This window comes from Bombina bombina, chromosome 10, assembly GCF_027579735.1.
Source record: "Bombina bombina isolate aBomBom1 chromosome 10, aBomBom1.pri, whole genome shotgun sequence".
Taxonomy (NCBI): domain Eukaryota; kingdom Metazoa; phylum Chordata; class Amphibia; order Anura; family Bombinatoridae; genus Bombina; species Bombina bombina.
In genome coordinates this window covers 178,847,723-179,091,860 of record NC_069508.1, presented here as the reverse complement: position 1 = coordinate 179,091,860, position 244,138 = coordinate 178,847,723, and the positions used below count along the sequence as shown (strand labels likewise).

Here is a 244,138-nt window from a genome sequence, read left to right as displayed (position 1 = left end):
TGTGTGACCAGCTTTGCTGGGCTCTTTGCCATTTCCTGTTGGGGAAGAGAATATCCCACAAGTAAGGATGACGCCGTGGACCGGACACACCTATGTTGGAGAAAACGTTTTAAAATAAAACCGTTACTGTCACTTTAAATTTTAAACTGAACACACTTTATTACTGCAATTGCGAAAAAGTATGAAGGAATTGTTCAAAATTCACCAAAATTTCACCACAGTGTCTTAAAGCCTTAAAAGTATTGCACACCAAATTTGGAAGCTTTAACCCTTAAAATAACGGAACCGGAGCCGTTTTTATATTTAACCCCTTTACAGTCCCTGGTATCTGCTTTGCTGAGACCCAACCAAGCCCAAAGGGGAATACGATACCAAATGACGCCTTCAGAAACTCTTTTCTATGTATCAGAGCTCCTCACACATGCATCTGCATGTCATGCTTCTCAAAAACAAGTGCGCAATACAGGCGCGAAAATGAGACTCTGCCTATGATTAGGGAAAGCCCCTAGAGAATAAGGTGTCCAATACAGTGCCTGCCGGTTATTTTACAAAATTCCCAAGATTAAAATAATTCCTCAAGGCTATGGAGTATAAAATATGTTTATATATAAATCGATTTAGCCCAGAAAATGTCTACAGTCTTAAAAAGCCCTTGTGAAGCCCTTTTTTTCTGTCTGTAATAAAAATGGCTTACCGGATCCCATAGGGAAAATGACAGCTTCCAGCATTACATCGTCTTGTTAGAATGTGTCATACCTCAAGCAGCAAAAGTCTGCTCACTGTTCCCCCAACTGAAGTTAATTCCTCTCAACAGTCCTGTGTGGAAACAGCCATCGATTTTAGTAACGGTTGCTAAAATCATTTTCCTCTTACAAACAGAAATCTTCATCTCTTTCCTGTTTCAGAGTAAATAGTACATACCAGCACTATTTTAAAATAACAAACTCTTGATTGAATAATAAAAACTACAGTTAAACACTAAAAAACTCTAAGCCATCTCCGTGGAGATGTTGCCTGTACAACGGCAAAGAGAATGACTGGGGAAGGCGGAGCCTAGGAGGGATCATGTGACCAGCTTTGCTGGGCTCTTTGCCATTTCCTGTTGGGGAGGAGAATATCCCACAAGTAAGGATGACGCCGTGGACCGGACACACCTATGTTGGAGAAACTAGGTATATGTGAGGGGTTTGGGAAACTATGCCTCCTCCTAGTGGTAGGAATGTATTCCCATATGTAATGGATTGTGAACTCACATCACACCTATATGAAAGAAAGTTTAGAATAAAATGTAACTTATTGCGAGAAAATATTTACAGAGCTTAGATTACTGATTCTACGCGTTTCATGCCGCAAGACATAACTAGGATTGCCTCATATCCATGACAAACCCAAAATTTCTCTCAGGATTCTGATAGAGAATAAAACTTCACACTTTCCAAATTAACTTTATCAAATTTGCTTAATTCTCTACACATCCTTTCTTGAAGCAGCAATGCACTACTGGGAGCTTGCTGAATGCATGGGGTAAGCCAATAAAACAATGAATACAAGTGCCGCCACCAATTAACAGCTCATGAGCCTACCTAGGTATCCTTTTCAACACATTAATAAGAAGTCAATTGAGAGTTTAAAATCACATGCTCTATCTGAATCATGGAAAAAAATAAATATTTTCCATCCCCTTTAATTGGTAGTATAGTACATGGGGAAAAAACCTGACAAAGGATATACAAATAAAATGAAGTGCATTTTGCAACATGCACACTTTGAATAACTTTAGAGAAGTTGAATAGTCTATGCTAAGACAATATATGGTTACTCACATCATCCTGCAGCAGGGATCCTCCCAAGGAAGCATTAGACCCATCACTATCTTCAGTCTCCATCGGATTATGGTTATCAGTACTTTCACCATTGTTTGGGCTAAGTTCTTTAACTCTGGTTAAGGAAAAGACTGTTAAATAAATCTGCAAAGTGTGGTGTTTCTTATACAGCAGTAGCTGCCAACATTTCAACCAAAATTGTGTTAAAATCTTTAGGTTAGACTGGGAGGGAAAATGCGGCTTTACGGTTCGCTGTTGCAAAAAAGAGGTAAAGAATAAAAAAGCAACACAAGAAATGGGATAATGCCACAATATAAAAAGTAAACAAGGAAGCGCATCAGTTTAAACCCAGAGAAAGCAGAAACAGCAGTACCTGTCTGCATATCTTAGCGTGTTCAGAGAATACTCGCACGAGTTGATCCCAGGTGAAATCATAGCAATCTGTAGGCAGAAAAAAATAAATAAATAATAATTTAAGCCAGATAACTTGGTAGCCAAGCAACACAAAATGTATTACATCTTGGTTAACACTTAAATGATCACTAAACAATAGAATAGCATAATCAATAGACAATGTAAAAGCACTTTCTTAGAATTTCACTTAAGTAGTTTTTTTTCCAGACAATTTTCAGTTAGTTTATTTTCCCTTCCACTGCATAATGTGACAGCCATCAGCCAATCACAATTCATATACTGTACCTATATACTCTGAATCTTGCACATGCTCAGTAGGAGCTGGTGCCTCAGAAAATGCATATAAAAAGATTGTGCAGATAACCAGTTAAAACTAGTCACACTGTGCAAAGCAGCCTTTATAATCACATTATACAGCCTGCTGCTTGGTAGTATGTGGGTAAAGGGTATGATCAAACTTCTGTTTTATTGTCTAGGGAACTTGCCACCTGCTAGATGGATTTTGCCTCAATGCTAATCTTCAGTTTTATTTTCTATAGGGCCTAATTGCAGACAGATTAATATGGATTAACGAGGATAAGACAAGTACAGCCATCTTTATAGACATCGTAAAATAAAATTTAAGAAAAAGTTAGAGCATTAAAAAGGATTCCGTTTAATCATACAATACACAATTTAATATGCTTTCACAGTAATTTAAAGGAGCTGTACGTTAATGTTGTGCACTATGCCGTGCATACAAATTTAAAAACAACTTTTCAATTTACTTCAATTATAAGTGACAGTCTACTCCAAAAATGTTATTGCTTAAAAAGAGATAATCCCTTTATTACCTATTCCCCAGTTTGGCATAACCAACACTTATATTAATATACTTTTTACCTCTGATGACCTTGTATCCAAGCATCTGCAGACTGCCCCATTATCACATGGCAATTTTCTATTGACTTGCATTTTAACAAATTAGTGCAGTCAGTGTCATGAACAACTCCAGAGGAGAAAGCACAATGCTTTCTATATGGCCCACATGAATTGCCAATCTCTTGTGAAAAGCTAAAAAAACATGTGATAAGAGACCGTCTGTAGTGGCTTAGAAACAGGCATAAATTTAGAGGTTTAAATGTTATAAAAGTATAATATAACAATGATTGTTGTGCAAAGCTTGGGAATAGGTAATAAAGGCATTATCTATCTTTTTAATCATTTTTTAACGTAGACTGTCCCTGTAATTGTTTTGCTAGTTTTGTAGTAATCTTAGTTGACCTCAGGCAACGTTAGCGATTCAGCAACAGTGTTAGCAACAATGTTTATAGCAATGTTGTACATTGTTGCAAAAAGCTGCCATATGTGTGATATACTTTTACTTGTACTATGCTAGACTACCTAGTCTTACTCTTCGAAGGATAAAGAGAACAAAGCAAATTAGATAACAGAAGTAAATTGGGAACCTTGACATTCCTATATGCTGCACAATAATTGTCTGATATTTATCAGCCAATTTATCTGTCCCTAAGTGGCCACAGCAAAAAACCCCACAAAAAACAAAAAACAAACAAAAAACAAACAAAAAAAACACACACTTATAAAAGATCATCAAGGGATGTGTCCCAGGCCTACACGAAAAATGCATTAAATTCTTGTAAAACATTTACATGCAGTGAATTATTTCTGATGCATAAACCCCCCCCCCCCACTAAGGTCCATTTGATAAGCAAGTGTATTTCAATTACCATGCATGTTCTAGAATTCTCTCCAATAAAGGAATCCCGCAGAACCTGGGTGAGTTTACTCTCCCGAAAAGGAGTGTGTGATTTATTCTGTCCAAGTGCACGGATACATTCCTGAAAAAAACAAAAAAAGTATAACCAAAGCACTTTAAGTGAAAGAAAAAAAAACAAAACAATTTATGTAAGAACTTACCTGATAAATTCATTTATTTTATATTGGCAAGAATCGATGAGCTAGTGACGTATGGGAAATACAATCCTACCAGGAGGGGCAAAGTTTCCCAAACCTCAAAATGCCTATAAATACACCCCTCACCACACCCACAATTAAATTTAATGAATAGCCAAGTAGTGGGGTGATAAAGAAAGGAGTAAAAAGCATCAACCAAAGTAATTTGGAAATAACTGCTTTATACAAAAAAATCATAACCACCATAAAAAGGGTGGGCCTCATGGACTCTTGCCAATATGAAAGAAATGAATTTATCAGGTAAGTTCTTACATAAATTATGTTTTCTTTCATGTAATTGGCAAGAGTCCATGAGCTAGTAACGTATGGGATAGCAATACCCAAGATGTGAAACTCCACGCAAGAGTCACTAGAGAGTGAGGGATAAAAATAAAAACAGCCATTTTCCGTTGAAAAAAAAGAATCCACAACCCACAATATAAGTTTAATCTTTAAATGACAAGAAAAACTTAAAACATCAGCAGAAGAATCAAACTGAAACAGCTGCCTGAAGAACTTTTCTACAAAAAACTGCTTCTGAAGAAGCAAATACATCAAAAAGGTAGAATTTAGTAAATGGATGCAAAGAGGACCAAGTTGCCGCTTTGCAAATCTGATCAACTGAAGCTTCATTCTTAAAAGCCCACTAAGTGGAGACTGATCTAGTAGAATGAGCTGTAATTCTGAGGCAGGGTTTTACCCCGACTCCAAATAAGCTTGATGAATCAAAAGCTTTAACCAAGAAGCCAAGGAAATAGCAGAAGCCTTCTGACCTTTTCTAGGACCAGAAAATAAAACAAATAGACTGGAAGTCTTCCTGAAATCTTTAGTAGCTTCAACATAATATTTCAAAGCTCTTACCACATCCAAAGAATGTAAGGATCTTTCCAAAGAATTCTTAGGATTAGGACACAAGGAAGGGACAACAATTTCTCTACTAATGTTATTAGAATTAACAACCTTTGGAAAAAAATTGAAATGAAGTCCACAAAACCGCCTTATCCTGATGAAAAATCAGAAAAGGAAACTCACAAGAAAGAGCAGATAGCTCAGAAACTCTTCTAGCAGAAGAGATAGCCAAAAGGAACAACACTTTCCAAGAAAGTAGTTTAATGTCCAAAGAATGCATAGGCTCAAATGGAGGAGCCTTTAACGCCTTCAAAACCAAATTAAGACTCCAAGGAGGAGAAATTGATTTAATTACTGGCTTAATACGATCTAAAGCCTGTACAAAACAGTGAACAGGAAGATAAGCAATCTGTGAAATAAAACAGAAAGAGCAGAGATTTGTCCCTTCAAGGAACTTGCAGACAAACCCTTATCCAAACCATCCTGAAGAAACTAAAATTCTAGGGATTCTAAAAGAATGCCAAGAGAATTTATGAGAAGAACACCATAAAATGTAGGTCTTCTAAACTCGATAATAAATCTTTACGAGCTTGTAACATAGTATTAATCACTGAGTCAGAGAAACCTCTGACTTAGAACTAAGCGTTCAATTTCCATACCTTCAAATTTAATGATTTGAGATCCTGATGGAAAAACGGACCTTGAGACAGTAGGTCCGGCCTTAAACTGAAGTGGCCAAGGTTGGCAACTGGACATCTGAACAAGATCCGCATACTAAAACCTTTGAGGCCATGCTGGAGCCACCAACACCACACAAACGATTGTTCCATGATGATTTTGGAGATCACTCTTGGAAGAACTAGAGGCGGGAAAATGTAAGCAGGATGATAACACCAAGGAAGTGTCAGCACATCCACTGCTTCCGCCTGAACATCCCTGGACCTGGACAGGTATCTAGGAAGTTTCTTGTTTAGATGAGAGGCCATGAGATCTCTCTGGCAGACCCCACATCTGAACAATCTGAGAAAACACATCTGGATGGAGAGACCACTGCCCCGGATGTAAAGTCTGACGGCTGAGATAATCCACTTCCCAATTGTCTACACCTGGGATATGCACCGCAGAGATAAGACAGGAGCTGGATTCCGCCCAAGCAAGTATCTGAGACACTTCTTTCATAGCTTGGGGACTGAGTCCCACCCTGATGATTGACATATGCCACAGTTGTGATATTGTCTGTATGAAAGCAAATGAATGGTTCTCTCTTCAACAGAGGCCAAGACTGAAGAGCTCTGAGAATTGCACGGAGTTCTAAAATATTGATTGGTAATCTTGCCTCTTGAGATTTCCAAACCCCTTGTGCTGTCAGAGATCCCCAAACGGCTCCCCAACCTGAAAGACCTGCATCTGTAGTGATCACAGTCCAGGTTGGCAAAGCAAAAGAAGCCCCTTGAACTAAACGCTGGTGATTTAACCACTAAGTCAGAGTGTCAAACATTGGGATTTAAGGATATTAACTGTGATATCTTTGTATAATCCCTGCACCACTGATTCAGCATACAAAGCTCAAGAGGTCTCATGTGAAAACGAGCAAAAGGAAATCGCATCCGATGCTGCAGTCATGAGGCCTAAAACTTCCATGCACATAGCCACTGAAGGGAATGACAGACTGAAGGTGCCGACAGGCTGCAACCAACTTCAAACGTCTCGTCTGTTAGAGACAGAGTCATGGACACTGAATCTATCTGGAAACCTAAAAAGGTGACCCTTGTAGGAGGAATCAAGAAACTTTTTGGTAAATTGATCCTCCAACCATGTTTTTGAAGAAACAACACTAGTTGATTTGTGTGAGATTCTGCAGAATGTAAAGACTGAGCTAGTACCAAGATATCGTCCAAATAATGAAACCCTGCAATACCCTGCTCTCCGATTACTGAGAGTAGGGCACCTAGAACCTTTGAAAAGATTCTTGGAGCTGTTGCTAGGCCAAATGGAAGAGCAACAAATTGGTAATGCTTGTCTAGAAAAGAGAATCTCAGGAACTGATAATGTTCTGGATGAATCGGAATATGAAGGTATGCATCCTGCAAGTCTATTGTAGACATATGTCCTTGCTGAACAAAAGGCAGAATAGTCCATAGTCACCATCTTGAAAGTTGGTACACTTACATAACGATTCAAAATTTTCAGATCCAGAACTGGTCTGAATGAATTTTTCTTCTTTGGGACAATGAATAGATTTGAATAAAACCGCAGACCTTGTTCCTGAAAAAGAACTGGCATGATTATCCCTGAAGACTCCAGGTCTGAAACACACTTCAGGAAAGTCTGAGCTTTTACTGGATTTGCTGGGATACGTGAGAAAAAAAAAAATCTTCTCACAGGAGGTCTTACTCTGAATCCTATTTGATACCCTTGAGAGAGAATCCATTGATTTTGGACAGAATTTATCCAAATCCTTAATCTGCCCCCTACCAGCTGAGCTGGAATGAGGGCCGCACCTTCATGCAGACTTAGGGGCTGACTTTGGTTTCTTAAATGGCTTGGATTTATTCCAATTTGAGGAAGGCTTCCAATTGGAAACAGATTCCTTGGGGGAAGGAGTAGATTTTTCTTCCTTAGTCTGACGAAAGGAACGAAAACGGTTAGAAGCCTTAGATTTACCCTTAGGTTTTTTATCCTGAGGCAAAAAACTTCCTTTCCCACAGTAACAGTTGAAATAGAATCCAACTGAGAACCAAATAAATTATTATCTTGGAAAGAAAGATTGTAATCTAGATTTAGATGTCATCAGTATTCCAAGATTTAAGCCACAAAGCTCTTCTAGCTTAAATAGCTAAAGACATGGATCTAACATCAATTTTTATATAAAAAATGGCATCACAAATAAAATGATTAGCATATTGCAGTAAGCAAATAATGCTAGATATGTCCGAATCCAATTCTTGTTGCACTAAATTCTCCAACCAGAAAGTTGATGCAGCCGCAACATCAGCCAAAGAAATTGCAGGTCTGAGAAGATGACCTGAATATAAATAGGCTTTCCTTAGATAAGATTCAAGCTTCCTAACTAAAGGATCCTTAAAGGAAGTACTATCTTCCATAGGAATAGTGGTACGTTTAGCAAGAGTAGAAATGCCCCATCAACTTTGGGGACTTTTTCCCAAAACTCTAGAATATGCTGATAAAGGATACAATTTTTTAAACCTTGAAGAAGGAATAAAAGTACCTGGCTTATTCCATTCCTTAGAAATCGTATCAGAAATAGCCTAAGGAATAGGAAAACTGAGGACTGGTTTCCTCAATATCCAAAGTAATTAACACTTCTTTTAATAAAGAACGCATATACTCTATTTTAATAAGTAGATTTGCCAGTATCAATATCTGAGGAAGGATCTTCTGAATCAGATAGATCCTCAGAGGAGGATAAATTATTAGGTTGTCTCATTTGAAATTTCATCAACTGAATGAGAAGTTTTAAAAGACCTTTTACGTTTATTAGAAGGTGGAAATGCAGACAAAGCCTTCTGAATAGAATCAGTAACAAAATCTTTAAAATTCATAGGTATATCATGTACATTAGAAGTTGAAGGAACTGCAACTGGCAATGTACTATTACTGATGGACACAATATCTGCATATAAAAGCCCATCATGACAACCATTACAAATGGCATTCAGAGATATAATTTCCACACTCTTACAACAAATGCACTTAGCTTTGGAGAACCGATGTCAGGCAGCAAAGTTCCAACAGATACTTCTGAGGGCGAGACATATAAAAGATGTAAAAGATTGCAAAATGTAAAAGAAAAAAAAAAAAAAAGCAAAATTCTCAATTTCCTTATACGACAGTTTCAGGAATGGGAAAAAATGCCAACAGCATAGCCCTCTGACATAGAAAAAGGCAAGAGGCAAACATCAATGGGGTATTAAATTAATGAAAAAATTTGGCGCCAAGTATGACGCACAACTTAACTGAAAATTCTTTGGCGCCAACAATAACCGGAAATGACACTCTCGTCACTAACGTAAGGCTTAGGCGGCAACTACGACTCCGGAAATGAAGTTGCTTCACGGACATACTTTTCGCGGCAAAAATTATTGAGCCAAAAATGACGCAATAAAGTCTAGCATTTGCTGCACACGCGGGTCTAATACCGCCCACAATTTGCAAGAAAAAGTAAATTTATGCTTACCTGATAAATTAATTTCTTCTACGATACGAGTCCACGGATTTCATCCTTCTGGGATTTATCCTCCTGCTAACAGGAAGTGGAAAAGAGCACCACAGCAGAGCTGTGTATATAGCTCCTCCCTTCCCTCCCAATCCAGTCATTTGACCAAAGTTAGGAAGAGAAAGGAAAAGCTAAAAGGTGCAGGTGGTGACTTAAGTTTATAAAAAGAAAAATATAATCTGTCTTAAAATGGACAGGGTGGGCCGTGGGTATCGTAGAAGAAATTAATTTATCAGGTAAGCATAAATTTACTTTTCTTTTACAAGATACGACGAGTCCACGGATTTCATCTTTACTTGTGGGATACAATACCAAAGCAACAGGACACGGATGAAAGGGAGGGACAAGACAAAAACCTAAACGGAAGGCACCACTGCTTGAAGAACCTTTCTCCCAAAAGCAGCCTCAGAAGAAGCAAAAGTATCAAATTTTTAAAATTTGGAAAACAAGTGTGAAGAGACGACCAAGTTGCAGCCTTGCAAATCTGTTCAAAAGCAGCATCATTTTTAAAAGCCCATGAGGAAGCCACAACCCTAGTAGAATGAGCTGTAATTCTTTCAGGAAGCTGCTGTCCAGCAGTCTCATACGCCAGGCGGATAATACTCTTAAGCCAAAAAGAAAGGGAGGTAGCAGTAGCTTTCTGGCCCCTACGCTTCTTGGAGAAAAGGCAAAATCCTGGGAATCCTAACTTTACTCCATGAGTAACCCTTTGATTCAACCCAAAAAAAGATATTTACTCCATATCTTATGATAGATCTTTCTGGTGACAGGCTTACGTGCCTGAATTCAAGTATCGATGACCGAATCAGAGAAACCCCGCTTAGATAAAATCAAGCGTTCAATCTCCAAGCAGTCAGCTGCAGAGAACCCAGATTTGGATGTTGGAAAGGACCTTGAATGAGAAGATCCTGTCGCACTGGAAGCTTCCACAGAGGCAGAGAGGACATGTCCACTAGATCTGCATACCAAGTCCTGCATGGCCATGCAGGCACGATTAGAATTACTGAAGCTCTCTCCTGTTTGATCCGAGCAATCACCCAGGGAAGGAGAGGAAACGGTGGTGGAAACACATAGGCTAGGTTGAACGACCAAGGCATCTATCAGTTCAGCCCGAGAAACACTCGACCTGGATCCGTATCTTGGGAGCTTGGCATTCTGTCGAGACGCCATCAGATCCAATTCCGGTTTGCCCCATCAGAGAATCAGTGAGGCAAATACCTCCGGATGGAGTTCCCACTCCCCCGGATGAAAAGCCTGTCGGCTTAAAAAGTCCGCTTCCCAGTTGTCTACTCCTGGGATGTAGATTGCTGATAGATAACAAGAGTGAGCCTTCGCAAAGCAAATTATCTTGGATACCTCTGTCATCGCTAAGGAACTCCTCGTTCCTCCCTGATGATTGATGTAAGCTACAGTCGTGATGTTGTCCGACTGGAATCTGATGAATCTGGCAGAAGCCAACTGAGGCCACGCCTGAAGCGCATTGAATATTGCTCTCAATTCCAGAATATTGATTGGAAGTAGAGACTCCGCCTGAGTCCATACACCCTGAGCCTTCAGGGAATTCCAGACTGCACCCCAGCCTAGAAGGCTGGCGTCTGTTGTCACTATTACCCACGAGGGTCTGCGGAAACACGTCCCCTGAGACAGATGCTCCAGCGACAACCACCAAAGAAGAGATTTTCTGGTCTCTTGATCCAGATTTATCTGAGGGGATAAATCTGCATAGTCCCCATTCCACTGTCCGAGCATGCACAGTTGCAGTGGTCCGAGATGAAACCGAGCAAACTGAATGATGTCCATTGCCGCCACCATCAATCCAATTACTTCCATACACAGCCACTGATGGCCAAGAATTGGACTGAAGGGCTTGACAAGTATTTAAAATCTTTGACTTTCTGACCTCAGTCAGAAAAATCTTCATTGCTATAGAATCTATCAGGGTTCCCAAGAAGGGAACCTTTGTCTGAAGAATTAGTGAACTCTTTTCTAGATTCACCTTCCAACCGTGAGTTCTCAGAAAGGACAACACCTGTGTCTGTGTGAGACTTTGTTAGATAAGTCGACGCCTGAATCAAGATATCTTCCAGATAAGGCGCCACTGCTATGCCCCGCGGTCTGAGAACCGCCAGAAGGGACCCTAGAACCTTTGTGAAGATCCTGGGTGCTGTGGCCAACCCGAAAGGAAGAGCACAAATTGATGTTTGTCCAGGAAGGCAAACCTTAGGTATTGATGATGATCCTTGTGGATAGGAATATGAAGTTATGCATCCTTTAAGTCCACAGTAGCCATATATTGACTCTCCTGGATCATTGGTAAAATTGTTCGGATAGTCTCCATCTTGAAAGATGGGACTGAGAAACTGGTTTAGACTCTTGAGATCTAAGATGGGTCTGAATGTTCCCTCTTTTTTGGAAACCATGAAAAGATTTGAGTAAAACCTGTCCTTGTTCTAGTCTTGGAATGGGACAAATTACTCCCATAGTAGAGAGGTCTTTAACACAACGTAAGAACGCCTCTTTTTATCTGGTCTACAGACAATCGTGAAAGAAGAAATCTCCCTCTTGGGAGAAAACTTGAATTCCAGCTGATACCCGTGGGTCACGATTTCTAGTGTCCAGGGGTCCTGATCATCTCTTGCCCAAGCCTGGGCAAATAGAGAAAGTCTGCCCCCTACTGGATCCGGTCCCGGATCGGGGGCTGCCCCTTCATGCTGTCTTGGTAGCAGCAGCAGGCTTCTTGGGTTGTTTACCCTTGTTCCAAGTCTGGTTAGGTCTCCAGACGGACTTGGCCTGCGCAAAATTCCCTTCCTGTTTGGTAGAGGAAGAAGAGGGTACTCCTTTAAAGTTCCGAAAGAAACGAAAATTATTTTTTTTACCCCTCATCTTAACAGACTTATCCTGAGGTAGAGCGTGACCATTACCTCCAGTAATGTCAGAAATGATTTCCTTCAACTCAGGCCCCAATAGGGTCTTACCCTTGAAAGGAATAGCCAAGAGCTTTGACTTAGATAACACATCAGCAGACCACGATTTTAACCATAACGCTCTACGCGCTAGAATGGCAAACCCTGCATTTTTAGCAGCCAACTTAGCCATTTGAAAGGCGGTATCTGTGATAAAAGAATTAGCTAGCTTGAGAGCCCTAATTCTATCCAAAATGTCTAAGGGGGTCTCCATTCTGAGAGACTCCAAGGCATCAAACCAGAAAGCTGCTGCAGTAGTAACAATGCAGGCTATTGGTTGTAAAAGGAAACCCTGATGAATAAATAACTTCTTTAGAAGACCCTCTAATTTCTTATCCATAGGGTCTTTGAAAGAACAGCTGTCCTCAATAGGAATAGTTGTACGCTTAGCCAGGGTAGAAAAAGCTCCCTCCACCTTAGGGACAGTCTGCCAAGAGTCCCGAATGATATCAGATATGGGATACATTTTCTTAAAATTAGGGGGAGGAGAGAACGTTATACCCGGTCTGTCCCACTCCTTGACAATCTGATTCTCTTAGGAACCGGTAAAACATCAGTGTCCATTTTACACAATTTCTCTGGTGGTACCATAATAGGCTCACAATCATCCAGAGTCGCTAAGACCTCCCTAAGTAACAGGCGGAGGTGTTCCAGCTTGAATTTAAAGGACGACGGCCGACTCTGTCTGAGGTAACACTTCCCAATCCCGAAAGTTCTCCCTCAGACAACAATTCCCTGACCCCCAACTCAGATTCCTGTGAGGGTACATCGGAAATAGCCAACAAAGCATTAGAGGACTCAGTACTCGCATAGATACCTGTCCAACTGCGTTTGCCCTGTAACACTGGTAACTTAGATAATACCTCTGTAAAGGTAGTTGACATAACTGCAGCCATATCCTGCAGAGTAAAAGAAGTAGACTGTTGAGGAACTCGGCGTCTCTTGGGTGGGCGTTAAAGCTTGTGACACTTGGGGAGAATTAGGCGGCATATCCGGATTCTCTTCAGGCTAAGAAACGTCCTTAGGCACACTTTCTTTACATAAAATATGTTCTTTACATTGTAAGGCTCTTTCAGTACAAGAGGTACACAAAGTAAGGGGGGGTTCCACAATGGCCTCTGAAAGTGAAGACGCTACTTGTTCTATGTGTTTAGACATGTTAGACTAGAAGTAGCCACAATGGACGTTTTTAACCTTAATTGAGGTATGAAAGAATTTATTTGAAAAAAAAAAAAAAAAAAAAGTACTGCGCCTTCAAATAATAAAAGCACAACAATTTTTCTGTCTGCAGAAGAAAACTATTTTTAGCACTCAAACGTTATGCTAAACATTTCAAATTTGCCAAAAATTATTGCACAAGTTGGGCAAAATCTAAATCACCCTGTAAAAAGTAATTTTATTTAGTAAATAAAACTTTAAACAATGATAACAGCCCCTGCACCTCTGCTGTGGCGCCTACCTGCCCCCTGGGTACACAAAAAGAATTCAACAACGATCCGGTGACTGAATCTCAACTTTAGGCCCCACCGGAGCTAGTGCCTGCTGCCTTCTAGTGAGGAGAAACTGCGCGTCTGAGTGCGCAAACTAGGCCACGCCCACCGTGGGCGTCACAAGATCTCTCTCCATAACCACATGGGAAGCGGTTTTCAATAAGCCATGTGGTCCTTTCCTAATGTTTTCACACCACATATTGCCAATAGTAAAATGTCTCCATGACCGCATGGTAAGCGGTTCTAATAAGCCATGTGGTCCCCTGATGTTAACGCACACACATTATGCCATACATAAAGTGTCACAGTTGCCTCTCCCAGTGTCACGCCCCTATTGAATTACATACCAATCGTAATCAATATGTACAAATAGTAATGTCAGTAACACCCTATGCCATCCAGGTCTACTGCTTACCCCTTCCCTACAGGGAATAATGTCAACCAGTTCTGATATAACAAGTCTCAGTAAAGACTGAACATAACTCAATGCTGCTTGTAGCATGACACCGGTCTCCACACTAAAGGTTTTTCTTGCACTACTTTCAGAAGCTCTGTGGGAACCAGAATGGATCTTAGTAATGTTTGCTAAGATCATCCACCTCATGGCTCTCTTCATTCCAACAATTTCTCCCTGAGGAAAAATAGTACTCACCGGTACCATTTAAAATAAAAAAACTTCTTGATTGAAAAATCTAAAACTAACACTTCACTTTACCTCTTCCTATTACTAACACAGGCAAAGAGAATGACTGGATTGGGAGGGAAGGGAGGAGCTATATATACACAGCTCTGCTGTGGTGCTCTTTGCCACTTCCTGTTAGCAGGGGGATAAATCCCACAAGGATGAAATCCGTGGACTCGTATCTTGTAGAAGAAAAAGTAGTCAATTAGAAAAAAAGACTAAACATTTTTAAGAAATATTTTTCTTACCTGGGGTTTATTTTCCCCAAATATGAAACCAACAGTCTGCAGAAGGAAATACATGAACCTGACTCATGGCAAATATAAGTACAATACATATATTTAGAACTTTATATAAATGCATAAAGTGCCAAACCATAGCTGGGGTGTCTTAAGTAATAAAAAAACATAATTTATGTAAGAACTTACCTGATAAATTCATTTCTTTCATATTAGCAAGAGTCCATGAGCTAGTGACGTATGGGATATACATTCCTACCAGGAGGGGCAAAGTTTCCCAAACCTCAAAATACCTATAAATACACCCCTCACCACACCCACAAATCAGTTTAACGCATAGCCAAGAAGTGGGGTGATAAGACAAAAGTGCGAAAGCATAAAAAATAAGGAATTGGAATAATTGTGCTTTATACAAAAAAAATCATAACCACCACAAAAAAGGGTGGGCCTCATGGACTCTTGCTAATATGAAAGAAATGAATTTATCAGGTAAGTTCTTACATAAATTATGTTTTCTTTCATGTAATTAGCAAGAGTCCATGAGCTAGTGACGTATGGGATAATGAATACCCAAGATGTGGATCTTCCACGCAAGAGTCACTAGAGAGGGAGGGATAAAATAAAGACAGCCAATTCCGCTGAAAATAATCCACACCCAAAATAAAGTTTAAATCTTATAATGAAAAAAAAATGAAATTATAAGCAGAAGAATCAAACTGAAACGGCTGCCTGAAGTACTTTTCTACCAAAAACTGCTTCAGAAGAAGAAAACACATCAAAATGGTAGAATTTAGTAAAAGTATGCAAAGACCAAGTTGCTGCTTTGCAAATCTGATCAACCGAAGCTTCATTCCTAAACGCCCAGGAAGTAGAAACTGACCTAGTAGAATGAGCTGTAATCCTTTGAGGCGGAGTTTTACCCTACTCGACATAAGCATGATGAATCAAAGACTTTAACCAAGACGCCAAAGAAATGGCAGAGGCCTTCTGACCTTTCCTAGAACCGGAAAAACAGAATTTATGTTTACCTGATAAATTACTTTCTCCAACGGTGTGTCCGGTCCACGGCGTCATCCTTACTTGTGGGATATTCTCTTCCCCAACAGGAAATGGCAAAGAGCCCAGCAAAGCTGGTCACATGATCCCTCCTAGGCTCCGCCTTCCCCAGTCATTCGACCGACGTAAAGGAGGAATATTTGCATAGGAGAAATCATATGATACCGTGGTGACTGTAGTTAGAGAAAATAATTCATCAGACCTGATTAAAAAACCAGGGCGGGCCGTGGACCGGACACACCGTTGGAGAAAGTAATTTATCAGGTAAACATAAATTCTGTTTTCTCCAACATAGGTGTGTCCGGTCCACGGCGTCATCCTTACTTGTGGGAACCAATACCAAAGCTTTAGGACACGGATGAAGGGAGGGAGCAAATCAGGTCACCTAGATGGAAGGCACCACGGCTTGCAAAACCTTTCTCCCAAAAATAGCCTCAGAAGAAGCAAAAGTATCAAATTTGTAAAATTTGGTAAAAGTGTGCAGTGAAGACCAAGTCGCTGCCTTACATATCTGATCAACAGAAGCCTCGTTCTTGAAGGCCCATGTGGAAGCCACAGCCCTAGTGGAATGAGCTGTGATTCTTTCAGGAGGCTGCCGTCCGGCAGTCTCATAAGCCAATCTGATGATGCTTTTAAGCCAAAAAGAGAGAGGTAGAAGTTGCTTTTTGACCTCTCCTTTTACCAGAATAAACAACAAACAAGGAAGATGTTTGTCTGAAATCCTTTGTAGCCTCTAAATAGAACTTTAGAGCACGAACTACATCCAAATTGTGCAACAAACGTTCCTTTGAAACTGGATTCGGACACAAAGAAGGCACAACTATCTCCTGGTTAATATTTTTGTTAGAAACAACTTTCGGAAGAAAACCAGGTTTAGTACGCAAAACCACCTTATCTGCATGGAACACCAGATAAGGAGGAGAACACTGCAGAGCAGATAACTCTGAAACTCTTCTAGCAGAAGAAATTGCAACCAAAAACAAAACTTTCCAAGATAATAACTTAATATCAACGGAATGTAAGGGTTCAAACGGAACCCCTTGAAGAACTGAAAGAACTAAATTGAGACTCCAAGGAGGAGTCAAAGGTTTGTAGACAGGCTTGATTCTAACCAGAGCCTGAACAAAAGCCTGAACATCTGGCACAGCCGCCAGCTTCTTGTGAAGTAAAACAGATAAAGCAGAAATCTGTCCCTTCAAAGAACTTGCAGATAATCCTTTCTCCAAACCCTCTTGTAGAAAGGATAGAATCTTAGGAATTTTTACCCTGTTCCATGGGAATCCTTTTGATTCGCACCAACAGATATATTTTTTCCATATTTTATGGTAAATTTTTCTAGTTACAGACTTTCTAGCCTGAATAAGAGTATCAATGACAGAATCTGAGAACCCACGCTTTGATAAAATCAAGCGTTCAATCTCCAAGCAGTCAGTTGGAGTGATGCCAGATTCGGATGTTCGAACGGACCTTGAACAAGAAGGTCCCGTCTCAACGGTAGCTTCCATGGTGGAGCCGATGACATATTCACCAGGTCTGCATACCAAGTTCTGCGTGGCCACGCAGGAGCTATCAAGATCACCGAAGCCCTCTCCTGATTGATCCTGGCTACCAGCCTGGGAATGAGAGGAAACGGTGGGAACACATAAGCTAGGTTGAAGGTCCAGGGCGCTACTAGTGCATCTACTAGAGTCGCCTTGGGATCCCTGGATCTGGACCCGTAGCAAGGAACCTTGAAGTTCTGACGAGACGCCATCAGATCCATGTCTGGAAAGCCCCATAATTGAGTTATTTGGGCAAAGATTTCCGGATGGAGTTCCCACTCCCCCGGATGAAATGTCTGACGACTCAGAAAATCCGCTTCCCAATTTTCCACTCCTGGGATGTGGATTGCAGACAAGTGGCAGGAGTGAAGCTCCGCCCATTGAATTACTTTGGTCACTTCTTCCATCGCCAGGGAACTCCTTGTTCCCCCCTGATGGTTGATATATGCAACAGTCGTCATGTTGTCTGATTGAAACCTTATGAATTTGGCCTTTGCTAGTTGAGGCCAAGCCTTGAGAGCATTGAATATCGCTCTCAGTTCCAGAATGTTTATCGGGAGAAGAGATTCTTCCCGAGACCATAGACCCTGAGCTTTCAGGTGTTTCCAGACCGCGCCCCAGCCCACCAGGCTGGCGTCGGTCGTTACAATGACCCACTCTGGTCTTCTGAAGCTCATCCCTTGGGACAGGTTGTCCAGGGTCAGCCACCAACGGAGTGAATCTCTGGTCCTCTGATCTACTTGGATCGTCGGGGATAAATCTGTATAATCCCCATTCCACTGTCTGAGCATGCACAGTTGTAATGGTCTTAGATGAATTCGCGCAAAAGGAACTATGTCCATTGCCGCAACCATCAAACCTATTACTTCCATGCACTGCGCTATGGAAGGAAGAAGAACAGAATGAAGTACTTGACAAGAGCTTAGAAGTTTTGATTTTCTGGCTTCTGTCAGAAAAATCTTCATTTCCAAGGAGTCTATTATTGTTCCCAAGAAGGGAACTCTTGCCTGAATGTTCCCTCTTTTTTGGGAACTATGAACAGATTGGAGTAAAACCCCATCCCTTGTTCTCCTAATGGAACAGGATGAATCACTCCCATTTTTAACAGGTCTTCTACACAATGTAAGAATGCCTGTCTTTTTAATTGGTCTGAAGACAATTGAGACCTGTGGAACCTTCCCCTTGGGGGTAGTTCCTTGAATTCCAGGAGATAACCTTGAGAAACTATTTCTAGCGCCCAAGGATCCTGAACATCTCTTGCCCAAGCCTGAGTGAAGAGAGAGAGTCTGCCCCCCACCAGATCCGGTCCCGGATCGGGGGCCAGCATCTCATGCTGTCTTGGTAGCGGTAGCAGGCTTCTTGGCCTGCTTACCTTTGTTCCAGCCTTGCATCGGTCTCCAGGCTGGCTTGGTTTGAGAAGAATTACCCTCTTGCTTAGAGGATGTAGAATTTGAGGCTGGTCCGTTTCTGCGAAAGGGACGAAAAACAGAATTTATGTTTACCTGATAAATTACTTTCTCCAACGGTGTGTCCGGTCCACGGCGTCATCCTTACTTGTGGGATATTCTCTTCCCCAACAGGAAATGGCAAAGAGCCCAGCAAAGCTGGTCACATGATCCCTCCTAGGCTCCGCCTACCCCAGTCATTCGACCGACGTAAAGGAGGAATATTTGCATAGGAGAAACCATATGATACCGTGGTGACTGTAGTTAAAGAAAATAAATTATCAGACCTGATTAAAAAACCAGGGCGGGCCGTGGACCGCACACACCGTTGGAGAAAGTAATTTATCAGGTAAACATAAATTCTGTTTTCTCCAACATAGGTGTGTCCGGTCCACGGCGTCATCCTTACTTGTGGGAACCAATACCAAAGCTTTAGGACACGGATGAAGGGAGGGAGCAAATCAGGTCACCTAAATGGAAGGCACCACGGCTTGCAAAACCTTTCTCCCAAAAATAGCCTCAGAAGAAGCAAAAGTATCAAACTTGTAAAATTTGGTAAAAGTGTGCAGTGAAGACCAAGTCGCTGCCCTACATATCTGATCAACAGAAGCCTCGTTCTTGAAGGCCCATGTGGAAGCCACAGCCCTAGTGGAATGAGCTGTGATTCTTTCAGGAGGCTGCCGTCCGGCAGTCTCATAAGCCAATCTGATGATGCTTTTAATCCAAAAAGAGAGAGAGGTAGAAGTTGCTTTTTGACCTCTCCTTTTACCAGAATAAACAACAAACAAGGAAGATGTTTGTCTAAAATCCTTTGTAGCATCTAAATAGAATTTTAGAGCGCGAACAACATCCAAATTGTGCAACAAACGTTCCTTCTTTGAAACTGGTTTCGGACACAAAGAAGGCACGACTATCTCCTGGTTAATGTTTTTGTTAGAAACAACTTTCGGAAGAAAACCAGGTTTAGTACGTAAAACCACCTTATCTGCATGGAACACCAGATAAGGAGGAGAACACTGCAGAGCAGATAATTCTGAAACTCTTCTAGCAGAAGAAATTGCAACCAAAAACAAAACTTTCCAAGATAATAACTTAATATCAACGGAATGTAAGGGTTCAAACGGAACCCCCTGAAGAACTGAAAGAACTAAGTTGAGACTCCAAGGAGGAGTCAAAGGTTTGTAAACAGGCTTGATTCTAACCAGAGCCTGAACAAAGGCTTGAACATCTGGCACAGCTGCCAGCTTTTTGTGAAGTAACACAGACAAGGCAGAAATCTGTCCCTTCAAGGAACTTGCAGATAATCCTTTCTCCAATCCTTCTTGAAGAAAGGATAGAATCTTAGGAATTTTTACCTTGTCCCAAGGGAATCCTTTAGATTCACACCAACAGATATATTTTTTCCATATTTTGTGGTAAATTTTTCTAGTTACAGGCTTTCTGGCCTGAACAAGATTATCAATAACAGAATCTGAGAACCCTCGTTTTGATAAGATCAAGCGTTCAATCTCCAAGCAGTCAGCTGGAGTGAGACCAGATTCGGATGTTCGAACGGACCTTGAACAAGAAGGTCTCGTCTCAAAGGTAGCTTCCATGGTGGAGCCGATGACATATTCACCAGATCTGCATACCAAGTCCTGCGTGGCCACGCAGGAGCTATCAAGATCACCGACGCCCTCTCCTGATTGATCCTGGCTACCAGCCTGGGGATGAGAGGAAACGGCGGGAATACATAAGCTAGTTTGAAGGTCCAAGGTGCTACTAGTGCATCTACTAGAGTCGCCTTGGGATCCCTGGATCTGGACCCGTAGCAAGGAACCTTGAAGTTCTGACGAGAGGCCATCAGATCCATGTCTGGAATGCCCCACAGTTGAGTAATTTGGGCAAAGATTTCCGGATGGAGTTCCCACTCCCCCGGATGTAATGTCTGACGACTCAGAAAATCCGCTTCCCAATTTTCCACTCCTGGGATGTGGATTGCAGACAGATGGCAGGAGTGAGTCTCCGCCCATTGAATGATTTTGGTCACTTCTTCCATCGCCAGGGAACTCCTTGTTCCCCCCTGATGGTTGATGTACGCAACGGTCGTCATGTTGTCTGATTGAAACCGTATGAACTTGGCCTTTGCTAGCTGAGGCCAAGCCTTGAGAGCATTGAATATCGCTCTCAGTTCCAGAATATTTATCGGTTAAACACTAAAAAACTCTAAGCCATCTCCGTGGAGATGTTGCCTGTACAACGGCAAAGAGAATGACTGGGGTAGGCGGAGCCTAGGAGGGATCATGTGACCAGCTTTGCTGGGCTCTTTGCCATTTCCTGTTGGGGAAGAGAATATCCCACAAGTAAGGATGACGCCGTGGACCGGACACACCTATGTTGGAGAAATTTGTTTTATTTTTAGCCTTAAAAGACCTATCCTGAGGAAGGGCGTGGCCCTTTAACCCAGTGATGTCTGAAATAATCTCTTTCAACTCAGGGCCAAACTGCGTTTTCCCCTTGAAAGGGATGTTAAGCAATCTGTTCTTGGAGGACACATCCGCTGACCAAGACTTAAGCCAAAGCGCTCTGCGCGCCACAATAGCAAAACCTGAATTTTTCGCCGCTAATCTAGCTAATTGCAAAGTGGCGTCTAAGGTAAAAGAGTTAGCCAACTTAAGTGCTTGAACTCTGTCCATAACCTCCTCATAAGAGGATGCTTGATTGAGCGACTTTTCTAGTTCCTCGAACCAGAAACACGCTGCTGTAGTGACAGGAACAATGCATGAAATTGGTTGTAGAAGGTAACCTTGCTGAACAAACATCTTTTTAAGCAAACCCTCTAATTTTTTATCCATAGGATCTTTAAAAGCACAACTATCTTCTATAGGGATAGTGGTGCGTTTGTTTAGAGTAGAAACCGCCCCCTCGACCTTGGGGACTGTCTGCCATAAGTCCTTCCTGGGGTCGACCATAGGAAATAATTTCTTAAATATAGGGGGAGGGACAAAAGGTATGCCGGGCCTTTCCCATTCTTTATTTACAATGTCCGCCACCCGCTTGGGTATAGGAAAAGCTTCGGGGGGCACCGGGACCTCTAGGAACCTGTCCATCTTACATAATTTCTCTGGAATGACCAAATTGTCACTATCATCCAGAGTAGATAACACCTCCTTAAGCAGAGCGCGGAGATGTTCCAATTTAAATTTAAATGTAATAACGTCAGGTTCAGCTTGTTGAGAAATTTTTCCTGAATCTGAAATTTCTCCCTCAGACAAAACCTCCCTAGCCCCTTCAGACTGGTGTAAGGGCATGTCAGAACCATTATCATCAGCGTCCTCATGCTCTTCAGTATCTAAAACAGAGCAGTCGCGCTTTCGCTGATAAGTGGGCATTTTGGCTAAAATGTTAATAGAATTATCCATTACAGCCGTTAATTGTTGCATAGTAAGGAGGATTGGCGCACTAGATGCACTAGGGGCCTCCTGAGTGGGCAAGACTGGTGTAGACATAGAAGGGGATGATGCAGTACCATGCTTACTCCCCTCACTTAAGGAATCATTTTGGGCAACATTATTATCAGTGGCATCATTGTCCCTACTTTGTTTGTCACATTCATCACATATATTTAAATGGATAGGAACCTTGGCTTCCGAACATACAGAACATAGTCTATCTGATAGTTCAGACATGTTAATAGGCATAAACTTGATAACAAAGCACAAAAAAGTTTTAAAATAAAACCGTTACTGTCTCTTTAAATTTTAAACTGAACACACTTTTACTGAATATACGCAAAAGTATGAAGGAAATGTTCAAAATTCACCAAAATTTCACCACAGTGTCATAAAGCCTTAAAAGTATTGCACACCAAATTTGAAAGCTTTAACTCTTAAAATAACGGAACCGGAGCCGTTTTTACATTTAACCCCTATACAGTCCCTGGTATCTGCTTTGCTGAGACCCAACCAAGCCCAGAGGGGAATACGATACCAAATGACGCCTTCAATAAGCTTTTTCAGTGGATCTGAGCTCCTCACACATGCATCTGCATGCCTTGCTTCTCAAAAACAACTGCGCATTAGTGGCGCGAAAATGAGGCTCTGCCTATGACTAGAAAAGGCCCCCAGTGAAAAAGGTGTCCAATACAGTGCCTGTCCGTTTTTTTAACAAAATTGCCAAGATTAAAATAACTCTCCAAAGTTATAAACCATTAAATATGCTTATATAGTAATCGTTTTGGCCCAGAAAAATGTCTACCAGTCTTTAAAGCCCTTGTGAAGCCCTTTTATTCTTATATTGAAAATTAAGAAAATGGCTTACCGGATCCCATAGGGAAAATGACAGCTTCCAGCATTACCAAGTCTTGTTAGAAATGTGTCATACCTCAAGCAGCCAAAGTCTGCTCACTGTTTCCCCCAACTGAAGTTAATTCCTCTCAACAGTCCTGTGTGGAAACAGCCATCGATTTTAGTAACGGTTGCTAAAATCATTTTCCTCTTACAAACAGAAATCTTCATCTCTTTTCTGTTTCAGAGTAAATAGTACATACCAGCACTATTTTAAAATAACAAACTCTTGATTGAAGAATAAAAACTACATTTAAACACCAAAAAACTCTGAGCCATCTCCGTGGAGATGTTGCCTGTGCAACGGCAAAGAGAATGACTGGGGAAGGCGGAGCCTAGGAGGGATCATGTGACCAGCTTTGCTGGGCTCTTTGCCATTTCCTGTTGGGGAAGAGAATATCACACAAGTAAGGATGACGCCGTGGACCGGACACACCTATGTTGGAGAAAGATAACAAATAGACTAGAAGTCTTTCGGAAATTGATAGTAGCTTCAACATAATATTTCAAAGCTCTAACTACATCCAAAAAATGCAACGATCTTCCCTTAGAATTCTTAGGATTAGGACACAATGAAGGAACCACAATTTCTCTACTAATGTTAGAATTCACAACCTTAGGTAAAAATTAAAAGAAGTTCGCAACACCGCCTTATCCTGATGAAAAAAAAACAGAAAAGGAGACTCACAAGAAAGAGAGGATAAATCAGAAACTCTTCTAGCAGAAGAGATGGCCAAAAGAAACAAAACTTTCCAAGAAAGTAATTTAATGTCCAGCAAATGCATAGGTTCAAACGGAGGAGCTTGAAGAGCCCCCAGAACCAAATTCAAACTTCAAGGAGGAGAAATTGACTTAACAGGTTTTATACGAACCAAAGCTTATACAAAACAATGAATATCAGGAAGACTAGCAATCTTTCTGTGAAAAAGAACAGAAAGAGCAGAGATTTGTCCTTTCAAGGAACTTGCAGACAAGCCTTTATCCAAACCATCCTGAGGAAACTGTAAAATTCTAGGAATTCTAAAAGAATGCCAAGAAAAATGAGAAACACACCAAGAAATGTAAATCTTCCAGACTCGATAATATATCTTCCTAGATACAGATTTACGAGCCTGTAACATAGTATTAATCAGAGAGTCAGAGAAACCTCTATGACTGAGAATCAAGCGTTCAATCTCCATACCTTCAAATTTAATGATTTGAGATCCTGATGGAAAAAAGGACCTTGAGATAGAAGGTCTGGTCTTAACGGAAGAGTCCACGGTTGGCAAGTGGCCATCCGGACAAGAACCGCATACCAAAACCTGTGAGGCCATGCTGGAGCCACCAGCAGAACAAACGAGCACTCCTTTAGAATCTTGGAAATTACTCTTGGAAGAAGAACTAGAGGCGGAAAGATATAGGCAGGATGATACTTCCAAGGAAGTGACAATGCATCCACCACGTCAGAGTGTGTCGTACAATCGGTTTCAAAGATATTAATTGAGATATCTTTGTATAATCCCTGCACCACTGGTTCAGCATACAGAGCTGAAGAAGTCGCATGTGAAAACGAGCAAAGGGGACCGCGTCCAATGCAGCAGTCATAAGACCTAGAATTTCCATGCATAAGGCTACCGAAGGGAAAGATTGAGACTGAAGGTTTCGACAAGCTGAGATCAATTTTAGACGTCTCTTGTGTGTCAGAGACAGAGTCAAGGACACTGAATCTATCAGGAAACCTAAAAAGGTTACCCTTGTCTGAGGAATCAACGAACTTTTTGGTAAATTGATCCTCCAACCATGTTCTAGAAGAAACAACACTCATAAAAAAGACTGGAAAGGTTCTTTCTAGTGAAAATGAGCAAAGGGAATTGAATCCAATGCTGAGGCCATAAGACCTAAAACTTCTGTGCATATATAGCAACTGAAGGAAATAATAGAGACTAAAGGTACCGCCAGACGGAACCCAATAGAATTATCCCTTGTCTGATAGAGACAAAGACAGTGACACAAACTATCTGGAAACCTAAAAAAGGTGACCCTTGTGTGAGGAATCAAGAGCTTTCGAAAAAAAGATCCTCTATGTCCTGAAGAGCAAGTGAATCATATGAGATTCCGCATCCTCAGAAAATAATCTGAATGAAAACAGAAAAATGAAAATATGCATTTATTGTATCTAAAGAAAACAAATAATGCTATCAATGACCATAAAAAGGCAAATAGTTTGAATAAAACTCCAAACCCGGTTCCTAAAAAAGGAACTGGAAGAAATACCCCAGAAGATTCCAGGTCTGAGCAGCGCTTGAACCCCATGGGTGCCTAGCCATGCTTCAACAGTATCCAAAATATATAGGACAGAAACACACTTAAAGAAAGTGTTAGCCTTACTGGAATAAAATCAAAGAAATTTGGACAAAATAGAACCAAATAAATTTCAAAGAAGTCTTAACCTGCCCCTTACCAGCCAAGCTGGAATACGGCATGTACATCGCAATATTAGGGAGCTGATTTCGAACCCCAATTAAAAACATGTTACTTGGGAAAGAACTCAGGAATTCGTTCCTTAATAAGAACAACCAAACTAATATAAGCTTAAAGTTTTAGTCTTAGAACTCAATCTTGAAGCCCAGAGTAACAGTTAAGAATTGAATCCAATTATAAAACAAATAATTGATTATCTTAGAACAAAAGAAATATGGATTTTTTAAAAAAAAATTTTAAATCACAAAATTCTTCTAGCTAAAATAGCTAGAGACATAGATTAACCCTCATTTGCGAAAATATTCAATAAAATGAAGACACAAATGAAATTATTAGCATGATAGTCCAGTTTAAAGGACCAGTCAATACAGTGGACTTGCATAATCAATAAATGCAAAACAACAAGACAAATTCAACAGCACCTAGTCTAGTAAATGTCCCTTAATGCTAAAATAAATCAATCTGATACTTGATCTTAAAGTAAACAGAAAAAATGAAGCAATTGCAATATCCAAATAAATCACAGGACCAAGAAAAGTACCTGAAACTAAATAATTTTCCATAAATAAGATACAACTATCTAAAGGAAAATAAATACTATTTTGCTATAGAAACAATAGCATAATTAGTAGAAGTAGAGATAGCCCCAATAAATTGGAGAACCCTCCAAATTGAATTTAACTGCTGGCAAAGAATATAGTTAAAAACTTTGAAGGAATAAAAGAAAATTCTCAGCCTATTCCATTCCCTAGAATGGGGAATTGGAAAGAAAAACCTCTGAAAACACAGAAGAAATAAATAGGCAGAAATAGTGTCAGCTAGTCTTAAAGAACTAGTTACCTTAATATCCAAAATAATCAACACCTTTTCAACAAAGAACAAATGTACTTTAATAATAGAAAAATAATAAAAAAGTAGATTTGTTAGTGTCAATATCTGATGAAGAAAATTTCTGAAAGAGAAAAAACATCATCAGAGAAGGATAAATCAGTATGTTGTTGGTCATTTGAAACTTCAATAATTAAAAAAGAAGTGAAAAAGACCTAAAAATTTTATTAGAAGGCACGAAGTCAGACAAAGCCTTTAAAATAGAATCAGAAAAATATTTCTTATAAATCTTTTAAATATTTCTTGTACATAAGATGTAAGAATGGAAATATATAAAGCATAAACACTAATGGATTCTGCATGTAAAAGTATATCATAATAACTTATTACAAACCATAGCTAAAGATAAACATTTATAACATTTAAAATAAATGAACTTAGCTTTGGTAGAACGGAAACTCAGTTAAGCGTTTTTCCAGAAGTGGCTTCTGATTCAGGGACAATCTGAGACATCTTGCAATATGTAATAGAAAAAACATATAAAGCAAAAAAGATCAAATTCCTTAAATGACAGTTTCAGGAATGGGAAAAAAATGCCAATGAACAAGCTTCTAGCAACCAGAAGCAATAAATGAGACTTAAATATTGTGGAGACAACAATGACGCTCACACATCCGGTAACGCCGACATTTTTTGGCACAAATAACGGCAAAAAAAGACGCAACTTCCGGCGACACGTATGACGCCGGAAATGACAAGAAAATTTTTGCGCCAAGAAAGTCTGCGCCAAGAATGACGCAATAAAATGAAGCATTTTCAGCCCCCGCGAGCCTAACAGCCCAGAGGAAAAAAGTCAAATTTTAAGGTAAGAAAAAATGATTTATTCATATGCATTATCCCAAATATGAAACTGACTGTCTGAAATAAGGAACGTTGAACATCCTGAATCAAGGCAAATAAATGTTTAAACACATATATTTAGAACTTTTATATAAAAGTGCCCAACCATAGCTTAGAGTGTCACAGAAAATAAGACTTACTTACACCAGGACACTCATCTACATGTAGTAGAAAGCCAAACCAGTACTGAAACGAGAATCAGTAGAGGTAATGGTATATATAAGAGTATATCGTCGATCTGAAAAGGGAGGTAAGAGATGAATCTCTACAACCGATAACAGAGAACCTATGAAATAGACCCCGTAGAAGGAGATCATTGAATTCAAATAGGCAATACTCTTCACATCCCTCTGACATTCACTGCACGCTGAGAGGAAAACCAGGCTCCAACCTGTTGCAGAACGCATATCAACTTAGAATCTAGCACAAACTTACTTCACCACCTCCACAGGAGGCAAAGTTTGTAAAACTGATTTGTGGGTGTGGTGAGGGGTGTATTTATAGGCATTTTGAGGTTTGGGAAACTTTGCCCCTCCTGGTAGGAATGTATATCCCATACGTCACTAGCTCATGGACTCTTGCTAATTACATGAAAGAAACATACTTACCGAAAGACACCCATCCACATATAGCAGATAACCGTTTCAGTACTGGTTTGGCTATCAGTAGAGGTAATGGTATAGGAGAGTATATCGTCGACCTGAAAAGGGAGGTAGGATATGAATCTCTACTACCGATAACAGAGAACCTATGAAATAGACCCCCGTTAGGGAAATCATTGAATTCAATAGGTGATACTCCCTTCACATCCCTCCGACATTCGCTGTACTCTGAGAGGAATCGGGCTTCAACAATGCTGAGAAGCGCATGTCAACGTAGAAATCTTAGCACAAACTTACTTCACCACCTCCATAGGAGGCAAAGTTTGTAAAACTGAATTGTGGGTGTGGTGAGGGGTGTATTTATAGGCATTTTGAGGTTTGGGAAACACTGCCCCCCCGGTAGGATTGTATATCCCATACGTCACTAGCTCATGGACTCTTGCTAATTACATGAAAGAAACATACTTACCGAAAGACACCCATCCACATATAGCAGATAACCGTTTCAGTACTGGTTTGGCTATCAGTAGAGGTAATGGTATAGGAGAGTATATCGTCGACCTGAAAAGGGAGGTAGGATATGAATCTCTACTACCGATAACAGAGAACCTATGAAATAGACCCCCGTTAGGGAAATCATTGAATTCAATAGGTGATACTCCCTTCACATCCCTCCGACATTCGCTGTACTCTGAGAGGAATCGGGCTTCAACAATGCTGAGAAGCGCATGTCAACGTAGAAATCTTAGCACAAACTTACTTCACCACCTCCATAGGAGGCAAAGTTTGTAAAACTGAATTGTGGGTGTGGTGAGGGGTGTATTTATAGGCATTTTGAGGTTTGGGAAACACTGCCCCCCCGGTAGGATTGTATATCCCATACGTCACTAGCTCATGGACTCTTGCTAATTACATGAAAGAAACATACTTACCGAAAGACACCCATCCACATATAGCAGATAACCGTTTCAGTACTGGTTTGGCTATCAGTAGAGGTAATGGTATAGGAGAGTATATCGTCGACCTGAAAAGGGAGGTAGGATATGAATCTCTACTACCGATAACAGAGAACCTATGAAATAGACCCCCGTTAGGGAAATCATTGAATTCAATAGGTGATACTCCCTTCACATCCCTCCGACATTCGCTGTACTCTGAGAGGAATCGGGCTTCAACAATGCTGAGAAGCGCATGTCAACGTAGAAATCTTAGCACAAACTTACTTCACCACCTCCATAGGAGGCAAAGTTTGTAAAACTGAATTGTGGGTGTGGTGAGGGGTGTATTTATAGGCATTTTGAGGTTTGGGAAACTTTGCCCCCCCGGTAGGATTGTATATCCCATACGTCACTAGCTCATGGACTCTTGCCAATTACATGAAAGAAACAAAAACTATTTACATAATAGAAGATCCTACTACATACAATTAACACAAGCCAGATATAGTTCTAGTTGGTAATTTGATGTAAGAAATTATTTCATTGTCCATCTATTCAGAAAATGATTGTATCAGTTTGTCACTATTGACAGGACAGCAGCTGAGTAAGTATTTGGGTAAATTAAGGTAACGAAATACAAACCAGGAAAACATTCCAACAACAAAGGTTTAAACTCTGTATGATGTATCGCATAAAGATTGCATTATTGAGCATACAATTAATATTCACGCTAAAAATATGAAAGCCCCCCCCCTGCTAATCATTTTCTTATAGCTGGCCACACAATAAGTCAGCTTGGGTTTTAGATTATAGACCATATTGAGAAGCCTTGTAGAGGAGATAGGGAATTGATGATTAAAGGGACATGAAACCCAACATTTTTCTTTCATGATTCAGATGGAAAATTATTTTTTAAACAAAAATGAGAAAACAGAATTTATGCTTACCTGATAAATTACTTTCTCTTACGGTGTATCCAGTCCACGGATTCATCCTTACTTGCGGGATATTCTCAATCCCTACAGGAAGTGGCAAAGAGAGCACACAGCAGAGCTGTCCATATAGCTCCCCTCAGGCTCCGCCCCCCCAGTCATTCGACCGACGGTTAGGAGAAAAAGGAGAAACCATAAGGTGCAGTGGTGACTGTAGTTTTACAAAATAAATTTGAACCCGACTTAATTGCCAGGGCGGGCCGTGGACTGGATACACCGTAAGAGAAAGTAATTTATCAGGTAAGCATGAATTCTGTTTTCTCTTAAATGGTGTATCCAGTACACGGATTTATCCTTACTTGTGGGATACCAATACCAAAGCTTTAGGACACGGATGAAGGGAGGGAACAAGTCAGGTAACCTAAACGGAAGGCACCACTGTTTGCAAAACCTTTCTCCCAAAAATAGCCTCCGAAGAAGCAAAAGTATTGAATTTGTAAAATTTGGCAAATGTATGCAGTGAAGACCAAGTCGCTGCCTTACAAATCTGTTCCACAGAAGCCTCATTCTTGAAAGCCCATGTGGAAGCCACAGCTCTAGTGGAATGAGCTGTAACTCGTTCAGGAGGCTGCTGTCCAGCAGTCTCATAAGCCAATCGAATGATGCTTTTCAGCCAGAAGGAAAGAGGTAGCTGTCGCTTTCTGACCTCTCCTCTTACCAGAATAGACAAACAAGGATGATGTTTGTCTGAAATCTATAGTTGCCTTTAAATAGAATTTTAAAGCACGAACCACATCAAGATTGTGTAACAGTCGTTCCTTCTTAGAAACTGGATTTGGACACAGAAGGAACAATGATTTCCTGGTTAATATTCTTATTAGAAACCACTTTTGGAAGGAAACCAGGTTTGGTACGCAAAACCACCTTATCTGTATGAAACACCAGATAGGGTGAATTACACTGCAAAGCAGACAATTCAGAAACTCTTCGAGCAGAAGAAATAGCTACCAAAAACAAAACTTTCCAAGATAATAACTTAATATCTATGGAATGCAAGGGTTCAAACGGAACCCCTTGAAGAACTGAAAGAACTAAATTTAGACTCCATGGAGGAGCCACAGGTCTGTAGACAGGCTTGATTCTAACTAGGGCCTGTGCAAACGCCTGAACGTCTGGTACAGCTGCCAGACTCTTGTGTAACAGGATAGACAGAGCAGATATCTGTCCCTTTAAGGAACTAGCTGACAAACCTTTCTCCAATCCTTCTTTGAGAAAAGACAATATCCTTGGAATCCTAACCTTACTCCACAAGTAACCCTTGGATTCGCACCATCAAAGATATTTCCGCCATATCTTATGGTAAATTTTCCTGGTGACAGGCTTTCTGGCCTGGATCAGAGTATCTATAACCGATTCTGAGAACCCACGCTTAGCTAGAATTAAGCGTTCAATCTCCAAGCAGTCAGTTGCAGAGAAACTAGATTTGGATGCTTGAATGGACCCTGAATTAGAAGATCCTGCCTCGATGGCAGTTTCCATGGTGGAACCAATGACATGTCCACTAGGTCTGCATACCAAGTCCTGCGTGGCCACACAGGCGCTATCAGAATTACCGAAGCCTTCTCTTGTTTGATTCTGGCAACTAGCCGAGGGAGAAGAGGAATCGGTGGAAAGACATAAGCTAGACTGAATGACCAAGGCGCTACTAAAGCATCTATCAATGCCGCCTTTGGATCCCTGGACCCGTAAAGGGGAGATTTGGTGTTCTGACTGGATGCCATCAGATCCAATTCTGGAATGCCCCATAGCTGGGTCAACTGAGCAAAAACCTCCGGGTGGAGTTCCCACTCCCCCGGATGGAAAGTCTGACGACTCAGAAAATCCGCCTCCCAGTTGTCTACTCCTGGGATGTGAATTGCAGATAGATGGCAGGAGTGATCCTCCGCCCATTTGATAATCTTTGATACTTCCTTCATCGCTAGGGAACTCTTTGTTCCTCCCTGATGATTGATGTACGCTACAGTCGTGATGTTGTCCGACTGAAATCTGATGAATTTGGCCTCCGCTAGTTGAGGCCATGCCTGGTGATCCTGAGACAACCACCAGAGAAGAGTCTCTCTGGTTTTCTGGTCCATTTGTATTTGAGGAGACATATCTGCATAATCCCCATTCCACTGTTTGAGCATGCACAGTTGCAGTGGTATTAGATGAATTCGGGCAAAAGGGACAACGTCCATTGCCGCAACCATTAAACCGATTACCTCCATGCACTGAGCCACAGAAGGCCGAGGAATGGAATGAAGAACCCGGCAAGTATTCAAAAGTTTAAACTTCCTGACCTGTCAGAAAGATTTTCATTTCTACCGAGTCTATTAGTGTTCCCAGGAAGGGAACCCTTGTGAGTGGGGACAGAGAACTTTTTTCGACGTTCACCTTCCACCCGTGAGACCTTAGAAAGGCCAGAACAATGTCCGTATGAGCCTTGGCTCTGTGAAAAGACGACGCCTGTATTAAGATGTCGTCTAGGTAAGGTGCTACTGCAATGCCCCGCAGTCTTAGTACCGCTAGAAGGGACCCTAGCAAAATTCTGGGAGCGGTGGCCAACCCGAATGGAAGGGCCACGAACTGGTAATGCATATCCTGAAAGGCAAACCTTAGGAACTGATGATGATCTTTGTGGATAGGAATATGTAGGTACGCATCCTTTAGATCCACGGTAGTCATATTGACCTTCCTGGATCATCGGCAAGATTGTCCGAATGGTTTCCATTTTGAAAGATGGAACTCTGAGGAATTTGTTTAGAATTTTTAGATCCAGGATTGGCCTGAAAGTTCCTTCCTTTTTGGGAACTATAAACAGGTTTGAGTAAAAACCCAGTCCTTGTTCTGCAATTGGAACTGGGTGTATCACTCCCATCTTTAGAAGATCTTCTACACAGCGTAAGAACACCTGTTTCTTTGTCTGGTCTGAAGACAAACGAGAAATGTGGAACCTTCCCCTTGGGGGAGAGTCCTTGAATTCTAGAAGATACCCCTGAGCAACAATTTCTAATACCCAGGGATCTGGAACATCTCTTGCCCAAGCCTGAGCAAAGAGAGAAAGTCTGCCCCATACTAGATCCGGTCCCGGATCGGGGGCTACCCCTTCATGCAGTCTTGGCAGCAGGCGCAGGCTTCTTGGCCTGTTTACCCTTATTCCAGCCCTGCAAGGGTTTCCAGGTTGCTTTGGGCTGTGAAGCGTTACCCTCTTGCTTTGCGGCAGCAGAGGTTGAAGCAGGTCCGCTCCTGAAGTTGCGAAAGGAGTGAAAATTAGCCTTGTTTTTGGCCTTAAACGGTCTATCCTGCGGGAGGGCATGGCCCTTCCCCCAGTGATATACGCGATAATTTCTTTCAACTCGGGACCAAAAAGGGTCTTTCCCTTGAAAGGAATGTTTAGTAACTTTGTTTTGGACGACACGTCAGCCGACCATGATTTTAGCCAAAGCGCTCTTCGCGCCATAATGGCAAAACCTGAATTTTTCGCCACTAACTTAGCTAATTGGAAAGCGGCATCAGTGATTAAAGAATTAGCCAGCTTTAGAGCATGAATTCTATCCATGACCTCGTCATATGAAGTCTCCCTCTGGAGCGACTCCAGCGCCTCAAACCAAAAAGCCGCTGCAGTAGTTACAGGAATAATGCAGGCAATTGGTTGAAGGAAACCTTGCTGAACAAACATTTTCTTCAGCAAACCTTCCAATTTTTTTATCCATAGGGTCTTTGAAAGCACAACTGTCCTCTATTGGTATAGTTGTACGCTTAGCAAGTGTTGAAACTGCTCCCTCTACCTTAGGGACCGTCTGCCACGAGTCCCACCTGGGGTCATTTATGGGGAACATTTTCTTAAAGATAGGGGGGGGGGGGGGAACAAAAAGGTACACCTGGTCTCTCCCACTCCCTAGTCACAATATCCGCCACCCTCTTCGGGATCGGAAACGCATCAGTGTATACAGGGACCTCTAAAAACCTATCCATTTTACACAATTTTTCTGGGACCACCATGGGGTCACAATCATCCAGCGTAGCTAAAACCTCCTTAAGCAGGACGCGGAGGTGTTCCAGCTTAAATTTAAACGCTAAGGAATCTGACTCTGCCCGCTGAGAAACTTTTCCTGTGTCAGAAACTTCTCCCTCGGACAGACCGTCCCTCACTGCCACCTCAGAGTGTTGCGAGGGTACTACAAAAAAATCATCCAAAGCTTCTGATTGCTCATCATCTGTTCTTAAAACTGAGCTATCAGTCTTTTTTGGAAAAACTGGAAGTTTGGATAAAAATGCTGCAAGGGAATTATCCATGACTGCTGCTAATTGTTGTAAGGTAATAGGGGCCAATGTGCTAGAGGTAGTAGGCATCGCTTGCGCGGGCGTAACTGGTGTCGACACATGGGGAGAGGAAGGATGCTTATCCTCGTTACCTTCCGTTAAAGAATCATCTTGGGCTACATTTTTAAGTGTCACTGCATGGTCTTTAAAATGTTTAGATACCTTAGCACACTTTAAAAACAAATGCAATGGGGGTACCGCCATGGCTTTTAAACACATAGAACAGGGTCTATCTGAAGGCTCAGACATGTTTGACAGACTTAGACAGCACTCAAATACAGTAAAAAACACTTTTTGAAAAAACTTTACTGTGCCTTTAAATAATAAAAAGCGCACACTTTACCAAATCTCCAAAAAACATCCAATCTTTATGAAATTCACCACATGATCCTAATGCTTTGAAATGATTGCACACAGTTTCAAGACAATTAACCCCTTATTGCCCAAACCGGAGCAAATTGAAGCAGGCTACCGGTTTAACACACTACAGCACGATGCCACAGTCTCTGCTGTGGCCCTACCTTCCTTGGGGATTACTTTTGGACGAAAATAAGCCTCCCTGGAGTCCTCCTGCAATCTCTTGACTCTACACATGAAGCCATCTAGCAAAAGAACTGAGCAACTGAGGCGCGAAAATGAGGCCCCCTCCCTCTTCACTCCGGAGTTGTGGGGCCTTCCTAAGCCAAATTAGGTGTCTAAAAATATGCCAGGCGTATTAAAACCCCAAAAAGTGTTCCAAACATAAAAAACACTTGTGCAAATATGAGATTATAGTAATAAAATAATCGACTTAGCCCATAACAGTGTCCACCAGTATTTAAGCCCTTTAACTAAGCCATGCTTCTATACCGAGTCTCAGAATATGGCTTACCTTCCCACATGGGGATTTCTGTCAGTCTTCTAGCATTACCAAGTCTTGTTAGAAAAAAAGTGACTGAGCATACCTTAAGCTGTTAAGCCTGCAAACTGTTCCCCCCAACTGAAGTTCTCCGGTACTCAACAGTCCTGTGTGGGAACAGCAATGGATTTCTCCAACATAGGTGTGTCCGGTCCACGGCGTCATCCTTACTTGTGGGATATTCTCTTCCCCAACAGGAAATGGCAAAGAGCCCAGCAAAGCTGGTCACATGATCCCTCCTAGGCTCCGCCTACCCCAGTCATTCTCTTTGCCGTTGTACAGGCAACATCTCCACGGAGATGGCTTAGAGTTTTTTAGTGTTTAACTGTAGTTTTTCATTATTCAATCAAGAGTTTGTTATTTTCAAATAGTGCTGGTACGTACTATTTACTCAGAAACAGAAAAGAGATGAAGAATTCTGTTTGTATGAGGAAAATGATTTTAGCAACCGTAACTAAAATCCATGGCTGTTCCACACAGGACTGTTGAGAGCAATTAACTTCAGTTGGGGGAACAGTTTGCAGTCCTTTGCTGCTTGAGGTATGACACATTCTAACAAGACGATGTAATGCTGGAAGCTGTCATTTTCCCTATGGGATCCGGTAAGCCATGTTTATTACGATTGTAAATAAGGGCTTCACAAGGGCTTATTTAGACTGTAGACCTTTTTTGGGCTAAATCGATTGATATTAACACTTATTTAGCCTTGAGGAATCATTTATTCTGGGTATTTTGATATAATAATATCGGCAGGCACTGTTTTAGACACCTTATTCTTTAGGGGCTTTCCCAAAGCATAGGCAGAGACTCATTTTCGCGCCGGTGTTGCGCACTTGTTTTTGAGAGGCATGGCATGCAGTCGCATGTGAGAGGAGCTCTGATACTTATAAAAGACTTCTGAAGGCGTCATTTGGTATCGTATTCCCCTTTGGGTTTGGTTGGGTCTCAGCAAAGCAGATACCAGGGACTGTAAAGGGGTTAAAGCTTAAAACGGCTCCGGTTCCGTTATTTTAAGGGTTAAAGCTTCCAAAATTGGTGTGCAATATTTTCAAGGCTTTAAGACACTGTGGTGAAAGTTTGGTGAATTTTGAACAATTCCTTCATGTTTTTTCGCAATTGCAGTAATAAAGTGTGTTCAGTTTAAAATTTAAAGTGACAGTAACGGTTTTATTTCAAAACGTTTTTTGTACTTTCTTATCAAGTTTATGCCTGTTTAACATGTCTGAACTACCAGATAGACTGTGTTCTGAATGTGGGGAAGCCAGAATTCCTATTCATTTAAATAAATGTGATTTATGTGATAATGACAATGATGCCCAAGATGATTCCTCAAGTGAGGGGAGTAAGCATGGTACTGCATCATTCCCTCCTTCGTCTACACGAGTCTTGCCCACTCAGGAGGCCCCTAGTACATCTAGCGCGCCAATACTCCTTACTATGCAACAATTAACGGCTGTAATGGATAATTCTGTCAAAAACATTTTAGCCAAAATGAACCCTTGTCAGCGTAAGCGTGGATGCTCTGTTTTAGTTACTGAAGAGCATGACGACGCTGATATTAATATCTCTGAAGGGCCCCTAACCCAATCTGAGGGGGCCAGGGAGGTTTTGTCTGAGGGAGAAATTACTGATTTAGGGAACATTTCTCAGCAGGCTGAATCTGATGTGATTACTTTTAAATTTAAATTGGAACATCTCCGCATTTTGCTTAAGGAGGTATTATCCACTCTGGATGATTGTGAAAATTTGGTCATCCCAGAGAAACTATGTAAAATGGACAAGTTCCTAGAGGTGCCGGGGCTCCCAGAAGCTTTTCCCATACCCAAGCGGGTGGCGGACATTGTTAATAAAGAATGGGAAAGGCCCGGTATTCCTTTCGTCCCTCCCCCCATATTTAAAAAATTGTTTCCTATGGTCGACCCCAGAAAGGACTTATGGCAGTCAGTCCCCAAGGTCGAGGGAGCGGTTTCTACTTTAAACAAACGCACCACTATTCCCATAGAGGATAGTTGTGCTTTCAAAGATCCTATGGATAAAAAATTAGAAGGTTTGCTTAAAAAGATGTTTGTTCAGCAGGGTTACCTTCTACAACCCATTTCATGCATTGTCCCTGTCACTACAGCCGCATATTTCTGGTTTGATGAACTGATTAAGGTGCTCGATAGTGACTCTCCTCCTTATGAGGAGATTATGGACAGAGTCAATGCTCTCAAATTGGCTAATTCTTTCACTCTAGACGCCTCTTTGCAATTGGCTAAGTTAGCGGCTAAGAATTCTGGGTTTGCTATTGTGGCGCGCAGAGCGCTTTGGTTGAAATCTTGGTCGGCTGATGCGTCTTCCAAGAACAAGCTACTAAACATTCCTTTCAAGGGGAAAACGCTGTTTGGTCCTGACTTGAAAGAGATTATCTCTGATATCACTGGGGGTAAGGGCCATGCCCTTCCTCAGGATCGGCCTTTCAAGGCAAAAAATAGACCTAATTTTCGTCCCTTTCGTAAAAACGGACCAGCCCAAGGTGCTACGTCCTCTAAGCAAGAGGGTAATACTTCTCAGGCCAAGCCAGCTTGGAGACCAATGCAAGGCTGGAACAAGGGAAAGCAGGCCAAGAAACCTGCCACTGCTACCAAGACAGCATGAAATATTGGCCCCCGATCCGGGACCGGATCTGGTGGGGGGCAGACTCTCTCTCTTCGCTCAGGCTTGGGCAAGAGATGTTCTGGATCCTTGGGCGCTAGAAATAGTCTCCCAGGGTTATCTTCTGGAATTCAAGGGACTTCCCCCAAGGGGGAGGTTCCACAGGTCTCAGTTGTCTTCAGACCACATAAAAAGACAGGCGTTCTTACATTGTGTAGAAGACCTGTTAAAAATGGGAGTGATTCATCCTGTTCCATTGAGAGAACAAGGGATGGGGTTCTACTCCAATCTGTTCATAGTTCCCAAAAAAGAGGGAACGTTCAGACCAATCCTAGATCTCAAGATCTTAAACAAATTTCTCAAGGTCCCATCGTTCAAGATGGAAACCATTCGAACTATCCTTCCTTCCATCCAGGAAGGTCAATTCATGACCACGGTGGATTTAAAGGATGCGTATCTACATATTCCTATCCACAAGGAACATCATCGGTTCCTAAGGTTTGCATTCCTGGACAAACATTACCAGTTCGTGGCGCTTCCTTTCGGATTAGCCACTGCTCCAAGGATTTTCACAAAGGTACTAGGGTCCCTTCTAGCGGTGCTAAGACCAAGGGGCATTGCAGTAGTACCTTACCTGGACGACATTCTGATTCAAGCGTCGTCCCTCCCTCGAGCAAAGGCTCACACGGACATCGTCCTGGCCTTTCTCAGATCTCACGGCTGGAAAGTGAACGTGGAAAAGAGTTCTCTATCCCCGTCAACAAGGGTTCCCTTCTTGGGAACAATTATAGACTCCTCAGAAATGAGGATTTTTCTAACAGAGGCCAGAAAGACAAAACTTCTGGACTCTTGTCGAATTCTTCATTCCGTTCCTCTTCCTTCCGTAGCTCAGTGCATGGAAGTGATCGGGTTGATGGTAGCGGCAATGGACATAGTTCCTTTTGCACGCATTCATCTAAGACCATTACAACTGTGCATGCTCAGTCAGTGGAATGGGGACTATACAGACTTGTCTCCAAAGATACAAGTAAATCAGAGGACCAGAGACTCACTCCGTTGGTGGCTGTCCCGGGACAACCTGTCACGAGGGATGACATTCCGCAGACCAGAGTGGGTCATTGTCACGACCGACGCCAGTCTGATGGGCTGGGGCGCGGTCTGGGGATCCCTGAAAGCTCAGGGTCTTTGGTCTCGGGAAGAATCTCTTCTACCGATAAATATTCTGGAACTGAGAGCGATATTCAATGCTCTCAAGGCTTGGCCTCAGCTAGCGAGGACCAAGTTCATACGGTTTCAATCAGACAACATGACGACTGTTGCGTACATCAACCATCAGGGGGGAACAAGGAGTTCCCTAGCGATGGAAGAAGTGACCAAGATTATTCTATGGGCGGAGTCTCACTCCTGCCACCTGTCTGCTATCCACATCCCGGGAGTGGAAAATTGGGAAGCGGATTTTCTGAGTCGTCAGACATTGCATCCGGGGGAGTGGGAACTCCATCCGGAAATCTTTGCCCAAGTCACTCAACTATGGGGCATTCCAGACATGGATCTGATGGCCTCTCGTCAGAACTTCAAAGTTCCTTGCTACGGGTCCAGATCCAGGGATCCCAAGGCGGCTCTAGTGGATGCACTAGTAGCACCTTGGACCTTCAAACTAGCTTATGTGTTCCCGCCGTTTCCTCTCATCCCCAGGCTGGTAGCCAGGATCAATCAGGAGAGGGCGTCGGTGATCTTGATAGCTCCTGCGTGGCCACGCAGGACTTGGTATGCAGATCTGGTGAATATGTCATCGGCTCCACCTTGGAAGCTACCTTTGAGACGAGACCTTCTTGTTCAGGGTCCGTGCGAACATCCGAATCTGGTTTCACTCCAGCTGACTGCTTGGAGATTGAACGCTTGATTTTATCGAAGCGAGGTTTCTCAGATTCTGTTATCGATACTCTTGTTCAGGCCAGAAAGCCTGTAACTAGAAAGATTTACCACAAAATTTGGAAAAAATATATCTGTTGGTGTGAATCTAAAGGATTCCCTTGGGACAAGGTTAAGATTCCTAGGATTCTATCCTTCCTTCAAGAAGGATTGGAAAAAGGATTATCGGCAAGTTCCCTGAAGGGACAGATTTCTGCCTTGTCGGTGTTACTTCACAAAAAACTGGCAGCTGTGCCAGATGTTCAAGCCTTTGTTCAGGCTCTGGTTAGAATCAAGCCTGTTTACAAACCTTTGACTCCTCCTTGGAGTCTCAATTTAGTTCTTTCAGTTCTTCAGGGGGTTCCGTTTGAACCCTTACATTCCGTTGATATTAAGTTATTATCTTGGAAAGTTTTGTTTTTAGTTGCAATTTCTTCTGCTAGAAGAGTTTCAGAATTATCTGCTCTGCAGTGTTCTCCTCCTTATCTGGTGTTCCATGCAGATAAGGTGGTTTTACGTACTAAACCTGGTTTTCTTCCAAAAGTTGTTTCTAACAAAAACATTAACCAGGAGATTATCGTACCTTCTCTGTGTCCGAAACCAGTTTCAAAGAAGGAACGCTTGTTGCACAATTTGGATGTTGTTCGCGCTCTAAAATTCTATTTAGATGCTACAAAGGATTTTAGACAAACATCTTCCTTGTTTGTTGTTTATTCAGGTAAAAGGAGAGGTCAAAAAGCAACTTCTACCTCTCTCTCCTTTTGGATTAAAAGCATCATCAGATTGGCTTACGAGACTGCCGGACGGCAGCCTCCCGAAAGAATCACAGCTCATTCCACTAGGGCTGTGGCTTCCACATGGGCCTTCAAGAACGAGGCTTCTGTTGATCAGATATGTAGGGCAGCGACTTGGTCTTCACTGCACACTTTTACCAAATTTTACAAGTTTGATACTTTTGCTTCTTCTGAGGCTATTTTTGGGAGAAAGGTTTTGCAAGCCGTGGTGCCTTCCATTTAGGTGACCTGATTTGCTCCCTCCCTTCATCCGTGTCCTAAAGCTTTGGTATTGGTTCCCACAAGTAAGGATGACGCCGTGGACCGGACACACCTATGTTGGAGAAAACAGAATTTATGTTTACCTGATAAATTTCTTTCTCCAACGGTGTGTCCGGTCCACGGCCCGCCCTGGTTTTTTAATCAGGTCTGATAATTTATTTTCTTTAACTACAGTCACCACGGTACCATATGGTTTCTCCTATGCTATTATTCCTCCTTAACGTCGGTCGAATGACTGGGGTAGGCGGAGCCTAGGAGGGATCATGTGACCAGCTTTGCTGGGCTCTTTGCCATTTCCTGTTGGGGAAGAGAATATCCCACAAGTAAGGATGACGCCGTGGACCGGACACACCGTTGGAGAAAGAAATTTATCAGGTAAACATAAATTCTGTTTTTAGTTACAACATGCTAAAATCTTTTTCCTCTCAGCAGAAATCTTCATCACTTTCTGCCTCAGAGTAAATAGTACAAACCGGCACTATTTTAAAATAACAAACTCTTGATTGAAGAAATAAAAACTAGAAATCTAACACCACATTCACTTTACCCTCCCGTGGAGATGCTACTTGTTAGAGCGGCAAAGAAAATGACTGGGGGGGGCGGAGCCTGAGGGGAGCTATATGGACAGCTCTGCTGTGTGCTCTTTGCCACTTCCTGTAGGGATTGAGAATATCCCACAAGTAAGGATGAATCCGTGGACTGGATACACCATGTAAGAGAAATGGTAATCTTTGCTGGTAGGAAGAACTGACGTTTTTCTCAGTCTTAAAACACAAGCATTGGCAAGTTAGTGTCTATACAATGGCATAGCCTTTGTCTTATCCGGCAAATGATGATTTATAACCAATTAATGATAAAAATCTGAAACAACCCGGGCAAAAAATTCTGCAACTGGAAATTGAAGTCACAGGGTTTTTTTTTTTGGTTTTTTTTTTAATATCAAAACACACGGTAGAAAAATCACAAGGCAGTTGTCCGTTAGCCCTGCTGCTTCTAAGTTACAGAACAGATGCAAGACAAAAAGGACCTACAGTGGTATGGGCAGCTCAGTATTACTCTGCAGTGCTCACAAGTGTCACAGCAACAAGATGGTGATGCTCTTCAGAACCCCCACAGCTAGGAGGCAGCTGCAGAGCAGACACCACCTGTAAGGATACCAGGACACAGTGTCTTCCACTAACTTAAAGGGACACTGTACCCAAAAATTTTCTTTTGTGATTTAGATTGAGCATGAAATTTTAAGCAACTTTCTAATTTACTCCTAATATCAAATTTTCTTCATTCTCTTGGTATCTTTATTTGAAATGCAAGAATGTAAGTTTAGATGCCAGCCCATTTTTGGTGAACAACCTGGGTTGTCCTTGCTGATAGGTGGATAAATTCATCCACCAATAAAAAAGTGCTGTCCAGAGTACTGAAACCAAAAAAAAAGCTTAGATGCCTTCTTTTTCAAATAATGATAGCAAGAGAACGAAGAAAAATTGATAATAGGAGTAAATTAGAAAGTTGCTTAAAATTGCATGCTCTTTCTGAATTACAAAATAAAAAAATTGGGTACAGTGTCCCTTTAACTCCTCATCCATGAGAGAGCTCTGCTTCAGACTGAGTTATGATTGGATAGATGGACCCAAGTCCTGTGCCAGACAGAAAAGGAGAGGTCTGTTCTGCCACCCATGAGTTTCATGTCCTCTTAAGGCATTTAGAGGTTTCAACTGGAATCTCTTTTTAAGTAGTCCCTACACAACTCATAACAGAGAGAATGTCACGTTAGTCTATGCATATTTCAGGACTTTGCATCTGGTGAATTGTGGTTATTGTGAATAAAGGATAAAAGCATAAACTGAAACAAAAAGTATATGAACAATAATAAAATTAAAAACTTTTAAGTACTAGGGATACCTGCACACATCAAACAAGAATTGCACTCTGGAAGCAATCCGTAAGAGAAACAAAAAGCAGAATCTAATGTAAAGTATCATTTACTTCTAAATACATCTGAAGACAAGCCAGGTGCTAGATAAGTTATGCAGTGTATGTTAGTCAGTTAAAAGCAAGATTAAAAACTGAATGTTTCATTCAGAGGATTATAAATTAAAAAATTCAAGCTATCAATAGTAATTTGAAGCTTATACGAAATTGAGGGACCCATATGAAATACTAAGCTACCTTGCCTACTTTTGTTTCCTATATTATGGACAGCACTGCCATTACCTTTAAAGCCAGCAAACTTCTATTGATTTCCGCACCCTCCATGCGCGTCACTCTGTCCGCACTAGATGTATCGACGCCTCTCTCATTCCCGGCTAGATCTACCAAGGAGAACTTTCCATGCAGCTTCCCTCTCCGTCGCAGGATTATCTGAAAGCACGCATGGGAACGAGAGGAGCTGGAATTGGCAAACGTCTGACCAGATGTCCTAAACATTGAAAGGGTTTGTATTAGAATTGTATATAGTATTTTATAGATAAATGAGGCAAAAACCATTTCTAAAAGCCATGGATGAGTGTCCATTTATTAAAATAGCATTTTGTAACATTTTGCCTTTGGAGTGCAATAATAAGCTCTAACATTTTATATTACCTGTAATGAAATGCATAGTTAAAGTGAAGGTAAAGTTTTTAGTATTACAATACATCAATGCATTCTTTATCAATAGAATAATATAATCGCTAAGTTTATTTTTTTTTTACATTTTTTTTTTAAGCAGTTATTTGTATATATATTCCTACCATTTCCATGATAACTCCTCCCAACCTCTACTTCCTATGTTTCTGTGCTGTGATGTATAGAGCGGTCCCACCCGCTCTATACATATCTCAAAAGCCCGTTCACAATGATCCTTTGAAATGCGCATGCGCGATTAGCACGCTCAAAGTCTACTGCGCATGCGCTTCCTAGCGAAACCAGTCTACAATGTGCATGATTTAGAAACATAATACTCAATGAATAGCTAAAATCTATTCATTCAGTACTATGTTATGCGCGAAAGAGCCATCCGTAAAAGCCGATGTTTTGCGGTGGTTCAAAATAAATTGACTGCGCATGCGCGAAACGGGAGCGCGCTCAGAATAAAATACGGGGATAAAATATTAGCACATGCGCAGAATAAGATGGAGGCAGATGACGCACATTGACGGCCGGCTAACGGCCAGATTTTCAGTTGGCTAGTTAGAAAACGTGACCAAGATAGTTTTTTTTTTTTTTTTTTAAACGGGTTGAATACGGGCAGCATAAAAAATCAATTTATTACGGCAATAACTTATTTTACACAAAAATTGGAAAATATTGATGAATGAAACTCATTATTTTGGCACAAAGAATGATATTGTAGATTAAAGACCAGGTAAGTTTACCTTCACTTTAAAGTGTCATGAATTCCAACATTTGTCTTGTGATTCAGATAGAAGTAAATTTGAAAGTTATTTAAAATTGTAATCTCTATTATATAATTTTCTTCATTCGTTTAGCATCCTTTGTTAAAGAAGCAGCAATGTACAAGTGGGAGCTAGGTGAATGCATTAGGTGAGCCAATAACGAGTCATGTAAATCAGCAGCTCTTGAATCTACCTAGGTATTTCCAATATCAAGAGGACACAAATTAGGCAATAGAAGTAAATTGGAAAGGTTGTTTAAAATCATGTGCAGCTATCTGATTCATGAAAGAAACAATTGAGTTTCATGTCCCTTTAAAATCAGCTCCAGAACAGCAAAGTACTAATGGGAAATGACGACATGTGCGAGTATCCACCAATCACTAGCTAGGTCTCAGCATTGCTGCTCCAGAGCCTACTTAGGTATGCTTTTTAACAAAAGATACAAAATATTTTTTTTCTATTTTATCAAAAGTCTAACTGAATCAAGAAAAAACAAAATTTATGCTTACCTGAAATTTCTTTCCAGCAAGAGGAGGCAAAGAGCACCACAGCAAAGCTGTTAAGTGTCACTCCCCTACCCATAATCCCCAGTCATTTAACTGAAGGGAAATGGAAAAAGGAATAACAAAGGTGTAGAGGTGCCTGAGGTTTAGTAAAAAAAACAGAATTTATGTTTACCTGATAAATTACTTTCTCCAACGGTGTGTCCGGTCCACGGCGTCATCCTTACTTGTGGGATATTCTCTTCCCCAACAGGAAATGGCAAAGAGCCCAGCAAAGCTGGTCACATGATCCCTCCTAGGCTCCGCCTACCCCAGTCATTCGACCGACGTAAAGGAGGAATATTTGCATAGGAGAAACCATATGATACCGTGGTGACTGTAGTTAAAGAAAATAAATTATCAGACCTGATTAAAAAACCAGGGCGGGCCGTGGGCCCGACACACCCATGGAGAAAGAAATTTATCAGGTAAACATAAATTCTGTTTTCTCCAACATAGGTGTGTCCGGTCCACGGCGTCATCCTTACTTGTGGGAACCAATACCAAAGCTTTAGGACACGGATGAAGGGAGGGAGCAAATCAGGTCACCTAAATGGAAGGCACCACGGCTTGCAAAACCTTTCTCCCAAAAATAGCCTCAGAAGAAGCAAAAGTATCAAACTTGTAAAATTTGGTAAAAGTGTGCAGTGAAGACCAAGTCGCTGCCCTACATATCTGATCAACAGAAGCCTCGTTCTTGAAGGCCCATGTGGAAGCCACAGCCCTAGTGGAATGAGCTGTGATTCTTTCAGGAGGCTGCCGTCCGGCAGTCTCATAAGCCAATCTGATGATGCTTTTAATCCAAAAAGAGAGAGAGGTAGAAGTTGCTTTTTGACCTCTCCTTTTACCAGAATAAACAACAAACAAGGAAGATGTTTGTCTAAAATCCTTTGTAGCATCTAAATAGAATTTTAGAGCGCGAACAACATCCAAATTGTGCAACAAACGTTCCTTCTTTGAAACTGGTTTCGGACACAAAGAAGGCACGACTATCTCCTGGTTAATGTTTTTGTTAGAAACAACTTTCGGAAGAAAACCAGGTTTAGTACGTAAAACCACCTTATCTGCATGGAACACCAGATAAGGAGGAGAACACTGCAGAGCAGATAATTCTGAAACTCTTCTAGCAGAAGAAATTGCAACCAAAAACAAAACTTTCCAAGATAATAACTTAATATCAACGGAATGTAAGGGTTCAAACGGAACCCCCTGAAGAACTGAAAGAACTAAGTTGAGACTCCAAGGAGGAGTCAAAGGTTTGTAAACAGGCTTGATTCTAACCAGAGCCTGAACAAAGGCTTGAACATCTGGCACAGCTGCCAGCTTTTTGTGAAGTAACACAGACAAGGCAGAAATCTGTCCCTTCAAGGAACTTGCAGATAATCCTTTCTCCAATCCTTCTTGAAGAAAGGATAGAATCATAGGAATTTTTACCTTGTCCCAAGGGAATCCTTTAGATTCACACCAACAGATATATTTTTTCCATATTTTGTGGTAAATTTTTCTAGTTACAGGCTTTCTGGCCTGAACAAGAGTATCAATAACAGAATCTGAGAACCCTCGTTTTGATAAGATCAAGCGTTCAATCTCCAAGCAGTCAGCTGGAGTGAGACCAGATTCGGATGTTCGAACGGACCTTGAACAAGAAGGTCTCGTCTCAAAGGTAGCTTCCATGGTGGAGCCGATGACATATTCACCAGATCTGCATACCAAGTCCTGCGTGGCCACGCAGGAGCTATCAAGATCACCGACGCCCTCTCCTGATTGATCCTGGCTACCAGCCTGGGGATGAGAGGAAACGGCGGGAATACATAAGCTAGTTTGAAGGTCCAAGGTGCTACTAGTGCATCTACTAGAGTCGCCTTGGGATCCCTGGATCTGGACCCGTAGCAAGGAACCTTGAAGTTCTGACGAGAGGCCATCAGATCCATGTCTGGAATGCCCCACAGTTGAGTAATTTGGGCAAAGATTTCCGGATGGAGTTCCCACTCCCCCGGATGTAATGTCTGACGACTCAGAAAATCCGCTTCCCAATTTTCCACTCCTGGGATGTGGATTGCAGACAGGTGGCAGGAGTGAGTCTCCGCCCATTGAATGATTTTGGTCACTTCTTCCATCGCCAGGGAACTCCTTGTTCCCCCCATGATGGTTGATGTACGCAACAGTCGTCATGTTGTCTGATTGAAACCGTATGAACTTGGCCTTTGCTAGCTGAGGCCAAGCCTTGAGAGCATTGAATATCGCTCTCAGTTCCAGAATATTTATCGGTAGAAGAGATTCTTCCCGAGACCAAAGACCCTGAGCTTTCAGGGGTCCCCAGACCGCGCCCCAGCCCATCAGACTGGCGTCGGTCGTGACAATGACCCACTCTGGTCTGCGGAAGGTCATCCCTTGTGACAGGTTGTCCAGGACAGCCACCAACGGAGTGAGTCTCTGGTCCTCTGATTTACTTGTATCGTCGGAGACAAGTCTGTATAGTCCCCATTCCACTGACTGAGCATGCACAGTTGTAATGGTCTTAGATGAATGCGCGCAAAAGGAACTATGTCCATTGCCGCTACCATCAAACCTATTACTTCCATGCACTGCGCTATGGAAGGAAGAGGAACGGAATGAAGTGTTTGACAAGAGTTTAGAAGTTTTGTTTTTCTGGCCTCTGTCAGAAAAATCCTCATTTCTAGGGAGTCTATTATTGTTCCCAAGAAGGGAACCCTTGTCGACGGAGATAGAGAACTCTTTTCTACGTTCACTTTCCATCCGTGAGATCTGAGAAAGGCCAGGACTATGTCCGTGTGAGCCTTTGCTTGAGGAAGGGACGACGCTTGAATCAGAATGTCGTCCAAGTAAGGAACTACTGCAATGCCCCTTGGTCTTAGTACCGCTAGAAGGGACCCTAGTACCTTTGTGAAAATCCTTGGAGCAGTAGCTAATCCGAAAGGAAGTGCCACGAACTGGTAATGCTTGTCCAGGAATGCGAACCTTAGGAACCGATGATGTTCCTTGTGGATAGGAATATGTAGATACGCATCCTTTAAATCCACCGTGGTCATGAATTGACCTTCCTGGATGGAAGGAAGAATTGTTCGAATGGTTTCCATTTTGAACGATGGAACCTTGAGAAACTTGTTTAGGATCTTGAGATCTAAGATTGGTCTGAACGTTCCCTCTTTTTTGGGAACTACGAACAGATTGGAGTAGAACCCCATCCCTTGTTCTCCTAATGGAACAGGATGAATCACTCCCATTTTTAACAGGTCCTCTACACAATGTAAGAATGCCTGTTTTTTTATGTGGTCTGAAGACAATTGAGACCTGTGGAACCTCCCCCTTGGGGGAAGCCCCTTGAATTCCAGAAGATAACCTTGGGAGACTATTTCTAGTGCCCAAGGATCCAGAACATCTCTTGCCCAAGCCTGAGCGAAGAGAGAGAGTCTGCCCCCCACCAGATCCGGTCCCGGATCGGGGGCCAACATTTCATGCTGTCTTGGTAGCAGTGGCAGGTTTCTTGGCCTGCTTTCCCTTGTTCCAGCCTTGCATTGGTCTCCAGGCTGGCTTGGCTTGAGAAGTATTACCCTCTTGCTTAGAGGACGTAGCACTTGGGGCTGGTCCGTTTCTACGAAAGGGACGAAAATTAGGTTTATTTTTGGCCTTGAAAGACCTATCCTGAGGAAGGGCGTGGCCCTTACCCCCAGTGATATCAGAGATAATCTCTTTCAAGTCAGGGCCAAACAGCGTTTTCCCTTTGAAAGGAATGTTAAGCAATTTGTTCTTGGAAGACGCATCCGCTGACCAAGATTTCAACCAAAGCACTCTGCGCGCCACAATAGCAAACCCAGAATTTTTCGCCGCTAACCTAGCCAATTGCAAAGTGGCGTCTAGGGTGAAAGAATTAGCCAATTTGAGAGCACGGATTCTGTCCATAATCTCCTCATAAGGAGGAGAATCACTATCGATCGCCTTTACTAGCTCATCGAACCAGAAACACGCGGCTGTAGTGACAGGGACAATGCATGAAATTGGTTGTAGAAGGTAACCTTGCTGAACAAACATCTTTTTAAGCAAACCTAATTTTTTATCCATAGGATCTTTGAAAGCACAACTATCTTCTATGGGTATAGTGGTGCGTTTGTTTAAAGTAGAAACCGCTCCCTCGACCTTGGGGACTGTCTGCCATAAGTCCTTTCTGGGGTCTACCATAGGAAACAATTTTTTAAATATGGGGGGAGGGACGAAAGGTATACCGGGCCTTTCCCATTCTTTATTTACAATGTCCGCCACCCGCTTGGGTATAGGAAAAGCTTCTGGGAGCCCCGGGACCTCTAGGAACTTGTCCATTTTACATAGTTTCTCTGGGATGATCAAATTCTCACAATCATCCAGAGTGGATAATACCTCCTTAAGCAGAGCGCGGAGATGTTCCAACTTAAATTTAAATGTAATCACATCGGGTTCAGCTTGTTGAGAAATTTTCCCTGAATCTGAAATTTCTCCCTCAGACAAAACCTCCCTGGCCCCCTCAGACTGGTGTAGGGGCATTTCAGAACCATTATCATCAGCGTCCTCATGCTCTTCAGTATCTAAAACAGAGCAGTCGCGCTTACGCTGATAAGTGGGCATTTTGGCTAAAATGTTTTTGATAGAATTATCCATTACAGCCGTTAATTGTTGCATAGTAAGGAGTATTGGCGCGCTAGATGTACTAGGGGCCTCCTGAGTGGGCAAGACTGGTGTAGACGAAGGAGGGAATGATGCAGTACCATGCTTACTCCCCTCACTTGAGGAATCATCTTGGGCATCATTTTCTGTGTCACATAAATCACATCTATTTAAATGATAAGGAACCTTGGCTTCCCCACATTCAGAACACAGTCTGGTAGTTCAGACATGTTAAACAGGCATAAACTTGATAACAAAGTACAAAAAACGTTTTAAAATAAAACAGTTACTGTCACTTTAAATTTTAAACTGAACACACTTTATTACTGCAATTGCGAAAAAGTATGAAGGAATTGTTCAAAATTCACCAAAATTTCACCACAGTGTCTTAAAGCCTTAAAAGTATTGCACACCAAATTTGGAAGCTTTAACCCTTAAAATAACGGAACCGGAGCCGTTTTTATCTTTAACCCCTCTACAGTCCCTGGTATCTGCTTTGCTGAGACCCAACCAAGCCCAAAGGGGAATACGATACCAAATGACGCCTTCAGAAAGTCTTTTCTATGTATCAGAGCTCCTCACACATGCGACTGCATGTCATGCTTCTCAAAAACAAGTGCGCAATACCGGCGCGAAAATGAGGCTCTGCCTATGATTAGGGAAAGCCCCTAGAGAATAAGGTGTCCAAAACAGTGCCTGACGATATTATTTTAACAAAATACCCAGATTAAATGATTCCTCAAGGCTAAATATGTTTATATATGAATCGATTTAGCCCAGAAAATGTCTACAGTCTTAACAAGCCCTTGTGAAGCCCTTATTTACTGTCTGTAATAAAAATGGCTTACCGGATCCCATAGGGAAAATGACAGCTTCCAGCATTACATCGTCTTGTTAGAATGTGTCATACCTCAAGCAGCAAAAGTCTGCTCACTGTTCCCCCAACTGAAGTTAATTCCTCTCAACAGTCCTGTGTGGAACAGCCATCGATTTTAGTTACGGTTGCTAAAATCATTTTCCTCTTACAAACAGAAATCTTCATCTCTTTTCTGTTTCAGAGTAAATAGTACATACCAGCACTATTTTAAAATAAACTCTTGATTGAATAATAAAAACTACAGTTAAACACTAAAAAACTCTAAGCCATCTCCGTGGAGATGTTGCCTGTACAACGGCAAAGAGAATGACTGGGGTAGGCAGAGCCTAGGAGGGATCATGTGACCAGCTTTGCTGGGCTCTTTGCCATTTCCTGTTGGGGAAGAGAATATCCCACAAGTAAGGATGACGCCGTGGACCGGACACACCTATGTTGGAGAAATAACTGTCTTAAAGGATGGGGTCATGGACTCTCCATATCCGGTAAGAAAGAAATCAGGTAAGCATAAATTTTGTTTTCTTTCCTAAGATATGGTGAGTCCACAACATCATTCAATTACTAGTGGGAACCAATACCCAAGCTAGAGGACACAGAATGAACAGGGAGGGAGAACAAGACAGGCAGACCTAAACAGAAGGCACCACCACTTGAAGAAACTTTCTCCCAAAAGAGGCTTCAGCTGAGGCAAATTTATCAAATTTGTAAAGTTTGGAAAAAGTATGCAGAGAGGACCAAGTTGCAGCCTTGCAAATCTGTTCCACAGAAGTTTCGTTTTTGAAAACCCAAGAAGAGAAGACAGCCCTAATGGATTGAGCTGTAATTCTCTCAGGAGGCTGCCATCTAGCAGTCTCATAAGAAAAACGAATCATACTTCTCAACCAGAGGAAAAGAGAAGTAGAAGTATCCCTTCTGACCCCTAAGCATTCCTTAGAAACAAAAAAACAGGCGAAAATCCTTAGTTTAGAATTTTAGAGCATGCACAACATCCAAGATGTGCAACAGACGTTCTTTATGAGAAAGAGGATTGGGACAGAGAAGGAAGAATTTCCTAATATTCCTACCCGAAAACACTTTAGGAAAAAACCCCAATTTAGTACAAAGAACCGCCTTATCCGCATGAAAGATGAGCTAAAGCGAATCACACTGCAAAGCCGAGAATTCCGAAACTGAGCAGAAGAGATAGCAATAAGAAACAAAACCTTCCAAGATAGCAACTTAATATCTGTGGAATGCATTGGCTCAAACAGAGCCTGGTGCAAAACTTTAACAAGATTAAGGCTACAAGGAGGAGCAACATGTTTTAAAACACAGGCCTGATTCTGACCAGGGCCAGACAAAAGGATTGAACATCTGACACATCCGCCAGACGCTTGTGTAACAAAATAGATAATGCAGAAATCTGACCTTTCAGATAACATATATTGGCAAACCTTTCTCCAGACCTTCCTGGAGAAATGACAATTCTAGGAATCCTGACCCTACTCCAAGAATAGCCCTTAGATTTACACCAATAAAGGTATTTAAGCCATACCTTATGGTACATTTTTCAAGTAAAAGGCTTGCGATCCTGGATCATGGTCTCAATGACTGACTCAGAAAATCCACGCTTAGACAGAACCAAGCATTCATCCAAATGTCGTTTCTCTGAAGCTGCTTGGAGGAATGGACCCTGAGTTAGGTCTTTCCTCAGAGGCAACCTCCAAGGCAGCCGAGATGACATCTTCACTAGGTCTGCATAGCAGATCCTGCAAGGCCATGCAGGAGCCATTATAATTACCGATGCTCTCTAGTTTGATATGAGCAATAACTCGTGGAAGAAGCACAAACGGAGGAAACCGGTATGCTCAAATGAAATCCAAAGGAACCACCAGAGCAGCCTGAGGATCTCTTGACCTTGAACCGTACCTTGGAAGCTTGGCGTTCTGCCGAGACGCCATCAGATCCAACTCCAGCACCCCCATTTGAGGGTTAACCTGGAGAACAACTCCAGATGGAGAGCCCACATATGCTTCCCAGTTGTCCACTCCAGGAATGTGGATGGCAGATAAACAATTGTGAGCTTCTGCCCACTGAATAATCCGTGCCACATCCTGCAAGGCTAAGGAACTCAGAGTTCCTCCCTGGTGGTTGATGTAAGCCACTGAAGTGATTGTTTTGTGACTGAAACCTGATAAACCGGGCTAAGTACAATAGAGACCAAGCCATCAGAGTATTGTAAATAGTTTAACTCCATGACATTTATGGGGAGAGCAGACTACCAGACTGCTCCCCAGCCTAGCGCCACTTGGTCACAATCACTTAGGAAGGTCTCTGGAAGCATGTGCCCTGAGACAGATGGTCCCAAGAAAGCCACCACGGGAGAGTCTCTTGTCGACTGGTCTACACCTTTCCTGAGACAGATCCGAATGGTCTTCGTTCCATTGTCTGAGCATGGAAAATTGCAGAGCTCTCAAATTGAAAAGAGCAAAGGGAATGATGTCCATGGAAGCGACCATCATACCAATTACCTCCATACATTAAGCCACTGATGGCCAAAGAGACTGAAGAGAGGCAAGAGGAGAGAATTTAGGATTTTCTGACCTCCGTCAGAAAATTTTTCATAGATAGGGAATCTATTATGGTCCCTAAGAAAACCACCCTTGTAACTGGAACAAGGGAACTCTTTTCCAGATTCACTTTCCAACCATGGGAATGTAGAAGACAACAAGATCTCTGTATGAGAGTTTGCTTGTTGAAAAGATGGCGCCTAAACTAATGTCATCCAGGTATGGCACCACTGAAATTCCAGAGACCTGATCACTGCCAAGAGAGCCCCCAGAACCTTTGAGAAAATTCTGGGAGCTGTGGCAAGTCCAAATGGAAGAACCACAAACTGAAAGTGTTTGTCTAGAAAGGCGAATCTCAGGAATTTGTGATGATCCCTGTAAATGGGAACATGATACGCAACCTTCAGGTCTATGGTCGTCATGAACTGACCCTCTTGGACCAAAGGAAGAATGGAACGAATGGTTTCCATTTTGAAGGACGGTACCCTGAAAAACTTTGAGGCACTTTAGGTCTAAAATGGGTGGAAAAGTTCCCTCTTTTTTTGGGAACCACAAACAGATTTGACTAGAATCAGACCCAGTTCCCTTACTGGAACTGAAACAATCACTCCCAGGGAGGAAAGGTCCTTACCGCAGTTCAAGAATGCCTCTTTTTACCTGATCTGCAGATAATCTTGAGGTGGAATCTGCCCCTGGGAGGGAAAGTTTTGAATTCTATTTTGTAACCCTGAGATACTATGTCCACAGCCCAAGGATCTGGGACATCTCGTCTCCACGCTTGACAAAACAGGGAGAGTCTGCCCCTCACTTGATCCGATCACGGACCAGGGGCTGACCCTTTATGCTGACAGACTCGGCTGAGTGTTTCTTTGATTGCTATTCCAAGACTGACGGGGGCTTCCAAGAATACTTGGGGGTAAATTTATCATTGTGCGGACAGACAAGATCCGCTATAGCAAATCATGTCTGCCGCATATCGATAAATGCAGACAGCATACACCGTCTGCATTTATCATTACACCAGCAATTGTTAACTGCTGGTACAATACCGCCCCCAGCAGATTTGCGGCCAGTTGGCCGCTAGCAGGGTGTGCCCCCTGCAGATTCGCAAACAATCTGCTTCAGAGGTGGTGGACGAGTTAAGGAGCAGCTGTCTTAGAACCGCTGCTTCTTAACAGTCGGAACTGAAGCGGAGTGGGTCGGAAGCAGCATCAGCATCATAAAAGAGACCACTTTGACTGCTCCTGCTTGGAAGAGAGAGGGGAAGACTTTTGACCTTTGATCTGTTCTTGTCTTGCGGTAGAAAAACATAATTTATGTAAGAACTTACCTGATAAATTCATTTCTTTCATATTAGCAAGAGTCCATGAGCTAGTGACATATGGGATATACATTCCTACCAGGAGGGGCAAAGTTTCCCAAACCTCAAAATGCCTATAAATACACCCCTCACCACACCCACAAATCAGTTTAACAAATAGCCAAGAAGTGGGGTGATAAGAAAAAAGTGCGAAAGCATATAAAATAAGGAATTTGAATAATTGTGCTTTATACAAAAAAATCATAACCACCACAAAAAGGGTGGGCCTCATGGACTCTTGCTAATATGAAAGAAATGAATTTATCAGGTAAGTTCTTACATAAATTATGTTTTCTTTCATGTAATTAGCAAGAGTCCATGAGCTAGTGACGTATGGGATAATGACTACCCAAGATGTGGATCTTTCCACGCAAGTGTCACTAGAGAGGGAGGGATAAAATAAAGACAGCCAATTCCTGCTGAAAATAATCCCCACCCAAAATAAAGTTTAATGAAAACATAAGCAGAAGATTCAAACTGAAACTGCTGCCTGAAGTACTTTTCTACCAAAAACTGCTTCAGAAGAAGAAAACACATCAAAATGGTAGAATTTAGTAAAAGTATGCAAAGAGGACCAAGTTGCTGCTTTGCAAATCTGATCAACCGAAGCTTCATTCCTAAACGCCCAGGAAGTAGAAACTGACCTAGTAGAATGAGCTGTAATCCTTTGAGGCGGAGTTTTACCCGATTCAACATAGGCATGATGAATTAAAGATTTCAACCAAGATGCCAAAGAAATGGCAGAAGCTTTCTGGCCTTTTCTAGAACCAGAAAAGATAACAAATAGACTAGAAGTCTTTCGGAAAGATTTAGTAGCTTCAACATAATATTTCAAAGCTCTAACAACATCCAAAGAATGCAACGATTTCTCCTTAGAATTCTTAGGATTAGGACATAATGAAGGAACCACAATTTCTCTACTAATGTTGTTGGAATTCACAACCTTAGGTAAAAATTGAAAAGAAGTTCGCAACACCGCCTTATCCTGATGAAAAATCAGAAAAGGAGACTCACAAGAAAGAGCAGATAATTCAGAAACTATTCTAGCAGAAGAGATCGCCAAAAGGAACAAAACTTTCCAAGAAAGTAATTTAATGTCCAATGAATGCATTGGTTCAAAAGGAGGAGCTTGAAGAGCCCCCAGAACCAAATTCAAACTCCAAGGAGGAGAAATTGACTTAATGACAGGTTTTATACGAACCAAAGCTTGTACAAAACAATGAATATCAGGAAGATTAGCAATCTTTCTGTGAAAAAGAACAGAAAGAGCAGAGATTTGTCCTTTCAAGGAACTTGCAGACAAACCCTTATCTAAACCATCCTGAAGAAACTGTAAAATTCTCGGTATTCTAAAAGAATGCCAAGAAAAATTATGAGAAAGACACCAAGAAATATAAGTCTTCCAGACTCTATAATATATCTCTCTAGATACAGATTTACGAGCCTGTAACATAGTATTAATCACAGAGTCAGAGAAACCTCTTTGACCAAGAATCAAGCGTTCAATCTCCATACCTTTAAATTTAAGGATTTGAGATCCTGATGGAAAAAAGGACCTTGCGACAGAAGGTCTGGTCTTAACGGAAGAGTCCACGGTTGGCAAGAGGCCATCCGGACAAGATCCGCATACCAAAACCTGTGAGGCCATGCCGGAGCTACCAGCAGAACAGACGAGCATTCCTTCAGAATCTTAGAGATTACTCTTGGAAGAAGAACTAGAGGCGGAAAGATATAGGCAGGATGATACTTCCAAGGAAGTGATAATGCATCCACTGCCTCCGCCTGAGGATCCCGGGATCTGGACAGATACCTGGGAAGTTTCTTGTTTAGATGAGACGCCATCAGATCTATTTCTGGAAGTTCCCACATTTGAACAATCTGAAGAAATACCTCTGGGTGAAGAGACCATTCGCCCGGATGCAACGTTTGGCGACTGAGATAATCCGCTTCCCAATTGTCTATACCTGGGATATGAACCGCAGAGATTAGACAGGAGCTGGATTCCGCCCAAACCAGAATTCGAGATACTTCTTTCATAGCCAGAGGACTGTGAGTCCCTCCTTGATGATTGATGTATGCCACAGTTGTGACATTGTCTGTCTGAAAACAAATGAACGATTCTCTCTTCAGAAGAGGCCAAGACTGAAGAGCTCTGAAAATTGCACGGAGTTCCAAAATATTGATCGGTAATCTCACCTCCTGAGATTCCCAAACTCCTTGTGCCGTCAGAGATCCCCACACAGCTCCCCAACCTGTAAGACTTGCATCTGTTGAAATTACAGTCCAGGTCGGAACAACAAAAGAAGCCCCCTGAATTAAACGATTGTGATCTGTCCACCACGTCAGAGAGTGTCGTACAATCGGTTTTAAAGATATTAATTGAGATATCTTTGTGTAATCCCTGCACCATTGATTCAGCATACAGAGCTGAAGAGGTCGCATGTGAAAACGAGCAAAGGGGATCGCGTCCGATGCTGCAGTCATAAGACCTAGAATTTCCATGCATAAGGCTACCGAAGGGAATGATTGTGACTGAAGGTTTCGACAAGCTGAAATCAATTTTAGACGTCTCTTGTCTGTCAAAGACAGAGTCATGGACACTGAATCTATCTGGAAACCCAGAAAGGTTACCCTTGTCTGAGGAATCAATGAACTTTTTGGTGAATTGATCCTCCAACCATGATCTTGAAGAAACAACACAAGTCGATTCGTATGAGATTCTGCTAAAATGTAAAGACTGAGCAAGTACCAAGATATCGTCCAAATAAGGAAATACCACAATACCCTGTTCTCTGATTACAGACAGAAGGGCACCGAGAACCTTTGTAAAAGTTCTTGGAGCTGTAGCTAGGCCAAACGGCAGAGCCACAAACTGGTAATGCTTATCCAGGAAAGAGAATCTCAGGAACTGATAGTGATCTGGATGAATCGGAATATGCAGATATGCATCCTGTAAATCTATTGTGGACATATAATGCCCTTGCTGAACAAAAGGCAAGATAGTCCTTACAGTTACAATTTTGAATGTTGGTATCCTTACATAACGATTCAATATTTTTAGATCCAGAACTGGTCTGAAGGAATTCTCCTTTGGTACAATGAAGAGATTCAAATAAAACCCCAGCCCCTGTTCCAGAACTGGAACTGGCATAATTACTCCAGCCAACTCTAGATCTGAAACACATTTCAGAAATGCTTGAGCTTTCACTGGATTTACTGGGACACGGGAAAGAAAAAATCTCTTTGCAGGAGGTCTTATCTTGAAACCAATTCTGTACCCTTTTGAAACGATGTTCTGAATCCAAAGATTGTGAACAGAATTGATCCAAATTTCTTTGAAAAAACGTAACCTGCCCCCTACCAGCTGAGCTGGAATGAGGGCCGCACCTTCATGTGGACTTAGAAGCTGGCTTTGCTTTTCTAGAAGGCTTGGATTTATTCCAGACTGGAGATGGTTTCCAAACTGAAACTGCTCCTGAGGAAGAAGGATCAGGCTTTTGTTCTTTGTTGAAACGAAAGGAACGAAAACGATTATTAGCCCTGTTTTTACCCTTAGATTTTTTATCCTGTGGTAAAAAAGTTCCTTTCCCACCAGTAACAGTTGAGATAATAGAATCCAACTGAGAACCAAATAATTTGTTACCCTGGAAAGAAAGGGAAAGTAGAGTTGATTTAGAAGACATATCAGCATTCCAAGTTTTAAGCCATAAAGCTCTTCTAGCTAAAATAGCTAGAGACATAAACCTGACATCAACTCTGATAATATCAAAAATGGCATCACAAATAAAATTATTAGCATGTTGAAGAATAATAATATTATGAGAATCATGATCTGTTACTTGTTGCGCTAAAGTTTCCAACCAAAAAGTTGAAGCTGCAGCAACATCAGCCAATGATATAGCAGGTCTAAGAAGATTACCTGAACACATAAGCTTTTCTTAGAAAGGATTCAATTTTCCTATCTAAAGGATCCTTAAACGAAGTACCATCTGCCGTAGGAATAGTAGTACGTTTAGCAAGGGTAGAAATAGCCCCATCAACTTTAGGGATTTTGTCCCAAAATTCTAATCTGTCAGATGGCACAGGATATAATTGCTTAAAACGTTTAGAAGGAGTAAATGAATTACCCAAATTATTCCACTCTCTGGAAATTACATCAGAAATAGCACCAGGAACAGGAAAAACTTCTGGAATAACCACAGGAGATTTAAAGACCTTATCTAAACGTTTAGATTTAGTATCAAGAGGACCAGAATCCTCAATTTCTAAAGCAATTAGTACTTTAAGTAAAGAACGAATAAATTCCATTTTAAATAATTATGAAGATTTATCAGCATCAACCTCTGAGACAGAATCCTCTGAACCAGAAGAGTCATTAGAATCAGAATGATGATGTTCATTTAAAAATTCATCTGTATAAAGAGAAGTTTTAAAAGATTTTTTATGTTTACTAGAAGGAGGAATAACAGACATAGCCTTCTTGATGGATTCAGAAACAAAATCTCTTATGTTATCAGGAACACTCTGAACATTAGATGTTGATGGAACTGCAACAGGTAATGGTACATTACTAAAGGAAATATTATCTGCATTAACAAGTTTGTCATGACAATTAATACAAACAACAGCTGGAGGAACAGCTACCAAAAGTTTACAGCAGATAAACTTAGCTTTGGTAGTTCCAGCACCAGACAGCGATTTTCCTGAAGTATCTTCTGACTCAGATGCAACGTGAGACATCTTGCAATATGTAAGAGAAAAAACAACATATAAAGCAAAATTGATCAAATTCCTTAAATGACAGTTTCAGGAATGGGAAAAAATGCCAAGGAACAAGCTTCTAGCAACCAGAAGCAATGAAAAATGAGACTGAAATAATGTGGAGACAAAAGCGACGCCCATATTTTTTTAGCGCCAAATAAGACGCCCACATTATTTGGCGCCTAAATGCTTTTGGCGCCAAAAATGACGCCACATCCGGAACGCCGACATCTTTGGCGCAAAAGAACGTCAAAAAATGACGCAACTTCAGGCGACACGTATGACGCCGGAAACAGAAAAGATTTTTTGCGCCAAAAAGTCCGAGCCAAGAATGACGCAATAAAATGAAGCATTTTCAGCCCCCGCGAGCCTAACAGCCCACAGGGAAAAAAAGTCAAATTTTTAAGGTAAGAAAAATGATTGATTCAAATGCATTATCCCAAATATGAAACTGACTGTCTGAAAATAAGGAATGTTGAACATCCTGAGTCAAGGCAAATAAATGTTTGAATACATATATTTAGAACTTTATTAAAAAAGTGCCCAACCATTGCTTAGAGTGTCACAGAAAATAAGACTTACTTATTTTCTGTGACACTCATCTACATGTTTGTAGAAAGCCAAACCAGTACTGAAACGAAAATCAGCAGAGGTAATGGTATATATATAGGTATATATATATATATATATATATATATATATATATATATATATATATATATATATATATATATATATATATATATATATATATATATATATATATATATATATATATATATATATATATAAAAGTCAAATGATAACTGCACATCAAAAGTTAAAACTTACCCTTTATTGAATTTTGTTAAAATTCCACGGCACACATGATAAAATCCATAAAACTTCAGTGAGAAATCCGTCAGTCTGACGCGTTTCGGCTATCTAGCCTTATTCATAGACTTAATCTGACTAGCACTTGTGGAGCTTAAATACGCTCCCTCACATTCTCATTGGTTGCCTATTTCTTCACTGAAAATTGTAGCATGGAGGCTTAAAGGGACAGCAGATACACACCAACAATGACACTATAAAGGGGAAACATAACGTTATAGTGTAATAAACCCCTGGCTGGCTATTATGTAGCTTCTTTTACTCCTAAGCATGCTATATATTTTAAATTCATATTAATTATGTTCAATACTGCATATATGCTAGAACAAAAGATATATTTATAAATATTGCATGTAAACAGGTTAATACCTCAATCTTTATGCTGGACATTGCCTATACCCTGACTTTTCCCTTATATTTGTGTTTAGTATAGAGTAAATAATTATTAATTGTTGATCTCAACATAATACCTAATTACTATATATATTCCATCTTGCTACACTTTTTTATTTTTTTACTCCCAGAAATTGATGATATCTCCATCTATGTTTAGGCCATTTGGTTTACGCGTCTTAAGCATAAAAATCCAATATGCCTCTTTTCTGAAAAGGGCATGTACCCTATTACCACCCCTGGGCTGTTTCATTACTAGATCAATAATCATCCAGGTAAACGTACTGGTATCTCCCCCATGTTCAAATATGAAGTGTTTTGAGACCCCTGTAGTGGCTCTTTCTTTGTCTATGTCATATAGGTGTTCTTTAATCCTAACTCTTGTCTCTCTGGAAGTGCATCCTATGTACTGTTTCTCACAGGCTGTGCATGTCACCATATATATGGCATGATCTGATCTACAGTTTGTACAAAAGCTACAATTAAAGACCTTATGGGTACTGGAAGATTGAAATACCTTACTTGTCTGTGTAAGGTCACATGCTACACAGCTACGTGTACCACATCTGTAGTGCCCTTTACAAGTGAGCCAACTGCTGTTTTTCTTGGGTTTCTTTAAAACACTGGGGGATACCATGTTACCTATGGTAATATTTCTTTTGGACACAAACTTGCACCCCTCCTTAATAACATTTTTCAATACATTATCTGCTTTCAAAATTGGTAAATTCTTTCTAATAATGTTGCAAATACTGTTGTATTGATTTGTATAGGTGGTCACAAATGTGATTCCTCCAGTTTGACTCTTGTGGCTGGTACTTTTCTCATTTCTCTTACATTTCGTTTTTGACATTTTTGGTTTAAGTAATTCCTCCCTAGGTATGTCTCTAACATCATTATAGGCTCTCATGATGCTATTCTCTGGATAACCTCTGGCTCTCAATTTGGCAATCAAATTTCTGCTTTCTTTGAGAAAAGTGCCTTCATCTGAGCAATTACGTCTAATCCTTATCATTTCCCCTTTTGACACCCCATAGTGCATGTGTTTGGGGTGACAGCTCTTCGCATGTAAAAGGGAATTTGCAGATATTGGTTTAGTGTATAGTGAGGTAGATATGCATCCAATGTATATATCTCCCTCCAGTGTTACATCAAGATAGTCAATCTTATTCCCTCCAAACTGGGAAGTAAATTCAAGACCCACTTGATTGTTATTAAGATAGGCTACAAACTGTTCACTCTCTGCTTCAGACCCTGTCCATATAAATAGGAGGTCGTCAATATAGCGTTTGTACCCTACCAGCGACTCTCTGTGTGGATTTCCATCTGCATAGACGTGGGACAGCTCCCACCAACCCATAAATAGGTTGGCGTAAGCTGGGGCAAATTTAGCCCCCATTGCTGTCCCACGCCTCTGCAGATATATATATATAAATAAGAGTATATCGTCGATCTGAAAAGGGAGGTAAGAGATGAATCTCTACGACCGATAACAGAGAACCTATGAACTAGACCCCGTAGAAGGAGATCATTGAATTCAAACAGGCAATACTCTCCTCACATCCCTCTGACATTCACTGCACGCTGAGAGGAAAACCGGGCTCCAACCTGCTGCGGAGCGCATATCAACGTAGAATCTAGCACAAACTTACTTCACCACCTCCATAGGAGGCAAAGTTTGTAAAACTGATTTGTGGGTGTAGTGAGGGGTGTATTTATAGGCATTTTGAGGTTTGGGAAACTTTGCCCCTCCTGGTAGGAATGTATATCCCATACGTCACTAGCTCATGGACTCTTGCTAATTACATGAAAGAAAGATCCTTTTCCACCTGTAATATCAGAAATTATTTTTTGCCAGACCAGATCCGTACAAGGTCTTACCCTTGTAAGGAAGTGACAGAAGCCTGGACTTAGAGGTTACATCAGCTGAGCAAGATTTTAGCCACAATGCGCTGCAGGCTAGGACAGAAGCCAGACTTCTTGGCTTGCAGTCTTATAACTTGCATGTTAGCATCAGAAATAAAGGAATTGGCTAGTTTGAGAGCCTTAATCCTATCTTGTATCTCCTCCAACAGAGTCTCTACTAAAATTGATTCAGACAAGGTGTCGCACCAGTAAGATACCGCACTTGCTACTGTGGCAATACAAACTGCAGGTTGCCATTGAAGACCTTGAAGAACATACATCATCTTCAAATAAGCTTCCAGCTTTTTGTCCATGGGTTTCTTAAAGGAGCAGCTATCAGATAATTCCGCAGATGATACCTGTGTAGCAAAATCTGCAGGCAAATAAACTCCTCCAGGAGGCTGAGAGGAGCTGCAGGGCACTATGTGACGCCATAGAGGCTTGGGACGTTTTAGGAGAAAGCTGTGGCATTGCCTGAACAGCATCATCCTGAGAAACATTGAGCTCAGAGTGCAACAATTTATCTCTAGATTGAAGTGTTCTAGCTAAGCATGCAGCACAGAATTGCATAGGCAAAACAATTTGTGCCTCAAGGCATAACAAGCATTTGTCAAAAGACAGTCTTGGTTCATGTCCATAATACTAAAATTCCCCAAATTGTAGTTTTTTTTTTGTTTTTTTTTAAATACTCATTTTAAGAATTTTTATTACCACAGCTGCTTAACGTTATGCAAAAATCCTTTAAAATAACAAACCAATTAGGCCCCCTACACCTCAGGCAGGCTGAGGTGCCTTACCGTAACACTTACACAATTTGGCTGCCAGAAGTCACTAAAACGATCATAGTAGATCAACACTGAAGAGAATGAAATTCAATTCGTAAAAAGGCGTGTGTTTCCCTCTGCCTACAACACCAGAGAATAATTTACACAAACGCTCAAGCAGTCAGCCTGTTCTAGCTAAGCAAGTAAAAGAAAACCAACTGCCAAATTTTTTATTTTTTTTTATTTTTATTTTAAATAAATTTTTATTAGGTTGTGAGAAGAAATTAAACAGATGAGATACCATAAAACATAAATGACAAAATGTATACTTCAAATAATTTTTAAGTAATTAAAAAATTAGGCAGTGATTCTCAATGGGTAGGCGCTTTGAACCTCTATTTTATATTATTTTCTTAGATGTGTTCCTCTATCGGCACCAAGGGTTACTCTTGAACCCTACATAACTTATATGATCTAGGAGAGGAAATTGGCTTTGGGAATGGTCACTTTTGGACCTAGTTAAATAGAAAGTTAGCAACTGAATTGAGAAATGCAGTAGTAGAAGATGTAGGACAGTAGAGAGAATTGGGGGAATCAACAGGCAAGAGCTGTTCTGGTTAGGATAGGGAGGGGAAGTGGGCCCTCGTTAGAGATATGCGTTATTTGGAGGAGAGGTAGTAGGAGAAAAGAGAAGATAATTAATAGGATGGCCACTATAGGATAGAATATTTAGGGTGCGTAATGTTCTAACGGGAGTCTAGACCTGCACTCTAGGTATTGACTAACCTTATAAGTGCTAAGTAGGGAGAATATATGGACTGGGGGCTAGTTGGGTAATACGATGGTTTATGCTGGGGAGGTGATAAGTAGAGGGGGTTGTAATAAATTGCGGTTTATGTGGATCAAGTAGTACAGATAATCTACAACTGTGTAACTGACTTTAATGTGAGAGAACTCTTTATGATAATAAGATACAATCACCTTGTGTTAGGGGTACGACACCTGACTACTCAGCTGGGATAGGCTGGAGTAAACATTATGTTATGGATAACAATTAGAGCCAAATGGTGGGTAGATTTAGTTAGGAACAAAAGCGGGGTATCCAACCCATCACCAAGCGTTAGGGATTATACTATCCATTCAGGCTCCAAAAGAGCAATGTAGGGCTCAGTAGTGAGTGGGACATGTCAGGGTATTAAGCTATTGTGTTAATATCTCTTTATGGAATCAGAGTGCTTACTCCAGATTCATATATGTACCCTGGGCCTATCTAATGTTGGTTCTAAGGAGTCTGGAGGCTATTAAGTGACTGCAGTCTAGGGTCCTTTGGTCTATCTATACCCAGTAAGGGTGACTTGATGATACAAGTCGAAGAATTAGAAACTGACTCATTCATCCCTGATTGGTAATAGTGAGTGCCTATGAAGCACAAACTGAAAGTGAACCTTCCATCAGCCCATTGTGGTAAAATCTATATGGTATAGGCTCCAATAATGAAATGAGTCAGCAGATGCCTCTGTGGAAAACTGCTAACATATAGTTACAGTGGTAAAAGGCGTATATCAGGATATAAACATATTATACATGAAATCTCTAAATGGTATATATTAACAACCACTACTAACACTAAATATAGAAGGCAATTAAACTAGAATATACACTGTACCCTAGTTTTCAGAGTGTATACATTAGGGAAACAAAGTATCAAACAATATTCGTAAAGTCACATGCGTGTAGACCTATGATTTCACCACTTAATGTATTCGTATTTATCCTACTCCTGACCTGGTTAAGTCTATGAAGTTGCAAACAAAAGATAGCGCCTAATAGAGTAGTATGGTCTGAAATTTTGTGAATACAAACAATAGCGGCATCAAAAGATGGGTACTCACAAACAGGTTGGCACTCACAAGTAGTGCATGCGAGCGGGCTGACCTTTATACAGCAGTCGGTACGCTGGGGGTTTGTGCTGGAAATCGTGCCCCTCTGACAGGTATGCGGCTGGCCGTGGCTGCTGAGAATGCGGGTGTCTCCTCTACACACAGCGTGTATGCGCTGATTAGGTGTCTGTGGTGCAGCTGTTCAACTGAGCAAGTCGAGTGACTCCCAGTGTTCACCACATATGAGGCTTCAGGTACATACAGTTCATGTGATTTCTGAATATTACCAGTATGAGGAATTCCTCTACATGCAGCATATGCAGTCTGTTGGTACAACTTGACAAGTGAAGCGGCTCTAGGGACACACAGCGTGTGCGGGCCGTTTCTCCGTTAGTAGTCAACCAATAAAATTATGGGCTCAGTAGTGAAACGATAATGTTTAAAAACAATAACAGAGGACAAAAAATGTGTGTATATAAAAAGAGGGGATTTATTATGAGCTAATACAACGTTATGCTCACTGGCCGTTTCCTCAGATAAGAATAAAAGAGTCTAGAGCCGCTTCACTTGTCAAGTTGTACCAACAGACTGCATACGCTGCATGTAGAGGAATTCCTCATACTGGTAATATTCAGAAATCACATGAACTGTATGTACCTGAAGCCTCATACGTGGTGAACACTGGGAGTCACTCGACTTGCTCAGTTGAACAGCTGCACCACAGACACCTAATCAGCGCATACACGCTGTGTGTAGAAGAGACGCCCGCATACTCAGCAGCCACGGCCAGCCGCATACCTGTCAGAAGGGCACGATTTCCAGAACAAACCCCCAGCGTACCGACTGCTGTATAAAAGGTCAGCCCGCTCGCATGCACTACTTGTGTGCCAACCTGTTTGTGAGTACCCATCTTTTGATGCCGCTATTGTTTGTATTCACAAAATTTCAGACCATACTACTCTATTAGGCACTCTCTCTTTTGTTTGCATTTTCTAGATTTTCCGACTCACCACCGGTTCCGGAGAGAAGCAGCCTCTTACTCTGTTGAATGCATCAGTGACTTTTTCACCCTGCTGGATTTCTCAGTGACTATTACGCTCTCATATCTTTGAGATTTGCATATTTTTAAGTTATCACTATTTTTGTTTCCATTTTTTCATGTTATCACTATAATTGTTCACTTGAGTTTACCATTACATATATGTTTATTTATATATGGTAGATATATTTATATTGTTTTTTAGTATTAAGACGCCCTGCTATTTAGTATTCAACCACTGTTTCTAGGACTGCTTTATACAGTTTAGGTTTTATATATTTATTCACCTTAACACTATTGGAGTTGTAGATATATTTGTTTATTTAAGCACCATTAATTAACAGTGCACTGTTATATTGACTTTACCTTTATTGTGGAATTAATCACACCCTCTTTTTCTGACATTTTTTATACAACAAAAAATTTCAGTGGTCAATTAATATATTGACCATATGGTTTACACTAGTAGCACGCCTAATACATAGTAGATTTATTTTTTCAATTTTAATTATTTTTTCTTTTGCGCACCCTATTGTATGCCATCTTGCATACTTTTTGAAAAGTCTATGAAGTCCCTTGCCTCGTCTGTGTTAAAACAGATGGCTAGGAGAGAGTCTCTGAGGGACTTTGATATATGGTAATAACCCCAATAAATATACAGCCAGATCACCTTCAGTCTGTAGGGTTGCCCATATGCCATGTGGATCCTCGATTGCCTCAGAACCCCCACCTGGGGGTTGGCCACATCCCCCGACCGGGCAGCCCAAGGCAACAGGATAAGTACAGACTCCTCAGTTGGTATCAGAGTGAGGATGGGTGGCTGATTGAGAGTCCGGTATGTCACAGCTGGAGGTCGGACCGAATCAGGTATCAGCGCATCGGATATCTTCCTGAGAATCAATGTGCTTGGAACTGGGACCATCTGGGGGCTCCAAGGGTGCTATTTTCAGCATTTCTTCTCCAGGCAAGGTCTGGAATCTGTCCGCACTCAGGAGATCTGTAAGGTGGGGTTAAGTTAGTATTGGGAGAGTCCTCCATTGGGGCCGTGTTGTTGCACTCCAGTACCGGAGTTTGTCTAGCTTTGCCTTCTGTGTAGATCCCTTTAGCAGCAGTCATCAGATCAGCGTACCCTCTGTCCATTTTGCGGTCTAGCTCCCTAAGTAAATCCATGATGCTGTTGTGGAACTCCTCCATCTTATTGTTTAAAGATGGTGATTAGTTGGGCCCACTATACCCGGTAAAACTGGGGGTGTGGGGGGGGGGGGGTTGAGAATGAAATCTCAGGTTGTCTGTTTACTCGACTCGGAGTGCGGTATAGTTCTCAATATGATACTGGTCTCCAAGGTATAAGCTGTAGTGGGAGGGGCAGTTTAAAGCCTTTTTGGATAACAGTTGTTGAGGGCGAGTCGACTGGTAGAACGTTACAGCTTCCTGAGAGGATGATGGCCTAGCATCGTTACTTGGCTATTTCAGGTCCTGAGAGCTTTTTATGTTAAAATCTGGGTACAGTCCGGTTCTGCCAAAGAAATAGTAGTAGAGTGCTATGAATATGATGCAAAACCAGATCGATACACCATGAATACTTGACAATAAATTGGCTCCAGGAGCTTCATAAAATGCGACTATACATGGCCGCCTCTTAGCAACGCCCCCCCCCCCCCCGCCAAATTTTAAGTTTATACATAAACCCTTGTATAAAAATATAAGCCACACACATACTAATAAAGTATTTCAAGAAAATGAGCCCAAAGAGAAAAACTTCCCAATAAAGGGAAGATTAACCCCTAGTTTCAACATAAATATTGTGCCTGTCCACTGCCAAAGAAAATCCTGTATAAAGGATTTTAAAAATGTTCCCATCTACTGCATATGTCATTCTTCTGAAGTGCAAATCTCCAAGACCTAGAAGACAATAGCACTTACCTGCAGTCTAGCTATCCGGCAGGAAGACTGCTCACACGGCATGAAAGGACACACTCCTTATAGAGTCCTGTAGAAAAAGAACAGTAACCAACTCTGGCTTTCTGTACCATGGGCAGCAATGTGTTAGGAAACTAAGCAAGGACAACCTCACAACTTCCTAACTGCTTAAAAGCCACCACTACTCCACTGAAGAGATTGACGTGGACTCAGCTAAATCCAACTCCTTGCTTGCAGGGAAAAGTACCCGAAAAAGGAATTTATTTCTTCAGACACCAAACTTCAACTCCTTCATTGACAGAGGCAAAGAGAATGACTGGGGATTATGGGTAGGGAAGAGAAATTTAACAGCTATGCTGCTGTGCTCTTTGCCTCCTCCTGCTGGCCAGGAGTGATATTCCCACTAGTAATTGAATGACGTTGTGGACTCTCCATATCTTAGCAAATTTTACAAAAATTGCTGCTCTAATTTGCTTTGTTTTCTTGGTATCTTGTTGAAAATCATACCTAGGTAAGTTCAGGAGCAGCAATGGGAGTTAAAGGGACAGTATACACCAGAATTGTTATTGTTTAAAAAGATAATCCCTTTATTATCCATTCCCCAGTTTTGCATAACCAACACTTACATTAATACACTTTTTACCTCTGATTACCTTGTATCTAAGCCTCTGCAGACTGCCCCCTTATCTCAGTGCTTTTGACAGACATGCAGTTTAGACAATCAGTGCAGACCCCTAAATAACTCCACGGGAGTGAGCACAATGTTATCTATAGGACACACATGAACTAATACTGCCTAACTGTAAAAAAACTTTCAAAATGCTTTGAGCTATGGGGCGGTTTTCAACGGTTTAGAAATCCGTTTGAGCCTAGCTAGGTTTAGCTTTTCAAAAATACCACCAAGGGAACAAAGCAAATTTAATGATAAGTCAATTGGAAAGTTGTTTAAAATTGCATGCCCTACCTGAATCATGAAAGTTTTTTTTGGACTTGACTGTCCCTTTAACTACTGATTGCTGCACAAATATGCCTCTTGCCATTGGCTCAGTGTTCAGTTAGCTCCCAGTAGTGCATTGCTGCTCCAACATAAAGGACACTAAGAGGAGTATATTAAATACAAGTACATTGTAAAGTTGTTTAAAATTGTATGTTCTATCCAAATCCTGAAAGCAAAATCTGGGGTTTCATATCCCTAACTTGATTCCAGCAATCTTTAAAAATATTTTTTTTTTAGGTTGTATCAAAAGCAAGGTAGTAAAAAAAAAGGGCACCAAAGCGTTTGCCCTAAGAACTGTCTGATCCTAAACAGCCTTGTCTCAAGTAAGTTACTAATAGATCTTCACTGTAGAACCACTATTATAAAACGGTATAGGTCAGAGTTTATTTTGTTGAAAACCAGTGCATGTAATAGGATCATCATAAAAAATCATTTTTAGAAGATGTCCAACATAAAAAAAAAAAAATAGTGTTTTGTTTTTATCTGTTTGAACTGAAAGAAAGTTTCCTCATTGACCTGGGTTAGAAATAACGGGTATAAAATAAATTTCCTTTGTTGAAATGTATTTGTATAACTCCAATATGAATATGTATATAGTCAGTCACAAGTTTATGCCTCTTGATAGCCTCAGGTTTATGCAAGTGTAGTTTGCGGAACATCTGTATTTTCAGACTAGTGTCCCAGAATGTCGAATAACCTTATTTTCTGTGTTATACAATCCAAGTACGTACTTAGATTATTGCCTTTTAATAGTGTTTGTCCGTTTGCTGGTCTGTACTCCAAACTGCCTAGCTCCAACGTGAGTTCTGATAACAGTAGGACTTCTGGGAAGAAAGAGGGTAGTGCTCTATTCACTACTTTTATGCATTTTGGCTTTGTCTCATGCAGAACTGTGCAACACTGAAAACGAGGGGTTATATACCTGCATACATGGACACTAGTGTGAGAATACCAGTATCCAGAGAATACTTGCACAAACCTGAGGTTATCACAGAGGCATAAACTTGTGACCGACTATACTATACCGACTATACGTTCTTTATACTGAATTAGATATATATTGAATGTTTAACCCTTATTTGGTTAGACTGATTCTTAATTTTATATTGGAGGTGTAAAAATACATAACAAAATCATTTTATACCACATTTATTTCGGACTCCGGTCAATGAGGAAACTAATATCTATTTGGACAACAAATATCCATTTGGAAAACAAAAAGCATTAAAAAAGGTGACGGTCAAGTCCAAAAAAAAAAAAAAAAAAAACTTTCATGATTCAAATAGGGCATGTAATTTTAAACGACTTTCCAGTTTACTTTTATCACCAATTTTGCGTTCTAGGTTTAGCTTTCAACTAAGAATACCAAGAGAGGGTTCATATGCCAATTTCTTAAACCTTGAAGGCCACCTCTAATCTAACTGCATTTTGACAGTTTTTCACCACTAGAGGACGTTAGTTCATGAGTTTCATATAGATAACATTGAGCTCATGCACATGAATTTACCGAGGAGTGAGCACTGATTGGCTATAATTCAAGTCTGTCAAAAGAACTGAAAGGTGGCAGTTTGCAGAGGCTTAGATACAAAACTGTGTATTATAACTTGGTTATGCAAAACTGGGAAATGGGTAATTAAGGGATTTTTCTTTTAAAAAGAACAAAAAAACTATGTAAGAATTTACCTGATAAATTCATTTTTCTTTCATATTGGCAAGAGTCCATGAGCTAGTGACGTATGGGATACACAATCCTACCAGGAGGGGCAAAGTTTCCCAAACCTCAAAATGCCTATAAATACACCCCTCACCACACCCACAATTCAGTTTAACGAATAGCCAACATAACCACCATAAAAAGGGTGGGCCTCATGGACTCTTGCTAATATGAAAGAAATGAATTTCAGGTAATTTCTTACATAAATTAGGTTCTCTTTCATGGTAATTGGCAAGAGTCCATGAGCTAGTAACGTATGGGATAGAAATACCCAAGATGTGGAAGACCACAGAAGAGTCACTAGAAAGGGAGGGATACAATAAAAACTGCCATTTTCTACCGAAAAAATTAAATCCACAAAAAACAAAATTTATGCTTACCTGAAATTTCTCTTGTGGTGTATCCAGTCCACGGAATCATCCATTACTTGTGGCATATTCTCCTTCCCAACAGGAAGTTGCAAGAGGACACCCACAGCAGAGCTGTCTATATAGCTCCTCCTTTAACTGCCACCCCCAGTCATTCGACCGAAGACAAGCAAGAAAAAGGAGAAACTATAGGGTGCAGTGGTGACTGTAGTTTAAAACTAAGAAACACCTGCCTTAAAATGACAGGGCGGGCCGTGAACTGGATACACCACAAGAGAAAGAAATTTATCAGGTAAGCATAAATTGTTTTCTCTTGTAAAGGTTTATCCAGTCCACGGAATCATCCATTACTTGTGGGATACCAATACCAAAGCTTTAGGACATGGATGAAGGGAGGCACAAGGCAGGAACTTAAACAGAAGGCACCACTGCCTCTAAGAGCTTTCTCCCAAAAATAGCCTCCGAGGAAACAAAAGTATCAAATTTGTAGAATTTAGAAAAACTATGAAGCGAAGACCAAGTCGCCGCCTTACAAATCTGTTCAACAGAAACCTCATTTTTAAAAGCCATGTGGACCCCAGAGTTGTCTCGCTTTTCTTGTAGCCCTGGCAATTTGGATAATACCTCTGTCAGGGTATTAGTCATAACTGCCGCCATGTCTTGTAAAGTAAACGCATTGGACGCGCCAGATGTACTTGGCGTCACTTGAGCGGGAGTTATAGGTTGTGACACGTCGGGAGAGCTAGATGGCCTAACCTCCCTTTTGTCAGTCTGAGAAACCTCTGGTGATAAATCTTTAAATGATAAAATATGATCTTTATAATTTATAGAAATTTCAGTACATTTGGTACACATTCTAAGAGGGGGTTCCACAATAGCTTCTAAACATATTGCACAAGGAGTTTCCTCTATGTCAGACATGTTTAACAGACTAGCAATGAGACCAGCAAGCTTTGAAAACAGTTTAATAAATGTTAAAAAGTAGTAAACTCTTCGAAATTTTTACAGTGTGTATAAGGGACTAAAGCAGCATTGCACCCACTTGCAAATGGATGATTAACCCTTTAGGCCCCAAACCGGATTAGAAAAACGCTAAAAAACGTTAACAGTTAAACACCTTGCCACAGCTCTGCTGTGGCTCCTACCTGCCCTCAAATACGATTTTTGGTAGAAATAAGCCCTCTATAGTGGTCCTCAGATGCCAGAGGACTCCTTAGGGAAGCTGGATGTCTCAGTCTGAATATGAACTGCGCATCTAGAGCGCGAAAATAGGCCCCTCCCACCATGCACTCTGACAGAGGGCCTTAAGAAAATACTCCTAGGAGTATCTGACTAGCCATGTGGAAACTAGGCCCCAAATAAAGATTTATCACCCTCAGAGAAAAAAAGGTTCTCTTATATAACATGCAAACGTTTTGTCACTAAGTAATATGAGTATTAAAATAAATATTATCCTTTTTTGTAAGCATGAACCCAGTCGTTAAATCACTGCATCAGGCTTACCTCAATATACAAGGCTCTGTCAGCATTTTCTAGATCTTATCCTCTGTAGAAAAAAAATATACTGAACATACCTCAAAGCAGGTAATCTGCAGACCGTTCCCCCAACTGAAGTCTTTCCCATACTCTTCAGTTATGCGTGAGAACAGCAATGGACCTTAGTTACAAACCGCTAAGATCATCAAACTCCAGGCAGATTCTTCTTCTAATTTCTGCCTGGGAGTAAAACAGTACAACGCCGGTACTGTTTAAAAATAACAAACTCTTGATTGAAGGTAAAAACTACACTAAGTCACCACATCTCTCTTACACTTCCTATCTTGTCGAGAGTTGCAAGAGAATGACTGGGGGTGGCAGTTAGGGGAGGAGTTATATAGACAGCTCTGCTGTGGGTGTCCTCTTGCAGCTTCCTGTTGGGAAGGAGAATATCCAACAAGTAATGGATGATTCCGTGGACTGGATACACCTTTACAAGAGAAAAATAGTTTTATCTCATAGAATTGAAAAAAACAAAACAAAACAAAAACAAAACACATTAGCAGAAGAATCAAACTGAAACAGCTGCCTGAAGAACTTTTCTACCAAAGACTGCTTCAGAAGAAGCAAAATGCATCAAAAATTGTAACATTTTGTAAATGTATGCAAAGACCAAGTTGCTGCTTTGTAAATCTTATCAACCGAAGCTTCATTCTTAAAAGCCCAAGAAGTGGCGACTGATCTAGAATAATGAGCTGTAATTCTGAGGCGGAGACTGACCCGCCTCCAAATAAGCCTTGTGAATCAAAAGCTTTAACCAAGATGCCAAAGAAATGGCAAAAGCTTTCTGACCTTTCCTAGGAACAGAAAAAAAAACCCCAAATAGACTAGAAGTCTTTCTGAAATCCTTAGTAGCTTCAACATAGTATTTTAAAGCTCTTACAACATCCAAAGAATGAAAAACAGAATTTATGTTTACCTGATAAATTTCTTTCTCCAACGGTGTGTCCGGTCCACGGCGTCATCCTTACTTGTGGGATATTCTCTTCCCCAACAGGAAATGGCAAAGAGCCCAGCAAAGCTGGTCACATGATCCCTCCTAGGCTCCGCCTACCCCAGTCATTCGACCGACGTTAAGGAGGAATAATAGCATAGGAGAAACCATATGGTACCGTGGTGACTGTAGTTAAAGAAAATAAATTATCAGACCTGATTAAAAAACCAGGGCGGGCCGTGGACCGGACACACCGTTGGAGAAAGAAATTTATCAGGTAAACATAAATTCTGTTTTCTCCAACATAGGTGTGTCCGGTCCACGGCGTCATCCTTACTTGTGGGAACCAATACCAAAGCTTTAGGACACGGATGAAGGGAGGGAGCAAATCAGGTCACCTAAATGGAAGGCACCACGGCTTGCAAAACCTTTCTCCCAAAAATAGCCTCAGAAGAAGCAAAAGTATCAAACTTGTAAAATTTGGTAAAATTGTGCAGTGAAGACCAAGTCGCTGCCCTACATATCTGATCAACAGAAGCCTCGTTCTTGAAGGCCCATGTGGAAGCCACAGCCCTAGTGGAATGAGCTGTGATTCTTTCGGGAGGCTGCCGTCCGGCAGTCTCGTAAGCCAATCTGATGATGCTTTTAATCCAAAAAGAGAGAGAGGTAGAAGTTGCTTTTTGACCTCTCCTTTTACCTGAATAAACAACAAACAAGGAAGATGTTTGTCTAAAATCCTTTGTAGCATCTAAATAGAATTTTAGAGCGCGAACAACATCCAAATTGTGCAACAAGCGTTCCTTCTTTGAAACTGACGGACACAGAGAAGGTACGATAATCTCCTGGTTAATGTTTTTGTTAGAAACAACTTTTGGAAGAAAACCAGGTTTAGTACGTAAAACCACCTTATCTGCATGGAACACCAGATAAGGAGGAGAACACTGCAGAGCAGATAATTCTGAAACTCTTCTAGCAGAAGAAATTGCAACTAAAAACAAAACTTTCCAAGATAATAACTTAATATCAACGGAATGTAAGGGTTCAAACGGAACCCCCTGAAGAACTGAAAGAACTAAATTGAGACTCCAAGGAGGAGTCAAAGGTTTGTAAACAGGCTTGATTCTAACCAGAGCCTGAACAAAGGCTTGAACATCTGGCACAGCTGCCAGTTTTTTGTGAAGTAACACCGACAAGGCAGAAATCTGTCCCTTCAGGGAACTTGCCGATAATCCTTTTTCCAATCCTTCTTGAAGGAAGGATAGAATCCTAGGAATCTTAACCTTGTCCCAAGGGAATCCTTTAGATTCACACCAACAGATATATTTTTTCCAAACTTTGTGGTAAATCTTTCTAGTTACAGGCTTTCTGGCCTGAACAAGAGTATCGATAACAGAATCTGAGAAACCTCGCTTCGATAAAATCAAGCGTTCAATCTCCAAGCAGTCAGCTGGAGTGAAACCAGATTCGGATGTTCGAACGGACCCTGAACAAGAAGGTCTCGTCTCAAAGGTAGCTTCCAAGGTGGAGCCGATGACATATTCACCAGATCTGCATACCAAGTCCTGCGTGGCCACGCAGGAGCTATCAAGATCACCGACGCCCTCTCCTGATTGATCCTGGCTACCAGCCTGGGGATGAGAGGAAACGGCGGGAACACATAAGCTAGTTTGAAGGTCCAAGGTGCTACTAGTGCATCCACTAGAGCCGCCTTGGGATCCCTGGATCTGGACCCGTAGCAAGGAACTTTGAAGTTCTGACGAGAGGCCATCAGATCCATGTCTGGAATGCCCCATAGTTGAGTGACTTGGGCAAAGATTTCCGGATGGAGTTCCCACTCCCCCGGATGCAATGTCTGACGACTCAGAAAATCCGCTTCCCAATTTTCCACTCCCGGGATGTGGATAGCAGACAGGTGGCAGGAGTGAGACTCCGCCCATAGAATAATCTTGGTCACTTCTTCCATCGCTAGGGAACTCCTTGTTCCCCCCTGATGGTTGATGTACGCAACAGTCGTCATGTTGTCTGATTGAAACCGTATGAACTTGGTCCTCGCTAGCTGAGGCCAAGCCTTGAGAGCATTGAATATCGCTCTCAGTTCCAGAATATTTATCGGTAGAAGAGATTCTTCCCGAGACCAAAGACCCTGAGCTTTCAGGGATCCCCAGACCGCGCCCCAGCCCATCAGACTGGCGTCGGTCGTGACAATGACCCACTCTGGTCTGCGGAATGTCATCCCTCGTGACAGGTTGTCCAGGGACAGCCACCAACGGAGTGAGTCTCTGGTCCTCTGATTTACTTGTATCTTTGGAGACAAGTCTGTATAGTCCCCATTCCACTGACTGAGCATGCACAGTTGTAATGGTCTTAGATGAATGCGCGCAAAAGGAACTATGTCCATTGCCGCTACCATCAACCCGATCACTTCCATGCACTGAGCTACGGAAGGAAGAGGAACGGAATGAAGTATCCGACAAGAGTCCAGAAGTTTTGTCTTTCTGGCCTCTGTTAGAAAAATCCTCATTTCTGAGGAGTCTATAATTGTTCCCAAGAAGGGAACCCTTGTTGACGGGGATAGAGAACTCTTTTCCACGTTCACTTTCCAGCCGTGAGATCTGAGAAAGGCCAGGACGATGTCCGTGTGAGCCTTTGCTCGAGGGAGGGACGACGCTTGAATCAGAATGTCGTCCAGGTAAGGTACTACTGCAATGCCCCTTGGTCTTAGTACCGCTAGAAGGGACCCTAGTACCTTTGTGAAAATCCTTGGAGCAGTGGCTAATCCGAAAGGAAGCGCCACAAACTGGTAATGTTTGTCCAGGAATGCAAACCTTAGGAACCGATGATGTTCCTTGTGGATAGGAATATGTAGATACGCATCCTTTAAATCCACCGTGGTCATGAATTGACCTTCCTGGATGGAAGGAAGGATAGTTCGAATGGTTTCCATCTTGAACGATGGGACCTTGAGAAATTTGTTTAAGATCTTGAGATCTAAGATTGGTCTGAACGTTCCCTCTTTTTTGGGAACTATGAACAGATTGGAGTAGGACCCCATCCCTTGTTCTCTTAATGGAACAGGATGAATCACTCCCATTTTTAACAGGTCTTCTACACAATGTAAGAACGCCTGTCTTTTTATGTGGTCTGAAGACAACTGAGACCTGTGGAACCTCCCCCTTGGGGGAAGTCCCTTGAATTCCAGAAGATAACCCTGGGAGACTATTTCTAGCGCCCAAGGATCCAGAACATCTCTTGCCCAAGCCTGAGCGAAGAGAGAGAGTCTGCCCCCCACCAGATCCGGTCCCGGATCGGGGGCCAATATTTCATGCTGTCTTGGTAGCAGGGACAGGTTTCTTGGCCTGCTTTCCCTTGTTCCAGCCTTGCATTGGTCTCCAAGCTGGCTTGGCTTGAGAAGTATTACCCTCTTGCTTAGAGGACGTAGCACTTTGGGCTGGTCCGTTTTTACGAAAGGGACGAAAATTAGGTCTATGTTTTGCCTTGAAAGGCCTATCCTGAGGAAGGGCGTGGCCCTTACCCCCAGTGATATCAGAGATAATCTCTTTCAAGTCAGGGCCAAACAGCGTTTTCCCCTTGAAAGGAATGTTTAGTAACTTGTTCTTGGAAGACGCATCAGCCGACCAAGATTTCAACCAAAGCGCTCTGCGCGCCACAATAGCAAACCCAGAATTCTTAGCCGCTAACCTAGCCACTTGCAAAGTGGCGTCTAGAGTGAAAGAATTAGCCAATTTGAGAGCATTGATTCTGTCCATAATCTCCTCATAAGGAGGAGAATCACTATCGAGCACCTTAATCAGTTCATCAAACCAGAAATATGCAGCTGTAGTGACAGGGACAATGCATGAAATGGGTTGTAGAAGGTAACCCTGCTGAACAAACATCTTTTTAAGCAAACCTTCTAATTTTTTATCCATAGGATCTTTGAAAGCACAACTATCCTCTATGGGTATAGTGGTGCGTTTGTTTAAAGTAGAAACCGCTCCCTCGACCTTGGGGACTGACTGCCATAAGTCCTTTCTGGGGTCGACCATAGGAAACAATTTTTTAAATATGGGGGGAGGGACGAAAGGAATACCGGGCCTTTCCCATTCTTTATTAACAATGTCCGCCACCCGCTTGGGTATAGGAAAAGCTTCTGGGAGCCCCGGCACCTCTAGGAACTTGTCCATTTTACATAGTTTCTCTGGAATGACCAACTTTTCACAATCATCCAGAGTGGATAATACCTCCTTAAGCAAAATGCGGAGATGTTCCAACTTAAATTTAAATGTAATCACATCAGATTCAGCCTGATGAGAAATGTTCCCTGAATCAGTAATTTCTCCCTCAGACAAAACCTCCCTGGCCCCCTCAAATTGGATTAGGGGCCCTTCAGAGATATTAATATCAGCGTCGTCATGCTCTTCAGTAACTAAAACAGAGCAGCCACGCTTACGCTGACAAGGGTTCATTTTGGCCAAAATGTTTTTGACAGAATTATCCATTACAGCCGTTAATTGTTGCATAGTAAGGAGTATTGGCGCGCTAGATGTACTAGGGGCCTCCTGAGTGGGCAAGACTCGTGTAGACGAAGGAGGGAATGATGCAGTACCATGCTTACTCCCCTCACTTGAGGAATCATCTTGGGCATCATTGTCATTATCACATAAATCACATTTATTTAAATGAATAGGAATTCTGGCTTCCCCACATTCAGAACACAGTCTATCTGGTAGTTCAGACATGTTAAACAGGCATAAACTTGATAAGAAAGTACAAAAAACGTTTTAAAATAAAACCGTTACTGTCACTTTAAATTTTAAACTGAACACACTTTGTTACTGCAATTGCGAAAAAACATGAAGGAATTGTTCAAAAATCACCAAATTTTCACCACAGTGTCTTAAAGCCTTAAAAATATTGCACACCAAATTTGGAAGCTTTAACCCTTAAAATAACGGAACCGGAGCCGTTATAAGCTTTAACCCCTTTACAGTCCCTGGTATCTGCTTTGCTGAGACCCAACCAAGCCCAAAGGGGAATACGATACCAAATGACGCCTTCAGAAAGTCTTTTCTAAGTATCAGAGCTCCTCTCACATGCGACTGCATGCCATGCCTCTCAAAAACAAGTGCGCCACACCGGCGCGAAAATGAGACTCTGCTTATGCTTAGGGAAAGCCCCTAAGAAATAAGGTGTCTAATACAGTGCCTGCCGATATTATTATATCAAAATACCCAGATAAAATGATTCCTCAAGGCTAAATATGTGCTAATAATGAATCGATTTAGCCCAGAAAAGTCTACAGTCTAAATAAGCCCTTGTAAAGCCCTTATTTACGATCGTAATAAATATGGCTTACCGGATCCCATAGGGAAAATGACAGCTTCCAGCATTACATCGTCTTGTTAGAATGTGTCATACCTCAAGCAGCAAGAGACTGCACACTGTTCCCCCAACTGAAGTTAATTGCTCTCAACAGTCCTGTGTGGAACAGCCATGGATTTTAGTTACGGTTGCTAAAATCATTTTCCTCATACAAACAGAAATCTTCATCTCTTTTCTGTTTCTGAGTAAATAGTACATACCAGCACTATTTCAAAATAACAAACTCTTGATTGAATAATAAAAAACTACAGTTAAACACTAAAAAACTCTAAGCCATCTCCGTGGAGATGTTGCCTGTACAACGGCAAAGAGAATGACTGGGGTAGGCGGAGCCTAGGAGGGATCATGTGACCAGCTTTGCTGGGCTCTTTGCCATTTCCTGTTGGGGAAGAGAATATCCCACAAGTAAGGATGACGCCGTGGACCGGACACACCTATGTTGGAGAAAGATCTTTTAAAAGTATTCTTGGGGATTAGGACACAAGGAAGGAACAAAAATGTCCCTACTAATGTTAGAATTTACAACCTTAGGAAGAAGTTTAAATGAAGTCCGCAAAACCGCCTTATCCTGATGAAAAATCAGACTCACAAGAGAGCAAACAATTCAGAAACTCTTCTAGCTGAAGAGAAATCCAAAAGAAACCACACTTTCCAAGAAAGTAGTTTAATATCCAAAGAATGAATCGGCTGAAAAGGAGGAGCCTGCAAAGTCTTCAAAACCAAAGACTCCAAGGAGGAGAGATTGATTTAGTAACAGGCTTGATACGAACCAAAGCCTGAACAAAACAGTGAATATCAGGGAGCTTAGCAATCTTTCTATGAAAGAAAACAGAAATAGCAGAGATTTGTCCCTTCAAAGTACTTGCACACAAACCTTTATCCAAACCATCCTGAAGAAACTAAAACTCTAGTAATTCTAAAAGAATGCCAGAATTTATGAGAACACCATGAAATATGGTCTTCTAAACTCATTAAATCTTCCTTGAAACAGACTTCCGAGCCTGTACAGAGAAACCTCTGACTAAGCGTTCAATTTTCAGACCTTTAAATTTAGCAGTTTGAGATCCTGATGGAAAAAAAGGCCCTTTAGACAGAAGGTCTGGCCTTAAAGGAAGTGACCAAAGTTGGCAACTGGACAGCCGAACAAGAGCCGCATACCAAAACCTGTGAGGCCACACTGATGCTATCAAACACATATGATTGTTCCATAATGATCTTGGAGATCACTCTTGGAAGAAGAACTAGAGGCAGAAAGATATAAGCAGGTTGGTAAAAACAAGGAACTGCTAAAGCATCCACCATCTCCGCCTGAGGATCCCTGTACCTGGATAGGTACCTGGGAAGTTTTAGATTAAAAGCCATCAGATCTATTTCTGGAAGACCCCACATCTGTACAATCTGACAAATTACATCTGGATGGAGAGACCACTCCCCTGGATATAAGGTCTGATGGCTGAGATAATCAGCTTCCCAATTGTCTACACCTGTGGTATGCACCGCAGAAATTAGACAAGAGCTGGATTTTGCCCAAGAAAGTATCCAAGATACTTTCATAGCTAGGGGACTGCGAGTCCCACCCTGATGATTGACATATGCCACAGTTGTGATATTGTCTGTTGTCTCTTGAGGTTTCCAAATCCCTTGTGCTGTCAGGGACCCCCAGACAGCTCCCCAACCTGAAAGTCTTGCATCTGTTGTGATCACAGTCCAAGTAGGACGAAAAAAAAAAAAAAAAAAAGGCCCCCTGAATTAAAGGATGATGGTCTAACCACCAAGTCAGAGAGAGTTGAATGTTGGGATTTAAGTATATCAATTGGGATATCCGAATATAATCCCTGCACCATTGATTCAGCACATAGCCACTGAAGGGAATGATTGAGACTGAAGATTGACAAGCTGAAACCAATTTCATTCGTCTCTTGTCTATTAAGGACAGAGTCATGGACAGAGAATCTATCTGGAAACCTAAAAAGGTGACCCTTGTCTGAGGAATTAAGAAACTCTTTGGTAAATTGATCCTCAACCATGTCTTTGAAGAAACACTAGTTGATTTGTGTGAGATTCGGCTAAATGTAAAGACTGAGCTAGTACCAAGATATCGTCCAAATAAGGAAAAAACGAAATACCCTGTTCTCTGATTACAGATAAAAGGGCACCGAGAATCTTCGAAAAGATCCTTGTAGCTGTTGCTAGGCCAAATGGAAGAGCAACAAATTGGTAATACTTGTCTAGAAAAGAGAATCTCAGAAACCGATAGAGGTCTGGCTGAATCGGAATATGAAGATATGCATCCTGTAAGTCTATAGTGGACAGATGACCTTGCTGAACAAAAGGCAGAATAGTCCTTAGTCACCATCTTGAAAGTTGGGACTTTTACAAAACTATTCAAAAACTTCAGATCCAGAACTGGCCTGAATTAATTTTCTTTATTTGGGACAATGAATAGATTTGAATAAAACCCCAGACTGTGTTCCTGAAACGGAAAGGGTATGATTACCCCTGAAAGCTCTAGATCTGAAACACTTCAGAAAAGCCTGAGCCTTCACTGTATTTACTGGAATGTGAGAGATATAGATATATTATATTATATCTCTCTCACAGGAGGTCTTACTCTGAATCCTATTTGATACCCTTGAGAGACAATACTGTGAATCCACTGATTTTGAACAGAATATGCCCAAATGTCTTGGAATAATTACAATCTGCCCCCCATCAGTTGAACTGGATCGAGGGCCGTACCTTCATGCAGACTTGGGGTCTGGCTTTGGTTTCTTAAAAGGCTTGGATTTATTCCAACTTGAAAGTTTCCAATTTGAATCAATCTTTATGGGAAGGATTGGTTTTCTGTTCCTTATTCTTTCGAAAAGAACGAAAAAGATTAGAAGCTTTAGATTTACCCTTAGATTCTTTTATCCTGAGGCAAAAAAAACTCCCTTCCCCCAGCGATAGTTGAAATAATTTAATCCAACTGAGAACCAAATTGTTACCTTGGAAAGAAAGATGGCAATCTAGACTTAGATACCATGTCAGCATTCCAAGATTTGAGCCATAAAGCTCTTCTAGCTAAAAAATAGCTAAAGACATATAGATTTAACATCAATTTTGATGACATCAAAAATGGCATTACAGATAAAATGATTAGCATGTTAAAAAAAAACAATGCTAGACAAATCAGGATCAGTTTCCTGTTGTGCTAAGCTATCCAACCAAAAGGTTGATGCAGCTGCAACATCAGCCAAAGAAATGGCAGGCCTGAGAAAATAGCCAGAATATAAATAAGCTTTCCTTAGGATAAGATTCAAGTTTCCTATCTAAACGGATCTTTAAAAATAAGTACCGTCTTCCATAGGAATAGTAGTACGTTTGGCAAGAGTAAAAATAGCCCGATCAACTTTGGGGATCTTTTCCCCAAACTCTAATCCAGCCACTTGCAAAGGGTAAAACCTTTTAAACCTAGAAGGAATGAAAAAAATGCCAGGCTTAACCCATTTGTTAGCAGTCACATCAGAAAACGAAATTTATGCTTACCTGATAAATTTATTTCTTTGACACGGTGAGTCCACGGATCATCTAATTACTATTGGGAATATCACTCCTGCCCAGCAGGAGGCGGCAAAGAGCACCACAGCAAAGCTGTTAAGTATCACCTCGCCTCCCTTCCAACCCCAATCATTTGACCAAAGCAAAATGAGAGAAAAGCAGTAACAAGGTGCAGAGGTGTCTGAGGTTTATAAACATAAGAAAAACCTGTCTCTAAAAAGCAGGGCAGGCCGTGGACTCACCGTGTCAAGAAATAAAAATTTATCAGGTAAGCATAAATTTCGTTTTCTTTCTAATGACACGGTGGGTCCACGGATCATCTAATTACTATTGGGAATCAATACCCAAGTTAGCGGACACAGATAAGGGAGGGACAAGACAGGGAACCTAAACAGAAGGCACCACTGCTTGAAGAACCTGTCTCCCAAAAGCCTCAGCCCGAGGCAAAAGTGTCAAATTTATAGAATTTTGAAAAAGTGTGGAGAGGACCAAGTTGCGCCTTGCAAATCTGTTCCACAGAAGCTTCATTTTTGAATGCCCAGGAAAAGGAAACAGCCCTCGTAGAATGAGCCGTAACTCTCTCTCAGGAGGCTGCTGTCCTGCAGTTTCATAGACTATCCAAAATTCTAGGAATCCTAACTCTACTCCAAGAGTAGCCTCTGCATTCACACCAATGCAGATATTTATGCCATATCTTGTAGTAAATCTTCCTGGTAACAGGCTTTTGAGCCTGAATCATGGTCTCAATGACCGACTCAGAAAAACCACGCTTAGATAAAATTAAGCGCTCAATCTCCAAGCAGTCAGCTTCAGAGAAACTAGATTTGGGTGAAGTAAGGGCCCTTGAAGTAGAAGATCCTTCAGTAGAAGTCTAAGGAGGGAGAGATGCTCCCAGACTGCTCCCCATCCACACAAGCTGGCGTCCGCTGTCACAATCACCCAGGTGGGTCTGCGGAAGCAGGTTCCCTGGGAGAGATGATCCTGAGACTTGTCGCCTGATCCAGATGTAATCGTGGAGACGGATCCGCATAATCCCCGTTCCACTGCCTGAGCATGCATAACTGCAGAGGTCTGAGGTGGAAACGGGTAAACGGAATGATGTCCATGGCAGCTACCATCAGACTGATCACCTCCATACATTGAGCCACTGACGGCCGAGGAGAGGACTGAAGCGCCAGACATGAATCGAAAATCTTTGATTTTCTGACTTCTGTCGGAAAAATTTTCATTGATACGGAATCTATTATGGTTCCCAGGACCCTTGTAGCAGGAATTAAGGAACTCTTTCCCAAATTCACCTTCCATCTGTGAGAGCGCAGGAAGGATAACATTTCTGTGTGGGAGTTTGCTTGTTGAAAGAATGGCGCCTGAACCAGAATATCGTCCAGATAATGCGCCACTGCAATGCCCCGCAACTGGAGCACCGCCAACAGGGATCCCAGGACTTTTGAAAAAATTCTGGGAGCTGTGGCAAGGCCGAATGGAAGAGCCACAAACTGGAAGTGTTTGTCTAGAAATGGGAACCTCAGAAACTTGTGGTGATCCCTGTGGATGGCAACATGCAGGTACGCGTCCTTTGCTTAAAAGCCACCAATGCTCTACTGAAGAGACTGAAATGGACTACAGCTACAACCTGGAGGAAAAACAGCACATACTAGTACTGCAAATAAAATAAGCTCTTATTGAAGAATCTTTTCAGACACCTAACTTTACCACTTCCTTACACTAACATAGGCAAAGAGAATGACTGGGGGTTGGATATAAGGGAGGTGATATTTAACAGCTTTGCTGTGGTGCGCTTTGCCGCCTCCTGCTGGGCAGGAGTGATTCTCCCAATAGTAATTAGATGATCTGTGGACTCGTGTCATTAGAAAGAAATAAGTTTGTTGAACAGTTTCTAAAAATTTCTTAGGTTTAAACATGATTTGTTTTGATGTGGTTATACATTATAATAAGGATCCTATTGTGAAGATCTATTTATACCTTACTTGAGACAAGGCTGTGTAAGACATACTTTGATCAGTTGCTTTGGTGCACTTTTCATATGCTGTTTTTCCTGGAAGGTTTTAAGAAAAATGTTATGATTGGACTTCCCTTCTAGGCCCTCAAATGTTATCACTTTCGCATAACTAGAATACATTTATCTTGATAAGTTGTTTACATTTGGATTTTATTCCTTGTGCAACCTAAAAATGTTCAACAGTAGGTTATGGTCTTACTGCACTTGTAAACACCATTTTGGTAAATGGTCTGTTTTAGCAAGCACATTATGATCACAGGCTAAATATAGTAACCAACCTGCAAGTTTTATTCCCATACATACAAAAATCAATTGCTACACCCCAAATCACCCTCCTGACCTGTAATTGTAAGTAAGTTAGGACCATATGAACTGGTCTACATCCCCTGTTACCATTTCATTCACAGTTGAAAATTTTGTTGGAGGTTTGGTTTTCTTACCTGCAAGCGCTGCCAGTTTCAATCATTTTTAAAACATCTTCTGCACAATCTACTTCTTTCTCCACCAAGCCTACAACTTGTACCTCCTGCTTGGCATCCTCTAATACACGTAGCTTTGCTTTCTTGTTTAATAGATCAAATACCTAAAGAGAGAGAAAAAAGCCTCAACAAAATAGACTGCAAACACTGAGGCACTCTGTAGAAAAGTCTTAAAGGGACAGGATACCCAAAATTTCTCTTTTACGATTTAGGTAGAACATACGATTTTATACAACTTTCCAGTTTACTTCTATTATCAAATTTGCTTCATTTTCTTGGTATCATTTGTTAAAGGAGCAGCAATACATTACTGGTATCCAACGGAACACATGAGTGAGCCAATGACAACCAATGTGTGTCATATACACACACACCGCCACCAATCAGGTTCTTTGCTGTTCCTGAGCTTGCCTAGATAAACCTTTCACCAAAGGATAACAAGAGAAGGAAGCAAAATAATAGAAGTAAATTGGAAAGTATGGTCACCATGGGAGAAGATACAATTTCTTCAACACTGTCCCATTCAAAAAGACAACTTTGAAAAGACTTAGGAAAAACTTCTAGGTAAAAGTTACACCCCACAATTTGTGAGTGCAAAATAGCTAAAATATTTATAGCAAGTCTGTTCTACACACCTATAGTTCGATCAGTTTGTACATAGTGGTGCATATGGTCTATATATAGGATATTGCAAACTTACCTTCCCGTTATAGATTTCAAAGAACGTTACGTACACACCCAGGTCAAGATTCTTATAACGCGGCTGAGACAACAGATGGAAAACGTCACGTGCTGAGAAAGGAAACAAAATGGTCTCAATTAACCCTTCTTGAAGATGTACAAAGAATCAGAAAGAGAACAGCACCCCCTGCTTGTGGAGCACGGAATAAGTTTTGCCAAATCTTGTCAATCCAATTAGTCATACATCCAAAGCACTCCAGCCACCATCAAAATTCTTTGTTTAAAAGACCTTTATTTTCATTAGTTGGGTTCAAAAATTACAGGAACTACAGTTCCTGTAATTTTTGGACCCAACCCAACTAATGAAAATAAAGGTATTTTAAACAAAGAATTTTGATGGTGGCTGGAGTGTTTTGGATGACTATTTGAAGATGCACAAAACCCATCTTGATTTCTTTAATACTTCAAATAGTGCTTAGTTTGAGTGCCCAGTCAGCTTAACTTTTTTCCCTCTTTGTATAAAACAAGGAATAGTATTGTCAAAATTATACTCATGATTCAGATAGAGCAGCCATTTTAAGCAACTTCCTAATTTATTCTTATTATAAATTTCTTTGTTCTCTTGGCAAGCTTAGGAGCCAGACCATTTTTCGTTCAGAACCTGGGTAGCACTTGCCCATTGCTGTTTAAATGAAGCCATCCAGTTAGCAAGCGCTACCCAGGTGCTTAACCAAAAATGTGCCGGATCCTAAGATACAAGAGAACGAAGAAAAGAAAAATAGGAGTAAAATAGAAATTTGCTTAAATTGTCTGCTCTATCTGAATTATGAAAGTTTAATTTTGTCTAGACTATCCTTTTAAGAGCATCAAACTTTCAGCTCAAATGACATTAAAAGTGACTGGAGTGTAAACAGCTTAAAAGGGACAAGAAACTCAACTGGAAGCTAGATGGAGTTTGGTGGCTGCACATATATGCCTCTTGTGACTGGCTTATCAATTTGTTCAGATAGTTAACAGTGCATTGCTGCTTCTTTAAGAAATAAGAGAATGAAACAAAATAGAAGTAAATTGGCTTACAAATTTATGATCAATTTGAATCATGAGAAAAAATAAATAAAAAAATCATGTCCCTCTTATTGTGGATTTTCTTTGTTTATTCACATACAGCTACATAATTGCCTGTCACTAGCTAGTGCAGGTGGTGTACATTTTTGCATTAAACAAACAAAAAGGTGTAAAAAGTAGAGAACCCTTTATCCAAACTGCTTGGGACCGAAAAGGGTTTGGATTTCAGAATTTGGAATATTTGCATCTGTAAAAATGACAGTTTAAAGAGGGGATGGGTCTGACTAAATATGGGGGTATCCAATAAACCCCGCCAGCAGTTTATAAAATGCTGTAAGTCTGATATACTAGCGATGTCCAGAAAAGAGCGTAAATACACATTTCTGGAGTCACTAGTGACTAACGGCACTTAAACTGCCGGTGCCCAAGAAAAAAATATCAAATCTCACATTGGAACTAATAAAAGTATTAACCCCTAAACCGACAACCCCCCACAAAGCAATAAGTCTAAACTATTAACCCCTATATCCGCCATCAAACCCACACCGCAAGGAATGACTAAAGTATTAACCCCTAAACTGCCAAAGCTCACAACACAAATACTTAAAATTACTAAGCCCCCTAACCTAACACCCATTAAATGAACCCAAATTTCCTATATTACAAAATACTAAAGTTACTATTAAAATAAAAAAATACTTTAAAAATAATAATAATAAAAAAAACTAAGTATTAAAGGGACAGTCTAGTCTAAATTAAAATTCTGGTGTAGAATGTCCCTTTAAGCTACAATTACAGAAAATAAAAAACAAAATGATAAAATTTTAAAAAATTACACCTAATCCCTATGAAAATACAAAAGCCCCCCCAAATAAAAACACCCCTACTCTAAGAATAAACTACCAGTAGCCCTTAAAAAACAAAATTTATGCTTACCTGATAAATTTCTGTCTTGCGATGTATCGAGTCCACGGATTCATCCAAAACTTGTGGGATATTCTCCTTCCCAACAGGAAGTGGCAAAAAGAGCACCCACAGTAGAGCTGTCTATATAGCTCCTCCCCTAACTCCACCCCCCAGTCATTCGACTGAAGGTTAGGGAGAAAAAGGAAAAACTATAGGGTGCAGAGGTGACTGAAGTTTTTTTAATAAAATATACTACCTGTTAAATATACAGGGCGGGCTGTGGACTCGATACATCACAAGAGAAAGAAATTTATCAGGTAAGCATAAATTTTGCTTTCTCTTGCAAGATGTATCGAGTCCACGGATTCATCCAATACTTGAGGGATACCAATACCAAAGCTTTAGGGCACGGATGAAGGGAGTGACAAGACAGGTACCTAAACGGAAGGCACCACTGCTTGTAGAACCTCTCTCCCAAAAATAGCCTCCGAAGGAGCAAAAGTATCAAATTTGTAAAATTTGGAAAAAGTATGAAGCGAAGACCAAGTTGCCGCCTTACAAATCTGTTCAACAGAAGCCTCATTTTTAAAAGCCCATGTGGAAGCCACTGCTCTAGTAGAGTGAGCAGTAATCCTTTCAGGAGGCTGCTGGCCAGCAGTCTCATAAGCCAAACGGATTATGCTTTTCAGCCAAAAAGAAAGGTTGCCGTAGCCTTTTGACCTCTCCACTTTCCAGAATAGACAACAAACAATGAAGATGTTTGACGGAAATCTTTAGTTGCTTGTAAGTAGAACTTTAAAGCACATCTAGGTTGTGCAACAGACGTTCCTTCTTGGAAGGATTAGGACACAGAAGGAACAACAATTTCCTGATTGATATTCCTACTAGAAACAACCTTAGGAAGGAATCCAGGGTTGGTACGCAAAACCACCTTATCCGCATGGAAAACAAGATAAGGTGAGTCACACTGTAAAGCAGATAATTCAGAAACTCTTAGAGCCGAAGAGATAGCTACTAAAAACAGAACTTTCCAAGATAGAAGCTTAATATCTATGGAATGCATAGGTTCAAACGGAACCCCTTGAAGAACTTTAAGAACTAAATTTAAACTCCATGGCGGAGCAACAGGCTTGATTCTAACTAAAGCCTGACTAAACGCCTGAACGTCTGGAACATCTGCCAGACGCTTGTGTAAAATACACAAAGCAGATATCTGTCCCTTTAAGGAACTAGCTGATAATCCCTTCTCCAATCCTTCTTGAACAAAAGAAAATATATTATAGGAATCCTAATCTTACTCCATGAGTAACCCTTGGATTCACACCAATAAAGATATTTACGCCATATCTTATTATAGATTTTCCAGGTGACAGGCTTTCTAGCCTGAATCAAGGTATCAATGACCGACACAGAGAAACCACGCTTTGATAAAATCAGGCGTTCAATCTCCAAGCAGTCAGACGCAGAGAAATTAGATTCGGATGCTTGAATGGACCCTGAATTAGAAGGTCCTGCCTCATCGGCAGAGTCCACGGTGGAACGGATGACATGTCCAACAGGTCTGCATAACAAGTCCTGCGTGGCCACGCAGGTGCTATCAAAATCACTGAAGCTCTCTCCTGCTTGATTCTGGCAGACGAGGAAGGAGAGAAAATGGTGGAAACACATAGGCCAGGTTGAAGGACCAGGGCACTGCTAGAGCATTTATCAGTACTGCCTGGGGATCCCTTGACCCGACGAGACGCCATCAGATCTAATTCTGGTGTGCCCCATAGTTGAGTTGGGCAAATACTTCCGGATGGAGCTCCCACTCCCCCGGATGAAAAGTCTGACGACTTAGGAAATCTGCCTCCCAGTTCTCTACCCCTGGGATATGGAGTGCTGAAAGATGGCAAGAGTGAGTCTCTGCCCATCAGATTATTTTCGTCACCTCTATCATCGCTAGAGAACTCCTTGTTTCTCCTTGATGATTGATATAAGCTACAGTCGTGATGTTGTCCGACTGAAATCTGATGAATTTTGCCGCAGCCAGTTGAGGCCACGCCTGAAGCGCATTGAATATCGCTCTCATTTCTAGAATATTTATTGGGAGGAGAGCCTCCTCCTGAGTCCATAGACCCTGTGCTTTCAGGGAGTTCCAGACTACACCCCAGCCCAGTAGGCTGGCATCTGTCGTTACTATGACCCACTCTGGCCTGCAAAAAACACATTCCCCGGGACAGGTGAACCTGTGACAACCACCAGAGAAGAGAATCTCTGGTCTCCTGATCCAGATGTATCTGAGGAGATAAATCTGCATAATTCCCATTCCACTGACAGCCAAGGAATGGAGTGAAGAGCTAGGCAGGTGGTTACAAGTTTTGATTTCCTGACCTCCGTCAGAAATAATTGTCATTTCTACCAAGTCTATCAGAGTCCCTAGGAAGGAAACTCTTGTGAGAGGGAAGAGAGAACTCTTTTGTATGTTCACCTTCCACCCGTGAGATCTCAGAAAAGCCAACACGATGTCCGTGTGAGACTTGGCTAGTTGGAAAGTTGACGCTTGAATTAAGATGTCGTCTAGATAAGGCGCTACTGCTATGCCCCGCGGTCTTAGAACCGCCAGAAGGGACCCTTGCACCTTTGTGAAAATTCTGGGAGCCGTGGCCAACCCGAAGGGAAGGGCCACAAACTGGTAATGCCTGTTCAGAAAGGCGAACCTGAGAAATTGGTGATCTCTGAATAGGGATGTGCACATATGCATCCTTTAAGTCCACGGTGGTCATATATTGACCTTCCTGGATCAGTGGCAGAATAGTCCGAATAGTCTCCATCTTGAAAGATGGGACTCTGAGGATTTTTTTTAAGATCTTGAGATCCAAGATTGGTCTGAAAGTTCCTTCTTTTTTGGGAACCACAAACAGGTTTGAGTAAAATCCAAGCCCCTGTTCCGCTTTTGGAACTGGGTGAATCACTCCCATGGTATGTAGGTCTTCTACACAGCGTAAGAACGCCTCTCTCTTGGTCTGGTTTGCAGAGAATTGAGAAATGTGAATCTCCCCCTTAGGGGGGGGAATCTTTGAAGTCCAGAAGATATCCCTGGGACACAATTTCTAAAGCCCAGGAATCGTGAACATCTCTTGCCCAAGCCTGAGCGAAGAGAGAGTCTGCCCCTTACTAGATCCGGTCCCGGATCGGGGGCTACCCCTTCATGCTGTCTTGGAGGCAGCTGCAGGCACCTTGGCATGTTTACCCTTGTTACAAGCCTGGTTAGGTCTCCAGACTGACTTGGATTGAGCAAAGTTTTCCTCTTGCTTTGCAGCAGGGGAATAGGAAGCAGGACCACCCTTGGTTTCGAATGGAACGAAAATAATTGTTTGGTCCTTATTTTATTTGATTTATCCTGAGGGAAGGCATGGCCTTTCCCTCCAGTGATGTCTGAAATAATCTCCTTCAGTTCAGGCCCGAAGAGGGTCTTTCCTTTGAAAGGGATGTTCAAAAGTTTAGATTTTGATGACACATTCGCTGAGCAGGACTTAAGCCATAACGCTCTGCGCGCTAAAATGGCAATACCTGAATTCTTTGCCGCTAATTTAGCCAGTTGAAAAGCGGCATCTGTAATAAAAGAATTAGCCAGCTTAAGAGTCTTAATTCTATCCATAATATCCTCTAATGGGGTCTCCGTCTGAAGAGCCTCGAAAACAGAAAGCAGCTGCAGTGGTTACAGGAACAATACACGCAATAGGTTGGAGAAGAAAACCTTGATAAACAAAAATTTTCTTTTGGAGACCCTCTAATTTTTTTATCCATAGGATCTTTGAAAGCACAACTGTCCTCAATAGATATAGTTGTACGATTGGCGAGTGTAGAAATAGCTCCCTCCACCTTAGGAACCGTCTGCCACGAGTCCCGCACGGTGTCCGATATGGGAAAGTTTTTCTTAAAAACAGGAGGGGGAGAGAACGGTATATACCTGGTCTATCCCACTCCCTAGTGACAATGTTCGCAATCCTCTTAAGGGACCGAAAAAACAGTGTAAACTGGAACCTCTAGGTATTTGTCCATTTTACACAATTTTTCTGGAACCACAATAGGGTCACAATCATCCAGAGTCGCTAATACCTCCCTGAGCAACAAGCGGAGGGGTTAGAGCTTAAATTTAAACGCCGTCATATCAGAATCTGTCTGAGGGAGCGTCTTACCTGAATCAGAAATCTCTCCCTCAGATAGCAAATCCCTTACCTCTACTTCAGAACATTGTGAGGGTATATCGGATACGGCTACTAAAGCGTCAGAAGGCACAGCATTTGTTCTTAACCCAGAGCTATCGCGCTTTCCTTGCAACCCAGGCAGTTTAGATAAAACCTCTGAGGGTAGTATTCATAACTGCGGCCATGTCTTGTAAGGTAAACGAAGTAGACGCACTAGAGGTACTTGGCGTCACTTGTGCGGGCGTTACTGGTTGTGACACTTGGGGAGAGCTAGATGGCAAAACCTCATTTCTTTCTGTCTGAGAATCATCTAGGGCTATATTTTTTAAGTGCTACAATATGCTCTTTAAAATGTATAGACATATCCGTGCAAGTGGGACACATTCTAAGAGGGGGTTCCACAATGGCTTCTAAACACATTGAACAAGGAGTTTCCTTGATGTCAGATATGTTAAACAGGCTAGTAATGAAACAAGCAAGCTTGGAAAACACTTTATTCAAAGTAAAAACACTTATAAAAAAAAAACGGTACTGTGCCTTTAAGAGAAAAAAAAGTGCACAAATTCTGCAAAACCGTGTAAAAAAAAAAACAATTTTGAAATGTTTACAGTGTATTCTTAAAGCTTTAATAAGATTGCCCCACTAGCAAAATAAACAATTAACCCTTTAATGCAAAAACCAGATTGACAAAACGTCAAAAAACAGAACAATTAGCACCTTGCCAAAGCTCTGCTGTGGCGCCTACCTGCCCTTAGGGATAGATTTTGTGGGGAAAATACTTCCTTTAGGCCCTCAAATTACAGCAGGACCCTCCGGTGTAACAGCTTGATGTCTTGCTTTTGTAAAAACAACTGCGCAACTGAAGAGCGAAAATAGGCCCCTCCCATCTCACTCAATGTCTGTGGGGCCTAAAAGAAACACACCAAAGTTTTTCTAAGCTAGCCATGTGGGTTAATAGCCCTTAAGTAAGCCCAAATGAACCTCAAAGTCCCTCAAAAACGTTTAACTTAATAAAAAAAGTTAGCCTTTCTTATAAGTGTCATCCAGTATTAACTTAGCTGTTTATGTAAGCTGGTAATCCCACACTAAGTCTCTGAATATAGCTTACCCTTCCCTCATGGGGATATTGTCAGCCTTTTCTAGAATTATCACAGTATGTCTAGAAAAAAAAAAAAAAATGACTGAACATACCTCAATGCAGCTTGGCATGCAAATCGTTCCCCCAACTGAAGTTTCCTGTACTCCTCAGCCTCTGTGGGAACAGCAGTGGATCTTAGTTACAAAGTGCTAAGATCATCATCCTCCATGCAGAAATCTTCATCTCCTTTCTGCCCAAGTGTAAATAGTACACACGGTACCATTTAAAATAAACTCTTGCTTGAGAAAATAAAAACTAGCATTTTTGTCACCACATCTCTTTACCCTTCCTTATTGCTTAGAGCCGGCAAAGAGAATGACTAGGGGGTGGAGTTAGGGGAGGAGCTAGACAGCTCTGCTGTGGGTGCGCTTTGCCACTTCCTGTTGGGAAGGAGAATATCCCACAAGTATTGGATGAATCCGTGGACTCGATACATCTTGCAAGAGAAAGGGCTTTTTGCAGGTCACTGCCCCAAGATAAACAGCTCTTTTACATTCAAAATACACAAAGTCCCCCCTAACAGTATAACCCCCCCACCAACCAAACCCACCAAAAATAAAATAACCTAACACTAAAAAACCTAAACTACCCATTGCCCTGAAAGGGGCAATTGTTTGGCATTGCCCTTAAAAGGGCATTTAGCTCTTTTACAAAGTGCCCACCCTAATATAAAAAAAAAAAAAGCGAAGTCTAACCTCCAGGTTGATACTCACCATTCCTGAAGTCTGGCGGAGAAGGTCCTGTCCCATGTGGTAAAGTCTTCTTCCAAGTGGCGACCTCTTCTTCCAGGAACATCCGGCGTGGAGCAGAGGGCGGAGCTTAAGACCGATGACTGGCGATCCTGGAACTGAAGACCAGTGACCGCGGAGCCATGGAGAGTGGAGGATCCTCTTCGTACGATCGCCGCCGTACACTGGACAGTCCATTAAATTCATATTTGCCGATTTGCTTCTTCAAATTCAAATCAGCCAATAGGATGAGAGCTACTGAAATTCTATTGGCTATTAAAATCAGCCAATAGAATTTCAGTAGCTCTCATCCTATTGGCTGATTTGAATAATCAAATCAGCCAATAGGAATTCAAGGGACGTCATTTTTAATTGCTTCCCTTGAATTCACTATCCAGTGTACGGCGGAGATCGTACGAAGAGGATCCTCCAGGGTCACCGGTCTTCAGCTCCGTCCTCCACTCCAGATGTTCCTGGAAGAAGAAGCAGTCGCCGCTTGAAAGAAGACTTCACCGCATGGGACAGGACCTTCTCCGCCGGACTTCAGGAATGGTGAGTATCAACCTGAGGGTTGGACTTAGGTTTTTTTTTTGTTGTTTTTTATTTAGATTACGGTGTGCAATTTGTAAAAGAGCTAAATGGGGGTTGGGGGGGGGGGCTTTGAGAATTTTGAATGTAAAAGTTTATCTTGGGGCAATGCCCTGGGATTAGGTATAATTTTGAAAAATTTGATCATTTTGTTAATTATTTTCTGTAATTGTAGCTTAAAGGGACAGTCTACACCAGAATTTTAATTTTGAACAGACTGTCCCTTTAATTAATACTAAGGTTTTTTATTTTAATAGTAAAATTAGTATTTTGTAATTTAGGTTCATTTAATGGGTGTTAGGTTATGGGGCTTAGTAATTTATTTGCGTTGTGGGCTTTGGCGGTTTAGGGGTTAATACTTTAATAGGTAGTTTTCGGTGTGGGTTAAAGGCGAATTAGGGGTTAATAGTTTTATTAGGTAGTTTGCGATGTAGAGGTTAATACTTTATTTGTATTTGCGGTGTGGGTTTGATGGCGGATATAGGGGTTAAAACAGTTATTGCGGTGTGGGATTGCGGTTGACTTGCGACGCGGTCCCTTGTTAGCTTGTGGGAGTAAATATTGTGGGCGACGGGTGAAATATACGTTCTGCATTTATATGCGGCGCTGTATATTGGATACCAAAACCGTGCAAAAAGACTGCATCACTGGCTTTTGCGGGCGACGCCGTATATGTAATGGGGCCCATTATGTGATAATACAGCTTTTTTTTGTATACATAATACCCACAAAGATAGTAAAGTAATAGATTTAAATACAGACTATTTGCATTTTCGAACAAAAAAAACAAAACAAACCAAGACAGGCAGAGGAGACTGACTTACAGGCAGGGGAAAAGTAATTTTTGATCATTTAATTAAATTTTGGATTTCAGAATAAGTGGATTTTAAAATACCAGATTTGGGGGATTTGTACAATTGCATCACAACTGGACTTTGTTATGCAAGTTTATGGCATCCTGGTACCGACTGGGCACTATATTACATTGTCTGCTTCTCAGTAGATTCTTTGTTAAGGATATTAAAGCTTTTCTACGTTTAGAGTCTAAACCTCACTTCTTGCACTCTGCATACAATACAGCTTACAACCCCCCCCCCCCCTCCTGCATTACCTAGCAAATGCAATGAATTAGCTGAAACACTAACTCTTCCCCTAAATACAATATTCAAATGTCAAGTCTCAAGCTTGGTGGTCTGTATTTCAGCAAACTATCAGGCACATAACTTAACTCTGATTCTATTAAGTTTGCAATTATTTGTATTTTTTAGAAACTACAGACTTTAGAGTTACTTTTTCACCACTGACCTTCCAATAAACTTACAAGCAAATGCGTAGACTCCTTTTGAAACATTCTGGCTTTTGCCTGAGAAGTCACCACCCATGGTCTACAAAGGAAGCAACACATCTATGTGATACCTGCATAAACCGTACATCTTTAATCAAACTGTAGATCAACAGTCGCAACACGCCTTCTTATTCCAAAGCACTGATCGCACAATTCCTAAGACTCTACTTTAAAAAGAAACCTAGGATTAAAAGTAGTAAATCATACATAATTCATGAAAGCATTTGAATAGGGAAAGAAAATAAATAAAAAAAAAAAAAAAAAACTTCATATGAAATTTTAAAGCTAACAGAAAGTACACATCTGTACAACAGCCTTAAAGGAACAGAATACTCATATGCTAAATCACTTGAAACTGATGCAGTATAACTAAAAAGCTGACAGGAAAATATCACCTGAACATCTATGTAAAAAGGGAAGATTTTTTAACTCACAATTTTCTCAGCTCAGCAGAGTAAGTTCTGTGTAAAAAGTTATACTTTGCTGCAGGTAAAAAAAAAAAAATGAAGAAACAGCAGCCAATAAGCATCAGCAGTGCTGAGGTCATGAACTCTTACTGTGATCTCATGAGATTTCACTTAACTCTCATGAGGATTTCATTGTAAACTTCCTTAAAGGGACAGTATACACTCATTTTCATATAACTGCATGTAATAGACACTACTATAAAGAATAAGATGCACAGATACTGATATAAAAATCCAGTATAAAACTGTTTAAAAACTTACTTAGAAGCTGTCAGTTTGGCTCTGTTGAAAATGTAGCTGGAAAGCCCACTGCAAGTGGCAAATAAGACACTCCCCCCCTCCCCCTTCTTTTGCATATGAAAAGACCCTTTACACAAACAGGAGCAAGCTGGAGAAGGTAGCTGACAGTATTCACATAAAACTTTGGGGCTTGGTTAGGAGTCTGAAAATCAGAGCAATGTTATTTAAAAATAAGCAAAACTATACATTTATTTTAAAAAAAACCTTTATGGGCTATATAAATAGATCATCTACAAGACATTTATGCAAATAAAAAAATGTGTATAACGTCCCTTCAAGCTGAATAGGGAAATAAGATGAGTGCACGTAAGCTCGGTCCTTCCGCTGTCCCGGGACAGACATACTGATTTGTTGCTTAGAAGTCCTTTACAATGGGATGAGGAACTTTTGAGGTAAAATATCTTTATTTAATAAGAGCTGTTCAGGTAATATTTTCTAGTCCGCTTTTTACAGCTATACTGCATCACTTTCAAGTGTTTCAACATTTGGGTATTATGGCCCTTTAAGGACTAACTGCTGAAAGGCTGATAAGACTTGTTTTATTGGCGGAAATAGACATGCCTCAAGCATAACCATATTTTTTTGGGGGGGGGGGGGGGAATATGCATATGCACTGCAACAAATATTTAACCCCAAAATGTTCAACTGATATACAATTATAAAATCAATGGGTATTTAAATAAATAAAGACATTGGATTTTTGCAGAGTGAACCAAAATCATGACTGGAAACTACTTACATGGGTCTTCCCACTTCCTGTTTGTCCGTAAGCAAAGCAAGTTGCCTTTCCACCTTCAAATATTGACTGAACTAAAGGCCTTGCAGCAAACCTAAAAAACAAAACTGCTTAAAAATTCACACAAAAAAAATTGTTAAATTGAGTTGCTGCCAATACCAACAAGTTGTCATCTGCCACAGCTGTAAATGTACCTGTATACCACATCATTTGCAGCCGTCTCGTCAAATGAGTAATCGAATCGGAATGCCTGATTCTCCAAATACTTTGTCAGGTCCACTTTCAGTTTCGGCTCGTGCACCAACACTACACTTTTACTTGGAACAGTTATCACATCTATCTCCTTTTTTGCAAGCTCTGTAAAAGGAAATGGTTTGTTTCTGAAATGGACTTGCATGGATCTTTTTGCCATATAAATATTTGGTCTTTGTATAAGCTCAGGTGTGACTACAGTGATTGCGTACATTTGTAAAGCTGCACCGCAATTTTATGGTTACAGACCCCTCTGTAAAACAAGGTTTTGTGATCACTTTTTTTACATTAAAAAAGGTAAAATATTAATATCGCTAGAGAAGTTTACCCAAAGCTAGTGGATTTTAATTAGCTTGCAATAGAGTCTTGTGCAACAGCTATGACAAAAATAATAAAACAATTTTTTTATCTGGAAGTTTATTATTCATTTCCAAATATTGCACTTCAAGTTCATAACCAGTGTTAAACTTTTTGGTAGGCCTGTAAAATTGTTCTAGATTAGTACTTAACTTTGCCTGAATTTGCATTTACCTTGCTTGTTCAGAGGACGCTTTCGAACACACACGCAAATACGATGTTCCTCAGTCTACAAGATGCAAAGAAAAAAAAAAAAAAAAAAAAGTTTAAATATCAGATGTGGAAATTCATTCCAGTAGATTTAAAGAGACAGTAGTAGTCAAGATCTCTGATGAAGCGCATGTGCTCATGTGCGAAACGCGTAAGATAGGAGCTTACCTGATGTCTAGTATGGAAGTCTGCTCCTAATAAAACTCTTTATATTCACCCAAAAGACTCAGCGCTTCTTCTTCCTCATTCTTACAGTCAAGATTACACTCATTTAGAGAATGCAATTTTAAAAACTTACTATCAATTAAATTTGCTTCATTCTATTGGTATTCTTTGTTGAATAGTAGCAATGCACTACTGGGAGCTAGCTGGACACTGATGAGCCAATGATAATGCATATGGGTACAGCCACCAATGACCGGATAGCTTCCAGCATTGCATTACTATTCTTGAGCCTACCTAGGTATACTACAACAAAAGATACTAAGACAACAATGCAAATTAAAATAGAATTTAATTGGAATGTTTTTTTTTTTTTTTTTAAAAAATCACATTTTCTGTCTGAAGCATGACTTTAATTTTGACTTTAGTGTCCCTTTAAACTATTTACAGCTGGTACAACTTTCAACTACCCAAGAGTATGGCAGATTTTATAGAACTTACTGGATCAGACAAATTCATTGGGCGACAGTCCAAAGTAGAGCGAAACTCTTTAATCATTTTTCCAAACTCCCAATTTGGGATACTGGTGTCATATTCCTAAAGAATGAAATTAAGAACCCTGATCAAAAGTCACACTGAACAGAACGACATTCTTATAAGAAGACTATATGGCACAAGCGCTTTAGTGGATGCAAAAATCAGGTTCACATTGCAGAAATAAGGGGGGGGGGGGGGGAATTTTAAAGATATTTAAAATGACCAAACTGCTATTTAGGCAGACAGCCACATGCTTAAATAAGAGTGGAAGAAGCTATTTCTTCCTATTACCTGAGCTCGCTTATTTCTCATTTCAGAGTGCTGAGCACGTTGTTCCTCACGCTTGTTTTTCATTTTTTCCATTTCTTTAACAATATTTGATTTTCTTCTGGCTGAAAGAATTTAAAATTGGTTAATTTAGGGGAATTAAATCTTTATTTAAAAGCAAAGCAGTACTGTAGAATGTATTTCACATTAAAGGACTATTAAGTACAGTATAATCATATAATCCACAATAAAAATAATGAATTAGTATTTTCTCTGAATTTACAATTATCAGTAGATTTTCTGAGAAATTTCAAAGAATGCTTAATTTCTATGGCTATTTTATCATGTGATGACTATCAGCCAATTACAAACTCGTATGTATAGTGAGAAATCTTGCACATGCTCAGTAGGAACTAGTACCTCAAAGTGTGCATATAAAAGACTAAAATTTGATAATAGAAGTAAATTTGAAAGATTTTTTTTCAGATTACATGTGCTTTCTGAATCATGAAAGTTTAAAGTTTGACTTTACGGTCCATTTAATGTGTTTACATTGACTTATTATAGCAGCTGCATACATGTATCCGAAAATACATACACAAGTTCTGAAAATGTAATGTTCAATTCCTAAAAATAAGCAGTTTCTAAAACAACTAATGCTGTGTGCTAGTTTACCAAGTCATTGGGAACACATTATCAGCTATTTGCCTGAGTACATAACCTTCTTAACGAGTTCACTGGATTCCAAGCTGGTGTAGAAACACCCTTTCAAATGGCCCATCTCCCACTCCCCTCTAGAAGGTTGATTTTTTGCTATAGAGAATACAGCAATACTCCCCTTTCAGTAAAGGTTCCAACAAGCAAATTCAGCTATTTCATGTGATAAAATAAATGTAAAGAAACCAATTGTAAATTTAAAGGGACAGTCTACTCAATTGTTATTGTTTAAAGTTTGATAATCTTTTTATTATCCATTCCCCAGTTTTGCATAACCACACATTATATTAATATACTTTTTACCACTGCTGATTACCTTGTATCTAAGCCTACTTATTTCCGTTCTTTTGAGTTAAATAACTCTGTGAGCACAATGTTATCTATTGACACATATGAACTAGCACTGTCCAACTGAAAAAAATGGAAAAGTGCACTGGGATATGAGGTGGTTTCAAGGGCTTAAAAACGTGATAAGTAAATTGGAAAGTTGCTTACAAATGCATGCCCTATCTAAATCATGAAAGTTTAGTTTTGACTAGACTGTCCCTTTAAATTTGTAAAAATCGCACACTATTTAATAAACTCCAGCAGGTAAAAGTGTCATTGGTAAAACGTTAAAGGGTAGAACATTATACAGTGCACTACCCCTTTCAGGCACATTACAAAGCAAACATTTGCATGAAGTTGTTTATGTGCAAGAACCACTGAAAGGGACGCATGGTTAATAACCTGATTCTACAAGTCACCTTGACTACTCCTGATGCCATTCGACAAAGACTCTTCTGCATTTTCATTCACACGTGGTAGTAACCGGTTATCCCCAATTGTGCTCCGGGTTGATCTTGATCGTCCAGCTGAATCACAAAGATTTAAAAATATATTTTCTTTTTTTAAACTACTGAATGATAAAGCATTGCACAGTAAAGACACTGATCTAAGCTATACATATGGCTGCACAAGTTGTAATTAAGCACTACTGAATATAGACAGTGCAGACTATACTGTATAGCTGGTCTCAGTGCGTTATATTTACTATCAGAATTTTGTCACAACTAGACATGAAAGTGCAAAAAGAATATCTGCAAGCACTAGTACAATATGCTCTGTTTAATATATCTATAGCTACACAGACAAACTATTTTGTCTAGGTTTCATTAACGCTTTCATGCCAGGGCCAAATGTTTTAACATTGGAAGAAAGTTCCAATATTAACACTTGCTTAAAAATAGAAATCATGCAATCACGTGATTTCAAGGGTGGGACTGCCTACGATGCTAGCCACGCCCCCAGTTTGAGTCCCCACTCTGAAAGTGCAGGAGGTAAGATCGGTTAGGATGTTCCATGCTGTTCTAAGTTTAAGCCCAGCGTTGTTAGGATGGTATATGCAACATCCCAAAAGCATTAAGGGGTTAACTATAGAATCTCAGAGTTTACAAAAACAATTTTCAAAGTAATGGAGGCCGCAAAGTTCTCCCTTATCTATCTCTCATATTGATGACAATTCAGGACAGACATAAAAACAGGCAATAAGAGACACTGTGCAAACAAGGCTGTGTCAAACATAATTCTTACAGTAATTTATATTTTTACACAGCCTCCAATATTTAAAAGAAAACAATTGTAAAAAACAGAATTTATGCTTACCTGATAAATTTCTCTTGTGATGTATCGAGTCCACGGATTCATCCATACGTGTGGGATATTCTCCTTCCTAACAGGAAGTGGCAAAGAGCACCCACAGCAGAGCTGTCTATATAGCTCCTCCCTTAGCTCCACCCCCCCAGTCATTCGACTGAAGGCTAGGAAGAAAAAAGAAACTATAGGGTGCAGAGGTGACTGAAGTTTTTTAAATAAAAATATACTACCCGTCTTAAACAGACAGGGCGTGCCGTGGACTCGATACATCGCAAGAGAAAGAAATTTATCAGGTAAGCATAAATTGTTTTCTCTTGCAAGATGTATAGAGTCCACCGATTCATCCATACTTGTGGGATACCAATATCAAAGCTTTAGGACACGGATGAAGGGAGGGGCAAGACAGGTACCTTAAACGGAAGGCACCCCTGCTTGTAGAACCTGTCTCCCAAAAATAGCCTCCGAGGAAGCAAAAGTATCGAATTTGTAAAATTTGGAAAAAGTATGAAGCGAAGACCAAGTCGCCGCCTTACAAATCTGTTCAACAGAAGCCTCATTTTTAAAAGCCCATGTGGAAGCCACTGCTCTAGTAGAATGAGCAGTAATCCTTTCAGGAGGCTGCTGGACAGCAGTCTCATAAGCCAAACGGATTATGCTTTTCAGCCAAAAAGAGGTTGCCGTAGCCTTTTGACTAGTGATGCACCGAAATGGAAATTCTGGACCGAAACCGAATCCGAAAATCCGGGATGCACTTGGCCGAAAACCGAAACTGATACCGAAAATGTATTTTTTCAAATTATTTTTTTTAGGTTTTTTTTGCATAATTAGAGCCAATAAAAAAATCCCACACTTTTATTGAAAGTAACACACTAAAATTGGACAAAAATATCTTAAAACAATAATATGCTACACAATAATTTTACCAAGAAAAAAAAATAATAATGCCATTTTCGGCCACAATGTTTCTGCAACCAAAATTTTGGTGCATCCCTACTTAATCAAAATACTGTATTATTCTTCATTTAGTTCTATGTAACATAATCATATTTAACAGGTTTTTTTTTGACTAATTATCCAAATAAAGTATAGTCCTAGAAAACTCATTATATGCAGAACAGTAAGTCAAGTAATAAACTTAAACAGCAGCTCTAGGCTAGCATCAAATTTGAAACATGCTACACAATAATTTTACCGAAAACAGGCTAAAAAACCGAAAACCGAAATAGCCAAAAATGCCATTTTCGGCCGAAACTTTCTGCGGCCGAAATTTCGGTGCATCCCTACTTTTGACCTCTCCGCTTACCAGAATAAAGCACAAACAATGAAGATGTTTGACGGAAATCTTTAGTTGCTTGTAAGTAGAAATTTAAAGCACGAACCACATCAAGATTGTGCAACAGACGTTCCTTCTTTGAAGAAAGATTAGGACACAGCGAAGGAACAACAATTTCTTGATTGATATTCTTATTAGAAACAACCTTAGGAAGGAATCCAGGTTTGGTACGCAAAACCACCTTATCTGCATGGAAAACAAGATAAGGTGAGTCACACTGTAAAGCAGATAACTCAGAAGCTCTTTGAGCCGAAGAGATAGCTACTAAAAACAGAACTTTCCAAGATAGAAGCTTAATATCTATGGAATGCATAGGTTCAAACGGAACCCCTTGAAGAACATTAAGAACCAAATTTAGGCTCCATGGCGGAGCAACGGGTTTAAATACAGGCTTGATTCTGACTAAAGCCCGACTAAACACCTGAACGTCTGGGACATCTGCCAGACGCTTGTGTAAAAGAATAGACAAAGCAGATATCTGTCCCTTTAAGGAGCTAGCTGATAATCCCTTCTCCAATCCTTCTTGGAGAAAAGACAATATCCTAGGAATCCTAATCTTACTCCATGAGTAACCCTTGGATTCACACCAAGATAGATATTTTCGCCATATCTTATAAATTTTCCTGGTGACAGGCTTTCTAGCCTGAATCAGGGTATCAATGACCGACTCAGAGAAACCACGCTTTGATAGAATCAGGCGTTCAATCTCCAAGCAGTCAGAGGCAGAGAAATTAGATTTGGATGCTTGAATGGACCTTGGATTAGAAGGTCCTGCCTCATCGGCAGAGTCCACGGTGGAACAGATGACATGTCCACCAGGTCTGCATACCAAGTCCTGTGTGGCCACGCAGGTGCTATCAAAATCACTGAAGCTCTCTCTTGCTCGATTCTGGCAACCAGACGTGGAAGGAGAGGAAACGGTGGAAATACATAGGCCAGGTTGAAGGACCAGGGCACTGCTAGAGCATTTATCAGTACTGCCTGGGGATCCCAGGACCTGGACCCATAACAAGGAAGTTTGGCGTTCTGACGGGACGCCATCAGATCCAATTCTGGTGTGCCTCATAGCTGAGTCAGCTGGGCAAATACTTCCGGATGGAGCTCCCACTCCCCTGGATGAAAAGTCTGGCGACTTAGGAAATCTGCCTCCCAGTTCTCTACCCCTGGGATATGGATTGCTGAAAGATGGCAAGAGTGAGTCTCCGTCCATCGGATTATTTTGGTTACCTCCATCGCTAGAGAACTCCTTGTTTCTCCTTGATGATTGATATAAGCTACAGTCGTGATGTTGTCCGACTGAAATCTGATGAATTTGGCCGCAGCTAGCTGAGGCCACGCCTGAAGCGCATTGAATATCGCTCTCAGTTCTAGAATGTTTATCGGGAGGAGAGATTCCTCCCGAGACCATAAGCCCTGTGCTTTCAGGGAGTTCCAGACTGCACCCCAGCCCAGCAGGCTGGCATCTGTCGTTACTATGAGCCACTCTGGCCTGCAGAAACACATTCCGAGACAGGTGGTCCTGAGACAACCACCAGAGAAGAAAATCTCTGGTCTCCTGATCCAGATGTATTTGAGGAGATAAATCTGCATAATCCCCATTCCACTGTTCGAGCATGCATAGTTGCAGTGGTCTGAGGTGTAGGCGGGCAAAAGGAACTATGTCCAAGGAATGGAATGAAGAGCTAGGCAAGTGGTTAAGAGTTTTGATTTTCTGACCTCTGTCAGAAATATTTTCATTTCTACCGAGTCTATCAGAGTCCCTAAGAAGGAAACTCTTGTGAGAGGGAAGAGAGAACTCTTTTGTATGTTCACCTTCCACCCGTGAGATCTCAGAAAAGCCAACACGATGTCCGTGTGAGACTTGGTTAGCTGGAAAGTCGACGCCTGAATTAAGATGTCGTCTAGATAAGGCGCCACTGCTATGCCCCGCGGCCTTAGAACCGCCAAAATGGACCCTAGCACCTTTGTGAAAATTCTGGGAGCAGTCGCCAACCCGAAGGGAAGGGCCACAAACTGGTAATGCCTGTCCAGAAAGGCGAATCTGAGGAATTTATGATCTCTGAATAGGGATGTATAGATACACATCCTTTAAGTCCACGGTAGTCATATATTGACCCTCCTGGATCAGAGATAGAATAGTCCGAATAGTCTCCATCTTGAATGATGGAACCTTGAGGAACTTGTTTAGAATTTTGAGATCCAAGATTGGTCTGAAAGTTCCCTCTTTTTGGGAACCACAAACAGGTTTGAGTAAAACCCTAGCCCTTGTTCCGCTTTTGGAACTGGGCGGATCACTCCCATGGTATGTAGGTCTTTTTACACAGCGTAACGCCTCTCTTGGTCTGGTTTGCAGACAATTGAGAAATCTCCCTCTTGGGGGGGGGGGAATCTTTGAAGTCCAGAAGATATCCCTGGGACACAATTTCTAAAGCCCAGGAATCGTGAACATCTCTTGCCCAAGCCTGAGCGAAGAGAGAGAGTCTGCCCCTTACTAGATCCGGTCCCGGATCGGGGGCTACCCCTTCATGCTGTCTTGGAGGCAGCTGCAGGCTTCTTGGCCTGTTTACCCTTGTTCCAAGCCTGGTTAGGTTTCCAGACTGACTTGGATTGGGCAAAATTCTCCTCTTACTTTGCAGCAGGGGAAGCTGAAGCGGGACCACCCTTGAAGTTCCGAAAGTAAGGAAAATTATTTTGTTTGGTCCTCATTTTGTTTTATCCTTAGGGAGGGCATGGCCTTTCCCTCCAGTGATGTCTGAAATCTTTCAGTTCAGGCCCGAATAGGGTCTTTCCTTTGAAAGGAATGTTCAAAAGTTTAGATTTAGATGACAGCAGACCAGGACTTAAGCCATAACGCCCTGCTTGCTAAAATGGCAAAACCTGAATTCTTTGCCGCTAATTTAGCCAGTTGAAAAGCGGCATCTGTAATGAAAGAATTAGCCAACTTAAGGGCCTTAATTCTATCCATAATATCCTCTAATGGAGTCTCCATCTGAAGAGCCTCTTCTAGAGCCTCGAACCAGAAAGCAGCTGCAGTAGTTACAGGAACAATGCACGCAAAAGGTTGGAGAAGAAAACCTTTTACAAAAATTTTCTTTAGGAGACCCTCTAATTTTTTATCCATAGGATCTTTGAAAGCACAACTGTCTTCAATAGGTATAGTTGTATGCTTAGCGAGAGTAGAAATAGCTCCCTCCACCTTAGGAACCGTCTGCCACGAGTCCCGCATGGTGTCCGATATGGGAAACATTTTCTTAAAAACAGGAGGGGGAGTGAACGGTATACCTGGTTTATCCCATTCCTTAGTAACAATATTCGCAATCCTCTTAGGGACTGGAAAAACATCAGTGTAAACAGGAACCTCCAAGTATTTGTCCATTTTACACAAATTCTCTGGGACCACTATAGGGTCACAATCATCCAGAGTCGCTAATACCTCCCTGAGCAACAAGCGGAGGGGTTAGAGCTTAAATTTAAAGGCAGTCATATCAGAATCTGTCCGAGGGAGCATCTTTCCTGAATCAGAAATCTCTCCCTCAGATAGCAAATCCCTTTCCTCTACTTCAGAACATTGTGAGGGTATATCGGATACGGCTACTAAAGCGTCAGAGGGCTCAGCATTTGTTCTTAACCCAGAGCTGTCACGCTTTCCTTGTAACCCAGGCAGTTTAGATAAAACCTCTGTGAGGGTTGTATTCATAACTGTGGCCATGTCTTGTAAAGTAAATGAAGTCGACGCACTAGAGGTACTTTGAGTCACTTGTGCGGGCGTTACTGGTTGTGACACTTGGGGAAAGCTAGATGGCATACCCTCATTTGCTTCAGTCTGAGAATCATCTATTGCTATATTTTTAAGTGCTATAATATGCTCTTTATAATTTATAGACATATCAGTGCAAGTGGGACACATTCTAAGAGGGGGTTCCACAATGGCTTCTAAACACATTGAATAAGGATTTTCCTTGATGTCAGACATGTTAAACAGGCTAGTAATGAAACAAGCAAGCTTGGAAAACACTTTATTCAAAGTAAATAATACTTAGAAAAAAAAACACGTTACTGTGCCTTTAAGAGAAAAAAAAGATGCAAACTCTGCAAAACAGTGTAAAAAAGCAGTAAACTTTACGAAATTTTTACAGTAGAATCATAAAGCCTTAGTAAGATTGCACAGCCAGACAAATAAACGATTAACCCCTTAATGTAAAAAACAGGATCGACAAAACGTCAAAAACCGGTCTAAAAACGTTCAGCACCTTGCTACAGCTCTGCTGTGGCGCCTACCTGCCCTTAAGGTTAGATTTATGGAGAAAAAAAAACTTTTAGGCCCTCAAACACAGCAGGACCCTCTGGAGAAGCAGCTGGATGTCTTCTGTGTAAAAGAAACTGTGCAACTTTGGCGCGAAAATAGGCCCCTCCCACCTCACTCGATGTTAGTGGGGCCTAAAAGAAACACACCAAAGTGTTTCTAATCTAGCCATGTGGGTTAATAACCCTTAAATAAGCCACAATAACCCCTTAAAGTATGTTAAGTTTTCAATAAAAAAGTGTTTTTCTTTTAAGTGTCACCAGTAACAACTGAGCCCTTTATGCAAGCTGGGATTCCATACTAAGTGTCTGAATACAGGTTACCCTTCCCCATTGGGGATACTGCCAGCCTTTTCTAGAATTATCACAGTCTGTCTAGAAAAAAATTGACTGAACATACCTCAATGCAGCTTAGCATGCAAACCGTTCCCCCAACTGAAGTTTTCCTGTACTCCTCAGCCTCTGTGGGAACAGCAGTGGATCTTAGTTACAATGTGCCAAGATCATCATCCTCCTTGCAGAAATCTTCATCCCTTTTCTGCCAGAGAGTGAATAGTACACACCGGTACCATTTAAAATAAACTTTTGCTTGAGAAAATAAAAACTAACATTTTTGTCACCACACTCAATTTACCCTTCCTAGCACTTAGAGTAGGCAAAGAGAATGACTGGGGGGGTGGAGCTAAGGGAGGAGCTATATAGACAGCTCTGCTGTGGGTGCTCTTTGCCACTTCCTGTTAGGAAGGAGAATATCCCACAAGTATGGATGAATCCGTGGACTCAACACATCTTGCAAGAGAAATACACCTACATATAATTATAATCTTTGCTTTGGATATATCATGTCTAAAGGGATATTAAACTGTAAATAAACGCTAAAGTCAGCTCCAAACCCTAAATGCACTACCGGGAGCTAGTAGAACAATGAAATTAAGCATATTTGTGTAGCCACCAATCAGCTAGCTCCTATCACTGCATTTGCTTGCAACATCTGAACCTTACAGTACATTGCACACTGAATCATTTAAGTTTAAAACCATAAAGGGACTCAGTCAAAATGAAAGCACAATTAGATAAAGTAATTTTTTGGTGAGGGGCTTCCAGAAAATACTCACTGGGTACTGAAGCTGAACTTTGTTTCACAGGTTGTGGTAGAGACATTTCCACCTCCATTTCGTTTTCTGGAGGTAAAATCTCATGAATGGCAGTCATCCTTGTAGAGCGTCCCCGCAGAACTGCAGGAGAGAAATAAAAACCAATCAGACAGTTTGTATAATTACAAACAACCCATAACCAGATGTTTAAAAAGGGACATGAAACACTTTTTCCTCATCATTTAGATAGAAATTGGAAAAAGTTTTTTTTTAAATTTTTATTCTCCATCAAATTGTTTTCCCTTTAAAAGATACTAGTCATAAAATAAATTATGGAGAAACTTCAAGCAGGGATTAAGGTGAATTTCTAGAAGCAAACAAATGTGCATTGTGTAAAGACAGAAAAGCAAAAGGTTACATTACTTTCACCAGCGCGTGTATTTAGTGCATTTAAATGAGTTAGTCATTAGAGGTGGGCCTAGAGTTGACACGTCGGCCATGTTTTCCAGGACACTTATGCATTACACATGCTACAGGGAGAATTAGTGCTGTCCAGTGTCACTATTCATGTGCAGTTTAGGTGCACAATGCATGTTCCCCTCTGCATACCCTGCAGCATGTGTAACTCATAAGTGCCAAGGAAAACATGGCCAAGGTGGCAACCCTAGGTGGGCCTCAGGTTAGTTCTTGGGACTTTTGGTTTAACATTCACTCACATCTGTAGTGGGCTTCAAGGGAATAAGTAGTGATTAAATTGGTGTTTAGAATGCAAATGCCCTCCTGGCTGAGTTCAGAATGGACTCATGCATAATGACCACAGAAGAAAAAACAGCAGCAAATATAAAATAGATACTGTGCACATAATATATATACAAAAACACAATTAAGTTATCAGTGTAGCCGTCAAAGTAGATTAATGTCTATTGAGATGCTTCACCACCTGATAAGTGCTGCTCTCCTACGCTGCCACTTAGTCTGAAGGCTGCATTAAAGGGCGCGCTGCGAGTAAGAGGTGGGAATGGTGCCAAAAAGGCCCCGTATTGTAAAAGCAGCTTCTCTCAACCATCTGACACGCCTACAACTGCCAGAGTTATGTCTCCTAAAGGTGCGGATATCTAGCATGTGCCGCTTAAGAACCACTCCCACTAGAGAACCTGCAAAACGCAACTGCTGCAGATTAATTCCACCGGGAGACGGTACACAGCTGAAGCAGCATCTGAATGGCAAGTCTAGTCAGAGGACCCAGTGCCGCTTATATGGTGTCACATACACACCAAACATAACAGAATGCTGCTGACCACCTCTCCTGATATCACATAAGTCATATGTCCCGAAGTTAGAATAAACTAACCACCCCCTTCCATGTATGTGAAGACATAATCAATATGCTGGCAAACTATCCACTACCCTTTTCATTACACAATCATTCTTCACCCAGACTGGGTCATGTAATATAAAAGGAAAAATCAGTGTAACTAACCATATGCCTAGAAAGGTGGGATAGCTCAAACACCGGGAGGCATGGGCACTTCTCTGCAACACAAGCTAGTGCACAACAAAACTCTACCAAGAGGATTACATGGCTTTAAACAACTTCCCTGCCCTCTCTTGCAGGAAACAATCCACTGAAAGCAATCAAATCAGAATCAGCAGTGCACCTCATTGCCTACCTCCATGAAACGAGGCAAAGAACTACTGGAATGGTAGGGGAAGTGGGAGATATATTTAATACTTTGTTTGGGGTGTCTGACTCCTTCTGGTGGCCAGGTGAAGTATTTTCCATAGGTTATGGATTTTGTGGACTCACTGCCATTAGAAAGAAAATAGACTTACAATAGAAAGGAAAGATGTTATAGGATATTGCTCTTAATACCTGAAGGTTTCTAACTAACCTGAGAAAAACATTTTTTATCAAGAGAATTACCAGCAAACAAGGGAATATGCCATGTTGGAGGGCAACTGGTCCCAGTGTCTTTCAAAACGACAGGTCATGTTCTATTGACATGCAGGGAATTAGCAGCCTACAGTACAAGCCACCAGATAGGAAGACTAACTGCACTCCACTACTAATTAAGGGTCTTTTGGCCCTCTAGGATGCAGTTGATCATAGGTGAACTGTAAGCAACTTATGCACTGAACAAGAGGGATAGAAGGGGCTATTATATATAGACCCACATATCTCCCATGTTCGATTAAAGCGATGGTAAATCCTAGCGTTTCTATAAATAAAGGGGCGCTCAGCTCTGCATTAACACAGCAAATAAGCTACTTTTAAGGTAGTTAAAATAAAAAAAGAAGAGGCGCCGTATTGTGTATATCATTCAAAAGATATAAATCAATCTGGTAATTGATATAGGGTACTCACATTTAGATCTCAGAGTATCCAAATGCCGTTTTGTTTTGATATGCCAAACATGCGTTACAGATCCTTGAGGGCGAGCTAGCATCCCCTCACCCAAATACAATTACAAAGTTTAAACAAATGAAGGAGTATCTGTTTTAACTTTGAACTGCTTCACTGCACATGAGCTGCAGCTACCTACTTGGGTTTGTACAACAACTGGGAATCCCGGTGTTCCTTTGGCCTGGAGTTCAGTAAGCTGGATTGCTGTGAATATCCAGCATGTGTCTTATAGCACTATAGGGTGCTAGATCTAAATGCGAGTACCCTGTATCAGTCACCAGATTGATTTATATCTTTTAAAAGATACACACATGCAGCACCTCTGTTTTTAGAATGCCTTCCATTGACTGTTTGGAGAGGGCAGTATATATATATATATATATTTATTTTATCGGGACTTATCTAATATTCCCAGCACAAGGGGGCTTTGTATTATTGGGATACACACACCTTTATTTAAAGGTGCCTATTAACTTGGTGTGGGTTTTTACCCACAGGTAGTAAATACTTATTGTTCACATTAATTTTGTGAACTTTAGTACCTCCCACTGAGAGTGGAGATATTTAATGGTTTGTATATGGTTACTTTTAAACGTAGTAACTGGTGGACAACAGCATTCATGGAGACAAAGAACCAACCAAGTCTAGGTGGAATTTTGGAGATTCTTTGAAAGTTCTGGATGTGCATGCTTAAAGGGACAGTATACACTCATTTTCATATAACTGCATGTAATAGACACTACTATAAAGAATAAGATGCACAGATACCGATATAAAAATCCAGTATAAAACTGTTTAAAAACTTACTTAGAAGCTTTCAGTTTAGCTTTGTTGAAAAGGTAATTGGAAAGCCCAGTGCAAGTGGGAAATAAGACACTTTTCCCCCCTCCCCCTTCTTTTGCATATGAAAAGACCCTTTACACAAACAGGAGCAAGCTGGAGAAGGTATACATCAGTACTCACATAAAACTTTGGGGCTTGGTTAGGAGTCTGAAAATCTGAGCAATGTTACTTAAAAATAAGCAAAAGTAAACATTTTTTAAAAAAAAAAACTTCATGGGCTATATAAATAGATCATCTACAAAACATTTATGCAAAGAAAAAATGAGTGTATAATGTCCCTTTAAGTTAAGAGGAAATAGTGTGCTTTTTGAAAGCCTGCTTTGAATTCTGGGATAGTTTTAAGCAAAAGTTGAAAGGTGGAGGGTTATCTATAGTTTAAAAAAAGATTGGCACTTTTAACACACCCATACATATAAAAAAGGGACTAAATATTAATTCAAGTGAGGTGAACAAACTGAAAGTACCAATTAGTTTATCCAGAATACTTAAGTATAATGTCTGGTAGTTCAAATTTACACAGGATATGTATTAATTTAAGTAGCCATTTTGATAGGAAGATGTAACCTCATCTAGGAACCCAACTAAAAATAACACCCAGCAAGGCAGGAGCGAGGGTCTATCATAAAACAAAGTATTCTGGATAAACTTGAAAACCCACTTACAAAATAACATTTACCTGATTGTGATCCACATTCTGATATAGAAATCTGTGCCGACACTTGAGGGATAAAAGTCAGATTAGGCTTTTAGAATACTAAAGACAATTTTTTTTAAAACTATAAACGTCAAAAATCTAATTTTATAATTGGTTGGGAGCGGTGAATTCTAACACCATTAACATCTTTTTAAAAAAATAAGCAAATAGACTGTCTATAAAACAGTGTTACACACAACACTAGCCAGATGGTATCAATGTTCATTTCAGTAACTCTTTGTAATTATCCCCATACAATATACTGGTTGGGCACAAACAAATTTACTCCCAACGGCAGCCTGAACCAAAGTGTGTATTTATAGCTCCTGATATCCCTACTATACATTTCCTATTGATAAATGCCTCACCCATTTTACATTGGAATATATATATATTTTATTTTTATTTATTTTTTTTAAAAAGGGATAATGTAGTGATAAATTGATTTTTCCCTTAATATGTTTGCTACTGGTATAACGAGTCATTGGAGAATATAAGATAGCTCTTTTAGATTTAAGTTTGTATATGAAATAGCTGGCTTTGTTCTTTGACACACATGCTTCTTTGTATTCTCTGTTAGAATACCAAAGCATAATTCTTAGGGAGAACCACTAAAAATTAGCATTTTATCACATCTCTCCTACTGGGACTAATCTTCTGCTGGCTATGATTACATAGCTTGTATATAGCCAATGTAGACACCAAATGTAAAAGTAGCTTTAAATTCCAAAAGGGTAAAGGAGCTCTTGGTAAACAATACGCTGCATCAGGTAAAATGGGTAATTGGGAACAAATTAGAGTACACTGTCCCTTTAATGCGGTCTAATTAGTGGCAAGCCCTCAGCAGCTTTTACTATACTGCTGTGCAATAGTTTATGTACACTAAATAAATTTGTTTATATTAAAAAAGGGACATTAAACTCTCATTTTTAGTTCTTACATGTATGGAGAATTAAATGGAACTGCAAAAAACATTTTACTTTATTTTTTGCACATCAAAAAAGTGCCTGTCACAAACCTTAAACAGGTTGGAGGTCAAACAATTTTTTAAGTATGCTACAAATTACCTGAGCCAGCTACATACAATTGTTTCAACTCATTTACAGCTAAAAATGAATGAGATAACCACTCCGCTTTAAAGAGGTTAGCACAATATTCAGTTTTCCCAATTAAGCACTAAACTCTAAAAAGGTTAAATCAAGATGGATGCTAGAGATAGATGGATGCTAGAGATAGATGGATGCTAGAGATATTTATTTGTGTGTTAAATTGCATCAACCCTTTGAAGGAAGATTTTATAAACATCTCAAGCAACAAAAACACTGCAGAATAATTACATAGAACACTCGCCAGAGCAATCAGCAGGATTTTGCATATTAAAAATAAAAAAGGCAGCCCAGGAATCATTTACTTAGTCTCTTGCTGTGGGCAAATATAAATGAGCTCCTCCACTGATCTAATCAAACAGAAGGCTTGCACAAACTGCAGCCTATTTAAACTGAGACTGAACAAGACACTAGTCTATTATGCACATTAAATATTTGAGTTAAAAATAAATAAAACTAAAAGTAGAATCAATTATGCACTTCATACTAATGCCAACTATATTAGGACAGCACCTACAGATCTATTAGTAAGTGGGAACATTTTACTCAAAAAAATAAATAAAAATGCTTTACTCAAAATAGATTGTATGGAATAAAGCAAATATTTTAAAATCATCTTTGCAGTATTTCATCAACATCCCTTAAAGTGCCACTTAAATCACAATTAATGTTTCATTATTCAGATAAAGCACGCAAAAAAATAAATTTAAATTATGCTTACCTGATAATTTTTTCTTCTGACGGGTAGAGTCCACAGCTGCATTCATTACTTTTGGGAAATACAGAACCTGGCCACCCACTTCCCTCATCCCCCAGTCATTCTGCCGAGGGAACAAGGAACAGTAGGAGAAATAAGGGTGAAAAAAGGTGCCAGAAGAATAAAAAAAAAAAATATAAGGCCGAAAAAAAGAATTTAAAGCATAGAGAAGAGAAAAAAAAAAAAAAAAAAAAAAAAGGCTGTTGACTCTCCCCGTCAGACCTAAAGAAAATTATCAGGTAAGCATAATTTAAGTTTTCTTCTTAAATGGGGAGAGTCCAGAGCTGCTTTCATTACTTTTGAGAAAATACCCAAGCTATAGAGGACACAATGCAAAACGGGCGGGTACAAAAGGCAGCCCATTCTGAGTGCACCACCGGAGGTAAGGGGGATATCCACAATCTCCCAGAAAAAGGAGGAAACAGATAAGTCTTAAAGGACCTCCACCAACAAAAACAAAACAAAAACAAATGTAACTCAAAAAGAGCGGAAAACAAGGCTGTAATAGGGCAAAGCCACGTAGAGAAACCCTACTGACAGAGCAAAGCTAAGAAAGGAGGAAGGAAAAATCCCAGACCTTCTCCAGCATGGATCCCAAGGAATCATGCGACGCCCTAATCAGAACCGAAGTCCTAGAAGGACAAAAAGTAGAACCCTGCTACCATAACACAGCCCTATCCAGCACTCAGAACGGAACAAACGTAGGGCAAAAAAAGCCCCCGGGAGCAGACGAGAAAACATAGGAATAATAGTCATGTATGCTCCAGGCGAAAGCCTCAGGCTTCCATCTGAAAGGGGGCCTAACAGAACGTCAAGCCTCCAAAACTAGATAATCAAGTAGCTAGTAAACTTGCACTGGAACCTTCACAGAGGGAAAAAAAACCCCCACTGAAAGCAGTGCAGAGCAACTTGCCCCCACCAGAATACGGAAGGGAAGGACAGCCTCCTGACCAAGAATAAAGGACCCGCTATCTGCCGAGGGAAGGTTTCACCGAAAAGCCTCCCGCCTAAAGGAGCCCACATGATCTTCTCATGATACTCTGTCAATGCTCAGAGCAGTCAGATCCCTGACCCCTACTCTGAGCAAACAGACCCAGCACCAAAGCGACTGGCAATGTCCAAAAGGACAAGGAGAACAAAAGTCCCCTAAACCACCAGGCCCAGAGATCAGCAACGACCTCCATCCCAAAGTTCCACAGGGAGGGCAACAGGAGTAGGCCCTGACCCCCCGAAAGACTAGCTCTGTTTCCAAGAACCTAGCCACAGCTCCCTTCAGAACCTGAGGGGAAGGTCCACTCACAAAGACTACAAGAATGGCATGTCATATGAAAAGCCAACCTTTCAGATGCATGCAATCACATGACATCGAAGTTAACCCCACTGAACAGAGGGAGAGAAAAAAAAAAAAAACATCTGGGGAACCAGGTGTTTAACTGCAGTATACTAGAACCTCCCCAAAGGAAGGAAAACTGAAAACATAGCAGCTCACTAGCACGCAAGCAAAAGGTGCTAATAGCTGCAGATGGACTTCAAAGGCCAAACCAATTGATAGGTACCATCCGACCACTACAGCCGGCCCTGTAGAAAAATCCCCAGAAAGAGAAAAAAGATCCGTCAGTAAGCACAAGGAGATTTCCCAGGACCGAGAAATAATCAAACTGGGCCATTCAGATACAAATTCTATGGGATCTGTAAAGCAGAGTAACCAAAAAGTCCAGTCAACAACAAGGACTGTCAACAACAGGGGCACTTTAATTCATCAAAATTTACATTTCACCCGTGTTGTGAAAATACTTAACCTTTAATCCTGACAGCAGCTCCAGCTTCCCCCGGTCGTCGCAAACTTCTTTCTACATCATAAATGATGTATCGGTCATCCATCAATCACGGCTTCCCTCTGGGGGAATCAGTGTGATTCAACGCCGTGATTGGAGGAAGACCGATTCCTCATTTTAGACCCAGGAAGAGGCTTTCTGACGGGTGGATGCGATGCAGCGGCTGTCAAGATTAAAAAAACACAACACGAGTGAAATGTAAATTTTGATGAAGTAAAGTGCCCCTGTTTTTAGTCGATTTAAAAAAAAAAAGAAAAAAGGCACTTTATCAAAATTTACATTCACTTTAAACACTGAACTGTAAGTATCCCAGTGACTGAACACTTCGCCCCAATGGGCCTCTAGGGTCAACACCCACCAAGTTCGAAGACTAAGGTAGAACCCAAAGAGAACAGAACTCAAACCATAGAAAGAATAGAGTTGAGAAAATAGTCTCAAACAATCCATGGATCAACCTCCTACAGCTCAAAGAATTGACGAACTAACAAGCATTCTAAACTCCTGGCAGGTGACGGATCAAAAACCGAACGGCTTAAACAGGGGCAACCGACCACAGGTAAAAGAACATATACAATCCCCAGATCCCCAAAATTATGGGATCAGAAGAGAAAACCGTAAGGAAAAAGGGCCCCAAGGATCGCGTTTCCCTAAACAGATGACAAGACGACCTACCCCAAGGAAAAAGGGGAAGATACACAATCAACCTCTACCATAATGAAAAGGTATGACGTAAAGCAGTGCTTTCCAAACTGTGTCGGCAGCAGTGTGTAGGTGTCACTGCTTCAGTACAAATTTTTTTTAATTACATTTTTTTAAACATTTTTTTGGGGTTTCTGACTTTCCGCCTGGCTGCTACGCATATCACATGGTTGACACGTGATTGATACCTAGGGGGTCACAGATCATCTTAACCAATTGGCGCAGCTCAGTGGGAACTGAAACTATTCCCATTGACTGCTTTGGCGGCACATTGGCTCCTGACTGCACGTGTAGTCTCCTTAATTGGCTCGTGACTGCATGTGTAGTCAGTGAGTGGGACAGCAGTGTGTTTGCAGTGCGGGCAGTAGTCAATCGGACTCACCGAGCTCTGAGGGCGGCAGCTTAAACGCTGAGCTGAAGTCTGAAGTCAATGGGGTTTTTTTTGCAACTAACTCACAGTAGTGCATTGCTGCTCCTGATATATGGATAGAAAGGGGAAGCTTAAAAATGCTTGACGATTAAATGCAAGTGTCTTTATCTAATATTCCACCAAATATTCAGAAATTGTGTTCATCCCATCAACCTCATACATCCCATTAAAATAGTAAGTAGCTATTGGTGTTAAACTTTTTTTTTAATTCTTGCACATACATACTGTTACGTGTAAATACATTTTGTTATTATATAATTTATATATGTGTCCGTATCTCTTAAAACAAGTTAGTTTAACCTCCTGTTTGCCAGTACAACTGAATTACTGTGTCGCAAAATTATGTAGGTCTAAAAAGTGTGTCCCCAACATGAAAAGTTTGGAAAGGATGTACCAATAGAGGAGAAAAGAAAATCACCTCCAAAACCAGGTACGGAGAGCTCCATGGAGTCATCGGAACCCCCTCCCCTCTTGGAGGGAAGAAACTAGCTCCTGACCCAAAAGGACCCCAGTTGCCTCCAGAGTAATGACATAGCAGGATCTGAATCTCTGTGAACCCCGCTAGCTATGCAAGGACAGGACACCTAGGACTGAGCACAGTCCCCTCTAACGCCTCACCCTGATTATTAAACAAGGACCAGCCTGACATTGAGGATCGAAAGGCCTCCTATAACTTGTAGAAGAAGCAAACCTCTTAAGTTAACAAACTCAGTACCCAAACAGGAACATTGTCAAGGGCACCACGTGTGATGAAGACCTCAAGGAGCAGCGAAACTAGTACCCAAACAGGACCAGCCTAATATACAGAGTGCGACAGAACTGTCCAAGGCCAGAGAAAAGTCGAAGCCCTAGCAAGGCTAGACTAAATAAACAGACAAACGGTCGACATGTAAGCTCTGAGGCCTAAACAATGACCACAAAATCGCAAGTACCAAATCACAAAGAAAATGTTTTTCAAAAGGAAAAAACTACAACAGTCATGAGCTCACAAAAGAAATAAAATACATCCTAACCGGATCAAAATAAAAATGCAGCACCCGCAGGTGAACACCCAAGAAGAATGGACACTAACTGGACCAGCTGGTCAGAGACCCAATTCTTCCAAAGCTCAGAGTTGGGATTAGATACACACACAAAAAAAAAAAAAAAAAAAAAAAGAGACAAGGAGATTGATATTCATCCCCCCCATTCGTCTAACCCTGCTTGCCATCTGGAACAGAAGGCTGAGAATCCATCGACACGCTAGGACTGGGATCCACCAGCACTGCCAACACATGCCTCAGCAGGACACAAAGGCGGACCAGTCTAAATCCAAAAGCAAAACTCACCTCCGCCGGGGCAACTGACGACCCTGGCCCTGAGGGCTGAACCCCTGAAGCCTCAGGGGAAATCGCTTCCCCAGAGGGCTGATCTGATACAGACGATCCCACGCCTGACGGGCCCTGGTTAACAGAACAAGGACAAGAACTTCCCGGAAGATTTAAGTGCGCCAACGCTATAGAAATGGCCATGCGGAACCATGCAGTAACCTCTGGAGGAAATAAGCCACCTTCCGGAGAAGGAGTAACGACATTTAGGACACCTGCTTGTGGAGCAACAGAAGGTGCTAGGGAACATGCCTCGTGGGATACGTAATCCTCAGGGGCGGATGGCTCAGTGGACTCGGGAGAAAAGAGCACTCTAAAACGGCATTCGGAACATAGATGGACTTTGATCACCTGGGCCATATCATATTCTTCGCAAATAGCAGAATCCGAATCAGACACCCGTCAAAAAAAAAAAAAAAAAAAAAAATTCAGAATCCTCCATAACTTGACTGAAATTATGGATAAAAAAAAATTAAACAGCACCTTACACCCCCATGGCTGGGGCACTCACCACCCTCCTATGACCTGGACAAGTAGCGAAAACAGACTCACCCCGTCGCCACACGGTCAGGAATACAGAAATGGAGAACACACACACGACCACACCCAGTCACGAGGAGCACCGTGCAGGCCAAAGAAAAAAACGCCAGTCCACAAAAACAATGCAGCCTGAAAAATTCCGGTATGTTCAAAGATAGCCATGAGCCCAAGCATCACTACACATTAGCAAACCGAATCATATAAACATGATTAAAGTCCCCCTGTTCAATAACCCCCCCCCAGGAGATATTAACCCTTGATTCCATAAAGATAAAGGAGTCCCACTTAGACCTTGTCTTCTTCCCTACATTACATTCCAACATTGAAAAGTAAAATGAAACGATCCTACCGGAATCTATGTCATGGAACAGGACCACAGCCCTTCAAGTGTGACAGATAGTAGCGTTGCTTCTGACATGGACTTGAGTGAAGAAAGCAGGCAGCAAAACTCAACGCCGATAGCCTACGGATCTGTTAATATGAGTCGGGATGGTTTCCCAGAAAAACTCTCCCTGCATCTCCATGCTCTCACTGAGAGGCTGGCAGGACTACACTACATAAAACTCCAGTTCCATCTCGAAGAGTACTACCCTCCATAAGAGACTACTCCGTAATCTGACACTTCTCTGCCAACCTCCTGTGACGAAAGGCAAAGAATGACTGGGGGGTGAAGGAAGTGGGGGAGGTATTTAAGCCTTTGGCTGGGGTGTCTGACTCCTCCTGGTGGCCAAGTTCTGTATTTCCCAAAAGTTATGAGCTGTGGACTCTCCCCAATTAAGAAGAAAACAAAACATTCTATGTGCACATTTTCTAAATGCTAAAGCTCATATCATTAGTATAGTGCCGTAAAATTCTTTAGCGCAACGTACACAGTATATACATATATGCATTTGTGCTATGAAATTTTGTTTCTTCTCATGATATTCTGTGTTGAAGAGATACCTAGGTAGGCATCTGGAGCACTACATGGCAGTAAATAGTGCTGCCATCTAGTACTCTTGTAAAGTGATAACATTCTTGTAAAGCTGCTGCCCTATAGTGCTCCAGAAATGAGCTGGCTCCTAAGAATACATCCCTGCTTTTCAACAAAAGATACCAAATAACAAAAAAAAGAATAGAAGTAAATAAGAGAAAGTGGTTTCAAATTGCATGCTCTATCTGAATCATGAAATATTTTTTGAGTTTCATATCGCTTTAAGTATGCAGCATTTCGTGCAGTTTGGCTGGGAGAAACAAAATTGAGAGAAGTTGCATGTAAAAGCAGGTAAAAATGCACTGCATTCATTGGGCTAGATTTATAAAGCAAGGGCAGACAGGAGCGTACATAGTCGCCCATTTGCCCCAGCTCTCCTCTGGCTGGCAGCAATCTGCTGTCAGAATCTAACATTGCACATAAGCGCTATTTTGGGCACTCGCGCAATCCTGCCCCTACCCGCGCACAGTCAATCACGCACGAGTAGGAGCTGTCAATCTCCCTGGTCAGACGAGACCAGGGGAGATTGAAATTCTCCATCTAAAAAGGAGAAGATGGTAGGATGCAGTGGTCTGATGACCGCTGCTTGATAAATCATGACCACAGGTTCTCTTGTGAGAACCTGCAGTCATAGGGAGAAGGGTTTGATAGAGCTCATTGTGATATCCAAATATTTCAGATTACAATGAAACTTAAACTGTCAGTCTAAACCTTAGTTTCAAGCTGCAGAAGCACAACACTGCATTTAAATAGGATCTTCTATGTAATGTTTTGTAGTTAAATCCAGATAAATAAAAAGCTTTTACAGACCAGTGTAAGCCAACACAGATAAAATAAGCAGTCCTAAAATGTATGCTCATTAAAAGCTATTTATAGTTGAACTTCCTCCTATTTCCTATTACGACTCCATAAATCTTGGGTAGCCACATTTGCAAAGTGTGCACTTTAATAATTGTATCCTTCACTTAGGAAGCTAAAGCTGTCTGCTGTAATCACTGGCATATCCAGTAAGGTTTCAAGTGATGTATTCTTGGACTGCTTAGAAACAGTAAAACCTGGCATGTTTGCCAAAACCTTTGCCGATTGTATGGATGATCAAAGCTGTATTCCACATCAATAACACACAATAGATTAATTACATAAATGTCCTATTGACTTGCTGGTCAAGTTACAAAACCAGCATGTTTGTTATGAACACAAATAAGTTGTTTTTTTAATAAAACGGCTTTCATTCATGTTCCTAAAGTGTTACAAATTACATCTTACAATGTACATTTAAAATAGATATTCTTACCTTCTTTAGGAGCAGGAATTTTTGAAACAGTTTTGCGCTTTTGAGTCTTAAGACAGAAAAGAGACATGAAAATAAGCATATGATTTTAAATATTAACTAGTTTACAATATCTCATATGTACAGGTCAAACAGTTTGATTTGGTTTTGTTCCCGTTACCTCCCTCCCATACTCCTATCAGATTAAAGGGAAAGGAATTGGGGAGAATTCAACAGAATTAAAAAGAAAAAACTTAATACTAGCAATGGGGATGCGAGTCAGGACCCAAGTAACAGGATTTGGTTTGTGCGTCTTGCGTAGATACGTTATCCACATTTATACAATTACAAACAGAACTGAGGAATAGAAGTTTGAGGACACAAGGACAAAGCTCAAGTTAAACAATCCCTTTATTGTACATTTTTCACAAATGTAAGGACAAGCCTAGGACTTTAATTGTTCAGTTTATGTTTAATATAAGAAAAAAAAAAGGATTTAAACATAGTTAAAGATAGGAAAGTCAAAATTAAACTTGCATGATTCAGATAGAGCAGATCATTTTAACACTTGACTTCTATTTTCAAATGAGCTTCGTTCTTCTTGGTATATCATGAGGAAAAAAACCAAACAACAAACATAATTTCCTACACTAGTATAAACTATCTGCTGACTGGTGCCTGCACACATTTGTCTTGCGATTGGCTAACTAGATGTGTCCAGCTAGTTGCCAGTAGAGCAATGCTGTTCCTTCAGCAAAGTATAACAAGAGAATGAAAAAAATTGATAATAGCAGTAAATGGGAAAGTTGTTTAAAGGGACACTGTACCCAATTTTTTTCTTTCGCGATTCAGATAGAGCATGCAATTTTAAGCAACTTTCTAATTAACTCCTATTATCAAATTTTCTTTATTCTCTTGGTATGTTTATTTGAAAAGCAAGAATGTAAGTTTAGATGCCGGCCCATTTTGGTAAACAACCTGGGTTGTCTTTGCTGATTGGACAGCACCAATAAAAAAAAAGCGCTGTCCATGGTGCTGAATAAAAAAATTGCTAACTCCTTAGCTTAGATGCCTTCTTTTTAAAATAAAGATAGCAAGAGAACGAAGAAAAATTGATAATAGAAGTAAATTAGAAAGTTGCTTATAATTACATGCTCTATCTGAATCATGAAAGAAAATTTTTGGGTTCAGTATCCCTTTAATTGTATGCTCTGTCTGAATCATGAAAGAAATGTTTGGGGTTTTCTGTCCCTTTAAGGAAACTTACAGCAAGAGTAGTAATTGTTTTTTTTTATTACTTTTAGCATTTAATGTTCTCTATTTATACCTTGATTTATTACACGTTAAGTAGGAGCTTGTGCATTAGAAATTGTGCAAACACGATTGGCTGATGAAGGTCACAACAGGGGCAGAAAAACAATTTATGCTTACCTGATAAATTTATTTCTCTTGTAGTGTATCCAGTCCACGGATCATCCATTACTTATGGGATATATTCTCCTTCCCAACAGGAAGCTGCAAGAGTCCACCCACAGCAAAGCTGCTATATAGCTCCTCCCCTAACTGCCATTACCAGTCATTCGACCGAAAACATGCAGAGAAAGGAAAACCATAGGGTGCAGTGGTGACTGTAGTTTAATGGAAAAATTACCTGCCTTAAAGTGACAGGGCGGGCCGTGGACTGGATACACTACAAGAGAAATAAATTTATCAGGTAAGCATAAATTATGTTTTCTCTTGTTAAGTGTATCCAGTCCACGGATCATCCATTACTTATGGGATACCAATACCAAAGCTAAAGTACACGGATGATGGGAGGGACAAGGCAGGTACTTAAACGGAAGTTACCACTGCCTGTAAAAAACCCTTTCTCCCAAAAATAGCCTCCGAAGAAGCAAGGTATCAAATTTGTTAAATTTGAAAAAGTATGAAACGCAGACCAAGACTCCGTCTTGTTCAACAGAAGCCACATTTAAAAAAGGCCTAAGTGAAAACCACAGCTCTAGTAGAATGAGCTGTAATCCCTTCAGGAGGCTGCTGTCCAGCAGTCTCATAAGCTAAATGAATTATGCTTTTTAACCAAAAAGACAGAGAGGTTGCTGAAGTCCTTTGACCTCTCCTCTGTCCAGAATAGACAACAAACAAGGTGAATGTTTGATGAAAATCTGTAGTAGCTTGTAAGTAAAACTTTAAAACACGAACCACGTCCAAATTGTGTAATAGACGTTCCTTCTTTGAAGAAGGATTAGGATACAAGAATGGAACAACAATCTCTTGAGTGATATTCTTGTTAGATACCACCTTAGGTAAAAACCCAGGTTGGTACACAGGACTACCTTATCCGTACGGAGAACCAGATAAGGAGAATCACATTGCAACGCAGATAACTCGGAGACTCTATGAGCCGAGGAAATAGCTACCAAAAAGGAACTTTCCAAGATAGAAGTTTGATATCTATGGAATGAAAAGGTTCAAATGGAACTCCTTGAAGAACCTTAAGAACCAGCTTTAAGCTCCATGGCGGAGCAACATTTTTAACCACAGGCTTGGTTCTAACCAAAGCCTGACCAAATGCCTGAACGTCTAGAATACCTGCCAGACGCTTGTGCAAAAGAATAGACAGAGTAGAAATCTGTCCTTTTAAAGAACTAGCTGACAACCCTTTTCTCAAAATCATCTTGGAGAAAAGATAATATCCTGAGAATCCAGACTTTACTCCATGAGTAACCCTTGGATTCATAACAATAAGATATTTACACCATATCTTATGTTAAATTTTCCTAGAGACAGGCTTTTATGCCTGTATTAAGGTATCAATTACTGACTCAGAGAAGCCATGCTTTGATAACATCAAGCGTTCTGTCTCCAGGCAGTCCATCTCAGATTAGTTATATTTAGATGGTTGAAAAGACCCTGAGGTAGAGGGTCCTGTCTCAGAAGCAGAGACCGTGGTGGAAAGGATGACATGTCCACCAGATCTGCATACCAGGTCCTGCGTGGCCACGCAGGCGCTGTCAAAAGCACCAAAGCACTCTCCTGCTTGATCTTGTGCAAACCCCTCCGGAGGGAATTCCCACTCCCCCGGATGAAAAGTCTGACGACTTAGAAAATCTGCCTCCCAGTTCTCAACACCTGGGATAGGGATAGCTTTTAGACAAGAGTGAGTCTCTGTCCAGTGAATTATTTTAAGACTTCTAACATTGCTAGGGAACTTCTGTTCCCCCTTGATGGTTGATGTAAGCCACAGTCGTGATATTGTCCGACTGAAATATGATGTACCTCAGAGTTGCTAACTGAGGCCAAGTCTGAAAAGCATGGAATATCGCTCCCAGTTCCAGAATATTCATTAGAAGGAGGGTCTCCTCCTGAGTCCACTATCCCTGAGCCTTCAGGGAGTTCCAGACTGTATCCCAACCTAAAAGGCTGGCATCTGTTGTAACAATTGTCCCATCTGACCTGCGGAAGGTCATACCCTTGGACAGATGGACCCGAGATAGTCACCAGAGAAGAGAATCTCTGGTTTCTTGGTCCGGATTTAACAGGAGAACAAATCTGTGTAATCCCCGTTCCTCTGGCTGAGCATGCATAGTTGCAGTGGTCTGAAATGTAGGCGTGCAAACGGTACTATGTCCCTTGCCGCTACCATTAAGCCGATTACATTCATGTACTGAGCCACCAAAGGGCGCGGATGGAATGAAGAACACGGCAGAAATTTAGAAACTTTGACAACCTGGACTCCGTCAGGTAAATTTTAATTTCTACAAAATCTATCAGAATCCCTAGGAGGGAAACCCTTGATATTGGGGATAGAGAACTCTTTCCTTGTTCACTTTCCACCCATGCGATCTCAGAAATGCCAGTACTACGTCCGTATGAGACTTGGCAACTTGGATGTTTGACGCCTGTATCAGGATGTCGTCTAAATAAGGGGCCACTTCTATGCCCCGCGGCCTAAGGATCGCCAAAGTGACCCCAGAACCTCCATAAAGATTCTAGGGGCTGTAGTTAACCCAAAGGAAAGAGCTACAAACTGGTAATGCCTGTCTAGAAAGGCAAACCTGAAAAACCGATGGTGATCTTTATGCATCGTAATGTGAGGATAAGCACCCTTCAAATCCATTGTAGTCCTCTATTGACTCTCCTGGATCATAGTTAAGATGGTACGAATAGTTTCCATCTTAAATGATAGAATTCTAAAGAATTTGTTTAAGATCTTTTAGATCCAAAATAGGTCTGAAGGTTTCCTTTCCTTGGGAACCACAAACCGATTTGAGGAAAACTGTGTCCCTGTTCCTCTATTGGAACTGAATGGGTCACGTACACAATGCAAGAATGTCTCTTTCTTTATCTGGTTTGCAGATAAATGTGAAAGGCAAAAACTCCCCTTTTTTGGGGGGGAAAGCTTTGAAATCCAGAAGATATCTCTGGGGTATAATTTCCAATGCCCAGGGATCCTGGGCATCTCTTGCCCACGCCTGGGCGAAGAATGAAGTCTGCCCCCTATAGGATCCGTTACCAGATAGGGGTTTGTTCCTCATGCTGTTTTAGAGGCAGCAGCAGGCTCCTTGACCTGCTTATCTTTGTTCCAGGTCCGGTTGTCTCCAGACCGCCTTGGACTGAGCAAAAGTTCCCTCTTATTTTGCCTTAGAGGAAGTTGATGCCACACCTGCCTTGAATTTTCGAAAGGCACGAAAATTAGGCCTTTTTTGTCCCTTGATTTGGACCTGTCCTGAGGAAGGGCATGATCTTTTCCTCCAGTGATATAAGTAATAATCTCCTTCAAACTAGGCCTGAATAGGGTCTGCCCCTTGAAGGGAAGTTAAGTAGCTTATTTATTAAAGTCACGGCAGCTGACCATGATATAAGCCATAGCGCTCTGCGCGCCAGTATAGTAAAAAACAGAATTCTTAGCCGTTAGTCTAGTCAAAGGAACAAAGGCATCAGAAAACAAAGGAATTGGCTAGCTTAAGTGCTCTAAGCTTGGCAAATATATTCATCCAATGGAGCCTGTAAAGCCTCATCAAAAGACTGAAACCAGAACGCCGCAGCAGCAGTGACAGGAGCAATGCGTGCAAGGGGCTGCAGGATAAAACCTTGTTGAATAAACATTTTTTATCCATTGGATCTAAAGAAGCACAACAGTCCTCGCCAGAGGTAGTGGTACGCTTAGCTAGAGTAGAAACTCTTCTCTCCACCTTAGGAACTGTCTGCCATAAGTCCCGTGTGGTGGCAACTATTAGAAAACATTCTTCTAAAAAATAGGAGGGGAAGAGAACGGCACACCTGGTCTATCCCATTCCTTATGAAAATTTTTAGTTAACCTCTTTAGGTATTGGAAAAACATAAGTACACACCAGCACTGCATATTATTTATTCAGTCTACACAATTTTTCTGGCACTGCGATTGTACACATTCATTCAGAGCAGCTAAAGCCTCCCTGAGCAACAAGTGGAGGTTCTCAAGCATAAATTTTAAATGTAGAAATATCAGAATCAGGTTAAATCATCTTCCCTGAGTCACAAATATCACCCACAGACTAAGCATATTGTGAGGTAGTATCAGACATGGTTCTTAAAGCGTCTGTATGCTCTGTATCTACCCCCAGAGCCGTTTTGCTTTCCTTTCATTTCAGGTAGTCTGACTAATACTGCTGCCAGTGTATTATACACAACCTTTGCCATGTCTTGTAAAATAAACGCTATGGGCGCCATTGATATACTTGGCGCCATTTGAGCGTGAGTCCCTGGAGCGGGAGTCAAAGGGTCTGACACGTGGGGAGAGTTAGTCGGCATAACTTCCCCCTCGACAGAATCCTCTGGTGATAATGTTTTTAAATACAAAAAATGATCTTTATTGTTTAACATGAAATCAGTACATCTGGTACACATTCTAAAATGGGGTTCCACCATGGCTTTAAACATAATAAACACAGAGCCTCCTCTATGTTAGACATGTTAGAACTAATAAAGAGACTAGTAAGCTTGGAAAACACTTTAAATCAAGTTAACAAGCAAATATAACAAACGTTACTGTGCCTTTAAGAGAAACAAATTTTGTCAAAATTTGAAAAACAGTGAAAAAAGGCAGTAAATCAAACGAAATTTTTTACAGTACATGTAATATGTTAACAGAGCATTGCACCCACTTGCAAATGGATGATTAACCCCTTAATGCAAAAAACAGATAAAAAAACAAAAAAAAAAAAAACGACATTTTTTTAAACAGACACAACAAAACTGCCACAGCTGAGCTGTTGATTACCTTCCCTATAACTGTTTCTATGAAAAATTTAAGCCAGCCATGTGGAAAAATTAGGCCCCAATAAGTTTTATCACCAAACATATGTTAAAAAACGATTAAACATGCCAGCAAACGTTTTAAAACACATTCTTATAAGAGTATGTATGTCTATTAATAAGCCTGATCCAGTCGCTATCACTGCATTTAAGGCTTTACTTACATTACTTCGGTATCAGCAGTATTTTCTTAGTCAATTCCATTCCTTAGAAAAATATATTACTGCACATACCTTAGAATATATCTGTATCAATCAGCCTGGTACCAGTCGCTTTCACTGCATTTAAAGGCTGTACTTACATTACTTCGGTATCAGCAGTATTTTCTTAGTCAATTCCATTCCTTAGAAAAATATTTTACTGCACATACCTTATTTGCAGGAAAACCTGCACGCCATTCCCCCTCTGAAGTACCTTACTCCTCAGAATGTGTGAGAACAGCAACTGGATCTTAGTTACGTCTGCTAAGATCATAGAAAAAACGCAGGCAGATTCTTCTTCCAAATACTGCCTGAGATAAACAGCACACTCCGGTGCCATTTAAAAATAACAAACTTTTGATTGAAGAAATAAACTAAGTATAAAAAACCACAGACTCTCACGACCTCCTATCTATGTTGAGACTTGCAAGAGAATGACTGGTAATGGCAGTTAGGGGAGGAGCTATATAGCAGCTTTGCTGTGGGTGGACTCTTGCAGCTTCCTGTTGGGAAGGAGAATATATCCCATAAGTAATGGATGATCCGTGGACTGGATACACTTAACAAGAGAAAAAGGAATTCAATTTGAATTTGGCAGGAAAAAAAAAAAAAATCTACTGCTCATTTCAAATGTTGAGTTGGTGCTGCTGCATTTTCATTGTATTACAAATTTGTTCATTATGCAATTCCTTTAAAGTGAAACCAAACCCAATTTTTTTATTTAATGATTCAGATAGAGAATGTGATTTTAAGCAACTTTCTAATTTACTCCTATTATCTTTTCTTTGTTCTCTTGCTATCTTTATTTGAAAAAAAGGCATCTAAGCTAAGGAGCCAGCCCATTTTTGGTTCAGGACCTGAACAGCACTTGTTTATTGGTTTATTGCATTTAGCCACCAATCAAGCAAGCACAATCCAGGTTGTGAATCAAAAATGGTCCGGCTTCTAAACTTACATTCTTGCTTTTTAAATAAAGATAGCAAGAAAATGAAGAAAAAATGATAATTGGAGTAAATTAGAAAGTTGCTTAAAATTGCATGCTCTGAATCATGAAAGAAAAAAAAATTGGGTTCAGTGTCCCTTTAAAGGGATATTGAACCCACATTTTTTCTTTCGTGATCCAGATAGAGCATGCAATTTTAAGCAACTTTCTAATTTACTCCTATTATCAAATTTTCTTCATTTTCTTGGCATCTTTATTTGAAATGCAAGAATGTAAGTTTAGATGCCGGCCCATTTTTGGTGAACAACCTGGGTGGTTCTTGCCAATTGGTGGATAAATTCAAGTGCTTTCCAGGGTCCTGAACCAAACAAATAGCTTAGATGCCTTCTTTTTCAAATAAAGATAGCAAGAGAACGATGAAAATTGATAATAGGAGTAAATTAGAGTGTCGCTTAAAATTGCATGCTCTATCTGAATCACAAAAGAAAAAAAAAAATTGGGTTCAGTGTCCCTTTAAGTTAGGAAGGGGAAAAAAAAAAAATCACCAGAACCAAAAGCTACTAAAAAAACAAAAATATCACCTTACTCCATTAACACCTGATGTGGTCAAAACTTGGACTTATTCAGAGAACAAGAAACTGACTATAATGAAATTAAAACAAAAAAAAAGTTTTCATTTTTACTTCTGTTCTGCAAATTTACTTAGTTATCATGGTACTCTGTTGGATATCTAGATAGGTAGAGTGCAGATTTCTGGAGCAGTGTATGAAAGGAAACACTGCTACCACCTACAGTTCTTGCAAATGTATAACCATTATAAAATTGCTGCAGTCATGTGCACACTTCTACACATGCCTGCTTTTATAAAAAAAAGATACAGGAGAAAAGTAAATTTGATAATAGGGGTAAATTGGAAAGTTTATTCTAAACCATGAAAGATTGTGTTTGTCCCTTTAATGAAGCTTAAAGGGACACAAACAAAATTGTAAAATTGTATGGCTGCAGCCTAATAGTTATGACCTCCCACATACACTATATATAGCCAACTAGACAAGATAGTACCTAATATTACACAATACATACATGCATGGGTGTATTTCTCTGAGGGGGCAAGTTCTCCTTTATATGTGGTGCTGAAACCGCTTCCAGAAGCTCTGGGTTCACTGTAATAATATCTGTAAAGGACACCTAAAGGGAAATATCAGCTTTAGACAAACACTGAAGCAAATGCACTCTGGACATGGATTCAGTATATATTATTTTTTCATTGGTAATTAACATTTTGTTGTTTTGTTTTTTTTTTAAATGGGCCAGTTAAGCCATATTAAAAAATAATAATTACACAAAAATGTATCTATACAATTTTTTTATGGGGGGCTCAGTAGGAAATAAAGTTACATTATAGCAACCAGTTTTGACCTGGTACAAACATTTGTTTTAATGTGCTAGTCACTATTTTATCATCCAGTCTGTGCTCTAAAGGGCTGTGACACCTTTTGTTATGGCAGAGGATAAGTTCTTACTGTGCACAACACGTCACATAACTGCATACAAGGGAGCGCTCGCAGGCACACACTATACAGGTACTTAGAGCAGCCAGTCACAGCATGTTGCACCTGGTTAGCCACCTGCAGGAACCGTTCCAACCTCTGCTGGTGAAGCTTCCTATACATTTGTTCCCCCAGACATAGCTAAATATTTGTCTCTAAGCTTGATTATCAGATAAGTCTCAAAATTGATTTCTTAATAAAATATCCCCTGTATACTTGGAAAAGGTGTCTCTCCCTTCAGCTCATAGGCTAACACTTATTGACATGAAGCAATGTGCATAACGTCTTGACTGACTTCTATCAGCATACTGCAAGAGACCAACATGCATAAACACGCAGACACCTGTATAATCCTTATGGCCAAAAGGTATGTACTGACCCCTTGCTGCCAATAGAGGGCAATGTTAATTCTTACATACAAATAGCTTTGCTTTTATTTGCATGCAGCACTAGTGCAATACTGGTTTAGACTCACCTCTTTCCCCTTGTTTGAGTCGCCTTCTTTCCATTCCACATTAACTGAAGACCGGTCCAGGTTCACAGATGTTATATTTGCACTGTGTATAATGCCTAAAAATAGAAAAGTTATTTCCATCTGGACAGCCTGTTCCAGTACGAGTGGGACTGGATACCCATATACACTAAATAAATAGTGTCACGTTCCACAGGCTGTATTAGAAAATTAACATTTCTGTCATTTGACAAAACATTACTAGCAGTTTCATTTTAAAGTACAAAACAACTTGAAACTGCTTTATACAACAGATTTTTTTTTTTTTTTTAAATGTACAGATAATTTTAAAGAGGCTTCAGATTAGCAACTCTTATGTAATTATCTGCAAATAAGGGATGCACAGAAATTTAGAAGAATCATTTTAGCCGAAAAGGGCATTATCGTTTTTTTGCCGGTTTTTTTTTTGGTAAAATTGGGTAGCATATTAATGTTTTAAGATATTTTTTGTCCAATTTTAGTTTGTTACTTTCAATAAAAAGTGAGGTTATTTTATTGGCTTGCAGTTTTTCAATGCAGAATCATTCATAAAATAGTCTAAATTATGCAAGAAAAAGAAAGATTTTTAAAATAGTTAAGAAAACATGTTTACAGTAGACTTTATATAGGCGTTTAAATAATAAATAAATTAAAAAAAAAAAGTCATTTTCGGTTTTCGGCCAAGGGCATCCTAAATTTTTGGTTTCAGACCAGAATTTCTTTTTTTGCTGCATCCTTACTGCAAATAGGTGTAAAATACATAACATGAAAGCCCCTCTGTAGAGAAGACGGATAGTTAAACATGGGCACCCTGTATTGTAAAGAAACTGAGCAGTTGGGGTCGTATAGTGACCACCTGGGTTAACGTTGGACCCCCCGCCAGTTGATCATGAATGCTTCAGCTAGACTCACCCACCTAAGTCGCACATCCATGTGAGCTGACAAGCTCTGCCAGTCCCTACACTTTGTAATACAGGTCAAAGCCTAACCTATAAAGCACTCAACAGCCTCACTTCCAACTATATTTCTTATAGGGACATTCCAGTGAAAATTTAAATGCACATAGATGAATTACATCTTTGAATAGAAACATATTTGTAATATACTTGTACAGTATTGCCAAAAATGCTTCTGGTAAAAGTGATCACTGTTTTAGCGTGAACATTTTTTTCTGCACGTGCATGTGAAGCATAGCTAGATATTGTCAGTGCACCAGCATTTTAAATACTGCAACTGCTCAGAACACCAGTGGGGCTTGTATCATGTGAGCCATTAACAAATTGAGTCATTACCAGATGATAAAAGCAACTTAAGCTCTCTGAGCAAGTGCTGCGTTTTAAATGCTGGTGCAAGGAACATACTTAAATACACGTTTTAAACAGCTATAGCTTTTATTAGAAGCATTTTTGCTAATATATTTATATTACAAAAATGCTTCCATACAAAACTGAACTGCATCCATGTGCATTTTAATTTGGGCTGGAATGTCCCTTTAACTTGTCCCCGAGTCGTCCTCTTCCCATCAACCTCTGACCTACATCTTTCCACTCCTATTATCTCTACCTCCCTCTATCGCCTACAAGACGTGTCATGCGCTGCTCCGGTCCTCTGATGGGACTGCGATAAAGTAACAGACGAACTCAAACTCTGTACAGCTTCCGGCGCTCTGAGAACCCAACAATTCAGAGAGGTTTACCACCATCTCTTCCATTTTGAATTGCCTTGACTAGCTGCTGCAGCTACAAACCATTTGACAGGGCTGACCCAACCCTCATCTTTGCACCGTCATCCTGTAGACTAAGATCTCCGGAGCAGAACCCCCCTCCTGTACTAGTTTTGTACAGTCTGTAGTGCTTGTATCTTACCACAAATATTTGTCCAGTTATAACTCCACCTTTAGACCCAGCACAATATTATTTTGCAACACTTCCCATAAAATTGTGCACTGGTGAGAAAAATATGTACCAGCTAATATATATAGACAGATAAATGTCTTATGCCTAGAGCCTAAGCAAGTTTGCCCAGAACTGAAAGTACGTGCAAGATATACTTAGTGTATTTTTTCAGTCAGTCACAAACTAAATTTTGGCAACAGTCCTTAGCACCACCCCCCCCCCCCCCACACACACACCATTAATCTATACAGCCCTAAACCTAAAGCAGTGAGAAATGAACAGGCTCTTATATTTGTTCCAGGCAGTCACATTGCAGAAAAGCCCTAGTTTGTGACATATACAGATAACACCTGCAACCTCTCCATGCTCCCCTGGCACGACTATTGTGTTCCTGGCCTCTCTTTGCACCCACCCCCTGCACGACAGTTGTCGTTCCTGGCCTCTCCCTGCACGACAGTTGTCGTTCCTGGCCTCTCCCTGCACGACAGTTGTCGTTCCTGGCCTCTCCCTGCACGACAGTTGTCGTTCCTGGCCTCTCCCTGCACGACAGTTGTCGTTCCTGGCCTCTCCCTGCACGACAGTTGTCGTTCCTGGCCTCTCCCTGCACGACAGTTGTCGTTCCTGGCCTCTCCCTGCACGACAGTTGTCGTTCCTGGCCTCTCCCTGCACGACAGTTGTCGTTCCTGGCCTCTCCCTGCACGACAGTTGTCGTTCCTGGCCTCTCCCTGCACGACAGTTGTCGTTCCTGGCCTCTCCCTGCACGACAGTTGTCGTTCCTGGCCTCTCCCTGCACGACAGTTGTCGTTCCTGGCCTCTCCCTGCACGACAGTTGTCGTTCCTGGCCTCTCCCTGCACGACAGTTGTCGTTCCTGGCCTCTCCCTGCACGACAGTTGTCGTTCCTGGCCTCTCCCTGCACACACCCACTGCAAGACAGACAGTTGTCAGTCCAGACCCCTCCCTGCACGACAGTTGTCAGTCCAGACCCCTCCCTGCACACACCCACTGCATGACAGACAGTTGTCAGTCCAGACCTCTCCCTGCACACACCCACTGCATGACAGACAGTTGTCAGTCCAGACCTCTCCCTGCACACACCCACTGCATGACAGACAGTTGTCAGTCCAGACCTCTCCCTGCACACACCCACTGCATGACAGACAGTTGTCAGTCCAGACCTCTCCCTGCACACACCCACTGCATGACAGACAGTTGTCAGTCCTGGCCCCTCCCTGCACACACCCACTGCATGACAGACAGTTGTCAGTCCTGGCCCCTCCCTGCACACACCCACTGCATGACAGACAGTTGTCAGTCCTGGCCCCTCCCTGCACACACCCACTGCATGACAGACAGTTGTCAGTCCTGGCCCCTCCCTGCACACACCCACTGCATGACAGACAGTTGTCAGTCCTGGCCCCTCCCTGCACACACCCACTGCATGACAGACAGTTGTCAGTCCTGGCCCCTCCCTGCACACACCCACTGCATGACAGACAGTTGTCAGTCCTGGCCCCTCCCTGCACACACCCACTGCATGACAGACAGTTGTCAGTCCTGGCCCCTCCCTGCACACACCCACTGCATGACAGACAGTTGTCAGTCCTGGCCCCTCCCTGCACACACCCACTGCATGACAGACAGTTGTCAGTCCTGGCCCCTCCCTGCACACACCCACTGCATGACAGACAGTTGTCAGTCCTGGCCCCTCCCTGCACACACCCACTGCATGACAGACAGTTGTCAGTCCTGGCCCCTCCCTGCACACACCCACTGCATGACAGACAGTTGTCAGTCCTGGCCCCTCCCTGCACACACCCACTGCATGACAGACAGTTGTCAGTCCTGGCCCCTCCCTGCACACACCCACTGCATGACAGACAGTTGTCAGTCCTGGCCCCTCCCTGCACACACCCACTGCATGACAGACAGTTGTCAGTCCTGGCCCCTCCCTGCACACACCCACTGCATGACAGACAGTTGTCAGTCCTGGCCCCTCCCTGCACACACCCACTGCATGACAGACAGTTGTCAGTCCTGGCCCCTCCCTGCACACACCCACTGCATGACAGACAGTTGTCAGTCCTGGCCTCTCCCTGCACACACCCACTGCATGACAGACAGTTGTCAGTCCTGGCCCCTCCCTGCACACACCCACTGCATGACAGACAGTTGTCAGTCCTGGCCTCTCCCTGCACACACCCACTGCATGACAGACAGTTGTCAGTCCAGACCTCTCCCTGCACACACCCACTGCATGACAGACAGTTGTCAGTCCTGGCCTCTCCCTGCACACACCCACTGCATGACAGACAGTTGTCAATCCTGGCCTCTCCCTGCACACACCCACTGCATGACAGACAGTTGTCAGTCCTGGCCTCTCCCTGCACACACCCACTGCACGACAGTTGTCAGTCCAGACCCCTCCCTGCACGACTGTTGTCAGTCCAGACCCCTCCCTGCACACACCCACTGCATGACAGACAGTTGTCAGTCCAGACCTCTCCCTGCACACACCCACTGCATGACAGACAGTTGTCAGTCCTGGCCCCTCCCTGCACACACCCACTGCATGACAGACAGTTGTCAGTCCTGGCCCCTCCCTGCACACACCCACTGCATGACAGACAGTTGTCAGTCCTGGCCCCTCCCTGCACACACCCACTGCATGACAGACAGTTGTCAGTCCTGGCCCCTCCCTGCACACACCCACTGCATGACAGACAGTTGTCAGTCCTGGCCCCTCCCTGCACACACCCACTGCATGACAGTTGTCATTCCTGGCCTCTCCCTGCACACACCCACTGCATGACAGTTGTCATTCCTGGCCTCTCCCTGCACACACCCACTGCATGACAGTTGTCATTCCTGGCCTCTCCCTACACACCCACCCACTGCATGACAGTAGATGTTCCTGGCCTCTCCCTACACACCCACCCACTGCATGACAGTAGATGTTCCTGGCCTCTCCCTACACACACACCCACTGCATGACAGTAGATGTTCCTGGCCTCTCCCTACACACACACCCACTGCATGACAGTAGATGTTCCTGGCCTCTCCCTACACACACACCCACTGCATGACAGTAGATGTTCCTGGCCTCTCCCTACACACACACCCACTGCATGACAGTAGATGTTCCTGGCCTCTCCCTACACACACACCCACTGCATGACAGTAGATGTTCCTGGCCTCTCCCTACACACACACCCACTGCATGACAGTAGATGTTCCTGGCCTCTCCCTACACACACACCCACTGCATGACAGTAGATGTTCCTGGCCTCTCCCTACACACACACCCACTGCATGACAGTAGATGTTCCTGGCCTCTCCCTACACACACACCCACTGCATGACAGTAGATGTTCCTGGCCTCTCCCTACACACACACCCACTGCATGACAGTAGATGTTCCTGGCCTCTCCCTACACACACACCCACTGCATGACAGTAGATGTTCCTGGCCTCTCCCTACACACACACCCACTGCATGACAGTAGATGTTCCTGGCCTCTCCCTACACACACACACACTGCATGACAGTAGATGTTCCTGGCCTCTCCCTACACACACACACTGCATGACAGTAGATGTTCCTGGCCTCTCCCTACACACACACCCACTGCATGACAGTAGATGTTCCTGGCCTCTTCCTACACACACCCACTGCATGACAGTAGATGTTCCTGGCCTCTTCCTACACACACCCACTGCATGACAGTTGTCATTCCTGGCCTCTCCCTGCACACACCCACTGCATGACAGTAGATGTTCCTGGCCTCTCCCTGCACACACCCACTGCATGACAGTAGATGTTCCTGGCCTCTCCCTGCACACACCCACTGCATGACAGTAGATGTTCCTGGCCTCTCCCTGCACACACCCACTGCATGACAGTAGATGTTCCTGGCCTCTCCCTGCACACACCCACTGCATGACAGTAGATGTTCCTGGCCTCTCCCTGCACACACCCACTGCATGACAGTCATGTTCCTGGCCTCTCCCTGCACACACCCACTGCATGACAGTCATGGTCCTGGCCTCTCCCTGCACACAAACTGCAAGACAGATTAATGGGTAGCAATAAAAAGTTGCACAAAAAAAAAAAAAGTTAGACTCAAATTAGGAGTTTTCATACAACATGTAGATTAGCGAGATGGAACCGGTTTATTACCCCAACCTGTGTAACTCAACAGCTTCAATAAAGTATATTACAAGTAAATTATTCAAGTAATACACAGCGCCATCTATTGGATGACAGAAGCACTTCAGTGAATACACGTGCAATACAGTGATTGACATAAAATCAGAACCAATAATAAGCTTAGTTACATTGCCTATCCAATCGCTAAACAGGAAGACAAGCTATGAGGGCGGGAAAACACTTTGAAAATTCAAACAGTTATGTACTAATGACCCATGTCAGTGCACACAGTGACCGCAAACCAAACTCACCATTGCTTCGCAAAATCTTAATGACCACCCCAACCATCAGCCTGCTCGCCAGCAATCCTTCCATGACTGCTTAATCTGCGTCCCGTGCGAGAGATAGCAAAGGAAGTGCGTACTGAATAAGGTAATTGCTAGCTATGTGAGGAGAGAGTGCTGGGAAAGACAATCTGCTATTGCCGTCCTGAGCTTTGTGTACTCGCACTCTCTCCTCCTGTCTGTACGTACGTATACAGCGGCGACCGCAACCGCCAAACTTTTTAAACTATTCTTACGCCTCGCGTCACAGAACGCGACGACTACAATTCCTAGAAGGCTTTGCGCATGGCAGTTTTTCTGAAAAGCATCAGACAGTCAGTTGTTTGTTTGCCTCTTCTTGCATTGCTTGTGGATGGTCGTGTTTTGTTGTAAGACTGGCAATAAATAATAATAATAACAATGCAAATATAGCAGTAGCAATGTTGATTTCTGTATTTGTGATGTTTGCGAAACGTAAAGTAGTAAATATGTCGTGTATTTGGTATATATATATAGAACATAATGAGTGCACTCGCCAGGACTTTTCAGAAGTTTAATTCCAATATGTGAACGTTTTCGGGGGGTTAGTCCCTTCTTCAGACATACAAAGAAGGGGCTAACCCCCCCCCCCCCTCAAAAAAAAACGTTCACATATTGGAATTAAACTTCTGAAAAGTCCTGGCGAGTGCACTCCTCATTATGTTCTATTTACTTATCTGTTGCACCCTGGGCATTGGAACTGTATTTTTGGAGTGCTTGTCTATCCTGAACTTATATATATATATATATATATATATATATATATATATATATATATATATATATACAGGTAGCCCTCAGTTTACGACGGGGTTAGGTTCCAGAAGGAATGGTTGTAAATCAAAACCGTTGTAAATTGAAACCCAGTTTATAATGTAAGTCAATGGGAAGTGAGGGAGATAGGTTCCAGGCCCCTCTCACAATTGTCATAAGTAACACCTAATACATTATTTTTAAAGCTTTGAAATGAAGACTTTAAATGCTAAACAGCAGTATAAACCTAATAAAATAATCACACAACACAGAATATATAATTAAACTAAGTTAAATGAACAAAAACATTTGCTAAACAGCATTATAAACCTAATAAAATAATCACACAACACAGACTTCACTTGCATTTTTCTGCAAACAGTTCTTTCTATGCATTCCAATCTGTACTGATTTATAGAAAGGAAGATCTTGTTCCCTTTGAAATCTGCTCGATAGCTCAGGTCTGGTTAAACTGATTAATTTCAGCTTGCTTGGCTTTGCTGCAACACAAGCGGACAGCTCCACCTACTGGCTATTTTAATAAATGCACTGCTTCTCAATGCTTTTCAATAGCAGTCACATGACTGGAAAAAAAGGTTGTTATTCTTAAACGGTGTAAATTGAACCGTTGTAAAACGAGGGCCACCTGTATATGTATGTGTATAATATGTATGTGTGTATAAATATGTATGTATGTGTGTATATATTTATGTGTATATTTATATATATATGTGTGTGTAACTGTGTATATATATATATATATACAGTATATATATATATATATATATATATATATTTATGTATATATATATATATGTGTGTGTGTGTACATATATATATATGTGTGTGTGTGTGTATATATATATATATATATATATGTGTGTGTGTGTGTGTGTGTATATATTAATATATATGTATGTGTGTATATATATATATATATATATATATATATATATATATATATATATATATATATATATATATATATATATATGTGTATGTGTGTATATATATATGTGTATATATCTATATATTTGTGTATATATATATATGTGCATATGTATATATGTGTGTATATATTAATATATGTGTTAGTGATGCACCGAAATGGAAATTCTGGACCGAATCCGAAAATCCAGGATGCACTTAGCCAAAAACCGAAACAGAAACCAAAAATGTCTTTTTTTTCCAAATTATTTTAAAAAAAAATTTTTTTAGTTTTTTTGCATAATTAGACTATTTTATGAATGAATCTGAATTGAAAACCTTCAAGCCAATAAAATAAAATAAAATACACTTTTATTGAAAGCAACACACTAAAATTGGACAAAAATATCTTAAAACAATAATATGCTACACAATAATTTTACCAAGAAGAAAAAAACGATAATGCCATTTTCAGCCAAAATGTTTCTGCGAACAAATTTCGGTGCATCCCTACTTAAAACAACATTAAATATCAATTTACTGTATTTTTCTGTATTTAGTTCTGTGTAACAGAATCAGATTTAACAGTATTTTTTTACCAATTATCCAAATAATGTATAGTCCTAGAAAACTATTATTATATGAGAAACAGTAAGTCAAGAAATGAACTCAAACAGCAACTCTAGGCTAGCATCGAATTTGAAATATGCTACACAATAATTTTACAGAAAATAACAGGCAAAAAAAACGAAATAGCCAAAAATGCCATTTTCGGCCGAAACGTTTCTGCGGCCGAAATTTTAGTGCATCCCTAATATGTGTGTGTATGTGTATATATATATATATATATATATATATATATATATATATATATATATATATATATATATATATATATATATATATATATATATATATATATATATATATATAGATAGATAGATACAAAAGAGAAGAAAAATTACAGCGCTCTGTGGTATATAAATATCCCTATAAAACAATAATACGCTCAGAGAGGTCACGTGATGCTGCCTAATAACCTAACAGAACACTGATAGGGGTCCCCATCCCTAGAGGTGTGCTGTCAATGAATAGGAGAAAAATGGATGAAAAGAATGGTTATATTTGCAGGACAAGACCTAACTACAGTCTAAAATAGAATAACAATTAATACATATATGTAGAGATAGAAATCCCCAAATCAAAAATTCAAGGGATATGAGTGGGGAAAATGCCACATTAGTAGTGTATTACTCACTAGTTACCCCTTACTCAAACTAATATGTAGTTAATGCAATATTTATATTAATATTCTCAAATAATAATAATAATGTAATTAACCTTCAATAAAAGTTGATTTTGAGTGAACATCAATACAAATGTCATAGAGATGTCAATACTTAAATGATGGATTGCACAGTAAACAAGAGCAATAGTCAGGTCTTCTCTCGCGCTGGTTGGATTCTTTGTTTACGTCACGTCCAGCGGCTCACGGTGAGGCTCTTCGGTACCGGGATTTGGTTTATGTTTTGTCACCCAGACAACCGGAGGAGGGAGAGCTGGGAGATTAGAACATATAAAAGCTGGAGACTGCACCAGCCGAAAAGGCGATCGATACCAGGAGACGTTCACAGGGCGGATCAACTTTCAAACTGGGGAGTCTACTACTTGATAATCTGTGCGGCACTTACCTCATTCTGTTTGAGGTAGTTTTTTGTACGTAGGAAATTCTTCTGTTATCACTGGAACTTTTTGGGCACACCAACTTACCAGAATTTTGGAATCAAGTTTTTATTCACTTGGGAACTTTGAGACATCTTTTTTGTTTATTACACTTTGGGGACTATTGATTGCTCTTGTTTACTGTGCATTCCCTCATTTAAGTATTGACATCTCTATGACATTTGTATTGATGTTCACTGAAAATCAACTTTTATTGAAGGTCAATTACTTTATTATTCTTATTATTTGAGAATATTAATATAAATATTGCATTAACTACATATTAGTTTGAGTAAGGGGTAACTAGTGAGTAATACACTACTAACGTGGCATTTTCCCCACTCATATCCCTGGAATTTTTGATTTGGGGATTTCTATCTCTACATATATGTATTAATTGTTATTCTATTTTAGACTGTAGTTAGGTCTTGTCCTGCTCCTATAACCATTCTTTTCAACCGTATATATATATATATATATATATATATATATATATGTGTATATATATATATGTGTGTGTGTATATATATATATATATATATATATATATGTGTGTGTATATATGTATATAGAAAGGCTTTTTTTGGAATCCTAGTAGTGCCGGAGGATTTTGCCCTAAGGGATCTAACTACCAATAGGAGGAAGAGGAGTGAGCCTAGGTGTGCGTGTGACGTTACATACTCTGAGTACAGCAGTGGACATCAGTAAGCTGCAGGAAATAACGGCAACGGACGAACATGCAACGGATACCCCTTGGATACTCGTGAGTGAGGGACTTCCCAGGACCGCCGCTTTTGCCAGTTTTCCGACAACGGATCCTAAACCAACACATACCGGCTGTGCCCCACAAAGGATAAACTCCAGTGAGTACCTTTAAGCAATTATTAGAGTCTTATCAACTATGCTAGCACCCTCGGATGAAGAAGTATTACAGCTTATTGTATGGTTTTCCTTCAACCGATTGGGGGCAGCGGTGAACTCTGATTTATATTGAATACCAATCACGCACACCTTTACTCATATGGACTATTTATAGAGGCATAACAGTGGGCGAGTATTGATAGGATACAATTTGTTCTATCAAGCACTGTTTGTTGCCATACTCTCATTGTCTAAGATAAAGACTTTTTGTTTGAATGCCGGTCAGTCTCCTTTATAGTAGTGAGTACATACGCATCTCCACCATTAGTGTTTTGTGTCCCTAGGGCAAGTACCCCTGACTCTTTGGAAATAACTTTATTTATTTATCATTTTTCTGAGGGGTACTGTAGGCTTTCTGCACATAAAAGCATCTTAACCTTTTTCTTTTTTGAGATATATATATATATATATATATATATATATATGTGTGTATGTGTATATATATGTATGTGTGTATATATATCCATATATACATGTGTGTGGGTATATAGTTGTATTATCCGCTAATATAAAACTTATTTGAATAGTCTTTATTTGACCTTCAGTGATTATTAGAAGCCAGTTAGCAAATAATTTCTGGCGATTACTCTGACCTTGGGAGTTTTAAGAATAGTATATAAACTAGAAAGAGAGTAATTACCTATTCTATGTAAATTTATTGCCAGTATTTTATCGCAAGTTTTCTACCTCAATGTGCGCTTGCACACAATTACGTAATCGCACTCCACATATATTTGAAAATACTGTGTGGAATGTGATTATGTAATTAAAAGCATGAGCACATTGTGTTAGCAAATCTCGAGGGAAGACTAAATTACTCCTCACATTTATTAAGGCAGCCATGTAGATATGTGCTGCGCAGTTGAACACGTTATTAAATTTCTACACAGTAATTTTTGCATCAATTAGACAATGTTTTTGACTGTTCAGCCTCGCACATCTAATACAAATGAAATAAAGTCACTCTCTTGACCTGATCTTTAGTTATCAATGCACTCTCTCAAACTTCTCAAACTCCCCTTTTCCTCTTTCCGACCACCATCTCCTTACCTGCAACATATCATCCCTTCCTACAACTCTCCCACCTACTCCTCCTCACACCAAACTTCACAGAAGCATTATGTCTTTAGATCAGCAACAACTTGCTAATTCCCTTAAACCGCTCCTCTCATCCTTCTCCTCCTTTTCCTGCCCTGAACAATCTATCTGCCACTATATTTCCACCCTTATATCCGTCCTTGACAATCTCGCCCCTCTTACCACTGCTCGGAAATCACACATCATCCCCAGCCCTGGCATACTCCTCTGACACGGTACCTACGCAGATGTTCCCGTACTGCTGAACGGCATTGGAGAAAATCACGGAGTTCAGCTGATTTTCTTCACTACAAATTCATCTTGAACTCCTACTACTCTGCCCTTAATCTCAACAAGCAACACTACTTCTCTACTCTTATGTCTAATCTTTCTTCAAACCCAAAACGTCTGTTCTCCACTTTCAATACTATCCTCCGCCCTCCCCCACTTCCTAATACAACTTCTCTGTCAGCTCAAGACTTTGCCAGTCACTTCATTAACCAAATTGACTCCATCCGACATGAAATTAGCTCTCAACATAATTCCATTCTCTCCCCCCCTCAAATGCTCTCACTCAACCACAACCCTCATAACCTGAAACTTAGTTAATTCTCCCCTGTTACTGAAGATGAAGTTTCAGCACTTATACTGCGCTCTCACCTCACTACCTGTCCCCTTGACCCTATCCCCTCACAGCTGCTCCCCTCTCTCTCTGCTACCCTTACCCCTACACTAACACACATTTTCAACCTCTCCCTCAGCACTGGTACATTTCCCTCATCTATGAAACATGCACTGGTCACACCTATCCTCAAAAAACCTTCCCTTGATCCTACCTCCACATCCAACTACCGCCCTATTTCCCTCCTCCCTCTTGCTTCAAAGCTTCTCGAAAAACTAGTATATGCACGCCTATCCCATTTCCTTACGTTAAACTCCCTTCTTGACCCGCTGCAATCTGGATTTCGTCCCTATCACTCCACAGAGACAGCTATTAAGGTCACCAACAACCTACTTACAGCTAAATCAAAAGGCCACTTCTCTCTGCTTATCCTCTTTGATCTGTCCGCAGCCTTTGACACTGTCGACCACCCTCTTTTGCTCCAAACCCTCCAATCCTTCGGCATCTGTGACACAGCCCTTTCATGGCTCTCTTCCTACCTATCAAACCGTATCTTCAGTGTAGCCTTCTCTGGGGCCTCCTCTGCCCCGTCACCACTTTCTGTCGGAGTACCGCAAGGCTCTGTCCTCAGTCCCCTTCTCTTCTCAATCTACACGTCATCACTAGGTTCCCTAATAAAGTCCCACGGTTTACAATATCATTTGTATGCCGATGACACCCAAATCTACTTCTCTGCACCAGACCTATCTCCTTCCTTGCTAACCCGTGTCACTAACTGTCTTTCTCACATCTCTTCCTGGATGTCCTCTCACTACCTCAAGCTATATCTCTCCAAAACTGAGCTCCTCATTTTCCCCCCTTCTTCCAAAATCGCCACCCCCAATATCTCTATAACTGTCGACAACTCCATCATTACCCCTAGCCCGCATGCCCGATGTTTCGGGGTCACATTTGACTCAGATCTTTCCTTCACTCCTCACATTCAGTCCTTGGCTAAAGCCTGCCGCTTCCACCTTAAAAACATCTCTAAAATTAGACACTTCCTTACACAAGACACAACTAAGATTTTAATCCACTCTCTCATTCTTTCCCGCCTTAATTACTGCAACTTTGTCCTCTCTGGTCTCCCCACCTGCCGCCTAGCTCCTTTACAATCCATAATGAATGCCTCTGCCAGACTCATCTTCCTTACACATCGCTCTTCATCTGCTGCACCTCTCTGCCAATCCCTTCACTGGCTTCCTCTAGGATCAAACACAAAACTCTCACTCTGACATACAAAGCCCTCAACTGCACTGCTTCCCCCTACATCTCAGACCTTGTCTCCAGATACTCTCCCTCCCGTCCCCTTTGCTCTGCTCATGATCTCCTACTTTCCTCCTCTCTTGTCACCTCATCACACTCCCATTTACAGGACTTCTCCAGACTGGCTCCCATCTTGTGGAACTCTCTGCCTCGCTCCACAAGACTCTCTTCAAGTTTTAAAAGCTTCAAGTGCTCCCTAAAGACTCTACTGTTCAGGGATGCATACAACCTACGCTAACCTTTCCTAATACCAGTTCCTCTCCTCCATTGCTATCCCCTGAACCCCCTTAGCATGTAAGCCTAAAAGTCCAGCTGTTTGTAGATCACCTTCTTAAGAGCTGACTACAACAGTGCAACTCTTGGCAGAGCCCTCTACCCATTTGATCCCTATAATTGTTTTGTTGTACTCCCCCTTTGCTTATAGCGCTGCAGAATCTGTTGGCGCTTTACAAATAACCGATAATAATAATAATAATAATAAAGTGTGCCTCCCACTACATCTGTTTTTAATATGCACATTATGTTCATATAAAAAACTGTTGTAGAGATGGAGACACGCTTTATTTCGTTTGTATTAGATGTGCGAGGTTCAACAGTCAAAATCATTATCTAATTAAAGCAAAAAAAATAAAATTACCACGTAGAAATGTAACACCATGTTTAACTGCGCAAGCGCACATCTACGTGGCCGCTTTAATAAAATAAAAAAATTGTAATTTAGTCCTTCCTCGTTGAGAATTGCTACCTCAATCTGTGCATGCTTCTAATTACATAATCACATTCCACACATTCGTTTTAAACGAGTATAAAAAAACAATATATAAACTTGCTTAAATCACAATATAAGAAATAATGAAATACAAAAACAAATGTGATGGTGCACAAAAAAGGATAAAAGTCCCTGTGACAGACCCTTCGGTCAGAACTGAAAGAGTTAACTTTGTTCAGCTTTAAAAAGCTATTTTCTAAAGACAGGTTTGCTGGCATCAGCTATAATTAAGTTTAAGTGATAAACATTCCCATTGTTCAATCACATCTAGAGAGCAGACGCCCAAGTGATAAGAAAGGATCAAGTGTGTTTTGTGTTTAACTTGTTATCTGCTTAAGTAATGTAATTCTATTGTGGCCTGTCAAAGGGCGTTGTCTCTCTATCTAATGTACAATATTCTTTCAACCCCCCAGCTGGGGTCAGACCTGCATAAATACTAGGCATATAGCCTTTAATAAATGACATTCTGTTTTAAACCTTCAAATGTGGAGCCTGGTCTCATGTTTGAGGAGGGGAATTAGCTGGGTTGTGAGTTGTTGATCTAACATTCAGGGCATCATCCATCTGGTATTAAACCTTGGTATCCTTTTGGTACCGTAACAGTCCCAGGTTATCATGTTGGTAATGCTCAGTAGGTGAACCTCAGGGAAAGAAGATACACATATAGTGAAGTTCTGTGGTTATGTATAATTTACAGCAGAACCTAGAAAAGGTACTCACATTGTCTAGACCTTCAAAATCAAGCTCTAGATATATAGGCACAGGAAGCTCCTAATAAGAGGCAAGGCAAAGAAGGATGTTCCAGCTCCAAAGGATGAATCAGAAGTGGTTAAAGGGACAGTCAACACCAGAATGTGTGTTGTTTTAAAAGATAGATAATCCCTTAATTAACAATTCCCCAGTTTTGCATAACCAACACAGTTATAATTATACATGTTTTACCTCTTTAATTACCTTGTATCTAAGCTTTAGCAGACTGCCTCCTTATTTCAGTTCTTTTGACAGACTTGCATTTAAGCCAATCAGAGCTGTCTCCATGGTAAATTCATGTGCATGAGCTCAATGTTATCTACATGAAACACGTGAACTAATGCCCTCTAGGGGTGAAAAACTATTAAAATGCATTTAGATTAGAGGCGGCCTTCAAGGTCTAAGAAATTAGCATATGAACCTCCTAGGTTTAGCTTTCAACTAAGAATACCAAGAGAACAAAGCAAAATTAGTGATAAAAGTAAATTGGAAAGTTGTTTAAAATTACATGCCCTATTTGAAACATGAAAGTTTTTTTTGGACTTGACTGTCCCTTTAAAAAGTATACAGTAACAAATGTATTAAAAATAAGTCACAAGTCATGAGACTGTCCCAATCATAGACTACTACAAGCAAAAGACTGTGTGTATGACAATGTCCAGTGAATGCTCTGTTAGTCCGGTAAGGAACAAGGCTCTGCCCCTTTTGTTACGTCACTACTCCAATGTATGTTTCACCAATCACAGCTTGGCTTTTTCAAGGATGACTTCAAGATGGTCCTGATGACCTTTTATAGTTGTAACTCCACTTCTGATTGGGTCCTGGATTCTTATGCAATTGTTTTGACAGAGTCCTCATGTCTTATTGATTCACTTGTTTTTAAGAAATTTGTTATAGTTTTTAACCACTTCTGATTCAGCCTTTGGAGCTGGAACATCCTTCTTTGCCTTGCCTCCTATTAGGAGCTTCCTGTGCCTATATATCTAGAGCTTGATTTTGAAGGTCTAGACAATGTGAGTACCTTTTCTAGGTTCTGCTGTAAATTTCACATAACCACAGAACTTCACTATATGTGTTTCTTCTTTTTTTTTCCCTGAGGTTCATCTGCTGAGCATTACCACCGTGATAACCTGGGACTTTTATCCTTTTTTTTGTGCACCATGACATTTGTTTTTATATGTGGAGTGTGATTACGTAAAAGTGCGCATGCACACATCCAGGTAGCAAATCTCGATGAGGGAGCAAATTTCGACAGAGCACCAGTTCTACCATCAACCAGGACCATCCAGCCGGGTGCTCTCTAACTAGTTCCTGAAAAAAATTAGCGAATTTGGAGTTATGCAAAAAAAACATTTTATGAGAAAGCCTTTCTTAAGGTATCCAACAGATTTGCAACTCATCTGGTCTTTTCCTCTGACTTGATCAATGTAAGTGATCCCTTTGTGATTCCAATTTTTAAAAATTTTAGACCTTAATTTAAGTAGAAAATTGGAAACTTTCTTAAAATGGTATGTTCTGTTTGAATAACAAAAGAAAATGTCTGGCTCTCATATCCTTTTAATTCATGTATGACATTATGAGCTACATATTAAGAAGGGTACATGAATGGTGCGTTTAATAAATAAAAACCATATTCTTTTATTTGTCAGTTGTTCTGCTGTAAAGTGTAGGGGACTCGGATGCCTCAATATGAACCAAATATAAACATAACACCAACAAAACTCCCATGTATAATTCCCACAGTTTCTAGTTTTCAACTGTCCTGTTTCTGCCTCCTTTTTTCATAGTGAATTGTCCTTGGAGTCTGTTTGCATGTAAAAAAATGTCACTGATATATGGAACTTCCGCAAATGCTTAAATAATGCTTAAAAATAAAGGTCCACTCAGGAGCAGCAACACATTGTAGCTCATAAGTAAGGCACAGCCAGTGAGCCAAAGATGATTGGAATAAACACTAGCTGTGTCCTGCTCAGGAACTGTAATATGCTGTAGCTCTCAACAGATTTTAGCAGTATGTTTGCATTAGAAGTGTCTGGTTCATAACAAATAATATATATTCAGCTGCTCAGGTAACCATAGTTTAGTTCCTAATATGCATTATTCTATTTAATAAGAATCGTCTAATCTCCATATGGGCTGCACCACCCACATATTGATCTGGCTTTAATTATCTGTATTTCTTGCCAAGATTTTGTGCCCAAAGTCACAAGATCAGCATTTTATATTTTCGATTTTACTGGTTGCATGTGTTGCTCTGTATCTAATTCCAACAGTTTCAGTAACGTTTCACTAGGTGGAAATAGGTTCTTTTTATATGTACAGTATATTATGATAGATTTTTTTTGTCTGTGAATGTTGGCATTTGGCAATAAATTATCTTTATTTTTCAACCAGCTGCTTAACTACCCAGAATGCACTTTCCAGCCCCTGGCATCCATAGAATCACATGATATCATACTCTGGTCTAAGTGTAAAGTCCTCACAGTTGCACTCTACAAAGGCCACCTGTGCTGGGAGAACCATTTTCCCTTGAACCTTTTGTGTAACACTGCACAAGTGTATTGTCACTGCATCCTCTGTAAGTCTCCACTGTGCAGTCAACCTTTTTTCTGTTACTGTATAACCTGTTCTATCAGCCTCCTCTGTCACTGTGTATCCTGTGCTGTCAGCCTCCTCTGTCACTGTGTATCCTGTGCTGTCAGCCTCCTCTGTCACTGTGTATCCTGTGCTGTCAGCCTCCTCTGTCACTGTGTATCCTGTGCTGTCAGCCTCCTCTGTCACTGTGTATCCTGTGCTGTCAGCCTCCTCTGTCACTGTGTATCCTGTGCTGTCAGCCTCCTCTGTCACTGTGTATCCTGTGCTGTCAGCCTCCTCTGTCACTGTGTATCCTGTGCTGTGAGTCTCCTCTGTCACTGTGTATCCTGTGCTGTCAGCCTCCTCTGTCACTGTGTCTCCTGTGCTGTCAGCCTCCTCTGTCACTGTGTATCCTGTGCTGTCAGCCTCCTCTGTCACTGTGTATCCTGTGCTGTCAGCCTCATCTGTCACTGTGTATCCTGTGCTGTCAGTCTCCTCTGTCACTGTGTATCCTGTGCTGTCAGTCTCCTCTGTCACTGTGTATCCTGTGCTGTCAGTCTCCTCTGTCACTGTGTATCCTGTGCTGTGAGTCTCCTCTGTCACTGTGTATCCTGTGCTGTCAGTCTCCTCTGTCACTGTGTATTCTGTTCTATCAGTCTGCTCTGTCACTGTGTATTTCTGTGCTGTCAGTCTGCTCTGTCACTGTGTATCCTGTGCTGTCAGCCTCCTCTGTCACTGTGTATCCTGTGCTGTGAGTCTTCTCTGTCACTGTATCCTGTGCTGTCAGCCTCCTCTGTCACTGTGTATTCTGTTCTATCAGCCTCATCTGTCACTGTGTATCCTGTGATGTCAGTCTTCTCTGACACTGCATATCCTGTGCTGTGAGTCTCCTCTGTCACTGTGTATTCTGTTCTATCAGTCTCCTCTGTCACTGTGTATTTCTGTGCTGTCAGTCTGCTCTGTCACTGTGTATCCTGTGCTGTCAGCCTCCTCTGTCACTGTGTATCCTGTGCTGTCAGCCTCCTCTGTCACTGTGTATCCTGTGCTGTCAGCCTCCTCTGTCACTGTGTATCCTGTGCTGTCAGCCTCCTCTGTCACTGTGTATCTTGTGCTGTCAGCCTCCTCTGTCACTGTGTATCCTGTGCTGTGAGTCTCCTCTGTCACTGTGTATCCTGTGCTGTCAGCCTCCTCTGTCACTGTGTATCCTGTACTGTCAGCCTCCTCTGTCACTGTGTATCCTGTGCTGTCAGCCTCCTCTGTCACTGTGTATCCTGTGCTGTCAGCCTCCTCTGTCACTGTGTATCCTGTGCTGTCAGCCTCCTCTGTCACTGTGTATCCTGTGCTGTGAGTCTCCTCTGTCACTGTGTATCCTGTGCTGTCAGCCTCCTCTGTCACTGTGTATCCTGTGCTGTGAGTCTCCTCTGTCACTGTGTACCCTGTGCTGTCAGCCTCCTCTGTCACTGTGTATCCTGTGCTGTCATCCTCCTCTGTCACTGTGTATCCTGTGCTGTGAGTCTCCTCTGTCACTGTGTATCCTGTGCTGTCAGCCTCCTCTGTCACTGTGTATCCTGTGCTGTCTGTCTCCTCTGTCACTGTGTATCCTGTGCTGTCATCCTCCTCTGTCACTGTGTATCCTGTGCTGTGAGTCTCCTCTGTCACTGTGTATCCTGTGCTGTCATCCTCCTCTGTCACTGTGTATCCTGTGCTGTCTGTCTCCTCTGTCACTGTGTATCCTATGCTGTCAGCCTCCTCTGTCACTGTGTATCCTGTGCTGTCAGTCTCCTCTGTCACTGTGTATCCTGTGCTGTCAGCCTCCTCTGTAACTGTGTATCCTGTGCTGTCAGCCTCATCTGTCACTGTGTATCCTGTGCTGTCAGCCTCATCTGTCACTGTGTATCCTGTGTTGTCAGTCTCCTCTGTCACTGTGTATCCTGTGTTGTCAGTCTCCTCTGTCACTGTGTATCCTGTGCTGTCTGTCTCCTCTGTCACTGTGTATCCTGTGCTGTCAGCCTCATCTGTCACTGTGTATCCTGTGCTGTCAGCCTCCTCTGTCACTGTGTATCCTGTGCTGTCAGCCTCCTCTGTCACTGTGTATCCTGTGCTGTCAGCCTCCTCTGTCACTGTGTATCCTGTGCTGTCAGCCTCCTCTGTCACTATGTATCCTGTGCTGTCACTGTGTATCCTGTGCTGTCAGCCTCCTCTGTCACTGTGTGTCCTGTGCTGTCAGCCTCCTCTGTCACTGTGTATCCTGTGCTGTCAGCCTCCTCTGTCACTATGTATCCTGTGCTGTCACTGTGTATCCTGTGCTGTCAGCCTCCTCTGTCACTGTGTATCCTGTGCTGTCAGCCTTCTCTATCACAGTGCCCCATAGCGTGATATTCGCTGTAAGGTTTCTCTGTGCCAACTTCCCAGAATGCATTTCCTCCCAGCCCCTGACAAACACAGTCACATGACCAGCCTTTCTTGCTCTGCTCTTGGAGTAAAGTCCTCACAGCTTATTCCACTCTGCACATACTCTTGATTCCCCTGTGAGTCTCACTGCCTTGAGCTATATGTCACCTGTACCTACGTGTATCAAGCTGTAGCAGCCTTGATCTGTGAGCATAAGTTAACTCTCAGTACATTATGTGCTGTAAATTTGTGTTTTCTTTCTGTGTCCTGTGCTATAATCATCCTGTATCATAGCTCCCCTATACAATATGACTGCTCTGTCTTATTTGTCACTAGATAATGTTCTAAAGCTCTTATATGTCACTGTGTATTATGTTATGTAGGACAAGTAAGTAAGTAAATAAAATGTAACATTGCATGAAATTTTTTTATACATGATGTTTAGCATTCTTATCACATTGTTCTTTTCTGTTTTTTTGTAGGGCTAATTGGAATTAATTGAAAACAAACCTAACATGGAGGTTTGTTGACATTACTATAGATATCCGTAACATCCCTAATTGCTCTATAACTGCTTTTATTTTTTCACAAAAATAATGTAACTGCAACGTTTGTAACAACTTCCGTCTTTTCTTCACCAACTCAGACATCCTTGATTTTGGAAGTTTCTTAAAGGGACACAAAACCCAATTTCTATCTTTCGTGATTCAGATAGAGCAATTTTAAACAACTTACTAATTTAGTTCTATTATCAAAATTTCTTGTTCTCTTGGTTTCTTTTGTTGAAAAGCAGGGACATAACCTCAGGAGTGTGCACGTGTCTGGAGTGTCTGGAGCACTATATGGCAGCAGTTTTGCAAGAGCACTAGATAGCAGCACTATTTCCTGCCATGTAGTACTCCAGACATCCACCTAGGTATCTCTTCAACAAAGAATACCATGGGAACAAAGCACATTTGGTAATAGAGTTAACTTGGGAACTATTTTTAAATTGTATGCTCTTTCTGAATCACAAAAAAGAAAATTTTAATGTTTTCTTTTTTTTTTTTTAAAGGGACACTAAACCCAAAATATTTATTTCATGATTCAGGTAGAGAATGCCATTTTAAACAACATTCCAATGTACTTCTATTATTTAATTTGCTTCATTCTTTAAATATCCTTTGTTGAAGAAATAGCAATACACATGGGTGAGCCAATCGCACGAGGCATCTGTGTGCAGCCACCAATCAGCAGCTTCTGAGCCTATCTTTATATGCTTTTCAGAAAAGGATAGCAAGAGAATCAAGCACATTATTTAATAGAAGTAAATAAGAAAGTTGTTTAAAATTGCATGCTCTTTCTAAATCATGAAAAAAAAATTGGTTTCATGTCCCTTTAATATCTCTATTTCTGTCTGTTTGCCGCCCTGTTCAGCAGATTTCTTTCTGTATTAGGTCAGTAAAAAGCTTCTGAACTCTGTCCCTGGCTGTGTGGATGATGCCCTGAGAGGGCTCTCAAGTTGTTCTCCCGGGCTGCGTGTGCTGCAGGGGCACCGCGTGGTGCTTCGTGCTGACCTGGAGAAGGTAAAAGGCCGTGTGGCATTGCTATCTGGAGGTGGATCAGGACATGAGCCAGCACATGCAGGTACGTACTGAAAATCAACAATAAGCACAATACATCCGCTTTCAGCTTAAAGGGACAGTAAACACCTTGAGATTTTTATATAAAATGTTCAGTTATGCATATTGAAACAACTTTATATATTTTCATCATTTATTTCTAATTCTCAAAACTTCAGATGCACCTACTGACTCTCCAAGGCTAACTCAGCCACATATCTGTCCCTAATTTGGCTTTATCAGATAACAAGTGCAAAACAATGTACTTTATACTAACTTTATGGCAATGACTAGTTGTGTTGTTTGTGGATTAAAGCGCAGATTGGCTCCTTCAGGTAAGGCAACTAGTAGGGGGAGTTTAACTACTGGAAAATAATTGCAGTGAAAACGATGTTAGTTTCTTTAAAAAACAAAACAAAAAAACATTAGGACTTTTTGCAAAAAAAAGTTAAAGGGCAGTAAATGTAAAAAAAAAATCTATTCTTCAAAAGCGATTCACAGCCCCCTGTCTAATCACAGAGCACAACTCCCGCTCTGGGGCCCGATCCGATATGCAGCGTCGCCCGCAAAAGCCGGCGACGCCAAATTTTGCGCTGGTTTGGTATCACATATACGGCGTAACATAGAAGTTACGCTCGTATATTTCACCCTTCGGCCATAGTTTTTTGGCCCATAGAGTGATATACCAAACCCGCGCAGTTTGGTATCCAATATACAGCGTAAGGACTTACGTGGCGAAAATGGAGAAATCTTTCTCCATTTTCACCTCGCCACAAATTGCAGGCGTAGTAAGCCTTACGCTGAGTATTGGAGCCCCGTAACTCCCTAAACTACCTGCAAAATAAAACCTAACACCTAACGCATGCGCAATGTCTATCTACCTTTCAACCTTAATCCCCCGCCGCAATCCCTAATAAAGTGTTTAACCCCTAAACCGCCGCTCCCGGACCCCGCCACCTACATTATATGTATTACCCCCTAATCTGATCCCCCTACACCGCCGCCAGCTATATTAAATGTATTACCTCCTAATCTGACCCCCTACACCGCCACCAGCTATATTAAATGTATTACCCCCTAATGTGAGCCCCCTACCCTGCCGCCACCTACATTAACTATATTAACCCCTAATCTGATCCCCCTACCCCGCCGCCACCTATAATAACTCTATTAACCCCTAATGTGAGCCCCCTACCTCGCCGCCACCTATATTATATGTACTACCCTCTAATCTGACCCGCTTACACCGCCGCCACCTATATTCAATTTATTAACCCCTAATGTGAGCCCCCTACACCGCCGCCACCTATATTAAATTTATTAACCCCTAATCAAATCCCCCTACACCGCCGCCACCTATATTAAAATTATTAACCCCTAATCTAATACCCCTACACCGCCGCCACCTATATTAAAATTATTAACCCCTAATCTAATCCCCCTACACCGCCGCCACCTATATTAAATATATTAACCACTAAACCTAAGTCTAACCCTAACACCCCCTAACTTAATTATTATTAAAATAAATCTAAATAATATTAATATTAACTCAATTATTCCTATTTAAATCTAAATACTTACCTATAAAATAAACCCTAAAATAGCTACAATATAATTAATAATTACATTGTAGCTATTTTAGGGTTTATATTTATTTTACAGGTAACTTTGGATTTATTTTAACTAGGTACAATAGCTATTAAATAGTTAATAACTATTTAATAGCTACCTAGTTAAAATAATTACCAAATTACCTGTAAAATAAATCCTAACCTAAGTTACCATTACACCTAACACTACCCTATCAATAAATTAATTAAATAAACTACAATTATCTAAACTAAAATACAATTAAATAAACTAATCTATATTACAAAAAACAAACACTAAATTACTAAAAATAAAAAAAGATTACAAGAATTTTAAGATAATTACACCTAATCTAAGCCCCCTAATAAAATAACAAAGCCCCCCAAAATAATACAATTTCCCTACCCTAAACTAAATTAAAAAAGTAATCAGGCATTGCCCCAAAGTAATCAGAAGACCGGCGGCATTGCCCCAAAGTAATCAGCTCTTTTACCTGTAAAAAAAAACAACCCCCCCATTACAACCCTCCAATTGAATAGCCAATAGAATAAGAGCTACTGTAATTCTATTGGCTATTCTAACCAGCCAATAGAATTACAGTAGCTCTTATTCTATTGGCTATTCAAATCAGCCAATAGAATTAAAGTAGCTCTCATCCGATTGGCTGATTTGAATATGAAGGCTCAAATCAGCCAATAGGAATTCAAGGGACGCCATTTTTAATCGCGTACCTTGAATTCCTATTCAGTGTACGGCGGAGATCGTATGAAGAGCATCCTCCACGCTCCATGGCTCCGCGGTCTTCAGTTCCAACGTTGCCGCCGGTCTTCAGTTCCAGAGTGGACGGTCTTCAGCTCCGCGGTCATCGGTCTTCAACTCCTCCGCTCCGCGCCGGCTGGTTCCTGGAAGAAGAAGAGGTCGCCGTCTGGAAGAAGACTTCTCCGCCTGGAACAGGACCTTCTCCGCCGGTCTTCTGATTACTTTGGGGCAATGCCCCGCAGAATGCCCTTTTAAGGGCTGGTAATAGAGCTGATTACTTTTTTAATTTATTTTAGGGTAGGGAAATTGTATTATTTTGGGGGGCTTTGTTATTTTATTAGGGGGCTTAGATTAGGTGTAATTATCTTAAAATTCTTGTAATCTTTTTTTATTTTTTGTAATTTAGTGTTTGTTTTTTGTAATATAGATTAGTTTATTTAATTGTATTTTAGTTTAGATAATTGTAGTTTATTTAATTAATTTATTGATAGGGTAGTGTTAGGTGTAATGGTAACTTAGGTTAGGATTTATTTTACAGGTAATTTGGTAATTATTTTAACTAGGTAGCTATTAAATAGTTATTAACTATTTAATAGCTATTGTACCTAGTTAAAATAAATCCAAAGTTACCTGTAAAATAAATATAAACCCTAAAATAGCTACAATGTAATTATTAATTATATTGTAGCTATCTTAGGGTTTATTTTATAGGTAAGTATTTAGATTTAAATAGGAATAATTTAGTTAATATTATTAATATTATTTAGATGTATTTTAATAATAATTAAGTTAGGGGGTGTTAGGGTTAGACTTAGGTTTAGTGGTTAATATATTTAATATAGGTGGTGGCGGTGTAGGGGGATTAGATTAGGGGTTAATAATTTTAATATAGGTGGCGGCGGTGTAAGGGGATTAGATTTGGGGTTAATAATTTTTATATAGGTGGCAGCGATGTAGGGGGATTAGATTAGGGGTTAATAAATTTAACCCCTTAAGGACCAGCGACGTACCCTGTATGTCGCTGGCCTTTTTTTGGGACTTGATTGTTTTAGAGTGTGGTCTTGCCACCAGCGTTGAGACTGCTCTATTCCACAAAGCCTTCTGGAGGGAGGGCATTAATAGCGTGTTCTTGCTAGACTTGTGCTATTATGTCCTGAAAAAACCCTTAACGACCAGTGACATACAGGGTACATTGTGGTCATTAAGGGGTTAATATAGGTGGCGGCGGTGTAGGGGGCTCAGATTAGGGGTTAATAGAGTTATTATAGGTGGCGGCGGTGTAGGGGGATCATATTAGGGGTTAATATAGTTAATGTAGGTGGCGGCGGGGTAGGGGGCTCACATTAGGGGGTAATAATTTTAATATAGGTTGCGGCGGTGTAGGGGGATCACATTAGGGGGTAAGACATTTAATGTAGCTGGCGGCGGTGTAGGGGGATCACATTAGGGGGTAAGACATTTTAATGTAGCTGGCGGCGGGGTTCGGGAGCAGCGGTTTAGGGGTAAATATATTTATTATTAGGAGTGAGAGGGGGGATTGCGGATAGAGGGGTATACGTGTCAGGTTATTTTTGGGAGGCGTGTTAGACAGTAATGGGAGATTTTATACTTTAGTTAGTTTTTTTATGCGGCGGCAGTTTCTAAAGTACCGTAAGTCACTGGCGACTCCAGAAAATTGTACTTACGCTTATTTCTGGACATCGCTAGTTTGTCCGACTTACGGCACTTTAGCAACTGCCGGCGCCGTATATGTGATAGCTCGATGTGCGAGCTGAAACCACACTTGCGCCGAAACATGCACCGTATATCGGATCGCGCCCCTGGTCTGGTAGGGGGAGCACACCTGCAAATCGCCTTTGAAAAGAAGACATGACCAGAAGACCCTGGAGAGGTAACAAGGTCAGTATAACTTTGGGGGCTAAAATCTTTCAAATCTTTTGGGGGGGGGTTTCAAGCTGTCGCTAAAATAATGTTGCACACCAATTTTTTTATGTTTACTGTCCCTTTAAGTAAAAGTTGTTTAAATTTAAAGGGATTTGAAACCCCATAAAATATTTCCTGATTCAGATAGAGCATGCAATTGTAAACAACTTTCCAATGTATTTCTGTTGTCTAATTTGCTTTGTCCTCTAGGCATCCTTTATTAAAAAGCTAGGTAGGCTCAAGAGCACCAATGCACTACTAGGATCTAGCTGCTGATTGGTGGCTGCACCTATATGCTTCTTGTGATTGGCTCACGCAATGTGTTCAGCTAGCTTTCAGTAGTGCATTGCTGCTCCTTCAACAAAGGATACCAAGGGAATGAAGCAGATTTGATAACAAAAGTAATTTGGGAAATTGTTTAAACATATATATGTTGTATCACACTCATTAAATAAAAAAAAAAATGAATTTTATGTCCCTTTAAAAAAAATAATAATAATACTGCAGTGTTACTTTTGTACTTCCTAATAATACTTATAGACTGATAAGTACAACTGCCTCTGTTTTACTGGTGGACCCACCTCTTCAAATATGACAAAAAGCTGTTGGTTTATTCAGCATGGGAATATGCCTCCAAAAAAAAAATACATAGATTTCGAAAAATTCCTCTTGAGTAAAAAAAATGTAAAAAGTTTCCTAGAGTATCCCTTTAAACATGACTGCATGTGATACTTGCCAGGAAAATCAATGCAGATGGAGGTTCCTCAGCCTGTGCTCAGGAACCGGCCTGTTACGTTTCCTGTTAGGAAGAGTTTTAGAAACACCTAATGGAAGTTATTTTGATGCAAAAAGAGAAGGTAGAAACTGTGCACGTCTCTATAAGTAATATCAGTATAGTGATAAATGTTCAGTCTGTTTCCTTGTTTCTGGACTTTCCTTATATCCCAGGATATGTTGGCCGTGGGATGCTCACTGGAGCTATTGCTGGTCCTGTTTTCACCTCTCCTCCTGTTGGAAGCATTTTAGCAGCAATCAGAGCTGTGGCTAATGCTGGAGCAGGTAAGTTAATGCAGTGTCAAGGATTCATTCTCTTCACTTTTTCTGTGTTGTTGTCGTCATGTCATTTTACCCTTCTGAGAAATGCAAAATATGCTGTTTATTTATATCCCTTTCCACAGCTTTATTTGATTCATTAAGGCCTTGATTACAAGTGGAGCACAAACATATTAGTGCTATTGTTCGGTAGCACTGCTCAAGCAAATCAATATCTCAAGCGATGGTCTCTAAGGTATGCTAACATCTACACGGATAGCTCATGTGCGCTAAATCCCTCACATAATAGACCTCTCTTAGGGAGCGCAGTAAAATACATGTCAGATATCAATCGAGCCCTAAGCCAATGGTGCACAAGTAGTATAGATCATGAACATTTGTGGTATACTATTTATAATGGTTAAATTGAGGCCTTAAAAAGCACTACATTTTACAGTAGTATTTTGGATTGTGCTTGAGTACAACACTTTAAAGGGACAGTTTAGTCAAAATTAAACTTTCATGATTCAGATAGGGCATGCAGTTTTAAACAACTTTCCAATTTACTTTATAATTAAATTTGCTTTGTTTTATTGCTATTATTTGATGAAAGGGAAACCTAGGTAGGCTCATATGCTAATATCTAAGCCCTTGAAGGCCGCCTGTTATCTCAGTACCGTTTGTCAGGTTTTTACAGCTAGATGGTGCTAGTTCAGGTGTGCCACACCGGTAAACATTGTGCTCTCTCCCATGGAGTTATTTATGAGTCAGCACTGATTGGCTAAAATGCAAGTCTGTCAAAAGAACTGATATAAGGGGCAGTCTGCAGAAACTTAGATACAAGGTAATCACACAGGTAAAAAGTGTATTACTATAACAGTATTGGTTGTGCAAAACTGGGGAATGGGTAATAATTCTGGAATTGGCTGTCCCTTTAACTCACCCCTTGTAATACGATTGCATTGAGCGCTTTAATATCACTCCCAACACTATCCATTAACAGTATAGGGCCCTAAAATGTTTCACTCACGTTAAAATGCTCCGGTTAAATTATTTAACCATCCACTTGTAATAATAGATGGTGCGTTATTCTCTGAGCAAGGTGGTGCAAAATATAACACACCCTGTGCTGCTGATTGTGCTCCATTTGTAATCTAGTCCTGTGTATTTTATTGTATTGCCTTGCTCTTACCTTTGTCATATTTCTCTCTTTCTCACACAATGTCTGACTTTAGACCATCTGCATATAAAGCCTTCAGAGTTGGATAAAATTGTCAAGATAACCAAACAAAACATGTCAGCACCCAGGTTGAATGAAATTGGGTAATTTTGAAATTGTTTTTTAAAGGGATATGCAACCCAACATTTTTATTTTATGATTCATACAGAGCATGTGATTTTACATAACTTTCTAATTTACTTCTATTATCCATTTTATTTTGTTCTCTTGGTATCTTGTGTTGAAAAGCAGGGACATATGCTTAGGAGCGTGCACATTTCCGGAGCACTATATGGCAGCAGTTTTGCAAGAATGTTATCGATTTGCAAGAGCACTAGAGGGCAGCACTAGTTCCTGCCATGTAGTTCCCCAGATGCCTACCTAGGTATCTCTTCAACACAGAATATCATGGGAAGAAAGAAAATTTGATAATAGAAATAAATTGGAAACTTTTTTTAAAATATGTTCTGTCAGAATCACAAAAGACAATTTTTGGATTTCATATTCGCTTTAATGTTTTAATTATTGACTTTTGATAAAGTAACTTTGCCTGAACCAACCTGATCTAACTCTTTAAACATTTTTTAGGATGATTAGAGAGCTGGACCTTTGTGATTAGACCCCATATCTCATTCTTTCTGCCTCGTCCTGTCATTCAGACCCCTTCCCCTTTTTATCCCTTATAGTGGGGGTGCTGCTGATCGTTAAGAACTATACAGGAGACCGGTTAAATTTTGGGCTGGCTCTTGAGCGGGCCCGTAGAGAGGGTGTGGACGTGGAGATGGCTGTGATTGGAGATGACTGTGCATTCACCTCACCCAGGAAAGCAGGACGGCGGGGGTTGTGTGGAACAGTTCTGATCCATAAGGTAGAACCATCAGAACCAATTCAACTGAATACATGAGAATAACAATCTTGTACACAGCAGACCTGGTTGCTTATTTTCAATAGTTTTATCACCAAAACACTGTCTAGGACATAAATGGACCATTCATTCAGAACTGTATAAAGAGCCAGAACTCAGTGATTCTAAAAACATGTGATAGTAGAACCAGTTCGTTCTTCATGGATAGTAAAGAAGTTACTTGCTGCATATGTAATTACTGGACATTAAAGGGACAGTCTACTTGAAACTTGTTATTGTTTAAAAAGATAGATAATCCCTTTATTACCCATTCCCCAATTTTGCAAAATCAACACGGTTATATAAAAATAGTTTTTACCTCTGTGATTACATTGTATCTAAGCCTCTGCAGACTGCTCCCTATATTTCAGTTCTTTTGACAGACTTGCATTTTAGCCAATCAGTGCTGACTCGTAAATAACTCCACGGGAGTGAGCATAATGTTATCTATTAAGCACATGTAAGCTAGCACTGTCAATTGTGAAAAACTGTCAAAATGCATTGAGATAAGAGGCGGACTTCAAGGCCTTAGAAATTAGCATATGAGCTTACCTATGTTTAGCTTTTAACCAATAATACCAAGAGAACAAAGCACATTTGATGATAAAAAGAAAATTGGAAAGTTGTTTAAAATCACATGCCCTATCTGAATTATCAAAGTTTAATTTTAACTTGACTGTCCCTTTAAACCTGTTGGGCAATGCATAGTGCATATCTCTGTCCATCAATAAAAGTTTGGGAATTATCCTTATCGGCCAATAAGAAATCTGTCGCTATAGAGATGAGTTTTGCTCAGACAATTCCTGTTATTTTTAATGTAAAACATCATGTAGCTGCTACTGTTTCATGTGCATTTAGTGTCCCTTTATCTTACTGCATGTTGGATCCTAAACACAGAAAAAGAACATAATGGACCAATAAACCTCTTTATTACAAGTTAATGTTAGCAAATAAACTATAAATGAGCTAATTTATAAAGTGTCATCAAGCAGATAGTACAGAACGTCCTTCATCGCCCTCCTTTTTCCTTGTACCAATCTATACAATTTCCTTATAAATCACTGTAATTCCCCACCCTTTGCATGTAGATTGCTGGAGCCCTGGCAGAGGAAGGGAAACATTTACAGGAGATTCTACATGCTGTGGAGTCAGCAGCCACCAAGATTGGTAGGTAAAGAAATAACCAGCTATCTGGCATTGGCATGTGATGTTGTTGCTAGGCTGTGTGTGATGATTTGTCTGCATGATGTTCATCTGCAGGGACCCTGGGTGTCAGTCTATCTTCGTGCAGTGTGCCTGGCTCTGGACCCACATTTCATCTTGCAGCTGATGAGCTGGAACTTGGACTTGGTAAAGAGAACTGTTAAAGTCTTCATAAAACTCCATCTTTGTCTCTGCTGTCTGTTCTTTTAGTTTCTTGTCACACTGTGTTGGGATCTCAGAATCTTCTGCTGTTAGCACCACAGTGTATCATATACACTGAAATCTATATTATCTGTTGTCCGTGTCACATTGTGCGCAGATCTCTATTGTCCACGTCACATTGTGTGCTGATCTTTATATTATCTGTTGTCCGTGTCACATTGTGCGCTGATCTCTATTGTCCACGTCACATTGTGCGCTGATCTTTATATTATCTGTTGTCCGTGTCACATTGTGCGCTGATCTCTATAGTCCACGTCACATTGTGCGCTGATCTTTATATTATCTGTTGTCCGTATCACAGTGTGCAATGATCACTATACCACCTGCTGTCAGGGAACACTGTCACACTTGACAAAGCCGAAAGGCGAAACATGTCAGGACGTTTGGGGACGTGTTGTCTCTATTTTTAAACAGTAGAGTGTGCGAGAGTGTTATTGTTACATATAATAGTAATGCTGTCTGTTTATAATAAAAGTGGTAATTGTTGGCGGAATATTCGTTTCGCTACTTAATGATACTTATAACTACTTAAAATCCACAACCTATTAATTTTGTGGTTAGCACAAACTGGGCTAAGTGGCAATCTCAGTGGGGAGTGATACGATTTTAGCTGCAGGCGGAACACCAGTTTCGCTATTGAAGGAGAGAGATGTACTGATATATTTATTAATTCTATCATAAATTTGTGATTAGTATTATCTGGGGCAAGTGGTTTCTCTAGTGAAGCCAATATAATTCCGGCCACTAACTCGACTGTAAGCACTGGTACATAATGCCATTTCTATGCACCAAAGGGAATTTATTATCACTGCCGTAACCCTACCGCTGCCTCAGTGGAAGAGAGAGCAGAATATACTATTTATCCTTAAACAGAGTGTATTATTTAGCTCCCCGTCAATATACCACTAGTTCAGACGACCCATAGGGGACAATACAACAGAGCACTTATTTACTTAGCCAATCATGTCTCTTGGAGATACCAGCAACCTTATATAATAATCTACTACAATTACTAATACTACCTACTGTTAGTAAATACCATCATAATTGGGGCAAAAAAAACACCCATTTACTCAACTGATTATGCAACTTGGAAATATCAGCAATCTATTATAATAACTTACTTATGGCGAGATTACGAGTCTTGCGTTAGCCTTAAAAAGCAGCGTTGAGAGGTCCCAATGCTGCTTTTTAACGCCCGCTGGTATTACAAGTCTGGCGGGTACAGGTGTACCGCTCACTTTTCTTCCGCGACTCGAGCTTACCGCAAATCCCCTCATGTAAATTGCGTGTCCTATCTTTTTAATAGGATTTTTCATAATGCCGATATTACGAGTCTTGGAAGAAGTGAGCGGTTGACCCTCTCCTGTCAAGATTCCTACCGCATTTAAAAGTCAGTAGTTAAGAGTTTTATGGGCTAACGCCGTAACATAAAACTCTTAACTAAAGTGCTAAAAAGTACACTAACACCCATAAACTACCTATTATATTAACCCCTAAACCGAGCCCCCCCCCCACATCGGAAACACTTAAATAAAATGTTTAACCCCTAATCTGCCGACCGGACATCGCTGCCACTTTAATAAATATATTAACCCCTAAACCGCCACACTCCCGCCTCGCAAACACTAGTTACATTTTATTAACCCCTAATCTGCCTTCCCTAACATCGCCGACACCTACCTACATTAATTAACCCCTAATCTGCCGCCCCCAACGTCGCCGCTACTATATTAAATTTATTAACCCCTAAACCTAAGTCTAACACCCCCCTAACTTAAATATAATTTAAATAAAACTAAATAAAATTACTACAATTAACTAAATTATTCCTATTTAAAACTAAATACTTACCTGTAAAATAAACCATAAGATAGCTACAATATAACTAATAGTTAAATTTGTATCTATCTTAGGGTTTATATTTATTTTACAGGCAACTTTGTATTTATTTTAATTAGGTACAATAGTTATTAAATAGTTATTAACTATTTAATAACTTCCTAGTTAAAATAAAGACAAATATACCTGTAAAATAAATCCTAAATTACAATTACACCTAACACTACACTATCATTAAATAAATAATTACCTACAATTAATTACAATAAAATAAAATAAACTAAAGTACAAAAAAACACTAAATTACAGAAAATAAAAAAATAATTACAAGAATTTTAAAATAATTATACCTAATCTAATCACCCTAATAAAATAAAAAAAGCCCCCCAAAATAATAAAATTCCCTACCCTATACTAAATTACAAATAGCCCTTAAAAGGGCTTGTAGCGGAGAGCAATATTAAAATACTCCCAATAACCGGACGAAACACAGTTTGGGAGTCAATAACTCACGACCCAGCCAGTTTTCAGGTTTAAAACAGAATGAACTTTATTAAAAAGGCTATGCCTAGTATTTATGCAGGTCTGACCTCCCAGATGGGGGGTTGAAAAGAATGTTGTAGATTAGATGGATGGAACACGCCTTTTGACATGATACAATAGAATACCTTGCTCAAGCTGATAACAACTTAACCACAGGACACACACTTGGCTCTTCTTATCACTAAGGCGTCGTCTCTCTAGATGTGATTGAACAATGGAATGGTAATCACTAGCTTTAATGAAAGTACACAATAGCTGAGACTAGTAACCTTGTCGTTCAAGAATAGTCTTCTTAAAGCTAAACACATTTAACTCCTTCAGTACTGCCAGAAGGGTCTGTCACATCTACATAGCACACAATACAGCCTATAGACAACCTTTCTTACATTATAGTCCAGAAGTGGCTAGGTTTGCCACAATGCTCCCCCAGAACCAAGCCGGCATACACAGTCTGATCCCAACGGATCGGCTTGGGGATGTCCGGGGAAGCACTCACAGATCACTTTTCAAGTTCAGTTTGTCTGGACAACCCGTCGGCGTTACCGTTTTGTTTCCCTGGGCGGTAATGGATGGTAAAGTCGAAGGGCTGCAGCGCCAAACTCCAGCGCAGCAGCCTGGCATTGTCCCCGGCCACACGGTTCAGCCACACCAACGGGTTGTGATCTGTGAGTAAGGAAAAAGGTTGTCCATACAGGTACGGCTGCAACTTTTTGAGGGCCCACACCACGGCCAGGCATTCTTTTTCGATGGCGGCGTAGCTTACTTCACGGGGCAACAACTTTCGGCTCAAGTAAGCTACGGGGTGTTCTCCGCCATCTGCTCCAACTTGGCTCAGCACTGCCCCCACTCCAAACATCGAAGCGTCTGTGTGAACAAGAAATCTTTTAGTTGGATCGGGTGCAGCAAGTACAGGCGCATTAGTTAGAGCCGTCTTTAGTTGTTGGAATGCCTGCTCACACTCTGGGGCCCAAGTAACTTGTCGGGGAAGGTTCTTACGTGTCAAGTCAGTCAGGGGTTTGGCTAGGGCACTATAATTGGGCACGAACTTTCTGTAGTAACCCGCCGTGCCTAAAAATGCCAGTACTTGGGTCTTGGTCCTAGGGGTGGGCCACTTAGCAACAGCTTCAATTTTGGCCGGTTCGGGTTTCTGGTGCCTGCTCCCCACCCGGTGGCCTAAATACTGCACTTCTGCCATCCCGATATGGCATTTACTAGGTTTCAGGGTCAGCCCTGCCTCCCCTATACGGTCAATAACTGCTCCTATATGCTGTAGGTGTTCTGCCCAGTTCTGGCTATATATGGCAATATCGTCCAGGTATGCGCAGGCATACTCCTGGAACCCGTCCAGTAGCCGATCTACCATCCTTTGAAAGGTCGCCGGAGCGTTCTTCATCCCGAAAGGCATGACCCGAAATTGGTATAGGCCAAATGGGGTGACAAACGCTGACTTGGGGACGGCGTCATCGGCTAGCGGGATTTGCCAGTATCCCTTGCATAAGTCTATGGTCGTAAGATACTGTCCCCTAGCCATTTTATCCAGCAACTCGTCTATCCGGGGCATCGGATAGGCATCAGACACCGTTTTGTCATTTAGCCTCCGGTAGTCAACACAGAAGCGTGTGGTGCCGTCTTTCTTGGGTACCAACACTACCGGGGATGCCCAGGGGCTGTCGGAAGGTTCGATAACCCCTAGTTGCAACATCTCGTCAATTTCTGCCTTCATGTGTGCCTTGACTGCTTCAGGGACACGATACGGGGTCTGCCGCATAGGTAGCTGCCCCGGGGTTTCAACTCGGTGAGTGGCCAGCGGGGTGTACCCAGGTAAGTGGGAGAAGATAGCCCCTTTAGCTACTATCAACTCCTGTACCTGGGCACGCTCCGAAGGGCTTAGCCGCTCCCCCAGCTGAACGCCCCTGGAGGGCTCTATCTGGTCCTCTGATTCTAATAGGTCAGGGAGAGGCAGATTCTCCTGATCCTCAGAGGCCGAGGCGCATATTGCCGCCACGTCCTCCATCCTCTCATGGTAGGGTTTGAGCATGTTCACATGAAGCATGCGTCGCTTCCCTACCCCTGAGCAGGGGCCAATCACATAGGTAGTGTCGCATCGCTGCTCTACGACCTGGTATGGGCCTTGCCAGACGGCCTGCAGCTTGTCGGTGCGTACAGGTTTTAAAATTAAAACTTTCTGCCCCACTTGAAAGCTGCGATCCCTGGCTCCCCTATCGTACCAGCGGCGCTGGCGTTGTTGAGCCGCCTGGAGGTTGGTACGTACAGCCTGGGTTAATGCCTCCAGTCGGTCCCTGAACTCCAGCACGTAAGATACAATGGGTTTACCATCGGGGCTACTCTCTCGCTCCCAATGCTCCCTAATGAGGTTTAATGGCCCCCGCACCCTTCTCCCAAATAGCAATTCGAAGGGGGAAAAACCTGTCGACTCTTGGGGTACCTCCCTATATGCGAAAAGCAGATGGGGTAGGTAGCGCTCCCAGTCCTTATGAGTCTCGCCAAATGTACGGAGCATCTGTTTTAAAGTCCCATTAAATCTCTCACATAACCCATTGGACTGGGGATGGTAGGCTGAGTTAATTATGGGTCTAACACCACATACCCTCCAAAGTTGTTGGGTCACCTCTGCGGTAAACTGGGTTCCCCTATCTGATATTATCTCCTGGGGGAACCCTACCCGGGAAAATATTTTTATTAAGGCTTCAGCTACCGTCTCTGCATGGATGTTGGAGAGCGCAATGGCCTCGGGGTACCTAGTGGCATAGTCCACTACGGTTAAAATGTACCTCTTCCCGGAGGGACTGGGCTTGGGTAGAGGCCCTACGATATCTACTGCTACCCTGCTAAAGGGTTCCTCAATAATGGGTAACGGGCATAATTTAGCCTTGGGTTTGCTGCTGGCTATCTTTCCCCTGGCTTCTAGCAGTTCCTTTAACGTTTGTCTCTTTAGCTTAGAATAATCCGTCTCCATTCACTTCGGTAGTCGGTTCTTTCACTGTATTCTGCTTGCCATTCCCTTTTCTTATTCGGCAGTTACAATTGCACGAATTGCGCTTTTCGGCTGTAAGGTCTGATCCCAACGCTTGCCACCAATTGTAGCGGAGAGCAATATTAAAATACTCCCAATAACCGGACGAAACACAGTTTGGGAGTCAATAACTCACGACCCCGCCAGTTTTCAGGTTTAAAACAGAATGAACTTTATTAAAAAGGCTATGCCTAGTATTTATGCAGGTCTGACCTCCCAGATGGGGGGTTGAAAAGAATGTTGTAGATTAGATGGATGGAACACGCCTTTTGACATGATACAATAGAATACCTTGCTCAAGCTGATAACAACTTAACCACAGGACACACACTTGGCTCTTCTTATCACTAAGGCGTCGTCTCTCTAGATGTGATTGAACAATGGAATGGTAATCACTAGCTTTAATGAAAGTACACAATAGCTGAGACTAGTAACCTTGTCGTTCAAGAATAGTCTTCTTAAAGCTAAACACATTTAACTCCTTCAGTACTGCCAGAAGGGTCTGTCACATCTACATAGCACACAATACAGCCTATAGACAACCTTTCTTACATTATAGTCCAGAAGTGGCTAGGTTTGCCACAGGGCTTTTTGCAGGGCATTGCCCCAAAGTAATCAGCTCTTTTACCTGTAAAAAAAAAAGACAATACCCCCCCAAACATTAAAACCCACCACCCACACACCCAACCCTACTCTAAAACCCACCCAATCCCCCCTTAATAAAACCTAACACTACTCCCTTGAAGATCACCCTACCTTGAGCCGTCTTCACCCAGCCGGGCACAAGTGGTCCTCCAGAGGGGCAGAAGTCTTCATCCGATCCGGGCAGAAGAGGACCTCCAGACGAGCAGAAGTCTTCATCCAGGCGGCATCTTCTATCTTTATCCATCCGGAGCGGAGCGGGTCCATCTTGAAGCCAGCCGATCCAATCAGCCAATAGGATTGAGCTCACATTCTATTGGCTGTTCCAATCAGCCAATAGAATGCAAGCTCAATTCTATTGGCTGATAGCATCAGCTAATAGGATATTTCCTACCTTAATTCCGATTGGCTGATAGAATCCTATCAGCCAATCAGAATTCAAGGGCGCCATCTTGGATGACGTCATTTAAAGGAACCTTCATTCGTCGGGAGTCGTCGGAAGAATAGGATGCTCCGCGTCGGCTGGCTTCAAGATGGACCTGCTCCGCTCCGGATGAATGAAGATAGAAGATGCCGCCTGGATGAAGACTTCTGCTCGTCTGGAGGACCACTTGTGCCCGGCTGGGTGAAGACGGCTCAAGGTAGGGTGATCTTCAAGGGGGTAGTGTTAGGTTTTATTAAGGGGGGATTGGGTGGGTTTTAGAGTAGGGATGGGTGTGTGGGTGGTGGGTTTTAATGTTGGGGGGGTATTGTCTTTTTTTTTTTTACAGGTAAAAGAGCTAATTAAATGCCCCGCAAAAAAACCTTTTAAGGGCTATTTGTAATTTAGTATAGGGTAGAGAATTTTATTATTTTGGGGGGCTTTTTTATTTTATTAGGGGGATTAGATTAGGTGTAATTAGTTTAAAATTCTTGTAATTATTTTTTTAATTTCTGCAAGGTTTTTTTTTTTTTTTTTTTGTACTTTAGTTTATTTTATTTAATTGTAGTTAGTTTAGGTAATTTATTTGATGATAGTGTAGTGCTAGGTGTAATTGTAACTTAGGTTAGGATTTATTTTACAGGTATATTTGTCTTTATTTTAACTAGGAAGTTATTAAATAGTTAATAACTATTTAATAACTATTTTACCTAGTTAAAATAAATACAAAGTTGCCTGTAAAATAAATCTAAACCCTAAGATAGATACAAATGTAACTATTAGTTATATTGTAGCTATCTTAGTGTTTATTTTACAGGTAAGTATTTAGTTTTAAATAGGAATAATTTAGTTAATTGTAGTAATTTTATTTCGTTTTATTTAAATTATATTTAAGTTAGGGGGTATTAGACTTAGGTTTAGGGGATAATAAATTTAATATAGTAGCGGCGACGATGGGGGCAGCAGATTAGGGGTTAATAATTGTAGGTAGGTTGTGGCGATGTTGGGGGGGCAGATTAGGGGTTAATAACTGTAATGTAGGTGGCGGCGATGTTGGGGGCAGCAGATTAGGGGTTCATAAGTATAATGTAGGTGGCGGGGGTGTCCGGAGCGGCAGATTAGGGGTTAATAATATAATGTAGGTGGCAACGATGTCGGGGACGGCAGATTAGGGGTTAATAAGTGTAAGATTAGGGGTGTTTAGACTCGGGGTTCATGTTAGGGTGTTAGTTGTAGACATAAAATGTATTTTCTCACAGGAATCATTGGGGCTGCGTTAGGAACTGAACGCTGCTTTTTTGCAGGTGTTAGGTTTTTTTTCAGCAGATTCTGCCCCATTGATTTCTATGGGGAAATTGTGCACGAACACGTTTAGCCAGTTCACCAATACCGTAAGCAACACTGGTATTGAGGTGAGATGTGGAGCTAAATTTTGCTCTACGCTCACCTTTTTGCGGCTAACGCCGGGTTTAAAAAAACCTGTAATACCAGCGTTGTCTTAAGTGAGCGGTGAAAAAAAACTGCTCGTTAGCAATGCACCCCTGTTACCGCAAAACTCGTAATTTCGGTGTTAGATAGCCCAAGAGCACAATTTAAGTATAAGTGCAACTGTAGTGGTATATAGATATGATATACCTATAATTTCCACTCACTTATATAGCACCACATTGCTTTTTCCCCATATATACTATATTAGTGTGTACATTCATTTAAGGCAATTTATTTTCACTGCCGTAATCCTACCGCTGTTACAGTGGGAGATAGAGCAGAATATATTACTTATCCTTAAACAGTGTGTACAATTTAATACCCGGTCAATATACCATTAGTTCAGCCGAACCACAGGGGAAGATGCAACAGAGCACTTATTTACTTAACTAATTATGCTTTTTGGAGATACCAGTAACCTTTTATAATAATTTATTTGAATAATCCAAGACCATTACTTAAGTGTAAGTGCAACGCTAGTGGTATAAAGAAATAATATTCCTATAATCTATACTCGCTGATATTGGACGTATTGTTACATCACTATATACAATATATTATTATATACTATTACCTAAACTATCTAGTGTTAGTAAATACCATCAGGCAGTGAACACCTTTCCTCTGGAGTTCTAGATCATCAAGTTTATCTCTGGTTTATTCACCAGTTATTTGTGTATTCATTGGTGGACTAGGCACATTTGCCCCCCAGTGTATTAGGCAATCTCCTCCTACCTCAATAACTATTTGTTATTTATAATTCGCTGCAGCTTTAGTAGCTCTGTTGAGCCACTTCCATATCCCTGAGAATCCATTCTCAGTACAGTAGCACTCTCGTTACTTCTCTGTGCTTTTAACTCACACAGTTATTTTTAATTTCAATAAATAATAAAAGTTAAGTTTTACCCCATGTACTGGAAGATTTCCCATGTACCTTGGGAACCCCCTTGTTCAGTATATTATGTGTTGTGGAGTGCTAATTAGTTACATATCTTTTTCTTCTGCTACGCATTAGAAACCCCTTCAGTTCTTGTCTCTGTTTATGTACTGTACAATTTAATTAAATAAGAGGGACACAACACTTGTAGTGCCATCGTTTATTCTCGTTCTTGAACACTGTGACACAGCAAGGGGTATAGCGTTCTAGGCACACTGTGGCACTAACAGCAGGTGTTATAGCGATCAGAGCACACTGTGGCACTGAGAGTGGGTGGTACAGTGATCAGCGCACACTGTGATAATGATAGAAGGTGGTATAGTAATCAGCACACACTGTGACACTGACAGGTGGCATAATGATCAGGGCACATTGTGACACTGACAACAGGTGTTATAGTGATCAGGGCACACTGTGACACTGACAACAGGTAGTATAGCAATTAGGGCTCACTGTGACACAGTCAGCGGTAGTATAGTGATCAGGCCGGGCACACTTTGACACTAACAACCAGTGGTATAGTGATCAGGGAACATTGTGACACTAGCAACAGGTAGTATAGTAATCAGGGCACACTGTGACATTGACAACAGATGGTATAGTGATCAGCGCACACTGTGACACTGACAACAGGTGGTATAGTGATCAGCGCACACTGTGACACTGACAACAGGTGGTATAGTGATCACACACACTGTGACACTGACAACAGGTGGTATAGTGATCAGGACGCACTGTGACACTGACAACAGGTGGTATAGTGATCAGGACGCACTGTGACACTGACAACAGGTGGTATAGTGATCAGCACACTGTAATACTGAGAGCAAGTGGTATAGCAATCAGGGCACACTATCACCTGCTGACAGTGTGCCGTGATCATTATACCACCTGCTGTCAGTGTCACAGTGTACACTTTGTAACAATGTGTGTGTCCTGTTGTCAATGTCATTGCAAGTTTTGTTATCTCTGTGTACTTCTGCTCCATCCCTGTGTCTGCATCTTGCTCTGACAGATTCACTTTATATCCTGTTATTGCCAGTTACTGCATATTAAGGTATATTTTCATATATTGGAACTTGGAGAGTGTCACAGTTTGTGCAGCTGTTTTTATTTATATTATAGCATGTTTACATTGTCCTGTCATGTTGCCTTGTGTTGATATTTAGTTATGGTCTCTGTCATGCTGTTTTGGTTTTTCTATTTTCTCTGCAGGAATACACGGGGAGGCTGGTATACGCAGAGACAAGGTCTGTGTCTGTGGTTGGTATTTTGGGGTTCCTGCAAATGTGCAATGTTTTTAATAATTATATATTCTGTTTTGTGCTTTTCTAGTATAGATTTTTTTAAATAAATTGTACAATTATGTTGTTCTTAAGCAATTGTTTTGTGTATTGTGTACGTTTTGGGCTTTTGGGTATATTTGTGCGAGTTGTGGAGGTGCAGCATTTACAAATAATTTTTCATTTACTCCTCATTACTCAACAGATGATGTCTTCTGATAAAGTTGTAAGTGTCATGATAGATCACATGACCAGCTCATCCAACAAATCAAGAGTGGACGTCAACTCAGGTGAGAGTGATTCACAACACAACTACTGGTTTTGTGGTGTATATCTTGTTTTAAAGGGACATAATACTCATATGCTAAATCACTTGAAACTTATGCAGTATAACTGTAAAAAGCTGACAGGAAAATATCACCTGAGCATCTCTATGTAAAAAAGGAAGATATTTTACCTCACAATCTCCTCAGCTCACCAGAGTAAGTTCTGTGTAAAAAGTTATACTCAACTGCTCCCAGCTGTAGGTAAAAAAATAAAAAAAAATGAAGAAATGAACAGCAGCCAATCAGCATCAGCAGTGCTGAGGTCATGAACTTTTACTGTGATCTCATGAGATTTGACTTGACTCTCATGAGATTTCATTGTAAACTTCCTTTACCTGATTGGTGAAATAAGATGAGAGTGCACGATGCTCATCCCTTCAGATGTCCCAGGACAGACACACTAAAATGCTGCTTAGAAATCCTTTACAATTGGAGGTGGCTACTCTACTCTATAAATAAATAAATTAACTAAATTAAATTAAACTAATTACAATTAAATTCAATAAACTAAATTACGAAAAAAACAAAACACTAAATTACAGAAAATAAAAAAAAATACAAGAAGTTTAAACTAATTACACCTAATCTAAGCCCCCTAATAAAATAAAAAGCCCCCCAAAATAATAAAATGCCCTACCCTATACTAAATTACAAATAGCCCTTAAAAGGGCCTTTTGCGGGGCATTGCCCCAAAGTAATCAGCTCTTTTACCTGTAAAAAAAAATACAATACCCCCCACAACATTAAAACCCACCACCCACACACCCCTACTCTAAAACCCACCCAATACCCCCTTAAAAAAACCTAACACTACCCCATTGAAGATCACCCTACCTTGAGCCGTTTTCACCCAGTCCGGCACAAGTGGTCATCCGATCCGTCCAGAAGTCTTCATCCGATCCGGGCAGAAGAGGACATCCAGACTGGCAGAAGTCTTCATCCTATCCGGGCAGAAGAGGACATCCGGACCGGGAGAAGGCTTCATCCAAGTGGCATCTTCTATCTTCATCCATCCGACGAGGAGCGACTCCATCTTGAAGACATCCGGCGCGGAGCATCCATCCAGCGCGACGACTAACGACGAATGACGGTTCCTTTAAATGACGTCATCCAAGATGGTGTCCGTCGAATTCTGATTGGCTGATAGGATTCTATCAGCCAATCGGAATTAAGGTAGGAAAAATCTGATTGGTTGATTTAATCAGCAAATCGGATTGATGTTCAATCCGATTGGCTGATTGGATCAGCCAATAGAATTGACCTCACATTCTATTGGCTGTTCCAATCAGCCAATCGGATTGAACTTCAATCCGATTGGCTGATTAAATCAACCAGTCGGATTTTTCCTACCTTAATTCCAATTGGCTGATAGAATCCTATCAGCCAATCAGAATTCGAGGGACGCCATCTCGGATGACGTCATTTAAAGGAACCGTCATTCGTCGTTAGTTGTCGCGCTGGATGCTCCGCGCCAGATGTCTTCAAGATGGAGTTGCTCCTCGTCGGATGGATGAAGAGAGAAGATGCTGCTTGGATGAAGCCTTCTCCCGGTCCGGATGTCCTCTTCTGCCCATGATAGGATGAAGACTTCTGGACGGATCGGATGACCACTTGTGCCCGGCTGGGTGAAGACGGCTCAAGGTAGGGTGATCTTCTATTGGATAGTGTTAGGTTTTTTTAAGGGGGTATTGGGTAGGTTTTAGAGTAGGGGTTTGTGGGTGGTGGGTTTTTAATGTTGGGGGGGGTATTGTATTTTTTTTACAGGTAAAAGAGCTGATTACTTTGGGACAATGCCCCCCAAAAGGCCCTTTTAAGGGCTATTTGTAATTTAGTATAGGGTAGGGTATTTTATTATTTTGGGGGGCTTTTTTATTTTATTAGGGGGCTTAGATTAGGTGTAATTAGTTTAAACTTCTTGTATTTTTTTATTTTCTGTAATTTAGTGGGGGTTTTTTTCTCTCTTCATAGTTACATGTGCATAGTGTACTCAACTGTCCAGCTCTGAGCATTGGTGTCCTGGGAGGGTGAAATGCCACCCTGTGAAGTTTTGCTCCTTGTATTTAAGTGTAACCACCTAATTAAGTCCCTCTTTTCATGACATTAAACCACCATTTTTTGTGCATCTCATGTGTACGACAAGCAACTCTCTCCTAATACACATTAGTTCTATTTTCAAATGTACTTTGTTTTCTTGGTATCATTTGTTGAAAAGCATACATAGGTAAGCTCAGAAGCAGCAATGCACTACTGAGATCTAGCTGGTGAGTATGGGTTGGGCACATGCCTCTTGTCAATGGCTCATCAGAAGTGTTTAGTAGCTTGCAGTAGAACATTGCTGTTTTGTAGCTGAATTTAAAGGATTACTTTCTGTTATAATTTTTAAGCTAAACAACTAACATATTAAAGTTAATAAACATTAATTAAAACCTACTGACCTATATTTTCTCCAAAACGAAGTTTCATAACGTTCTAAAAGGTATATCTTTTATTCGCCGATGATGTCACATTATCCTGCACACTATTTTCAGTACTGCGTGTTCAAAATACTTAAACCAATAACTTTGTGTTTAAAGCGCCATTTTGAAACCTAGGTATTGTAAATGGATTGGTACAGAGCAAATGATACCCACGGAGTGGGTTTGGAAAACAATTAAATTTGCAGGCAAGATTTCTGATATACGGTAGAGATATGTTAATGAAATGCTATTGATAAAAAGCGTATTTGGGGTAGTTAGTTAGTAACAGGCATAGAAAATATTTACTTACAGTGGCCCTTTAACTATGTGTTTAATTCCTTTGTATGCGTTAATAGGAGTGAATCACAATCCTGCAGAAATACATGTCTAATAATTTATGTACAAAAATCCCAATATAATTTAAAGGGACACTGAACCCAAATTTAAGCAACTTTCTAATTTACTCATATTATCATTTTTTCTTCGTTCTCTTGCTATCTTTATTTGAAAATCATGAATGTAAATCTTAGCAGCCAGCTCACTTTAGGTTCAGCACCATGGATAACGCTTGCTTATTGGAGGAAGACATTTGCCCACCAATAAGCAAGCATAACCCAGGTTCTCAACCAAAAATGTGCCAGCTCCTATGCATCACATTCCTGCTTTTTAAATAAAGATAGTAAGAGAACAAAGAAAAATTGATAATAGGAGTAAATTAGAAAGTTGCTTAAAATTGCATGCTCTATCTGAATCATGAAAGAAAAAATTTGAGTTTGGTGTCCCTTTAATGGGGATTTTCTTTCATGTAATTAGCAAGAGTCCATGAGCTAGTGACGTATGGGATATACATTCCTACCAGGAGGGGCAAAGTTTCCCAAACCTCAAATGCCTATAAATACACCCCTCACCACACCCACAATTCAGTTTTACAAACTTTGCCTCCGATGGAGGTGGTGAAGTAAGTTTGTGCTAGATTCTACGTTGATATGCGCTCCGCAGCAAGTTGGAGCCCGGTTTTCCTCTCAGCGTGCAGTGAATGTCAGAGGGATGTGAGGAGTATTGCCTATTTGAATGCAGTGATCTCCTTCTAAGGGGTCTATTTCATAGGTTCTCTGTTATCGGTCGTAGAGATTCATCTTTTACCTCCCTTTTCAGATCGACGATATACTCTTATATATACCATTACCTCTACTGATTCTCGTTTCAGTACTGGTTTGGCTATCTACTATATGTAGATGAGTGTCCTGGGGTAAGTAAGTCTTATTTTTTGTGACACTCCTAGCTATGGTTGGGCACTTTGTTTATAAAGTTCTAAATATATGTATTCAAACATTTATTTGCCTTGACTCAGAATGTTCAACTTTCCTTATTTTTCAGACAGTCAGTTTCATATTTGGGATAATGCATTTTAATTTAACATTTCTTCTGTTATGTGTGATCAGTCCACGGGTCATCATTACTTCTGGGATATAACTCCTCCCCAACAGGAAATGCAAGAGGATTCACCCAGCAGAGCTGCATATAGCTCCTCCCCTCTACGTCACTCCCAGTCATTCTCTTGCACCCAACGACTAGATAGGATGTGTGAGAGGACTATGGTGATTATACTTAGTTTTTATAACTTCAATCAAAAGTTTGTTATTTTACAATAGCACCGGAGCGTGTTATTGCCTCTCTGGCAGAGTTTGAAGAAGAATCTACCAGAGTTTTTTACTATGATTTTAACCGGAGTAGTTAAGATCATATTGCTGTTTCTCGGCCATCTGAGGGAGGTAAAAGCTTCAGATCAGGGGACAGCGGGCAGATGAATCTGCATTGAGGTATGTTGCAGTTTTTATTTTCTGAATGGAATTGATGAGAAAATCCTGCCATACCGTTATAATAACATGTATGTATACTCTACACTTCAGTATTCTGGGGATGGTACTTCACTGGAATTACTCTGTAAAAAGTACATTAAACCTTTTAATAGGTATTTATTATGTTAAACGTTTTTGCTGGAATGTAGAATCGTTTGCATTTTCTGAGGTACTGAGTGAATAAATGTTTGGGCATTATTTTTCCACTTGGCAGCTGCTTGTTTTAATTGTGACAGTTTCGTTTTTCTCTCACTGCTGTGTGTGAGGGGGAGGGGCCGTTTTTGGCGCTCTTTGCTACGCATCAAAAATTTCCAGTCAGTTACTCTTGTATTTCCTGCATGATCCGGTTCATACCTAACAGAACTCAGGGGTCTTCAAACTTCTTTGAAGGGAGGTAGATTATCTCAGCAGAGCTGTGAGACTTATATATTGACTGTGATTAAAAACGTTGCTCTGTAATTTTTACGTTTCAAATTTAATTATTGTTACTTTACTAATGGGAACAAACCTTTGCTAAAAGTTGTGTTGTTTTCAAGGATTAATGCTATAACAGTTTTTCAGTTCATTATTTCAACTGTCATTTAATCGTTTAGTGCTTCTTTGAGGCACAGTACGTTTTTGTTAAATAAGATTGTAACCAAGTTGCAAGTTTATTTGCTAGTGTGTTAAACATGTCTGATTCAGAGGAAGATACCTGTGTCATTTGTTCCAATGCCAAGGTGGAGCCCAATAGAAATTTATGTACTAACTGTATTGATGCTACTTTAAATAAAAGCCAATCTGTACAAATTGAACAAATTTCACCAAACAGCGAGGGGAGAGTTATGCCGACTAACTCGCCTCACGTGTCAGTACCTGCATCTCCCGCCCGGGAGGTGCGTGATATTGTGACGCCTAGTACATCTGGGCGGCCATTACAGATAACATTACAAGATATGGCTACTGTTATGACTGAAGTTTTGGCTAAATTACCAGAACTAAGGGGCAAGCGTGATCACTCTGGGGTGAGAACAGAGTGCGCTGATAATACTAGAGCCATGTCTGATACTGCGTCACAGCTTGCAGAGCATGAGGACGGAGAGCTTCATTCTGTGGGTGACGGTTCTGATCCAAACAGATTGGATTCAGATATTTCAAATTTTAAATTTAAATTGGGAGGTTTTAGCTGCTCTTAATGATTGTAACACTGTTGCAATACCAGAGAAATTGTGTAGGTTGGATAAATACTTTGCGGTACCGGCGAGTACTGACGTTTTTCCTATACCTAAGAGACTAACGGAAATTGTTACTAAGGAGTGGGATAGACCCGGTGTGCCGTTCTCACCCCCTCCAATATTTAGAAAGATGTTTCCAATAGACGCCACCACACGGGACTTATGGCAGACGGTCCCTAAGGTGGAGGGAGCAGTTTCTACCTTAGCTAAGCGTACCACTATCCCGGTGGAGGATAGCTGTGCTTTTTCAGATCCAATGGATAAAAAATTAGAGGGTTACCTTAAGAAAATGTTTGTTCAACAAGGTTTTATATTACAACCCCTTGCATGCATCGCGCCGATTACGGCTGCGGCAGCATTTTGGATGGAGTCTCTGGAAGAGAACCTTAGTTCAGCTACGCTGGACGACATTACGGACAGGCTTAGAGTCCTTAAACTAGCTAATTCATTCATTTCGGAGGCCGTAGTACATTTAACCAAACTTACGGCTAAGAACTCAGGATTCGCCATTCAGGCACGTAGGGCGCTGTGGCTAAAATCCTGGTCAGCTGATGTAACTTCTAAGTCCAAATTACTTAATATACCTTTCAAAGGGCAAACTTTATTTGGGCCCGGTTTGAAAGAAATTATCGCTGACATTACAGGAGGTAAGGGCCACGCCCTGCCCCAAGACAAAGCCAAAGCTAGGGCTAGACAGTCTAATTTTCGTCCCTTTCGGAATTTCAAAGCAGGAGCAGCACCAACTTCCACTGCTCCAAAACAGGAAGGAGCCGTTGCTCGTTACAGACAAGGCTGGAAGCCTAACCAGTCCTGGAACAAGGGCAAGCAGGCCAGGAAACCTGCTGCTGCCCCTAAGACAACATGAATCGAGGGCCCCCGATCCGGGACCGGATCTAGTGGGGGGCAGACTCTCTCTCTTCGCCCAGGCTTGGGCAAGAGACGTTCAGGATCCCTGGGCGTTAGAGATCATATCTCAGGGATACCTTCTAGACTTCAAATTCTCTCCCCCAAGAGGGAGATTTCATCTGTCAAGGTTGTCAACAAACCAGATAAAGAAAGAAGCGTTTCTACGCTGTGTACAAGATCTGTTATTAATGGGAGTGATCCATCCGGTTCCGCGGTCGGAACAAGGACAAGGGTTTTACTCAAACCTGTTTGTGGTTCCCAAAAAAGAGGGAACTTTCAGGCCAATCTTGGATTTAAAGATCCTAAACAAATTCCTAAGAGTTCCATCGTTCAAAATGGAAACTATTCGGACAATCTTACCCATGATCCAAAAGGGTCAGTACATGACTACAGTGGATTTAAAGGATGCTTACCTTCACATACCGATTCACAAAGATCATTACCGGTATCTAAGGTTTGCCTTCTTAGACAGGCATTACCAGTTTGTAGCTCTTCCATTCGGATTGGCTACGGCTCCAAGAATCTTCACAAAGGTTCTGGGTGCCCTTCTGGCGGTACTAAGACCGCGAGGAATTTCGGTAGCTCCGTACCTAGACGACATTCTGATACAAGCTTCAAGCTTTCAAACTGCCAAATCTCATACAGAGTTAGTTCTGACATTTCTAAGGTCGCATGGATGGAAAGTGAACGAAAAGAAGAGTTCTCTCTTTCCTCTCACAAGAGTCCCATTCTTGGGGACTCTGATAGATTCTGTAGAAATGAAGATTTATCTGACAGAAGACAGATTAACAAAGCTTCTAAATGCATGCCGTGTCCTTCATTCCATTCAACTCCCGTCAGTAGCTCAATGCATGGAGGTGATCGGCTTAATGGTAGCAGCAATGGACATAGTACCCTTTGCACGTCTACATCTCAGACCGCTGCAATTGTGCATGCTGAGTCAGTGGAATGGGGATTACTCAGACTTGTCCCCTACTCTGAATCTGGATCAAGAGACCAGAAACTCTCTTCTATGGTGGCTTTCTCGGCCACATCTGTCCAGGGGGATGCCATTCAGCAGGCCGGACTGGACAATTGTAACAACAGACGCCAGCCTACTAGGTTGGGGCGCTGTCTGGAATTCTCTGAAGGCTCAGGGACAATGGAATCAGGAGGAAAGTCTCCTACCAATAAACATTCTGGAATTGAGAGCAGTTCTCAATGCCCTTCTGGCTTGGCCCCAGTTAAGAACTCGGGGGTTCATCAGGTTTCAGTCGGACAACATCACGACTGTAGCTTACATCAACCATCAAGGAGGGACAAGAAGCTCCCTAGCAATGATGGAAGTATCAAAGATAATTCGCTGGGCAGAGTCTCACTCTTGCCACCTGTCAGCAATCCACATCCCGGGAGTGGAGAACTGGGAGGCGGATTTCTTGAGTCGCCAGACTTTTCATCCGGGGGAGTGGGAACTTCATCCGGAGGTCTTTGCCCAAATACTTCGACGTTGGGGCAAACCAGAGATAGATCTCATGGCGTCTCGCCAGAACGCCAAACTTCCTCGCTACGGGTCCAGATCCAGGGATCCGGGAGCGGTTCTGATAGATGCTTTGACAGCACCTTGGAACTTCGGGATGGCTTATGTGTTTCCACCCTTCCCGCTGCTTCCTCGATTGATTGCCAAAATCAAACAGGAGAGAGCATCAGTGATTCTAATAGCGCCTGCGTGGCCACGCAGGACTTGGTATGCAGATCTAGTGGACATGTCATCCTGTCCGCCTTGGTCTCTACCTCTAAGACAGGACCTCCTGATACAGGGTCCATTCAAACATCAAAATCTAACTTCTCTGAAGCTGACTGCTTGGAAATTGAACGCTTGATTTTATCAAAACGTGGTTTTTCTGAGTCGGTTATTGATACCCTGATACAGGCTAGGAAGCCTGTTACCAGAAGAATTTACCATAAGATATGGCGCAAATACCTATACTGGTGCGAATCCAAAGGTTACTCCTGGAGTAAGGTTAGGATTCCTAGGATATTGTCCTTTCTACAAGAAGGTTTAGAAAAGGGTTTATCGGCTAGTTCATTAAAGGGACAGATCTCAGCTCTGTCCATCTTGTTGCACAGGCGTCTATCAGAAAATCCAGACGTCCAGGCCTTTTGTCAGGCTTTAGCTAGAATCAAGCCTGTGTTTAAAACTGTTGCTCCGCCATGGAGTTTAAATCTTGTTCTTAACGTTCTACAAGGAGTTCCGTTTGAACCCCTTCATTCCATTGATATAAAGTTGTTATCTTGGAAAGTGTTATTTTTAATGGCTATTTCTTCGGCTCGGAGAGTCTCTGAGTTATCAGCTTTACATTGTGATTCTCCTTATTTGATTTTTCATTCAGATAAGGTAGTTCTGCGTACTAAACCTGGGTTCTTACCTAAGGTAGTCACTAACAGGAACATCAATCAAGAGATCGTGGTTCCTTCTCTGTGCCCGAATCCTTCTTCAAAGAAGGAACGTCTTCTACACAATTTAGATGTAGTTCGTGCCCTCAAGTTCTACTTGCAGGCAACTAAGGATTTTCGACAAACGTCTTCCCTGTTTGTCGTGTACTCTGGTCAGAGGAGAGGTCATAAGGCTTCGGCTACCTCTCTCTCCTTCTGGCTTCGTAGCATAATTCGTTTAGCCTATGAGACTGCTGGACAGCAGCCTCCTGAAAGAATTACAGCTCATTCTACTAGAGCTGTGGCTTCCACTTGGGCCTTTAAGAATGAGGCCTCTGTTGAACAGATTTGCAAGGCTGCAACTTGGTCTTCGCTTCATACTTTTTCCAAATTTTACAAATTTGACACTTTTGCTTCTTCGGAGGCTATTTTTGGGAGAAAGGTTCTTCAGGCAGTGGTTCCTTCTGTATAATGAGCCTGCCTATCCCTCCCGTCATCCGTGTACTTTTGCTTTGGTATTGGTATCCCAGAAGTAATGATGACCCGTGGACTGATCACACATAACAGAAGAAAACATAATTTATGCTTACCTGATAAATTCCTTTCTTCTGTTGTGTGATCAGTCCACGGCCCGCCCTGTTTTTTAAGGCAGGTAGATATTTTTTAAATTATACTCCAGTCACCACTTCACCCTTGGTTTCTCCTTTCTCGTTGATTCTTGGTCGAATGACTGGGAGTGACGTAGAGGGGAGGAGCTATATGCAGCTCTGCTGGGTGAATCCTCTTGCATTTCCTGTTGGGGAGGAGTTATATCCCAGAAGTAATGATGACCCGTGGACTGATCACACAACAGAAGAAAGGAATTTATCAGGTAAGCATAAATTATGTTTTTTCTTACCTTAAAGTTTGACTTTTTCCCTGTGGGCTGTTAGGCTCGCGGGGGCTGAAAATGCTTCATTTTATTGCGTCATTTTTGGCGCTGACTTTTTTGGCGCAAAAATTCTATTTCCGTTTCCGGCGTCATACGTGTCGCCGGAAGTTGCGTCACTTTTTGACGTTATTTTGCGCCAAAAATGTCGGCGTTCCGGATGTGGCGTCATTTTTGGCGCCAAAAAGCATTTAGGCGCCAAATAATGTGGGCGTCTTATTTGGCGCGAAAAAATATGGGCGTCACTCTTGTCTCCACATTATTTAAGTCTCATTTTTTATTGCTTCTGGTTGCTAGAAGCTTGTTCTTTGGCATTTTTTCCCATTCCTGAAACTGTCATTTAAGGAATTTGATCAATTTTGCTTTATATATATGTTGTTTTTTCTCTTACATATTGCAAGATGTCTCACGTTGCATCTGAGTCAGGAGATACTACAGGAAAATCGCTGTCAAGTGCTGAATCTACCAAAGCTAAGTGTATCTGCTGTAAACTTTTGGTAGCTATTCCTCCAGCTGTTGTTTGTATTGATTGTCATGACAAACTTGTTAAAGCAGATAATATTTCCTTTAGTAAAGTACCATTGCCTGTTGCAGTTCCTTCAACATCTAAGGTGCAGAATGTTCCTGATAATATAAGAGATTTTGTTTCTGAATCCATAAAGAAGGCTATGTCTGTTATTTCTCCTTCTAGTAAACATAAAAAATCTTTTAAAACTTCTCTCCCTACAGATGAATTTTTAACTGAACATCATCATTCTGATTCTGATGATTCCTCTGGTTCAGAGGATTCTGTCTCAGAGGTTGATGCTGATAAATCTTCATATTTATTTAAAATGGAATTTATTCGTTCTTTACTTAAAGAAGTCCTAATTGCTTTAGAAATAGAGGATTCTGGTCCTCTTGATACTAAATCTAAACGTTTAAATAAGGTTTTTAAAACTCCTGTAGTTATTCCAGAAGTTTTTCCTGTCCCTGATGCTATTTCTGCAGTAATTTCCAAAGAATGGGATAATTTGGGTAATTCATTTACTCCTTCTAAACGTTTTAAGCAATTATATCCTGTGCCGCCTGACAGATTAGAATTTTGGGACAAGATCCCTAAAGTTGATGGGGCTATTTCTACCCTTGCTAAACGTACTACTATTCCTACGTCAGATGGTACTTCGTTTAAGGATCCTCTAGATAGGAAAATGGAGTCCTTTCTAAGAAAAGCTTATCTGTGTTCAGGTAATCTTCTTAGACCTGCTATATCTTTGGCTGATGTTGCTGCAGCTTCAACTTTTTGGTTGGAAAGTTTAGCGCAACAAGTAACACATCGTGATTCTCATGATATTATTATTCTTCTTCAACATGCTAATAATTTTATCTGTGATGCCATTTTTGATATTATCAGAGTTGATGTCAGGTTTATGTCTCTAGCTATTTTAGCTAGAAGAGCTTTATGGCTTAAAACTTGGAATGCTGATATGGCTTCTAAATCAACTTTACTTTCCATTTCTTTCCAGGGTAACAAATTATTTGGTTCTCAGTTGGATTCCATTATTTCAACTGTTACTGGTGGGAAAGGAACTTTTTTACCACAGGATAAAAAATCTAAAGGTAAAAACAGGGCTAATAATCGTTTTCGTTCCTTTCGTTTCAACAAAGAACAAAAGCCTGATCCTTCATCCTCAGGAGCAGTTTCAGTTTGGAGACCATCTCCAGTCTGGAATAAATCCAAGCCAGCTAGAAAGGCAAAGCCTGCTTCTAAGTCCACATGAAGGTGCGGCCCTCATTCCAGCTCAGCTGGTAGGGGGCAGGTTACGTTTTTTCAAGGAAATTTGGATCAATTCTGTTCACAATCTTTGGATTCAGAGCATTGTTTCAGAAGGGTACAGAATTTGTTTCAAGTTGAGACCTCCTGCAAAGAGATTTTTTCTTTCCCGTGTCCCAGTAAATCCAGTAAAAGCTCAAGCATTTCTGAAATGTGTTTCAGATCTAGAGTTGACTGGAGTAATTATGCCAGTTCCAGTTCCGGAACAGGGGATGGGGTTTTATTCAAATCTCTTCATTGTACCAAAGAAGGAGAATTCTTTCAGACCAGTTCTGGATCTAAAAATATTGAATCGTTATGTAAGGATACCTACGTTCAGGATGGTAACTGTAAGGACTATCTTACCTTTTGTTCAGCAAGGGAATTATATGTCCACAATAGATTTACAGGATGCATATCTGCATATTCCGATTCATCCAGATCACTATCAGTTTCTGAGATTCTCTTTCCTAGACAAGCATTACCAGTTTGTGGCTCTGCCGTTTGGCCTAGCAACAGCTCCAAGAATTTTTACAAAGGTTCTCGGTGCCCTGCTGTTTGTAATCAGAGAACAGGGTATTGTGGTATTTCCTTATTTGGACGATATCTTGGTACTTGCTCAGTCTTTACATTTAGCAGAATCTCATACGAATCGACTTGTGTTGTTTCTTCAAGATCATGGTTGGAGGATCAATTTACCAAAAAGTTCTTTGATTCCTCAGACAAGGGTAACCTTTCTGGGTTTCCAGATGGATTCAGTGTCCATGACTCTGTCTTTAACAGACAAGAGACGTTTAAAATTGATTACAGCTTGTCGAAACCTTCAGTCACAATCATTCCCTTCGGTAGCCTTATGCATGGAAATTCTAGGTCTTATGACTGCTGCATCGGACGCGATCCCCTTTGCTCGTTTTCACATGCGACCTCTTCAGCTCTGTATGCTGAAGCAATGGTGCAAGGATTACACGAAGATATCTCAATTAATATCTTTAAAACCGATTGTTCGACACTCTCTAACATGGTGGACAGATCACCATCGTTTAATTCAGGGGGCTTCTTTTGTGCTTCCGACCTGGACTGTAATTTCAACAGATGCAAGTCTCACAGGTTGGGGAGCTGTGTGGGGATCTCTGACGGCACAAGGAGTTTGGGAATCTCAGGAGGTGAGATTACCGATCAATATTTTGGAACTCCGTGCAATTTTCAGAGCTCTTCAGTTTTGGCCTCTTCTGAAGAGAGAATCGTTCATTTGTTTTCAGACAGACAATGTCACAACTGTGGCATACATCAATCATCAAGGAGGGACTCGCAGTCCTCTGGCTATGAAAGAAGTATCTCGAATTTTGGTTTGGGCGGAATCCAGCTCCTGTCTAATCTCTGCGGTTCATATTCCAGGTGTAGACAATTGGGAAGCGGATTATCTCAGTCGCCAAACGTTGCATCCGGGCGAATGGTCTCTTCACCCAGAGGTATTTCTTCAGATTGTTCAAATGTGGGAACTTCCAGAAATAGATCTGATGGCGTCCCATCTAAACAAGAAACTTCCCAGGTATCTGTCCAGATCCCGGGATCCTCAGGCGGAGGCAGTGGATGCATTATCACTTCCTTGGAAGTATCATCCTGCCTATATCTTTCCGCCTCTAGTTCTTCTTCCAAGAGTAATCTCCAAGATTCTGAAGGAATGCTCGTTTGTTCTGCTGGTAGCTCCGGCATGGCCTCACAGGTTTTGGTATGCGGATCTTGTCCGGATGGCCTCTTGCCAACCGTGGACTCTTCCGTTAAGACCAGACCTTCTGTCACAAGGTCCTTTTTTCCATCAGGATCTGAAATCCTTAAATTTAAAGGTATGGAGATTGAACGCTTGATTCTTGGTCAAAGAGGTTTCTCTGACTCTGTGATTAATACTATGTTACAGGCTCGTAAATCTGTATCTCGAGAGATATATTATAGAGTCTGGAAGACTTATATTTCTTGGTGTCTTTCTCATCATTTTTCCTGGCATTCTTTTAGAATACCGAGAATTTTACAGTTCCTTCAGGATGGTTTAGATAAGGGTTTGTCCGCAAGTTCTTTGAAAGGACAAATCTCTGCTCTTTCTGTTCTTTTTCACAGAAAGATTGCTATTCTTCCTGATATTCATTGTTTTGTACAAGCTTTGGTTCGTATAAAACCTGTCATTAAGTCAATTTCTCCTCCTTGGAGTTTGAATTTGGTTCTGGGAGCTCTTCAAGCTCCTCCGTTTGAACCTATGCATTCATTGGACATTAAATTACTTTCTTGGAAAGTTTTGTTCCTTTTGGCCATCTCTTCTGCCAGAAGAGTTTCTGAATTATCTGCTCTTTCTTGTGAGTCTCCTTTTCTGATTTTTCATCAGGATAAGGCGGTGTTGCGAACTTCTTTTGAATTTTTACCTAAAGTTGTGAATTCCAACAACATTAGTAGAGAAATTGTGGTTCCTTCATTATGTCCTAATCCTAAGAATTCTAAGGAGAAATCGTTGCATTCTTTAGATGTTGTTAGAGCTTTGAAATATTATGTTGAAGCTACGAAATCTTTTCGTAAGACTTCTAGTCTATTTGTTATCTTTTCCGGTTCTAGAAAAGGCCAGAAAGCTTCTGCCATTTCTTTGGCATCTTGGTTGAAATCTTTAATTCATCTTGCCTATGTTGAGTCGGGTAAAACTCCGCCTCAGAGAATTACAGCTCATTCTACTAGGTCAGTTTCTACTTCCTGGGCGTTTAGGAATGAAGCTTCGGTTGACCAGATTTGCAAAGCAGCTACTTGGTCCTCTTTGCATACTTTTACTAAATTCTACCATTTTGATGTATTTTCTTCTTCTGAAGCAGTTTTTGGTAGAAAAGTACTTCAGGCAGCGGTTTCAGTTTGAATCTTCTGCTTATGTTTTTCGTTAAACTTTATTTTGGGTGTGGATTATTTTCAGCAGGAATTGGCTGTCTTTATTTTATCCCTCCCTCTCTAGTGACTCTTGTGTGGAAAGATCCACTTCTTGGGTAGTCATTATCCCATACGTCACTAGCTCATGGACTCTTGCTAATTACATGAAAGAAAACATAATTTATGTAAGAACTTACCTGATAAATTCATTTCTTTCATATTAGCAAGAGTCCATGAGGCCCGCCCTTTTTTTGTGGTGGTTATGATTTTGTATAAAGCACAATTATTCCAATTCCTTATTTTATATGCTTTCGCACTTTTTTTCTTATCACCCCACTTCTTGGCTATTCGTTAAACTGAATTGTGGGTGTGGTGAGGGGTGTATTTATAGGCATTTGAGGTTTGGGAAACTTTGCCCCTCCTGGTAGGAATGTATATCCCATACGTCACTAGCTCATGGACTCTTGCTAATATGAAAGAAATGAATTTATCAGGTAAGTTCTTACATAAATTATGTTTTTCATTGAAAACCATTGGCCACATTTTTCTAAAGGATTGTTGCTGATCCCTTAGTTATATACAAGGAATGATCCCATAGTTATATACAAGGAATGATCCCATAGTTATATACAAGCAATGATCCCATAGTTATATACAAAGAATGATCCCATACTTCTATACAAGCAATGATCCCATAGTTATATACAAGCAATGATCCTATAGTTATATACAAACAATGATCTCATAGTTATATACAAACAATGATCTCATAGTTATATACAAACAATGATCTCATAGCTATATACAAGCAATGATCCCATAGTTATACACAAGCAATGATCCTATAGTTATATACAAACAATGATCCTATAGTTATATACAAACAATGATCTCATAGCTATATACAAGCAATGATCCCATAGTTATATACAAGCAATGATCCCATAGTTATATACAAGCAATGATCCTATAGTTATATACAAGCAATGATCCCATAGTTATATACAAGCAATGATCCTATAGTTATATACAAGCAATGATCCCATAGTTATATACAAACAATGATCTCATAGTTATATACAAGCAATGATCCCATAGTTATATACAAGCAATGATCCCATAGTTATATACAAGCAATGATCCTATAGTTATATACAAGCAATGATCCTATAGTTATATACAAGCAATGATCTCATAGTTATATACAAGCAATGATATCATAGTTATATACAAGCAATGATCTCATAGTTATATAAAAGCAATGATCCCATAGTTATATACAAGCAATGATCTCATAGTTATATACAAGCAATGATCTCATAGTTATATACAAGCAATGATCCCATAGTTATATACAAGCAATGATATCATAGTTATATACAAGCAATGATCCCATAGTTATATACAAGCAATGATCCCATAGTTATATACAAGCAATGATCCCATAGTTATATACAAGCAATGATCTCATAGTTATATACAAGCAATGATCTCATAGTTATATACAAGCAATGATCTCATAGTTATATACAAGCAATGATCCCATAGTTATATACAAGCAATGATCCCATAGTTATATACAAGCAATGATCTCATAGTTATATACAAGCAATGATCTCATAGTTATATACAAGCAATGATCTCATAGTTATATACAAGCAATGATCCCATAGTTATATACAAGCAATGATCTCATAGTTAAATACAAGCAATGATCCCATAGTTATATACAAGCAATGATCTCATAGTTATATACAAGCAATGATCCCATAGTTATATACAAGCAATGATCCCATAGTTATATACAAGCAATGATCCTATAGTTATATACAAGCAATGATCTCATAGTTATATACAAGCAATGATCTCATAGTTATATACAAGCAATGATCTCATAGTTATATACAAGCAATGATCTCATAGTTATATACAAGCAATGATCCCATAGTTATATACAAGCAATGATCCTATAGTTATATACAAGCAATGATCTCATAGTTATATACAAGCAATGATCTCATAGGATCATGCAATGATCCTATAGTTATATACAAGCAATGATCTCATAGTTATATACAAGCAATGATCCCATAGTTATATACAAGCAATGATCCTATAGTTATATACAAGCAATGATCCTATAGTTATATACAAGCAATGATCTCATAGTTATATACAAGCAATGATCCCATAGTTATATACAAGCAATGATCCTATAGTTATATACAAGCAATGATCCCATAGTTATATACAAGCAATGATCCTATAGTTATATACAAGCAATGATCCCATAGTTATATACAAGCAATGATCCTATAGTTATATACAAGCAATGATCCCATAGTTATATACAAGCAATGATCCTATAGTTATATACAAGCAATGATCTCATAGTTATATACAAGCAATGATCTCATAGTTATATACAAGCAATGATATCATAGTTATATACAAGCAATGATCCCATAGTTATATACAAGCAATGATCCCATAGTTATATACAAGCAATGATCCTATAGTTATATACAAAGCAATGATCTCATACTTATATACAAGCAATGATCTCATAGTTATATACAAGCAATGATATCATAGTTATATACAAGCAATGATCCCATAGTTATATACAAGCAATGATCCTATAGTTATATACAAAGCAATGATCACATAGTTATATACAAGCAATGATCTCATAGTTATATACAAGCAATGATCCCATAGTTATATACAAGCAATGATCTCATAGTTATATACAAGCAATGATCTCATAGTTATATACAAGCAATGATCCCATAGTTATATACAAGCAATGATCCTATAGTTATATACAAGCAATGATCCCATAGTTATATACAAGCAATGATCCTATAGTTATATACAAGCAATGATCCTATAGTTATATACAAGCAATGATCCCATAGTTATATACAAGCAATGATCCCATAGTTATATACAAGCAATGATCCCATAGTTATATACAAGCAATGATCTCATAGTTATATACAAGCAATGATCCTATAGTTATATACAAACAATGATCTCATACTTATATACAAACAATGATCTCATAGCTATATACAAGCAATGATCCCATAGTTATATACAAGCAATGATCCCATAGTTATATACAAGCAATGATCTCATAGTTATATACAAGCAATGATATCATAGTTATATACAAGCAATGATCTCATAGTTATATACAAGCAATGATCCCATAGTTATATACAAGCAATGATCCCATAGTTATATACAAGCAATGATCTCATAGTTATATACAAGCAATGATCCCATAGTTATATACAAGCAATGATCTCATAGTTATATACAAGCAATGATCCCATAGTTATATACAAGCAATGATCCCATAGTTATATACAAGCAATGATCTCATAGTTATATACAAGCAATGATCTCATAGTTATATACAAGCAATGATCTCATAGTTATATACAAGCAATGATCCCATAGTTATATACAAGCAATGATCTCATAGTTAAATACAAGCAATGATCCCATAGTTATATACAAGCAATGATCTCATAGTTATATACAAGCAATGATCCCATAGTTATATACAAGCAATGATCCCATAGTTATATACAAGCAATGATCCTATAGTTATATACAAGCAATGATCTCATAGTTATATACAAGCAATGATCTCATAGTTATATACAAGCAATGATCTCATAGTTATATACAAGCAATGATCTCATAGTTATATACAAGCAATGATCCCATAGTTATATACAAGCAATGATCCTATAGTTATATACAAGCAATGATCTCATAGTTATATACAAGCAATGATCTCATAGGATCATGCAATGATCCTATAGTTATATACAAGCAATGATCTCATAGTTATATACAAGCAATGATCCCATAGTTATATACAAGCAATGATCCTATAGTTATATACAAGCAATGATCCTATAGTTATATACAAGCAATGATCTCATAGTTATATACAAGCAATGATCCCATAGTTATATACAAGCAATGATCCTATAGTTATATACAAGCAATGATCCCATAGTTATATACAAGCAATGATCCTATAGTTATATACAAGCAATGATCCCATAGTTATATACAAGCAATGATCCTATAGTTATATACAAGCAATGATCCCATAGTTATATACAAGCAATGATCCTATAGTTATATACAAGCAATGATCTCATAGTTATATACAAGCAATGATCTCATAGTTATATACAAGCAATGATATCATAGTTATATACAAGCAATGATCCCATAGTTATATACAAGCAATGATCCCATAGTTATATACAAGCAATGATCCTATAGTTATATACAAAGCAATGATCTCATACTTATATACAAGCAATGATCTCATAGTTATATACAAGCAATGATATCATAGTTATATACAAGCAATGATCCCATAGTTATATACAAGCAATGATCCTATAGTTATATACAAAGCAATGATCACATAGTTATATACAAGCAATGATCTCATAGTTATATACAAGCAATGATCCCATAGTTATATACAAGCAATGATCTCATAGTTATATACAAGCAATGATCTCATAGTTATATACAAGCAATGATCCCATAGTTATATACAAGCAATGATCCTATAGTTATATACAAGCAATGATCCCATAGTTATATACAAGCAATGATCCTATAGTTATATACAAGCAATGATCCTATAGTTATATACAAGCAATGATCCCATAGTTATATACAAGCAATGATCCCATAGTTATATACAAGCAATGATCCCATAGTTATATACAAGCAATGATCTCATAGTTATATACAAGCAATGATCCTATAGTTATATACAAACAATGATCTCATACTTATATACAAACAATGATCTCATAGCTATATACAAGCAATGATCCCATAGTTATATACAAGCAATGATCCCATAGTTATATACAAGCAATGATCTCATAGTTATATACAAGCAATGATATCATAGTTATATACAAGCAATGATCTCATAGTTATATACAAGCAATGATCTCATAGTTATATACAAGCAATGATCCCATAGTTATATACAAGCAATGATCTCATAGTTATATACAAGCAATGATCCCATAGTTATATACAAGCAATGATCCCATAGTTATATACAAGCAATGATCTCATAGTTATATACAAGCAATGATCCCATAGTTATATACAAGCAATGATCCATAGTTATATACAAGCAATGATCTCATAGTTATATACAAGCAATGATCTCATAGTTATATACAAGCAATGATCCCATAGTTATATACAAGCAATGATCCCATAGTTATATACAAGCAATGATCTCATAGTTATATACAAGCAATGATCCCATAGTTATATACAAGCAATGATCCCATAGTTATATACAAGCAATGATCCTATAGTTATATACAAGCAATGATCCCATAGTTATATACAAGCAATGATCTCATAGTTATATACAAGCAATGATCCCATAGTTATATACAAAGCAATGATCCTATAGTTATATACAAGCAATGATCCCATAGTTATATACAAGCAATGATCCCATAGTTATATACAAGCAATGATCTCATAGTTATATACAAGCAATGATCTCATAGTTATATACAAGCAATGATCCCATAGTTATATACAAGCAATGATCCTATAGTTATATACAAGCAATGATCCCATAGTTATATACAAGCAATGATCATATAGTTATATACAAGCAATGATCCCATAGTTATATACAAGCAATGATCCCATAGTTATATACAAGCAATGATCTCATAGTTATATACAAGCAATGATCCCATAGTTATATACAAGCAATGATCTCATAGTTATATACAAGCAATGATCACATAGTTATATACAAGCAATGATCCCATAGTTATATACAAGCAATGATCCCATAGTTATATACAAGCAATGATCCCATAGTTATATACAAGCAATGATCCCATAGTTATATACAAGCAATGATCCCATAGTTATATACAAGCAATGATCTCATAGTTATATACAAGCAATGATCCCATAGTTATATACAAGCAATGATCTCATAGTTATATACAAGCAATGATCCTATAGTTATATACAAGCAATGATCCTATAGTTATATACAAGCAATGATCCCATAGTTATATACAAGCAATGATCCCATAGTTATATACAAGCAATGATCCCATAGTTATATACAAGCAATGATCCTATAGTTATATACAAGCAATGATCCTATAGTTATATACAAGCAATGATCTCATAGTTATATACAAGCAATGATCCCATAGTTATATACAAGCAATGATCCCATAGTTATATACAAGCAATGATCTCATAGTTATATACAAGCAATGATCTCATAGTTATATACAAGCAATGATCCCATAGTTATATACAAGCAATGATCTCATAGTTATATACAAGCAATGATCCCATAGTTATATACAAGCAATGATCTCATAGTTATATACAAGCAATGATCCCATAGTTATATACAAGCAATGATCCCATAGTTATATACAAGCAATGATCCCATAGTTATATACAAGCAATGATCCCATAGATATATACAAGCAATGATCCCATAGTTATATACAAGCAATGATCCCATAGTTATATACAAGCAATGATCCCATAGTTATATACAAGCAATGATCCCATAGTTATATACAAGCAATGATCCTATAGTTATATACAAGCAATGATATCATAGTTATATACAAGCAATGATCCTATAGTTATATACAAACAATGATCTCATACTTATATACAAACAATGATCTCATAGTTATATACAAGCAATGATCCCATAGTTATATACAAGCAATGATCCCATAGTTATATACAAGCAATGATCCCATAGTTATATACAAGCAATGATCCTATAGTTATATACAAGCAATGATCTCATAGTTATATACAAGCAATGATCCCATAGTTATATACAAGCAATGATCCCATAGTTATATACAAGCAATGATCCCATAGTTATATACAAGCAATGATCCCATAGTTATATACAAGCAATGATCCTATAGTTATATACAAGCAATGATCCCATAGTTAAATACAAGCAATGATCCCATAGTTATATACAAGCAATGATCCCATAGATATATACAAGCAATGATCTCATAGTTATATACAAGCAATGATCCCATAGTTATATACAAGCAATGATCCCATAGTTATATACAAGCAATGAACCCATAGTTATATACAAGCAATGATCCCATAGTTATATACAAGCAATGATCCCATAGTTATATACAAGCAATGATCCTATAGTTATATACAAGCAATGATCTCATAGTTATATACAAGCAATGATCCTATAGTTATATACAAGCAATGATCTCATAGTTATATACAAGCAATGATCCCATAGTTATATACAAGCAATGATCCTATAGTTATATACAAGCAATGATCCTATAGTTATATACAAGCAATGATCCTATAGTTATATACAAGCAATGATCCTATAGTTATATACAAGCAATGATCCTATAGTTATATACAAGCAATGATCCCATAGTTATATACAAGCAATGATCCTATAGTTATATACAAGCAATGATCTCATAGTTATATACAAGCAATGATCTCATAGTTATATACAAGCAATGATCTCATAGTTATATACAAGCAATGATCTCATAGTTATATACAAGCAATGATCCCATAGTTATATACAAGCAATGATCTCATAGTTATATACAAGCAATGATCTCATAGTTATATACAAGCAATGATCCCATAGTTATATACAAGCAATGATCCCATAGTTATATACAAGCAATGATCTCATAGTTATATACAAGCAATGATCCCATAGTTATATACAAGCAATGATCCTATAGTTATATACAAGCAATGATCCCATAGTTATATACAAGCAATGATCCCATAGTTATATACAAGCAATGATCCCATAGTTATATACAAGCAATGATCCCATAGTTATATACAAGCAATGATCCCATAGTTATATACAAGCAATGATCCCATAGTTATATACAAGCAATGATCCCATAGTTATATACAAGCAATGATCCCATAGTTATATACAAGCAATGATCCCATAGTTATATACAAGCAATGATCCTATAGTTATATACAAGCAATGATCTCATAGTTATATACAAGCAATGATCTCATAGTTATATACAAGCAATGATCTCATAGTTATATACAAGCAATGATCTCATAGTTATATACAAGCAATGATCCCATAGTTATATACAAGCAAAGATCCCATAGTTATATACAAGCAATGATCCCATAGTTATATACAAGCAATGATCTCATAGTTATATACAAGCAATGACCTCATAGTTATATACAAACAATAGCACAATAATAAAATGTTCTAACACGCGTTTTCTTTTTGCACTTTATGTACCTTTAACATCTTCTCTTTCTTTTATTTATTTGTTTTGTAGGAGACTCAGTGATCCTCGTTGTCAATAACCTCGGCGGTCTGTCCTGCCTCGAGCTGCAAATTGTGGCAGATTCTGCTGTGCGTTGCTTGGGTCAGTAAGCATATCCCCTGCATGCTCTTCCTGTTGTTAGCCCATGTGCCGTTGCTTATTAACCCATTGTTTCCTTCCTTGCATCTCACCTTTATTCTCTCTGACTTTGTGCAGAGGGCAAAGGACTGCAGATAGAGCGAGCAATGCTAGGGTCCTTCATGACAGCTTTGGAGATGAGCGGCGTCTCTCTCACTATACTGAAGGCATCAGAGGAGCTGCTGCGGCTCTTTGGTCGGTTCTCTATCAGTATTTGTAACACGTATCTCTGCCATCTCTATGCTGGGTGTTCCTGTTAATTCTTTATCATTAATGTCCTTTAGATAGTGACACCGCTGCCCCAGCTTGGCCACGGTTGTCTTCTCTCCCTGTCACCGGCCAGACACACACCTTTCCATCTGCTCCAGAAACCTCACAACCGGAGGACCTTGAACCAGATGGTGGGTTATTTGTGAGTTATATTGTGCTCTAATTATGGATATGTCATTTAGCTTCAACCTTTATCAAAGTTGTAGTAAAAGTTTATATTTAAAGTCACCTGTGGTAACAAAGCAAACCAATACCCCTATGTATCAGTGTAACCTGTTCATGATATATAGTTTATAATGTTTTATTGATCTTTTAGCTGATATAAATGCATCTTTTGACATTATCGGGTACAAAACTTTGCCACAGTTACTCTCCACATTCACACAGGAATTAATAAATATGAATTGTATTATTTAGGCAACAAACACATTCCCTGTTAATTTACAGCATGTTATGTTGCATTATTAATGGCTGCGGTGAGTAAAAGTCCTATTTTATTGGCAATTTGAGCCCCATGAATTTGACATTAACAGCATCATCTTATGGATTAACGGGTAGATTTAGAGTTTGGCGTTAGCCGTCAAAAGCAGCGTTAAGGGGTCCTAACGCTGCTTTTTACCGCCCGCTGGTATTTAGAGTCAGCCAGGAAAGGGTCTACCGCTCACTTCCTTTCCACGACTCCAGGCTACCGCAGATCCCCTTACGTCAATTGCGTACCCTATCTTTTCTATGGGATTTGCCTAATGCTGGTATTTGGAGTCTTGGAAGAAGTGAGCGGTAGACCCTCTACCGACAAGACTCCTACCGCCAAAAAAAGTCAGTAGTTAAGAGCTTTATGGGCTAACGCAGGAATATAAAGCTCTTAACTACTGTGCTATAAAGTACACTAACACCCATAAACTACCTATGTACCCCTAAACCGAGCCCCCCCCCCACATCGCCAACCCTCTAATAAAAAAATGTAACCCCTAATCTGCCGACCTGACACCGCCACCACCTTCATTATCCCTATGAACCCCTAATCTGCTGCCCCTAACATTGCCGACACCTATATTTATTACCCCCTAATCTGCCCCCCAATGTCGCCGCTACCTATCTACACTTATTAACCCCTAAACCGCCGCACTCCCGCCTCGCAAAAACTATATTAAATTTTATTAACCCCTAATCTGCCCTCCCTAACATCGCCGCCACCTACCTACAATTATTAACCCCTAATCTGCCGCCCCCAACGTCGCCGCTACTATAATAAAGTTATTAACCCCTAAACCTAAGTCTAACCCTAACCCTAACATAAATATAATTTAAATTAAACGAAATAAAATGCCTATAATTAAATAAATGATTCCTATTTAAAACTAAATACTTACCTAGAAAATAAACCCTAATATAGCTACAATATAACTAATTATTACGTTGTAACTATTTTAGGATTAATATTTATTTTACAGGCAACTTTGTATTTATTTTAACTAGGTACAATAGCTATTACATAGTTAATAACTATTTAATAGCTACCTAGTTAAAATAATTACAAAATTACCTGTAAAATAAATCCTTACCTAAGTTACAAATACACCTAACACTACACTATCATTAAATTAATTAAATAAATTACCTACAATTAGCTAAACTAAAATACAATTAAATAAACTAATCTATTAACTATTTAATAGCTATTGTACCTAGTTAAAATAAATACAAAGTTGCCTGTAAAATAAATATAAATCCTAAAATATCTACAATGTAATTATTAGTTATATTGTAGCTATATTAGGGTTTATTTTCTAGGTAAGTATTTAGTTTTAAATAGGAATAATTTATTTAATTATAGGTATTTTATTTCGTTTAATTTAAATTATATTTATGTTAGGGGGGTGTTAGGGATAGGGTTAGACTTAGGTTTAGGGGTTAATAACTTTATTATAGTAGCGGCGACGTTGGGGGCGGCAGATTAGGGGTTAATAATTGTAGGTAGGTGGCGGCGATGTTAGGGAGGGCAGATTAGGGGTAATCAAATTTATTATAGTGTTTGCGAGGCGGGAGTGCAGCTGTTTAGGGGTTAATACATTTATTATAGTGGCGGCGAGGTCCGGTCGGCAGATTAGGGGTTAATAAGCGTAGGTAGGTAGCGGCGATGTTGGGGGGGGCAGATTAGGGGGTAATAAATATAATATAAGTGTCGGCGATGTTAGGGGCAGTAGATTAGGGGTTCATAGGGATAATGTAGGTGACGGCAGTGTCCGGAGCTGCAGATTAGGGGTTAATAATAAAATGCAGGTGTCAGCGATAGCGGGGGCGGCAGATTAGGGGTTGATAAGTGTAAGGTTAGGGGGGTTTAGACTTGGGGTTCATGTTAGGGTGTTAGGTGCAGACTTAGAGAGTGTTTCCCCATAGGAAACAATGGGGCTGCGCTTGGAGCTGAACGCTGCTTTTTTGTAGGTGTTAGGTTTTTTCCAGCCAGCTCAGCCCCATTGTATCCTATGGGGATATTGTGCACAAGCACGTTTTTCCAGTTTACCGCTACCGTAAGCAACGCTGATATTGAGGGTTGAAGTGGAGCTAAATTTGGCTCAACGCTCCCTTTTCTGAGGCTAACGCAGCCATTCAGACAACTCTAAATACCAGCGTTGTCTTAACGGTGCGCTGGGAAAAAAAGCAGCATTAGCTACGCGGGTCTTTACCGACAAAACTCTAAATCTAGGCGAAAGTATTTACACTCTAATCTTTTAACAAACCTATCTACAGGCAAAAGTTGCAGCTGCAGTGGGTGCTCCTCTCAGAGAGACACCTGCCTGACTGGTCACATGAAGTAGAATAATAGTTCATCATTAGTTACAGCATTTTTAAAAAAAAAATATATATATATATATTATTATTCAAAATTGTGCAGTAGTTCAAAATATTTTTTTTTACTGCATTTTTAATGAATATATCTCTGAATGTTGGTAAAATGTTTTTGATGTTTGTCCAACTATCCCAGTGACACCAGCGTCACTAGTTTATATTTCATTCTATGCAGCTTTTTCGCTAAGAAAAGGGAGAGCATTGGCATCTCCAAGAACCACACAGTCAAATGTAGAGAAGTAGAGGGGCCAGTAATCATTGCCAAAGACTATTAATGAGATAACACAGCATTCACATTATATATATATATATATATATATATATATATATATATATATATATATATATATATATATATATATATACAGTATATATATATATATATATATACATACACACACACACATATTACTGCACAAGATAAACAGCTAGAACAGAGAGTTACAGCCAGAGTTGACAAATTTATATGAAAATTTATTTTACACAAAATATTGATGAGCAAGACGGAACATTTTAGGAGCAAGTGAAGGATATTTTTATAATTAATATATAAGTTGGAGAGACCTGTTAGTTATTTTGCCAAATAAATGAATTTGGATGACATGCAGGCTATTAGTATAGGTCTTTTACAGTTTGAGAAGAATTATTTTAAAGGGACATTGCTTTTTAAAGACACGATAAGTCCACAGATTTCTTCCTTACTTGTGGGATTACGCCTCCTGGTCAGCAGGAGGAGGCAAAGAGCACCACAGCAGAGCTGTATATATAGCTCCTCCCTTCCCTCCCACTCAAGTCATTCTCTTTGCCTACGTTAGTGATAGGAAGAGGTAAAGTGAGGTGTTAGATTAGATTCTTCAATCAAGAGTTTATTATTTTTAAAGTGGTGCCAGAGAGTGCTACTTTCTTCTAGGGTGTAGCCGTAGTCCATGTCAGTCTCTTGAGTAGAGCTATTGGTGGCTTTAGAGCATTGGGAACGAGTGGGACATAATTCTCACTGCGCTTCCCATACTGTGATGCTGCCCTTCTTGTGATGGCCTAAGCAAAGACTAACTCAGGCCTTATCTTGTTCACAGGGCTATTGGAGGGAAAGGACCTCTTAGAACTGTGGAGGCTGTCCTGCTGATTTTATTGGGAACATAAGTAAAAGGCTTCCCTAAGAGACGACTTTATTCAGGCACTGACGCTTGGGGCTATTTTCATTGAAAACATGGACTCAGTAAATAGAGTTTTTCCCTATAGGGGAAGGAAACTATTTGATTACACAGGCACTGGTTTTGGCTATATGGCAGTATTATACAGGCACTTTCTTGGGGCTATTGATTTTTTAATTTAAAAAAAACTTAGCTGAGAAGCGGTGTTCGATTTTTACGCCCACGAAGGGCGGGACTATTTTTCACGCGCTTCAGTCTTGTTTAGAGAAGCCGCGCAGTTGTTAGTAACGGAGCTCCAACATCGCTGTGCAGGCACATTATATCAGTCGGGTGTTACGCTAGAACCGCATGGTTCTATTAAACAAGCGGTTGATAGCGTTCTGAAACCCGATCGTAATCTTGCTGGGAAGAGTGGTCTGAACACCGGGTGGCAGGTAGGCGCCTCAGCAGAGCTGTTGAGGCGAGGAGGTGTCAGTTTTCCTTTTTTTCTCACAAGCAAAAGTATTGTTAGAAGTCTGTAATTTTGTTGGTCTTTTATTGAAAGGGGTAATAATATAAAACATAGTATCCTGTTATTTTTTTCAGGATTTATCAAAGGGCCAAGTTTGTTTTTGTGGTAACAGTTCTTGCACACGCTTGTTTTTTTTTTCTCAACACAATAATAGTGTAATAAGTAAAAAAAATTAAGGGGCCAATTCTATTTAAAGGACCAGTATATATTTTTTATTGCTCTGTTTTTTCTTCAACATCATGGATTTAGAAGATGTCCAGAATGTTACTTGTGCCATGTGTTTGAATGCCAATGTAGCCTGTGCCTTTTTGTCCTTCATGCATTGAGAGTGCATTAAATTATAGAGAGAGAATTTTTTTCTGATAAAGAATTGTCTAAGGCTTCTCAGGAGTCTAACAATGAGATGCAGAGTATGCTGCAGCTTTCTCCCCAAGCGTCACAGCCCTTAACGCCCGCTCAAGCAGTGTCTGGTATTTCTTCTCCAGTTTCTGCTGCAGTCACATTAAAGGACATTGCTGCACTTATGTCTTCTACACTTTCTGATGCGTTATCTGACTTTCCTACATTTCAAGGCAAACGTAAAAGGAAGGACAACTGTGTGGTCAATGAAGCTTCTGATGCTACGGTGGCAATCTCGGATGTACCCTCCCAGAGCTCTGAGTTGGAGGGTATGGAGGTTCTTTTGGAAGGAGACATTTCTGACTCAGGAAGTTCCTTTCCTTTGACTGATTCAGAAGTAGTTTCAGTCAGGTTTAAAGTAGAAACCCCTCTGCCTGTTACTCAGGGAGGTTTTAGTGACTTTGGACGACTATGATTCCACGGTGATGGTCACTTCTGAGAAATTGAGTAAGTTAGACAGATACTTAGAAGTTCCTTCTTACTCAGATGTTTTTCCAGTTCCCAATCGAACTTCGGAGATTATTTCTAAAGAATTGGAGAGACCAGGTATTCCCTTCTCTCCTTTTTCCATTTTTAGGAAGATGTTCCCTATAGCTGATGCGGTCATGGAACCTTGGCAGATGGTCCCCAAGGTGGAGGGGGCTATTTCTACCTTAGCTAAATGAACTACTATTCCTATTGAGGATAGTTGTGCTTTCAAAGGTCCTATGGTTAAGAAGTTGGAGGATCTACTTTAAAAGATCTATGTTCACCAGGGTTTGCTATTGCAACCGGCTGCATGCATTGTTACGGTCACTAGTGCGGCAGCTTGGTTTGATGCTCTTGCGGAGTCTCTTAAGACTGAGACTTCTTTGGAAGAGATCCAGAATCGGATTAAAGCTCTTAAATTGGCTAATTCCTTTATTACTGATGCTTCTCTGCAGATTACTAAATTGGCTGCTAAGAGTTCAGGTTTTTCTATCCTAGCACGCAGGGCCTTATGGTTGAAACCTTGGTCTTTGGATGTGTCATCCAAGTCTAAACTTCTGGCTTTTCCTTACAAGGGAAAGACCCTGTTTGGACCTGGTTTAAAGGAAATTATTTCTGACATCACGGGGGGGAAGGGTTATCTACTCCCTTAGGATAAAAGAACTAAGCAGAAAGGTCGACAAAATTTCAAGGGAAACTCTTTCTCTTCTTCCTCTAAACAGGAAGGAAACTATTCGCAATCCAAGTCTTCCTGGAGACCCAACCAATCGTGGAACAAGGGTAAACAATCCAAGAAACCTGTTGCGTCCTCCAAGTCAGCATGAAGGGTTTGCCCCCGATCCGGGACCGGGTCTGGTAGGGGGCAGACTTTCCTTCTTCATTCAAGCTTGGGTACGAGATGTTCAGGATCCCTGGGCTATAGAAATAGTGTCTCAGGGATACAAACTGGAGTTCAGAAATTCTTCCCCCCGAGGAAGATTTCTTCTTTCAAGATTATCTGCAGACCAGATAAAAAGAGAGGCATTCTTACATTGTGTAAGGGACCTCTCTTCCATGGGAGTAATTGGTCCCGTTCCAATATAGGGACAGGGGTTTTATTCAAATCTGATTGTAGTCCCCAAAAAGGAGGGAACTTTCAGACCTATCTTAGACCTCAAGAGTCTAAATAAGTTTCTCAGAGTTCCATCTTTCAAGATGGAAACTATTCATACCATTCTTCCATTGATCCAGGAGGGTCAATTTATGACGACAGAGGATCTAAAGGATGCATCACAAGTTCCTGAGGTTTGCCTATCTGGACAAACATTTTCCGTTCATGGATCTCCCTTTCGGTCTGACCACGGCACCCAGAATTTTTACAAAGGTTCTGGGGTCTCTACTGGTGGTTCTAAAACCGCGGGGCATTGCGGTGGTGCCTTATCTGGACGATATTCTAATTCAGGCGTCATTTTACCAGCTAACAAGTTCCCATACCGACATTGTGCTATCCTTCCTGAGAACTCACAGGTGGAAGGTAAATCTAGAAAAGATTTTGTTAATTCCGCAGACAAGGGTACCCTTCCTGGGGACTCTAATCGACTCTATATCCATGAGAATTTTTCTGACAGAGGTCAGAAAGTCAAAGATTCTGAATACATGTCAAGCTCTTCAGTCCATTCCTCGGCCGTCAGTGGCTCAGTCCATGGAGGTAATCAGATTGATGGTGGTGGCAATGGACATCATACCGTTTGCTCGGTTTCATCTCAGGCCTCTGCAGCTAAGCATGCTCAGGCAGTGGAATGGAGATTATACAGATTTGTCTCCTCGAATAACCCTAGATCAGGAGACGAGGGACTCTCTTCAATGGTGGTTGTCTCTGGATCATCTATCCCAGGGTACATGCTTTCGCAGACCTTCATGGGTGATTGTGACAACAGATGCCAGCCTTTTAGGATGGGGAGCAGTCTGGGGCTCTTTAAAGGCTCAGGGAGTATGGACTCAGGCAGAGTCTCCTTCCCATCAACATTCTAGAGCTGAGGGTGAACTTCAATGCGCTTCATCAGATTCCAGTCGGACAACATAATGACGGTGGCTTACATCAATCATCAGGGAGGAACAAATAGTTCCTTAACGATGACCGAGGTAGCCAAGATAATCCAGTGGGCGGAGGCCCATTCTTGCCATCTGTCTGCGATCCACATCCCAGGGGTGGACAACTGGGAGGCAGATTTTCTGAGCAGGCAGACTTTTCATCCGGGAGAGTGGGAACTCCATCCGGAAATATTCTCCAACCTGATTCTCAGATGGGGTCGGCGGGAGTTGGATCTCATGGCATCTCGTCAGAATGCCAAGCTTCCGAGATACGGGTCCAGGTCCAGGGTTCCCCAGGACAAGCTGATAGATGCCTTTGTAGTTCCTTGGTCCTTTAGCCTAGCATATCTATTCCCCCCGTTTGCGCTCCTTCCCCGGGTTATTGCTCAAATCAAACAGGAGAGTGCATCAGTGATCCTCATTGCTCCTGCGTGGCCTCGCAGGATTTGGTATGCCGATCTGGTGGACATATCATCTCTGCCACCTTGGAAGCTTCCATTGAGGAAGGACCTTCTCATTCAGGGTCCCTTCCGTTACCCGAATCTACTTTCTCTGCAGCTGACTGCTTGGAGATTGAACGCTTAATCTTGTCCAAGCAAGGGTTCTCTGATTCGGTCATAGATACCTTAATTCAGGCATGTAAGCCTGCAACTAGGAAGATTTACCATAAGATATGGCGCAAATATCTTTATTGGTGTGAATCCAAAGGCTACTCATGGAGTAAAGTTAGGATTCCCAGGATTTTGTCTTTTCTCCAAGAAGGATTGGAGAAGGGGTTATCAGCGAGTTCCCTAAAGGGTCAGATCTCTGCCTTATCTATTTTGTTGCACAAGCGTCTGGCAGATGTACCAGATATTCAATCTTTCTGTCAGGCTTTGATTAGGATCAGGCCTGTGTTTAAACCAATTGCTCCTCCATGTAGTTTAAATTTATTTCTTAAAGTTCTTCAAGGGGTTCCGTTTGAACCTATGCATTCCATAGATATTAAGTTATTATCTTGGAAAGTTTTGTTTCTTGTTGCCATTTCTTCTGCTCGAAGAGTGTCAAGCTTTCGGCATTATTTTTCATTTAGTCCGTGCTTTAAAATTTTACTTACAAGCGACTAAGGACTTTCGTCAATCGTCTTCTTTTTTTGTCATTTTCTCAGGAAAACGTAAGGGTCAGAAAGCTACGGCTACCTCTCTTTCTTTTTGGCTGAAGAGTATCATCCGTTTTGCATATGAGACTGCTGGACAGCAGCCTCCTGAAAAAATTACGGCTCATTCCACTGTTGCTTCCTCATGGGCATTCAAAAATGATGCTTCTGTTGAACAGATTTGCAAGGCTGCAACTTGGTCCTCTCTTCACACTTTTTCTAAATTTTACAAATGTGATACCTTTGCCTCGGCTGAGGCTGTTTTTGGGAGAAAGGTTCTTCAAGCAGTGGTGCCTTCTGTTTAGGTTCCCTGTCTTGTCCCTCCCTTATCATCCGTGAACTATAGCTTTGGTATTGTATCCCACAAGTAAGGATGAAATCCGTGGACTCATCGTGTCTTTAAAAAGAAAAGAAAATGTATGCTTACCTGATAAATTTGTTTCTTTTTAGACACGATGGGTCCACGGCCCGCCCTGTTCTATGAGACAGGTTTTTTTTTTTTTGTTAAACTTCAGACACCTCTGCACCTTGGCTTTTCCTTTCTCTTCCTAACTTCGGTCGAATGACTGGAGTGGGAGGGAAGGGAGGAGCTATATATACAGCTCTGCTGTGGTGCTCTTTGCCTCCTCCTGCTGACCAGGAGACGTAATCCCACAAGTAAGGATGAAATCCGTGGCCTCATCGTGTCTAAAAAGAAACAAATTTATCAGGTAAGCATAAATTTTATTTTAGCCCAAACTGAAATTTACAAGAGGCATTCTATTTTGAATAGAAGGAACAGTGACAGTTTGTACTCAGGCCATATGTTCATATGCTGTTTCTACCTGTCACGGATACCAGACAGCCAAGGCTGCCCCCACCCCTCCTACTGCCTGCCTGACTCCTTGTCACGCCAATGTGACGGATACCCTGACTACCCCGGCTGGGCAGCTCCGCCAAACAGGTCCCGCTTCCTCCCTGCCAACTGCAGCTATGTAGCTGGCAAGTGACCACAGCCTGTAGCCACCCCAGTACCAGTATTCAGGGTCCCACCCTGTGGCAGACTCCGGCTACCCAGACTAGGTAGCTCTGCCAGAGAGTCCTTCCTCTCCCAGACAAGGGTTCTGTTGGTGGGGAGAGAGGTCGGCAACCTCTGTTCCCTTGTTCCTTGGAGCTGTTGCATGTGCTGGACAGAGGCCAGTGGCTCTCTGCGTTGGTGTCCAGGACCATAAGCTCGGGGCCAGGCTGCTGATCGGGATCTAGCAGCTCTGGGTCGCTTACTCCTTGTGGCCAATCCTCGGAGACCACCGCCCATGAATCCCAGATTGATGCACCACAGCTCCACGTATAATCCGTGGCATGCTGCTAAATGAGGTCTAGCAACCTCTTGTACCCCCCAGAGATCGAGATCCAGCACTCTCTCTCGGTACTCACAAATGTCCTCCAGTTTATGGTCCATTTCACTCCCAAAGTCTGGGTCAGTTGCTATCTTTTGACATAATAATCCAGGGCCGCCGTAGCCAGAACCCTGTGTAGGAGCATCAGTCTCCATCTCCGGGCATACCTGGGCCACATATCACCGCAGTGCCCGGTACACGTCCTCTACCCCCATCTCTTCCTTGACCAGTCCATGAAATGCAGACAAGCATTCCCTCCTGGGCTGCTTTCCCAGGGTGACATACTCCCGGGAATTCAGTTGGAGCTGGTACCTTTTCTGGAGAGTGGGGAGGTGCTTTCCATCAAAGTCCTGTTCTTGCTGAAGAGTCCATCACCAGTAATCCAGGCAGACAGATTTACTTTCTGCCAGCAGGTCCTGATACGAGCTAGGACCGTCCAGCTGGGCCAGCGCCTCCTGTACTCTCCTTTGGAGCTCGGCTTCCATAGTTACCGGCTACTGTGGCACTTCTCTGTCAGCAGGAACCTTGTGAAAGAAGCAGATCCCACCGCTTGTCACACCAATGTGACGGATACCCTGACTACACCGGCTGGGTAACTCCGCCAAACAGGTCCTGCTTCCTCCCTGCCAACTGCAGCTATGTAGCTGGCAAGTGACCACAGCCTGTAGCCACCCCTGATGCCCGACAGCACCAGTATTCAGGGTCCCACCCTGTGGCAGACTCCGGCTACCCAGACTAGGTAGCTCTGCCAGAGGGTCTTTCCTCTCCCAGACAAGGGTTCTGTTGGTGGGGAGAGAGGTCGGCAACCTCCGCTCCCTTGTTCCTTGCAGCTGCTGCAGGTGCTGGACAGAGGCCAGTGGCTCTCTGCCTTGGTGCCAGCGCTTCTGCTGGGGTGGCCCCCTTGTCCAGGACTATAAGCCCTCGGTTTGGCTGCTGATCGGGATCTAGCAGCTCTGGGTCGCTTACTCCTTGTGGCCAATCCTCGGAGACCACCTACAATGAATCCCAGATTGATGCACCACAGCTCCACGCATAATCCATGGCATGCTGCTGAATGAGGTCTAGCAACCTCTTGTATCCCCGAGAGATCGAGATCCAGCACTCTCTCTCGGTACTCGCAAATGTCCTCCAGTCTTTGGTCCGTTTCTGTGATGGTTTGAAGTAGAAGTGTGTTAATTATTGGAATTGTAACTCTTTAGGAAATCAAACAGGAGTTTAATTCTTGTAAAAACCTGATTAATTCCAATAGTGAGTCAGTTTATATATGATGAATATAAATGAATATATCAATGTAAGCAGACTGGGTTTACACTGATTTGCCAAAAGGAATAATTTAGAAACTTTATATAGTATAATGATACAGCACTTTAAACATTTGTGGCAATATCACAGAATGATGTCCTCTTTAGTCTTCACGCACTCACACAACAAGCAGCTCTAAAATATATATACAAGTCATTCATCCAAATGATGCAGTCAGTAAACACATGAACGGTGTTATAAGTCAGGATGGTGACAGGCAGCACAAGTTGTCATGAAAGAGGCAAGATAAGAATTACAAGAAGCGGAGCTGAGCTACGATGTAGCGTACCTGATGTTTGCAGAGGCTTCGGTGTGAGTGCGACTTCCGGTCGCGGTAAGGAAAGTAGATCCAGCCGGTCCTATACCGGGTAGTGAAAGATCCGGATAAAACTCACAAACGGTGAGTACAGCAGACTCCTAATCACTGTTTAGGAAAAATAGATCAAGGTGGAAGTCCTAGGAGGTTAGTTCAAACAGGTAACAACATAGAATAAGTTGAATTCAATAACTGCACGAACTTAGCTTAAGAATGAGCTTCACAAGTTAGCAACAAAATTTTCAGGCACTGATTTTCAGCACCCAACCCCTTTTAAAGGGAAGTTCTTATTGAGGGCGGGATGCACCTTAAAGGTGTATCACACACTCCCCCCCTCAAAGCCCCCCTAAACCAACGGCAGAAGCTTTAAGAGGATGAAAGCACGGATAAGGCGTGGAGCGTGGACCTCAGTGTCCCTTATCCACGTATTCTCTTCAGGACCATAACCCTTCCATTTTAGGAAAATTTCCAACCGACCACCTCTCAATCTGGAATCCAGTATCTTTTCAATCTCAAATTCCTCTTGGCTATCTACCAAGATAGGGTTATTATCCTGAGTAGTTGAAACATTAGATGCTTGATGTGGTTTTACAAGTGACACATGGAATGTTGGATGAAACTTGTAATGTGTAGGTAACTTCAGGTGTACAGTTGAAGGATTCAATATTTTGTCAATGACAAAAGGACCTAAAAACTGGTTAGCCAGTTTCTTTGTAGGTACACGTAACCTAAGATGTTTCGTGGATAATAACACTTTGTCCCCTACCTGATACTTAGGAGCAGATCTATGATGTAAATCATAATAATGTCTTTGTGAGGTCTTAGCTTCAGAGAGATGTAACTTTACTGCATCTAATCGTTCTTGCAATTGAGTGGAATAATCAATAGCTGCAGGGGAATTCACCTCGATATCGGATAAAGGTATGGTTGTGGGATGGAAACCATAAGTTGCATAGAATGGTGATACCTTGGTGGTGGAAGAGACAGAATTGTTATAAGCAAATTCTGCCATGGGGAGATACGTCAGCCAATCATCTTGTTGGTGAGCTATGTAGCAGCGCAAATACTGCTCTAAGGTTTGATTCAATCTTTCCGTTAACCCGTTAGTTTGGGGGTGGAAGGCAGTAGAAAACTTAGGGTTTATGTGTAATCTTTTACATAAAGACCTCCAAAAAGATGAAGTGAACTGTGTACCCCTATCGGTTATTATATTTTTTGGTAACCCATGTAATTTCACTATATGTGTTACAAAAGTGTTAGCAGTAGTATATGCTGATGGTAATCCTTTTAACGGTATAAAGTGTCCTAACTTAGTCAAGTGGTCCACTACCACTAATATGGTGTTGTAGTTTTGGGATTTGGGTAAGTCTACTATGAAATCCATAGAAATAGTTTCCCAGGGTCTATCAGGAACGGGCAGAGGAGATAGGAAACCTATCGGACCTCTATGGTCTATTTTATTTCTTGCACAAGTGTCACAAGACTGAACATACGTATGTATGGACTGATCCATTTGTGTCCACCAAAATGTTCTTCTAGTTCTTTCTATAGTTTTTTGTATACCACTATGACCTGCCAAAGGTATATCGTGGGTGTGATGGAGAATTTGTTTCCTTAACGCGGTAGGTACGTATAGTTTGGTATTATGATAAAATAATCCAGTCTTAGTATCTTTCATACAGGACTTTGGTGGAATAGGTTCCTTCTTTAAGGCTTGTTTAATCCTTATCTCAATAGGTGTTAAGATTCCTATAAATTTGTCAAGAGGAATAATAGGATTGAGTGCATCTATAGGAGTTTGCTCGTGAAATCTGGAGAGAGCATCAGCTTTTGTATTTAGTACCCCAGGTCTGTAGGTTATCAAAAAATTAAACCTGTCTAAAAACAACGACCATCTCATTTGTCTTGCTGATAAGGTTTTACTCTGCTGGAGGTATTGGAGGTTCTTGTGGTCGGTATATATTAAAAATGGCTCGTTAGTGCCTTCCAATAAATGTCTCCATTGTTCTAGTGATACCTTTATAGCCAGCAATTCTTTATCACCTATACCATAGTTATTCTCTGCAGATGTGAATCTTCTAGAGTAGTAAGCAATAGGTGAGATTACTGTTTTTTCCCTGTTGTATTGGGAAAGAACAGCCCCAATCCCTGAAGTTGAGGCATCCACCTCGACAATATATTGTAACTGAGGATCTGGCATATGCAATAAAGGGGCTGAGCTGAAGTTTTGTTTTAGAAGATCAAAAGCTCTCTGGGCTTCTTCAGTCCATTTATATCGTTGCTTTTTACTCGTAAGTTGGGTTAACGGTTTAACTATATCTGAAAAATTACTAATAAATTTACGATAATAGTTAGCAAATCCTATGAATCTTTGAAGTGCACGTGTGGTAGAGGGTATTGGCCATTGTAGTATTGCAGAGATTTTTTCGGGATCCATTTGTATCTGATCAGGGGTAATAATATACCCTAAAAATTTAATTCTATTAACATGGAATAGACACTTTTCTTTTTTAGCGTACAATTTATGTTCTTTCAACCGTGTTAGAACCCATCTTACATGTTTTTCGTGTTCCAGCTGTGTCTTAGAGTAAATCAATATATCATCTAAATAGATAATAACACATGTATCCATTAGATCGTGAAAGATTTCATTTATAAAATGCTGAAACGTCGCCGGAGCGTTACTGAGACCAAAGGGCATGACGTTATACTGGAAGAGCCCATACCTCGTGCGGAAAGCGGTCTTCCATCTCCCTCCTTTATACGTATGAGATTATACGCTCCTTTAAGGTCTAATTTTGTGTATATAGTGGCACCCTTTAAACGTTCTATCAATTCGGGTATTAATGGGAGTGGGTACCTATTTTTGACAGTAACAGCATTCAGAGCTCTATAATCAATTATTGGTCTCAATGTGCCATCTTTATTTTTTACCAAAAACATCCCTGCAGCTGCAGGGGATGTAGAATGGGAGATAAACCCTTTTCTCAGATTATCATCCAAATAAGCTCTTAAAAATGTTAATTCACTTTGGGATAAAGGGTAAATTTTCCCATGGGGTATAACTGCTCCTGGGATGAGATCTATAGGGCAGTCGAAGGTCCTATGTGGAGGCAGATTTTCTGCCTCCACGAGATTGAATACCTCTGCCAAATCCTGATAGAGTTCTGGGACAACCTCCATCACAGCAGAGATGGATCTTACACTTTGGGGAAAGCATGTATCAAACAATAGTTAGATTTTAACTTAATTTGTGAATGTTTCCAATCTATGTCTGGATTGTGTTTTTGCAGCCAAGAATACCCTAAAATGATAGTATGAAGGGCAATGGGTATGACGTCATAACTAACATACTCAGTGTGACCTTCCTTTAATGTGGTTAATAGTGGTATGGTTTGATGTGTGATTGGACCTTTTTTGATTAAAGTTCCATCAATAGATTTGACATAGACAGGGTTTTGCTTGCACACAAGGGGTATTTTATTATTTACAACATATAACGAATCAATATAATTTCCGGAAGCACCAGAATCAATCAACGCCCTGCATTGGGTATTTTCCTGATCCCACTGTAATGAGAGAATCAAAGTCAATTGCAAAGTTTCTGTTATAAGACATATGTTAAAAGGTTTATTTTGCTTACCCTTCCTTTGTCTTTGAAGTAGTGGACAATTAGATACATTATTCTCCTTTTTTTCCACAATATAGACACAAGTTTTCCAATCTTCTCCTTGTTTTTTCTTCCTCTGAAAGAGGACCTTTTATTACTCCAATCTCCATGGGCACGGGGTTAGTGGTAGATCTCTCTGTGTGGGTGGTATAAGTGATAGATCTTTTTGGTGTGTAATCATATGTGGCCTTCTCCGCACGCCTCTCCCTGAGTCTTCTATCAATTGAAGTACTCAGTTTTATAAGACCTGAGAGACTATCTGGTAATTCTTGTCTGGAGAGCTCATCTTTCAGAGTCTCAGACAAGCCCAGCCTAAACTGATTTTTTTAAGCTGATCTGATTCCATTGGGAGTCTACTGCCCACATTTGGAAATCAGTAGTATACTCCTCCACTGTCCGCTTCCCTTGTTTTAAGGAGCGCAGTTTTGTTTCTGCTAGGATTTGGGTGTCTGGGTCCTCATACAGATTAGCCATAGCCTGGAAAAAATCTTGTAAGGAATCTAGTATGGGATCGTTATTCTCATAGTACCGGTTTGCCCATGTCCTAGGCTCTCCTTGTAAAAATGATATGGTAGTGCAAACTTTTATACGGTTCGAGTGGTATGTACTTGGGCGCAGAGAAAAGAGCAAATGACAGGCTGTCTTAAAATCCCTAAACTCTTGTCTCTTACCAGAGAAAGGTTGAGGATACTGTATGTGTGGTTCAGGTACCTCACTGCTCTTTGCAGCCATGTAATCTTTAAGTACAGTCTTAATGGCTATATTTTCTGCTTGCACCTCAGTTAAGGCATGTGCCAAATAATCAAGTTTTTGTTCTATGCTGTTAAATTGGGTTTCTATTTCCTCAGGAGTCATTTTAAGTTACAATTCCAATTAACACTTTATTAGGCCTGAAAATTATGTGATGGTTTGAAGTAGAAGTGTGTTAATTATTGGAATTGTAACTCTTTAGGAAATCAAACAGGAGTTTAATTCTTGTAAAAACCTGATTAATTCCAATAGTGAGTCAGTTTATATATGATGAATATAAATGAATATATCAATGTAAGCAGACTGGGTTTACACTGATTTGCCAAAAGGAATAATTTAGAAACTTTATATAGTATAATGATACAGCACTTTAAACATTTGTGGCAATATCACAGAATGATGTCCTCTTTAGTCTTCACGCACTCACACAACAAGCAGCTCTAAAATATATACAAGTCATTCATCCAAATGATGCAGTCAGTAAACACATGAACGGTGTTATAAGTCAGGATGGTGACAGGCAGCACAAGTTGTCACGAAAGAGGCAAGATAAGAATTACAAGAAGCGGAGCTGAGCTACGATGTAGCGTACCTGATGTTTGCAGAGGCTTCGGTGTGAGTGCGACTTCCGGTCGCGGTAAGGAAAGTAGATCCAGCCGGTCCTATACCGGGTAGTGAAAGATCCGGATAAAACTCACAAACGGTGAGTACAGCAGACTCCTAATCACTGTTTAGGAAAAATAGATCAAGGTGGAAGTCCTAGGAGGTTAGTTCAAACAGGTAACAACATAGAATAAGTTGAATTCAATAACTGCACGAACTTAGCTTAAGAATGAGCTTCACAAGTTAGCAACAAAATTTTCAGGCACTGATTTTCAGCACCCAACCCCTTTTAAAGGGAAGTTCTTATTGAGGGCGGGATGCACCTTAAAGGTGTATCACAGTTTCACTCCCAAAGTCTAGGTCAGTTGCTATCTTTTGACCTAATAATCCAGGGCTGCCGTAGCCAAAACCCTGTGTAGGAGCATCAGTCTTCATCTCCGGGTATACCTTGGCCGCATACCACCGCAGTGCCCGGTACATGTCCTCTACCCCCATCTCTTCCTTGACCAGTCCATGAAATGCAGACAACCATTCCCTCCTGGGCTGCCAGAGATACAGTCCGTTGAAGTTATGGGGGTAGGGGTGTCCAATACCACCGGTTCCCAAAGGAGCTCCCCTCCGGTAATTCCACCCACCTCTTGTCTACCCTAGGGGCTACCAATCCCCAAAAGAGCAGCACTCTGGGGCAAAGGGCCGCTGGAGCGACCAGGGGTAAAGTTAGCGGGTGTCCTGCTGTTCTGTGGCCAACCGGGAGTTCCAGGAGCCCGGCGAGCCTGAGAGGGGTTAGTCGGGTGTCCGTTGTGAGGCGGCCGACCGGGAGTTCCAGGAGCCCGGCCAGCCTAGGAGGTTTTTCCGGTCAGAGACCAGCTCTTCTCTGACAAAGTACTCATCACCAAACAAAGGAAACAAAAGGTCTGGGAGATTTTGGTTGCTCTCCGGAGCCCAAATCTGCTGAGAAACAGGAGGGGGTGAGGTGGTAGGGGGTAGCGGTTCAACTATTGCGGCCTGGCACAGCAAGGCAAAACAATAGATATCAAGAGACAGCAAGATCCTGCTAGCCATAAAAGGGCCAAATCTGGTGTGACAAGGAGTCAGGCAGGCAGTAGAGGGGGGGCAGCCTTGGCTGTCTAGTATCCGTGACAGTACCCACATTTAAGATGCCTCTCCTGCTCATACCCACCCTCATTAGTAGAACCATTTTATTTTCAGGAATATATAAGAGTGCCGTGTTACATTCCTTTGTCAGGTGCTTGAATTCTTTTGTGTGTTCTAACTGTGATTTCATTACAATGTGTTTGATACACATTTCTCCTTGTGTCATAGCTGCAGCTGTACAGCTTTATAGCAATGTACTTAGTCATGTCTGTCGCACTGTCTTGGCAATGCAAGAAGAGCTAAATGAACTGGACCGTGCAGCTGGTGATGGTGACTGTGGAAGCACACATGCCCGGGCAGCACGTGGTATGTATTACCTGGGACATGCTAAACCTGTGCAGGAGTTAGATCCTTTAGCTCTTTGCAGCCATTCAGGACTGGATGAGTGAAGGGCAGATTCCATCACATCCCGCAAGGTTGCTCACCGCTCTGTCACATGTACTTCTGGAGAAGATGGGAGGAACCTCAGGGGCGGTGAGAAACTTCCTCAGTGAGGGGTCTGTAGAAACAGATTTTAATGATAGACAAGAACTAGTGGATCCAGCTAGCTTGCCCTTATATGCATTTAAACAGATTACGAGTCTTGCGTTATGAGCTGTGCGGTGCTAAAGAGCATTTTTTTCTCACCGCTCACTTTCCTACAGCGCTGGTATTACAGGTTTTTACAAACCCGGCGTTAAAAGGCAAGGAGTGAGCGTAGAGCAAAATTGTGCTCCACACTGCACTCCAATACCAGTGCTGCTTAAGTCAGCGGTGAGCTGGTTGTACATGCTCGTGCACGATTTCCCTATAGACATCAATTGGGAGAGCCGGCTGAGAAAAAGTCTAACACCTGCAAAAAAGCAGTGTAAAACTCAGTAACGCAGCCCCATTGATTCCTATGGGGAAACACATTTTATGTTTACACCTAACACCCTAACATGAACCCAGAGTCTAAACACCCCTAATCTTACACTTATTAACCCCTAATCTGCTGCCCCCGACATCGCCGACCCCTACATTATATTTATTAATCCCTAATCTGCCGCTCCGGACATCGCCGCCACCTACATTATACTTATGAACCTCTGATCTTCTGCCCCCAACATCGCCGACACCTACATTATATTTATTAACCCCTAATCTCCCTCCCCCAATGTTGCCGCAACCTACCTACATTTAGTAACCCCTAATCTGCCACCCCCAATGTCGCCGCCGCTATTCTAAATTTATTAACCTCTAAACCTAAATCTAACCTTAACCCTAACACCCCTTAACTTAAATATAATTTAAATAAATCTAAATAAAATTACTATCATTAACTAAATAATTCCTATTTAAAACTAAATACTTACCTATAAAATAAACCCTAAGCTAGCTACAATATAACTAATAGTTACATTGTAGCTAGCTTAGGGTTTATTTTTATTTTACAGGCAAGTTTGTATTTATTTTAACTAGGTAGAATAGTTAATAAATAGTTATTAACTATTTACTAACTACCTAGCTAAAATAAATACAAATTTACCTGTAAAATAAAACCTAACCTAAGTTACACATACACCTAACACTACACTACAATTAAATAAATTCCCTACATTAAATACAATTAAATAAATTAAATTAGCTAAATCATGGAGAAAAAAAACACACTAAATTACAGAAAATAAAAAACAAATTACAAGATCTTTAAACTAATTACACCTAATCTAATAGCCCTGTTGGGGGGGTGTTTGATAGGGCTATTAGATTAGGTGTAATTATTTTAAAGATCTTGTAATTTGTTTTTTATTTTCTGTAATTTAGTGTGTTTTTTTTCTCCATGATTTAGCTAATTTAATTTATTTAATTGTATTTAATGTAGGGAATAGATTTAATTGTATTGTAGTGTTATTGTAACATAGGTTAGGTTTTATTTTACAGGTTATTTTACATTTGTATTTATTTTAGCTAAGTAGTTATTAAATAGTTAATAACTATTTAATAACTATTCTACCTAGTTAAAATAAATACAAACTTGCCTGTAAAATAAAAATAAACCCTAAACTAGATACAATGTAACTATTAATTATATTGTAGCTAGTTTAGGGTTTATTTTATAGGTAAGTATTTAGTTTTAAATAGGAATAATTTAGTTAATGATAGTAATTTTATTTAGATTTATTTAAATTATATTTAAATTAGGGGGTGTTAGGGTTAGACTTAGATTTAAAGGGTTAATAAATTTAGAATAGTGGCGGCGACGTTGGGGACGGCAGATTAGGGGTTAATAAATATAGGTGGGTGGCGACGATGTTGGGGGCAGCAGATTAGGGGTTAATAAATATAATGTAGGTTGCGGCGATGTCCAGAGCGGAAGATTAGGGGTTAATAAGTATAATGTAGGTGGTGGCGATGTTAGGGACGGCAGATTAGAGGTTAATACTATTTAACTAGTCTTTGTGATGCGGGAGTGCGACAGTTTAGGGGTTAATATGTTTATTATAGCGGCAGATTAGGGGTTAATAATTTTATTATAGTGTTTGCGATACGGGAGGGCCTCGGTTTAGAGGTTAATAGGTAGTTTATGGATGTTAGTGTACTTTCTTTCATGTAATTAGCAAGAGTCCATGAGCTAGTGACGTATGGGATATACATTCCTACCAGGAGGGGCAAAGTTTCCCAAACCTCAAAATGCCTATAAATACACCCCTCACCACACCCACAAATCAGTTTTACAAACTTTGCCTCCTATGGAGGTGGTGAAGTAAGTTTGTGCTAGATTCTACGTTGATATGCGCTCCGCAGCAGGTTGGAGCCCGGTTTTCCTCTCAGCGTGCAGTGAATGTCAGAGGGATGTGAGGAGAGTATTGCCTGATTGAATTCAATGATCTCCTTCTACGGGGTCTATTTCATGGGTTCTCTGTTATCGGTCGTAGAGATTCATCTCTTACCTTCCTTTTCAGATCGACGATATACTCTTATATTTATACCATTACCTCTGCTGATTTTCGTTTCGGTACTGGTTTGGCTTTCTACAACATGTAGATGAGTGTCCTGGGGTAAGTAAGTCTTATTTTCTGTGACACTCTAAAGCTATGGTTGGGCACTTTTTTATAAAGTTCTAAATATATGTATTCAAACATTTATTTGCCTTGACTCAGGATGTTCAACATTTCCTTATTTCAGACAGTCAGTTTCATATTTGGGATAATGCATTTGAATATATCATTTTTATCTTACCTTAAAATTTGACTTTTTCCCTGTGGGCTGTTAGGCTCGCGGGGGCTGAAAATGCTTCATTTTATTGCGTCATTCTTGGCGCGAAAATTTTTTGACGTTTTTCGCGCCAAAAATGTCGGCGTTCCGGATGTGGCGTCATTTTTGTCGCTAATAGCATTTAGGCGCCAAATAATGTGGGCGTCAATTTTGTCTCCACTTTATTTAAGTCTCATTATTTGTTGCTTCTGGTTGCTAGAAGCTTGTTCACTGGTATTTTTTCCCATTCCTGGAACTGTCATTTAAGGAATTTGATCAATTTTGCTTTATATGTTGTTTTTTCTATTACATATTGCAAGATGTCCCACGTTGCAACTGAGTCAGAAGATACTACTGGAAAATCGCTGCCTGCTGCTGGAACTACCAAAGCTAAGTGTATCTGCTGTAAACTTTTGGTAGTTGTTCCTCCAGCTGTTGTTTGTATTAAATGTCATGACAAACTTGTTAATGCAGAAAATATTTCCTTTAGTAAAGTACCATTACCTGTTGCAGTTCCATCAACATCTAATGTTCAGAGTGTTCCTGATAACATAAGAGATTTTGTTTCTGAATCCATTAAGAAGGCTATGTCTGTTATTCCTCCTTCTGGTAAACATAAAAAGTCTTTTAAAACTTCTCTTTATACAGATGAATTTTTAAATGAACATCATCATTCTGATTCTAATGATTCTTCTGATACAGAGGATTCTGTCTCAGAGGTTGATGCTGATAAATCGTCATATTTATTTAAAATGGAATTTATCCGTTCTTTACTTAAAGAAGTCCTAATTGCATTAGAAATTGAGGATTCTGGTCCTCTTGATACTAAATCTAAACGTTTAGACAAGGTCTTTAGATCTCCTGTGGTTATTCCAGAAGTTTTTCCTGTTCCTGGTGCTATTTCTGAAGTAATTTCCAGAGAATGGAATAATTTGGGTAATTCATTTACTCCTTCTAAACGTTTTAAGCAATTATATCCTGTACCGTCCGACAGATTAGAGTTTTGGGACAAAATCCCTAAAGTTGATGGGGCTATTCTACCCTTGCTAAACGTACTACTATTCCTACGGCAGATGGTACTTCCTTTAAGGATCCTTTAGATAGGAAAATTGAATCCTTTCTAAGAAAAGCTTATCTGTGTTCAGGTAATCTTCTTAGACCTGCTATATCATTGGCTGATGTTGCTGCAGCTTCAGCTTTTTGGTTGGAAACTTTAGCGCAACAAGTAACAGATCATGATTCTCATAATATTATTATTCTTCTTCAACATGCTAATCATTTTATCTGTGATGCCATTTTTTATATTATCAGAGTTGATGTCAGGTTTATGTCTCTAGCTATTTTAGCTAGAAGAGCTTTATGGCTTAAAACTTGGAATGCTGATATGTCTTCTAAATCGACTCTACTTTCCCTTTCTTTCCAGGGTAATAAATTATTTGGTTCTCAGTTGGATTCTATTATCTCAACTGTTACTGGTGGGAAAGGAACTTTTTTACCACAGGATAAAAAATCTAAAGGTAAAAACAGGGCTAATAATCGTTTTCGTTCCTTTCGTTTCAACAAAGAACAAAAGCCTGATCCTTCATCCTTAGGAGCAGTTTCAGTTTGGAAACCATCTCCAGTCTGGAATAAATCCAAGCCTTCTAGAAAAGCAAAGCCAGCTTCTAAGTCCACATGAAGGGGCGGCCCTCATTCCAGCTCAGCTGGTAGGGGGCAGATTACGTTTTTTCAAAGAAATTTGGATCAATTCTGTTCACAATCTTTGGATTCAGAACATTGTTTCAGAAGGGTACAGAAATGGTTTCAAGATAAGACCTCCTGCAAAGAGATTTTTTCTTTCTCGTGTCCCAGTAAACCCAGTGAAAGCTCAAGCATTTCTGAAATGTGTTTCAGATCTAGAGTTGGCTGGAGTAATTATGCCAGTTCCAGTTTTGGAACAGCGGCTGGGGTTTTATTCGAATCTCTTCATTGTACCCAAGAAGGAGAATTCCTTCAGACCAGTTCTGGATCTAAAAATATTGAATCGTTATGTAAGGATACCAACATTCAAAATGGTAACTGTAAGGACTATCTTGCCTTTTGTTCAGCAAGGGCATTATATGTCTACAATAGATTTACAGGATGCATATCTGCATATTCCGATTCATCCAGCTCACTATCAGTTCCTGAGATTCTCTTTCCTGGACAAGCATTACCAGTTTGTGGCTCTGCCGTTTGGCCTAGCTACAGCTCCAAGAATTTTTACAAAGGTTCTCGGTGCCCTTCTGTCTGTAATCAGAGAACAGGGTATTGTGGTATTTCCTTATTTGGACGATATCTTGGTACTTGCTCAGTCTTCACATTTAGCAGAATCTCATACGAATCGACTTGTGTTGTTTCTTCAAGATCATGGTTGGACGATCAATTCACTAAAAAGTTCATTGATTCCTCAGACAAGGGTAACCTTTTTAGGTTTCCAGATAGATTCAGTGTCCATGACTCTTATCTTTGACAGACAAGAGACGTCTAAAATTGATTTCAGCTTGTCGAAACCTTCAGTCACAATCATTCCCTTCGGTAGCCTTAGGCATGGAAATTCTAGGTCTTATGACTGCTGCATCGGACGCGATCCCCTTTGCTCGTTTTCACATGCGACCTCTTCAGCTCTGTATGCTGAACCAATGGTGCAGGGATTACACAAAGATATCTCAATTAATATCTTTAAAACCGATTGTCCGACATTCTCTGACGTGGTGGACAGATCACCATCGTTTAATTCAGGGGGCTTCTTTTGTTCTTCCGACCTGGACTATAATCTCTACAGATGCAAGTCTTACAGGTTGGGGAGCTGTGTGGGGGTCTCTGACGGCACAAGGGGTTTGGGAATCTCAGGAGGTGAGATTACCGATCAATATTTTGGAACTCCGTGCAATTTTCAGAGCTCTTCAGTCTTGGCCTCTTCTGAAGAGAGAGTCGTTCATTTGTTTTCAGACAGACAATGTCACAACTGTGGCATACATCAATCATCAAGGAGGGACTCACAGTCCTCTGGCTATGAAAGAAGTATCTCGAATTCTGGTTTGGGCGGAATCCAGCTCCTGTCTAATCTCTGCGGTTCATATCCCAGGCATAGACAATTGGGAAGCGGATTATCTCAGTCGCCAAACGTTGCATCCGGGCGAATGGTCTCTTCACCCAGAGGTATTTCTTCAGATTGTTCAAATGTGGGAACTCCCAGAAATAGATCTGATGGCTTCTCATCTAAACAAGAAACTTCCCAGGTATCTGTTCAGATCCCGGGATCCTCAGGCGGAGGCAGTGGATGCATTATCACTTCCTTGGAAGTATCATCCTGCCTATATCTTTCCGCCTCTAGTTCTTCTTCCAAGAGTAATTTCCAAGATTCTGAAGGAATGCTCGTTTGTTCTGCTGGTAGCTCCAGCATGGCCTCACAGGTTTTGGTATGCGGATCTTGTCCGGATGGCCTCTTGCCAGCCGTGGACTCTTCCGTTAAGACCAGACCTTCTGTCGCAAGGTCCTTTCTTCCATCAGGATCTCAAATCCTTAAATTTAAAGGTATGGAGATTGAACGCTTGATTCTTGGTCAAAGAGGTTTCTCTGACTCTGTGATTAATACTATGTTACAGGCTCGTAAATCTGTATCTAGAGAGATATATTATAGAGTCTGGAAGACTTATATTTCTTGGTGTCTTTCTCATCATTTTTCCTGGCATTCTTTTAGAATTCCGAGAATTTTACATTTTCTTCAGGATGGTTTAGATAAAGGTTTGTCCGCAAGTTCCTTGAAAGGACAAATCTCTGCTCTTTCTGTTCTTTTTCACAGAAAGATTGCTAATCTTCCTGATATTCATTGTTTTGTACAAGCTTTGGTTCGTATAAAACCTGTCATTAAGTCTATTTCTCCTCCTTGGAGTTTGAATTTGGTTCTGAGGGCTCTTCAAGCTCCTCCTTTTGAACCCATGCATTCATTGGACATTAAATTACTTTCTTGGAAAGTTTTGTTCCTTTTGGCCATCTCTTCTGCCAGAAGAGTTTCTGAATTATCTGCTCTTTCTTGTGAGTCTCCTTTTCTGATTTTTCATCAGGATAAGGTGGTGTTGCGAACTTCTTTTGAATTTTTACCTAAGGTTGTGAATTCCAACAACATTAGTAGAGAAATTGTGGTTCCTTCATTATATCCTAATCCTAAGAATTCTAAGGAGAAATCGTTGCATTCTTTGGATGTTGTTAGAGCTTTGAAATATTATGTTGAGACTACTAAGTCTTTCCGAAAGACTTCTAGTCTATTTGTCATCTTTTCCGGTTCTAGAAAAGGTCAGAAAGCTTCTGCCATTTCTTTGGCATCTTGGTTGAAATCCTTAATTCACCATGCTTATGTCGAGTCGGGTAAAACTCTGCCTCAAAGGATTACAGCTCATTCTACTAGGTCAGTTTCTACTTCCTGGGCGTTTAGGAATGAGGCTTCGGTTGATCAGATTTGCAAAGCAGCAACTTGGTCCTCTTTGCATACTTTTACTAAATTCTACCATTTTGATGTGTTTTCTTCTTCTGAAGCAGTTTTTGGTAGAAAAGTACTTCAGGCAACGGTTTCAGTTTGAATCTTCTGCTTATGTTTTCATTAAACGTTATTTTGGGTGTGGATTATTTTCAGCAGGAATTGGCTGTCTTTATTTTATCCCTCCCTCTCTAGTGACTCTTGCGTGGAAAGATCCACATCTTGGGTAGTCATTATCCCATACGTCACTAGCTCATGGACTCTTGCTAATTACATGAAAGAAAACATAATTTATGTAAGAACTTACCTGATAAATTCATTTCTTTCATATTAGCAAGAGTCCATGAGGCCCACCCTTTTTGGTGGTTATGATTTTTTTGTATAAAGCACAACTATTCCAATTCCTTATTTTATATGCTTTCGCACTTTTTTTTTTATCACCCCACTTCTTGGCTATTCGTTAAACTGATTTGTGGGTGTGGTGAGGGGTGTATTTATAGGCATTTTGAGGTTTGGGAAACTTTGCCCCTCCTGGTAGGAATGTATATCCCATACGTCACTAGCTCATGGACTCTTGCTAATATGAAAGAAATGAATTTATCAGGTAAGTTCTTACATAAATTATGTTTTTTAGCACTTTAGTTATGAGTTTTATGCTACAGCGTTGTAGTGTAAAACTCATAACTACTGACTTTAAAATGCGTTAGGAATCTTGACGGTAGAGGGTGTACCGCTCACTTTTTGGCCTCCCATGACAAACTCCTAATACTGGCGCTATGGAAGTCCAATAGAAAAAATGGTTTACAAACTTTACGTAAGTCGGTTTGCGGTAAGGCCAAAAATGTGTGCGGTGCCCCTAAACCTGCAAGACTCATAATGCCAGCGGGCATAAAAAAGCAGCATTAGGACCTGTTAACGCTGCTTTTTCACCTTACCGCAAAACTCGTAATCTAGGCGAAAAGTGTTTTGTTTTATATAAAGGAGAGTACATTAAGGTTTATCACAGTTTTCTGATAGAATGGATGTTCTTGTGATGAATTAACTGTGTGTTTTCCTTTGTTCTGCATGTAGAGGTGCGTCCCTTTCAGACAATACAGCTGTAGCCAGTACAAGAATGCTTCAGTTTCAGCTGTGCATTATCGTTTCTTTGCTTCTTAGTACTTTTTCATACAACACAATATGCTTAATTGCTGATTAATATATTTGAAATAGTTAAATTAGTCTAATTATTTAAAGGGACATTAAATTCTAATTATGATCATTATTTAAGCAAGTTAGAAAACATATTTTGCTGTATAATAAAGGTTACATTTGGCTGTTTGAATTGATTAAGAAACTAGCTGGAAATGCATGCGTGTGCATAACTCGTCTATGGACAGATTGCTTATTGGCTGATGAGGACAATTCCTACAGCTGTATTTGTGGGCAGGGAAACATCACATAATAACAAAACTTTTATTTTGGATCTCTTGACATTATTTCCACATTCTCCTCTGTCCCTCTGCAGCATTTTTCTCAGATTGTAAGCACATAAGTGCTGGATTTGTATTCATTTGCTATTCTCTTATTTGTCCTTTAGCTCTATAGTCTTTTTCTGACGGCAGCTGCACAGCCCCTGCAAAAAGAAAATGTGCCCCATGCCTGGGCAGATGCAATGGATGCTGGGATAGAAGCCATGCAAAGGTACAGTTGACCAGCGATAACTGTGCTGCAAATACGAAAAATTCACACCATGATTTCTTGCAATCATAACACAGTAATACAATATGCACCATCTATTGGTTGTATTCACAATACAGAAACGCCATCTATTGGTTACAATAGCAAACAGCACTTTATCCATTTTACCTAGTGCAGTCATATTGCTAATTTACAAAAAAAAAAGCCAATTATAACCAATAGATGGCGCTAGTTAAAACGATGGGTAAGATTAGCTTTTTGCTATACTGAATAAGACAAAAAGGTGCCACATTATTTATTAGCATATCACGATTGCATGTAATTATACAAATTATTATTATTTAACTGAATAGGGAGACTTTTACATTGCTAAGATTAATAAAAAAAATTATAATTGCACTATTTGGATTAATCTAAAGAAAATCTTTTGTGATTTTGCAGTCATTTTAGTTTGTAGTAAACTTCTCCATTAATCTCACAGTCATAGCTTTTCTGTAAAAGAAGTGCACTGCCCCTAATATCTAACCATAGCTACAGTGTATCAGAATGCAGCCAACCGTATTGTACTATGGCTATAGTGTATCAGAATGCAGCCAACCGTATTGTACTATGGCTATAGTGTATCAGAATGCAGCCAACCGTATTGTACTATGGCTATAGTGTATCAGCGTGCTGCCAACCGTATTGTACCGTGGCTATAGTGTATCAGCGTGCTGCCAACCGTATTGTACCATGGCTATAGTGTATCAGAATGCAGCCAACCGTATTGTACTATGGCTATAGTGTATCAGCGTGCTGCCAACCGTATTGTACCATGGCTATAGTGTATCAGAATGCTGCCAACCGTATTGTACCGTGGCTATAGTGTATCAGAGTGCAGCCAACCGTATTGTACCATGACTATAGTGTATCAGTGTGCAGCCAACCGTATTGTACCGTGGCTATAGTGTATCAGCGGGCAGCCAGCCGTATTATACCGTGGCTATAGTGTATCAGAGTGCAGCCAACCGTATTGTACTATGGCTATAGTGTATCAGAATGCAGCCAACCGTATTGTACCGTGGCTATAGTGTATCAGTGTGCAGCCAACCGTATTGTACCATGGCTATAGTGTATCAGCGTGCTGCCAACCGTATTGTACCATGGCTATAGTGTATCAGAATGCAGCCAACCGTATTGTACCATGGCTATAGTGTATCAGCGTGCTGCCAACCGTATTGTACCATGACTATAGTGTATCAGCGTGCTGCCAACCGTATTGTACCATGACTATAGTGTATCAGTGTGCAGCCAACCGTATTGTACCGTGGTTAGTGTATCAGCGTGCAGCCAATTGTATTGTACCATGGCTATTGGCTATAGTGTATCAGAATGCAGCCAACCGTATTGTACCATGGCTATAGTGTATCAGCGTGCAGCCAACCGTATTGTACCATGGCTATAGTGTATCAGCGTGCAGCCAATCGTATTGTACCATGGCTATAGTGTATCAGCATGCAGCTAACCGTATTGTACCGTGGCTATAGTGTTACAAGGTGCAGCCAACCGTATTGTACCGTGGCAATAGTTAACAGGGTGCAGCCAACCGTATTGTACCGTGGCTATAGTTAACAGGGTGCAGCCAACCTTATTGTACCGTGGCTATAGTGTAACAGGGTACAGCCAACCATATTGTACCATGGCAATAGTTAACAGGGTGCAGCCAACCGTATTTTACCGTTAATCAATGTGTGAAACTAAGGGTGGATATGAACTGTTTCTCTCTAGGTATGGTGGAGCAGAGCCTGGAGACCGGACAATGGTGAGTACTATAAAGATAATTTGTGATATAAAACATTACCATACCTCTCAACATATCCAGTACACTATGTGGTAATTTGGAGGCATCATAAGTTATTATGATAAGTTGTATTGAATGAAGATACTTGTGTTTTCCAGCTGGATGCGCTGTGTGCTGCAGGACATGGTCTTCAGTCTCTAAGCTCTGCACAAGGTGATGCGCTGGAGATTCTACGCTCAGCTGTTCAGGTAACATTCTCTGCCATATACAGAGGGCAGTGTGAATCACTATTACTCTAGATGTTGTGTGGATGTTACATGCAGGGGCAGAACTGCCATTGGTGCAGCAGGTGCAGTGGCATCAGGGCTCAAGTGTTGGGGGGCCTGAGCAGCCAGTCTATACATAGGCCTGTGTCCATGTGGTAATTACACTCATCAGTGTATAGATACTCACATCATTATACAGCGTAGCATACTCATCAGTGTATAGATACTCACATCATTATACAGCGTAGCATACTCATCAGTGCATAGATACTCACATCATTATACAGTGCAGCATACTCATCAGTGTATAGATACTCACATCATTATACAGCGTAGCATACTCATCAGTTTATAGATACTCACATCATTATACAGTGCAGCATACTCATCGTGTATAGATACTCACATCATTATACAGCGTAGCATACTCATCAGTGTATAGATACTCACATCATTATACAGCGTAGCATACTCATCAGTGTATAGATACTCACATCATTATACAGCGTAGCATACTCATCAGTGTATAGATACTCACATCATTATACAGTGCAGCATACTCATCAGTGTATAGATACTCACATCATTATACAGCGTAGCATACTCATCAGTGTATAGATACTCACATCATTATACAGTGCAGCATACTCATCGTGTATAGATACTCACATCATTATACAGCGTAGCATACTCATCAGTGTATAGATACTCACATCATTATACAGCGTAGCATACTCATCAGTGTATAGATACTCACATCATTATACAGCGTAGCATACTCATCAGTGTATAGATACTCACATCATTATACAGCGTAGCATACTCATCAGTGCATAGATACTCACATCATTATACAGTGGAGTATACTCATCAGTGTATATATACTCACATCATTATACAGTGCAGTATACTCATCAGTGTATAGATACTCACATCATTATACAGCGTAGCAAACTCATCAGTGTATAGATACTCACATCAATATACAGTGCAGTATACTCATCAGTGTATAGATACTCACATCAATATACAGTGCAGTATACTTATCAGTGTATAGATACTCACATAATTATACAGTGCAGTGTACTCATCATTGTATAGATACATCATTATACAGTGCAGCATACTCATCAGTGCATAGATACTCACATCATTATACAGTGCAGCATACTCATCAGTGTATATATACTCACATCATTATACAGTGCAGCATACTCATCAGTGTATAGATACTCACATCATTATACTGTGCAGCATACTCATCAGTGTATAGATACTCACAGCATTGTACAGCGTAGCATACTCATCAGTGCATAGATACTCACATCAATATACAGTGCAGCATACTCATCGTGTATAGGTACTCACATCATTATACAGCGTAGCATACTCATCAATGTATAGATACTCACATAATTATACAGTGCAGCATACTCATCAGTGTATAGATAATCACATCATTATACTGTGCAGCATACTCATCAGTGTATAGATACTCACATCATTATACTGTGTAACATACTCATCAGTGTATAGATACTCACATCATTATACTGTGCAGCATAGTCATCAGTGTATAGATACTCACATCATAATACTGTGCAGCATACTTATTAGTGTATAAATACTCACGCCATTATACTGTGCAGCATACTCATCAGTGTATAGATACTCACATCATTATACAGTGCAGCATACTCATCAGTGTATAGATACCCACATCATTATACAGCGTAGCAAACTCATCAGTGTATAGATACTCACATCAATATACAGTGCAGCATACTCATCAGTATATAGATAATCACATCATTATACAGTGCAGCATACTCATCAGTATATAGATAATCACATCATTATACAGTGCAGCATACTCATCAGTGTATAGATACTCACATCATTATACAGTGCAGCATAGTCATCAGTGTATAGATACTCACATCATTATACAGTGCAGCATACTCATCAGTGTATAGATACTCACATCATTATACAGCGTAGCATACTCATCAGTGTATAGATACTCACATCAATATACAGTGCAGTATACTCATCAGTGTATAGATACTCACAGCATTATACAGCGTAGCATACTCATCAGTGTATAGATACTCACATCATTATACAGCGTAGCATACTCATCAGTGCATAGATACTCACATCAATATACAATGCAGCATACTCATCGTGTATAGGTACTCACATCATTATACAGCGTAGCATACTCATCAGTGTATATATACTCACATCATTATACAGTGCAGCATACTCATCAGTGTATAGATACTCACATAATTATACAGTGCAGCATACTCATTAGTGTATAGATAATCACATCATTATACTGTGCAGCATACTCATCAGTGTATAGATACTCACATCATTCTACTGTGCAGCATAGTCATCAGTGTATAGATACTCACATCATTCTACTGTGCAGCATAGTCATCAGTGTATAGATACTCACATCATTATACAGCACAGCATACTCATCAGTGTATAGATACCCACATCATTATACAGCGTAGCAAACTCATCAGTGTATAGATACTCACATCATTATACAGTGCAGCATACTCATCAGTATATAGATAATCACATCATTATACAGTGCAGCATACTCATCAGTGTATAGGTACTCACATCATTATACTGCGCAGCATATTTATCTGTGTATAGATACTCACATCATTATACAGCGCAGCATACTCATCAGTGTATAGATACTCACATCATTATACAGCACAGCATACTCATCAGTATATAGATACTCACATTATTATACTGTGCATCATTCTCATCAGTGTATAGATACTTGCATCATTATACAGCACAGCATACTCATCAGTGTATAGATACTCACATCATTATACAGTGCAGCATACTCATCAGTGTATAGATACTCACATCATTATACAGTGCAGCATACTCATCAGTGTATAGATACTCACATCATTCTACTGTGCAGCATAGTCATCAGTGTATAGATACTCACATCATTCTACTGTGCAGCATAGTCATCAGTGTATAGATACTCACATCATTATACAGCACAGCATACTCATCAGTGTATAGATACCCACATCATTATACAGCGTAGCAAACTCATCAGTGTATAGATACTCACATCATTATACAGTGCAGCATACTCATCAGTATATAGATAATCACATCATTATACAGTGCAGCATACTCATCAGTGTATAGGTACTCACATCATTATACTGCGCAGCATATTTATCTGTGTATAGATACTCACATCATTATACAGCGCAGCATACTCATCAGTGTATAGATACTCACATCATTATACAGCACAGCATACTCATCAGTATATAGATACTCACATTATTATACTGTGCATCATTCTCATCAGTGTATAGATACTTGCATCATTATACAGTGCAGCATACTCATCAGTGTATAGATACTCACATCATTATACAGTGCAGCATACTCATCAGTGTATAGATACTTGCATCATTATACAGTGCAGCATACTCATCAGTGTATAGATACTCACATCATTATACAGTGCAGCATACTCATCAGTGTATAGATATTCTCATAATTATACAATGCAGCATACTCATCAGTGTATAGATACTAACATCATTATACAGCGTAGCATACTCATCAGTATATAGATACTCACATCATTATACTGTGCAGCATACTCATCAGTGTATAGATACTTACATCATTATACTGTGCAGCATATTCATCAGTGTATAGATACTCACATCATTATACTGTACAGCATACTCATCAGTGTATAGATACTCACATCATTATACTGTGCAGCATACTCTTCAGTGTATATATACTTACATCATTATACTGTGCAGCATACTCATCAGTGTATAGATACTCACATCATCATACAGCGCAGCATACTCATCAGTGCATAGATACTCACATCATTATACAGCGCAGCATACTCATCAGTGTATAGATACTCACATCATTATACAGCACAGCATACTCATCAGTGTATAGATACTCACATCATTATACAGCACAGCATACTCATCAGTGTATAGATACTCACATCATTATACTGCACAGCATACTCATCAGTATATAGATACTCACATTATTATACTGTGCATCATTCTCATCAGTGTATAGATACTTGCATCATTATACAGTGCAGCATACTCATCAGTGTATAGATACATCATTATACTGTGTAACATACTCATCAGTGTATAGATCCTCACATCATTATACTGTGCAGCATACTCATCAGTGTATAGATACTCACATCATAATACTGTGTAGCATACTTATCAGTGTATAGATACTCACATCATTATACAGCACAGCATACTCATCAGTGTATATATACTCACATCATTATACAAATTAGCATACTCATCAGTGTATAGATACTCACAACATTATACAGCACAGCATACTCATCTGTCTATACTCACATCATTATACAGTGCAGTATTCTAATCAGTTTATAAATACTCACATTATTATACTGCACAACATACTCATCAGTGTATAGATACATCATTATACAGCACAACATACACATCAGTGTATAGATACTCACATCATTATACTGCACAGCATACTCATCAGTGTATAGATACTCACATCATTATACGGTGCAGCATACTCATCAGTGTATAGATACATCAATATACAGCACAACATACTCATCAATGTATAGATACTCACATCATTATACAGCACAACATACTCATCAGTGTATAGATACTCACATCATTATACGGCACAGCATACTCATCAGTGTATAGATACTCACATCATTATACAGTGCAGTATACTCATCAGTTTATAGATATATCATTATACAGTGCACTATACTCATCAGTGTATATATAGTTACATCATTATACTGCACAACATACTTATCAGTGTATAGATACTCACATCATTATACAGCACAGCATACTCATCAGTGTATAAATACTCACATCATTATACTGTGCAGAATACTCATCAGTATATAGATACTCACATCATTATACTGTGCAGCATATTCATCAGTGTATAGATACTCACATCTTTATATAGCACAGCATACTCATCAGTGTATAGATACTCACATCATGATACTGTGCAGCATACTCATCAGTGTATAGATACTCACATCATTATACAGTGCAGCATACTCATCAGTGTATAGATACTAACATCATTATACTGCACAGCATACTCATCAGTGTATAGATACTCACATCATTATACAGTGCAGCATACTCATCAGTGTATTGATACTCACATCATTATACTGCACTGCATACTCATCAGTGTATAGATACTCACATCATTATACAGTGCAGTATACTCATCAGTTTATAGATATATCATTATACAGTGCACTATACTCATCAGTGTATATATAGTTACATCATTATACTGCACAACATACTTATCAGTGTAAAGATACTCACATCATTATACTGCACAGCATACTCATCAGTGTATTGATACTCACATCATTATACTGCACTGCATACTCATCAGTGTATAGATACTCACATCATTATACAGTGCAGCATACTCATCAGTGTATAGATACTAACATCATTATACTGCACAGCATACTCATCAGTTTATAGATACTCACATCATTATACAGTGCAGCATACTCATCAGTGTATAGATACATCATTATACCGCACAACATACTCATCAGTGTATAGAAACATCATTATACAGCAGAACATACTCATCAGTGTATAGATACTCACATCATTATACAGTGCAGCATACTCATCAGTGTATAGATACATCATTATACCGCACAACATACTCATCAGTGTATAGATACTCACATCATTATACTGCACAGCATACTCATCAGTGTATAGATACTTGCATCATTATATTATACTTTACAACATACTCATCAGTCTATAGATACTCACATCATTATACAGTGTAACATATTCATCAGTGTATAGATTCTCACATCATTATACAGCGTAGCATACTCATCAGTGTATAGATACTCACATCATTATACAGCACAGCATACTCATCAGTGTATAGATACTCACATCATTATACAGTGCAGCATACTCATCAGTGTATAGATACTCACATCATTATACAGTGCAGCATACTCATCAGTGTATAGATTCTCACATCATTATACAGTGTAACATACTCATCAGTGTATAGATACTCACATCATTATACAGCACAACATACTCATCAGTGTATAGATACTCACATCATTATACAGCACAAAATACTCATCAGTGTATAGATACTCACATCATTATACTGCACAGCATACTCATCAGTGTATATATACTCGCATCATTATATTATACTTTACAACATACTCATCAGTCTATAGATACTCACATCATTATACAGTGTAACATATTCATCAGTGTATAGATTCTCACATCATTATACAGCACAGCATACTCATCAGTGTATATATACATTATATTATATAGTGCAGTGTGTTCACTATTAGTGTATAGATAGTCAGCATTATAATACATTGCAGTGTGTTCACTATTAGTTTATAGATACATCATTATGCAGTGCAGTGTGTTCACTATTAATGTATAGATGTACATTGTTATACTGTGCAGTTTGTTTACTATTACTGTATAGGTACATCATTTTACAGTGCAGTTTGTTCACTATTAGTGTATAGATGTACATTATACAGTGCAGTGTGTTCACTATTACTGTATAGGTACATCATTATACAGTGCAGTGTGTTCACTATTATCATTATACAGTGCAGTGTGTAGTATAGATACAACATTATAGGGTGCAGCATGTTCACTATTAGTGTATAGATACAACATTATACAGGCAGCATGCTCACTATTAGTGTATAGATACATTATATAGGCAGTATGTTCACTATTAGTGTATATATGCATCATTATACAGTGCAGTGTGTTCACTATTAGTGTATAGATGTACATCGTTATACAGTGCAGTGTGTTCACTATTACTGTATAGGTACATCATTATACAGTGCAGTGTGTAGTATAGATACAACATTATACGGTGCAGCATGTTCACTATTAGTGTATAGATACAACATTATACAGGCAGCATGTTCACTATTAGTGTATATATGCATCATTATACAGTGCAATGTGTTCACTATAAGTGTAGGGCTGAAACAACTAATAGGCTAAGTCGATAATAATCGATAATGAAAATCGTTGTCAATGATTTTCATTATTGATTAGTTGAACAGAAGATAAGTTGGGCTGCTTGCAGCACATGTGTGCCGAGTGAGAAAGAGGAAGCCATGCGGGAAGACGTGGGACAGTTGTGCTTGCTGTAAGGTATGTAGTCTTTCACCCCGGCCTCAATACCAGGTTAACTAACTTATGCACATAGATAGCTTGTATACACTAACACTTTATCTGCTGCAGCATGTCAGATCGGTTCTGCCCTCCATTCTTCTTACACCTGTCCTGTAAGAGTGTGGCCGTGATTTGGGAAGGGCTATGTAGGAGGGGGCATCAGGGATTTATCCAGCACGCTTAGGAAGCCGTCTTAGGTCATACAGCCCGCTGGAAAATTACTGATCCAGGGCTCAGGAAGCTTATAGCTGGTAAGCTTATTTAGAGATGGCCGCTAGACTTGGGAGCGCTCTGTGTGAAAGGGAAAGGCACACGCTATGATAAAAGCTTAGGCCTAAATGTAGGAAAAAGGTTGCAAACTTGCGTGCTAAGAAAGTAAGAAAATATCCAGCATAACATGAGAAGGACTCTGTGGGCGGGGGCATCAGGGACAGTCACCGTTGATTTATCCAGATTCCAGCGCTTAGGAAGCTGTCTTAGTTTGTGCTGGAAGTTTACTTTTTGCTTATATGTATATATATATATATATATTGGCTTTCAGATATATGAATAAAAACAAAATTATTCCCTCCCTGGTAGTCTAATAGGGGAGCATTTGGTCTGATTCTGCACCTCTGCCTGGTGCACCACAGACCATACTAATCACTCCTCCTGGTTCCAGCATGCACTGACTCACATTACTGAGAGCCAGCGGGAACGGTGGCGTGGGAGGGTAAGGAGGGAGGCGGGTGGGCGGTCCATCACTGGAGGGTGGTGGGAGGTGGGCGGGAACGGGTGGGACTGCTACGCTACAGGAAAAAAACTCTCAGAGCAAGAGGGAGGGGGAAGGAGGGAGACTGGGGTGTCCTGGATCAAACTGTGGAGGTGGGATTAGAGGGTGGGAAAGCAATCTGGGAGGGGAGTACGTGAGGTGGGGGGCATCTACATTACAGAAAAAATGTCTGTTTTTTTTATTACATAAAATTGCCAAATTTTGGAAAACTGGGTACTGGCAGACAGCTGACAGTACCTGAGATGGTGGTAATTAGTTAGAGGGGGGAGCGTTAGAAAGCTTTTTGGGAGGGATCAGGGAGGTGAGAAGGTAAGGTGGTAATCCTACACTAAGGACAATAATAATAATACAATTTTTTTTAAAAAAGTGTAAAACTGCATACTGGCAGACTGTCTGCCAGTTCTTAAGATGGGGGTGACCATTGGGGGGTGGGGGAGGGAAGAGAGTTGTTTACGAGGGATTAGGGAGGGATCAGGGGGTAAGAAGTGTCAGGTGGGAGGCTGATCTCTACACTTAAACTAAAATTAATTTTACAAGCTACCTATTTAACCCCTTAACTGCTGGGAATACTGAAAGTGCGGTAAGCAGCTGCAATTAGCGGCCTTCTAATTACCAAAAAGCAATGGCAAAGCCATATATGTCTGCTATTTCTGGAAACTCTGGTTTGTAAATAATTTTAGTGAGAAACCTAAAGTTTGTGAAAAAGTTAACGTTTTTTTTTTTTATTTATTTAATCGCATTTGGCGGTGAAATTGTGGCATGCAATATGCCAAATGGGCCTAGATCAATACTTTGGGTTGTCTACTAAAAAAGTATATATTATTTTGATAGGTAAATAAAAAAACACAAGGCTCTATTTCTGTTTAAATGGAGTGATGGCAAAAATTTTAAAAATGCTCTGCTCTTTTGGGGAAGTTTTAGTCTGAAATGCCCGTTCCTTAAGGAATTATACAGTGCAGTGTGTTCACTATTAGTGTATAGATATATCATTATACAGTGCAGCATGTTCACTATTAGTGTATAGATATATCATTATACAGTGCAGCATGTTCACTATTAGTGTATAGATATATCATTATACAGTGCAGTGTGCTCACTATTAGTGTATAGATATATCATTATACAGTGCAGCATGTTCACTATTAGTGTATAGATATATCATTATACAGTGCAGCATGTTCACTATTAGTGTATAGATATATCATTATACAGTGCAGCATGTTCACTATTAGTGTATAGATATATCATACAGTGCAGTGTGCTCACTATTAGTGTATATATATATATCATTATACAGTGCAGCATGTTCACTATTAGTGTATAGATATATCATTAAACAGTGCAGCATGTTCACTATTAGTGTATGGATATATCATTATACAGTGCAGTGTGTTCACTATTAGTGTATAGATATATCATTATACAGTGCAGTGTGTTCACTATTAGTGTATAGATATATCATTATACAGTGCAGCATGTTCACTATTACTGTATAGATATATCATTATACAGTGCAGTATGTTCACTATTACTGTATAGATACATTATACAGTGCAGTGTGTTCACTATTAGTGTATAGATACATTATACAGTGCAGTGTGTTTACTATTAGTTTATAGATACAACATTATACAGTGCAGTGTGTTCACTATTAGTGTATAGATACATTATACAGTGCAGTGTGTTTACCATTAGTTTATAGATACAACATTATACAGTGCAGTGTGTTCACTATTAGTATATAGATATATCATTATACAGTGTAGTGTCTTCACTATTAGTGTATAGATACAACTTTATACAGTGCATGTTCACTATGAGTGTATAGATACTCACATCATTATACATTGCAGTGTGTTCACTATTAGTGTATAAATATTTGGTCATATTTTTACACAGTGTGTGTATATATATATATATATATATATATATATATTCTGCTACATGTTGCCCTCTCTCTTGTAGAGTGCTTCGGAGGCTGCAGAGGACACGCGGCACATGACTGCAGGAGCTGGGAGGGCCAGTTACATTGGATCTTCTGCTCTAAGTCAGCCAGATCCTGGTGCCAAAGCAGTTGCTGCCATCCTAAGAGCTGTGTGGGAGGCACTCAGTGGAAAGTGAGGGCAAAGCTTGAAACAGCACATCTTAATTTCAAGTTCTACATACCCAGAATGCAGCAACCCCTTACAGCTTCTCTGCTGCTCCCAGTAACCCTCTGTGAGATGTTAGTTTCCCTGTAAGACGGCACATACATCATTTACCAGCTAAGCTAATTGTTTTCTCTGCAGTATCCAGATATACTCTCCAGCTTGCTGATATACAGAACTATTAACACCTTACAACATGTTCCATCACCCTCACAACATGGGCTAAGATTATGTTGCAGCTGAAAAAGTCTTATAAAATCCAAGGGATTTATGATGAAAAACTAACCCTGGCACATTCCATCCCCTCATGTTTGTTATATTCCTAAATAGATGTCCATAAAATATGTCAATTGCTCTGTATGGAGATAATAATGTGTGTAAAGTTGGGAAAATGGTGAATTGGTTCTTCATAAAAACAATAGTGATCCCATGATCGTGTATGTTCCAGCTGTTTGGAAATCCTTACAAAAGTTATCCAAAGTTATTAATATCTCAAGATTGGTCTAAGGGGCACACAAAAAAGCCCTTAAAGTTACATTCTAATAGAAAAATGCCATGCTTTAATTTTACGCACAAGCACATAGTACTAAAATATCTCTTTAACCCACATATCTGGAACTTATTGGGCGTAAACCAGCTTTGTTTAAACTTTTTTGAAAATAAGGGTACATATTATTGACCTTTATCTGTAGACGGTTAATTTAGAAATAAAAAAATATGCAAGAAATATTATACTGCACAAAACAAAGTAAATATAAGTAATAAAATTTGGTTAAAGAGTAATCCTAGGTGACCTCAGGGTCATACAAGTGTCTAGCAATCTGGCAGTACTGTTTGCAGCTACGTGTAACATTGCTATAAACATTGTTGCACACACTCCTGCCATAGAATGTCACACTCCTGCCACACTCCTAAACTGTAGCAAGCCTACCTAGTTTTACTTTTCAACAAAGGATACCAAGAAAAGAAAGCAAATTAGCTAATATCGGTAGAATATCGGTAGTAGTAAATTAGCAAGTTGTTTAAAATGGCAAGCTCTGTCTGAAATATGTATATTTAATTTTGACTTTACTGTCCCTCAAAACAAAACTAAACACAACAGCAATGCCTTAATTTTGTTTCTTCTTCATAACGGAACCTGAAACAAAAGAAATAAAATTATGATTAACCATAAAGCAAATATGCAAAACTATATACTGTATATATATCTCTGTTACAGGAACGTCACAGACCCGAAGATATAAATAAATACTCTTCTTTGAATGGCAAGTAACAGGTTAACGTTAACAGATTTAATATTGGAGCAGGGAACTGCAGGAATCCTAAGTTAGATCACCCCAAGGGCTAGAACAGACAAGATTCAAGCACACCCACTTCTAGTTGAAACGTATTCACAATGTGACAATCACCCAGGTTTTCACACACATATCCACAAATTGCTTTCCATTATACTCATTTAAGAACAATCCAGACTTACCAACATGTAAAGTTGGCCTCTCCAGTCTAAACAGCTTTCATATAAGGCACATATAATTTCATAATATCAGGGAAAGACTTAGACCTTACAATGAAATCAAGGAGATGGACTCTAATCTTTCCTGGTTCTCACTTACAGATTATGAGAAAATGTGTCTTATGCAGCCACTTCCAAGGCACCAGATCTCACTACTTTATTAGCTTGTGAGTATGCCACCAGGAGATATGTTCCCTACTTATATAGGCAAATGGAACTTGGTACTCCTCTCTCCACTAAAGACTGGAAAAAATCTTATTAAATCACAAAATGGCATTAATTTCAGATTTAGTACAGGAAATAAATAAGCTCTTAGCCACATGGTATTATACAAAAAAACAGAAAATATTACCAGCGCTTTCAATTTATATGTGCAATGTGAAATTGTGCAATAAAAATAGCAAAATTGCTAATAAAACAGATGTTCCAATAAGTAAAATCTTCACTGAAAATAATATCCACTGGGAGTAGTGGAAAATATACCACTCGAGCTGATGCCGCAGGTATAAATCTCCTCTATCCTTCTTATAGAGATGGACTGGAAAACAGACAAACAAACGCACGCCAGTGCAGGAGCTCTGAGTGTAGTATTTAATGGTAAAGTAAAAATGTGCACAATAAAAACACAAGTGTAGTATTAAAAAGCATATCACTGTGGTCAGTCTTCCTCACCCAGATCCTCATTACGTAGGATGTCAGTATTGGGAATGTGAAGTCGAGCTGTAACTTTTCAGATCCAAAGGGAACCGCAGCTCCTGAGTTCAAACCGAATATGTGGGTAGAGAGATCGTCTTGACCATTCAGAAATCCTCTACGCATTTATTCCAGGTAAGGCCGGAATTTTTCAAGAGGTCATTAATTTCATATTTAGTATAGGAAATAAATAATAGGCTCTTAGTCAGATGGTATTATATACCTTACAAACTTAAAGACATGTTTAAACATACAGATGGTGAATGCTGGAGAAAATGTGTAGCAATTGGTTCCTTTTTGCATAACTGGTGGGGTTGTGAGAAAATAGAAGACGTCTGGTCATAAATGGAGAAATTGTAGCACCGATACAGCATATCCCATTTATTTTGCTGTTTCATGGCCTACCAAAACTGTGAGATAAATCCTAAAAAACCTTTTGTTTATCATGTTACAAAGTATTAAACCTTATATCTAGATTTTAGAGGTCTGCCATATTACTGACAAAGTCAGATTGGGAAAAATAGGTGTTGTGGTACCTACAATTATAGAGATTCCATTATCTTTGAGAGGATAAAATAGAACTGCATGAATACATGAAAGAACCCAACTCCTAGTTAATTTAACTCAGAGGACGTTATCGACTGTCCTCAAGTGTTTTTAAGAAATAGTCTGGGTAACAGGTGTGTAAATGGATATCTCTCTTTTTTACCCACTGTCCTCTCTGTGATCAGCACTGTAACCCTGTTACTTCCACTTCTTAACTTTTTTTTCTCTCTCTCCCTCCCAGATCAGACACACGTTTTAAACATTGTTTCTTCTGTCTTTAAAATGTTAAATGACAGGGGGCGGAGCCAGCCACAAACCAGCATGGCTGCAATTGTGTGAAGCTCCGTGCAGATTTCCCCTGGAGACTCGAGAAATGTAACTAAAAGTGGTGTGACAGGTCACCAGGACTTCTGTAAGCTTATGAGTGATCGGGGGGTGTAAATATACAAAACCGGAAAGCTAATCGTGGCAACAACACCCCACTAACGCACCGGGACTACTATGCACGGAGTAACAAAGTGCCATATTGGCTCCATGTGACCGCAGTGTTCGCTGTGTTAGAAGATCGACCTGCAGGACAAACATGTTGGAGAGACGACAGAGACTTAAATAAATAGCCAGCAGCATCGTATAACCCCATCTGGACATCGGCTACATTGATGATAAACGGGTGAGCCAACAGACTGTGTAAAATTGAGTGCTTAGACTGCCCCTGGGATTGCGTGCCCCTTTGACTAACAGCTTCATAACTATAAGTATAGCACCCTCAGGGGAGCATCGCTAGGAGGTACCTAGCCTTATCACATTATCGTCAGCCTTCGCAGGTGTTAAGCTGAAGGTAGAGTGTTCTCAGCATAAAGACACACAGTAAGAGCAGCTGAAGCCAAATAAGGCCTACATTGCACCTTTGCAGACACGCACATCAGTGGGGCCTGACATGAACCACGAGGCATGCATCCAGCAAAAATCCCTTTAAAATCACCAGTGTACTTATAATAGAGCTATTTTATTTAAAGAGACAGTAGACATACAGAACAAATTCTGCTGGCACCTATTTCCCTTGAAAACCCACTGCCTATGGGGACAGAGATGGCTTCTAAACGTCTCCCTAAGGGGGATAAGACAAGTAAATCAACCTTAGCAACTTCTACAAAGCTAAATGCCTACTTTAAAACCTTGGAAACGAATGCATCTGCACCTCCTAGTTCTCCACACTCCAATACTAGTTCCCATGAAGAGGAAAATCATAATATGCAGCCTGATACTGCACTTCCTTTGACAAGAGCAGATTTGCTGTCCCTTCCATCTAAAGAGGACTTTGCATCCTTTATGAACCAAGTAAGCCAAATTATAAAAGAAAGCCTAACAGAAGGTAAAAAAGATATTGTTGACTTGGGGAATAGGGTGCTTCAGCTGGAAGAGCATGCTGAGGAGATCTCTGAGCCAATTAACTTGCACGACATGCAGATCCAACAGCAGACCAAAGAAATAATGCAGATGTAATCGCAAATAGAGGATCTTGACAACCGCGGCAGGCGCCAAAACCTGAGGATCAGAGGCGTCTCCGACAACATATTAGCTGCTGCATCGCCACAATATCTCCAGGAGCTTTTTCGCTCCCTTCTCGACAATAAAGAAGATACTGAGATACCCTTGGACAGGTTGCACAGAGCACTAAAACCTCCTGCCACAGCACCGCAGAGGGACATAATTCTCTGTTGTCATTACTTCAAAGATAAAGAAAAGATACTAGCTGCAGCTAGGAAAAAAGCTCCTATCAAAATAGACGGCGACAAAATTCAAGTTTTTGCAGGCCTAAGCCCACTAACCCTATCCAGACGGAGAGATGTCAGATTTCTCACCACGCACTTGCAAGAAAATAACATCTCTTATCGCTGGGGGTTTCCTTTTGCTATTAGAGTCATTAAAGATAACAAAGAAATCATATACAGAGACTTGGAAGACCTTAACCTTTTCTGCTCACAGCTAAACATCCCTGTACCGAAAGACATTCCACAAGAAGCAGAACAGGCGAGATATAAACAGATCATCTATCACCAAGACCCCAGCGACAGAGATGGACCACAACTGCAACTGTCACCAGTCAACACTCCGCTCTCTCTGCCGAGCCACCATGAAACTCAGACCAGCTCCCTGGGCTATCGAAGTATTCAACCGAGATCGTTAAATGATGAGACTTTACCGTCAACCACTGAGGGCCTGTTCATAGATCTAAAGACCAAATGGTCCCGATGTAATGTATAGTAAAATACAGTATAATTTTTTTTTTTTTTTAAATGTATGTATATCGTGGTCACTCTGTTATATTTAGTTACACAGAGAGCCTTTGTCCTTAGATGAGAGGTTCCTTTATTATAAGTTTCAGCTATGACTCTCTGGGGGACATATTGGCAGTGTTTTACTGCTTATTCTCTCCCTTTTACTTGATCTCCAGGAGAGGGGTTATTAACCTCAAACCTGACCCCAGTTTTCCGATGTTAGGAAATAACTGTTATTTGTTTAAATATGTCTGTTTTTTGCGTTATTGTTTTAATGTTAGTTTGTTGATTCATTACAGCTTCTGCACAAGATAGGTTTTAATCCTCTGGTTGGCACATTTCTTAGAAGGTAACATTGGCATACAGACTCTCTATCGGCATCCCATTTTGGCACATAGTAGTGATGGGGTCCCTCTTCAGTCCGTGAGGCCACTCTCGGGTAAGGCATCTGCACATACCTTACTCACACAGCTCACCTCATGATAAAGTCATGGCTTCCAAACCTATATTAATAACTTCACAAAACACTAAAGGCCTTAACTCACATACAAAAAGGTCAGTGGCCCTGCAATGGTTTGCAAGACAGAAAAGCTTAATAGTATTTGTTCAGGAGACACACTTCCCCAGAGCGAATGAGCCCAAATTTTCCAACAAAAATTTCCCAATAGGTTTTTCCAATTCCCATGAAAAGAAAAAAAACAGAGTGGGTATTCTTTTTCACCACCCTTTACCCTTCAAATTACTAAATACTACATCAGACAAAGAGGGAAGAATCTTAATTTTAGTAGGTCTCATACATAATAGACCAATTACACTGATTAACGTTTACGCTCCTAATACACATAGCAATAGATTCTTTAACAAGCTAAAGTCTCTGATAAAAGAAACACGTAAAGGCATAGTTATTATCAAATTAGCATAAATATGTCAACAGAGACACAATGTATAGACCAACCCTATGTGGAGGACTAGGTCTTCCCAAAATAGAAGATTACTACTTAGCAGTGACTTTACAGAGAGTGCTGGACTGGCACAGGAAGGAAGAGCATAAAGCATGGGTAACAATAGACTCACACATATTCAAAGCACCTTTGGTATGTGCCCTTTGCTGGGTACCGAATGATCTCAGACCACCTCAGTGTCAACAACTCGATATACATAAACAGTTTTTTAGGAATTGGGACCATATATTTGCTACTAGGCCACATAACTCAACTCTACTAGAGGATCCCCTTTATTTCCAATAGCTCTAAATGTAGAAATGGTTGGAGGACTTGATAAAGGTTATAAAAGACTTAGTGAATGGGACTACACAATTCACCTATGTAATTTCACTGAGGCAGGCAAACTTCTGGAGAGAGACAAAAAACTAGCATAGCAGATGGGAGATTTACCAAATGGCTGAAATATGCCCAACTACAACATTACATTCACACATTTCCATTCAAGTCTGATCTCCTGAGACAACTCACCCCGTTTGAGCAACTGTGCCATGGTGGGATAACTCCAAATGGAACACTTTCAACATCGCGTAAGATTCTCATTCACACCCTCCATACCATCCCTCCACCTTACACCTCAAAATGGAACACTGACTTAACAGAAAACATAGAACAAAACGCTTGGGAAAAGATCTTCAGGTCAGCTAAAAAATCCTCTACATCCCCAAAGATACTAGAAGTAAATTTTAAAATACTCCTCCGGTGGTATCTGACCCCGTCGAGACTACATAGCATATATCCAAACACGTCCAGTTCTTGCTGGCGAGGGTGTGGTGAACATGGTAATCTGCTACATATGTGGTGGAGCTGCAATAGAATACTCCCTCTATGGTTAGCAATAGAAATACATTATAAACAGCTTATATCAACTGAATTTACATTGACCCCTAGCCTAGCCCTGATTAACAATCTACCCAAGATAACGTGCCAGTTAAAACTATTAAACCTGCAGATAGGCCTTAATAGCGCGAGAAGACTGATAGCGCGTCTATGGAAAAAACCTGTTACACTCACCAGAGGTATGTGGATAGATGAAGTAGAGGATCAATTCTCCCTAGAACAGTATGGCTACCTTTGTCGTAATAAGCTGGAATTCTTTCTAAATGCAATGTTTATATGGGATGAGTCCCGCCTAGGCCCAGCTACGCTGCCCGCGTAACACATCTCACGCATACAACACATCTAAGAGTGAAGGGAGGCAGGTATGGATATAATATTTCAGGTAACACAAGCAGAGAAAAGTGCGATTTATGGTCTTCACTTCATAGGCAAAATCAATCGATGCCAGTTCACTACAAGATTTTTTAACCAACCAAACCCACTGAGAAAGAGTCTGTCATAAAGAGTGCCAATTAAAAACCAGAGGATGCCCTGTAATGTTAAATCGTTTGTTTCTTAAAGTTTGTTTATTTCGTGTTTGTTTCTATGTATCAACAAAAAACACCATAATATTGTTGAACACAGACGCTATTTGACCTGGTAAATATCAAACATATCTGGACACTTGAATATAAAACCTAAAGTCACAGGTTGAAGAGAGGACTTGATCCTCTATCCAGACTTTTCATTGAAGTGGACACTATCCCTAATCAGAAAACAGTCACCTTCATATGTTATTGTATTTGTATTACTTGGAAACTAATGTTAACAATAAAAATAATAAATAAAAAAAATTAAATGTTAAATGACAAACATTTATGATAATTTGTTCTTGCTTAGTTTATCTTATCTGTAAAATATAAAACATTTAAGCTGTAATTTTTGGGAGCACAGTCCACTATCACCATTACTTCTCTACATAATTTGTTTAGGCTCTGGACTGTTAAATTTAAGCGGAGGACTTCTCTCTCTTGAACATCCTCCACTGATTGTTTATCTTGATGTATGTTTTTATATTTATGTTTATATCACCAATTAACTATACTGTCCTAAGAAAATATAAAAAACAAAACCCAAAAATAATTGGAACCATTTGTCTTCCATATCCCTCATGAGTGCATTTCAGCGGTTCTGACTGATCATGCCTAGCCTTACCTTTATCTCAATCAGTTATTTAAAACACTGCACATTCTTTCAATTCCATAAAGATTCTTTCTTTTTTTTTATTTGAATGCATGTCTAGGGAACTGTGCCATTCTTGTGTCTGTGCTCTGGGGAGGATAGGCAAACCCCCCCCCCCACCCCCACCCCAAGGCTTGAGGACGCCTTTACTCTTCTGGTGCTTTAGCCAAAAAGTCCAGCTGGTACTAGAGGTTCTCTCCATCATCATACGTTGAGACATTTAATAGAATATCAGAATCTTCACCCTGGGGGCGTTTCCATCATCCCCTAGGGCTTTGATGACTCCACCAATCCCTCAGAGTGGCAAGAAAGTCCTAATCCAGAAGGTCAGTGGGACAACCCCCGACTCCCAGCAGGTGGGAGGTGGTCAATATCCTATTGTGGTGGGTTCATAGTCAAAAATCAAAAAGCCATGTATAAAAGTGGGCAATACATATGAATTAATAAAACATAAGGAAGTGATGCTTCCCCCAATGAGCTTCCAACTGTAGCATTGCCACTAGACATGTCCCTTTATTTCAGAAGGAAACTAATGCAAAGCATAGGGTCCCCCAGCAGCATTTGCCTATTTTCAGAATATTCTCTATGTTATTAGTGTTTCCACATTGTATAACATTGCTACAAACATTGTTGCAGAACGCTGCTACCATAGAGTACTAATGACAGGTGCACACTCCTGAGTTCCTAGAAGCCTAGTTAGGTTTATTCTTCATCAAAGGATACCAAGAAAACAAAACAAATTTGATAATATAGAAAATTTGGAAAGCTGTTTAAATTTACACACTCTATAGAAATCATGAAAGTATAATTTTGACTTTGCTGTCGGGTTTCCGCAATGTGACAGAGAAGCAGTATAGGAGGCCTCACAGTGTTCCTGCAGACGTGGTGAGGAGCCGTCAGATTGTCCCTCTGGCTGAGTGTTGTCAGAGGAGCGCCTCCTGGAGGATCTGTTGTTCCTGCGCTCACCTGAGTGGCACTGATTTGTGAATTCCAACTCTAAGGACAATACAGGTGTACAGAAAGATTTCCATGTTGCAGTGGCGGATCCGGGGGGGGGCACAGGGCAATTGCAGAGTAAGACTAGCTACTATTAGAGGCAGCCAGTGCTTGTGATCAGCACTCACACAGCAATAGGACACACGGTGCGCCAGAGCTTCAATGAAAACTCGAGTTTCGAATATAATTTTCTATACGTGGCCAGCAGATGGCCCTGTTACAAGATTTTCCCCTTGCTCCTCACTGCTTGGCTTTACAGGAAGGAGATGTGCTGCAGCTGGAATGGGATTCAACATTGATTAGGTGAGTAGGTTGGTTGAGTTGTGTGGTGCAGGTTTAGGTAAATTAAAGTATCATGGTAAAGGGAGCTGTGTGTGTGTTGTATGTATATCTATATGTAGGCTGACCATATTGCCGCTTTAAAAAGGGACACATGAAAAATACATATGTCTTATACAAAACATTTCTTTAAACAGTCCTGAAATATGTATTTTTCATGTGTGTCCCTTTTTAAAGCGGAATATGGTCACCCTATCTATATGTGTGTGTGTGTGTTGTATCTAAGAGTGTGCAAGTCTCTGTGTGCATGTTTATATGTATGAGTATGTGTGTGCATGCCTCTGTTGTGTGTGTATATCTATATGTGTGTGTTGTATCTAAGAGTGTGCAAGTCTCTGTGTGCATGTTTATATGTATGAGTATGTGTGTGCATGCCTCTGTTGTGTGTGTATATCTATATGTGTGTCATATATATATATATATATATATATATATGTGTGTGTGTGTGTGTGTGTTTATATGTATGAGTATGTGTGTGCATGCCTCTGTTGTGTGTGTATATCTATATGTGTGTGTGTGTGTTGTATCTAAGAGTGTGCAAGTCTCTGTGTGCATGTTTATATGTATGAGTATGTGTGTGCATGCCTCTGTTGTGTGTGTATATCTATATGTGTGTCATATATATATGTGTGTGTGTGTGTTTATATGTATGAGTATGTGTGTGCATGCCACTGTTGTGTGTGTATATCTATATGTGTGTGTGTGTTGTATCTAAGAGTGTGCAAGTCTCTGTGTGCATGTTTATATGTATGAGTATGTGTGTGCATGCCTCTGTTGTGTGTGTATATCTATGTGTGTGTGTTGTATCTAAGAGTGTGCAAGTCTCTGTGTGAATGTTTATATGTATGAGTATGTGTGTGCATGCCTCTGTTGTGTGTGTGTATCTATATATGTGTGTGTGTTGTATCTAAGAGTGTGCAAGTCTCTGTGTGAATGTTTATATGTATGAGTATGCATGCCTCTGTTGTGTGTGTATATCCATAT

General features: G+C 40.4%; 2 protein-coding genes across 8 annotated transcripts; one reads left to right on the top strand and one right to left on the bottom strand.

The window, feature by feature from the left end:
* Window positions 1-1,823: 1,823 nt before the first annotated feature.
* KIF2C (kinesin family member 2C) lies at window positions 1,824-136,382 on the bottom strand (the record flags this gene model as incomplete). The annotated part of the gene is given in 19 exon segments (XM_053693538.1): window positions 1,824-1,938; window positions 2,197-2,264; window positions 3,968-4,078; window positions 42,755-42,959; window positions 84,365-84,507; window positions 85,104-85,195; window positions 95,021-95,084; window positions 96,551-96,641; window positions 96,742-96,904; window positions 97,331-97,385; window positions 98,030-98,125; window positions 98,357-98,457; window positions 99,796-99,903; window positions 107,435-107,554; window positions 111,337-111,378; window positions 120,356-120,401; window positions 128,855-128,959; window positions 129,797-129,891; window positions 136,166-136,382. Coding segments are annotated over 19 exon segments (1,884 nt in total), but the record flags the coding sequence as incomplete, so codon positions are not given.
* TKFC (triokinase and FMN cyclase) lies at window positions 136,209-234,159 on the top strand. 7 transcript variants are annotated; one of them, XM_053693543.1, is made up of 19 exons: window positions 136,522-136,566; window positions 140,257-140,481; window positions 150,510-150,548; window positions 151,464-151,653; window positions 156,852-156,962; window positions 158,841-159,022; window positions 160,147-160,225; window positions 160,319-160,408; window positions 170,606-170,640; window positions 170,879-170,963; window positions 193,888-193,977; window positions 194,092-194,208; window positions 194,298-194,414; window positions 212,205-212,342; window positions 212,404-212,510; window positions 221,327-221,430; window positions 223,195-223,228; window positions 223,366-223,455; window positions 233,545-234,159. In XM_053693543.1, exons 3-19 carry the CDS (start codon window positions 150,543-150,545, stop codon window positions 233,698-233,700), a joined length of 1,731 nt encoding a protein of 576 aa, XP_053549518.1. In that variant the 5' UTR covers window positions 136,522-136,566; window positions 140,257-140,481; window positions 150,510-150,542; the 3' UTR covers window positions 233,701-234,159. The 7 variants fall into 7 exon arrangements, 6 of the variants coding, with proteins under 6 accessions (XP_053549519.1, XP_053549518.1, XP_053549516.1 ...); XR_008399427.1 differs by lacking the exons at window positions 136,522-136,566; window positions 140,257-140,481 and adding exons at window positions 149,974-150,164; window positions 230,688-230,786 and having other exon boundaries at window positions 233,545-233,641; XM_053693544.1 differs by lacking the exons at window positions 136,522-136,566; window positions 140,257-140,481 and adding an exon at window positions 136,209-136,286.
* Window positions 234,160-244,138: the final 9,979 nt, after the last annotated feature.

What these genes read in the sequence shown, in the direction of transcription:
- TKFC (XM_053693544.1), top strand. An exon ending in GTCAGCAGCCACCAAGATTG is followed by an intron (nt 160,226 to 160,318) that starts GTAGGTAAAGAA and finishes GTTCATCTGCAG; the next exon opens with GGACCCTGGGTGTCAGTCTA. An exon ending in CTGGTATACGCAGAGACAAG is followed by an intron (nt 170,641 to 170,878) that starts GTCTGTGTCTGT and finishes ATTACTCAACAG; the next exon opens with ATGATGTCTTCTGATAAAGT.